Source organism: Leucoraja erinacea, chromosome 8 (assembly GCF_028641065.1).
Source record: "Leucoraja erinacea ecotype New England chromosome 8, Leri_hhj_1, whole genome shotgun sequence".
NCBI lineage: Eukaryota > Metazoa > Chordata > Chondrichthyes > Rajiformes > Rajidae > Leucoraja > Leucoraja erinaceus.
Window position 1 is genome coordinate 56,092,558 of NC_073384.1, and position 229,306 is coordinate 56,321,863.

The 229,306-nt window shown below is 42.9% G+C and overlaps 1 protein-coding gene across 2 annotated transcripts; it reads right to left on the reverse strand.

Moving 5' to 3' along the window:
• Positions 1 to 89,165: 89,165 nt before the first annotated feature.
• On the reverse strand, positions 89,166 to 205,088 carry kcnk2a (potassium channel, subfamily K, member 2a). Of its 2 annotated transcripts, none has more exons than XM_055639742.1 (7): positions 204,553 to 205,088; positions 203,097 to 203,407; positions 149,434 to 149,479; positions 122,231 to 122,391; positions 99,398 to 99,584; positions 96,546 to 96,688; positions 89,166 to 89,965 (listed from the first exon to the last, which is right to left on the reverse strand). In XM_055639742.1, exons 1-7 carry the CDS (start codon positions 204,557 to 204,559, stop codon positions 89,642 to 89,644), a joined length of 1,179 nt encoding a protein of 392 aa, XP_055495717.1. In that variant the 5' UTR covers positions 204,560 to 205,088; the 3' UTR covers positions 89,166 to 89,641. The 2 variants fall into 2 exon arrangements, with proteins under 2 accessions (XP_055495717.1, XP_055495716.1); XM_055639741.1 differs by lacking the exon at positions 149,434 to 149,479 and adding an exon at positions 128,290 to 128,407 and having other exon boundaries at positions 204,553 to 205,085.
• Between the last annotated feature and the right edge of the window lie 24,218 nt (positions 205,089 to 229,306).

A 229,306-nucleotide genomic window follows, 5' to 3' on the forward strand; every position in this document is an offset into this window, starting at 1 on the left:
CAGATGCAGTATAATGTGGATAAATGTGAGGTTATCCATTTTGGTGGCAAAAAACGGGAAAGCAGACTATTATCTAAATGGTGGCCGATTGGGAAAGGGGGAGATGCAGCGAGACCTGGGTGTCATGGGTACACCAGTCATTGAAGGTAGGCATGCAGGTGCAGCAGGCAGTAAAGAAAGCTATGTTAGCTTTCATTGCAAAAGGATTTGAGTATAGGAGCAGGGAGGTTCTACTGCAGTTGTACAGGGTCTTGGTGAGACCACACCTGGAGTATTGCGTACAGTTTTGGTCTCCAAATCTGAGGAAGGACATTATTGCAATAGAGGGAGTGCAGAGAAGGTTCACCAGACTGATTCCTGGGATGTCAGGACTGTCTTATGAAGAAAGACTGGATAGACTTGGTTTATACTCTAGAATTTAGGAGATTGAGAGGGGATCTTATAGAAACTTACAAAATTCTTAAGGGGTTGGACAGGCTAGATGCAGGAAGATCGTTCCCGATGTTGGGGAAGTCCAGGACAAGGGGTCACAGCTTAAGGATAAAGGGGAAATCCTTTAAAACCGAGATGAGAAGAACTTTTTTCACGCAGAGAGTGGTGAATCTCTGGAACTCTCTGCCACAGAGGGTAGTTGAGGCCAGTTCATTGGCTATATTTAAGAGGGAGTTAGATGTGGCCCTTGTGGCTAAGGGGATCAGGGGGTATGGAGAGAAGGCAGGTACGGGATACTGAGTTGGATGATCAGCCATGATCATATTGAATGGCGGTGCAGGCTCGAAGGGCCGAATGGCCTACTCCTGCACCTAATTTCTATGTTTTAGTCCCAGATAATATTATTTTGCACTTCAATATGGGACTCTTTTTTTGAGTGAAAATCTATTAAGATTTAGACAATAGGTGCAGGAGTAGGCCCTTCGAGCCAACACCGCCATTCAATGTGATCATGGCTAACACAATACAATACAATTTATTTGTTGTCATTTGAACCCAGAGTTTCAAACAAAATTTGGTTTCTGCAGTCATACAAACAAGAAGAAGAACCAAGACACAACACAATTTACACGAACATCCATCACAGTGAATCTCCTCACTGTGATGGAAGGCAAAGTCTTATCTCTCCCCTGCACTCCTCGTTCTCCTCCCGATGTCAGAGTCAAAGCCCCCGGCGGGCGATGGTAAGTAAGTCCCGCGGCAATTATAAAGTCGCGCCGGGCGATGCAAGGCCGCGCTCCAGGTCTTGATATTGGAGCCCCCGGCGTGCGCTAACAAATCCCGCGGCCATTTAAAGCCACGCTGGGCGATGTAAGGCCCCGCTCCAGGTCATCCTCAACCCCGCAACTCGGGCGGGAGAAGTCGCCGTTGCGGAAGCCCCGAAAAGCGGTCTCCCAGCAGGGACCCGCGGGCTCCCGGTGTCACCGTCCCAGGCTGGCGGCTGGAGCCCCCGAATCTCCTGGGTCGGGCCGCCGCGCCACCACTGCACCTCCCACTACGGACTCGGCCAGCTCCCCAATCAGTACCCCATTCCTGCCTTCTCGCCATATCCCCTAACTCCGCTATCTTTAAGACCCCTATCTAGCACTCTCTTGAAAGTGTCCAGAGAACCGGCATCCACCGCCTTCTGAGGCAGAGAATTCCACAGACTCGCAACTCTCTGTGAGAAAAAGTGTTTCCTCATCTCCGTTCTTAAATTTGTAAAGTAACAGAGACAAAAATTGTTTGTGTAATAGATTCAGATTCAGATTCAACTTTAATTGTCATTGTTAGTGCATAGTACAGAGACAACAAAATGCAGTCTGATATTGTCCTGATACCAGAGTATTTATGCAATTGTAAATATATTATGTATACATTTTAATGCATTGTTGTTCCAGATATTGCCATCTGTTGAAAGTTGACTTTCAATAATGTTTATTTCACCCTTCTCTCATCTGACACCTTTTTGTTTTTTCATCTCCAGCCTTTGTCACCTACTCCACCCATCTCAGAACAACCTCAACCCATAAAACCAAGTCCTCTTCAACCTTCAGATACTCCTGTGAAAGAAAGGAAATATTAGCTTCAGCGTGTAGAATATTAAAAAGCACACAGATAAGATCATCAGGAAGTGGTGAGTTATGGAGGGCTATGAGAGTGCAAAGTCAAAAACAACCAGGTTTCTTCAGACAAGCAATGATGAATGCAGATGTGTTGGGATAAATATGAGCTATATCAACCACCCCTGTATCTGGAATGGATGGAGATATTCCTGAGAGTACCATTATCAATGGAGTAACTGGAGAGCACACAGAACAAAACCCCTTGGACATGTGCAGAACAAAAAAGGGGATATTTTTTCAGGTGCTTGTGCTGGAGACCTCTGAGTATTTGAGCAAATGAATTAGTAGTAGTAGTAAGTGCAGGCTGTTTGAACATGCACCACTATGTAAAAACTTCATGGTTGACATGATTTCACATTCACGTCACCCGCAAGAGCTGTTGCGAAGTGTTGGCCTTAGTTTATTATTGTCATGTGTACCGAAATACAGTGAAAAACGTTGTTTACACGCTATTATAGCAAATTATACTAGTGCAAGAAAGATAGAATTCAAAATATAATGTTACAGCTGCAGAGAAAGTGCAGATTAAAAATGAGAACGTTTGCAACGAGGTAGACGTTTGCAACAAGGCAGATTGGAAGATCAGGATTTGTTCTTAGGATACGAGAACTCAGTTCGAAAATCTGTTATAAGCAGGAAATAAGCCATTCTTGAGTATAATGGTACTGGGGTGATTACAAGGGTTTGTGTCTTCTATCTGATTGGAGAGGGGAGAGAAGAAAAAGATCAGGGCATGAATGATCCTTCATTATGTTAGCTGCTTTCCCGAGGCAGAGGGAAGTGTAAACAGAGTTGATGGCTGATTTTCATAATCAACTGGGCTGTGACCACAACTCTTTCAAGTTTTTTTGCAGTCTTGGACAGAGCAATTTTTCCAAATAGTACGGTTTCTGTGGTACATCTGTAAACATTTGTAAGTCATTTGAGACAAATCACATTTTGGTAGTTTCTGAAGACAAAGAAAGATGTTGGTGTGCTTTCTTAGCTACTGCATTAATGTGGTTGGACGAGGACAAACTAGTTGTGATATTTACACCGAGGAACTTGAAATTCTTGGCCATCTCAACCTCTGCATCATTGAAACAGACAGTGATATGTACTCCATCCTGCTTCCTGAAGTCTAAAACCAGCTCTTTCATTGTTGCTAATGTTAAGAGCGAGGTAGGTGGCTTGACTATGTTACTGAGCTCTTTAGCTCCTTCCTATACGCGTCATTGTTTGAGTCCACGTTGATTATTTTCTAAATGGGGAGAGAATCCAGAAATTGGAGGAGCAAAGGATCTTGGGAGTGCTGGTGCAGGATTTGCAAATCTCCAAGGGCAGAATGGCCTACTTCTGCACATATTTTCTATGTCTGTCAAATCGGTAGTAAAAAAAAAACTCAATGCAAGCATTTATTTCAAGAGGGTCAGGAGGGATAGTGGGGGGGGGGGGGGGGGGACAGGGAGGTGAGGAGTGGGGAATGGGGGGGGGGGGGGGAGGGAGGGAGTGACTGAGGGCAGGGGAAAGGGAAGGGAGGGAGTGGTGAGGGAGGGATTGGGGAGGGGGAGGAGGAGAGTGGAAAGAAGAGAGAGAGTAAAGAGGGGGAGGGAGTGCTGGGGGATGAGGGGAAATGAACCGTGCCTGCGCAGTTGGGGGCTATGCGTGAGTGGTGCAATATTGCGTTGGGGGGACAGGTTGCATTGGGGAACGGGTTGCGTTGGGGGACAGGCCTCTCGTGTGACAGGGACCCAATGGGTCCCACTTAGTCTAGTAGTCAATAAATAGTAGTCTGCCAGAGATGATATTGTTATCCAAATGTTCCAGGGACAAGTGAAAGGCTAGCGAGATGGCTTCTACTGTGGACCCATTTCATCGTTCAGTGAATTGCAGTGGGTCAAAGTTGTCTGGGAGCTTGGAGTTGATGTGCGCCATAACCAGCCTCGTAAAGAATATTGTTGAACTTTTATACCTTTGTCGGTGCCAAAACGTGGCAACACCTGTGCACAGCCCAGGTGAGCTCTGCTACATGATTTTATTGGGTTGAATGCAAAACAAAGCATTTCTGTAGCTTCACAGGTATATGTAAAATAAAGCATTGAATTGAATAATTGAAGATGCCAACAAAGAAGAAATTGGTGATTGAATTCATGCCATCTGATAATGCATCACACAAATACAATAACTTCAATGGTAGTTAATACATTTCATGAAGGCCTTTGACCTTGTGTATCTGGAGAGGGTTTGTTTAAATTGTTGGAAAAGACACATTCATTCAAAACTACTTTGCATGATCTAATCTTTCCTCCCCCTTATATAGAAAGGAACTACTCAGCCTTGGAGTTTTTCAGCTTATATACCAGAGAGGCACGATTATATATTTGTTTAAACCATTGGGATCTATTTAGCCCTCCTGTTCAAACGTGTCTTTGCGATAGCTGTAGAAGGATTGTACTTCCACACAAGGCCAAATCTAAGAGTATTGAAATCCTCCGGACACAGTGCAAAGGGCATACAAATACTTGTTCTTTCCTGACAATGATCACACACACACAGCAAAACATTTCCATGCATTCCAGGACTTTTGGTCACCATTAATCACTGCAAAAATAATATAATGGAGCAGGACATTGGTATACTCCTCTATTAATATTAACAACTGTGGTTCAGAGCTTGTCACAACATTTATATACCTGTTCCACCATCACTGAGAGTCTTTCACTTGATCAAGGTGACCAGAGCCCAACAATGTTCACTGCCAGTACCACCACCATGTGTCATTGAGTTTTTACCAGTCGCCACTCTATCACAGACTTCCCCTTTTCATTTCTCCATCCTCCTGCCTTTCTCTGCAACTAAATTTTCTTTATTTTATTTATTTTCCCCAGTTTTGCTGAAAGCCATCAACTTGAAATATTGTTTTGGTTTCTCTTCGGATTATTTGCTACGTATTACCAGCATTGTCTGTTTTTATGTATCATTACTGGGTCAAAAAATCTTATTGTGCCAGTCTGTTGCTGCATTTCTTATATCACAATTATTGCTGCACTTTAAAATACATTTCATTGGTTATAAAGTAGTTCAGAACAATACAAGGCCACAAAAGCGCAATAGAATTGCAAGTTTGTTTTTGGTCGGGTTCATCCAAAGCCCAGGACATTAACAGACTATCAACTACCACAGAACCTTCTCAATAATATTATCATGTCCACTGCATCGTGAATGCTTCAAAGGCCTTAGCACTTTATACTTTGACACCGTGTGGACGAAAAGGTACTGTAGCACTATCAAATCAAACATTTCAAAGCTATTTACTGTCGTTTCTGAAATCAGTAAAACAAAAAAATATTGGTCTTTGTGGTCGTACAATGGGTTAACAGGGACGAAAACGAAAGAACAAATTTGCAATTAACAATAATGTTGTATAGAAACACTGAGAATGCAAAATGTAATTACTACTTTTTATATTTAAACTTGGACAAGGTGGCTGAAAAGTCATTGTTTACAGACAAATTGCACAATTTGTCATGATTTAAGTGCAATATGAAACAGAAATGTATCTATCAGATGAATGCCTTATATATTGGGAAACCTTTTAAGTTTGAATTCAAACAAAATCTAATAATGTGAGATGATAATTTTTTTTTAAACTGCAGAAGCAGGACATCGAAACTAAAAACAGTTTAGATGTTTGAATGTAAAATACCCAGCGGGTCATAATGTGTCAGTAGGTAGAGAAACAGAGTAAAGAAGAAAGGTCTTTGCCTTGAAATATTGACTCTTTTTCCCCCACTAGTGCAGTCTGACCTGCTGAATATTTCAAGCATTTTCTGATTTACTATGTGAGATGAAAATGTCTTAATCATAGAATTTTTAGAATTAAAAATCCGGGTTAAAATTTTTTTATTGTACCCACCTTGTACCTTTGATCCAAAATGTTAAACCTGTATCCACTATTCCTCAAACCGTCCACTAATGGAAAGAGCTCCCTCTGTTTATATGGTCCTATTGCGGGCTTAAAGGTCGGCAGGAACATGATGGGCCAAATCTGGGACAACCCTCTGGTTCTCGGATTCTACTTGCCCTATCCAAAACTGAACGTATTCTTCTGCAAGTCTCTTCTCGACTTTCTCCATTCCAACTTTGTATCTGAAATCTCTATTCTCTGAAGTCTTACTGGTAAAACCTTTTCTTCTTCCTCTTGAAGACTTTCACATTGTCTCCAAAATATGGCACCATGAACACCAAGACCGCAGTTGTGTCCAAAGATATACTAGAGCGGAGTATCTTTGGTTGTGTCCTAACCAGTGTTCTGCAGAAACAACACAACCAATGCAATGTTTTTGAAAATCCAGAAGATGGCACTCACTGATTAACTAAATATTCTTTGATATAATGCAGGGCCCTGACAAATTATTGTTAAATTAATGAGAGATTGACAAATACTTGATTAATAAAGGTGTCAAGGGTTATGGGGAGAAAGCAGGTGAATGGGGTTGAGAGGAAAAGATGGATCAGCCATGATTGAATGGCAGACTAGACTCGATGGGCCGAACGTGGCCTATTTCTGCTCCTATGACTTACGAACTTATAATCAATGATGTTTGCAAATTCCCAATATATTCACAAGGAATATAAAAGCAATTGTGATTTTGATCCAGATAATGTCTTCATTAGTTTAGACGGTTTTGTTTTAGTAACAACTGAAATTTCCTCATCTTATATTAAGGCAAACTTTAGACAGGCAGTACTCACTGTATTTAAAAGTTGGAAGTTGTGCCATTTGTCTGTTGAATTGTTTCTAATTGTACCTACGTTTAATTGCCAATTGCCATAAATAATAGATGATGGTTGCATACCTGATAATAGTCACCAAATAGGTTCAACCCTATTTAGCATAATGTGTGCGTTGGTGCAGCTAAAAGAACCTTCTGAATCACAAACAAGAACCTTTTAAGTACATGTTCGGATACAAATATGAAGGCATTTTGCTGCACAGAATCTTTATGAAACAACACATAAGACAATGTACATTTTTGAATCCATACCTAAACAATATACTTACCCCAGCAGGAATACAATTAAAGTGTACTTGACAAATTTGTTGGAGATTATGCCATTTTATCTTCAGGGAATGAACTGGAAGGGGCCAATATCCACTGCTGTGTGGAAGGATGAAAGGCGAGTATTCATTAGAAACATAGAAAAATAGGAGCCTGTGGTCTCCTGCATTCTCTCTCCCTTTTGAATAAAATAGATTAAATTGATATTTTATTTCTAAGGGAACCTCTGAATCTTGGAACATTTGGAAAAGTAAAACTAAAGTAGTAACAAAGAGCTGGGGTCATTCAACATGTCAGAAAGCATCTCTGGAGAAAATGAATAGATGACGTTTTGGGTCGAGACCCTTCTTCAGTCGGAAGGAGATGGAATAGGTGACATTTCGGGTCAAGACCCTTCTTCAGTCTGAAGAAGGGTCTCGACCCAAAACGTCATCTATTCCTTTTCCCCAGTGATGCTGTCTGACCCACCATGTTGCTCCAGCTTTTTGTGTCTATATTCGGTTGAAACCAGCATCTACCGTTCCTTCCTACACCAATGTAGTGACTATCTCTCAAACCACTTTATTTTATAATTTAGTATGAGATCCATGGAGATCTAAAAACCTTTCAATCCGCAACTCTGACAAATTGCTCATTACCATTGTCTTCAATTTCCGAAATGCAGCTATTTTTAGAATGCTACTAGTATGCACTATAGTGAAGACTAATCCAAAACATCTATTTAATTCATCTGTCATCTTCCGTTTTCCATTATTAATTATCATGGTTCACTCTCTACCAGTCTAACGATCATTGTTAACTCTTGATATTTTAAAATACCCACAAAATTCCCACCATCTGTGGTCATGTTGCTGGTCAGCTTTATGTGGTCCTCTCATTTTCCCCATCATTAAACTTTTAGTCATTTGTTTCCGTTTTCAAGTTCTGTATAACCTTCTAATCTGCCCCTTCTCTTTACACAGTTATACAACTTTTATTTTAATACTATCTTTATTATTGAGCCAGAGGTGATCTGTCAACTTAGATTTTTTCTTACTCAAAGAATATATCTATTCTGTGCATTCTGAAATAACTCATTAAATGCCTGCCACTGCCCCTCGGTTGATCAATTCATTGACCCGATTTGGCAATTCAATTTAGCTAGTTCTGTTTTTGTCTTTTCTTCAAACAGAATGTAAAATTCAAACATCTGATGACTCCTGCTCCAAGGTGCCCTTTCACAATGCACAAGGTAGATTTAAGTCTTAGAAACTGACTCCTAGTTCCAGGAGTTTGGACCTATTTGGAAAGATTCAAGTTAACTAGGACAAGTCAACACAGTTTTGCGAAAGGAAAATCAATTTTGACTAATTTGGCATTCTTTCAAGAGAATAAAGAGAGATTTAATAATGTACAATATTTAGGTTTCTGGACGCATTTGACATTATTTCTTCCTTTATACTCTGGCCTTCGTGAGGTTACTTTGAAGAGATGGGCACCACTCCCACAAATGACTTCTTGGTCTTATTATCTCTTATTTCCACACAAACTGTTTCCACATTCTGGTTACTTGAATGTATTTCATCTTTAATGCACTCAAATACTAGAACCATTATCAATTAATTGATATTCTTCTTAAACATGATTATGGAAAAAAGAAAAAAAAGTTCAAATGCTGTACCAAATTAATCAATATAATTATCAGTGAATAAAAGTGTAACATTACAGGCGGTGCAGGCTCGAAGGGCCGAATGGCCTACTCCTGCACCTAATTTCTATGTTTCTATTATTTCAAAATGTTACAACTTCTATTTGCATTGTACATTAATTGTAGAAAATAAGAACATATTTGTTTCATAGAAGCATTAAAGAAATAATTGACTTTGAACCACCAGACCAAGATATTAGGAAGGACGGCAAAGTTAGACTAAGGGGTGAAGTTTAAAGAGTTCTCTTTACAGTGTTGGAAAAATTCCAACTAGGAGAAAATGTTATTTCATGGGTAAAGCTGTTATATAACAATCTGACAGCCAGAATATTGACATCAAATTCTGTCACCTAAATTTCAATTATCCAGGGGTAATAGACAAGGATGTGCCCTTTCACCAATGTTTGCAATTAAAAGAGTGTTGTAAATGTAGGATATTAATGCCCCAGACCCACTTAGGAAACCTGAACGGAAATCTCTGGAGACTTTGCGCCCCACCCAAGGTTTCCGTGCGGTGTCCGGAGGTTTTTGTCAGTCTCCCTACCTGCTTCCACTACCTGCAACCTCCGGCAACCACCAGCAACCTCCGGGAACCGCACGGAAACCTTGGGTGGAGCACAAAGTCTCCAGAGGTTTCCGTTCATGTTTCCTAAGTGGGACAGGGGCATTAATGTCCTACATTTCCAACACTCTTTTAATTGCACATATCCCATCTTCTGAGATGCATAGGCAAGCATGGGAAGATGAATTGGGTTCATTAATTTCAAAGGATAGCTGGGAGGAAAGCCTACTATACATACACACAACTGCTCTCTCAATGTCAGGCACTCTCTGATACAATTAAAAATACTGTACTATTCAAAGATCAAATTGAACAAGATCTTCCCAAACATCTCTCCTATTTGTGATAAATGTCACCTCCAAGAAGCGACTACAGGTGCACAACCTTTTATCCGGAGTTCCGGAAACCGAAAAACTCCGAAAACCGGCCATTTTCCCCCAGGATGTCATCTGCACACCAAAGCTCGCGTTTGGCGCCAAACTTGACCCAGAAACGCCCCACGGTCAACCCAGGTCTGTACTACTGTAGCGGCTGCCTCATCCCCGGAGACCGGGGAGACACTTAAACATCTGTAAATCATTGCTTAAATGTTAGTCAGTTAGTTTGGAGGGCTTTTATGTGAAGGGGGGGTGAAGGGGTAAACTTTAATTCTTAGTCCCCTACCTCGTCGGAGAGGCGGGCAGCGGTCAATGCCTTACCGGGTCGCCGTGCAGTAAGCTCCGCAGCGCTGGGGCTGCGGGCGTCCGGCCGCGGGCGGCGCCGGTTGTAGCTCCGACCCCGGCAACTCTACCCCTGGCTGCGAGGCGCTCCAAATCCACCGCCGCCCGCGGCCGGACGCCCGCAGCCCCGCTCCACGAATGTTGGGAGTCGGCGGCGTCGCAGCGCTGGGATACCAGCGGGAAGCGGGCAATGCCTTACCGGGTCGCCGTGCGGTAAGCTCCGGAGCACTGTGGCCGCCGACTCCCAACATTCGCGGAGCTGGGGCTGCGGGCGTCCGGCGCTGGATTTGGAGCGCCTCGCAGCCAGGGGTAGAGTTGCCGGAGTCGGAGCTCCAACCGGCGCCGCCCGCGGCCGGACGGAGCCCCCAGCTCCGCGATGTTGGGAGTCGCCGACCAGGTAGGGGACTAAGAATCAAAGTTTCCCCCTCCCCCCCCCCCCCCCCCCCCCCCCCCCCCCCCACCCCACCCCACCACCACATAACATCCCTCCAAACTAACTGACTAACATTTAAGCAATGATTTACAATGATTCCCCGGTCTCCGGGGAGGAGGCAGCCGCTCCAGACTTTTCAAGCCGCCCGCGCTGCCTACCTAATCTACGCTAAAAACCTTCCATTCGGAAATATAAATGTCCGAAATCCGACAAGTGTCCGGTCCCAAGGCTTTCGGATAAAAGGTTGTGCACCTGTATAACCTATTCCTTCGCTTCCTGTATAAAGTTACAAAACTTCTGGAGGAGAATATTTGATATCTTCTCTAAAATACTTTAAATTAAATTGGAACCTGATATAAAACTGATCACATTAGGTATGTCAGAGGCCTGCTCTAAGCTAACAATATTTCAAAGATGTTTCTTCAATTATGGCCTAATAACTGCGAAAAAACTAATACTCAAATTTTGGAAAATGACAAGAGTTCCCACAGTGAAGATGTGGATTACTGATATGCCTGAGACACTACATTTAGAAAACATTAGGCTTGTCTGGGCTGAAAAAGCAGATCAATTTCTCAAGACATGGTTGCCTTTCACTGAATTTCTGCAACAACGGAACGGTCAAACACAAATTTTAAACCCGATGCCAGGGATGGGTGAGGGGGGGGGGGGGGGGGGGGGGGGGGGGGGGGAGGGAAGGTATATCTCCATCTTCTAATCTAATTATATCTAATACAATTAATTCAAAAACAAAGTTTAAAGAGTTTCTTAAAAGAGAAAATGATCTCTGGAGAAAAGGATTTTTGGGTTGAGTCCCTACTTCAGACTTAGTTAGGAAATGCCAGACATTAGACCCTAAGCTAATTAATGCATGATTGATAATAGTGGAGATGATAATCAAGGCTGCACAAGAGACCAGAATAAAAAGGGTGCAGGAAATTCAGAGGATTACAAATCTGGATAATGTTACAGACATTGAGCAGGAGAAGGACATAAAGAGTTTGGGAAAAAATACAGAATTATCAATACTCAGCAGGTCAAGCATCATCTTTGGATCGAGAAAGAGAATTCAGACAAATGAATAATGCAAGGAACAAACAGGGAATTGGTTGTTAGCTGGCTTCAACACGCAGAGTTATGCTTTTGTTGTGTTTGTCTATCGTGGATTGACACAGGTAAAAAAGCTAAAAAGGAATTTTTAGGCTTATATTTATTTTGCATCCCTTGCAATTAAGAGTAGAGAGTCAAGAGTCAATTTAATTGTCATTTGGACCCCTGGAGGTCCAAACGAAATGCCGTTTCTGCAGCCATACATTACACACAAATAGACACCAGACACAACATAATTACATTTAACATAAACATCCATCACATAGCTGTGATGGAAGGCCAAATAAACTTATCTCTCCACTGCACTCTCCCCCCCCCCCCCCCCCCGATGTCAGAGTCAAAGTCATAGCCCCCGGCTGGCAATGGCGATTGTCCCGCGGCCATTAAAGCCACGCCGGGTGGTGCGAGGTCGCACACCGGGTCTTGATGTTGGAGCCCCCGGTGTGCGCTCGCAAAGTCCGCGGCCATTCCAAGCCGCGCGGGGCGGTGCTGTAAGGCCCCGCTCCAGGAGCTCTTCGACCCCGCAACTCGGGCGGGAGAATTCGCCGTTGCAGGTGCCCTGAGAAGCGGTCTCCCTCCAGGGAGCCGTGGGCTCCCGGCGCCGTCGTCCACAGACCTGCCGTTGGAGTCTCCGACTCTCCGGTAGCAGCAGCAGCAGCAGCAGCAGCAGCAGCATCATCATCATCATCCACCGCTCCACCCGCTCCGGACCTGGCCAGCTCCGCGACGGCAACGGTGAGTCGGCACCTGAGTCCCCGGCTTCTTCCTGTTGGAGGCCGCTCCTCGTTGCGGCCTCAACGACACCTGAGACCCGACGAGAAAAGGTCGGGTCTCCAGTGCAGGGAGAGATTCAAAAAGTTTCCCCCCCTCCCACCCACCCCCCCCCGCCCCCCCACACACACACCCCAAACATAAAATAACAAAAACTACATTTAAACACAGACAGAAAATAATAAAAAACGCGGACAGGCTGCAGAGGCCGCTGCTGGCCAGAGCCGCGCCGCCTACCGGAGAATAAACTATTTGGGAAGGAATGCAAATGTCATTTAAAAAATACCACAATAACCACTCATTACTTCGATGCATAAATATTGTTATTGATCAAGATACCAATGTTCCTAATTCTGTGAATTTAATGATGAGAACTGGTAATAATCCTTCTTTTGCACAGCTCATCTTTTGCTGATGTTATTGGCCTTTTCAAATAAATACTGTTGTATTAATGTGTTGAATCATTTGTCTGGAAGGTAAAGTATTTATTTGATTGACCAATAGAATCAGAAACAAAGGATTCATACATTTACCATCTTTGATAACGAATTGGTTTTGGAACACGAGGCAGCTAATTAAATTAACTCTGAGAGCTAATCTCTTAGTTTGACGCACGGCCATGGACAGATTTCCAGCGGTTTACAGTGTGTAGTTAACTATGTAACAGGGAGCCAAATCAGCATGGATACACAAGTGGCTGCAGAAGGCATAATCTGTAGCAAAATAAAATAATAAGAATAAATCACTGGGGCAGCCAGCATCTGTGGAGACAGTGATAGTCGATCTTTCAGGTCTGCATTCATCCCCAAATGTCAATAATCCTACTGCCTCCACAGATGCTCTAGTTTTTTTTAAAAGTCTAAAAGTCTTGAAGAAGGGTCTCGACCCAAAACTTCACCCATTACTTCTCTCCAGAGGTGTTGCCTGTCCCGCTGAGTTACTCCAGCATTTTATGTGCCTATCTTCTGCCTGACATTGCAATGTTATAGCCCATTGTCTGTAACTTGGGCTGCAGAGACTGAAATAATATTGTTTAATTCCTGATCTACAACTGTTTACCAAATTGTAGCTAGCACAACAGCATGGGTATGGGAAGTGGTTTTATTTCTCCTGAACTGGGGAGAAATAAAATCAAAATTTTTATACCAATCCTCTTAAACATACCAAAGTGTGTCCCTGAGCAGAATCAGGCAGAAATAAAATCATAGCGTCAAAACAGCAAAGAAATAGGCCCTAAGGACCAAAATGTCCACATCTACCATCAACTACTCATTTATGTTCTTCCCATTTGGAATATTCAGTCTGTCGTTTGCCATGCGTTGGTGTTTCAAGAGCTCGTCTATATAATAAATAAATGTTGTGAGAACACCCGTCTGCCCACCTACTCAGGCAGGGTACTCTAAATTAATTCCATCTTCCGAGGGGAAAAAACATCTTTATCATATCCCACCTAAACCTCTAACCCTTACCTTAAATATCTTCTCCCCCAGTTTTAGACTCCTCTGCTGTTGGAAAATATTTCTATCCCGTTATGAGGGTGGAAATACCCTCTATACAAAATAGAGGGGTACTTTGTATACCCGTCTATTTGGTCCTCCCCCTCAGCCTACCTTGCTACAAGGAAAATAAACCTGGCCTATCCTGTCTTTCAGTTTAGTTTAGTCTAGAGATACAGCTTGAAAACAGACCCTTCAGCCCACTGAGCCCGCACCAACATCGATCTCGCATACGCCATGACATATACTTCTATGTCCTACATAGTAGGCGCAATTTGCAGAAGCTAATTAACCTACAAATGTGCACATCTCTGAAATGTGGGAGGAAACGCAAATGATCACAGGGAGAAGGTGCAAACTCTGCACAGACAGCACCCGTGGTCAGGAGTGAACCCTAGTCTCTGGCGCTGCGAGGCAGTGGCTCTACTGCTGCGCAACTGTGCCACTCTCCTGGGGTGAAAGATTGCAACCTTCACGTGGTCCTCCCGGTTTCGACTAATGCAATCAACTCGATGTGCACAAATGGAAGGTCAAATAGAACAAGTTGTCCTATAACTTTTGTCTGTGCACGCCACACGAAAGAAGAAGTGCCACCCTCCTGACTGAAATGTTCCATATCAGCAACATCTTGGTACATCTCCACTGTACCCTCTACAATGCAATTGCAACCTTCCCATATGCACAGTACTCCAGCTGTGCCCTGATGGGGGGGTGATAGGGAAAGGCAGATCAGCTGTGATTGAATGGCAGAGTAGACTTGATGGGCCAAATGGCCCAATTCTGCTCCTATCACTCATGAACATGAACTAATTAATGTAGGGAGCCAAATAAATCAATATTATGCCAGGATATTAAGAGCTGAATCAAAGAGGAGGGTTTTAAAGGGGTAGAACATTTCATGGTAGGTCTATGCATCTGTAGGTGCAGCTATCAATGTTAAATCAATGACACATGGATGGGATGAATGTTGGAGGCGGTCACTTGCATCATCTGCATTGTAACTCTAAAGAGACCAGGGATGCTTTTGATATGAGAATGAGATTTGAGGATTATTTCACCTTCAATGATTTCAGTTCATCGATTTATCTAAATACGGATCTAAAGCACAGTTGAAGTCTCCTCCAATTATAACATTTTGGTAGTTAGATTCTGCAATTTTATTCAGAATTTTATTAAAAAATTGAGGATTATCAAAATTGGGCGCATATATGTTTACCAAGGTGATTGGCGTAGCATAAATCTCTCCTGTGACTATAAGGTATCTCCCTTCCTTATCTGATATAATATTCTTTGATTTGAATGGTATTCCTTTGCGAATAATAATTGCGGTGCCTCTAGATTTCGATGTGTATGAGGAGTGAAATGTTTGGCCTATCCATTTCGCCCTCAATCTCATCTGGTCTTGATGTTTAAGGTGCGTTTCTTGAAGAAACGAAATGTCCGTGTTATATGATTTCAACTGAGCTAGTATTTTGCCCCTTTTAATTGGTTCATTAATACCCCTTATATTCCAGCTACACAGTGTGATTCCTCCCATTTTCTTTTGTTTGTCATCTTGCATTTTCTCTGATTTTAATACCTTTATTTATTACGGTGCATCCGTAGCTCAGGACTCTGGATAGTTGGGGGGCATTTATGTTATTAACTTCCTTGGTAGATCCCTTTTGCGATTTTCCTTGAAAAAAAAACAGATAATAGTGACATATTGTGATAAAAAAAAAAAATTTGACAGATAAAATTACAGTGTCTGAAGTGTTCGACACTGTAGTGCGTGTCCCACACGTCTGTGGGGTCCGACATTTATTCGACTTCCGAATTGATGTTGTACTGTTAGCTCCGCTCTTTTTATTATTCTGTCCCTAAGAAGGAGGTGCCGTTTCAAATTCAGCTAAATTGCACCCATTACCTTATCTATATCTGTATATTTATATATATTTCATTAGCCAATATCCGATCTATGTTCAGCTACTGTAAAATCTATTTATCTAACGCTGTCATCTACTATTTATTAGTAATTAGTTATATCTTTGATAAAAGTAAGCTGTTAGCTGTAAGGGTTAACCAGAAACAGGCTCCTGGAATTTTGCCAGGAGCCCGAGTCTTCTCCTTTCTTCACACAAACTACGTATCCCTTATCAAAACAAAGAGGTAATAAGAAATCTAAAACTAGTGAACTCTTAAATACATATATAAAAAATACAAATATAGCAGATGTTTGGAGGATCGCGAACCCGACTGGAAGGGAATACTCGTTTTATTCAATGGTGCATAAAACATACTCACACATAGACTATTTCTTAGTGGATTCAAAACTAATCCCTTATACTCTTAACCCTAAATACCACACTAATACGATTTCAGATCATTCCCCGCTATCTTTTGTTTTAAAATTGGAAGGAATCTCTATGCACACATCGTTCTGGAGGTTTAACTCGCAAATTTTGAAAGACCCACAAGGGAGTATATATCTAAAAAAAATAATGGATCTATTTTTTGAGATAACTGATACACCAGATATTTCGCCTACTTTATTATGGGAATCCTTCAAAGCATTTATTAGAGGAGTCATTATCTCGTATCAAGCTTTTCAAAACAAAAAGAATAAAAATGAACAAAGACAATTAGAAGAACAAATCAGACAACTAGATATAGATAATGCTAAAGATCCAACTATGGATAAACATAATAAAATTTTAATTTTGAAATTTAAGCTAAATAAATTACTATCAGAGAAGATTATAAGATTATTCCAAATTACCAAACAAGAATGTTTTGAATTTGGGGGATAAACCCCATAAACTTTTGGCACGCCAATTGAAAAAACGGGAAAAAGATCATGCAATTTTAAAGATTAAATCAGATAGAGGGGAATTATTAACACTACCTCAGGATATCAATAAAAGATTTGCTCAATATTATAAGAACTTATATACATCGAAAACGCTAATAGACAATAACAAAGCTTTAGAATTTTTGACCGATTGTAACCTCCCAAAATTAGAATTGAAAGAACAAGAGGAACTGGGAGCACAAATTACAGCTAAGGAAATAGAAGACACAATAAACACACTTAAGAATGGAAAAACACCAGGACCAGACGGATTCAGTAATGAATTTTATAAATGTTTTTACGATACAGTGACCCCACGTCTACAGAAAATGTATACATTTGCTTTTAAAGAACAAATCTTACCTGAAACACTAGCTGAATCAACGATCACACTAATACTTAAAAAAGATAAAGATATAGAAGAACCAGGATCATACAGAGCTATTGCATTGTTAAATACTGATCAAAAAATATTAGCGAAAATACTAGCTAGAAGATTAAGTCAATATGTCAGTAAATTAATAAATAAGGATCAGACGGGATTTATACCTAAGAGACACTCATTTAATAACCTGAGACGTCTGCTTAACATAATGCACTCTCACAAATCTCAAGAACAAGAGTTATCTATCATTTCATTGGACGCAGAAAAAGCGTTTGATCAAGTAGAATGGGATTATATGTTTAAAGTATTGCAAAAATTTCAAATGGGAGAGAGTTTCATCGCATGGATAAAATTATTATATAACAAACCCACGGCTAGAATATTAACTAATAATATACTATCTACGAAATTTCAATTAACAAGGGGTAATAGACAAGGGTGTTCATTATCACCACTACTATTCGCTCTAGTAATTGAACCCTTAGCTGAAAAAATTAGAACACATCCTGACATCTATGGGTATAATACAAAACATTCAAATAACAAAATATCCTTATACGCAGACGATCTATTACTATATATCACAAAACCCCAAATCAGTATACCAAACATATTAAATCTAATCGAGGATTTCGGATATTTCTCAGGATACAGAATAAACTGGAACAAAAGTGAAATTATGTCAATAAAACCGAAAGACTCAACACATCTATTGAAATTCCCCTTTAAAATAGCTACAGAAAAATTTAAATATTTAGGAATTGAAATCACTAGAAATTACCACGGTATGTTTAATGCTAATTATAGCCCCTTACTTAAGAAATTAAACAATCTAATTAAATTCTGGAAAACGCTGCCGATGTCTTTAATAGGTCGAATAAATGCTATAAAAATGATTTTTTTACCACAAATCCTATATTTATGTCAATCAATTCCAATATATCTTCCAAAATTTTTTTTCAAAAAATTAGATTCAGACATCACAAACTTTATATGGGATTATAAATCCCACAGAATACAAAGAGCACACCTCAGTAAACCAAAAGAGATGGGTGGTCTAGCGCTCCCTAACTTCATGTACTATAATTGGACGGTAAATATTAAAAATATGATTCACCTGCTGGACAACTCTGCCCAGCAGGTGGACTGGATTATAATGGAGAGAGAGGACTGCGCTCCTGGTAATACAGGCGTGACTCTCCTCTCACCAACGAATTTGAATAACAAATATTATAATAAAAATCCAATGATACATAGTACAATCAGAACTTGGAAACAAATAAAACAGAACTTAAAATTAAGAAATTTATCTCTGCTAATGCCAATAGCCAATAACCCTTCGTTTAAACCCTCAATTATAGATAAATCATTTACACAATGGGAAAGAACGGGAATCAAAACACTCGGAGACCTGTATGAATTAGGGAAATTATTACCATTTCAACAATTACAACTGAAATATAACTTGAAAAATAATCAATATTTTAAATATCTTCAAATCCGTGATTATCTGAAAAAATATACAAAAGACTATTATAATATGCCCCCAGACTTATTAGATGAAGCCATGAAGATAAAGGCTGAATCAGCAAATTTAATATCATACTTATATAATATTATATTGAATATAGAAATACCTACAACAGATAATATTAGAAGAGATTGGGAACAAGAATTAGCTATAAAAATTTCAAAAGAGAGCTGGGATAAACACTTAATATATGTGCATAAATGCTCGATCAACGTACAACATACTCTAATCCAATATAAAACATTACACAGACTTTATTATTCAAAAACTAAAATAAATAAACTCTTCCCCAATGTCTCACCCATTTGTGATAAATGTCAGGTACAAGAAGCTAACATAGCGCACTCATTTGTTTTCTGTACAAAAATTCAAAAATTCTGGAACAAAATATTTGAAATCTTTACAAAATTATTTAAAACAAAACTTCTACCCAGAGTAGAATGGATCATTTTTGGAATATCGGAAGGTAACCCTGAATTAAATATGTTTCAAAAGAACTTACTTAATTATGGGCTAATAATCGGAAAAAAGGCTTATACTTAAATTTTGGAAAAATGCTCCAATACCAACAATAAAAATGTGGATTTCAAACATGTTCGAAACATTACACTTGGAAGAGATGAGACTCCTCCTAGCAGGTAAAGCAGATCACTTCCAAAAGACGTGGTCTGCATTTATGGAACTATTACAAGCTAAGGTGCAATAATAAGTTAAAATATAAAGGCTACCAGGACCGGGTAATGGGGGGTATAAAATACATTTTTAATAAAAACATGGTTGGTATATCCTTTTTTGCGGAGTTTTGTGTTACAATAGAGCGACTGATTTTCCTTTTTTCCTTTTTTTTCCTTTCTTTCTAGGGTCTTAATTATTTTCTTTGCTTCCTTCTCTAATTCCTTCCCTAAGGGGTTCTTTTCTCCCAACACTTTCCTGCACCTTCACGATTCTTGCTTACTTTTCTTACTTCTTTTATTTCTTTCTCTTTTAAAGCTCAAAAAATGAAGTGGTACAACATAATGTAATAAGATATATGTGATGTATTAATGTGATTTACTGTACTGCTAATAAAAATAAAATTCAAAAAAAAAAATGATTTCAGTTCAGCATCTGCTTACAGGATCAGTGGTGACAGAATAATATCTTCTGTGGGGAGGTCGATCACTCTCCCTCTGAATGGCTTCTGCTGCCTCGAGTTGTGCATTACCTCATCTTGAAAGAAAAAGAAAATGCATCACTAAATACTGTGCAATCTGCTGGATGATTTGACTGTCATATTTGAATATAGATTTTGGCTTGCAGCAGTGAAACCTTTGAGAGGGGTAATGGTTCATATAAATGATGGTTATGAGTCTTTATTGACAAAGATTGATGTTGTCTGATTGAAGGGGTGTGCTGATTTTTAAAGCAGTCTGTGGGTATCACTGGAGTTGATAGGATACGGCAATTAAAAATACATTCTCTGACCTTGACCACTTTTGTGTATTCATTGGATCTCTTGTGGCATGCATCTGGTATGATGGGACTTGACTTTAGATTGTTCTCCAGGTAATAGTTCCCACAAACACGAAACAGCTGAGTTACCCCAGCTCTTTGTGTCTATCCGGTTTAAATTAACATCTGTAGTTCCTTCCTATACAGTCATAGAAACATAGAAAATAGGTGCAGGAGGAGGCCATTCGGTCCTTCGAGCCAGCACCGCCATTCATTGTGATCATGGCTGATTGGCCCCAATCAATAACCTGTGCCTGCCTTCTCCCCATATCCCTTGATTCCACTAGCCCCTAGAGCTCTATCTAACTGTCTCGTAAATCCATCCAGTGCTTTGGCCTCCACTGCCCTCTGTGGCAGGGAATTCCACAAGTTCACAACTCTCTGGGTGAAAACGTTTTTTCTCACCTCAGTCTTAAATGGCCTCCCCTTTATTCAAAGACTGTGGCCCCTGGTTCTGGACTCGCCCAACATTGGGAACATTTTTCCTGCATCTAGCTTGTCCGGTCCTTTTATAAGTTTCTATAAGAACCCCCTCATCCTTCTAACTCCAGTGAATACAAGCCTAGTCTTTTCAATCTTTCCTCATACGACAGTCCCGCCATCCCAGGGATCAATCCCGTGAGCCTACGCTGCACTGCCTCAATCACAAGGAAGTCCTTCCTCAAATTAGGAGACCAAAACGGTACATAATACTTCAGTTGTGGTCTTACCAGAGCCCTATACAACTGCAGAAGAACCTCTCTACTCCTATACTGAAATCCTCTTGTTATGAAGGCCAACATTCCATTAGCTTTCTTCACTGCCTGCTGTACCTCCACGCCAACTTTCAGTGACCGGTGTACAAGGACGCCCAGGTCTCGCTGTACCTCCCCCTTACCAAACCTAACCCCATTGAGATAATAATCTGCCCCCTTGTTTTTGCCACCAAAGTGGATAACCTCACATTTACCTATATTATACTGCATCTGCCACGCATCTGCCCACACACTCAACCTGTCCAAGTCATCCTGCAACCTCCTAACATCCTCTTCACAGTTCACACTGCCACCCAGCTTTGTGTCATCCGCAAACTTGCTAGTGTTGCTCCTAATTCTCTCTTCCAAATCATTAATATATATGGTAAACAGTTCCGGCCCCAACACCGAGCCTTGCGGCACTCCACTCACCACTGCCTGCCATTCTGAAAAGGACCCGTTCACTCCTACTCTTTGCTTCCTGTCTGCCAACCAATTTTCTATCCACGTCAAAACCCTACCCCCAGTATCATGTGCTCTAATTTTAGTCACCAGTCTCCCATGCGGGATCTTATCAAAGGCTTTCTGAAAGTCTAGATACACTACATCCACTGGCTCCCCTTCATCCATTTTGCTTGTCACATCCTCAAAAAAAATTCCAGAAGATTAGTCAAGCATGATTTTCCTTTCATAAATCCATGTTGACTTGGACTAATCCTTTTACTGCTATCCAAATGCCCCATTATTACCTCTTTATTGATTCACTCCAGCATCTTTCCCACCACCGGTCAGGCTAACTGGTCTGTAATTCCCCGTTTTCTCTCTTGCTCCTTTCTTGAAAAGTGGGATAACATTAGCTATCCTCCAATCCACAGGAACTGATCCTCAATCTATTGAACATTGTAAAATGATTACCTGTGCGTCCGCTATTTCTAGAGCCACCTCCCTGAGGACCCAGGGATGCAGACCATCAGGGGATTTATTATCCTTCAGTCCCATTAGCCTACCCAATACTATTTATCGCCTAATAATAATTTCTTTCAGTTCCTCTACCCCCTTTGACCCTCTGTCCTCCAGTACTTCTGGGAGATTGTGCCTTCCTTAGTGAAGACAGATCCAAAGTACCTGTTCAACTCCTCTGCCATTTCCTTGTTCCCCATAATAATTTCACCCGTGTCTGCCTTCATGGGACCCACATCTGATCTTGCTACTCTTTTTCCCTTAACATATCTAAAGAAGCTTTTACTATCCTTCTTTATATTCCTGGCCAGCTTCCCCTCCTACTTCATCTTTTCAACCTGTATTGCCCGTTTTGTTTCCTTCTCTTGTCCTATGAAAGTTTCCCAATCCTCTGGCTACTGACTACTCTTTGCTGTGTTATACATCTTTTCTTTTAGTTTTATTCTATCCCTAACTTCTCCCCTTAGAATCTTTCTTCCTTTTTAGAATGGAAATGATCCTGCGTCTTCCGGATTATGCCCAGAAAATTCTGCCATTGGTGTTCCACCGTCATTCCTGCTAGGATCCCTTTCCAGTCTACCTTGGCTAGCTACCCTCTCATGCCTTCATAGTCCCCTTTGTTCAACTGCATCATTGCCACTTCCGATTTAACCTTCTCCTTCTCAAATTGCAGATTAAAACTAATCATATTATGATCACTACCTCCAAGCGGTTCCTTTACCTCGAGTTCTCTTATCAAATCTGGTTCATTGGACAACACTAAATCCAAAATTGCCTTTTCTCTGGTCAGCTCCATTATAAACTGCTATAAGAATCCATCTCGGAGGCACTCTACAAACTCTCTTTCTTGGGGTCCTGAAGCAACCTGACTTTCCCAGTCTACCTGCATATTGAAATCCCCCATCACCACAGTGGCATTACCTTTGATACATGCCAGTTTTAACTCCTGCTGTAACTTACACCCTACATCCGGGCTACTATTTAGGGGTCTGTAGTTAACACCAATTAGTGTCTTCTTGCCTCTGCAATTCCTCAATTCAATCCACAGTGACTCTACCTCCTCAGTCCCTATGTCTTCCCTCGCAAGCGACTGAATTCCATCCCTCACCAGAAGAGCTACCCCCCCCCCCCCCCCCCTCTGCCCACCTGCCTGTCTTTTCTATAGGATGTATAACCCTGAATCCCAGGCCCGATCCTCCTGCAGCCATGTCTCGGTAATCCCTACAATGTTATATCTACCAACCTCTAACTGAGCCTCAAGCTCATCTACTTTGCGCATTCAAATTCAATACTTCCAATGCAATACTTTGCGCATTCAAATATAATACCTCCCCCCCCACAAACAATCTGTGTCGCAGTGGCAAACCTGCCTGTCAGAATGCCGGTTCCCCCACCTGTTAAGGTGCAATCCATCCCTTTTGTACAGTTCCCACTTACTCCAAAACAGATCCCAGTGGTCTAAGAATATAAATCCCTGCCCCCTGCACCAGTTCCTCAGCACACATTCAGGTCCTGTATCTCCCTGTTCTTGCTCTCGCCAGCACGAGGAACTGGAAGCAATCCGGAGATAACAACCCTGGAGGTCCTGCTTTTCAGTACTTTTCCAAGCTCTCTAAAGTCACGCTTCAGAATATTCATCCCCTTCTTTCCGACATCGTTTATGCCAACATGCACTACAACTTCCGGCTGTTCACCTTCGCCCTTGAGGATTTTCTGCACTCAATCCGTGACATCCTGGATCCTGGCACCAGGGAGGCAGCAAACCATCCTCGAATCCCGTCTGTTGCCGCAGAAACCCCTGTCCGTACCTTTCACAATGGAGTCTCCAACCACCACAGCATTGCCTGACGTCGGTCTCTTTGGTTTTGGCTCAACAGCTCCCCTTGCTTTGCAAGCCAGCACACCGCTCAGTGCGTCAACGTCTGTCCCGACAGCTTTTAAGTGGGTGAACCTGTTCACAAGAGGTACAACACCCGGGGACCTTTGCATTCCATGTTTCCCTCCCTTTCTCACCGTCACCCACCTTCTCTCTTCCAATACCTTAGGTGTAACAATCTTACTGTAGGACTCGTCGAGGAACGACTCAGCCTCTCGGACGAACCCAAGGTCATCCACTTGTTTCTCCAGTTCCCCAACACGGTCCTTCAGGAGCTGTACCTGGATGCACTTCTCACATTTGTAGCAGCCAGAGGCACCAGCAGTGTCCTTGACCTCCCACATACTACAAGCATCGCACTGAATCAGCTTGCTTGACATCTCTTTATTTCGTCTCTCCATCTCCAGCGTTTTGCGTAGCGTCCTCTCCGAAGACTCTCGAGCCAAAGACACACTTTACTCACTAGGCATTTCCCTCGCTACTGCTCCCTTAAAGCAATCTTGCTTATATTGACTGATAAATTGCCTAATTTACCAATTTACAAACCAAATTCCTCAGTTTTAAATTGAATTTCCTCAGCTCTGGGCTTACCTGGATCCATCAGCATCTCCCTGCCAATTAAATGTTATCTCCCCTACTTTCCACTTTCCCTCACAACTCCTCCAGTACAGCATCCAAAAGTACATTTATATTCAACTCACTTGACATCACTCAATTTGTAGCCTTCTGTGCATTTGTAATTTGTCTAGATGCTAATTACATGTTGTGAGAATACCTATCACACCAACGCACAAAAGCAATGTCCTAATCGGTTTGCTCCTGGGCCTGGGCAAAATGTTCACTCAAGGGACAAGGCAGCAGGCAGCTGCCCGCATCGACTGGCTGGCCCTCTTCCTGGCACAAGTCTGTGCTGCAAGTCCCTGGAGAGTGGGCACGCAGTGGTCACGGGGACTTAGGCAGCTTTCCTTGAATGTTGGTCGCCACATGGCCTGGAGTGTGTCGTTGATATGGATGATAATGTTGTAATTTGATCATTGATTTTGCAAACTGCACGGCAGTTTTGATCTATGCCATACTTTGTAACTGTGATTATGCAGTAAAAATCTATTGTTAACTAAAAAACAACTCAGGCAATGTATTCTAGATTCTAGATACAAACTCGGTGTAAAGTTTACTAGATAGGTTCCTGGATACAAACACCTAACCCATGATTCTACTGCTGCCTTCCTGCTCAGATACAAATACACACTCTAACATCTTATTATTTTAATAACTCATTATAGGGAACCTTTAATGTCAAAAATAATCTGATGAGACAGGTACAGAGCCTGTTCAGTGCCTGTCAAGATAATCTGTTTATTAATTTAGATTATAACATTAGACAAGCTATTCAGCTGGTCTTATAATCAGTTTCCTGGGAAAGCTGCTGTCTGCCATATGTTAAGTAGCTTGTCAAAGAACTATGCAAGAACAATTTTGAATCAAAAGTAATGTCCAAGAATAATTCAGGCAAGGATGTTTAAATTAATTAGTATTGGCACACTGCAATTACATGTTGTAATGCTCATGTATAACTGCAAACAGGAAATGGAGAATTATAACAAGATGAAAAACATTTTATGGATAAAGTCCCATTAGCAGCAGAGGAGATTCTTCACCACATTTATTTTCTCATGACGTTAAAGGATGCTTCTTCTTCTTCTTTCGTGTGGCGTGCACAGCCTAAAGTTGTTGGACAACTTGTTCGATTTGATCTTCAGTTTGTGCACGTCGAGTTGATTGCATTAGTCGAAACAGGGCGGACCACATGAAGGTTGCAATCTTCCACCCCAAAAGGATGCCATGAGGAAAAACTAACAGTATAATTAATTTACAAACAATCTAAATCAGGAAAATATGAAGTTCCAGGGACAATACTTTAAAGAGGAATGTACAAGAGAATTATGGAGACAATGACCTAGGTACTTTGTTATGCTGAGTCATTTTTAAATTGGGAAGTAACTTAAGTCAGGCAATATTGATTGAAGGAGGCTATTACACCTTCTTCTGCTTTCCATTTCAGTAGGTTCTCAAGATCAATCAATAGTGAACACCTTCTGTAAATTGAAATCCTCGACCTCAATAAAGACAGTGTTGGCCAAGGGAGGAATATTTGAGCTTTGAAGATGGGTTCTTGGGAATTCTCCTAAACTTCACTAATTAATTACCATTAGCGCCAAGGGAGAGTAAATGCTTTCATTGATAACATCCATTTGTACAAATGTGTGTATTGAGTTTAAAAAAAAAGTTTTTAAGCATGCCTTGTCAATTTCTCTAATGATTTACAAAGATATGCTTTGAGCATTTTTATACATTCATGGAATATGGTGTGGAGTTCTACAGACCAGCGGCATCAGATTAATATGCATCATGCAAGACAGCACTTGTTTGCCTCCAGGCAAGTCCTACTCTATGGTACCCACATTAACTGAGTTTGGCTGCAAAAAACAATTAACACCTTCAACCGTGAAGTCTTAAGTGAGGAGATGATGAAGTTGGCTTCCCAAGTTACAAGACCGTATTCCACAGATCCCCCTGAGGGTATAAGTTTACAACAGGTCAGAACAAAAAAAAAACCATGTCACCAATAGTGATCACCATCTGTAACTTGGAATCCCAGATCCCAATAATGACAGTCACAGTCTTGGCTAAACTGAGACTATTTGGGTTTTAGATTTGTGTGCCTGTGAGTTCTTCTATATTTAGTCTATAGGTGAAAGATCGATCAAACAAATACGTGTCTGTTGCATCCAATTACGTGAATAATTTGTTACTCCACAACAGATGTTCGTTCAATATGCTGACATTTAATATTCTTCCCGAATTGGTATGGGAGTGGTGATAAATTACCTTTTTGAACTGGAATTGATGGGAATGCACTAAGAGTTGGCATGTGCTCGATAAACTGAATAGACTCCCAAGTCACGGGAATTATGGGTGGTATAGAATCTCCTCTGGTGCTGAAAAGAGTTAAAATGTTGCAGATTAGTAAACAGCTATAACAAATACAACTTTCGGGAATTTTCACCAATGGCATGAGTGGTCCTAACCTTTGCAGACAATTACATGTGTCACATGCATAAAGTACTTTCTGTGTAGGAAAGAACTGCAGATGCTGGTTTAAATCGAAGATAGACACAAAATACTGGAATAGCTCAGCGGGACAGACAGCATCTCTGGGGAGAAGGAATGGATGATGTTTCGAGGCGAGACCCTTCTTCAGACTCATTAGACATTAGACATTAGAAATTCAGACATAAGAAAATACTTTCTAATGTTTATAGCCCGAGTTCCAGGAAATAGTTTTAATCTCCTTGTATTTATCCAGTAGATTTATGTTTTAATTGCATCAACATGGATACTACATCACCCTTTACTCCAAAAGGATGTCTATTTCAGCCACGATCCTCATAGATCTACGATCCTTGGGAAGAAAAAATGCCTGCTGAGCTCAAACTTAAATGAGCAACACCCTATACTAAAATCATGTTTCTTAGTTTCAGATTCCCTGGGAGGGCTTTCATTTTTTTCAGTATCTTCAGTGTCAAGTCCCGTCAGCTACCCAATCATTCCACAAGCAAAGGTCATTCAGAAATCATCATTCTATACAGTGCCATAAGGTCATAAGTGATAGGAGCAGAATTAGGACAATAGGCCTATCAAGTCTACTCTGCCATTCAATCATGGCTGATCTATATCTCCTTCCTAACACAATTCTCCTGCCTTCTCCCCATACCCCTGACACTTGTACTAATGAAGAATCTGTCTGTCTCTGTCTCCACCTCTGTCTCTCCATTGACAGCCTCCACAGCCTTCTGTGGCAAATAATTCCATAGATTCACCACCCTCAGACCAAAGAAATTCCTCCTCATCTCCTTCCTAAAGGAACATCCTTTAATTCTTTGGCTATGATCTCCAGTCCTAGACTCTCCCACTAGTGGAAACATCCTCTTCACAGCCACTCTATCCAAGCCTTTCACTATTCGGTACGTTTCAATGAGGTCCCCCCTCATTCTTCTAAACTCCAGTAAGTATAGGGCCAGTACCAACAAACGCTCATCATATGTTAACCCACTCATTCCTGGGATCATTCTTGTAAACTCCTCTGGGCCCTCTCCAGAACCAGCACATCCTTCCTCAGATATGGTGCCCATAATTGCTCACAATACTCCAAATGTGGCCTGACCAGCTCCTCATAGAACCTCAGCACTACATCACTGTTGTTGTATTCTAGCCCTCTTGAAATAAATGTTAGCCCTCCAGACCTGTAGCCTTCTGCTGTCTGCCACTCTCCTTTCTTGCATAATGATAAAACAGCTGCCTTCAATTGATGACCTATATACTCAGATCTTAAGGAAGCGGCTGCAGAGATTGTGGATTCAATAATTTTTCAATCTGATAGAAACTTTCCAGTATTTAGGAAATTTTGGAAGATCAAAGCCATTACATTCACAATCTCTGCAGCCACATCTTTTAAGAGTACACAGGCCATTTTAAGGCAACTTGTTAGTCTCTTATTTCATTAGTTTGCCCAAAAGAGAGTTAGATTTAGCTCTTAGGGCTAAGGGAATCAAGGGATATGGGGAAAAAGCCGGAACGGGTACTGACTTTGGATGATCAGCCATGATCACATTGAATGGTGGTGCTGGATCGAAGGGCCGAATGGCCTACTCTTGCACTCATTTTCGATGTTTCTATGTTTCTAAAAGTTTTTCTCTCAAGATAAAGATTATTTTAAGTTCCTCGATTGTTTTTCCCTGATTTCCTATAGTGGAATGCTTTAAATATATTTGAAGAAACCAATATTTCAAATCTTGTTTCTTCAATATCAATTATTAATTTCACACTCACCTTTCAAGACATTTTAGTTTCTCTGGTCCTTTTTATACATTAGTAAAAGCCCTCACAGGTTGTTTTCATATTTATTGTCAGTTCATGATCTATTTGTTCCTTCTTTACTATATTCTAGCCATCCTTTCCACGTTTCCAAAATCGTGCAAGCTTCTGAACTTGGATTAATCTATAATATTTGAAACCTTTTCTTTCAATTCATCTATAATTTCTTTAGTTAGCCATGATAAGCTCACCCCTCTCATAAATTCTTAATTTCTCAATGTAATATACTTTTAAGAATCACAAAAAAATCCCTCAAATGTCTCTCACTAATTATATACTTTTACTAGACTAAGTGGGACCTGTTGGGTCCCATGTTCATACGGGAGGGTTGGTCCCCCAACACAATATTCCGCCTCTCCACCAATTCCAAGATTGGTGGCCAGTGGGGGCGGGGGTGGCTTTCTGGAGCACTAGTATGGGCGTTATGGGCTGAAAGGACTGGTTTCCAGAGGGCTAGTGGGCCAAATGGATTCTTGGGGTGGCAGCTCAGTCACTCAAACCAGATGTGCTGGCAGCTCACTCACGGCTGGTGGGCTGGCAGTTGACTCACACCCCCAACTGATCCGCAATTCCGTGTCCCTCACCATCTTCCAGTCCCGCCTCAAGACCCATCTCTTCACCTCTGCCTATCCTTAGCCCCACGTCCCCCTCCCTTTTCATCTGTGCATTAATTGCCTCATATTGTGTTTTGTATTGAATTCTGTCTTTACTTTGTGTACTAGTCATGTCTCTACTATTTATTTAATTCCCCTTATATGTTTTTCCTCTACCTGCTAAATTTTTGTAAGGTGTCCTTGAGACTCTTAAAAGGCGCCCATAAATAAAATGTATTATTATTATTATTATTCCTTGAAATTCGATTTCAAGCAGGGTGCAAGGCCACCAAATTCAAATGCAGTTTCCTACCATTTCAGGCATGGTGTAAGGCCACCAAATTCAAGTGCAGTTTCATACCAATTCAAGCAGGGTGCAAGGCCACCAAATTCAAGTGCAGTTTCATACCAATTCAAGCAGGGTGCAAGGCCACCAAATATGTGCAGTTTCATACCACTTCAAGCAGGGTGCAAGGCCACCAAATTCAAATGCAGTTTCATACCACTTCAAGCAGGGTGCTAGTCCACCAAACTCAAGTGCAGTTTCATACCACTTCAAGCAGGGTCCAAGTTCACCAAATTCAAGTGCAGTTTCATACCCATTTCAAGCAGGTTGCAAGGCCACCACATTCAAATGCAGTTTCATACCATTTCAAGCAGGGTGGAACCACCACAAATCCACCATAAAACCACACAAAACAGCACATAAACACCACACTCACAGTTCAGTAGACGTTCAGTTGATTCACAGCTCAGACAGTCATGCCTCTCCCTCCCCATCTTGCAGAGATTGAGCCACACCCACACTTCCGTGTTTTATAACCCCTCCCACTGGAAGGGGCGTGGCCTTCATGGCATGATTGACAGGAGAGGGAGTTGAGGCCAGTTTTTTGGCTATATTTAAGAGGGACTTTTATGTGGCCCTTGTGGCTAAGGGGATCAGGGGGTATGGAGAGAAGGCAGGTACGGGATACTGAGTTGGATGATCAGCCATGATCAATTGAATGGCGGCCATAAGGCTCGAAGGGCGAATGGCCTACTCCTGCACCTAATTTCTATGTTTCAGTTTCTATGAGAGAGATTCTCAACATTTTTTAAATACTAATAACACTTTTATTTTTCATTGATGGGAAGAATCAATGAAACGGGACTGAGTATGATGGCCAAAAATCACAGCCATAAGTGGTAGCGTTTTATCTAAAATCAATATACAGTGCAAGCAGGAAGTTGTCAAGTTTAGACTTTTAATCATTTATCATTTCAAACCAACCACCACCAACCATTTGCTGTGCTTTATTTCAAACCAACCAGCACCACCAGCCATTTGCTGTGCTTTATTTCAAACCAACTACATTTTCATTTTCAAACCACATTAAGGGCACTCAAGGTCAGTAAAACCACACTCACAGTTTAGTAGACATGTGTTCAGTGTTATTCACAGCTCAGACTAGAGACGGGATCCTCTCGCTTCCCCCATGTTGCAGAGACTGACTGAGGCACTCAACACTTCTGGGTTTTATAGTCCCTCCGGATTTTGCGTGGCCTTCAGGAGAGAGAATCTCAACATTTTTTAAACACTAATAACTCTTTTAGTTTTCATCGATGGGAAAAATCCTCTCGTCCTGCGCAGCGGAGGGGGACTCTGATTAAGATGGCCAAAGATCACAGCCGTAGGTGGCAGCGTTTTTTCTAAAATCAATATACAGAACAACAGGAAGTGGTCAAGATCAGACTTTTATTAATATAGATATTTAATTCTGTTTTCTCATTCATCTTCAGCAAACTTCACCATTATACATTTTTGAGTTCACTACACTTACACTTAATTTAGTCATGCAAAGTGAATATGAAAATCTATCAATTTATGATAATTATTCTGAAAGGATCCTTTACCACGGGATCATTTTTTAATCCTACCTTTAATTTAGTCTAGTTGAGAGATACAGCGTGGAAACAGGCCCATCAGCGCACCGAGTCCGCACCGACCAGCGATACCCACACATTAACACTATCCTACACACACTAGGGACAATTTACATTTATACCAAGCCAATCAACCTACAAACCTGTGCGTCTATGGAGTTTATGGGAGGAAACCAAAGATTGCGGAAAAAACCCATGTACAAACTCCATAGAGACAGCACCGGAAGTCAGGATCGAACCAGGGTCTCTGGCACTGCAAGTGCTGTAAGGCAGCAACTCTACCACTGCGCCACTGCACCGTACTACCTCATTACAAATGACCAGATGTGCAATTACCAGTTTTGTGGTTAGTTCCACGATGCAATTTTCAGAGGAATTATCCTGGATATTTGTTTTGAATGCCATCCAAACAAAGCAGATCATACACTACAAAATGCAGTCCTCAAACTCAAGTACAATACATGGAGTAAAAGAGAAGATACAGACTGCAGAATATATTTCTCAATATTGTAGCACATTAGTTCCATAGATAAAGTCCAATGTCCACAATAAGGTTGAGGTGAATCGGATATTGCTAAGTCCTAGCTTATGGCAGAACAGTTCAACAACCTGATAACAGAAGGTGGGAAGCTGTTCCTGAGTCTGGCAGCGCATGCTTTCGGCTTTTGGACCTTCTGCCGGATGGGGACAGAGAGAAGAGGAATGACAGGGGCAGGACAAGCCTTTGATTATATTGGCTGCTGCACAGTCTAATTTGGAAAAGGAGTTGTAAAACAGGGGTAGCCCTCCCAAATCCACACACAAAGGATCTATTTCCAGTGGCTCCCACATGATCATCTGGTAGGACATCTTCAGATATCACTGGAGAGCAGATTACCTTCCCTGAAAATGCACCTTTATAATTTCATTTTACCCAATATAGAACCTAGTGCAGTGAAGCCCAGATTCTGGCCCCTTTCTGCCACACTATCCATCTTCACTGTGGTCCATGCATTTACAGGCCCTCCACAATGGCACAAATGGCCTATATCCTGTGGAGGCAAATGGCAAAGATGAATATTTTAAGGAGGGGTGCTAATTATTTTTGATCTCTCAGCTCAATTTCCTGTGTTCTTGACTGATGATCTCTTGCAGAGGATATCAAAGGAAACCCGAGACTAGAATTTGGTTGAGGACTTTCTACAGAGTGGAAACCTTCAATGGACTCCCTTTAACTCAGCATTTAAGAGTCATTCATGCGTCCTTGGAAGTGAGCCTTAATAAATATATTATATAATTAATTGCCATTTTTAAAATCCCAAGTCTCCGGGTGAAATAGCGTTATGTAAATTAAGAGCATTCGAAAGAGTCATACAGCGTGGAAACAGGCCCTTCAGCCCAACTTGTCCAGGCTGACCAGCATGCCCCATCTACACAAGCCCCACTTGCCTGCATTTGGCCCTTATACCCTTAAACCTACCCTATCAATGTACTTGTCCAAATGTTTTTAAATGTTGTGATAGTACCTGCCTCAACTATCTCCTCTGACAGTTCATTCTATATACCTACCACTCTTTGGGTAAAAAATTGCCCCTCAGGTTCCTATTAAATCATTCCATCCCCACCTTAAACCTATGTCCACTGGTTCTTGATTTACCTACTCCGGATAAAAGACTGTGCATTTACCGTTTCTATTCCTCTCATAATCTTATACACCTCTACAAGATCACTCCCCATCCTCATGCAGTCCAAGCAAATCAAGTCCCAGCTTGCTCAACCTCTCCCAGTACCTCAGGCCCATGAGACCTGGCTGGCAACATCCTTGCAAACCTTTTCTGCACCCTTTCCAGCATAACACCATCTTTCCTCTAATAAGGCGACCAATATTGAACACAATACTTTAAATATGGCCTCACCAATATCTTGTACAACTTTAACATCACTTTCCAACTTCTTTACTCAATGATGAAGGGTAATGTGCCGAATGCCTTCTTGCCGTCCTATCTACCCATGACAGCATTTTCAAGGAACTATGTAACTGCACTCTTTTCTTATGCCCCTGTCCCACTTAGGAAACCTGAACGGAAACCTCTGGAGACTTTGCGCCCCACCCAAGGTTACCGTGCGGTTCCCGGAGGTTGCAGGTGGTTGCCGGAGGTTGCAGGTAGTGGAAGCAGGTAGGGAGACTGACAAAGACCTCCGGGAACCTCCGGGAACCGCACGGAAACCTTGGGTGGGATGCAAAGTCTCCAGAGGTTTCCGTTCAGGTTTCCTAAGTGGGACAGGGGCATTAGATCCCTCTGCTTTACAACACTCCCCAGAGCCCTGCCATGCACTGCGTAGATTGTGCCTTGGTTAGACTTCCCAAAATGCAACAACTTGCACTTATCTCTATTAAATCCCATCAACCATTCCTCACTCACTTTAGTGTAATCGGCAAACTTACTAATCGTGCATACTCATTCAAATCATTGATGTAGATGACAAACAGCAATAGGGTCTGCACTGAACCCTGAATCACAGGACTGAAAAAGAACCTTCTACCATCACCCTCCTCCAAGCTTCCTTCCATCAAACCAATTTTCTATCCAGTCGGCTATCGGTCCTTGGTGTACTCATTAAAGTACTCTTCCTGTACGGACTGCTGTCAATTATTCATCATGGTAGATGCATCGCTTTGTAAATACAATCTGTGGAAAGACAACAAATCTCTTCTTACTGAAGAGATTTAAAAAGTTACTGCAAAATCTATAGAAATATATCCAAGATTTAAAAATACAATTAAAGATATTCTAAATTTCTCGGGAGCCAAGTTGAATTGATTCTAAACATAAAGGCATTCATTACTTTTCTAATCCTCAGATGTCCAATTCTATATAGCTAGCCTGCAGAGGCTGTCAATCAATATATCATTCATCCTGGTTTAACTGATGTTATGAGGAGTTGGATGCTTTCATTATTGTGTAAGAAGTGAATCCATATTATCTGTGTTGAAGAAACATGACAAGGATATCATCTGATGAATTATCTGAATTTACTTCTTGCCAGAAATTGATTGATATGGTCTTCCTTTCTAACAGAACGCAAGATCTAATAGTGCAGAATGTCAGCACAGTCCACAACTGCAACTATCGTAGAATGATCATTGTTGACTGTAAGTGAGCCAATTACTTGTAAAGTCACATTAGTATTGAAGAGACATGCAGTTTGAAATGTGGCCAAATAATCACACAAATCTGGTTTGGTGGATGATTAATGATAATGCTCTGGTAAAACAAAATTGAAAGTATTTATCAATTATGAATAATTTTCAATTACTATGCATTGTGGTGATGAAAATTAACAAAATATCACAAAAGATTTAAGGAACAAGACATTCCAACTTCGTGCAAACTATTATGGTGATCCGTTTAAAATACTCAGATACATTTTCAATTTAATTGTTCATGGCACTGCAATTTTGGCATACAACACTGTAACCCAAAGCGTAGGGCGTGAAAAGCTTATTGCAATAGGCTTGCTCCTTTGAAAATCAAAAAAGTTTTTTGTATGAACATTTCTAATTTAGGACTTCTTTTAATGGGACAAAACTTAGAGGCAAGGACAACTAGCAAAAATAGATAAAGAGAGAATCAGTGTCCATGCCTTTAAAATAATACAATATTATAGATTAAGTTAAACTATTTAATGTAAATAGTAAGTGCAGGCAAGCAGAGAGGGTTTTTAATATTATAATCCAAATATCTGCAGAAAATGTATCAATTGGGACTGACAGGTTCCCCAGTCCTCATGTCTTTCTCCACAGTAAAAACAGTCGCGAAATATTCATTGAGGACCTTACCCATCTCCTGTGGTTCCACACAGAGATGACCACCTTGATTCCTGAGGGGCCTTAATCTCACACTGGTTACCCCTTTTCCCTTTATGTACATAAAATCTCTTTTGATTATCCTCAATATTATCTGCTAGGGCTATCTCCTGCCCCCTTTATGTCCTCCTGATTTCCTTCTATAGCGTGCTCCTGAATTCCCAAAACTTGTCCAAGGATTCACCTGATCCCAGCTGCCTATACCTTCCCCATGCTTCCTTCTTATTCTTGACCGGACTTGGTTTCTCTCATCATCCAAGCTTCATTACGCCCATCTGTTTTGCCCGTCACTAACAGAAACGTGTATGTCCTGGACACTTATCAGCACACTTAAAAACATCTCACCTCCTTATCCTACAAACAACCTGCACCAATCAACTTTAGCGAGTTCCGGTCTAATACCTTCAAAGTTGGCCTTGCCCCAATTTAGAATTTTAACTCATGGGCCCACCCAATCTTTATTCATAACTATCTTAACACTAATAGAACAGTAGTCGATGATCTCACAAGGCTCACCCACTGACACTTCAGTCACTTACTCCTCCCAATTTCCTAAGTAGATTAAGCATTTCCCTCTCTGGTGTAGGGCCTGCTACATATTGCCAGAAAAAAACCTTCCTGAACACGTTTGACATATTCTGCCCTGTCTAAACCTTTTGCACTGATAGTCCTGATCAATATTAGGAAAATTAAAATCCCCTACTATGACAAACTTATTAGTCCTGCAATTAGCCTGCCATCTCCTGCATATTTGCTCTTCTAATTCCCGTTCACTATTTGGGGCCCTGTAGTACACTCCGAACAAGGTAATCCTCCTGCCCCCTGCCAGTATAGTTTAATCCCACACGTGTAACACTAGTGAACTTGCCTGCCAGAATATGTTCCCTTTCGGTTCAGATGCAACCCACCCCTCTTGTGCAGCTCACCCCTGTCCCGAAGAGATCTCAATGGTCCAAAAATCGGAACCCGTGCCCCCTGCACCACCTCCTCAGCCACACATCTTCCTGTTCCTACCTTCACTAGCACGTGGCATTGGCAGTAATACAGAGATTACTACCCTGGAGGACCTACTTTTTAGCCTTTTACTTCACTCCCTGTGCTAATTTTGCCGTACCTCTTTCCATTCCTCACATACCCATGTAATTTGTGCCAACATGCATGATGACATCCATCTGCTCACCCTACTCATTGAGAATATCATGTAGTTGCTCCCTCCAAGACATCCTGGACCCTGGCACTAGGGAGGCGATATACCATGCGGGAGTCACTCCTTCTGTCACAGACTCTCCTATCTGTGACCCTGCCCAAAGAGTCTCCCACCACTATGGCTCTGCCTGACATTACCCTTCCCTGTTGTGTCTCAGAGACAGGCTCAGTGCCACAGCCCTGCCTGGTACCACTGTTCAACCTGATGTGTCACTCCCCCCCGACAGCATCCAAAAGGGTACACCTGTTTTGAACGGGGATGGCCACAGGGATCACCTGCACTCCCTGTCTATTTCCATTCCTCATGGTCACTCACCTTCTCTCTTCCTGAAACTTGGGCATGACCACCTCACTATGCGCCTTCTGCAAGTGGCTCTCATTCTCTCAGATGATCCCAAGGTCATCCAGCTGTAACTCCCATTCCCTAGCATAGTCTTTAAGGATCTGCACCTGGATACAATTCCCAAGGGTGGGTTACCATCAGGGACACCAGCAGTTTTCCCGACACTCCACAGCCAGCAGGAGGAGCATTGTACCAACTTAACTGCCACCACCACTGCACTAAACCAAGAAAGAATAAAAAAAACACAGGGCTCACACACAAGAGCAGACTGACTCTACCTTATTCTCCTACTTGCCTCTGTATTAGCCTTCTTGCCTCAGCCTGCTCGCCAAATACTCCAGATCCAAAGACACACGTTTGCCCTTCACATAGCAATTAAGGTTCCAGAGCCAAAGATATGCATTTGGGCCCCACACACCACTTGCCCTCCACACAACCATCTGTGAAGCCCCCTTAGCCATTTTGTGTGCTAGCCTGAAACAAAGCGTGTGATTGGCCAACTGACAGACAACTCAATGTTAAACGTGCTTTGATTGGACTAACAATTACCCAACATTTTTCCGTTTTTTCTCTAATTTAATAAAAAAAATGTGCAAGTCTTCTTCATATCGAGTTTCAGGGGTGATTTATATACTTTTTTTTACACAATATGTAGTTTGGTGACGGGTCACGAAATCCTATTTCTAGACACATTTTTGATGCTCGGCCCACAGCCTAGAAGGGCTGTTTGGGTCACTAAATGGTGGAAAGAGAAAAGGTAAAAGATAACTGCGGTGTCACCCACGGCAGAAAAGGAAAACACCCTGAGGCGATGAGGGGTTGATGAAGAATGAAGAACTAGACCAGGGAGTCAAGGAGTCAGGGAGTCCAAGGAGAGGTTCCTTAAGAATTCTGAAAAGAGATGGGAGGGGAAGAAATGGCTAGTGGTTGTATCCTATTGGAAGTGATGAGGAAATTATGAGGATGATGCACTGAATGTGAAGACTATTGAGGTAGAAGGTGAGGACAAAGGAACCCCTACCCTAGTTTTCACCTGGAGAAAAGGGGATAGTGCCAATCCAGGAAATAGAGGAGACACAATTGAGAACCCTGTCAACTAAAGTAGGGGGAATGATTAGTTAGGAAAATGGAATACATTTCAAGGGAAGAAAAAATATCTTTATCAGAACAGATACAATGGAGATGGAGAAACTGAGAGAAAGGAATTCCATTATGTTTCATCGTTAATCAGGTCCTCAACTGCATCTCTATATCACTGTGTGCTTTAAAATAATTGTTATTGTGACAAATTTAGTCTGCTTCCGTTTACAAACATTCCCTTTCTTTCCATATTCCACTCTCTGCATCTTAAAACATGCATGTCTTCTCACGTTCCCATTTTTGATGAAGTCCTTCATCAGAAACAAGTTTCCCTTCCGACAAATGCTGCCGGATCTGCACAGTATTCTCTGCTTTTGTTGCAAAATAAAAAGGCTAAACGTTTGCAACTTTTATCAAGTAATATGGTGTAATCAAAAAGATAATTTCAAATTGATTTTGGATGCTCAAGAGAGAGATTGTAAGTACAACTTACAAGTAATTAATTGTAAGTAAAACTTACAAGTAATTCATGCCAAGAATTGGTGAGCAAGAAATTCATACATAGGGTATATGCCTTCAATTGCATATAGTTTGATAAAGAAAAACAGAAATAAAATGGCTGTATTTTTACTCATAATGATAATTGAAAATGAGAATGAATGCACAGAAGGATCTTGGGGCTCAAGCCCATAACTCACTGAAAGTGTAACACAAGTAGATACAGTGGTAATGAAGGCGTATAGGAATATGGTATGTTTGCTTTCATAGGTAAGGGCATTGAGTATAAGAGTCAGGAAGTCATGGTACGGTTTTGTAGGACATTATTTATGCTGCATTTGGGGAATTGCATGCAGTTCTGGTTGCCGCAATGCAGGAGGATATGGAGGCTTTGGAAAGGGTGCAGAGGAGATTCACCTGCATGATGCCTGGATTATGGGGTATTAGCACCAGGGAGAGGTTGGACAGACTAGGATTGTTTTCTCTGGTACACCGTAGGTTGCACGGAGACCTGATAGAAGTATGAGAGGCATAGATAGTGTAAACAGAATCTTTTTCCCAGAATGGGCCAATCAAATTCTAGAGGGCATAGCTTTAAGGTGAGAGGAGAAAATGTTAAAGGAGATGTGCGGGACATGTTTTTTTACACGGAGGGTGGTGAGTGCCAGGAACATGCTGCCAAGGGTAATGGTTGAGGCAGATATGACAGTGGAATTTATGAGACTTTGGGATTGGAATATGACTATGCAGGGAATGGAGGGATAGGGATTATGTGCAGACAGATAAGGGTTGGTCTTGACATTGTGTTTGACACAGATATTTTGGGCCGCAGGACCTGTTCTTGTGCTGTACTGTTCTATATTCTATGTTTTATGAAAATCGCAAACACAGTGAACAGCAGATGGGATTGTAATAATTCTCTATCCTCAGTTTCGTCTATCTTATTTATTTGTCTTATATTGGAAAATATCTTTTTTGATTTGAAATGGTCAAAGTGGTGAGACTGGCTTAAAGAACAATCTGAAAAGGTAACCACTAAAGGCTTGCTCACTTTCTTGCACAACCACATATCCCTTGATTCATAGAAACATAGACATAGAAACATAGAAATATATTCACTTTATAACTAAAAATAGGTACAATTCAACAGCTCCTCCTCCTCCAGAACACATGGTGTTCAAATTGTCTGCCCATCTATCACCACATCTGCAATTATAATTTTCATCATCTCTGACTTGAGTGCCAGAAAATGAATGATTGAAGAAATAAAATGGTAAAATAGTAGCTTGCCGCAATGAAAGTTTGCTTTAAAACTTGGAATATGTTTAAACGGTTACATAAATAGACTACTAACAAAATTATCGTAATAGAAGAACAGAATTGTGCAATTTAAAGTGCATCACTGAATAATTGCAACATTAGCATAAAATAAAATATGATGTAGAAACAAGGATTGTATATTGGAGATGCTGGAAACTTGAGTAAAAAACATAGTATTGGAGTAATCTAAATAGTCAAGGGCCTGTCCCACGGGTGTTATTTGCGCATCATTTACGCGACATCATTTACGCGTCACGACGCACAATGCAACATCATTTAGGCGTCACGAGCACGGGACATGCGCATGGCACGTGGTGAGACGTGGTGTTGTAAGCAGTGCCGCGCAGTGCCCCATGATTTTGGGATTCACAAAATCTTTGCTCGCCACCTGTGTGACACACAAATGACGCACAAGTGGGACAGGTCCTTCAGGCAGCACCTGTGGAGGGAATGGATAGGCGACGTTTTGGATCGGAACTCTTCTTCAAACTACACAAGGGCCCCATCGAAACGTCGCCTGTCTTTTCCCTCCACATATGCTGCTTGACTCGCGGAGTTATCGCAGCACTTTGTGTTTCAAATAAAATACGATGTTTCACGTGGGAAAATAACTGTAAGTGATACAGAAGAGCAAGGAATTGTCTGTGTGATCTACTTTTTTTGTTATGGATGTTGATGTGACTTCAATTACATTTGTAATCTATAGGTATATAACTTACAAACAACTGGGTCTGATTTTCTAATTGAAGAGTGGGACAGTGGGAGCAAGTTGCATCAGAATGAAGAAAGGTCCTGACATGAAACTTCCTCTGTCTTTTGTTTTTGCTCCAAATTCCACAATTTGACTTCTCTTGTGTCTTCACTGTATGTAGCTATGTCTATATTCAGGAATTGACAGAAGATTCTGCTCAAGAAGAGGTGAATGGTTCCTTTTTTGAGGAGGTTTGAGTAGACAACATAAGATAATGCATACGCAGGATATGGAAACATTCCGGGCTTCCGAATGGTGCAGCGTATAATCCACTGTATCCACCTTGCTATAAGGTCTTCAGGAAAAAACGTAGAACCATAGAGCCAGCACTTTGTTTCCATTCAATGAAAATTGCCATTCACTGAGCATTCAACGAGTCTACAAATATGGCCAGAAAGTCCTACTGGTCAATGTCTGGACTCTGAGTTGCTCACACAATGTCTCTTTCTTGCGTTACATATGGCCTCCATTTTCTAGCCATTCGAGGGAGAGAGGGAGACCTTATGTTGGCACCCTAATATTGCTGAGTCCACATTTTCTGTAAAATTGCAATTAATCACTGAACACATTTCAATGCTCTACACACTCTTTTGGAGCTAACTCAAAAAAGGGTCTCTAAGTTTGTGATATATTCCAGCAACGTTCACAAGCTGATAACTTGTGTGTGATTTGAATGTACTCATGTATGGTATGATTTAACCGTATAGCGTACAAACAAAGATTTTAATTATTATTAGAACAAATCAAGTCAAGAGTTTTTAATCGTCACATGGACCAGAACAATGAAATTGTTAAACACAAAGCATTTCATTAAACAAAATACAACAAATAAATTATCAGTTCAAGAGTTCAATTGCTAAATGTACTGATAACAGAACAATGACATTCTTACTTACAACAGCAAAGTACGCATGCAAACACAATTCATATCAGTAATGTAAAATAAACAAAAAGTCAATACATTAATCCACAATACCTGTGCAAAGAACTCCTAAAGTCCTTAGTGCAATCAATGCTACAATACTTACCTTCAGAGGCGCTGCAATTCTGCCACTGGCCGCGTGCGCGATTTTGGCGCGTTTGGTAGGGGGGGGGGGGTTAAAACGCGTTTTTTTTCTTACCTTGTCCTGGATTATATTTGGTTGGAGTGCAATATTTTGTTGAAGAATTGTTCTGACGGGCGTTCTGTCTATTTTTTTTTTTAATTGCCCGACTCATTCAGTGCTGGAGTGATTTTAAAATCAGCTTCTGAAGCCGTCTACGCCGACAACGGGGACGGATTTCATGTAGGTGACAGGTTAAAGAACGGTTTATTTTTATGTATAAAAGTAGTCCTTAAGATACCTTTAGTTCATATTTTAAGTTGCGAAACGGTGATTTAGTCCCCTTACCAACGGGCAGTGTTTTTCATGCGAGTGGGACGACAGTGGGACGACAGATGGCGCAATGGGCTAAGTGTTCGGCTGGCGACCGGAAGGTAGCCAGTTCGAATCCCGCTTGGAGTGCTTACTGTCGTTGTGTCCTTGGGGCAAGACACTTCACCCACCTTTGCCTGTGTGTAAATGTAATGTAATTATGTGAAGCACTTTGGGGTCAATGCAAGTTGACTAAAAATGTGCTATATAAATAAGATTATTATCATTATTATGCCATTATGGGTGTCTAAAACACTGCAAACCGCAACGTTCCAAATGGTCGCGTTCCAGAAAAACCCACAGGCAAGTTGATTTAAATGGCCATTAAACATTAAATTCCTTCCATTTGACCTATAAATCCATGACAATGAGATTTAAAAATTATGTGATATTGTGAATTCTTGTGTGAATGTTATTTGGACACTTAGGCTATTTTAAAATGTTAATCTATTCTTAAGAAATGGGTAGATGTTTAGATCTAGTAATTGAATTATGTAATTAGCTACAATTAGGTAACTAACTAATTATATGCTTTAATTTCAAGTCATCTAAATAAGATTGTTTCATATTTGTTTCAGAATGCTTCAATCTATAATAACTGAACATTTCTTTCAGCTCTTAAATTTTAAGAAAGTTGTGGGCTTTTAAATGTCCTCGATCACAGCTTTTGTGTTAAGTCAACGAAAAAGCAATAGGGAACAAGATGCTAATTTCCGAGTGTGAAAATGGCCATAACTTTTTTAATACTGAAGATATGAAAGTGAATTAGGTGTCAAAATAAACTTATTTTTATGCTTTATCTGATGGGATAAATTAAAGACTTGATTTTTAAAATCTCAAAATGTTGTAACATTGCTACTATTTGAGGAAGTGCTTCCTCTCGATCCCTTCTATTGTGGGGAAGTCAGTAATGGTGATGGACCGAACGGTGTCTACCATTCTCTGTAATCTCCTTATTTCTGGGCCTTCGAGTTACCGAACTGGGTCATGATGAAACCTGTCAATATAGTCTCTACCATACATGTTCAAAACTTCAAGAGAGCATTCATCAATATACCAAATCTCCCCAAGCTTCTAATGAAGCAGAGACATTGCTGGGCATTGTTTATTAATGCATCATTGTGCTGAGCCCTGGAGAGATCTTTGGAGATATGCATGGCCAGGAAGTCAATGTTATTGACTCTCTCCACTGCCAATATGTCATTTAAGAAAGTTTTCTGGATCCGTAGCTTTCCCTTTCTAATGCCAACTATCAACTCCTTGGTCTTGTTGAAGTCAATTGATGACATTAATTGCCTTTATGAGGTAGTGCATCCTGTGAATCTTTCCAATGGTGCAGAGGTTGATAACCTTGATGTAAAGGCGAATGTTTGCAGTATCTTTATTCCTGTGTTCGAATTGCCAAAGCAGGTTGTGATGCAACCAGTCAGTATGTTCTCCATCATACACTTGTAGATGTTTGATAGAGCGTTAGGCGACATGCCAAATCTCCTCACACTTCTGAGGAAATAGAGGTCATGGTGAACTTATTACATATTGTCAGGAACTGAACCCATGTCATTTGGATTTCATTCCTGGCATTTACTTCAGTTTCAATATGCTGTGGCCTGTGAATGAGGGTGGCTTTCTGGGTCCTGTGATTGAAGACTCTTATTTGAAACTTTATTTCATGCAGAGTTATGTGAGGTGCTTGCTTTCTGCCATATCTTGGTCTATTGCTTCCAAAACCCAGAGAATAACCTTTCTCAGAAGTTGAAGGTAATTTGTACGTTAGGAGGAACAAACATGAGTTTGGTAGATACTAGCAAGCATCAAATGCTACTTGCTTCGCACAAAACTTGAGCCCATGGTGTGGCATTAATAAATTAAACTTGAATGGATGCTGAAATAATATGTATAATAAGTAATATAATAAAAAGGAACTGCAGATTATACGGCAACGCTGTTATCATGCATCTGCTATTAAGATCCTGTTGCATATTTTCCAATGTGGATTCCTCTGTTATGAAACGGTAAGATTATCATTGAAAGGAGCAGATGACAATGGTATGAAATTGAATGTGATGATTTAAGGAGAAATGTGAATATGATAGACACAAAGAGCTTATTATTCCTCACAGGAGAATTATCTGTCAAATGAAAATTGGCTTGAAACGACCAGCAGGGGAAATAAAATGTTTTCAATGATCTTAACAATTGAATACATCAACACAATTTCCCAAAGACGTGTGCATATAATTATAAACTCAGCAGCAGTTTTCATTTTATATGTTACTTCTGCATCAAAAATAAATGCCACTTTCCTCCCACTTTGTATGATGTGAATTTTGTGACGATAGTTAAGAGAATGACAGTGGAATACTTATTCACTGTATAGATGCTGGTATATTGTTAAAAATTACTGAAGCTAATGCCAAGCCACAAGATAGTATATTTAGCAAAATATTTTACTTTACCTGAATAAATTATTGTCAGGAAATGTATTCCACAGAATTTTAATTGGAACTGGACCAAGTGCAGACCCATTGGATCTGCTCCCCAAACGCAAGATTCCACCACTCACCCGTTCCCCCAACGCAAGCCTTTTCCCTCAATGCAATATTGCACCACTCACGCATAGCCCCCAACTGCGCAGGCACGGCTCATTTCTCCTCATCCCCCCAGCACACCCTCCTCCTCCTCTTCACCCTCCCCCTTCAATCTCTAGAGAGGGAGGGAGGGTAGAAAGGGAGGTGGGTAGAGAGGGAGGGGGAGAGGGTAGAGTGGGAGAGGGAGGCGAGTAGCACGGGAGGGTAGATGGAGGGGGAGGGGGGTAGAGAGGGAGAGGGAGGCGAGTAGCACGGGAGGGTAGATGGAGGGGGAGGGGGGTAGAGAGGGAGAGGGCCAGAGAGGGAGGGGTGTAGAGAGAGAGGAGGGGGGGGGGAGAGAGGAGAGGGGGGAGATAAAGTGGTAGGGAGAGGGGGTAGAGAGGGAGAGGGCGAGGGAGGGAGCGGGAGGGGGTAGAGAGGGAGTGGGGTAGAGAGGCTGGGAGTGTGCGCAGATACGGAGGGGGCGTCTCCCTCCTCCATACCCCCCCCATACCCCCCCCCCCCATCACCCTCTACCACCTCACTCCCCACCCCATCTCCCTCCTCCTCATTTCCCTCATCCTCATCCCCTCCCATTCCGTGCCCCAGGACGTACCAAGGTCATAGAGCAGCGCCAGGAACTCAGGCTGGTTCTCGTACTCGGCTCGGCACTGGCTGTAGACTCCAGCCGTCAGCTCGGCCACCGCCTGGGCTCCACTGCAGGCCCCAACCTCATCTCCGGGCCCTCTCCCTCTCTACCATCTCTCCCCCCCACCTGACCCCGGACCCAGGCTCATCCTTGGTTCCAGCGGCAGCTCCTTTCTTGGCCCCAGTCACGGCCTATCCCAAGCCCCGGGCTCGGCGCTCACTCACGCCCAAGCATCAGGCTCAGGCAGCCGCCGCCACTCCTCGTTCACCACGAGCGCTGGATTGCCTCCACGCTCCCGGAGTGTCCCGTCCTGCCTTGCGAGTGCATTGTGATGTCACACGGGTTTTTTTCCGAAATGGGTGAGTATTCGGGCTGTTTTTTAAATTTAATATCATCGGAAATATAGGTGGGAATGTGACGGGAAGATGTTTATCGCCACGACGGGAAAAATGGGAGTAGGATATGTGAAAATGAGAAGGCTGTAGCCTAGCGTTTGGAAGAAGGTAGGAAAAGCAGATTGACACATCGTCGGCATTTATCAACAGTTTACTTTTTTTTTGTGGTTGTATCTTAGATGACAAAATATATTTGAGCATACAAACTGGGAAAAGATGCATATTGAATGAGAGTTATTCCCCAACATTTGCCTACAGTTCATAACTTGTAAAATAAATAATAATCGAAAAATGAAATCTGCCCAAAGAAAAATGAAGATGTGTGCAGTAATCGTGACAAATTAAAAAATTAGGTGTGGGGCAGCATTGTGCGCAGCGGCAGATTTGCTTCCTTACAGCGCCAGAGAACAGGCTTCAATCCTGACTACGGGTGCTGTCTGTACGGAGTTTGCATGTTTTCCCCGTGACCATGTGGGTTTTCTCCGGGTGCCCTGGTTTCCTCCCACACTCGAAACACATGCAGGTTTGTAGGTTAATTGGTGTCGGTTAAAATTGTAAATTGTCCCAAGTGTGTAGCTTAGTGTTAGTGTATAGGGTGATCGCTGGTCAGCGCAGACTTGGTGGGCTGAAGGGCCTGTTTCCACACTGTGTCTCTAATAGAAAAAGCGTTCTACTGTAAATTTCAAGATAGGAATGCTAAAAACATTGATGCCAAATGTGCAGAGAGGATAATTAATGTTTCACCAAGATAATTAGAAAAGACTTAAAATTTACTTAAGTAGCTGTGTGATAAATATTACTGTTCAAGAATGATGGTGCAACTTGAAATGCACAGCAATATAATGTATTTATATTTTAAAAGATTAATTGTTGTTCATTTAAATTATAAACCATAGTTTCCAATTTAATTGTTAAATGACAATAATCATTGAGAAATACAATATTGACTGGTGAAACCGAATCGTGGTACTGAATGGTAATTTACTGCACTGATGTGTAGTTCAAGGAAAGAGCTGAATGAGCTAACAGTTGTCACAAATTATTATCATCGTGGAGCATATTATAGAAAATAGTGACCATTTCTCTCCTTTCTACTGACTATTCTCGCAACTTCTGTTATTATTCTGCTGAAAAGCCGTGTAGAAATGCAAAACAAAAATGAGGATCATTAGTGGGTTATTATACCACCAGGGGGCGCCGCACGATGGCTACCTCGCCAACAGTCTGTCTTTGTCTTTTTATTTTTTGTGTTTTTAGTTTGTTGTAAAATGTATGTTTTAGCTTATGTTTAGTTTTTGTATTTGTGGGGGTGTGGAGGAAACTTTTTTTATCTCGTTCCTCGACGGAGATGCAACTTTTTCCGTGTCGTATCCAACAATATGGCGTTGGCGGCCTCTTGCTTGGACTTTTAGAGCTCCAAAACCATGGAGCCTGTGGACTTTATCATCTTGGGGCGGGTGATCCCTTTGCCAGGGATCGGCATTTGATGCTCCAACCTGCAGGAGCTGCGGACTTTAACATCGTGAAGTTCGCTGTCCCTGGTTAGGGATCGTATTCGGGAACTCTAAGCCGCAAGAGTTTTCGACCGTCCCGATGCGGGAGCTTAGACTGCCCCGTCGTAGGAGCTCGATCACCGGGGCATGGTTCGACTCCCCCGTCCGCGGGAGTAAAGGAGGAAAGAAGATATGACTTTATTGCCTTCCATCACAGTGGGGAATGGGGAGGAGTCCCTGTGGTGGATGTTTATGTCAATTTTTTATGTGGTTGTGTGTCTTGTTGCTTTTTTGGTATGACTGTATGGCAAACCAAATTCCTCGTACGTTGCAAAACATACTTGGCTAATAAATTACGATTACAATTATGATTATGATCATAATAAAGCTGGGTGGCGCCATACACTTAAGGATATTCGAGAACCCTGGCATGGTAATTATGGAGTGCAAAAAGCTTGCCTTTAGTTGAACGTAATAAAAATAAGTTAACAAATTATGGATGCACAATGTATTATGTTAAACATTGCTGCAATAAAATATTTTTAGAAGCAAGTAGTGAAAACTCCAATGTCATCAATAGTTGCTCTAATTGGTGTAGATCAAACCAGCCACAAGTCTGTGAGCCCGAGGTGGTTCGGGCGCTTCTGCAGCACTACGACCGTTCTAGTTGTCCTCTCCAACCATTGTCGGAGGGCCAGGTGGTCCGTCTCCAAACCCAGAAGGGGTATGACTGTATGGGCACGGTCAAGGAGGTGTGTCTCGAACCAAGGTCTTATTTGATACAATCTGGCGGAGGTCTATACAGACGAACCAATGACATCTTCTGCCAGTAAATGAGCTGGTGCCATTGAGGCAGGTTCAATATGATGATGCAGATGACTCAGATGATGTGTTATGGACAGAGGATGTAAACGATTATATGAAGGAGGGACATGTGGCAGCAGACAGTGAGTAGTTCTGGGATCAGGACTTTTTTTTCTGTACCTGCAAAAGAACTGCCAATGGGGCTGGTGCCGATGATGAAGACCCCGGTGAAGCCTGTCGACAAATCCCCAGCGAAACCTGTGCTGGTTGAGTTGTCGCCTGCTGAGAAACTCCCGATGGAGGTCATGCCTGTGGCAACATCTCCTGTGAGGGGACTGCTAAAGGCCTGTACCGTATGAGTGCAGGATGGGTCAGCAAGTCCGTGGCGAGATACGGGGATTCAGATTCAGATCCATGTCTAGATTATGTCTAGATGTAGATCTTCAACTCTAATGAACTATAACCAACGTTATTTGTAGTATATCCTCCATTGCTTTACTGTAGATGATAGTTAATTTTTACAGCTTTATATACATATTACCCCTGCATGCTTTGTGTTTGTCCTTTGGGCAAAAGCCCAAGAAGGGGGATGTAGATTAAACAGTATCGCTGATTTGATCTGTCTGGTTTTGCTGCTGATGACCTGATCCATAATCCATGTCAGGTTTCCCACACCACCGCCAACTCATGCAGGGGGGCAGCCATGTTGTGTTTTAGTTTAACTTACGATTCAGAGCCTACAGTACTCATCTCGATGGTCTCTGTATGCTTTACTTGTACAAATACTTTGCACAATTGGCACCATTTAAACAATTGTTACAGTAATGTGATATTTTTAATTTCTTTCTATTAGTCTAATAAACCATTTCTGAACTACATTAACATCCTTTATTAAATGAGATAAATACCATTTACACTCTTATCGATGTCCTACACAGAGATGTCAGTGGTTGTGGGGAGAAGGCAGGAGAATGGGGTTAGGAGGGAGAGATAGATCAGCCATGATTGAATGGCAGATTTGATGGGCCGAATGCCCTAATTCTGCTCCTATCACATGATCATATAACAACTGAAGCACAATTCCCCTTGCTTTTATTTTGAATGAATGAATGAATGATATCTTTTATTTCGAACGATTAAAAAAAGAAAAGAAAAGATGAAAATGAATGAATAAAAGGAAAATTATATATATACATATATACAGGTGCACAACCTTTTATCCGAAAGCCTCGGGACCAGACACCTTTCGTAATTCAGAATTTGTCGGTCTTCGGAATAGAAATTTTTTTGCGTAGATTTTAATGGCTGGCTCAGTGGTAGAGTGCTCGGCTCATATCCGCAAGGTCGCGAGTTTGCGCCTTGATCCCGGCAGAAGAAGTTGGAGCGGGGCTGGGCTGGGCTGCTGCTGGCTGTGGGTCTCTCGGTTCTCCGTGCTTGCGGTGGGCCTGGTGGTCGACGTCCAATTGGTCCTGACGTCTCCGGTGACTGCACAGACCTGCAGCCATCGCCGTCGTGAAGACAGTACAAAGCTCCCGCGCCGGTGCAATGAGCGGGGAGCTGGAGAGGGGAGGGAAGGGGTCACACACATGGCCGGGAAGCAGAGGGGTGTAGGTGGGGTGAAATTGAAGGGAGCGACAATCTGCTGCTGCCTGCACGCTAAGTTTAAAAGTTCCCACGCAAGACTCACGATACACGGTGTATCGTGTCTACCGTGGGAACTTTTAAACTCAGCGGGCAGGCAGCAGCAGATTGTCAATTATTAACCCTCCCGCGCAATATACTCTCACCTTCTCTTTTATGAATGGGGATTTAGTTCCCCTTTCTTCGAGGACCGACCGGAGGTTCCGCTGTCACCTCTGCGGGCCGCCCTCGGTGAACGTCCTGTCTCCCTGTCCCTGGGATAGTAGGGGGCGATCAAACAGCACAATATCCCACTCCCCCTCCAACGCGACCCCAAGAACAAGAAGTACCTTCCACACTATCAGCTTCTGCCCATACACTGCGTGTTCCTCTGGAGTTGGAACGGGGCTGGGCTGGAGTTGCTGATCTGGGATCTCCGTGCTTGCAGTGGGCCTGGGGGTCGGTGTCCCGATGAGAGGGTGCAGCTCGGGCTGTGGGCGAACTGCCACTTGTCACCGTAGCGGCCCATCGGGGAGCGGCTTCTGGTGGTCCTGACGTCTCCGGCCAGTTTGTAGTTTTCCTCTGGAGTTGGAACGGGGCTGGGCTGCTGCTGGCTGTGGGTCTCTGGGTTCTCCGTGCTTGCGGTGGGCCTGGGGGTCGGTGTCCCGTTGGTCCTGACGTCTCCGGTGACTGCACTGCGCTGCTAGAATCGCCGACGTGAAGACAGTGCAAAGCCCCCGCACCGGTGCAATGAGCGGGGAACTGGGGAGGGAAGGGGTCACACACATGGCCGGGAAGCAGAGGGGTGTAGGTGGGGTGAAACTGAAGGGAGCGACAATTTGCTGCTGCCTGCACGCTAAGTTTAAAAGTTCCCACGCAAGACTCACGATACACGGTGTATCGTGTCTACCGTGGGAACTTTTTAACCCAGCGGGCAGGCAGCAGCATATTGTCAATTATTAACCCTCCCGCACAATATAGCATCACCCTCTCTTTTATGAATGGGGATTTAGTTCCCCTTTCTTCGAGGACCGACCGGAGGTTCCGCTGTCACCTCTGCGGGCCGCCCTCGGTGAACGTTTTCAAGGACCTTTCTTCAAGGACCGAAAAAATGTCGCTATTCGGAGGTTTTCGTTATTTGGATCGTCGGATAAAAGGTTGTGCACCTGTACATAAATACATACACACACATACATATACATGTACATATATACATACATACATATATATACACATATACATAACATATATGTACATACATAAATTAAAAAATCAAAAGCCAATTTCAACATAATACACATTAGACTTGTTGGAAAAGGGATAGGAAGAAGCCTATGCTTGTCAAGTCCTACCCCCATTTTAAAGTCCTACCCCCATTTCCGCTTGCATTAATGATAGCTTTCATAATTGCTGTGCTTTCATAATTGCGGTACATTTTGGGAAACGTATGCAAGGACACCTAGATTCTTTGCCATCTCAGTGCTCTGCATTCTCTTACCTTTTAGACAATATGATGACCCAGCATTGATCCCTGTAGCTCAGATCACACACCTCCAATCTGAAAAATCAACATTTTTGAATGTAAGAAATACACGTGACATTTATTCAAATCTGAAACTTTCTCACCAGCTACTTGTTTGAAGTCATTAGGGTGAAGTCCATTAGGACCTTCAGGCCCTTAACACTCAGCTCCATTATTTTTGCTCAGAAGTACTGCCCTGATGGTCATAATTTCCCTCACTACATTTTCAACTTTGTTACATATATTCTCTATAAAGAAAACTGATGCAAAGTTCCCAATTACTTCATCTGTCATTTTATTGTTTTCTATGATTAATTACCCAGAATTAATTTAGACTAGACCAAGTGGGACCCATTGGGTCCTATCCCCTCAACGTGCGGTTGTGTGGGTGGCGGCCTGCGACGTCACACACAAACTAACCACCCCCCTTGGTATTATCTATCTATCCATCTATCTATCTATCTATCTATCTATCTATCTATCTATCTATCTATCTATCTATCTATCTATACTCTATACTATTATTAAAACTCTCACATTGCCCATTTCCGGTTTGCGTTGTTTTTAAATTTGTGCAAAAACGGTACTTTATATCGCTAGGATTTTTCGCTACCTTACTCACCGTTCTCCTCTGCTCCAAGCGCACCAAGTTTTGTTCCGATCTGTGAAATATTGCAAAAGTTATTGGTCTGTTATTCGCCGGGTTGACGACGCCCCTTCTGGCACCCGCTGTCAATCACTGGCGCTGAGAATAAAGCTGAAGGAGCAGAGTGTGGGCTGTGTTTGTGGGCGGGGCTGGCTCTGTTTGCGGGCGGGGGCTGGGCTGTGTTCGCGGGCGGGGGCTGATGTGTTCATGGGCGGGGGCTGGCTGTGTTCGCAGGCGGGGGCTGTAAGTACGACAGGCGCTGGGGATGGGAGCGTTGGGCTGCTGATCCAACATCGTGGAGTTGCAGTTTGGGGGAGCTTCCAATGCTGACCGTCATCACAGAGTCCTGGGGCCCTTTGCCGAGGGCTGCCAGTGTTGCATCTCCGCCCAGCGCAGCCTGTGGACTTTGTCCAATTTTCTTTTTGAAAGTTAGATTTGAGTTCACTCCAGCTTCTTAGAAATTGCACTCCAGGTGGCAACTAATTGTTGCACTGAAAGAAATGTCTGCAACTTGTCCCTGGCTGTTTTGCTAATTACCATAAATCTGTTCCCTTTGATTAACGATCCTTCAGGCACGCAAAATAATTTATTTAATATTTACTCATTCAGAACATTTCATGATTTTGAACATTTCACAAATTCCCCTCGATGCTCTCTGCTTCAAGAGAATATCAGCTTCCTTAATACCTTCCAAAAAATCTATCCTGCCCCCACGTTAAACTCTCTACATCTTTTGTGAAGTATTATGACCAAATTTAAATACATGATTCCAGTTGGATTTTAATAAGATATCTACCGAATAAAGATTTTGTCTAATTTGCTTGTCTCTCATGGGATGATCGGGCATTGTAACTACTTTCAAGTGTTCCTTTCTGGGTTTAACAGAAGCTGGATATTATTTTAAAAAGATAAAAAGGCCAATTTAACTTGTCTTCTACATTTTACATGCACTGGTCCAGGAATTGAGAAACTTGTCAGCTAAAGGAGGTGAGTTGCTTTGTAGTAAAGGTAATAGTGCTCCATTGATGGTTTTGGTTTTGGATCAGGGTACTTACTTGTTTTCTAAACACCATCAGAACTCCACAAGAAACAGAACACATTACTTCTGCCCTGCTTGCTTACATCTCCTCACTTGATTAGATTACACCAGAATCAGTAACTGCCATACAGTCAGATTATCTTTGATTACTGATGGATTTTATTGCAGGGTGGTTACTGATGTTAATGCAATCTGATAAAGCAATCTCCCATTGAACAAGGTCCCTGAATTCACTCACAATGGGCAAAAATCCTTCCCAATCCTGGATGTCCCACAAGCAGGAAGAACACATTATCTTCCTTCTGGGCACTTTGCAGCCTTCTAGGCTCAGTATTGAATTCTCCCTCGTTTGGGAACTGCTATTTCTGCTGCATGTCATTCATCTGTGATGGAGTCATAGATTCATACAACATGGAAACAGGCCCTTTGACCCAACGTCCCATCTACACTAGTCCCACCTGCCTGCATTTGGCCCATATCCCTCCAAACCTCTCCTATCCATGTACCTGTCCTAATATTTCTTAAACGCCATGAACGTTTTTCTCTCCATCTTTTTAACCCATAACCCCCTTACTAAAGCTATCTCAGCCAAAGGATTCCAAATCTCTCATGCTGTAGCTACTTCTGGAGAACTCCCTGCCTGACAAAGATCTATGCATATCAAACAGGCTGCTTTCAGGTCTCCTAGATGGGAAACTAGCCAGGAAGAAATGATGGACTTTTTAATATTAAAACAACAGCACGCAGGGTTTGAATTCCTGACAAAATTCCTCCCACTCAATCCATTCAGGATTAAAGTCTACAAAAAAGCCAAGAATGTTTTGCAACAGCCTTCTTAATATACTTTCTTATTATACCTTAATATACATTTAATCTTAATATACATAGGTTTATGTGCATTTGCCTTTAGGTGTCCATGCCTCTGCAGTTAATTAGGTTTAGATTGCCTCTCCTCATTCTTCCCACCAAAATGCATAATTTCTGTGTATTAAAATTCATTTCTATGTGGCTGCCTATTTTCCTGTTCAGTCCTCCTTTGGTCTCTCCATTATTGCATTTCAAACTCTTTTGCCATCTGAAAATCATGTCATTTTGAACTATACTCCAATGCAGGTCATTCATTTTGAAAACAGCTTTGTCCCTGCGCTTATGCCTGGAGAAAAATGATCTCCACTTCCCGCCAGTAAAAATAATCCTTCACTATTACTTTCTGCTTTCTGTCCTAGGCCATCTTTTATCCATGCTATCAAAGTTCCCTTTAATCCACCAGTTTTCATTTTCAGAAACAAGTCCATCATGTGGTGCTTTATCAAATGCCTTTTGCAGGTTCATGTATACATCAAGAATTTATTACTACAAAAAAAAGTTAACCAAAATAGTCAAAATGCATTTAACAAAGTTTTTCTAAGTTCATAAGTCATAGGAGCAAAATTAAGCCATTCGGCTCATCGAGTCTGCTCCACCATTCAATCATAGATGATCTATCTATCCCTCTCAACCCCATTCTCCTGCCTTCTCCCCATAACATTTGACACCCATAATCAAGAACCTGACAGTCTCTGCTTTAAAAATATTACATTTTGGTCTCCACAGCCATCTATGGTAATAAATTCCACAGATTTGCCATCCTCTGGACTAAAGAAATTCCTCCTCATATCCTTTCCAAAGGTATGTGCTAGCTATAATGTATTGCTCTCTATTTTTATAACAGCAATTTAAAACACCAACAGTTCTATCTTTAATAATTGCCTGCATGAGAAACCCCAGAAGCAACTTCAGACTAACTGGCCTGGGGATGATGGGTTTATTCATCTTTTTTTGAGCATATTCAAAATCCTTTAGTCCTTTGACAATATTCCAATATCAGAAGGACTAGAGGAAAATGCAATCTTTTGGACTTTAATGGTGTTTGTTTTTGTGGACAATTTTCATTATCTCCTCATTTATATCCCTCTACAATTCATAATGTTTCTAATACTACTTTTGAACACGTTCAATCTCGTAAATGCCTTCCGTTTATCTACTTCAATGTATTTTCTCTTGTAATTTATCTGATACCAGAGCCACGTCTGCCTCTGGAATATAATGTCCTATTTAGTTACAAATTGCATCCACTATTTAATTACATAATATTTAACTATTTATACATTTATAAATGTCCTTTGGGTTCAACTTTACAATAACTACCATTGTCCCTAAGCCCTTGTAGCCCCACTCATTACTTTCTCCAATTCTCCTCACTGTATTTAGCTCAGTTATCACCTGTAGTGTGAGCCGCATATCTATTCCTAATCAGTTTTCCTTGTTTGATTTTAATCTCTAAATCTGTAATCTTCCAGGAAACTCTCGCTTTCCCCGCTATGGGAATGTGTTTGGTCTGTACTTCAACCCGCACCTATTTGAGGGCTCATTGCTCATGCATTGTTATCATTCATCTGCTGTCTTTCTGCTCTCTATTTCATTTGTCGCATGCAATCCTCCATGAAGGAAATGTGCTTCAAAGCTTCCCTGAAGAAAATTATAATTAGTTCTTTCTTAACCAACATGGGTGGATAAATATCTCACAAATTGCAACGTGTATTATTTTATTAAGGCAAAAACCTTATCATATTTTTCACTGAAGTATCTTCATCCTGTCAGCTTAACACTAGTATCGGAAATCTCAGAAGGAGCTTGGATAGAATTGAAAGAATTGAACTGAGATTACATAGAACATAGAAAGGTGTAGCACTGGAACAGGTCCTCTGGCCCCCAGTGTCTGTGCCAAACATGATACCAAGTTAAACTAATCTCTCCCGCCTGTATATGATCCCATACCCCGTCCATTCGCTGCATATCCACATGGATATCTAAAAGCCTCTTAAGAGTTACAATTGTATCTGCCTTGACCACCGCCCCTGTCAGCGCATCCCAGGCACCCGCTACCCCAGCACATCTCCTTTAAACTTGCCCCTTTCATCTGAAAGCTGGGGTCACGGAAAGAGCGTTCACATCGCAGCCCTGTTTCCACCAATCTTTCCACCACCACGCACAAGAAGCACAAGAAGTGCAAGATGCCATTGTATGCAGATGTCGAGAAGTGTGTTCAGCTCTGGCTGAACAATTTCACATCTTGTTATGTGGACTCGATAAGATCTGAAAGCCATGCACTCCAGTCTTTGACATTGTCATTTTGGGAAAATGGTTCTGACTGTCTACTATATAAATGCCACTCATATTTTATATACTTATTCAATGTGTCCCTTCAATCTTCGACGTTTCAGAGATAACAATCCATGTCTGTCCAACCTCTCTGTACCTAATACTCTCTAATCCAGGCAGGGGTTCTAGTAAACCTCTTTAACATCATTTGCAAAGCCTTCTCCTCCTCCCTGTATTGGGACAACCAGGAGCGCATGCAATATTCCAAATGTGGCCTAATGAGTGTCCTATAAAGCTGCATCATGACTTCCTGGCACTTTTGCCCCGACCTATGAAGGCAAGCATACAATCTACCTATCTACCGTGTTACCACTTTCATGGAGCTATGGACTTGAATCCCATGATCTCTCTGCACATTAAAGCTGTTAAGGGTCTTGCCATTGACTGTATACTTCCCCATACATTTGACTTCCCAAAGTGCAGTATTTCACTTGCTTGGATGAAAGTCGAATATGTCCAGTATTTTTCCACCCATTTCTGTAGCAGATCTACATTCAGCAATGTTGGAATCATTTGCAAACATAGTCACTGACACATTTACATTCATGTCCAAGGCACTAAGCTTATTACGCTGTTACTAGGTGCAGTGGATCTCGATAGGATTTGGTACTGTGAATCGCTAACACCAGTACTAGAGCTTTCATGAATGACAGGACAAGCTTGAGAGGCCATGTGACTTTCACCCTCTCCTTCACCTCACAGAGGGAAGATGCTTTGTGATTGTAACCTGTAGTAGTAGTCATTCCATTGGTTCTGCGGGCTTGCTGGAAGCCACAGGCCATCATGGCTAGTTATAAGCACTTCAATATTCATTTACTACATCTTTACAGGCATATCATGTTGCATTGGGCAAGGTGAACTAGACCATCCGAAGAATTGTCTCGCCTCGTAAGGTTATCTATCTACCTGTCCTCCAGGGACGCTGTCTGGCCTGCTGAAGTTATCCAGCACATTGTGGGGGGTTTTCGGACAGAAGTAAGGGCAGGAAAACGGTAGCCCAGCTGTCAATTCCCTAAAGAGTGCCCAGAATTTTAAATAAGGATTTTAATGGGGCTTTTTTGGCACACAAAGGCTGATGATGAGTGTACTCAAAGCAATACGGTTCATTAAGATGTCAGCCTGAAAGCACGGATCAAATGTCAAGCAGCACAGATGATTACAGCTTTAATCAAATCAGACCGTACATCCTTTATATCATGCATGTGTAGCCAGTTCCATTCTAACACCTCCAGAACCAACATATGATTATCAAACCCTCAGTTTCCATGACCAAAGTAAAAACTAAAGTGTATAATGCAAGCTCAGACCACCACTATCACAACTCTGTGTTCTAGTGCTCAATTGGAGTTTAATGGCATCACAGCACATTAAGCAACTTTGTTTATTTTGCAGTAGACTATTTGTCCCACCTCTATCCTATTAACTGCAGAGTTTTGACAATAAACACTCCGAGTATAATTGCCTATGATAATCCCTTATTAATATTTATTTTTTATTCCATCTTGATTAATCACAGCAAGATACCTTGATTAAAATGAGTGTACATGCATATTCCCACAGCAACCAATTCACTTCAAATTAATTTAAAAATGTGTGTGAGCAATGAAAGAATATGCATCTGGTATTCATTTAGCAGACACTGAAAAAAAAAGACCAGAGCTTTGATACTATAAACAATGTGAAAAATTGTTAATGGAAAATTTCTAAACCTAGCACACTGCAGAATACAAGTAATTACCTACCAGGGAATTGATGTTGTATAAAATTAATAAACTGAGTGTATCTAAAATACAATGTGCTGGACTAACAGAATGGGTCAGTAAGCATTTCCAGAAGACATGAATAGGCAATGTTTCTGAAGAAGGATCCCAAAACTTCCAGAGATGCTCTCTGACCTGCTGAGTTACTCCAGCATAGACACAAAATGCTGGAGTAACTCAGCGGGACTGGCAGCATCTCTGGAGAGAATGATGTCCTCATTCTTTAGGTAATGGGGGTTCCTCTCTTCCATTATAGATGAGGCTCTCACTAGGGTCTCCTCGATAACCCGCAGCTCCGCTCCTGCTCCCCTTCCCCCCATTCGTAACAAGGACAGTCCCCCTTGTCCTCACCTTCCACCCTATCAGCCATTGCATACAGCACATAATCCTCTGACATTTTCGCCACCTCCAACAGGATCGCACTACTACATTTTCCCATCTCTACCCCTTTCCTCTTTCCTCGGAGACCGTTTTCCACAAAACTACTGTACCACTGATCCAGGTGTGGACTCGTGTATTAGCGAGACCAAGCACAAGCTCGGCAATCATTTCACTGAACACCTCCGCTCAGTCCGCCTTAACCTACCTGATCTCCCAGTTGCTCAGCACTTTAACTCCCCCTCCCATTCCCACACTGGCCTGGGCCACGTCAGAGTGAGGCCCTCTTCCATTGTCAGAGTGAGGCCCAGCGTAAATTGGAGAAACAGCACCTCATATTTCACTTGGGTAGTTTACACCCCAGCGGTATGAACATTGACTTCTCTAACTTCAAATAGCCCTTGCTTTCTCTCTCTCTCCATCCCCTCCCCTTCCCAGTTCTCCCACCAGTCTTACAATCTCCAACTACTTTTTATCTCTGTACCGCCCACTCCCTTAACATCAGTATGAAGAAGGGTCTCAAACTGAAACGTCACCCATTCCTTTTCTTCAGTGATGCTGCCAGTCCCGCTGAGTTTCTCCAGCATTTTGATGTCTATCTTCGATTTAAACCAGCATCTGCCGTTCTTTCCTACACGAGTCACTTCAGCACTTGTGTTTCACTCAAGATTCCAGCATCTGTAGTTTCTTGTGTCTCCACTGAGTCTGTATACTTTATTAGAGTTTCTTTTTCCAGAATACATTCCCAAAATGTGTTAGGGCTAAATTGAGTCATCTCCACATAAAATGGATATAGGAATTCGTATTTACAGTTAACCCATACCCATGCAATAAAACCTTGTGCCGACTATTCACGAGAATGATTGCTGTGGACAGCACACACTACATTTAATATTCATTGTCTGTGCACATCAGATGGGGATCTACAATCATTCTTGCCTTGTAGTAAGTAAAGCTAATCTGTGCAGTTTACCGTTAGCCTGCTGCTGCTTTCAAGGGGAGGTGCACAGCGACTGGAACATGTGCCAGCAAAGGCAAACAAAAATATTCTAACCTGTACAATAGTGAGGAAATGCACAATGTTCCGAAATATTTGGTTGCTGTACTGGGGCTCGTGCTGTAGTAGATGGTAAGAACTAGAAGATGCCTTGTATCTGGGGAGATGGGGGCTGTAGAATGCACACATGAAAGGCAGTGACAAATGATGATGGTTAATCATCATTCAAATTGTCTGAATCAGCAAATTCATCACTAATTGCCATATCATTCATAATGTCATACCGATGGCTGAAAACAAAATGAAGATTCACCTAATCTGTGGAAAGTTTATGATCCCTTTAAGAGCTGCAGGTTGAAGTCACCTGCTTTCTACCATTTACTCCACCCTTTGAAGTTTTAGTTTACAGTAGGTTTAGTTTTAGAGATACAGTGCGGAAACAGGCCCTTCGGCTCACTGAGTCTGCACTGACCAATGATCACCTGTACACTAGATCTAACCTACACCCGAGGGTCAATTTACAGAGGCCAATTAACCTACAACCTGCACGTCTTTGGAATGGGGGAGGAAACCGGAGCACCCAGAAAAAACCCGCGTGGCCACAAAAAGAATGTGCAAACTCCGTGAAGACAGCACCCGTAGTCAGGATCGAACCTGGGTCTCTGGCGCTGTGAGGCAGCAACTCTACCGCTGCACCACAGTGCATTTAGAGAGGACTTGTCAAAACTGACCTCATTGTCATCAAGTCAACAATGTAGCGTGTCTATGAAGGAATGCGGCAGAAGGGGATAAATCTAAAGAATTCTCTACCCAAGATGACTATGCCGGCTTGGTTGTTAAGTGCTTCCAACATAGAAATTCAAGCACTTTAGGATAGACAATAAACAATAGGTGCAGGAGTAGACCATTCAGCCCTTCGAGCCAGCACTGCCATTCATGGCTGATCATCCCCAATCAATACCCCATTCCTGCCTTCTCCCCATATCCCCTGACTCCACAATCTTTAAGAGCCCTATCTAGCTCTCTCTTGAGAAGTATCCAGAGAACTGGCCTCCACCTACACTACAGAGAATTCCACAGACTCACAACTCTCTGTGAGAAAAAGTGTTTCTTCATCTCCGTTCTAAATGGCTTACTCCCTATTCTTAAACTGTGGCCCCTGGTTCTGGACTCCAACATCGAGAACATGTTTCCTGCCTCTAGCATGTCCAAACCCTTAACAATCTTATATGTTTCAATAAGATCCCTTCTCATCCTTCTAAACTCCAGAGTGCACAAGCCCAGCCATTCCATTTTCTCAGCAGATGACAGTCCTGCCATCCTGGGAATTAACCTTGTAAACCCACGCTGCACTCCCAATAGCAAAAATGTCCTTCCTCTAATTGGCGGACCAGAACTGCACACAATACTCCAGGTGTGGTCTCACTAGGGCTCTGTACAACTGATATTAAGAGAATCCAGGCTGTGGGGCTTGGACAGGAAAGGTGAACAGCCAAATGTTTTTGAATAGCAGAGCAGGAACAAGGGGATCTGGATTATATTTCCCATGGTCTTATATTCACATTGATTGAATCAGAACGTAAATTAGATTTGATCTTCAGAATTTTAAAAAGTTCCTTGAAAGAGAGTGTTCGCGCACAACTGCTGTCCAACAGAAGTACTTGTCTTAATTTCCTTCATTTCCCCCTCAGGGTTTATCATCCTTGCCCTATCCAGCTGTGTAATATTTAGGGATCATATGATGCATTATCAGACTGTAGTCTAAGTGTAATGCCACTGTAGTTTAGCACCAAATTACATGAGGATTCAAGGTCTTTCTTGTATTTTGAAAGGTGTCTGTTTGGTATTTGCAGCAATTTGTTATATTTTAACCCAGCAATATGATTGTTTATTTAATCACATCCTTCAGTTTCAGTGCTGCAGCAATTCATATAATCTGAATTGGGAATGACACTAATCATTCCTCTCTGCTTGATGGTTCCAGAGGAGTGTTGGCAGTAACACAGAAGGCATTCGTCAAACATAGGCCAAAGTATCTAAACTAATTGTGCACTGATAGGTTTGACCCCACCTATTTCTGCAAAATGAGATTGTCTTGGAACTGTTGATGAGAATGTGCTTCAATTAACTATAGATGAGGACTCTGGTGATCCATTATGTGATATCAGTCTGCAAACATGGAGCGTGTGTTGATTGCCTTCTTGGCATTTCATTGAATACTAGGGTAAATGTGGATACCAAGAGATATTAACATAGATTAAATCCATGCATAAATCTGCAGCTGGTGTCCTAACCTACAACAAATTCCTATTAGCCCATAAACTTGCTTTATGTTCTTTATTAGGTCCTGACTGAGCAAATTGTCGTTGTCGTTTTCAAATACCTTCATGAGTTCACCTCTCTCCATCTCTCTAACCATCTCCAGGCTTATAACCATCCCACAGCTTTGTGCCCATCCATTTCTATTCTCTTTGAATCTATTCAGCAGCCAAGGCCATATGATCAGGATTTTTCCTTCTATAACAATCTTTATAGCAATCAAGACAAGGACTTTAAGATTTTTGCCTTCCATCACAGTGAGGAGGTGCCTGGTGAATTCACTGTGGTGGATGTTAAATTTGTATTTATTGTGTGTTTTTGTCATTTTTATTATATCTATGACTGCAAGGCAACAAAATTTCGTTCAGACCGAAAGGTCTGAATGACAATAAAGGCTACTTTGACTTTGACTTTATCTCCTTTTATCCTCGAAGCCTAAAAGATTGATCATCCACTTGATATATATTTTTATCCAGTTCTACATCAAATTTTGTTTCATAACTTATTCAGAAGGTTTTTTCCTCATAGGTTAACCTATGATGAGCGTTTGTCGGCACTGGGCCTGTACTCACTGGGGGGGGGGGGGGGGGGACCTCATTAAAACATACAGAATAGTGAAAGGCTTGGATAGAATGGATGTGGAGAGGATGTTGCCACTAGTGGGAGAATCTCGGACCACAGGTCAGCCTCAGGATTAAAGGACGTCCTTTTAGGAAGGAGATGAGGCGAAATTTCTTTAGTCAGAGATAGCTGAATCTGTGGAATGATTTGCCACAAAAGGCTCTAGAGGCCAAGTCAGTGGATATTTTTAGGGTAACGATAAATTGATTATTGATTAGTACAGGTGTCAGGGGTTATGGAGAGAAGGGGGGAGAATGGGTTTAGGAGGGAGTGATGGATCAGCCATGATTTAATGGCGGAGTAGACTTGATGGGCCGAATGGCCTAATTCTACTATTCCTTATGTCCTTATGAGGTGCTTGGGATTTTTATAGTAATAACGACACTATAGAGATGCAGCTCGATTGTTGAGAGAGCTGTGATAAGGCATCCAAAAAGCATCGCGCGTGGCCTTCAGGGCAGCCGGGGCAGGCCGGCAGTTTGAAGGTCCCAGTCAGCAGGCCCGGCTCGCCGACGCTGCAGGCCGACAACGGAGAACCACCCACCGTGGACCAAGGATTGCTCGGCGCAGATCAAAGATGGTGGACCTACTAGTTGGTCCAGCTCGCACACAGCGAACTCCGAAATTGGGCCCGAGCCGCCGGCATCGATGAGAACCGTGCTGCCAAGAACGAGGAGGGACGAGGAACATCGAGATTGGAATCCCTGGGAGCCGAGGTGGACAGGCAATTAACATCTTAATTGTTGAATTGAAAACTTTCAAGTTACTATTGCAAATCTATCAACTGGATGTAGATCACAATAAGATGCTGACTCTGAATGTATTAACATAAGACAATTTATGCCTAATGGGCCTATCTGACTTGGCGATTTTTTCGGCGACTGCTGGCGACTGTCACAGCGGTAGCAGGTCGCCGAAAAACCGACGACTGGACCCCCCTAACGACAATGTCTACAACAACCTTCCACCTAGTCGACGTCAAGCTACGGCAAGCTACTGACAACCGGCGACCCATTAGGACGTCCACCCACGACCACACCTATAACAACCTACATCCACCTGCAACAAGCAACTACAAGGTACGACCCCTTCGGCTACAACTGAAGACAATTCAGTCACCGGTACCTGTCGCCGGTTGACATAGGTTGACGTAGGTAGTCACCAATGGAATTCACCAAAGTCATCACCGGCGACAACCAACGTCACCTGGCAACAACCTGCGTCATCCTGGCGCCAACCTATGACAGCACCAACGACAGGAGAAGACAAGCTACCTCAAGCTACGTCAAGCCCACAGTCACCGAAAGGTTTTGAACATTTCAAAATCCAGTGGCGACAAGAACAAAGTTACGACTTTTTTGGCGACCTGAAGGGACAACTCACGACCATACAGGCGTCATCCCGCGACCATGTGGTGAAGGCCCAGTCGCCTGTAGTCGCCAAAAAGATTGCCTAAGTGGGACAGGCTCTTAAGATTGTTCAATGAACATTTGTAACTTTGTAACAGGCGCTCCTGGTGCAGGTGCAGGAGCAGGCACATGACTTCAGAATTAAGGGACAGAAGTTTAGGGGTAATATGAGGGGGAACTTCTTTACGCAGAGAGTGGTGGCGGTGTGGAATGAGCTCCCAGTGGAAGTGGTGGAGGCAGGTTCATTGGTATCATTTAAAAATAAATTGGATAGGCATATGGATGAGAAGGGAATGGAGGGTTATGGTACGAGTGCAAGCAGGTGGGACTAAGGGGAAAAAAATTTGTTCGGCATGGACTTGTAGGGCCGAGATGGCCTGTTTCCGTGCTGTAATTGTTATATGGTTATATGGTTATAGGAGCATGGTAACACTTTGTGTTCTGCCTAGGTGAGGTCTGCTGCATGATGTTACCGGATTGTTTGCAAAAACAAAGAATTTCACTGTACCTAGTTACATGTAATGATAAAGTATCATTGAATCGTTGATGCTACTGAGAAATTTTGTACTAAAGAGGCACAGAAAAGATTTTAACACCAGAATTGTGAGCTATGAATTATTTTTCAGTTTTTGCACAAGACGCTTAAATAACAGCACGTGAAATAATTTCCACTTCCTTATTTGTTACATTGAGTGGATGAGTTTAGAATAAGTGTCTTGTTACATTTATTGCAATGATTTCATCTGGGAAATACTCGCTGTCCCCTTTCTTTATGGCTGTCAGCTTAATTGGCCTCTTGAACATCAAGCGGCAGAATACTGCTGCTCAATGTTTTGGTTGGAATATTCATAAATCACAAGAGCAAGAATGATTCTGCTGGTTCAAAATGTTACCTTAATAATGGGTTTGATGAGGTGTAATAACTACCATAGCACTTTCTATTTTTTTATTCCACGCAATGGATTGGTTCATGCATTATGGAAGGCAACTGATAACCTTCAAGTGCTCTTGTTGCAATGAGCCGTACTTGAAGATCTTGTTTACAAAAGGCTACCCCAATACTGCTTGTTGTGAATCCCTCTGCCATTCTGATAAGTCATTAAATGTTAATAGATTACTTTTACGTGTAGCAAAGAACTGCAGATGGTAGACACAAAAAGCTGGAGTTATGCCCCTGTCCCACTTAGGAAACCTGAACGGAAACCTCTGGAGGCTTTGCGCCCCACCCAAGGTTTCCGTGCGGTTCCCGGATGTTTTTGTCAGTCTCCCTACCTGCTTCCACTACCTGCAACCTCCGGCAACCACCTGCAACCTCCGGGAACCGCACGAAAACCTTGGGTGGGGCGCAAAGTCACCAGAGGTTTCCGTTCAGGTTTCCTAAGTGGGACAGGGGCATAATAACTCAGCGGGACAGGCAGCATCTCTGGGGAGAAGGAATGGGTAACATTCAGGGTCGAGACCCTTCTTCAGACTCCTAATTACTTTTATCTTCAATTCTGTTTGTTCATCTAACCCACCGAGTTTCTTTATTTAAACTGTATTCTCAATTGCTATTTCTGCATCTAAACGTCCCATTGACCTCGTTGTGTTGAACATCATCTGTTGTCATAGTCATAGAATCATACAGCACGTAAATAGGCCCTGCAGCCCAACTCGTCCATGCCGACAAAGATGTCTCATCTAAGCTTGTCCTATTTGCCCACATTTGGTTTATATCCCTCTAAATCTTTTATATCCATGTACCAAATGTCTTTTAAATATTATTATTGTACCTGTGTCAACTACTTCCTCTGGCAGCTCGTTCCATAAACCCATCACCCTCTGTTTGAAAAAGCTGCCCTCAGGTTCTTTCCCATCTTTCTACTATCACCTTAAACCTGTGCTCTCCAGTTCTTGGTTCGCCCACCCTGGGAAAAAGGCCCTATCTATTCCTTTCTTGATTGTATAAAACTCCATCAGATCAACCACCCCCCCACCCCACCCAAACCTCCAGCGCTCTAAGGAATAAAGTCCTAACCTGCCCAACCTCTCCCTATAGCTCAAGCCTACAAATCCTGACAACATTCTCGTAGACCTTCTCTGCATCTTTTAATGGCTTAAAGATACTTACTGACATCCTTCCTGTAGTAGCGTGACCAAAACTGGACACAATACTCCGTGAGGCCACATCAACATCTTGTACACCTGTAACATAACATTCCAACTCACCAAAAGCCTTCCCTTCCATCTCAACCACCTGCAATGCACCCTCTCCTCACCCCCCCCCCCCCCCCCCCCCATCACCCCAGGGAACTAAGCACATACATTCCCAGACCTCTCCACTCCACAACAATGCCCAGAATCCGATTGCCCACAGCAAAGGTCCCGTCCTCGTTAGACCCCCTAAAGTGCAATATTGCTTGTCCATATAAATTACATCTACAAACCTGCCCTCATCAACCTTCTTAGTTATTTCTTCAAAAGAAGGAGCACATTCACGAGACACAATCTCCCATGCACAATACCATGCTGACTATCAACCCCTCTCTTTCCAATCACATGTATATCTTAACACACACTCCCACACTACAAAGACGTACAGGGTTGTAGATTAATTGGCTTCTGTAAATTGTAATTCATCCCTAGTGAGTGGGATAGTGCTAGAGAATGGGGTGATCACTGGTCGATGCGGACTCGGTGGGCCAAAGGGCCTGTTTCCATGCTGTATGTCTAAAGGCTAAAGTCGAAAAATGAGCAACAAAATGGCCAGTTTGTGTACCCCGGTCTTTAAAAATAATGCCAAACCAACGCGCTCTGATATCCTGCTGATATTTGAAATCTGAATAAAACAGCAAGGGCTGGAGATACTCAGCAGGCAGTATCTGTGAAGCAGGAAATAGGTTAATGTTCAGACAATGACCTTTTGCCAGAATTGTATTCTGTATTGTTTTAGTGAAAAGATCTAACTAAATCATGGAACAAAGTGACATGAACAATAGACCGGGTAGAAGAATTAATTCTACATTACAAATTTACAAATGATTAGAGGTGAACAAAATAATCATGTATTGTATAGTAGGTAGACAAAAATGCTGGAGAAACTCAGTGGGTGAGGCAGCATCTCTGGAGAGAAGGAATGGGTGACGTTTCAGGGTTGTGATCCTTCTTCAGACTGTGGAAGCTGGTTTACATGATTCTTTGGCACTATCAGTATACAATACAGGATAGTATCAGGACTGACCAAACAGCGTACACCCAGGCACTCATAAGTTCCGTGGGTCTTCAGCAGCATTGGGAAATTATAGGCTCATTGCCCTGTATATCCTTCACTCTGCCATGACTGTGAACACAGGAGATTAACACTTGAGGAAGGAAAAGGAACATGCTAGGAAAAGTACAATGAGCCAACCTGGCAACCCACACCTTAGAGAGGGACTCTGTTATAAGAAAACTAAGATGATTTTCTAAACTTTCCCCTGAGATTCTAACCATCACAGATACCAACCTTCAACCAACTTGGTTAACTCCAGATGATATTAAGGAACTGCCAAGATTACTGGATATGGCAAAGGGTATGGAAACAGACTACATCACAGATATAATATTGAAACATTTCAGAATTAGCTGTAACTCCAGCCAGGCTGCAACAATACCAACAACAACATGATAATATAGAAAAATGCCATGGATGCATCTACAGCATACTGTTGATCATCAAGCACTATTTATTAACCATTAACTTACTCACCAGTGTCCACTTTGAGTTTTACCAGGTCCGCTCCAGTTCCAGGGCTCATCACAGCTTTGGTCTTTAGACAGAATTCAAGACTTGAGGTAAAAGTGACTGGCCTTAAAATGGCAGGGCAAAATTTGGCGAAAAGGAGCTCTAGTAAGATTGAAGGAATTTGGCAGCCATAATAGACCAGGCACAAAAGGAAATGGTTGTGATTGTTCGAGGCCAATCTCCCAATCTGGAGAGTTGCAGGAGTTCTTCAAGGCAGTGATGCAGACCCGGCCATCGTCAGTGGTGTAGACCCAGCTGTCTTCAGTGTTGTAGACCCAACAACCTACAGTGTTGTGGACCCAACCATCATCAGCTGCTTCAGAAATCCCACAATTTTCAATTCCATCTGTGACACTTCAGAATAAGAAGAAATTGATGCAGTTCCTGCATGCAAGCAGCAAGGTCTAAACAAACATCAGGTATACGTCAAGAGTGAAGAATGTTTGGCTGTTATACGTACCAACAACTGAATAATGACATTCTTATTTGCAGCAGAATAACAGGTCAGTAAGCACAAAACACACAGATAAGCAAAGACAGTCCATAAAAGTTTGTGATTGAGACTAGTGTTGGGTAATGTGTAGGAGTAACTCAACGGGTCAGACAGCATCAGACAGCATCTCTGGAGAAAATTTAAGAGGGAGTTATATTTAAGAGGGAGTTAGGTGTGGCCCTTGTGGCTAAAGGGATCAGGGGGCATGGAGAGAAGGCAGGTACGGGATACTGAGTTGGATGATCAGCCATGATCATATTGAATGGCGCTGCAGGCTCGAAGGGCCGAATGGCCTACTCCTGCACCTATTTTCTATGTTTCTATGTTTCTAAAAGGGTGATCACAAGTCGGTGCAGACTCAGTGTTATAGACACAAACATCTGAAGGGCCTGCTTTCCTAAAGTCTGAAGTGGCAGAGGATGCTGACCTCAGTTCTTTAATCCAGTGAATTTGGGAATTTGACAGACACTGTGTTAATGGTATTTCTCCAATGTCACGAGATACCTGCAGTTCGAAAGTAGTCCAGGCCTCAGAAGCTTGTAGGTTGGCCGAATGCAATCTCCCTGGAAGACTATGAATCTTCTTCCAGATCCTGAGGAGTAGATCTTTGTACCCATTTCTTTCATATTGATTTGGCAAAAGCAAGTCATGTGTGATGTTCATTGATGTGGATCACTCATCTCCACACGCACTTAATCCACCAGTCAGGAGTGTGTAGGAATATTCTACATTTGTCTAATACTTGCAGTAAATTTGACAAATCCACAGTCAAAGCATGCTACATAAAGCATCCTCTCACATCCTCCATCACATATGCACCATAACTGCAGAATGTACCGTATATTAAATGCACTGCAAGTTACTGACTGCAGTTATTTAAGGTTATCACATTTTTTTTTAAACAAAAGCATTGTCTGAAGATTTAAGACCTCAACTGTTTTGAGTTTGACATTTGGCTAATTGCACACCCACTGTATCTGTGTGTGAAATTGGCCAAATGTCTATATTTCACTGTGTGCTCAGTGCTGGTTTTAGCTGCATTATGTGATGCTCCTTATGATGCCAAAGACATTGCAGTGGAAAATTCCCACTATCTTTTATATGGATTCACGCTGGGAGAATTGCAGAAAGTAAGATGTTTTTTTAACCAAGATCAGCAATGAGTTCTGCTGGTTCATTACTTACCACATGGTCAACTCTACTGCCTGATCCAGTGGGCATCAAACAGCAACCTAGGTTTAGTTTTTCGAGCCCATCAAAAAAATATTAATGAAGCCATGTGAAGATGGAAAAAATAAGTCACAAAGCATAAGCCTTATAATACTGTCTGGACTATCTTCATATGAATACTTAATCTGCACTGATCAAATTCCTCTCATTGCTATTTCAATAATGCCATAACCTATTTAATTCCTGATGAGTATGTCCGTAATTTTCATGCTTATAAGATATCCAATATGGATATCAATGCATCGATGCCATTGCGTTAAAACATTTCACATGCTGCTCTGCAATTTGTTGTTTTGATACCGTTCATTCATTTGTTCTTTGTACCTTTTCATACCTCTAGTTTTCCTCTCCCCTGACTCTCAGTCTGAAGGAGGGGTTTCGACCTGAAACACCTATTGCTTTTCTCCAGAGATGCTGCCTGACCCGCTGAGTTACTCCAGCATTTAGTGTTTATCTTCGCATCAAAATAAACTAATTTCATCCTTCTCAGTTTAATGGTAGCAGCCAATTTCTTAAATGGTCTTTTAACCATATAACCATATAACAATTACAGCACGGAAACAGGCCATCTCGGCCCTACAAGTCCATGCCGAACAAACTTTTTTTCCCCTTAGTCCCACCTGCCTGCACTCGTACCATAACCCTCCATTCCCTTCTCATCCATATGCCTATCCAATTTATTTTTAAATGATACCAATGAACCTGCCTCCACCACTTCCACTGGGAGCTCATTCCACACCGCCACCACTCTCTGCGTAAAGAAGTTCCCCCTCATATTACCCCTAAACTTCTGTCCCTTAATTCTGAAGTCATGTCCTCTTGTTTGAATCTTCCCTATTCTCAAAGGGAAAAGCTTGTCCACATCAACTCTGTCTATCCCTCTCATCATTTTAAAGACCTCTATCAGGTCCCCCCTTAACCTTCTGCGCTCCAGAGAATAAAGACCTAACTTATTCAACCTATCTCTGTAACTTAGTTGTTGAAACCCAGGCAACATTCTAGTAAATCTCCTCTGTACTCTCTCTATTTTGTTGACATCCTTCCTATAATTTGGCGACCAAAATTGTACCCCATACTCCAGATTTGGTCTCACCAATGCCTTGTACAATTTTAACATTACTTCCCAGCTTCTATACTCAATGCTCTGATTTATAAAGGCTAGCATACCAAAAGCTTTCTTTACCACCCTATCTATATGAGATTCCACCTTCAAGGAACTATGCACGGTTATACCCAGATCCCTCTGTTCAACTGTATTCTTCAATTCCCTACCATTTACCATGTACGTCCTATTTTGATTTGTCCTGCCAAGGTGTAGCACCTCACATTTATCAGCATTAAACTCCATCTGCCATCTTTCAGCCCATTTTTCCAAATGGCCTAAATCACTCTGTAGACTTTGGAAATCCTCTTCATTATCCACAACACCCCCTATCTTGGTATCATCTGCATACTTACTAATCCAATTTACCACACCTTCATCCAGATCATTGATGTACATGACAAACAACAAAGGACCCAACACAGATCCCTGAGGCACCCCACTAGTCACCTGCCTCCAACCCGATAAACAGCCATCCACCATTACCCTCTGGCTTCTCCCATTCAGCCACTGTTGAATCCATCTTGCTATTCCTGCATTTATACCCAACAGTTGAACCTTCTTAACCAACCTTCCATGAGGAACCTTGTCAAAGGCCTTACTAAAGTCCATATAGACAACATCCACTGCTTTACCCTCGTCAATTTCCCTAGTAACCTCTTCAAAAAATTCAAGAAGATTAGTCAAACATGACCTTCCAGGCACAAATCCATGTTGACTGTTCCTAATCAGACCCTGTTTATCTAGATGCTTATATATATTGTCTCTAAGTATCTTTTCCATTAATTTGCCCACCACTGAAGTCAAACTAACAGGTCTATAATTGCTAGGTTTACTCTTAGAACCCTTTTTAAACAATGGAACAACATGCGCAGTACGCCAATCCTCGGGGACTATTCCCGTTTCTAATGACATTTGAAATATTTCTGTCATAGCCCCGGCTATTTCTACACTAACTTCCCTCAATGTCCTTGGGAATATCCTGTCAGGGCCTGGAGACTTATCCACTTTTATATTTTTCAAAAGTGTCAGTACTTCTTTTACTTTGAACCTCATAGTATCCATAGCTACTCTACTAGTTTCCCTTACCTCACATAATTCAATATCCTTCTCCTTGGTGAATACCGAAGAAAAAAAATTGTTCAATATCTCCCCCATCTCTTTTGGCTCTGCAGATAGCTGTCCACTCTGTCTCTCCAATGGACCAATTTTATCCCTCGTTATCCTTTTGCTATTAATATAGCTGTAGAAACCCTTTGGATTGACTTTCACCTTACTTGCCAAAGCAACCTCATATCTTCTTTTAGCTTTTCTAATTTCTTTCTTAAGATTCTTTTTACATTCCTTATACTCCTCAAGCACCTCATTTACTTCATGCTGCCTATAATTATTGTAGATCTCCCTCTTTTTCCGAACAAGATGTCCAATTTCCCTTGAAAACCAGTGCTCTTTCCAATTTTTACTGTTTCCTTTCAACCGAACAGGAACATAAAGATTCTGTACTCTTAAAATTTCCCCTTTAAATGTCCTCCATTTCTCTTCTACATCTTTCCCATAAAACAAAATGTCCCAGTTCACTCCTTTTAAATCATCTCGCATCGCATCAAAGTTAGCCTTTCTCCAATCAAAAATCTCAACCCTAGGTCCAGTTCTGACCCTCTCCATAATTATCTTGAAACTAATGGTATTGTGATCACTGGACCCGAAGTGCTCCCCAACGCATACCTCCGCCACCTGTCCCATCTCATTTCCTAACAGGAGGTCCAGCACTGCCCCTCCTCTAGTAGGTACCTCTATGTATTGCTGCAAAAAACTATCCTGCACACATTTTACAAACTCCAACCCATCCAGCCCATTTACAGAATGTGTTTCCCAGTCTATGTGTGGAAAGTTGAAATCTCCCACAATCACTACCTTGTGCTTACTACTAATATCTGCTATCTCCTTACATATTTGCTCTTCCAATTCTCGTTCCCCGTTTGGCGGTCTATAATACACCCCTATAAGAGTTGCTACACCTTTCCCACTTCTCAATTCCACCCAAATAGCCTCCCTAGATGAGCCCTCCAATCTATCCTGCCAAAGCACTGCTGTAATATCTTCCCTGACTAGCAATGCAACACCTCCACCTCTTGCCCCTCCAATTCTATCACACCTGAAGCAGCGAAATCCTGGAATATTTAGTTTCCAATCACAGCCCTCCTGCAACCACATTTCACTGATCGCCACAACATCATACTTCCAGGTGTCTATCCAGACTCTAAGCTCATCAACCTTTCTTACAATGCTCCTAGCATTAAAATATGCACATTTAAGAAAACCCCCGTCTCTTATTCTCTGTTTATTTCCTTTTTTTTCTTTCTCCTCTTGTGTCCGAGTGCTTCCCATTTCTGCTTCCTGCCTCCCATTCTGTCTACTACCTTTCGCTATTTGAGTCCCTCGCCCCAACCATTCTAGTTTAAAGTCTCCCCAGCTGCCTTTGCAAATTTCCCCGCTAGGATATTGGTCCCCCTCGGGTTCAAGTGCAACCCATCCTTTCTGTACAGGTCCCACCTTCCCTTTTCTTGTGAGCGTTAAACTTCCGCTGCCCTATGTCTGCTTGGACAATGGACAGGGGTGGTAATGGCAAATCTCTGCTTGACTTAAACCAGACAAATGCATCTTTCAAACACAAGGAACTGCAGACGGTAGTTTACAAAAGAAGACCCAGAGTGTGTTGGAGTAGCTCAGTAGGTCAGGCAGCATTTCTTGGTTGCCCTGAGATGCTGCCTGATCAGCTGAGCTACTAGCATTCTGTGTCTCCAAATGTATCTTTCATACCAGCATTCCCTCAATCATTCTGAAGGTAGACAAACAAATGAAGGTGAGACATGGCACAGATTGCCACCCTGCTGTTTTCATAATATTTACCAAGCAAAGAAATTATAGGATGTCCTTGTTTTGATCTGAACAAGTGGCTTTCAAATAATAAACACACAATGCTCTCTCTCCATAATGGTTCATCACAACTAAACTGAACATAATAATTAAAGATAGACACAAAAAGCTGGAGTAACTCAGCGGGTCAGACGGCAATCTGGAGAAAAGGATTAGGTGATGTTTCGGTTCTTCAGACTGAGCCAGGGGAAAGGAAAATGAGAGATACAGACGTTGAACAAGACGGTAGAACAAATGAATGAGAGAGATGCCAAAAAAGTCATCTGCAGCTCCTTCCTACACATCCTGAACATAATAATTACTCTGTTTCCTTGCCTACAGCCCAAGTAAATCTCCATGTAGTCTCTTGCCATCCTTGACTTTGCTCGCCTGTGCCTCCCTGCCTGCCAAACTCTCCTCTTTCTAAAGCTTCTTTTTTATCACTTACTTCACTGTCAAAAATCTATCACTTTTTCAAAAGGATGATTGGGAGGTGGTTTTTTTTACACATCCAAACATACTGATAAATTAGCTTTTTGTTTGGACTCTGAAGAAAACAATCTCAATTTCGCACATCTCCGTGATATTTTCTGAAAAATTAGGGATTAAAAATCCATTGTTATAAATCAAAATTCTAAATTTCAAATTTGAAAAAATGGTGAAAGCATTGACAATCAAGAAATGAATGCAAAGTGTAACATTGAGATATAAGAGCAGAGGGGCAGGGGGGTGTAAAATGAAGGTAGAAGCAATAGGTAGCAAGGTGAAAAGTAAAAGTGGCAGGCAGACAAAACCAGGGCAAAAATCAAAAAGGGCCACTTTTCAACATAATTGTATAAGGGGTAAGAGCGTTGTAAAAACAAGCCTGAAGGCTTTGTGTCTCAATGCAAGGAGTATTCGTAATAAGGTGGATGAGTTGAACGTGCAGATAGCCATTAATGATTATGATATAGTTGGGATCACGGAGACATGGCTCCAGGGTGACCAAGGCTGGGAGCTGAACATCCCGGGATATTCAATATTCAGGAGGGATAGAGAGAAAGGAAAAGGAGGTGGGTAGTGTTGCTGGTTAGAGAGGAGATTAACGCAATGGAAAGGAAGGACATTAGTTTGGAGGATGTGGAATCGGTATGGGTAGAGCTGCGAAACAATAAGGGGCAGAAAACGCTGGTGGGTGTTGTGTACAGGCCACCTAACAGTAGTAGTGAAGTTGGGGATGGCATCAAACAGGAAATTAGAAATGCTTGCGACAAAGGCAAAGCAGTTATAATGGGTGACTTCAATCTACATATAGATTGGGTGAATCAAACTGGCAGGGGTGCTGAGGAAGAGGATTTCTTGGAATGTATACGGGATAGTTATCTAAACCAACATGTAGAGGAACCAACGAGAGAGCTGGCTATTTTAGACTGGGTATTGAGTAATGAGGAAGGGTTAGTTAGTAGTCTTGTTGTGCGTGGCCCCTTGGGCAAGAGTGACCATAATATGGTTGAGTTCTTCATTAGGATGGAGAGTGACATTGTTAATTCAGAAACAATGGTTTTGAACTTAAAGAAAGGTAACTTTGAGGGTATGAGACGTGAATTGGCCAAGATTGACTGGCAATTAATTCTAAAAGGGTTGACGGTGGATATGCAATGGAAGGCATTTAAAGACTGCATGGATGAACTACAAAAATTGTTCATCCCAGTTTGGCAAAAGAATAAATCAGGGAAGGTAGTGCATCCATGGATAACAAGGGAAATCAGGGATAGTATCAAAGCAAAGGATGATGCGTACAAACTAGCCAGAAAAAGCAGCATACCGGAGGACTGGGAGAAATTCAGAGACCAGCAGAGGAGGACGAAGGGCTTAATTAGAAAAGGAAAAATGGATTATGAAAGAAAACTGGCAGTGAACATAAAATCTGACTGCAAACGTTTTTATAGATATGTGAAAAGAAAGAGATTAGTTAAAACAAATGTAGGTCCCTTGCAGTCAGAAACAGGTGAGTTGATCATGGGGAACCAGGATATGGCGGACCAATTGAATAACTACTTTGGTTCCGTCTTCACTAAGGAAGACATAAATGATCTGCCGGAAATAGCAGGGGCCCGCGAGGAATTGAGTGAAATCCAGGTTAGTCGGGAAGTGGTGTTGGGTAAATTGAATGGATTAAAGGCCGATAAATCCCCAGGGCCAGATAGGCTGCATCCCAGAGTACTTAAGGAAGTAGCTCCAGAAATAGTGGATGCATTAGTAATAATCTTTCAAAACTCCTTAGATTCTGGAGTAGTTCCAGAGGATTGGCGGGTAGCAAACGTAACCCCACTTTTTAAGAAGGGAGGGAGAGAGAAAACGGGGAATTACAGACCAGTTAGCCCTAACATCGGTAGTGGGGAAAAACTGCTAGAGTCAGTTATTAAAGATGGGATAGCAGCACATTTAGAAAGTGGTGAAATCATTGGACAAAGTCAGCATGGATTTACGAAAGGTAAATCATGTCTGACGAATCTTATAGAATTTTTCGAGGATGTAACTAGTAGCGTGGATAGGGGAGAGAACCAGTGGATGTGGTGTATCTGGACTTCCAGAAGGCTTTCGACAAGGTCCCACATAAGAGATTAGTATACAAACTTAAAGCACATGGCATTGGGGGTTCAGTATTGATGTGGATAGAGAACTGGCTGGCAAACAGGAAGCAAAGAGTAGGAGTAAACGGGTCCTTTTCACAATGGCAGGCAGTGACTAGTGGGGGTACCGCAACGCTCAGTACTGGGACCCCAGCTATTTACAATATATATTAATGATCTGGATGAGGGAATTGAAGGCAATATCTCCAAGTTTGCGGATGACACTAAGCTGGGGGGCAGTGTTAGGTGTGAGGAGGATGCTAGGAGACTGCAAGGTGACTTGGATAGGCTGGGTGAGTGGGCAAATGTTTGGCAGATGCAGTTTAATGTGGATAAATGTGAGGTTATCCATTTTGGTGGCAAAAATGGGAAAGCAGATTATTATCTAAACGGTGGCCGATTGGGAAACGGGGAGATGCAGCGAGACCTGGGTGTCATGGTACACCAGTCATTGAAGGTAGGCATGCAGGTGCAGCAGGCAGTAAAGAAAGCGAATGGCATGTTGGCCTTCATAGCAAGAGGATTTGAGTATAGGAGCAGGGAGGTTCTACTGCAGTTGTATAGGGTCTTGGTGAGACCACACCTGGAGTATTGCGTGCAGTTTTGGTCTCCAAATCTGAGGAAGGACATTATTGCCATAGAGGGAGTGCAGAGAAGGTTCACCAGACTGATTCCTGGGATGTCAGGACTGTCTTATGAAGAAAGACTGGATAGACTTGGTTTATACTCTCTAGAGTTTAGGAGATTGAGAGGGGATCTTATAGAAACTTACAAAATTCTTAAGGGGTTGGACAGGCTAGATGCAGGAAGATTTGTTTCCGATGTTGGGGAAGTCCAGGACAAGGGGTCACAGCTTAAGGATAAGGGGGAAATCCTTTAAAACCGAGATGAGGAGAACTTTTTTCACACAGAGAGTGGTGAATCTCTGGAACTCTCTGCCACAGAGGGTAGTTGAGGCCAGTTCATTGGCTATATTTAAGAGGGAGTTAGATGTGGCCCTTGTGGCCAAGGGGATCAGAGGGTATGGAGAAAAGGCAGGTACGGGATACTGAGTTGGATGATCAGCCATGATCATATTAAATGGCGGTGCAGGCTCGAAGGGCCGAATGGCCTACTCCTGCACCTAATTTCTATGTTTCTATGTTTCTATAAGTTTATCAGCAAGGCAGGACTGAATGAGCTCGTCAAAGGATATCATCTGCAAAAAGGCCTATGTCTATCTTCAAACCCTACATTCTAAGTATTTTTTTCTAAAAAATATGTATTTTAGTGCTGCTCTAAATGTTACCACTTTAACTCTTAACGTAAATCTACCCAGCTATGATTGTTTTTTATGCTTAATAAACCAGCATAGTAATTAAAAAAATAGAAATCTTCATTCATATTTCCACTTAGTTTTCTTCCCATCCTATCTGTTGCTCACATTTTGCACTGAAACGCAAAATTATCAATTTACAGTTACATTTATTTAAATTAAAGATCATATTTTAAATATCCATGTAGTTATCTCACTATTAAATCCATGATTATTTACCCACTAATATATTAGATTTCACTGGATACTGGATTGAATTATTTACAGAAATAGTTTTTCAAAAGTTTGTTTGTAATGCATGTGGCAATAACCCAAAGCAATTGTTGTACCTTATTTTTGTTCTATTCCTATTCTTCCATGCATGAGGCGTTAATAAAAGTTTCAAGGGCAACACTTAGCTTTAATTTGTTGATATTTACATGATATTGGGACAATAAATCTTGAAATCAAAATCTCGTATTGTTGACACATCTTGGAACATTATAAAGAGCAGAGTGCAGGAACAGCCAAAATGCTTTATCGCCTCATCTCCCAGTTATCCTCTATTTTGGTTTCACGGATAGTTCCCGTCAATAGCTGTAGGAAACAATCCAACGAGTCTCTAAATCATCAGGCACAGAGTTGTGGTGGCAGCTGCAGGGGGAGCAGTTGCTGGTAACAGTTTGCTGTTTCCAGGTGCCATGTGATTGAATATTCACATGTGTGCTTTTGATCCACAATGAAGTTACAGTGTGATGAACACACAGAAAGCCCAGAGAGCTCTATGAGATGTGCCCATGTCTGTTCAAGATTCTTTTTCAGATGGTCCTCATGCATAGAACTTTAATGGTATTGCATTAATTGCATTTGATTTATTTACATAGGCTACATTGTGCATGGTAGTGCAATTAGGAGAGTAAAGGGCCTGTCCCACCAGCATGCGACAAGCGCAACCTAACGTGGTCGCTTGAGCCGTACGGAGTTGTGCAGAGCTGGCCCGACATCGCGTGGGGTTCCGAAAAACTGACCGTTCAAAAATTCCGCGCGGCAACCGCCGCTCGACGCCATATGCACCGCCTCGACGGGCATGCGCAGCATCTCGACGCCGTACGCAGCATCCCGACGCCGTACGCAGCGTCTTGATGCCATACATTACGCGGCCGTCGCTTAAACTTCACGTCACTCACACGATCTCCGCGCGGCCCCCGCTTCCGATTTGGTTGCGCTTGCCACATGCAGGTTGCATGCTCGTGGGACAGGCCCTTTACTAATCCATATGGCACTGACTGCACGTTAGAGTATTGCACTGTTCTAAGATTTGGCCACAGAAACCATGCCCTGCCTCAATGTTTGTATATCAGAATCTGTCTTTGCCAACCATTTAATCATTTGAAAATCTAAAGTAAGTGCTAGAAATGTTCAACAAGTCAATCAGGTACTTAGAAAAATAAATAGTTAATGATTCAAGTTATTTCCTAACATTTCTTAATTTTATTCCAGTTTATTACTTTTCTAAAGACTTCAATAATTGCTGCATTTTTTTGCATCTACTAACATAGGTATTTGTCTGTGTCAGAAGATTATCTGTATCAAAGCTATACAGGAATTCAAGATATCAAATGCATTTGACACAGACAATTAAAGCCTATTCATTTAATTCATTTAACGAATATTCAATCACATAAAATTATTCTAAGTCAGCACATTACCATTTGAGTGGTATAAACACAGAAAATGCTGGAAATATCTAGCCGGTCAGGCAGCATCTGTGGAAAGAGAAACTTGTTAACATTCCAGTGGAAGATCCCAGAAATGGTAACTCTGCAATTTGTGATTTTCAGTACTTCAGTGGGTGCTTATAACCTATCATAGACACAAAAAGCAGGAGTAACTCAGCGGGACAGGCAGCATCTCTGGAGAGAAGGAATGGGTGACGTTTCGTGTCGAGACTCTTCTTCAGTCTGAAAAGAAGGGTCTTGACCCGAAACGTCACCCATTGCTTCTCTCCAGAGATGCTGCCGTTCCCACGAAGTTACTCCTGCATTTTGTGTCTATCTTCAATTTTTTTGGCCCCGCTCTGGGAGTAGAAGTGGGGGCGGATCCGGACCGCAACGGCCGTGAGCCCCAGGCCGAGTTCAGCGATCGTTTTCCTGCTTCTGCTGCTGTTGAAGGTGAGACATTGCGTCACGCCACGGTCTTGGGCCTGTCCCACTTTGGCCGTCAGTTCCGCGACAGGCCGTTGGCGTGCGAAGATTTTGTTCACTGCAAGAATTTCGGAGCCCCGCGCGATGTCGGGGCCGGCCCCGCACAACTACATACCCCACCGCGCTTCTAAGTGGGACCGGCCCTGAGCGGCCATACTGTGCCCATACGCCTCAAGCCACCACAAGGTCGCGTAATTTGCGAGCCAAGGACGCGTATGTGGGACAGGCCCTTCAACCTCCACGATGCAGACAGCAAGTGGTCTGACTCTGCTGGGTCCTAGTGCCCCCCCTCCCCCCCCTCTTACAGACAAGACCCAACAGTAGTGATGACTCTGCTGGGCCCTAGTGCTCCCCCCCTCCTACAGGGTAGATCCATAAATAGTGATGGGTCCTTCCCTTCCCCCTCTTTTAATCAGGTTGCCCGACCACACACCCGCTCGTTAAAATACCCTGCTTTTTTTATGGATCATAATTTCTACAAATTGCGATACATAAAACTATATAGGCTCACACAAAATGTGAATGCCTAGTCTTCACAAAATATATGCAAACATTTTCTGAGATTTCACCCCCTTTTGGACCCCGGGCCCGGTTACGATGTAACCCCTGCACCCCCCCTCTCATAGGCCCTGCTATCTAGTGTGGAGTAACCAGTGTCTCCTACTCTCCGGTGTAGAGCAACTCATATGGCAAACTGAGTCTTTACCTTATGAATGACAGTTCAATATGGTGTTAAATTGAGGGAGTCTAATTCAAGGAAGTTGGAATAAAACTCTGTTATGAGTTATTTTGGGGCCTCAGCCTGGAAGCTACAGTATCTATTTCTATCTTCACACAAGTTCTAGTCACTTTTATTGGCTTAAGTTTCTATCTCTTCTGCATTTGTTCTTGGTCAAAACAAAGTTCTCTTCATCTAGCTACAGTTTTCTAATAGATTTTGATATCATTTTATTTGTTTGTTTGTGTGTTCACCCCGTGAGTTTGTACGTTCTCCGTGTTCTCACCAGAGCCCGCGATGCTGCCTTCAGGTCAGGTGACAGAGCTCTGTACAGGGCTGCTCGAGCCGATCTGAAAAGTGGTATTAAAAAAGCCAAGGCGGACCATAAGAGGAGCATAGAGTCCCACTTGTCCAGCAATAATACACGGGAGGTATGGCGGGGCATACAAGACATTACCAACTACAGAGGCTGTGCCACAAAGTCAGAAGACCTAAGTGCGCCGCTGGCAGAAAAGCTAAATTGCTTCTTCTCCCGCTTTGAAACATCACAACAGCAGCACTCACCTGCTACAGCCCTGTTTCCACCCTCACCTAGCTCCTGTACTACTCCACTCACTGTCAGGGAACACGATGTCAGACGGGTGCTCCTGGCAGTGAACCCCAAGAAGGCTACCGGCCCAGATGGAGTACCTGGTAAGGTGCTCAAAGCGTGCGCCCACCAGCTCACTGCCATCTTCACCAGAATTTTCAACCTCTCCCTGGCCCAGGCAGTTATTCCGTCCTGCCTAAAATCAGCCACAATCGTCCCTGTGCCGAAGAAGTCTACCATCACCAGCCTTAATGACTACCGTCCTGTGGCCCTCACTCCGGTAATCACGAAGTGCTTCGAGAGATTGGTCCTCCAGCACATCAAGGACTATCTACCACCAGACCTCGACCCCCACCAATTCGCCTATCGCCAAAACAGATCCACAGAAGACGCCATCACCGTAGCTCTCCACTCTGTGCTGAGCCATCTGGAGCAGGGGCAGAGCTACGTCCGGATGCTCTTTGTGGATTTTAGTTCAGCCTTTAATACAATCATTCCGGACATTCTCATTGGTAAACTGGTCACTCTCGGCCTCCCCACTGTCACATGTGCCTGGATAAAGGATTTCCTCACCAACCGGCCCCAGACTGTGAGACTCGGCCCCCACCTCTCCTCCACTCGCAGGTTGAGTACCGGTTCCCCACAGGGCTGTGTGCTAAGCCCCCTCTTATACTGTCTCTACACCTACGACTGTAGTCCGGTCCACAACAACAACCGCATCGTCAAATTTGCTGACGACACTACTGTGGTCGGACTTATTTCGAAGGGAGACGAGGCAGCCTACAGAGAGGAAGTCCTGAAGTTGACAACCTGGTGCTCAGAAAACAATCTGGCTCTGAACACCAGGAAAACAAAAGAGCTCATTGTCGACTTCAGGAGGCACAGCACCGACTTAGCCCCCCTACACATCAACGGCGAGTGTGTGGAGAGGGTCAACACCTTCCGGTTTCTCGGCGTCCATATCGCGGCTGACATCACCTGGACGGACAACATGACAGCGGTCATCAAGAAGGCTCAGCAGCGGCTGCACTTCCTGAGGGTCCTCAGGAAGCACAACCTGGACTCTAACCTGCTGCTGACCTTCTACCGCTCGTCCATCGAGAGCCTGCTGACATACTGCATTACAGCATGGTATGGCAGCTGCACCATGGCAGACAGGGAGAGGCTTCAGAGGGTAACCAGGACAGCGCAGAGGATCATTGGCTGCCCTCTCCCCTCCCTGATGGACATCTACACCTCCCACTGCCTTAGCAGGGCAAAGAAGATCATCAAAGACAGCTCCCATCCTGCGTTTGGACTGTTCGACCTGCTGCCCTCTGGAAGGCGCTATAGGTGCATCAAATCCAGGACAAACAGACTCAGGAATAGTTGCTTTCCGAGAATTATATCTACTATAAATTCAAATTCACACATGCACTGACTACACCGCCCAACACGGACTTCCATCTGTATATATGTATATATGTATGTAGCGCCGCAGAATTTGTGCACCTATTCCACCCCCCATCTCCCTTCTGTTTTTTGTTTTTTCTGTTTCTTGTTTTTTGTGCTAAATTGTATGTATGCACTGAGTACGAGCAGCTTTCAGTTTCACTGTACATGTATAGTGACAATAAATGGCATATCTATATCTATCTGTGTGGGTTTTCTCTGGGTGCTCCAGTTTCCTCCCACACTCCAAAGTCATACAGGTTTGTAGGTTAATTGGCTTTGGCAAAAATTGTCCCTCGTGTGTAGGATAGTATTAGTGTACGGGGATCGCTGGTCGGCGTGGACTCGATGGGCCAAAGGGCCTGTTTCTGCGCTGTATCTCTAAACTAACCTTATGCAAGTGTAACCAGATCAGAGTTTCATATTTCGAATAATGATTGTGAGTGAAGGAAACATTAAAGAAAGCAACTTAACCAGTCATTGCCTGTTAGTTCAAAGTGGTTTTGTTTAATCCTGAAGGGCAGAGAATGAAAACATTTTGAGATTAAATCTAAACAGCCATTGATCATTCAGGTATACTATACCAAAGAAGCCATACATAATGAAAATGGTTCAATTACCATAAACTTAAACGCTTGAGGATGAAAGACAGTCAACTATTAACAATGCATCTTTAAATAGTTGAACATGAAAGTATCCCTATTTTTCCATAATCAATATATCAAAACAATATTTCACACCAAGTGATGACATCAGTTTACAATTTATAATAATTTTAATGCTGATTAAACATTAAATGTTGGATCATTTTGACTCAAAAACTGAAATGGAATCCTCCCTTGATGAAAGAATGAACTATAATTCTCAGAAAATTAATTTAATATTTTATTTCATGCTTATATTTAACCAATTTTTCAAATGAAAGGCCAGTTTAAATATACCAGCTCAATGGTTTATAATTACAACACAAATCACTTAAGATAAATATTGATCGTGTTACATACATTTCAGTTCACTGTAAAATGAACTACATAATTAACCTTTATATCGTAAAATCAAACCTAGTCTGCAAAAAATGTGCTGCTCCACAATATATTTGTTCATTGATGACATTGGGCCTTATCAATTTCACACCAATTAATGGAATCCATAGGGGTCAAGGAAAGAGCATTCACGTTTCCACCAATCTTTCCACCATCACGCACAAGAAGCACGAGAAGCTCAAGACAGACACCATTGTATGCAGATGCCGAGAAGTGTGTTCAGCTCTGGCTGAACTACTTCTAATCTTGTGTGTAGACTCGATAAGAAGAATGTAATCTATCGGGATGAATCTTACAGTGCAGATCAGGGTGTTGGTTGGAAGAGCATCAAATGATAGCCCATTTAAGCAGATTAGTCCAATTTGTTGGATGCAATTTACCAAAAATACATTGAAAATTTAAATAAATTCCAATAGCTGTCTTCTCTACCAGGCAGGCAAAGTTGATACTGATGAGGTCCTGAATGTCTGCTTGAATTAATGACGTGTTATACTTATTTGCAGAGAGTAGGAATACAATTGCCCAATTAAAAGCAAAACAGAATAATATGTGTCAATGGTGGATTCCGAAGATCTCCATGATCACCCATTTACTATTTCAGCTCCCCACCTATTCTTCTTTGATTGCACCTATGAAAACCTTTGCTTTTAAATGTGTTACATAAATGTGTTTGGTCTTGTTATTCCTGGGTTTGGAACAAATATGTTAACACAATGGTCGCAATGGCGCTTCCAAATTTATCAGAGCCACTGGTTTCAACCATCAGAAGAAAGGTTTTGGCAAACACCTTTTACTTTCTAGCAAATTTCATGAGTTAAGTTGTTGCTGAAAACTAGAATACAACACAAATACCATGTTAAATATTATTTCTCTTCCATTTGCAGAAACCCGAGTGAATAGTAGGGTTAAAAACAAGTTATTTTATTCCCCTGTATCCCAATCGCCATAAATATTGAGCTAGAGATTTGTCCTCAGTCTGTACAAGCATAATAGGAACTGCCTGTTGTGCTTCATTTTTTGAAATTCAATTCAATTATATTGGAAACAGATTATTATCATCTTTAGTGTTTAGCAGTTGAGGATGAACTTCAATCCTAACATAAACAACAAAATATTTCAGTTATTTTGGAACACAATGTCCCAATGTTTACTGACCTGAAGAAATTAGAAAATATTTCAACATTAAATGAAAATAAAGTTAACGATATGCACAACTTCCCAGACTATTGGTACTCTATGTTCAGTACTTGAAGAACTTTATTTTAAATATTTATGTATTAAGCAATTAACTTTCAAATGATATATCCTGCAAACTGATATATGTTAGATTTTAGGTTTATTATTGTCATGTGTACCAAGACACAATGAAAAGTATTGTTTTGTATGCTATCCAATCAGATCAGATCAGATAATACTACAGATAAATACAATCAAATTAAACTCAAGTAAAACATGTTGGGCAAAGAGGAAGATACAGGGTGCAGAATATAGTTCCCATCAGTTCAATCGACAAAGTCCAAAGGCTCCAATAGAGGTGAATCACCCTAGCTTATGGAAAGGCCATTCATAAGCCTCATAACAGAGAGGAAGATGCTATTCCTGAGCCTGGTGGTGTGTGCTTTCAAACTTCTTTATTTCTGCCATTTGGGGCAGGCAGAAGAATGAATGACTGGGGCTGGACAAGTCTTTGATTATGTTGGCTGCTTTGTGAGGCAGCATGAAGTGGAGTCTGGTCTGTGTGATGGTCTGGACTACATTACAGCTTTCCACAATTTCTCGTGGTCTTGGGCAGAGCTGTTCCCCAACCAAGTTGTGCAGCAACCCTACAGTCCCTCTTCTATGGTTCTATTGAACTTCATTACTCATTCTTTGGTTGTGAATATGACTTTTAATTGCATTTACTTTTGTTACCTTATACGCATTATTCCACTTGCAAGGGATTGAGAACCATATGGATGGAAACTTTTCTTCAGTGCCTCCCATGTGCCTACATTGAAAACTAGATACAGATTTCCAAAATTCACGATCCTTACAAATTAGTAGATGGTCAAAGAAATTGGAATTCCATTGCATCGTTGCTCAGGGTTGGATATTAAGGGTTCTAACAAGTCTCATGATAATGTGGTGAATGTGATTCATAATAATAATAATATATGTTATTGTCATAGCACATAAGTGCAATGAGATTTGGGTTTGCAGCTTCCATCCGATGTCATAACTTAAATAACTAATACAATTTAGATTTAGATACCCCGAGAAACATGGTTTGTAAAAAGACTAGGAAATTATTAAATTTGTGGAATAAAGCATAAAAATGGAACTGAAACATCTTACAGAACGAAGAAAACCTGGGGGTTATTGTAGCCTGAAAATAAGGCATAGCATAATTCCAAGTGGCATGGGTTCATCTGCCACTCTGGGACTTCAGTACAAAAGTCTAGATTGCCATTTCGGTGCAGTACAAGGGGCTAGTACATAGTCTGGGTCACTGCATTTCAGATGAAATGTTAAATTAAGTCCACACCTATTTTCTTTAATGGATGCAAGTGACGCGATGAAACTACATGGAAAAAAAGCAGTAAAATTATCTCTTCCTTCCTGACCATTCAACACCAATCAACAGCACTAAAACAGAATGTCTGGAGATTGTTCAACTGTTGTTTATACACTTAATGTTAACTGTATTTCAAACAGTGATTGCACACCAATAAGTTCAGTATTTTTCACTGGTTGTTAACTGCTTCAGGACATCTTGAAATTTGCTATTAAAATGCAATTTATTTCCTTAATTGTATAAGGTTTCTATTCCGGGCACTTCTGAAAACAATTAGATTCAGAGCCAATCATGAGTTATTATGATCTGTTGTGAAATGATTTACAGCTTTGCACAAACTCTAAACTTATGCAGTAAAAATCAATAATGCAGAGCCAAATGAACTCATAAATAGAGCAGCATAAAAATCCCTTTCCAGCGACCTCAATAATTTCAATTGTGAGGGTCGACCTTGACCCTGACTCCAAATTCAATTTGGATTTACATTATAACTTCATTGGCTGTATAAATTGAAAAAACTTCACATTAACATAAATGGTTAACACAAATGGGTGTGTGTAAATAGACATTTGCATTCTCTGTTACAGAAGCATCTTTTGATCAATAAATTGAATTTTCTTCTTCTTAGCTAAAAAGTGAACATTGTTATTCAAACATTCGGATGACAGGTAGTGTATGTAACAATCCCCAAAATCCATCTGCACTCATTTTATAAAATGTATATGTTAGAGCAAACCTATATAAAATATTTCAGGATAGACACAGAATGATGGTGTAACTGAAGACTGAAGAAGGGTCTCTGCCCAAAACATCACCCATTCCTTCTATTCAGAGATGCTGCCTGTTCCGCTGAGGCTGCATTTTGCGCCTATCTTCGGTGCAAACCAGGATCTGCAGTTCCTTCCTACATAAAATATTTCAGGTGTAGTCTCTTTGGGGGTTCATACAATCTCAGTATATTTGATCTTGTATCACTCTCCCTTGTATTAAAGGTCAACATGCAAACTGCTTTTTTAATTGCTTGTTGCACATAAACTTTCAGATGACTAATGGCACCCAGGTCATTCTGAATACCAACACCATTCACTTTCTTGATTGAGGTTGTAGTTGAGCAGGAGAAGAGGAGAATGGGGGTAGCAATACTCTTTTTGGAGACAAACTTTGAAATTGAAAGATGTTTGTGAAATTGTACAGTCAACTGTACAATTGTAGCAATCTGTTGGACAGACTTCCTACTTGTTGGGAAAGATTGTTTATGCCACAGCCAAGGAGCAGTAAGGAAGGAAACATAACAGTCAGCAAGACCTGGGAGATGAAATATTTTGATCTTTGTAGAAGATTTGAGGTAATGATTTATTTGGAGAGACCATGGTTGAGGATTGGGGCAATTGGGCAATTAAGGATTGGAATAGAGGTGAGATCTTATAGTAGAAGAGGAGATGAGAGAAAGCGCTTGAGACGGAGAGATAGTGGAGAATGATGGATCGTTGAGAATGAGGTGGAATTTGTGGCATGGAAAAAATATATTGACACGAGGTTTGGCGATTGTGTGCAATTCAGGAGATTAATAGCCTCCAGTGTGCAAACTAGTTAACTGCCCTCTGGCCTGTCTCTTGTGAGTATATTGGCTCCCCATCCATGACCTGCATGATTGGTTGCCCAACTTGCCGTGACACTGGTAGCCATTTGGTTTTCTGCCTCAAGACCATCTTACATTATAATCAAAGGTAGACACAAAATGCTGGAGTAATTCAGCGGGACAGGCAGCATCTCGGGAGAGAAGAAATGGGCGGCGCTTCGGGTCGAGACCCTTCTTCAGACCAAAGTTCTTTCCTTTACATTATAATCAGTTTGCTTCAGACTGTGGGTGGATTGGAAATGTTACTTTTCATCCAATTTGCATCCAATCACCCACACCCTCTGTGCTGCACAACATAACTTATCCAATATCAACAATAAAAATTGAGGAGGTGGAGAGGCTTTTCAGAGGACAAAAGGGCTGGAAATCTCCAGGACCTGACAATGTTTTTCCCTCGACTTTGAAGCTCTGTGCCGAACAACTGGCACCGGTCTATACAGACATTTTTAACCAGTCTCTGAAAACATGTACTGTCCCTGCCTGCTTCAAAGTCTCCACTATTGTCCCTGTACCCAAAAAGCCAAGGATTACTTGTCTTAATGACTACAGGTCTGTTGCACTGACCTCTGTAGTCATGAAGACACTTGAAAGGCTTGTGCTGGCCAAGCTGAAAAATATCACAAACTTCCTGCTGGACCCTCTGCATTTTGCAAATCGGGCCAATAGATCTGTGGATGATGCAGTCAACCTGGGCCTGCACTTCATCCTACAGCACCTAGACCACCAGGGGACATATGCGAGGATCCTGTTTGTTGATTTTAGCTCTGCATTCAACATCATTGTGCCAGAACTACCACACTCCAAACTTTCTGAGTTGACTGTGCCTGAACCCCTCTGCCAGTGGATCACCAACTTCCTGACAGACAGGAATCAGCATGTGAGGCTGGGAAAGCACATCTCAGACCCGCAAACACCCAGCATAGGAGCATCCTCTCTCTCACTACACCAATGGCTGCACCTCCACAGACACCTCTCTCAAGCTTCTCAATTTTGCGGATAATATGATCTAGATCCAGGATGGGGAGGAACCTGCCTATAGACAGGAAGTGACACAGCTGGCGTCCTGGTGCCGTAGCAACAACCTAGAGCTCAATGCTCTTAAGACAGTGGAATTGATTGTAGACTTTAGGAGAGCTCCCCCTCCCCTCACCCCACTCACCATCAACAACACCACAGTCACATCTATGGAGTCTTTTAAGTTCCCGGGAACCATCATCTCCAAGGACCTTAAGTGGGGGGCTACCATCGACTCCACAGTCAAAAAGGCACAACAGAGGATGTACTTCCTACGACAGCTGAGGAAGCAAAATCTGCCACAGGCAATTATGGTCCAAATCTACACGGCCATCGTAGAGTCTGTTCTCACCTTCTCCATCATGGTCTGGTTTGGCTCAGCCACCAAGCACGACACCCGGAGGCTGCAGCGAATCGTCTGATCAGCAGAGAAGGTTATTGGTTGCAACCTTCCCTCCATTGATAAACTGCACACTGCAAGGACCTGGAAGCGAGCGGGCAAGATCATCTCTGACCCCTCTCACCTTGGCCACAAACTCTTTGAATCACTTCCCTCTGGAAGGCGACTCCAGATTGTCAAAGCTGCCACAGCCAGACATAAAAACAGTTTTTATCCACGAGTAGTTGCTCTACTCAATCTGTAGCCTCCTTTTGATCTGGTATTTTGTTGGTTCACATGCTTGATCAATGGTGTTTTATCATGAATGTTTTATTATTATTAATGTTTAGTGTTTTATGAGTCATTCGTAACTGTCACTGTATGTCATGTTGTTACTTGTGGGCAGAGCACCAAGGCAAATTCCTTGTATGTGAATACTTAGCCAATAAACTTACTTACTTACTTACTTGAGCTCATCCAGTCCTGGAGATTAGAAGTAACGTTCTCCTTTTTGTTGGACTTGAACTTCCCCATGGAAGAAAACTCATGACAAGATCATATATAACACATAGCACAAAGGAATTATTTTCTCTCCCATGCCCTATGCGAGCATTATTAAAAAATGCAAATTGTTCCCAAACAATTTAGATTTTGTCAAGTGAATTTAAAAAAAGTATATAAACAGGGAATAGTCTTAATGTAAGTTTTTGTCAACATCTATTGTTTTGTGGAATGCTTTTCAGGAACATATTTAATATCCATAACCAACTATTACCTTTACCCTATGGTATAAGATTTGTGAAAATAATACCTTGATATGTAAGACAACTAAGAAATGATGTGAGAAAAAATGATTTGGTGAGATATAATAGCATACCATAGATGTCAAACAGATAAATATTAAATTCATTCTTTATAGTAAATTCAAATAAACCTTATGCATAATTATATTTTAAATGTTAAAATATTGTGAAATAATACATTTTCTAATTTAACCTTTCTTAGCAAAACCAATAAGCCATTATAAAATTAATTCTGAATATGCTGGACTTCATCCTGGATTTTTTTTAGTAAATGTCAATACTTTGCTGAAAGTTCCCTTGTAAATATGCAATGTGCAAATCTTAAAAGGTATCCATGTGATTTACTTTATTTATCAAAGACTCTTAGAGAAACTCTTGTAACTGCAGTCTATCTAAACGTAGGTTGTTGTTTTGATGTTCTTGAAGCTCAGGTTCGACCCAGATTCTTCAGATGTTTCCTCTACAATCCACTGTGAGTAGAAAACAACAATAAACCAGATAAACTGTACAGACATTGAAAGCACATAAATGCCAAGGTCTGCATCTGCCAAAAGTTAAGGCAGTGATTAGAAATATCCGTTGGTATAAAGCAATTTACAGATCAAAATTGAAGTTGGGTCAAATATACATGTTGAAGTGAATGAACTCCAAACTACATTCTTTCACAGCACCGTCAACTTTCAACCTAATGATTTTAATAAAGATTTTATCTGATGATGATTTCTCTGAGGGAAATTGTCTTTTGACCTTCAAAAAAAATGTTTTTATTTGGTTTCAAATACTGTTCATTTGTTAATTATTGTTCATGCTTGTTGGTTGATGTCTTCAATAACTGAGATATCTTCATTAGAAAACTGTGAACTCAATCCATTAAGATAAAGACCACCATTTTTGGACAAAGTAGGCAATGTATCCATTCCATCAGTTAGATTAACAGACAATGTTCTCTTGCTGGGAGTTAATTCTTGCATTTGTTGTCCCCCCAGCTCCGAGGACAGTTTTCTTTTGATGGATGCAGCCCTTTGAAACTTGTCATAAATATCCACACTCAATCTTCTGCGTGTCTCCTTTAAATCTGCAGTGACTGTGGCTGTCCATTCAGCTGCATGAGCTCTCATCTCTCCAACCTAGAATCAAAACAAACATATATTACCTTAACAATGTTTCTTTTCTACCCACAGTCTAGAAATTCAAATTTGCACAAATTCAAAACCTGCACCCGTTTGACTCAATGTTGTTAGTTGAAGGAATTGAGTGCTTATGGGGTGGTAACCATTCTCTTCCCATGCTGCACTTAGTTACAAGCTCTTTCAAGAATCCTTTGCAATAGCTCAAACATTCCTGCCAATGCTTAGATGGAGATGGTCCAATGAATCCAACCAATGCTGGAAATTATGGTATATCTTGTGGGATACTGATGCATCAATAGTGAGATATGCTCGACCCAGGCATTCTGCGAGACTTCATGGGGAAAGACCCTCATTAGAGTCATACAGTGTGGAAACAGGTCCTTCATCCCAATTTGCCCACAACGATCAACATGTCCCATCTGCACTAGTCCCACCAGCCTGCATTTGGCCCACATCGCTCTAAATCTATCCTATCCATGCACCTGTCCAAATGCTTCCTAAATGTCCCTATACTACCTGCCTCAACCAGCTCCTCCTGCAGCTTGTTTCTGTGTGAAAATTCAATAGAGTAATACCATTACAGAATAGCCTTAAATAATCCACTTACATAACCTTATATCACTTACTTCTACAGCCTTACATCACCTATTCCTTCAACCTTAGCAGTGCCACAGGGCTGCAGCGGTAGAGACTACAGATGCTGCCTGTTAGGAGTGATCTTTAAAGTCTCCCAAGGACAGGTGAAGGAAAATTTGTTCAAATCTCTATATAACATGTTAAGGCAGGAACAGCCCTCTATAAACAGGCTCTCCTGACTAGTTGCTCTCTTCCCCTCCTCCATTATACTTCCACACTTTTGGCTGGGGTCACATCTGCAGACCAACAGGTCCATGATCACGAAGGCAAGAAATCTCCAGAGACATTGAAGCTCCGAGGGTGATTCAAGTGAACTCCAGAGGAGGGCTTGCTCCTTGTATTCACACATGATTATCATAGTGTGACCTGCACTGTACAAAAGTAGATAGACACAAGATGCTGGAGTAAATCAGCAGGTCAGGCAGCATCTCTGGAGAAAAGGAATAGGTGACGTTTCGGGTCGAGAACCTTCTTCAGACTGAGAGTCAGGGGGGAGGAAAACTAGAGATAAAAAAAGGTACAAAGAAAAACGAATGAAAGGTATGAACATGACATATTTAAGCCAGCAACGATGATCAAGGAAATGTAGAGCCCACAATGGTCAATTGTTGGCTGTGTAGTAGGTGATAATGAGTAGATACAAACAGTCAAACGAAGCAGGACATCAGTGAAACTAGTAGGACAACAAGGTTGTGACAGGGAGGGAGAGCGAGGGAATGCAAGGGTATCTTGAAGTTAAAGAAATCACATTGATGCCACTCGATTGTAAACTATGCTGGATTGTAAAGCGAAATATGAGGTGCTCATAAATCAGTTGAGTGCCATTCAGAGACTATCGGCACTACTGTGTATGTACAGAGAACCACAGAGATTGAATCCCAGCCACAATTCATTCTCAACTATACACCACAGTTTAATCCCAGAACACTATTAAAAAAAATCTACAATTCCATTATAGTTCTGCCTGACAGTGGAGATCAAAACAAATATTTCCATAAAATAATTACTGAAGCATGAAGAACTTTGAGTACAGTTATTGCGGCTGAGGAATAAAATGTCTTTGAAAAAAAATCAAATTAATATGATAAAACTATTATGAAATGGGAAATTGAAGGCCTTACCACAGCCATAAGGGGTGGGGGTGAGAAGGGACGAGGGGCTTCATTCTGCAAAGTGATTTTAATGATTTGACATGCAAATGCACTGAGGAACTGAACAACAAATTCAGTTTAATTACAAAAATACAAAGAGCATCTAATGAAGATTTATGCTGCAATCTAATTTATTAATTGTATGCATTTCACAATATATCAGCAAAATGTTTGTCCTCAATATTTTGAACCGTACGCTATCATTCCATTGTTTTATTTCTGCCCAAAAACTCAGATAATTAATTCAAATTTATCACTATGCAATACGTGATGAATACTAATATTTTGCATAACATTTAAATAATTGACGCTCCACTGACACTGAAGTAGATTAACTGTCTTGTTCTTATCCTTCCTTAGCAACTGATAGGCAAATCAACAAAATCCTATAACTTTATGTAATATGGACACATAGAAATAGGTGATGAAAGAATAAGAAACGGACAACCTATCATGATAAAATGATAGGCGAAGATGAGAAAGTGCCCTAGGCAATTATTTCACCACTTAGCAGAGCGAGATGTCAGATTGATTGAAGACTACTTTTAAATGTCATGTTATGTTTTGTATGACAAACACCAAAAAAAGTAACAGAAATACACTGTACATGAGGAATAAATGCAATTAAAATTTAAAAAATGACTGCTCTTGTCACAGATCATGTGGGAATTTGTGGAAATGCTGACGTTACTTTAAGAATGACATTTAAAGTCAAGATGCCATTTTCAAATGTTAAAAAAAATTAAAGAATAGGCATTAGGTCAAGTGTGAAATCCACTCACATTTAAGATTCTGGCTTCGATTTCTCTGGTGTACTGGTTAATGAGATGATCAGGGGTCTAAAATGGCCACAGGCCAAGAAATTAAGGATAGCATTTGATTTCCACCAACTTTCAGGAGGAAACATAGGAGGAACTGGGAATGCCATGAAATTCACTGTTAAGCTACAGATGGAGATCCTAAAGAAGTGTTCCTTAATATTGAACAGTCAGAGTGGAGGGGGTCCAGCAATTGGGGAGAAAGTGAGAGTGGTCATTGATGATGGAGTGGCGAGAAAAGGATGTTGGGCAGGCTATGCTGAGGATGAAACTATTCCTAAGGCACCGCTGAAGCAATCTTGCTCCTCCCAGGCCCTGTGTTATTCTGAAATAAGTATTTACCCCATGGAACCTCTCTGTGAGTTTCGAGATTCCAGACATGAAGGAAACCCTTCCAACAAATTGGAGACACAAGTATCTGCAGACGCTGCTAGAATCTTGAGCAAAACAAAAAGTGCTGAAAAAACTCAGCGAGTCAGATAACATTTGTAGGTATGTTACATAATCTACCTGAATCGTGGCTGAGAATCTGCCCCATCCCGTGTGCGCGATTTTGGCGCTGTTTAGAGGGGGCGGGTTTAAAACGCGATTTTTACTAGGCTGTTGCAATCGAAAATGTTCAGCCTAGTAAATCATTAACGAAAAATCGCTGAAAGACCCCGTCGCAAAAGGTATTATTAGTTTTTATGGCCTTGTATAATAGTAATAGTAGTTTAAAAATCACTCTCTAAACCCGCGACCTCTCGCAGCCCCAGGGTTTTATAAAGCAAACAATTAAAGGTATGTACCTTATTTTTACATTAAAAGAGGCTTCTTAAGAACCCTGTATATAAAGTTTTCTATAGCGAGTAGCTAATTTTGGGCTCTTTATATCCCGCAGTATTTTTCTGGGCACTTGAGGGCACAAATCCACTGCAATGTGAACGTTCTAAACCAGCGCATTCACAGGATCCCACTAGAAAGCCGATTTAAAATGGACTTTAATTTACAGCAATTGAACACTAAATTCCTTCCATTTGGCCTATAAATTAATGTAAATGAGATTTTAAAATCATGTTTTATTGTGAATTATTTATGAATATTATTTGGACACTTGGGCTATTTAAAAACGTTAATCATTTATTAAGAAATGGATAGATGTTTAGATCTAGTAATTGAAGTTTGAAATTTGCTACACTTGGGTAACTAACTAATTATATGCTTTAATTTCAGATCATCCAAGTTAGATTATTTTATGTTTGTTTCAGAATGGTTCAATCTACGATAACTGAAAAATTCATTCAGTTCCCTTAATTTTTAAGAAGGTTATGGCCTTTTGACTGTCCATGATCACAGCTTTTTTGTTATGTCCATAGAAAATCAATAGGGAACAAGATGCTAATTTCCGAGTATGAAAACGGCCATAACTTTTAAAATACTTGAGATATGAAAGTGAATTAGGTGTCAAATTAAACTTATTTTTATGCTTTATCTGATGGGATAAATTACAGACTTGATTTTTTAAATCTCAAAATTTTGTAACATTGCTAACATTTGTGGAAGGAATAGACAGGCAACATTTCAGATTGGGACCCTTCTTTGGACTGGAGTCTGTGTTTTCTTTCAGGCAAATGCCAAGATGCATTGACAGAGGTGAATTTAAGCATTCAATCTGTAGAATCTATGATCTATAAGAATCAGGACTTTCTCTCTTGCTCTCTCTTGCCTGAAGAAGGGTCTCACCCCAAAACTTCAACCATTCCTGCTCTCTAGAGATGCTGCTTGTCCCGCTGAGTTACTCCTGTATTTTGTGGCTTTCTTCTGTGTAAACCAGCATCTGCAGTTCCTTCTTACACATTTTGTCTGCCTTAATTATTGATCACTTTACTTCCTGGTCTGAATTGTACTTTTCAAGCCCCACACTTTAACATAAGCAGCTATTTCACTGCATTACTGCTCTGTTGTAATTGCTGTATTTCAGAGGAAATATGACACTGACCCACTTTGGATGGAATTAGAGATTTTGAGGAGCACTATTGAAAGGCCACAATTATCCCTTTGATTATTGACAATGTCTGGCTCTCTTTCATGGTTGCCATATGTGAATCATGCCTTCTGCAATTAGGCTGTGATTTTTATCCGTAATACAACATAGCAAAACAAAACATTATTTGGAGGCATCGTAATGCTATATATATGTTAAATATTTAATTCCTTCTTTTCACCACTCAGAAAGTAAACGTCTTTCCGTCTACATCCGACAGGTTAATTGACTACGGTAATGTGAGAGTCATGAGAGAATCGAAAGGGGTACGGACGGACATCTGAAAGACAATAGGTTGCAGGTGCAAGAACACAGAAGACAGGGAATAGAACTTTGTTAGGAGCTTGCATGAATCTGTTGGAGCGAATGGTCACCGATGTCAGATATCCCGTAACCACAAATTCCAACTAAGCTACTGCGGAGGGTTCAGTGTAATAGAAACACAAAGTGAAATTATCCAACAAACATCCGATGAGCAGCTTCTTATGCTCTGCTTAAGTCAATAATAAGCAAATCAGAGGTCTGTTGCTTGAATAGTGAGAATCAATTCATAGGTGTTCGAAACACTTGCAGCATTCATGAGATCCAATTAAAAGATCAAGGCTGTATTTCGAATGAAACATTGAATTACACCTTGAACACCCAATGAATTACAAGGTGGGAATCGCCTGTATGAACCAAATAATCTATAATGTTATCTCTGCTCCACATGAGCATGCGTCGATTTTAATTATTTCTTCTATTATACTTCATTTCCTTTGCACTGTGCCCCAAACAGCTTCAAATTCTGCACACAGCAGAAAATTCCACATGATAACAATTTTTCTGTGTGCATTAAAAGAAGCACTTCCATTTTGGTTGAATTTCTTGGTGTTAAGCATTTGTGTATCTGTACTCAGCCACGGAAAAACAAACCGTTGACAAACAGCCCTATACCGTTCTTTCTTTCTAACATGCTCGTGCTATAAATGGATTAGTTTAATAAGAAGAACGTAAAATTAATAGCATGTCTTTTTGCAATTTCCATCTGAATGAAGTGAACACGATTTAGGCAACTCCCACCATATATCATCATAACAATATTCGAACAAAAGGAAGATTAAAGTAAGACATATTTTTATGTTTTGTTATTGCTGCTACAGGGGGGGGTTTTTAAAAACTTAAAGTCATACGTGACAAGATAATTGAATGGATTTGTATAAAATAATATTGTTTTTCATAGCAAAGGATTTGAGTATAGGAGCAGGGAGGTTCTACTGCAATTGTACAGGGACCACACCTGGAGTATTGCGTACAGTTTTGGTCTCCTAATCTGAGGAAAGACATTCTTGCCATAGAGGGAGTACAGAGAAGGTTCACCAGACTGATTCCTGGGATGTCAGGACTTTCATATGAAGAAAGGCTGGATAGACTCGGCTTGTACTCGTTAGAATTTAGAAGATTGAGGGGGGCTCTTATAGAAACTTACAAAATTCTAAAGGGGTTGGACAGGCTAGATGCAGGAAGATTGTTCCCGATGTTGGGGAAGTCCAGAACAAGGGGTCACAGTTTAAGGATAAAGGGGAAATCTTTTAGGACCGACATGAGGAAAACATTTTTCACACAGAGCGTGGTGAATCTCTGGAATTCTCTGCCACAGAAGGTAGTTGAGGCCAGTTCATTGGCTTTATTTAAGAGGGAGTTAGATGTGGCCCTTGTGGCTAAAGGGATCAGGGGCTATGGAGAGAAGGCAGGTACAGGGTACTGAGTTGGATGATCAGCCATGATCATATTGAATGGTGGTGCAGGCTCGAAGGGCCGAATGGCCTACTCCTGCATCCAATTTCTATGTTTCTATGTTTTTATGTAAATCAGCACCATGTGATTTTATTGGAAATTAAGTTTTTACTTCTGCCTTAATAATGATAATGGCATTAGCAGAATATGGTAGAGCATTTCAAATAACCCACCTCTTCCTGTGTCTTTTTTGATATGACATGAAGCCAATCTCCAATCATACTTAGCACTGCGGCAAAGTAGGCAAGTCCTACCAGGATCCAGAACCACACGGCAGGTTTGTACCAGTCGAGGTATTCTTTATCTGAACTCTCTCCTAAACAATATTAAAAGAATCAATGTAATTCAAGTTCAAATAGAACTGTAGCCTACAAATGTTATTTAGAATGCAACAAAACAACAGAAAAGAGAAGGTTACACAAGAAAGCTGGAGAAACTCAGCGGGTGCAGCAGCATCTATGGAGCGAAGGAAATAGGGAACGTTTCGGGCCGAAACCCTTCTTCAGACTGATCGGGGGCGGGGGTGGGTGGGGACAAGAAAGGGAAAAGGAGGAGTAGCCAGAAGGCTGGGGGATGGGAGGAGACAGCAGGGGGGCTGAGGAAGGGGAGGAGACAGCAAGGACTAACAAAATTGGGAGAATTCGATGTTCATGCCCCCGGGGTGCAGACTCCCCAAACGGAATATGAGGTGCTGTTCCTCCAATTTCCGGTGCTGCTCGCTGTGGCCATGGAGGAGACCCAGGACAGAGAGGTCGGAGGCGGAGTGGGAGGGGGAGTTGAAGTGCTGAGCCACCGGGAGGTCAGCTTGGTTATTGCGGACCGAGCGGAGGTGTTCGGCGAAACAGCAGATCTATATCGGTGAGACCAAGCGGAGGTTGGGCGATCGTTTCGCCGAACACCTCCGCTCGGTCCGCAATAACCAAGCTGACTTCCCGGTGGCTCAGCACTTCAACTCCCCCTCCCACTCCGCCTTCGACCTCTCTGTCCTGGGTCTCCTCCATGGCCACAGCGAGCAGCACCGGAAATTGGAGGAACAGCACCTCATATTCCGTTTGGGGAGTCTACACCCCCGGGGCATGAACATCGAATTCTCCCAATTCTGTTAGTCCTTGCTGTCTCCTCCCCTTCCTCAGCCCCCCTGCTGTCTCCTCCCATCCCCCAGCCTTCTGGCTACTCCTCCTTTTCCCTTTCTTGTCCCCACCCACCCCCGCCCCCGATCAGTCTGAAGAAGGGTTTCGGCCCGAAACGTTGCCTATTTCCTTCGCTCCATAGATGCTGCTGCACCCGCTGAGTTTCTCCAGCTTTCTTGTGTAACCACAGAAAAGAGAACATTGGCTCAAAAATACTTTTGCAAATGAGAGTTTAACTATATGGGTCATTTTATTCAGGCTGGGTGAGTAAAAGCTGCAATAACACTTCAATTGTTGGTCTGAGGAAAATTGCAGCATTGTATTGGCCTCAAAGGTTTATAGTAATGGCTGTTGCGAGCACTGAGACTTATATATTTACCTAGTCCAAGTCCTAACATGATGCTAATTGGCACTAAATTGATTGTCTTTCTTAGAGAGGGCAATTAGAAATATCACATTGCTAATATTGATTCTAATTTTCACAGTATCCCAATTGATTATGGATTGGGGACCGTAAGCGTTTTCAACTTCACAAGCTCAGAAGAAAGTATAATACCATGTTATATAGAACTGTAAAATGAAGGGAATATTCAAAGGGTTTTTATTAAGGATTTTAATAATATCTGAAATTGTGCAACTTGAGAGCCAAGGGATGGGATGGAAGGTAATGAATTATTTGGTGTAGTTAGGGGCAAGCAGCAACATTAAGGATGCATGTTAATTACAGACGTATGCTGAGAATTGGAAGCGAGTTCACCTCCAATACATTTATTGAGGGAAGCAACTGATAAAATGTAAACGCCAGTGTTATAGCGTTTTGACTACAGAGAAAATCCAGATTTAAAAAGAACAAAAGGTCACAATGAGGTAGTATGAGAGACTGGGACTATGCTCTTAGCTTACGAGGAACCTTTCAGTAGTCTGATAACAATGGGGAAGAAGCTGTACACAATTACAACAAGTGATACACCGAGAAAAATACCAGAGTGCAGAATATAGTTTGACAGCATTGTAATATTGCAATTGCAGAGAAAATGTCAAGCGTCCACAATGAGGTAGGTTGCAAGATCAGGACTACACCCTACAGGGCCTGTCCCACTTGGCCGTCATTTGCGCCTCACTTACGCCTCATATGTAAAATAGGTTGACGCAACGTTGCGCGCGACGTCGCTCGCAAATCACACGTCATTATGCCGTCTGGTGCACGTGACGTCATTAGAATACCCTGCAGCGCACGGCGATGCATGGTTACGCACGGTGATATAACCATACGTCACCATGCGATGCACGTGAGATGTCGGAACGCAGTCTGCGACGCCAATGCGTCAGCGTGCATGCGCGATACGTCACACAGGTGGCGTGCGAGGATTTTGTTAGGCACGAAATCTTGGAGTGCCGCGCGATACACACTCCACACCTCTCCACGCCGCTCCATGCGCCCGTCACGCGCTACCCACACGCTACCCGTGCGTCACAACGCATCGACCTATTTTACATATGACGCATAAGTGAGGCGCAAATGACGGCCAAGTGGGACAGGCCTTTACCTTACCACAACTAGCTGCAATTTCTGCAACCTGCATATTTTCTACTGCAAGAGACATTTTCAAGTCTCTCAAAAATGATGTCTGTTAGAAGAAAAAAACGGAGACCTGTATCTCCATTTGTCATCTTCCCCCATGAACGCCACCTGCCACCATAATATTGCATGTCGCTTAGTCACACAGAGGTTTCCCAGAGGTGGGAGTGAAGACTATGCTGGCCTTAATGTGGGAACAGAAAATATCACTCCACTGGACAAGTACAATTTTTTACATTGTGTGTTGGGACGCGTGACATTTGCCAGACCCTTAGATTCCCTTTGGCACTTACTTATTACTTCAGATAATTCTTACCTGCCACATAATCACCAAATCCAATTGTTGTCAAAGTGATCACTGCAAAATAGATGGACTCCATAGCTGTCCAACCTTCAATGTGTTTAAATATCATAGCAGGGATAACCACAAACAACACACATCCAAACAGTATGAACAAGCAAGTGGAGATTACACGGATTTTTGTTTGACTGATCTTCCATTTCTGCAAAATAAAAAAAATAAAAATTGAAAATATTTAATTACGTCCAGCCCTCTTGTTCATTCCTTGACATTGTTATCTCGACTGGAATAACAGATAGTATTCCTAAAACTTAAAATGGCATCATAAATGAGTATACATGTGCATGCGTGTGGTGACCAAAGGATCTGTTTCAGTGAAGTACAACTCTGTGTACATATATAACTCTAAACGTGCTGGATAGCACTCAACAAAAAACATTTCACTGTGACAATAAATAAACTAAATAAATAACTAAATGTCTCCACATCCACTAGCTTTGATGTCCTGTGTAGGAAAGAACTGCAGATGCCGATTTAAATTGAAAATAGACACAAAATGCTGGAGTAACTCAGTGCGACAGGCAGCATCTCTGGAGAGAAGGAATGGGTGACGTTTCGGGTTGAGACCCTTCTTCAGACTGATGTTAGGGGAATGGGCGGTACAGAGATACAAAGTAGTTGGATACAGTACGACTTGTTGGAGAACTGGGAAGAGGGAGGAGATGGAGAGAGAGGGAAAGCAAGGTCTATTTGAAGTTAGAGAAGTCAATGTTCATACCGCTGGGGCGCAAAGTACCCAATTGAAATACAGTATGAGGTGCTGTTTCTCCAATTTATGCTGGGCCTCACTCTGACAATGGAAGAGGCCCAGGCCAGAAAGGTCAGTGTGTGATGGGAGGGGGAGTTAAAGTGTTGAGCAACTGGGAGATCAGGTTTAGGCAGACCGAGCAGAGGTAATCAGCGAAACGATCGCCGAGCCTGTGCTTGGTCTTGCCAATACAGGAGTCCACACCTGGATCAGTGGATACAGTAGTTAAGGTTGGAGGAGGTGTGTGAACCTCCGTCTCACCTGAAAAGACTGTCAGGGTCCATGGATGGAGTCGATGGGGGGGGGGGGGGGAGGTATGGGTGACGTTTCGGGTCGAGACCCTTCTTCAGACTGATCTCATATGTCATATTTGATGTCATATTTGCCTCAGAAATATATTAGTAAGAGAATGAATGCAAAATTCTCCATTGTATCAATAAAACAATGACAAGTAAATGACACACAGGGATAAAGCAAATTCACTTTTGCATAGGTGGGAAGTTAGCTTTGGCAATTCCACTGTGCTGCTCTTAAGCATAAGGATCTGTTGGGTGTTCAGTTATTCTTAGCTTGGATTTAATGCATTTGTAAACAGAATATCAACATTTCACAGACACTATAATTCAAGGGTTTACTGACTGCTGTGCAATGCTGAGGACTATATCCGCACTCTGTATCTTCCCCTTTTCCTGATCCAATGCACTTGAATTTGACTTGATTGGATTCATGTATAGTATGATCTGATCTGTCCCTCGGCACTTATGGCAATAATAAATTTTAAACTTAAACATGCTAAAATGAAATAATTCCATCGATACGGTGCTGAAGTTTCTTATTGGAGTTTGTGCAATTCCCAAGGGCACTTAGAGGTGATCATCAGATTAAGGACGGCACCCATGTGCAATCGCGAGGAAATGTAAAGAAAATAAGTTAAGATTGAAAGTGGTGTGAATAAAATTTCTCTATACGCAGATGACGTATTAATTTACATTACAAAACCAGAAATTAGTATCCCAAACTTATTAAAGCTAATAAACCAATTCGGTGCACTTTCAGGATACAGAATAAATTGGAATAAAAGTGAAATTATGCCAATAAGGGAACATAACAAACAGATAATACAACAATTTCCATTTAAAGTAGTAAATGAAAAATTTAAATATCTAGGTATTTATGTAACTAAGATATATACATCATTATTTAAAGCAAATTTCCCCCCATTATTGAATAAACTACATAAGAATATCCAATACTGGAAAACACTACCTATTTCAATGGTTGGCAAAATTAATGCCATAAAAATGATTTTTTTACTGCAAATATTATACCTTTTTGAGACGATTCCGATATACCTGTCAAAAAACTTTTTTTTTAAATTGGACTCTATTGTTAATGATTTTATCTGGGATTATAAGAATCACAGGATAAACAAAAGACACCTGTGTAAATCAAAAAGTAATGGAGGCTTGGTTTTACCTAACTTTTTGTTTTATTTCTGTGCAGTTAATATTAAAAATATGAACTTTGGTTGGAAGAAATAGACCAGCAACCAGACTGGTTAAAAATGGAAAAGGAAGATTGTCTACCTTTTGATATTGGTTCGATATTATTTGCTACGTCTAAATTAAACAAAAAAATTTATAGGGAAAACCCTATAATATTTAGTGCTATAAGAATTTGGAAACAATTAAAAAAGACATTAAAATTAGATAACGTATCACTTTTTCTTCCAATTGTGAATAATCCTTTGTTTAAGCCTTCATGGTTAGACGGGGGTTTTGCACAATGGAAGAATTATGGAATTAAAAATATGGGACAACTTTACAAGGAAGGCACCTTTCTGACATTTCAGGAGTTGCAACAGACTTATGGACTTCGAGGAAATGATTATTTCAGATATCTTCAACTTAGAGATTATGTAAAATCGAATTCTCAAAATTTTCGAATTAGAAACTCAGAAATTCTTGATGAATGTTGGAACAAACATCCTAATACAGAAAAATTAATATCTTATATATATAATATATTATTAGACAGTGACATTCCTTCGACGGACTTACACAGACAAACATGGGAAAAAGAATTAAATCAAGTAATAACGAAAGACACTTGGGAAGAAAGTTTACAACACATACATCAGTGTTCACTAAACGCCAGACATTCTCTAATACAATTTAAAGTAATACATAGGTTACATTATTCAAAAACAAAATTACATAACATTTTTCAACATATCTCACCTATATGTGATAAATGTCAACATTTAGAAGCTACATTGTCGCATATGTTTGCAAACTGTACAAAAATTAAAAAATTCTGGGTAAATATTTTTAGTATAATATCTAAAGTAACCAACACACAATTGGAACCAAATCCAAAATTAATAATACTCAGAATATTAGAAGTAAATCAAACATTTAGAATAACACAAAGAAACTTTATTGATTATAGTTTAATAACAGGAAAAAAATTAATTCTAAAATTTTGGAAAGGCCCTACGGCCCCCACAATCAAAATGTGGATTATAGAAATGACGGAGACCTTAAACGTGGAAAGAATCAGATTTTCCCTGTTGGACAAACAGGAATTATTCGTTGGAACATGGTCTCCTTTTATTGATTACTTAAAGGGTCAGAATAGTTCAGCACAGGAACCTGACTAGCACTCGGGCTAAAGATTGGATGAAATGCTACACTCTGAAATGTACGAACATATCTCGAACGATGTTTTTTATTTTAATAAATTTTTCCATTCTTCTTTAACTATCTCTTTCCCCCTTTTTTTTCTTTTTTTTTTTTTTTTTTTTTTTTTTTTTTTTTTTTTTGTTTTTCTTTCCTTTCTTTTCTTCCTCTATTTCATCTATCTCTTTAGTTCTATCTAGTTTTTAAAAAAAATGAAGAAAAAGGCAAAAAGTATTGGAGACAATGTAATAATAACCGACAATATTATCAATTTAAAAATGTAAGACAGTAATGATGTAATAGATTATGTACCTATCTCCAATAAAAAATTTTTTCAAAAAAAAAAAGAGGAAAAAAAAAAAAAAAAAAAAAAAAAGAAAGTGGTGTGAAAATGACAGTGTGGAGGCAAAAAAAAGGCAAGTCTTAGTCAGATTGCAACCATACTATATCAGGTTTAGTTTAGAGATACAGCGTGGAAACAAGCCCTCCGGCCCACCGAGTCCATCGCTGACAAGCGATCCCTGCACATTAACACTATCCTATACATACTAGGGACAATTTACACATATACCAAGTATACAAACCCAAGCCAATTAATCTACAAACCTGTACGTCTTTGGAGTGTGGGAGGAAACCGAAGATCTCGGAGAAAACTCACGTGGTCACAGGGAGAACGTACAAACTACGTACAGACAGCAACCGTAGTCGGGATCGAACCCGCATCACCGGCAAGCGCTGTAAGGCAGCAACTCTGTCGCTGCGCCATAATGCTGCCTAGTAGATTTGTTAACTACTGATGATCACAGAATCGGTACAGCCTAAAATGGTGTTATTTAGCTCATTGACTGCTTGCTGCCTCACAATCCAGACAGTCCCATTCCTTTGTGCAATCCCTATAGCCATGTTTTTATTTTCCACTTAAAATTTCATTAAGATCCTTTTTTTTAATAACACATTTGAATCTACCCCCATTAGTCTCAGCAGTGCTTTCCCTGACAGTTCAGCGATTTTTCCCTCACGTCTCTTCTGATTCAGTTTGAATTTCTTATAGTCTAGCTCAAAGATCCTATAGCTGTGCTATTGATCTTTGGTCTAGCTCTTCTTGTTCTTCACCCTTTCTCACAATGGGAACTAATCTGTGGTTACACAAAAAAGCTGGAGAAACTCAGCGGGTGCAGCAGCATCTATGGAGCGAAGGAAATAGGCAACGTTTCGGGCCGAAACCCTTCTTCAGACCTGTGCTGATCTGTGCTGTATAGACCCTTCACGCCTCATTAACACATCCACTTTCCACCTCCTGTGTTTCAAGCACATCAACCAGTCCATCTACTAAAATAATAATAGAAAATAGTAGTGTTTAGGAAAGAACTGCACATGCTGAAAAATTGAAGGGAGACAAAAATGCTGGAGAAATTCAGCGGGTGAGGCAGCATCTACGGAGTGAAGGAATAGGTGATGTTTCGGGTTGAGACCCTTCTTCAGACTGAAGAGTTCTCGACCCGAAACGTCACCTATTCCTTCGCTCCATAGATGCTGCCTCACCCGCTGAGTTTCTCCAGCATTTTTGTCTACCTTAGAAAAAAGTAGAACCATTCTAGTAATTCTCCTATGCCTCCTCTCTAAAGTCTTCACATTTTTCTATCAGGTGATGTGTAGAATTGGAGACGATAGTCTAGTTGAAAGCAAACCAGTACTTATAAAATCTTTGTGCCTCCCTTTGCCATTTGCTTCAACGTTCTTTAATAATCTGTTCTGTGGTACCCGATCAAAAGACTTAGCAAAGATCCAATAGATCAATTATTTCACCAATGCCTATTTTGCTAGTTACAATCTCAAGAAACTCTTCAGAGATTTGTCACAAATTATTTCCCTTTCATAAAGCCATATTGACTCTGGCCAATGCCATTCACATTTGAAAGTGCTCTCTTATCACATGTTTAATAATCAATTCTATAATTTTCCCTGCTGATGATGTGCTAACTAGTCTACACTTCCTCACTTTCTCTCCCTGCCTAGATAAAAAAAAAAATAGGGTTTATTTAGGCAGGGCCTATATTTGGGAACCTTTTCCGAATTTACGAAATACAACACTAGAGCATGCAAAATAGGACCAGGTCAATCTGCCTCTCGAGTCTGCTCTGCCATTCATTAAGAAAAAAGGTGATCCAATGCTGTTTTCCCTCTTGTAGAATTGCAGGGTCATATTGCATGGAAACAGGCCCTGCAGCCGAACTTGCCCATGCCGACCAAAATGCCCCATCTACACTAGCCTGTGTTTGGCCCAAATCCTCTAAACCTTTAGTATCTGTGTACCTGTCCAAATGGCTTTTAAGTATTTCCCTCCAAACCCTTGACACGACCATAGTTTAAATATCCGTCACACTTTACCTTGAATATATTCATTCACCCCACTTCCACAGCTCTGTTGGGTAGAGAATTCCAAAGACTTAAAGAGAGGAAATTTCTCCTCATCTGATTATTGCCTCATCTTCACCAATAATAATGAAACTGCCTGCTATATTCCCCCCACTCACGGATGCAGTCTCTTGGCATTTACCCTGTCAATCCCTTCAGAATCTTATAGGTTTTAAATAGATTGCCTCTCATTCCTCTGTACTCCAATGGGCAGAGGCCCAATCTACACAACTTTTCCACAAATCAAATGCTTGGTACCAGAAATAAATCCAGTGAAATTTGGCTATTTTACCTATAATGCAAGTCGATCCTTTCTTAAACACAGAGATCAAACTGTATTCCAAGTCGAGAGTCAATAATCCAGAGAGTCAAGAATGTCTGATTGTCAAAAATAAAAACAAAAACATTCTTACTTGCAGCAGCATAACAGGTCTGTCAATGCAATACACACAGAAAAAATCTCATCGGGCGCTATCTCACCAGTACAGTAAAGTTGCATCAGAATACCCCAACTTTTATACCTACAGCCCTTGTAATAAAGCCTGACATTCCATCAGCTTTCCTAATTGCTTGCTGTAAAAGTAATGTTCACTTATCCCAATAAAGAAGAATAATTGATAAGGGAAAGCAGGAAAATATATAAGGTCATTCTATGTTAAAACGTGATGTAAATGTAATGATATCAGACTGGGTTGTGTTTAAACCCAAGGTTTTATCTGCTACACCAAATACAGCTACAAGCGGGCAAGGTCTCACTGTCATCCCAAGGACTTCCCTGATGGTTTTAAAAACCACTGCCCAGTAGTTACCAAGTTTGGGACAAGACCAGAATGCATGAGCTAGATTGGCTGGAGAGAAGGAGTACCTGTCACAGCCAGCATCTGTCCCTGGATATATGTCAGCAAGCCTGGCTTTGCTTAAATCAACCCTGTGTAAAACTTTGAATTGTATGAGCCCCAATCTAGCACACGATGTCGAGGAACTGACTCTTTTCAGTGCTTCTGTCCAGCATTCCTCAGGTAGATCTATACCAAGGTCGTCCTCCCACCTGGTTTTATCTTTGGTCAGGTTTTGCTCTCCTAAAGCCATCAGTTGAGAATATAATACAGAGATCAGTCCTTTTGCAAAGGTAAAAGTGAGTTTATCCAACATTGTGACAGGCAGGAAAAGAGGGACATTTTTTCATGGCAAAGTGACCAGAAGATATTTAAAGAAATGATTATGTGGGAGACCATGTTTTGTGTGTAGGTTATCAAAAATGTTGTTAGTGTATAAATCCTTAATGCACATAAGACCATTCAAACCCCACTGTCTAAAGGTTGAGTCAAGGGGGGGGGGGGGGGGGGGGGGTTAATAAATGGTTACTGTGATTGGGACCCAGAACTGAAGCTGATGTAAACTTATAAAGGCAACAAAATTGATTAAAACTTTTGATGGTGGATAGTACGACAGGGTTGGATGTAAATCTAGAGGGTTTCAATGGCAGGGAGGAATATACTAAAGCTGGGAGAGACGAGGAATAACAAGACTGTGACTCAAGCAGACGTCAGTCTGTATCTGGTCGGTGGAGCCAGAATAATATATTTTGGATATTGGATGGCCAGTAATAATGAATAAAGCTAGGAAGGCCCAGTCCACCTACTTCACGACCTCTTTGGAGAGTGCACTTATTGACCCTTGGAACCTTGTAACCCCATGTAAAGGAGGTTATAGATTTAGTTATAAAAATGACTTGGTAAGACGACCGATGAACATTGGAACAAGTAAAGAAATCTGGGAAGTACAGTCATCTTCACCAACTGCACTCTCCCAGCCATAGTGAGAGGTAGACTATGCCATCTTTCAAAGTCAGCCTTCATTTGGCTAACTTGAGGCGTGTAGTTAGCTGCAAACAGGGATGTGAAAGAGCGGGTAATGTGTATTCCTAGATATACAAAACCTTCTTGAGATATGGGAAAGGGCAGGGATTCCTGTCGGATCTGTAGGGCTAGGTTGATGGGAAAGCATTCGCTTTTTTGGAGGTTTAGTTTATAGCCAGAGAAAGTTCCAAACTGATCTAACAAGGACACAATTGCAGGGCCACTGGCTGTAGGGTCGCTCACATAATGAAGGAGGTCGTCGGCATATAGAGACACACGATGTTCCCCGTTTCCTCTCCTAATGCCCTGGAATAATGTGGTTGACCTAAGTGCAATAGAAAGAGGCTCACATGCCAATTTTAACTGTTTGGAGGCCTGTAGATAAGTCCTATTAGGGTATTTTTACCCTTACAATTCCTTAGTTCTATCCATACTGACCACATCTCCTGTTTCAATGTCACACCTTGCAAGGGACTGAATTTCATTCCTCACCAACAGAGCTACCCCACCCCCTCTACCCACCTGTCTGTCTTTTTGATAGGAGGTATAGCCTTGGATATTCAGTTCCCAGCCCTGGCCCTCTTGCAGCCATGTCTCTGTAATTCCCACAACATCATACTTGCCAATTTCTAACTCAGCCTTAAGCACGTCCACTTTTTTTTCTTATACTCCGCGCATTCATAAACAACACATTGACCTCCGTATTCACGTCCCCCCTCGCACCGCTCGCAATTGGCCCTGACCTTACTCTTAATCTGATAATTATAAATCTGGTAGTATTTAACCAATTGGTTCAATAGATAACGAGTGCATTGATTTATGTTACAGATTACTCGTGATCTCAGCGGAATAGTGGAACAGCTACAAGAAGCTAAATAGTTTATTCCTGTTCTTATACAATTAGGACCACCTAGATTGGGATTCTTCAACTAATATTACATTTTCTTCCATTGTTCCATCGCATAAGACACTAATCATCCATGTGTTTACATGCTCCAAAATCAGCTGGAAGAAAACAGGAAAAAAGGTTCTGTATATTGTCTTTTCATACCAAGGATGATGGGTGTATGAAACAAGCTGCCAGAGGAGGTAGTTGAGGCTGGGACTATCCAAACATTTAAGAAACAGTTAGACAGGTACATGAATAGGACACGTTTGGAGGGATATGGACCAAGCACAGGCAGGTGGGACTAGTGTAGCGGGTGTAACTAGTGCAGTTGGCCGGTGTGGGCAAGTTGGGCTGAAGGGCCTGTTTCCACACTGTATCACTCTATGACTCTAAGTAGATTTTAATATTTTTATACATGGTAATAAATGTTTTAAAGTTGACTTTCCGATTGAACAATATATTTGAATAATATTTTATTTTGAAAAACAAATCTTGGTTCAGGCTGAAATTATATAAAAACTAAAATTGCAAAGCATATTCTTCAACAATTTAAAATGTCTGAAGAAGTGTTCCAATCTGAAACACTCTCCAGGGATGCTGCCTGTCCCGCTGAATTATTCCAGCATTTTGTGTCATTATTCAATAATTTAACCTAACCAGCTATAGAAACAAGAGGGAAATAGTCACACGAGCTTTGAATTCAGGAAACCACTTTGTGAATGTGAAATATATTATACTAACTAAATCTACAGTGGTTTGATTACATCTCGTGGAAAAATATTCTTGAATAACACAACTGTATCAACAAAAAATCAAGCCTACTTTAGCAATGATTTGGAAATCTTTAAAGTCCATCAATTCAGTGTGTGCCCAATATAGAGCCCAAATATTAAATTACATATTTGCTTTCAAGCGTGGAGTTTAAATACACTAATAGCTTACCAAACTTAAAAATAAGTGGAGTGTGCATGCTGATGAGCAAAAGTGGAAAGGGAATTATTTATTAAATTGTGGATGGCATTGTGACTCCATCAGGAATCACAGAATTCCCAATCAAGGGGATGTATATTTGAACAGGAAACGTATTGTTAAACAGAAAGATAACTAGAAAGCATTGGAAATTATGATGGTACAGGGAAGAAATATGTTACTAAATATAATCAGGCGCAGGCGAATTAAGAATCAATACCTAGAAATTAAACTGTTATGAAAAATATATAGCACAAGATCAATGCAGAAAGGAACTGTGCTCATTTGTCTCAATTGCACTTCAACCCGAAACATCACCCTGTTCTATATTGGGGACGATCAGCCAGGATCACAATGAATGGCGGTGCTGGCTCGAAGGGCCGAATGGCCTCCTCCTTCACCTCTTGTCTATGTTTCTATGTTTCTCCAAAGATGTTGCCTGAACTGCTGAGTTACTCCAGCACTTTATCTTGTTATGTGTATAAATTAACATCTGGACTTCTTCGATTCTTCTCTTCTAGCTGAATTTTGCGTATACAACTCATGCAATAATTTAATATTTAAACAATGCCAATTGTTCTGCTTCTCACATGAGTGCATAAGAACAGGGAGCAATTTTGTGACCAAGTGCACCAGCCTGATGACTCTAGCACTGGTTGATGTTCTGCCTCGAGCTTTTGGAGAAGTATTTATTGTTGATTGTCACCACTGCTGCAGATCATTAAAAAAACAGAAGCATTTGTTAATTTGTTAACAGGTCCTTTACAGAATGGCAGTGACTAGTGGGGTGCCGCAAGGCTCGGTGCAGGGACCGCAGCTATTTACAATCTACATTAATAATTTAGATGAAGGGATTCAAAGTAAAGGGCCTGTCCCACTTGGGTACATTTATGCGTCACGCAGGTGACGCACACAGATTTTGTGAATCCGAAAATCCTGGGGCACTGCACACGACCGCACGTCACTGCCTACTACCACCACGCCTCACCACGCCTCACCACCACGCCTCACCACGCACGTGTAATGCACGCCATGACGCGCGCATCGTGACGCGTAAATTATGTTGCGTAAATGACGTGCAAATGACGCCCAAGTGGGACAGGCCCTTAACATTAGCAAATTTGCAGATGACACAAAGTTGGGTGGCAGTGTGAACTGTGAGGAGGATGCTATGAGGATGCAGGGTGACTTGGACAGGTTGGGTGAGTGGGCAGATGTTTGGCAGATGCAGTTCAATGTGTATAAATGTGAGGTTATCCACTTTGGTGGCAAGAACAGGAAGGCAGATTATTATCTGAATGGTGTCAAGTTAGGAAAAGGGGAAGTACAACGAGATCTGGGTGTCTATTGTCTATTCTACCAAGATCATCACCAGCCAGCTATATACCCGACAGTGTTCTGGAGATCCTAAAAGATCCAGGAAGTTCTCCAGTCTGGAGAAGGAATGTTACTGGGAAGAGATTCTCAAGTGATAACAGATAGGGGCAACGCCTTCAAGGACCCAGTCCCTATGCTGGAAGAATTTTAAAATCTCAGGAATATGCAACACAATTCATTCACAAGCAACTGCACAACCATACATTGAGCGCAATGCATCCTCTATTAGACAATAGACAATAGACAATAGCAGGAGCAGGCCATTCGGCCCTTCGAACCAGCACCGCCATTCAATGTGATCATGGCTGATCATCCCCAATCAGTACCCTGTTCCTGCCTTCTCTCCATATCCCCTGACTGCGCTATCTTTAAGAGCCCTATCTAACTCTCTCTTGAAAGCATCCAGTGAACCTGCCTCCACCGCCCTCTGAGGCAGAGAATGCCACACACTCACAACTCTCTGTGAGAAAAAATGTTTCCTCGTCTCCCTTCTAACTGTCTTCGGGGCTCCGACTCCAGATTTTCTTGAGGTTTACTCCAGGAGCCTTTTCCATGATTGGATATGGCCACGAGGCAGTGGAGGTTTTAAATCAGAGTTTTCCCTCTCTTAGATGGACTGCCTGCCCAGGCTGATGAGCCCCTTCTGCCCAATACTCGTGGGGGCGGGAGCGTCTACCTTCCCGTGCAGGTCTATAGCACCTGCCCATCTGCCTGTACATGATCCATATCCCTCCAATCCCTGCATTTCCATGTGCTTATTTAGAAGCCTCTCAAATGCCACAATAGTATCTGCCTCCACCACCACCCCAGGCAATGCATTCCAAGCCCCCACCTCTCTCCGTGTAAAAACTTCCCCCACACATCTCCATTAAGCTTCCCCCTCTCACCTTGTAGCATGCCCTCTGTGTTGGCCATTTCCACCCTGGGGAAAAGGATCTGACTGTCTATCCTATTTATGACTCGTAATTTTATATACTTCGATCAAGTCTCCCTTCAACCCCTGACATTCCAGAGAAATGGCACTCTCTTCTCTTTTCTTTGGCAGTGGAAGGTGGCATTCCGCCAGATTTGTTTTGCGTTTTTGTTTCAGATTTCCAGCCATTGCAGTTTTTTTTATTTTTCAATTTACTGGCTTTGAGATTTCTCTTCATTCAAGATCATGGCTGGAAGGTGGATGCTGCTAGGAGGTCAAAAATATACCACCTTCTCCTGAAGATGGTGTGAAGCAGTATCCTGGACCTGCCGTAAAGATTCCAAGCATGGCTAATTGGCCAGAACAGGATTGGAAACCACAAAGGAATGACAATATGTTACTTAATCGGATGACCAGTAATTTGGAGGCCATCCTATGGCTATTAATACCTCCAGAGCCTTGTCCTTCTAAGTTAATAGTCTCAATATGAGGAAGTCTCACTGAGTTGCTAATATCATTTTGGCCGGTGTAGTAAGGACACACTGTGTTGACGGCAGGTAAATGCTGAAGATTGGAGAGGACAATTAAGGATGGATGTAACTTTGATCAAAATCACCTCAAGCCTTTTCAGTTTTGGAACATGACACAACCAGAAAATTGGAGAACTTTTTCTGCAACACTTGTTTATGTTGAACTGGAAAATGCTTCATGAAGTAAAGAGCTCTCTCCTTCCCTGCAGAGGTCACAGTAGCTGACATGTTCTTGCACAGCAGCAATTAGGTATCTAATCCAGGTCAGTGTCTAATGAATAATCACCCCCAGGATGCTGGTGAAGGGAATTTGGGCAGTAATGATACTAATGAATGTCAAAAGGAATTTGTTAAATTTCATCTTGTTGGAACTAATCACTGCTGGGCAGTTGGAATGAGAAGAAGCAAGCTGTCAACACACCACAAATGTTCAAATGCTGACAAGAACTGAATACCCGATGGCTCAGACCATGTCTCGGACTGAAATCTCATACCAGAGGTGTGTACTTCTCACCTGAACTGCAGGAGAATTATCCCCAAATAAGCTACATTTTAAGAATAGTTGAATTTTGTGACCCTTGTTGACAAGGTTGTGAATTTTGTTGACCAATTAGGTTGGTAGATGACATAGAAACATAGAACATAGAAATTAGGTGCAGGAGTAGGCCATTCAGCCCTTCGAGCCTGCACCGCCATTCAATAAGATCATGGCTGATCATCCAACTCAGTATCCCATACCTGCCTTCTCCCCATACCCTCTGATCCCCTTAGCCACAAGGGCCACATCTAACTCCCTCTTAAATATAGCCAATGAACTGGCCTCAACTACCCTCTGTGGCAGAGAGTTCCAGATATTCACCACTCTCTGTGTGAAAAAAAGTTCTTCTCATCTCGGTTTTAAAGGATTTCCCCCTTATCCTTAAGCTGTGACCCCTTGTCCTGGACTTCCCCAACATCGGGAACAATCTTCCTGCATCTAGCCTGTCCTCAAAAAAATTGTGTAAGTTTCTATAAGATCCCCTCTCAATCGCCTAAATTCTAGAGAGTATAAACCAAGTCTATCCAGTCTTTCTTCATAAGACAGTCCTGACATCCCAGGAATCAGTCTGGTGAACCTTCTCTGCACTCCCTCTATGGCAATAATGTCCTTCCTCAGATTTAGAGACCAAAACTGTATGCAATACTCCAGGTGTGGTCTCACCAAGACCCTGTACAACTGCAGTAGAACCTCCCTGCTCCTATACTCAAATCCTTTTGCTATGAAAGCTAACATACCATTCGCTTTCTCCACTGCCTGCTGCACCTGCATGCCTACCTTCAATGACTGGTGACTGCTGGCAATGATCACACACATGGAGTATTCAGGGAGTGTGATAACATTTACCATATTTCCCGGCAATGAAGACGCACCCCCATATTGAGTTGCTAAATTTTGGAAAAAAAGGCTGGCGGGACATAGAATTTTGCATGCTCAAAAAAATAATGAGTCAAAATTAAAAGTAAAGAGAGTAACAATTCAATTTTCCCAAGGCTTCCAGATCTCCTCCATTCTGAATGACTGAATGGGTGGGGGGGGTGCAGGGTGACGGCAGGTGGAGAGATGGTGGGAAAAACGGGAGCACACCAGGACAAGTTGAATCAGTTGTGATCTTATTGAATTGCAATATTAGTTCAAGGGACCAATTGGAGGAGAGTTTCGCAGGGTGTGGGGGAGTCTGGGTCGGGTCAGCACGGGTAGGAGCGTTGAGAAGGAGGGGGTCGGGGATCATACCAGCAACTCACTCACTCATCGCTGTCGCAGTGCTCCGGGCGCGGAGCCACCGCATTGTGACCAGGGAGGGAGGTAGCTCGGGTGGTTGCGAGCGGCCGCCGGGTTCTTGGTTCTTCTTGGCTGGGACTGGACAGCAGAACCGGCCTCCACGTCCGCGCCTTCTGCCGGCCCACTCACTTCTGGCAGTGCTCTCCGTCTGAACACCTCTCTCTTCACCGTAGCTCACCAGCCTCGCTCATGTCAGCCGCTTCCCGCAAATCCTTAAATTCCGACTGCCGCCGGGAGCAGGACATGGCCTCACTTGCTGCGCTTGGTCACACTGCATGGCATCAACTGCCTGGTCCGTGTCTTTCAATGTAGACCGGATAGTGAGGGGTCCAGCTCAAGAGCAAAGATCACAGAGCGGAGCGGGTCAGCGGGCGATGGATAACAGGACAGCGGGCGGTGGAGCTTACTCCTGTGTCAGCGCGATCAAGGGACCAATTGAGGTTACTCGTGCTGACACAGAAATGTTGCCTGACCTGCTGAGTTACTCCAGCACTTTGTGTCTATCTTCAGTATAAACCAGCATCTTCCTTTATATCTTTAAATTAAGCCATCTTGATTTTACTACTTCAGAAAAACATGTTTAAAATTAGTTATATAATTGTATTCTATGTCCTTCAATAAGTTAAAGTATTTGTTGGAAGGTTGATTTATCATAATGAGCTTATTCAAATAGTAAATATATTGTTAAATTATCATCTAATGTATTATATTTTCAAATAAAAAATGAAAATTGCAATCTTTAACTGAATTAAGTTTAAAGAAATAAAACGTAAGTATTCTTTCCTTATAGAAAGATCTTTAACTGCATTTTGAATGATCTTGTGTACAGACCTATCAAGCTGTCTCCTCCCTTATTTTGTTGGTTGATAGAAATGGGACGATTGGTGGAATTTATTTCAGGAGGAAGATTACATCTTTGAGAAGAGATTAGGATAGAAATAAATCTCATGTGGTGTAGATTTCTTATCCATAGCACTAGGTTGCTCATCGCTGTATGTTTCCCATATGTTTAATCTATACCTTTGCTATTGTAAGATCCTTTTTCTACTCCTAATGAGAAAGATTTGCAAACATTTCAATCTTGAAATATCTGCTTATCAGTTGCACTGTTTGCCACGGAACTCACAATGGTTTCTAGTTTTGCCAATGGACACAAACTTCTAAACATTCAAAATAAAGTTTTAATCAGACTGTAATTGTTACTGTTTTATATTACACTAAACAGGTCTAATGTTAGGTACACATTATATTGAATGTTTTCCAATAATTTAATATCTCCACTGCAAGGTTTCAACCATTTTCAGAATGATATGCATTTGATATTTTTGCTTCGAGCTGTGAGCTTAGTTGGCACAGCAGCACAGTGAAGCCAGCAGCACTATTCATTCAGTTACTCTGAGAGGTAATTCCTCTTCTGCCTCAAGAGCTCCTGCTTGGAGCTGTTTAATTCTATTTTTAGAAAAGCTGCCTGTCAAATTTTAATAATATCATGAATTTTAAAGGAGCCGTATGTTTGAGGAGAAATGGCAGTGTGTTGGTTAAGATTCTGTCACTTACTCCGGTTCAACAATGCTAGAGCATTAGAGAAGGACAACAGGAAGATGGAAAGTGTAAAATTCTAGAAACCAACGGGACAAGGACAAGCTGGGAGTAACTGAGATCATTGGATGAATAATCTCAGGGCCAGCAAGTTGGCGCAGCAGCAGAGTTGCTGCCTTAAAGTGCCAGAGACCCGGGTTTGATCCTGAATACGGGTGCTGTCGGCATGTTCTTCCTCTGGAAACAGGCCCACAGCATGGGTGTTCTCCAGCTAGTCTGCTTTCCTCCCACACTCCAAAGATGTAAAGGTTTGAAGGCTAATTGGCTTGGTAAAATTGTAAATTGTCCCGAGTGTATGTACGGTAGCGTTAGTGTGCGAGTGTTCGTTGGTCGGTGCGGACTCGGTGGGCCAAAGGGCCTGTTTCCATGCTGTATCTCTAAACTAAGCTGAACTAAACTCAGGAGGTCAGGCAGCATTTGTGAGGGAAATGGACAGATATTTCAGGTTGGGACCCTTCTTCAGATTGAGAGGTGAGGAAGACATAAAATGTTGAAGTAACAGTGGGACAGGCAGCATCTGGAGAGAAGGAATGAGCAAAATGGGATGGGGCAAAAACTGGCAAGTGTTAGGTGGATGGAGGTGAGGATGAGTGATCATCAGATGGGAGGAGATAATAACAAAGGATTGTGGCGAAATGGAGACAAAAGGGTGCAGATATGAAAACAGATAAGGAATAGGAGGGAGTAAAGTACGAAACTGGGGGAGGGACAGTGGATGCAAGGAAATGAATGGAGTAATGGGGGGGGATAAAGGGGAAAATCAGTGTGGGGAGATCTGGGAGATGAGCAAGACGAACAGGGGAAAGGAGCTGGGCGACGGAGGCTGTGGGAGAAGCGTGTGCACGCACGGGGAGTGGGGGAGGGGGCTGGCTGATTTTATGAAAACCAATATTGATGAGACAGCAGCTGGGGAGGGGGGGGGGGGGGGGGGGGGGGGGGAGTTTGTTTGACCTCTGCTACTTGGAGGATTCAATGTTCATGTCATTGGTTTGGTGGCTATCCAAGGTGTTGTTCTTCCAGTTTTCATGTAGCCACACTCTGCCAGCAGATGAGGCCAAGGACAGAAAGGTCAGTGTGGGAGGTTACACAAAAAAGCTGGAGAAACTCAGCGGGTGCAGCAGCATCTATGGAGCGAAGGAAATAGGCAACGTTTCGGGCCGAAACCCTTCTTCAGACTGATCAGGGGCGGGGGTGGGTGAGGACAAGAAAGGGAAAAGGAGGAGTAGCCAGAAGGCTGGAGGGTGGGAGGAGACAGCAGGGCCTCCCACCCTCCAGCCTTCTGGCTACTCCTCCTTCTCCCTTTCTTGTCCCCACCCACCCCCGCCCCCGATCAAAGAAGGGTTTTCGGCCCGAAACGTTGAATCTCCTTCGCTCCATAGATGCTGCTGCACCCGCTGAGTTTCTCCAGCTTTTTTGTGTAACCTAAGGTCAGTATGGAACTGGGAAGGTGAAGTAAACCCAGGAGCTCCAGTCAGCCTTCTGGATCAGAACACAAATATCTGATAAAAAGGTTTGATGTATGCTTGGTCTCGTTTTTACTCAAGTTTCCAGATGTCTTATGACTCAGATGCTCAGAGTCTCTTTCCCAGAGACGGTGAATTAAATGCACAGAGTCTCTTGCCCAGAGACGGTGAATTAAATGCACACTTTCCCTGACTAGGTGAATTAGGTGCACCGATTCCCTTGCCCAGAGTAGATGCACAGTTGGCTGGTATGGGCAAGTTGAGCCCAAGGGCCTGTTTCCACGCTATGACTCTATAACTATGATTGTTGGAGCTTGTTTATTGGACATTATGAGGCTCCCGGGATACAAAATAACATACACGTTCTGCATGCATGTACAGTACGTCGGTGAAATCACATTGCACACTGTATTGGTAAGAGTTAATGCGTGTTGGAAATATGCAGTTCAGATATGCATCAAGTAACATATAATGCAGATATATTCCAATATATAGTTAGAACTAGGAAGAATCACACAATATTGCCATTTAAATGGATTGGCAAATACCTACAGGCTAATTGCTATTTACAGTGGTGGCTCAGTGGTGCATCAGTAAAAATACTGCCTTAAGGGCCTGTCCCACGAGCATGCGACTGCAAGCGCGACCAAACCGGAAGCGGGGGCCGCGCGGAGGTCGAGTGATCCCCTTACAGGGCCTGTCCCACCAGCATGCGACTGCTTGCGGCGAGCGCGACCAAACCGGAAGCGGGGGTCGAGTGATCCTGTACGAGTTGACGTGAAGTTCGAGCGAAGGTGTACGCCGTCAAGATGCTGCGTACGGCGTCAAGACGCTGCGCACGCCCGTCGAGGTGCTGCGTACGGCCTCAATGCGGCTGCGGGCCGGCAGGCCGTTGCTGCACAGAGTTTTTGGACAGTGTCAGTTTTTCGGAGCCCCGCGCGATGTCGGGACCAGCTCCGCACAACTCCATACGGTTCCGGCGATCGAAGTGGGACCGGCCCCGCGAGACCGTACGGCTCAAGCGACCACGTTAGGTTGCGCTTGCCGCATGGAGTCGCATACTCGTGGGACAGGCCCTTTACAATGCCAGAGACCCGGGTTTGATCCTGACTATGGGCACTGTCTTTATGGAGTTTGTACTTTCTTTCTGTGACCGTGTGGTTTTCTACGGGTGTTCCGGTTTCCTCCCACACTCAAAAGACAAGGTGGTTTGTAGATTAATTGGCCTCTGTAAATTGCCCCCAGTGTGGAGAAAGTGGATGCAAAAGTGAGATAACAGAGAACTAGTGCAAACGCGTGATTGATGGTCGGCGTGGACTTGGTGGGCTGAAGGGCCTGTTTAGGACACCTGTTAACTTACAGCAGAGATGTCAGCAGATGGCTGACAAGGCCAAATTGCCAGAGTATTTTGAGATGCTGTAAGTGGCTTTATACAACATTGTCTACCACCATGGAGTTAGCTGTCTGAAGTGGCCGTCTTCTGATCTTACATGCCCCAATTTGAAATTGTGTTACAAACGTAGTGCACTTGATTAGTACGGATGTCAGGGGGTTTTGGGGAGAAGGCAGGTGAATGGGGTTAGTTTTGGAGAGATAAATCAGTCATGATTGAACGGTGGAGCAGACTTGAAGGGCCAAATGACCTAATTCTGCTCCTATCACTTATGAAAGAAGCTGTAAAGTTGATCATACCCGGACTCATCGTTGGACTCGAGGTCTGAGCACAGTTGACCAATGCTGCTTTCATGTTGGACAGCAAATCCCTCTGCATGGAGTGTTATTGTTGGGGAAGTGATGGGGACTTTAGTGAATGGACTAGTGGTCTAGTTGATTGTTAGATGGCTAGACAACTGATCGTGACCATACTTGCTGCGGCATCCACATTTAAATGAGCAGGCAGCGTGAAGTTAGTGTGTTGCCTGCAATACCCAGAGTAGGGAAATCAAAAACCAAAGGACACAGTTTATGGTAAGGGGGGAAAGATTTAAGAGGAACCAGAGAGATAACTTTTTTTTTACATGCAAAGGGTAGTAGGCATGTGCAACGAGCTGACTGATGAGGTAGTTGAGGCAGGTACTATCACAACATTTAAAAAACATTTGGACAAGTTCATGCATAGGATGGGTTTAGAGGGATATGGGCCAAATGCAGGCAGGTGGGACGTGTAGACCCATATCATGGGCATGTTGGTCGGAATGGGCAAGTTGGGCTGAAGGGCCTGGTCCATGCTGTACGACTATGACTATGACTCTATGACAGTCAATGCGACACAGGTTAATGGCATGAAGGCAATCTTACACCTTAATTTGGATTATTGATTTTAGCATCAGTAAGGTGAGGATTTAAAAGATTGATATTCTTCAAAGAACTCTACAAATGTATTTCTCCCTACAAAACATCTAATTATTTTGCTTTATTGATCATCAGAAAATTGTCACGGCAAATGGCTTCCTATTAGAGAGAAGACAGTTGTTCTTTGCATACACATGACAAAAAAGGCTGCAAGTTATGTGCTATGTCAACTCCACACTGCAAAAAAGTTCACTGGTAATCAAGTCAATGACTTTTAGTTGTGCAGAGCCCCTACCTGAAATAGATACGGTTCAGGTTTAAGTTTAGGGTTTGTTATTGCCACATGTACCTATGTGTAGCAAAAAGCTTTATATTGTATGCTGTCCAAACAGATCAGATATATTATCCATAAATACAATTAAATCAATTTACGAGTACAGTAGAAAGACCAAAAGGGAAGATACAGTGCAGAATATATCTCTCCGCATTCTAATGCATCAAATCTATAGACCAAGTCCAATGTCCACAATAGGGCAGAGATGGATCAGACAGTACTCTAGCTTATGGAAGGACTGTTCAGAAGCCTAACAACATTTTCACCACCCATAATCCTCCGATATTTTCACCACCCATAACCCTACGACATTTTTGTCACACATAATTCTCTAACATTTTCGCCACCTTCAGCGGGATCCCAGTACTAACCACATCTTCCCATCTTCACCCCTTTCCGTTTTCCACAAAGAAAGTTCCCTCTGCAACTCCCTGGTCAACTCGTCCCTTCCCATCCAAACCACCTCCTCCCCAGGTACTTTCTCCTGCAACCACAGAAGATGCAACACCTGTCCCTATACCTCCCCCTTCGACTCTGGCCAAGGACCCAACAATCTTTTCAGGTGAGGCAGAGGTTCACTTGCCCCTCCTCCAACCTCATCTACTGTATCCGCTGTTCCAAGTGTGGACTCCTGTATATCGGCGAGACCATGCGCAGGCTCGGCGATCGTTTCGCTGATCACCTCCACTCGGTCCGCCTAAACCTACCTGATCTTCCTGTTGCTCAACTCCCCCTCCCATTCCCAATCTGACCTTTTTCTGTCCTGGGTCTCCTCCATTGTCAGAGTGAGGCCCAGTGCAAATTGGAGGAACAGCACCTCATATTTCGCTTGGGTTGCTTGCACCCCAGCGGTATGAACATTGACATCTCTAACTTCAAGTAGCCCTTGCTTTCCCTCTCTCACCATCCCCTCCCTCTTCCCAGTTCCCCCACCAGTCTTAGTGTCTCCCACTACATTCTGTCTCTGGATCACCCACTCCCCTGACATCAGTCTGAAGAAGGGTCTCGACCCAAAATGTCACCCATTCCTTCTCTCCAGATATGCTACCTGTCTCGCTGAGTTACTCCAACATTTTGTGTCTACAACAGATGAGAAGAAGCTGTTCCTGAGTTTGGTGGTGTGCACTTTCAAGATAAGTTCCAACAAGAGAAATTCTAACAACCCACATTTAAATTCAATACCATTTACCATCATCGAGACCGCATTACCCATATCTGCGGGTTCATGACGGACCAGAAATGTAACAGGACCAGCCACATGATTCATTCCTACAACATTGGATCAGAAGCTTGTTCTCTATAACAAGTGACTCATCTCCTGAAAGCTCAAAACATTTCCAACATTAGCTATGACTGTGATAGAACTGTTTCCATGTGCCTGGATGGATTTTAACCATATTCAACTACTGATAGCATTCATGATCAAGAAGCCTATTTGATTGGCATCCGTTCTCTATCATAAATATTCATTTCTTCCACCCGTGTACTGCACTAGTGCAGAGTGGATCATCTATAACATAATTTACAATGGTTTGCCAAGCCTGCTTTGACCACACCTTATAAACCCGCATTCTCTACAGCATCACATATAAGTCCCACTCCAGGCTTTACATCTTCCCGAGTTGGAAAGACAATGCTAGTCCTTCATCACTGGATCTAAGTCCTGAAACTTCCAAAGCAGGGCAGAAAACTGTAGATAAGCCTTGACTGTGGATATTGAGTATCCAGCAAAATTTAAAAAGGTTCATTCATCCTTGCAACATGGGGCAGTTTTGTGGATCCACACCATCACAACAGAGACTCTAACCGCAACAATGACGGCTGATTGGCCTTCAAGGCATCATACAAATATACACTTCAGATAATATCACTGAGCCCATTGTATCCATTCCAGCCCAAAAATGGCGAATGACTGACTCCCATTCCCAGCTCCTCATCTGTAACTATATAGGTTAAAGTCATTTTGAAACTCAACATCACACAATCCTTCACTTTTTAACAAATATTACACTGCTTTTTCTGTGCACCAGTTGGTACCCTTACATGTTTTCCACGTTCTATTGCAACTGCTATGTCCAAGCACATTCACTCCGATTGTCCATAATCCCTTTAACCCTTCTTGCATCTTCTTCTGAAATCACAATCCCATCTAGTTTAATTAGGAACTGCAGATTCTGGAAAAATAGAAGGTAGATAAAAACGCTGGAGAAACTCAGAGGGTGAGGCAGCATCTATGGAGTGAAGGAAAAGGTGACGTTTGGGGTTGAGACCCTTCTTCAGACTCTTCAGTAGCCTTGGTCTTCACAGAAAATCTGTTGATATTGATAGTGAAAAGATGGGCTAAGGCAGCGACTTCTGCTGTACCCACTGGTCACAGCCTGGTTGTTGCAAAATGAATGCGTAACAGATTGTGATCTTCTGAATGCCTTCCATGTCATACTCTCAACTCCACTGGCATTTTTTGATTCCTTCTGCCTGCTATCTGTTAAACTATTTTTTTTTTAATTTCCAGTTACCTACTTGTTATTCACCCCACAATTTTACTAGATTTATACTCTTCATTCCCAGTGAAACTATCAGCTGTTTCATGTTTAATTTATTTGTGGATTAATTTGAGATCAAGCATAGAACATATACGGAAACAACACTATGGAATCAAATGGAAATACCAAAACTGAAAAGTATAGAATTGAGAAGATTTAAAAAAAAAATGTTATTATATTACAGTACAAAAGCTTGAAATGTCTCTGTAATTAATTAGTTTTTGTTGAAAGATTACTTAATTTTTTTGAACAGTACATGTAAAACGAAATATGCACTCGTTTATAATGACACCTGCAAAATAGGACACTGAAAGACTTAATGGCGTTTCTAAAATTTTGAAGATTTATATTACTTACAAGAAATATGTCTTCTACTTTCGCGGTTCCTTTTCCAAATATTGTTCCCAATTGATCTCCAACACCAGCAAGCAAAAACCCAAACAGAGGAATTCCTAATAAGGCATAAATAATGCAGAATACTTTTCCACCTACAGTATTTGGAGAAATCTTTCCAAAACCTAGGAGAAAATAGAATCAAACTGTATAAGGCACACAGTGATTTTTTTTTGTAAATGCAATAAATCTATCAGAAGAAAGGACTCCAGTATAAACACTTATTAAATGTATCTCTCGGTAGGAAGATCATGCAATATATTGAAATGTGATTCATTTTATATTTCAATTAATTGTGACTGATTGAGGTAAATGGTATGATCATATGTTATTAATCGGCCATCTGTTTTGAATCCTCTACGTATAACATTGCTGGTTCAACATCTTCCTGTTGCTAGATGTCTTTATTTATTGCTCCTTTTCATTACACCTCTCCTCTCCTGGCATCGAATGAATATACTTGCTCAAAAGCTTCCAATAGCTCTCCAAAGGTTAACTATTCTTTATGTGCGTGCTAAACAGAATTTGTACAGGCAATTTAAATATTATTTCAAGGGCATTCGCAGTATAATTTGCCCTCACTAAAATTGGGTCATTGATCATCCAAAATCAGTACCCCATTCTGGCTTTTTTCACATATCCCTTGATTCACTTAGCCCTAAGAGCTAAATCTAACTAACTCTTGAAAACATTCAGGGAATTGGCCTCCACTGCCTTCTGTGGCAGAGAATTCCAGAGATTCACAAATCTCTGGGTGTAAAAGTTTTTCCTCATCTCAGTCCTAAAATGGCCCACCCCTAATTCTTAAACTGTGACCTCTGGTTCTGGACTCCCCCAATATCGGGAACATTTTTCCCTGTCCAATCCTCAAAGAATTTTATATGTTTCTATGAGATCCCCTCTCATCCTAAATTCCAGCGAATATAAGCCCAGTCGACCGATTATTTCATCATATGTCAGTCCCGCCATCCCGGGAATTAACCTGGTGAACCTATGCTGCACTCCCTCAATAGCAATAATGTCCTTCCTCAAATTTAGAGACTAAAATTCCACACAATACTACAGATGCGGTCTCACCAGGGCCCTGTATAACTGAAGTAGGACCACCTTGCTTTTAAACTCAAATCCTCTCACAATGAAGGCCATTAGCTTTCTTCACTGCCTGCTGCACCTGCATGCTTACTTTCAGTGACTGATGTACAAGCACGCCCAGGTCATTGTGCCTCCCCTTCTCCTAATCTGACACCATTCAGATAATAATCTGCCTTCCTGATCTTGCCACCAAAGTGGATAACCTCACATCTATCCACATTATACTGCATCTGCCATGCTTCTGCCCACTCACCCAACCTATCCGTCACCCTGCAACCTCATAGCATCCTCAAGCATGTCACGCTGCCACCCAGCTTTGTGTCATCTGCAAATTTAGAGATGTTACCTTTAATTCCCTCATCTAAATTGTTAATCTATATTGTAAACAACTGGGGCCCCAGCACAGAGCCTTGCGGCACCCCACTAGTCACTGCCTGCCATTCTGAAAAGGACCCATTAATTCCTATTCTTTGCTTCCTGTCTGCCAACCAGTTCTCTATCCATGTCAATACCCTACCCCCAATACCATGTGCTCTAATTTTGCACATTAATCTCTTGTGTGGGACCTTGTCAAAAGCTTTTTCAAAGTCCAGATACACCACATCCACTGGCTCTCCCTTGTCCATTCTACTAATTACATCCTCAAAAATCTCCAATTGATATAGGATTCAATCTTCATAACTTTGCACAGAAGACACAAAGTACGTAGCTACTTTTTGTGCAGTCATATTTATTTGATATCTTATGAACTCTACGCTATCTCTTCCCACTTCTCTTACTTGCATGCATTTTTAATCAAGTTTTCATCTTGTTTATGAGTTTGTTCTGGTTAGGCACAGCCACTCAAGAAAGCTTAGTGACTGAATATAAATGAAGCTCCTATATATTAATATATTAGGTCTTCTTCCTCCTGCATCGTAGCAGACATGGCCAGTTCATCTTCAATCAATCTGCTACACACAATTGTTGAAAATCACCCATTCCTGTACAATTCTTTATCAGTAAATTAAACAATGTTGCAGATGATAATTAATATGTAATTTATCTAACTTCTGCAATCGCTATCTAAAATTCCAAATTAATATTCATTTCCGCAGGGTTTATTCATACGCCCAAGTTCAAGTTTTGCATAATTATCTATTAGCAATATTTAAATATTTACTGATATTAGAACCATTCTAAACTAAAATATTTGATTCTGTGTTGCCATTTGTACATCCTGATAAGGGAATGAATACTGTGTCTGGCACTTCTAGACTACTGTGCTTGGGACCACAGTTCAGAGATATGTGGCTGAACTGTGGTTGGTCTGACTGGGCACGATCTGTCCACAATGTACACCAGAACCAACAAGAAAACCACGTGTCATTTAAAAAGTGGTCTGTACCAATAAAAGGTTTCTCAGATAAAACATTTTAAAATCACAGGAAGCACAAAGACACCACTTTCCCTCTGGGAGACTCCAGTGATTACATCCATAGAACAGCAACGTCTTACACAGATTGATACTCTTTTCATGAATAAAATAGGCTTGATGAGTAAGAAGGTCTATTGCTGTTTCTCTGTCCCAGTCTAAATCATTCTAATAAAGCCATGGTGAACAAATCATTCTAATAACGCCTAATTTTAAACCAGTTATGGGAATAAATGTGATTTGGCGAATTAAACTAAAATTAGATAAAGAACGAACATTTATCTTCAGTGCTCATATAATGAGATTTTCAATAAATTCACAAGAACAAAAGTGGTTTTCAATGTGAATATTTTATTTGAAAATAAACATGAGATGACAAAAATTTTGGGCAAGGAAATTTAAAAGAACTTTTATATATAAATAAACGTAATTATTAATATACATTAACAGACTGGTGTCAACATTACCCGAGTTCAGTGTAAGGATATTTCAATTACTTTGCCGTTTGGGGATTAAAAAGCTATAACTCTTAACTATTGCACCCAGAAGGGTAGTAAACATTTTACATTACTGAAATATGAAAAAGTTGCATGTAAGAATTCCATGAGAAGAATCTATATCTTAGATTTAGTAAAATATTTTTCAGTTACAAAGGAAAATAATGATGGGCAGATAAAGTTTTTGTACTGGTCATGTTTACTTCGGGTTAGACAACCACAACCAGTAACGTAAGGGAAACATTGAATATGGCATAAAATGTGTGACCAAAGCAATATTGGTTAGGAGGAGGGGGGGGGGGGGGGGGGGGGGGGGGGGGGGGGGGGGGGGGTGGGGTGCAAAATGCTAAAGCTCAAAATGTGTGATGCGTTCTGCACATTAAATCTCACATCCCAGCCTTGTTCGCACTCCCGTTCATGCATTAGACCCAAAGATATGCTAACATTACTGTCATGCTATGAGCAGTTAAGGTGGCAAACAAAATCTGTGTCATTTTTTATGGAAGATGAAGTGAAATCTTTGTGAATAAAATTTTGAAGAAATGGGATTTTTTGAGATGTAATTCAGGATTGAAAGAAGATGTGGGGGAAGTGGAGAAGGCGAGGGATTAAAATCAGGGTGGTGAAAGGTGGGCGGGAAGAAGAGAGGAGTGGTGAGAGCAGTGGAGAGGAAAAGAGATGGGAGGTGTGGTGGAACAGAGAGAGGGAGGTGATGAGTAGAGCAGTGGGGAAGGAGAGGAGGTGATGAGAGGAGAGGTGAGGATGGTGAAGAAGGAATGAGATAAGGTGCAGGAAGGAGAATGGAAGGCGGTGCGGAGATTGGAGAGGAAAGAGGAGGAGGTGAGAGCAGAGGACCCAAATAAATTCTGGTCAATGTTTGTGTACTTAATTCTAAGGGGATAGTATATTGCTAAAGATGAGGGAGGGTCCGTTATCTTTTTAAGCAACATGGATTTTGAAATGAGCCATTCGGCCCAACGAAGAAAGCAGACAGGCTGATGAACAGAAATGCTATAAGGTTATGAGATAGGAGCAGAATTCGGCCATTCGGCCCATCAAGTCTCCTCCACCATTCAATCATGGCTGATTTATCTTTGCCTCTTAACCTATTCTCTTGCCTTTTCCCCATAACCTCTGACACCCGTACTAATCAAAAATCTATCTATCTCTGCCTTAGAAAATATCCATTATTTGGGGTTTAAGTAGCAAATTGGCCAGAGATGGCTCCAGAAGTGAAAGAGGCAGGAGGATTACAGTAATATGGCAGGGGATAGATAGGTCGTGCATGGAGCAGAAATGTGGCCATTCATAATTAAAGTTTTAAAATCAGAGCACAAGATATCAAGAACCGAGGCAGAGCAATCAGCAACAGTCAGTTGTAAACAAGACTATGAGGGCTAGATTATGAAGTGCCGGCTTTTGAGTAGAATGTGGAATCGCTTTAACGAGACGTTCAGCAGGACTAATGGCTCAACGTGTGGCAGCAACGGAGGTGTGCTTGTGTCAGTGGGCAGATGCATACGAGGACCAAGAGGCCCAGGTTACAGAGTCAATGAAGCAAAGTCCAAAACAGCCTTGCGATTAGTAGGTTGACCAAATGATGGAGTCAACACCAATCAGCTATGTCTACTGGCAAAATCAGGAAAGAGTGAGCTCATAAAATATATTTATGGGTTTGATTTCCAGTAGAGTCAAGAACAAGGTTTAAAAAAACCCTAGCATTACTCATGACAGAGATCAATCTCCATTTAGCATTCTGGCAGAAAGGCTTCTTATTCGCTGTCTGCTGCAATTAAAAAACATTGCCCAAGTTCAAATAACCCAACTCCTACGTGGAGTTCCAATTCTTTATCATGTTTTTCCCCACTCCACTCTATAGATCAATCTTTCCTTTGGGCAAAGAAATGGCCCTCTTCCACAGGGGGAGAGAGGTTCAGAGAAACACTGAGAGGGAACCCACAGGGAGAGAGGGAGAGAGGGGGAGAGAGGGAGAGAGGGAGAGGGGGAGAGAGAGGGAGAGGGAGAGGGAGAGGGGGAGAGAGGGGAGAGAGAGAGAGAGAGCCGTGGGGAGAGAGAGGAGGGGAGAGAGAGAGAGGGTGCATTTTTACTTCGACCCAAACAACCATTTGTAGGCAGTGCTTTTTTCCTCAAACTAACCATATATTCATTTTTAAACCACATTATGGGTACTCACAGTTGTGGAGACATTTGTTCAGTGTTATTCAGAGCTCTGATTGAGGCATACCACTTGCAGAGACCGATTGAGGCACACCACTTGCAGAGACTGATTGAGGCACACCACTTCCTGGTTTTATAGTCCCTCCCCCTCCCTCCAGCAGGGGCAGCAGAGAGAATGGGGAATTTTGTAAAAAACATTAATATCTCTCTCATTTTTCATCGATGGGAAAAATCCTCGGCACACATGCGGCTGAGGGGGGCTCTGAGTGAGGTGGCCAAAAATGACGGCCGTAGGTGGCGGCGTTCTCTCGGAATTCGCAGCACAGAAGGCCAAAAGCGGTCAAGAACAGAGATTTAGTAATATAGATTTTGATATTGATCACTTTAAATTAAAGCCAATATCAAAATTCAATTTGCAGTAACTAAAAGATTGAGAGATTATCGCATGAAGACAAATTGTTTTATACTGAAATGAGATAATGTAGGATCTCCATTATTGAAAACAATTTGGTGTGGAGTGCACTAAATGTAATTGAAAATCCAAGATTACCTTTCTCTTCAACATACTTGAATTTATTGCCTGGAGAACACACGCGAATCACGTAACAGTAAATGACAGCCACATGTCCAACTTAATTTTGTGAATCCCATGGTTTACAGAAGGAAGAACATGCACTTGTTGTCAAATAGCTCACTGGGCTAAACGCCATCAGCAAGTTTGATGATTTTGGCACAGCTGAAATATACGAGACGTGATGATGCTCAGGGTTCAGTTTCTTGAAATTAATGAGGTCAACATTAATTATGAATGATGGATGCAAGATTTATTAGAAATGTCTTACCTATGGTAGTTATAATGGTGCCAGCAAAGAAGAAGGAGCTGCCTAAATCCCAGTGGCTGCTTTGATTGGTAGAGTTCCCTGCAGGATTAACACCTGCATTTATAGCTTCCATCACATGCTGTCAGTTTGAAAAGCATACATCAGTAAATTTTCATCATGCAACAGTAAGACATAGTTAATAAATCACTTGTTCATTGAATAATTGGACAAACACCACATTTTGATAGAAGAATACTTTTAGAGAGTTGTAGAGTTTCTCCGGACAGAAGTGGGCTTTCCAGACCATTATGTCCTTGCTGTCCTGTTTGCATTCATCTACATTAATTCCACTTGGCTGCATTATGTCCGTATCCTTCAATGTCTTGTAGAAAATGCGAGCTGCAGATGCTGGGTTTTTTTCTCCCAAAAAAAGACACAAAGTGCTGGAGCGGATCAGGCAGCATCTCTGGAGCACTTGGAGAGGTGGCGTTTCCGGTCGGGGCCCTTCTTCGGACTAAAGAAGCCTGAAGAAGGGTCCCGACCAAAAGCACCACGTGTGTGCCTGAAATGTTGCCTGACCCGCTGTGTTACTCCGGCACTTTGTGTCTCATTCAATGTCTTGCCTGTTCAAATGCCAGTCTAACTGTCTCTTAAACATAGTAATTGTATCTGATTCTACTAACTGCTCTGGCACTGAGTTCCAGATATCAATCACAATCTGTGTAACAACGTTCCCCTCAAATCACTTTTAAAATTCTTTCAGCTAACTTTAATCTTACACCTCCTTGCTTTTTGATGCCACTACCTTGGGAAATATATACTGCCTATAGTTTATTATTGACATGAGTAGTGAGTAGTGACATGAGTAATGAGTAGAAAAGCGATATATTTACCTCTCATTATGTTATATGGTTCTGTTGGGTCACCCATCAGTCCCTTATGCTCCAGGAACAATAAGTCCTGCCTATATAATCTCTCCCCATTACTAAAGTCCTCCAATCCAGGTAACATCCTGATGAATTTCATCTGCAACACATGGGCAGCACGGGGGCACAGCGGTAGAGTTGCTGCCTAACAACGCCATAGACTACGGGTGCTGTCTGTGAGGAGTTTGTACGTTCTCCCCGTGAACTGCGTGGGTTTTCTCCGGGAGCTACAGCTGCATCCAACACTCCAAAGACATACAGGTTTTTTGTAGGCTAATTGGCTTGGTAAAATTGTAAATTTTCCCTAGTGTGTATAGAATAGCGTTAGTGTGCGGGTATCGCTGGTCAGCACGGATACGGTGGGCCAAAGGACCTGTTTCCATGCTGTATCTCTACACTAAGCATCCTTCCTATACTGTGGCAATCTAAACACACAATATTCCGGTTAAGTGCGGTCTAAGCAGTGTTCTGTAAAATTGCAACATAACCTCCCAACTTTTATATTCTGTACCCCATTCTATGAAACTAAGACATACCATGTGCCTACTACACCTTCCTTTCCTGCTGCTTCCAAGATCCCTCTGATTATCGACATTCCTTAGTGCAGTACCATTTACTTAATTTGTTCTATTCCCCATATGACTTCCCAAACTGCATCACCTCACACTTTTCAGGATCACAGCCTGGTTTGAGAACAGCTCCATCTAAGACTGCAGACTATGAAACTGCAGAGAGTTGTTGACGTAGCCCAGACCATCGCGCAAACCAACCTCCCTCCCATTGACTCCATCTGCACTTCACGCTCCCTCAGCAAGGCCACCAGCATAATCTAGGGCCGATTTCAATCTGATCACTATCTCTTCTCCCATCTCCCTTCAGGCCAGAGGTACAGAAGTTCGAAAATGCATATTTCCAGCTTCAGGGACAGATTCTTCCCAGCTGTTATCTGGCAACTAAATGGTCCTCTCATCAGCTAGAGTATGGTCATGACCTCCCATTTACCTCATTGGAGACTTTTGCACTATATTTAATAGGGCTTTATCAGACTTTATCTTGCATTAAACGTTGTGCAAAATGGAGGAACAGCACCTCATATTTCGCTTTGGTAGCTTACACCCCAGCGGTATGAACATTGACTTCTCTAACTTCAAGTAGCCCTTGCTTTCCCCCTCTCTCCATTCCTTTCCCATTCCCAGTTCTCCGACCAGTCTTACTGTCTCCGACTATATTTTATCTCTGTCCTGCCCACTCCCCTGACATCAGTCTGAGGAAGGGTCTCGACCTAAAACGTCACCCATTCCTTCTCTCCAGAGATGCTGCCTGTCCCGCTGAGTTACTCCAGTATTTTGTGTCTACCCTTTACCCTTTATCTGTGCACTGCGGATGGCTTGATTGTAATCAAGTATAGTTTTTTCTCTGCCTGGGTAACATGCAAACAAAAGCTTTTCACTGTATCTCAGTACTCATGACAATAATAAACTAAACTAAATTCCATCTGCTGATGTTTCACCCAATCTTTCATCTGATCCACATCTCAGCTGTTCTTAACTGTCTGTACATAGTTTCCCTTCATTATTTTTATCTCTTTGCCCTCTCTGATTTCTCATAGTCTTTATTTTTTCAGCATTGATTGGTACCAGTTCATGCATTTGTTATCTCAACCAAAACGCACAAAACTAACTTCAAAGTGGAAATGTCTGCATACTTCAATTGTAAATCCCTACCAGCACGAGATCAAGACAGGAATATTTGCTCAGGTGGCATTTCTAGCAAATAATTTAGCAAAACAATCTGTGTGTCCAGATTGTTCTCCCCAACAGACAGGGAGACGTTTAGGAAGGAACTGCAGATGCTGATTTAAACCGAATTAGACACAAAATCCTGGAGTCAGTCAGTGGGACATGCAGCATCTCTGGAGAGAAGGAATGGATGAGGTTTTAGGTCGAGACCCTTCTTCAGTTTAGTTTAGTTTAGAGATACAGCGCAGAAACAGGCCCTTCGTCCCACTGAGTCAGCACTGACCAGTGATCCCCACACATTAACACTACCCTACACACACTAGGAACAATTTACATTTATACGTCAATTTACCTGCAAACCTGCACGTCTTTGACATGTGGGAAGAAACCGAAGATCTCAGAGAAAACTCACGCAGTCACGCAGAGAACGTACAAACTCCATACAAACAGCACCCGTAGTCGGGATCGGACCCGGGTCTCCGGTGCTTCAAGCGCTGTAAAGCAGCAACTCTACCGCTGTGCCACCGTGTCGCCTAGTCTTTAGACTAGTCAGGGGAGGAGATGAGGCGATGTGTCAGATATACGAATTTTACATTGCAACAATTACATATATTCCGAGTTGAAACTGATATTATATTGAGAAATTTTACCAGCTTCCAAGAGACAGATTGCACATGAGTAGAATAAAAATGAAGAGGAAAATCTCCAGGAAAAGTGACCAGGAAGATTCAGTTTTACACTTGAACTTCAGTCATTCAAGAGCATATTCACAGTAGAAATGTTTTTAGAAACATAGAAAATAGGTGCAGGAGTAGGCCTTCCGGCCCTTTGAGCCAGCACTGCCATTCATTATGATCATGGCTGAACATCCAGAATCAATACCCTGTTCCTGCTTTCTCCCCATATCCCTCGACTCTGTTAGCCCTAAGAGCTCTATCTAACTCTCTGTTGAATACATCAACTCAGTTACAGTGTACGTGCAGTCTAACTGGAGAGTTAGACAAATCTGACTCGGGGGACGAAGTGTGAGCCTTGGGCCACACAGAGCTACTTAAGTTGAATGATGGTGTTTGTGAAATGTCAATGCGAAAACAAGTCATTATTGAGCAAATTGAACTTGAGTGGGTTTTGGGAAGGTAAATAACTCACCAGAGCACTTGAACTAATGCACATCACCTTATCCCTATTAGCAGCTGTCACACTCATTTCAGTGGAGTATAGGAAAATAAGGTCATAACCAATAGGAGTAGAATTAGGCCATTCGGCCCATCAAGTCCACTCCGCCATTCAATCATGGCTGATCTATCTCTCCCTCCTAACCCCATTCTCCTGCCTTCTCCCCATAACCTCTGACACTTGTACAAATCAAGAATAGTAAGATTAAACGAGAACTTACCAGTTTGAAGTTGATCGTTATTTTATGAGGAGTAACGTTGAGGGACTACGTGAAGAACCCCGCCAGGACGCATGCGTGTCATTCTTCAAAGCAGTGGTGTAAAATAACAGATAACTGTAATGACTAAACATAGTAAGATTAGAGAAGAGATACCAGTTGAGTATATGATCAAGGGTGGGAGCGGAGGGCACGTATTCCCTCAATGTTACTCCTCATAAAATAACGATCAAACTTCAAACTGGTAAGTTCTCGTTTAATCTTACTATTTTACTTCAGAGTCACGTGAGTGACTACGTGAAGATTTTAAAGCTGTGATTTCATGCCGTGGAAATGAGTCCATGCATCACATCTGCCTTGATTATGGGGAGAATAGAGTTAACATCATTAGACATCAATACGAATATTGAAACCCAACGATAAATATATTAACATCAATTATTGCCCCTATTTATGGGGTAAATTATGTTACAGAACTTAAATTTGTTTCTGCAAATGTTCCAGATTCAATGACTGGTTTGTTATAAAGTCGTTGGAAAGTTTCCTCCATTGACCATCCTGCTGTCTTGAGGATTTGGTCCATAGGAATGTCCAATTTCATAGTTGCCGATGTAGCTGCAGCCCTGGTGGAGTGAGATTTAAATGCTAGTGTCTACTCCAGCCTTTATTAGGACCTGTTTTATCCATCTAGAGATGGTCTCGACTGTCACTGTTTTGAATGGCTGTTTGTAGCTGATTAAAGTGACATTTCTTTCCCTCTGATGATCTTAGTATACTCCATATATAATAGTAAGTGTGTTACAATACAGAGACGACCATCTGTCGGGTAGGCCCTGAATTCTGTTTTTAGGCCTGCTGACCCCTCTGTTATGTTTGACTATTTCATTGATGTGAAAAGTTAAATTTCCAGATGAAATAATCATGTTGTCCTGCCTTAGTTTCTGTAGTGACTGGACCCTTTGTGCCGTGACCAAGGCCATCAGCATGACTGTTTTCATAGTCAGTTTTTGTAGAGACAGAGCTGTAGCTGGAGACCAGTTTCTGAACATGGTCAGTACAATGCTCACATCCCATATTTGGGAGTACCTGGTTCTTGGGGATTAACATTAAAATGCCCCTCATGAGTTTGGTTACCAGGGTGTGTCCCAACAGAATGCCGCTCTGTTCCTTGCCACAGGTATGTTGACAGAGCACTTCTGGCGCAGTTGATGGCACTATGACTGAGCCTCTCATCGTAATGGAGGTGTGCCAGGAATTCCAGAACAGACGGGATGTTCATAGATCTGTGGGTGATGTTTATTGTTGTGACAGTACTTCCCATTTCTTGATGACACCAAGTACTGATTTTTGGTGGACTGGCTGTGAGCCGCTGAAATAATATCCACTGTTCGGTCCGTCAGTCCCAGGTGTAGTAGAGGTGCTTTCAACTCTATAAATTAATAGGTTTATATAATTATGACATGGGTAACTACCCCTTGTTGCGGGAAGAACCAGTAAATTAGGTCTATGATGGATGGTGATGCATGGTTCTAATACCATGTCGTGTATCACCGGGACCCATGGTTGAGTAGGCCAATCGGGTATTATCAAAATATCAGACGCGGAGTCTACTGTATGTTCCTAAATACACGACTGATGAGGCAGAAGTGGGGAATGCATAAATAAATAATCCCCCAATGCAATGAAAATGCATCTGTAGCCACTGCCCCAGGTTCTGGTTCCCATGAACATAATTTGATAACTGGTGAGAGCATGGATGTGAATAGTCGATATCTGGTGTTCCATACCGTGCTGTAATTTCAGCAATACATTTTTTATCCAACATCCGTTCAGTGTTTTTCATAGAATTAGCGTGACCTGTTGTCTGCCACTAAATTCAGTTTACCTGGTAAGTAGGTAGCCGATATCCAAATATCTATCTGGATACACTATTGCCAAATTGTGTTGGCCAGATAGTCACATGATGTCGATTTGTTTCCACCCATATGGTTGACATGTGCTACCACGGTGGTATTGTCAATTTGTAGTCTAAACATGCTGGTGATATGACCCCGAACAATATGACTTTAGGCCATGGAATGCACTCAACATTCCCAGGTAGTTTATGCCCAGTGTGAGTAATAATGATACATCCTGTGCATTCCATCTCCCCCACAGCTGGAGATGGAATTGGTAGCCATAGAGGGAACATGCCATAGAGGGAGTGCAGAGAAGGTTCACCAGACTGATTCCTGGGATGTCAGGACTGTCTTATGAAGAAAGACTGGATAGACTTGGTTTATACTCTCTAGAATTTAGGAGATTGAAAGGGGATTTTATAGAAACTTACACAATTCTTAAGGGGTTGGACAGGCTAGATGCAGGAAGATTGTTCCCAACGTTAGGGAAGTCCAGGACAAGGGGTCACAGCTTAAGGATAAGGGGGAAATCCTTTAAAACTGAGATGAGAAGAACTTTTTTCACACAGAGAGTGGTGAATCTCTGGAACTCTCTGCCACAGAGGGTAGTTGAGGCCAGTTCATTGGCTATATTTAAGAGGGAGTTAGATGTGGCCCTTGTGGCTAAGGGGATCAGGGGGTATGGAGAGAAGGCAGGTACGGGATACTGAGTTGGATGATCAGCCATGATCATATTGAATGGCGGTGCAGGCTCGAAGGGCCGAATGGCCTACTCCTGCACCTAATTTCTATGTTTCTATCCAAGTGCACTGGCATCAGTATGTAGTTCCATAGACGGGTAGCTGATAATGTTTGGATCGGAACAATGCCTAATGCTATGTTTCTACCATTTTAGTTCCATTGTGGCCTCTGTTGGTAGCTTCATTGGTCTGTCAGAATGAACCCCATTATTTTTGAGTGCACGAATGTTTGCCCTCTGTAATTTTTGATAATGTAAAGGTCCGATTTGTGTGGCTGGAAACGCAGCCACTATAATGCCAATTATTCTTGCTACCAGTCTGATGGATGGTTTTGTTTTGCTGCAAGCCTCCATTAAGGCTGTAACCTTTTCTTTCGGCAAAGTCACTGACATGTGAACTGTGTTAAGGGTGTACCGCAGATGATCCATTGTGTTAAATAACATCTGTGGTCACCTTTAATGGGTACTGTATAGTAAGCATTTTTTAATACGATGCTTGCCATGGAGTAACCTAGGGATCAATTGTTTAGCAGTAACAAAGGTTCCCATCTAGTAATGAATATAAAGTACAAAAGTATTCAAATTAGTCAAATCTATGATGATGTGGCAACCCCCATCTATTTTATGATAAAGATTTTGGACACGAATTCCTGTGATTCGTGTTGGATATCCTCCATTACTGCTTTTTTATATGGCCACTGTAGTTCAGCATGCGCTTTTGATTTTTCTTTGCCTGTAAGCACGAACATTCGGTTTGGTACATGCTGAACTGGAGGATTATGTTTTGTATAAATTCTATGGTATAACCCTATACTTCTGAAAATATAAGTGTCGGTAGTTAATTTATTCCATGCATCCAGATAGAATTGTAATCTCCCACCAACCTCGTAAGGAACCAGACCCAACTTCCTCCATGGTTACTATTAGTAGGTTTGTTACTTTTTCGGCATCCTCCGTGGACGTTGAGGTGCCGGTGTCTGGATCTGTAGTTGGGTCGGTGTTGAGGGTTAGCGCATTCCCCAGGAAGTGGTTTTTAGACATTGCTTAATGTGCCCCAGGGTTTTACCCTCTTTGTCAAGTTCTTTTACCCATTTTGATAAGTTGCCTCCAAATAGTAATATTGATGGTTTGGCGGTTCCAAGTTTGCATAGGCCTGCAAATTAGGGTCTAAAGCCGGTTGGATGGTACTTCTTCCTAACGCTGTTTACTCGTATTAGTAGTTGCAAAATAAAGCCAGTGCATCCTGGTGATCTTGTGTCGTGTCTTTTTTGTTTATTGTGCGGGCGAAACCCGTAATACCCGCTGTTAGGACTTTCAGAACTTTCTGTTGTTTCAAGTCCATGGCCCTGCCATGTTTTCAAATACACTGGTTAATACTGGGAACATTCAGTGTTTTGCAGTACCCTGATGGTAAGTGTCTTCCAAGATACAAGATACAAGATACATTTAATTGTCCAATAGGTTTTCTGCACCCCATGTGCACTAGGGGTATGTTCTGCACCCCTGTTCAGGTTCAGCCCAGAATTGACCCCCTATACTCCCTTCTGATGAGGGAGAAACACTGTGCAGCCCTACAAGAGGTACTGCTGTAGGACTTACTAACTGCCCCCTGTGACTAGTCTCCATCTCCCGGTGCCTGCCACTTACCTGCTCCAACAGCCGCTCCAGCTGGCTCCGATGCTCTCGGGCACTGGCCACCTCATGGTCACTGGCCGTCGCGGCTGCTCCTGAAGCCGCTACTCAATAAGCCGCTCCTGCTCCAGTTCCTGCAGCTGCTCCACCCGGCTCCAATGCTCACGGGCACTGGCCGTCGCAGCTGCTCCTGAAGCCGCTCCTGCTCCAGCTCCTGTAGTCAGCCCAGGATGGTCCCTCCGTGCTCCCCTCTGATGAGGGAGAAACACTGTGCAGCCCCACAAGAGATACTGCTGTGGGGCTTACTAACTGCCCACTGTGGCTAGCCTCCATCTCCCAGAGCCTGCCACTTTGGAGTATTTCCTCCAGCAGCCGCTCCAACCGGCTCCAATGCTCACGGGCACTGGCCGCTCGCGGCTATTCAGAGTCGAACTCATCGGAGTCAACGACTGTTGGATTTTTGCTTCGCTCTACCACCCGACCGTGGCCGGTGCGGGAGCGAAGTCGGGCACAGCTGTTCCCATTACGGGAGATTGGCGTGCCGTTGGCTGCTGCTGCCGGCTGCCCGCAACTCCGCGGTTTTCCCTCGCCAGCTTTTCCGCAGCATTCGTGGATCTGGTCCATGTCTCCACCTGTAAGGTAAATGGAAGGAACGCAGAGTCTCCTTACCTGCTGTTCCCGGCTTTCAATTTTTGCCGCTAAGGGTAACGTCGTTCCACCTGCTGTGACTCGTTGCAATGCGTTTAGCAATATGTCACGCATACGTCCTGGCGGGGTTCTTCACGTAGTCACTCACGTGACTCCGAAGTAAAATCAATCTATCTCTGCCTTAAAAATATCCACTCACTTGGTCTCCACAGCCTTCTGTGGCTAAGAAATCCACAGATTCACCACCATCTGACTAAAGAAACCTCTTCTTCTCCTTCCTAAAAGAACGTCCTTTAATTCTGAGGCTATGACCTCCAGTCCCAGACTAATGGAAACATCCTCTCCACATCCAAACCTTTCACTATTCTGTATGTTTCAATGAGGTCCCCCCTCTTTCTTGTAAACTCCAGCGAGTACTGCCCTAGTGCTGACAAATGCTCATCACAACCTGATTAACCTGCTTATTCCTGGGATCAGGAATGGGAACATAGGGACCCCAATCTCTCGGTCAACTGATGTGAAGTGAAGTTTCACTCTTTGGTTGCTGGAGCTGGGTTGATATAATGGCAGGTAGGACACAGGATCACTGACTGAACTTTCTGAGATCCCACTGAAGGTTCCCAAGTGATCAAGGAGTGAAAATTCCAGTGAAATTTCCCAGAATGTGTAGGAAGGAACTGCAGATGCCTGTTCAAACCGAGGATAGACACAAAAAGCTGGAGTAACTCAGCTGGTCAGGCAGCGTTTTTTCATCCCTGCAAAAAATGTCCACGAGTAAAAAAATACTTGTGATGAGAAAAATTGTTACTTTTTATACCTACCGTTAGTATTAGGAGCCACTACGAGACATCCACGAACTCCTACGGACCCGCTACGGACATTCTCCGAGTTTGAATCAGGGGAAACTCTTGAATTACTCGGGAGAACTCTTGAATTACCTCGTACGGTAGGACAGGGGCTTCATGGGAAATTGTTCAGCCCTCAATGATTGCGGTTCAGAACCAAGATCGCCTGATGTAGACAACTCCAATACGCACATGAATCTTGCATTTGTGCCTATTCGTACATTCTCCAAGCCACGATCTACTATATCATTGAAACATGTGAATGTACGAGTCTTACATTCAACACGAATAGGAAAGGTTTACTGGATATGGATCAAATGCAGGCAAATTGCACTGGCTTATGTGGGACATCTTGGTTGGCATATAGGCATATAGCTGTAGGGCCTAGTTCTGTGCTCTATTATTCTGTGACAATCTACAAGACAAAAGTCCGCCACTCCTCACCGTGTCACCAGGTAGCTTCCATCAATAAATGTTGAAGACAAAATCCTGAAAGAGTAGACTACCTGTCCTATATCAGTATTCATCCCTCAGCAAAGGGTAGACATCAATCAACACTTCCTTCAATACTCTAGCACAACTTTAATTGAGTTAGGACAAGGATAAAACACGTCATGGCAGAAAACCCAGATTCCTGGAAAGATACCACCAACAATGTCTTTGTCCATTCCTCCGAATTCACTTGAATGGTATTCAAACCAACAAACAAACCAATAGGGCAGCGCGGTGGTGCAGCGGTAGAGTAGCTGCCTAAAGGGCCTGTCCCACCAGCATGCGATAGCATGCGTCTAGCACGACCAAACGTGGTTGCTTGAGGCATACGGCCTCGCGGGGCCGATCGCACTTCGATCGGTGGAGGCGTATGGAGTTGTGCGGGGCTGGTCCCGACATCGCGCGGGGCTCCAAAAATCTTGCACTGTTCGAAAATTCCGTGCGCCAGCGGCCTGTTGGCCCACAGGCGCATTCAGGGCGTACGCAGCATTTTGACGTCGTACGCAGCGTCTTGATGGCATACGCCTAGCACGTGGCGTTGCGTGATGACGTCAACGCCCGGCATGCCATTGCGCAATGACGTCACTGCCCAACGCTGGGCGACGTCCAAATTCAGTCGGCCCGCTTCCTGCCCAGCTGATTGGTGAGTTTGATGTAAATTACGTCACGTGCGAACTTTGCGCGTACTTACCGCAAACTTAACGCGAACTCTGCTGCCGTTTGGTCGCGCTAGACACATGCAATCGCATGCTGGTGGGACAGGCCCTTTACAGCACTTTTAGCACCAGAGAATCCGGGTTCGATTCTGACTAAGGGTGCTGTCTGTTCGGAGTTTGTATGTTCTCCCCGTGACTGCATGGGTTTTCTCCAAGATCTTCAGTTTACTCCCACACTCCAAAGAGTAGGATAGTGTTAATGTACTGGGATCACTGGTTCGTGCGGACTCAGTGGGCTGAAGGGCTCTAAACTAAACTCAGCTAAATTAATGGTGTCTCTCCCAGGCCAACATCCTCAGCATTGGGGGCCATGGTTACACTTAGTCAGTTCTACGGGCCAGGCCTCATTTACAAGCCAAAACCAGATCCCAAAACAGTCAGAAGGTAGACACAAAGAGCTCAATTAAGTCAGCCGCTCAGACAGCATCTCTGGAAATAGATTACATTTTGGGTTAAGACCCTTCTTCAGACTAAGAGTCAGGGGAAAGAGTAACGAGAGATGTAAATGGTGACATAGACAGGTAATAAAGATTTGGTTTGAAAAGAAAAGTGAATACAATAATCAAAGCATTTTGCCATCCTCTCTATGGGCCAAAACTTTAGAAATTCACCCAAGTCTGCTGAATATCTACATCTGTGGCTGGCACAGGATGAAACGCCTTGGCTGACACCTCTTTGGGAAATGCATCCTACTCACCAGATCAAACATTAGGCTCTTTGTTCATAAAGGCTTTAATGACGTCCTTTTGTTTGTCAGACTGCGTGTGAAGTTGTCTCTGATTACACAATTGTATCTGATTACACAAAAACCCTCCAAAGTTACCATTTTGTGATACATAATTGCATGTTTACTTAACTTTCATCTGAATGTTTGCATAATTCCTAAATAAAACAATGACAATCCTTGGCCAGGGTGCACATTAGCCTCTGTGGCTCCTTACAGTTCCAGAACAACGTCTGCAGAGAGTTCGTAGATGCACGGCCACAGAGCTATCCCCAGGAGAGGAGCCGCGCGCGGGTGGTACCCATGATGGCCTGATGCCTGGACCTGGGAGTGACTGTATTGGCCAGATCGCAGAGCAGACTGATGCCCAAGTTCCCCAACTGGCACGTCCCCACCTGGAGATCGGGAGAGTGGGGCTGCAATGCAACCAGAACTTGAGTAGACTCGCAGGAGTCATTTGCTATGTCGCTCTTCCAGTAGATTCGCAGGAGGAATCTGAATCTTAATCTGAGGAGGCCGCGGCAGCAGATGCCTCCCAGGAGCCCGCTGGAAAGGACGGAGCACAAGCCTCGCCGATCGGAGGTGTAGCCTTGTGGGTCAGAGGCGGAGAATTGCTGGCCCGAACCTCAATGGTCGGCAGAGCCCGCAGTTGGGGACTGGATCAGCGCCCGGCGGTGTCAGCAGTGGACCCGGCAACGATAGTGGAGGAGGTCAGTGCAGCGATCATCGAGGCGCTGGTCACCAAGGTCGATTGTTGAGGGAACAAAGGAGAACCCGGGGGAACCGCCATGAGAGGAGGGGAGGTGAACAGTGGCCAATGGGGACCTGGCGTGGAGGGACCGGCATAAGGAGGGGGGGGGGGAGGGGGAAAGAATAAAGGAGGACCTGGCGAGGAGGTACTTTGTAACTTTGTCGTTGGCCTTTATATGGAGAATATTTGCATGCCTTGGATATGCAAGCAAAGAATTCACTGTGACTTGTCCCTTTAAATGACAGGTAGTCTGAGAGTCCATGAACTAAGTTACTTCCTTTTGCATGGCACTGCTCTGTGCAACACTCAATTTGATTCAATTTATTGTCATTGCACTTTTCAGTGCAACAAAATGGTTTAGCCTGCAGTCATAACATAGAATAAATAACAAACACTCAACACAGTTTAAGTCCCAAAGTCATTGTCTCTTCCTTCCTTGCTCTCCCTCTGCGCTGAGGCAATCCAAGCCTCCGATGTTGTGACCCCGCCGGGTGATGGTAGGTAAGTCCCGCGGCTGAATCAGTGCTCCGCAAACGGGCCGGTTCAAACTCCGCGGCCCGGGGCGGTCGAAGCTGCCGCCCTCCAGTCCAGCGGACACAGCTGTAGTTGCGGGAGCTCTGGAAAAACAGAACTTGAACTCCCGATGATGTCGTCTACTGGCCCGCGGCCGAGCCTCCGAGGCTCCAAAGTCGGGTCGGAAGTTGAGTCGCCCCGCAACCACAGCCCCGAAGTCGGCCAGCCTCGTTGGTAAGTCCTGGCTCTGCCTCCGCAGCCTCGAGGTCGGTCGCAGTTGGAGGCCGCCAGCTCCGCGATAGGCCTCAGCGCAGACGGACACCGAGACGGGGGACACGGCAGGAAAGGTTGCATCCCCCCCGAAGGAAGAATCAAAAAACATGTCACACCCACCCCCACACATACACAACTAAATAAACTGTAAAAACGGGACAAGAGAAAACAAAAAACAGAAAAGACGAATGGACTGCAGGCGAGCCGCAGCTGCAAGGCAGCACCGCCACTTCTGCCACTCACCACCCCTGAGCCCGCAATGTAATGAGATGGACATCCCCAATGGCAAGACCTCCACTGTGGACCTCCCTCCCTGCTGGGTGGCAAAGTGCTGTGTCAGGAAAGATGCCACCTCTTGAAAGATTTTTGAATGCAATAATGCCATCAGTAGGAATTTCCTTCCAATTTTTTGAATGTGTGACATTTCAATCTTTCCCACCACAAGCTGCTGTGGGTTGGGGTATTCGTTCAGCCTCCAGTTAACAAGATAACCTTGCTTTTTTTTTTTCAGAGCTCTGAGGTAATTTTCAGGATCATAACTTCACCGTCTGCAATGCCTGCAAATTCTCAGCATTGAAACCACAGGAATATTAATGGCAGAGAAAAACTGCTGCAAACCTTCCCGGGAGGACATGAATGATTCAAGCCCTATGTTGACGTATAGGACAGGACTTCACCCAACATTGGTATTGTATTCTAATTGGATCATCAATCGGCATGCTGTTCTGAAGGCTTTTGCCCATGAAGCAGGAGATCTGAACAAATGCAAAGTGCGTGCTGATAAATTGACAGAGTGTGAAGTAAAATTGAATGAGGAGAAGGGGAAAAATAACACCTTTACCCTCATTTAAATCATTCCCTTAACTTATGCTTGCCATACAGCATGTTGTGTTAAAAAGTTTCATAACAATAAATCAGATCTGTGAGCCAGTTACACCAAAGATTTAGAAACCAAGTACTGCAGATGCGTTAATACCAAAGATAGGCACAAAGTGCTGGAGTAATTAAACTAATTCCAGTATAGAGAGGGCCCTACCAGAGAGGGGGCATCATTAGATGTCATCTTAGGGAACTAGATATGGCAAGTAACTGAAGTATTAGTGCAGGGGCCACACTTTGGGACTAGGAAACATAATTCTGTTTGAGTTATGGAAATGGATAGGACTGGCCCACAGGTAAAGGTCCTAAATCCTGAACCATCCTAGCAGCAAGTAGAGAAAGTCATACAATCTACTTCATTGGAGACCTTCAGATGGACTATCTTTGATGCATACTTTACTAGCTTGTATCTTGCACAAAACATTATTCGCGTTATTTCCTTTCATTTGAATTTGTACACCGTGGATGGCTCAAGGGCCTGTCCCACGATGCGAGTTCACCCAAGAGCTCTCCCGAGTTTAAAAAAAAAATGTGGTAAGTACGTAGAATGTACGTAGCGGGTACATCGGAGCTCGTGAATGTCTCGTAACGGCTCGCAATGCTAACGGCGGGTACTCGGGAAATGTGAAAACTCGTGACGTTTTTTCAAAAGTGTGAAAAATTTCCAAGAAAAAAAATACTCGTGATGAGGTACCACGAGTTTGATTTTTTTTTTTTTTACCTCGGGAGAGCTCTTGGGTGAACTCGCATTGTGGGATAGGTCCTTCAATCTTAATCATGTGTTGTCTTTCCTCTGACTGGTTATCACACAACAACAGCTTTTCACTGTCTCGATAAATGTGACAAGAAATTAAACTAAACTAATAAACTAAACTTCATTAGGCATCATTGTTCAATGCCACACATGGAAGGTCAGTGCGCAGAACACCACTCCTTTAATAGGCTAGTGTACAGACTGTGTCAGGGTTTGTTCTGAAATATTTGCACGATAGGACTGCATCACCGTTTCTGTCTCAGGCGACAATGCTATCCATTATTTATCAGTACAAAGAACCTCACATTTTGTGGTCTAGAGTATCATAAATCCTCTACCAGGAAACAATTTCATATTATCTATATGAGGTCACGCTGTTACACTTCTGTATCTGCGAACACTGTGTCTTTGTGTCTCAGCGTTCATCTCCATACATTTTCCTAACTGAATACCATGTCACACACAATTCCTTCACCAGCCTACCACTCCATACATTCCTCTTCCACTCACAGTGCCACTCTCTCTCTCTCTCTCAGTTTACGGATTGATTGTGCCCCCTGTCTGCATCATGTTTTAGTCCATGTCAGCCTACAGTCCCACCGCGCTCTACGTCTTGAGTACGTATCCGTAATCAGTTCACAGAAACTCTCTCTTTGTGCCAGCCATATTGCTACAGGTCATACTATAACACCGTCTGTTTCCGATTACATTGTCACAGAGTCATAGAGTCATAGAATCATCGAGTCATAGAATCCTGGAGTCACAGAATCATAGAGTCATACGACTTGAAGGTAGACACAAAAAGCTGGAGTAACTCAGCGAGACAGGCAGCATCTCTGGAGAGAAGGAATGGGTGACGTTTCATGTCGAGACCCTTCTTCATGGTCATACGACTATGTTTTTTACTTGGAATGTTTTTAACGATGTTTTTACATTGGAATAAAATTTCACATATTCACTGATGGAGTGCCATACATTCTGAATCGAGCTAGAATGCCACACTTTTTTAAATGGGGCTAAAATAAAGTCGTATAAAGTGCCATATTACCATTGTGAACCCACAATTTCTGAAATAGGCTACAGATTCACACTTTCTCTACCAATGTAAAACAGGTGATGCAGCGGTAGAGTTGCTTCCTTACAGTGCAAGAGACCCGGGTTCGATCCTGACTACGGGTGCTGTCTGTAGAGAATTTGTGCATTCTCCAAGTGGCACTGTACATGGCAGCCTCACCGACAGCCTGTCTTGTCTTGTCCCTTTCTTCTTTTGTTGTTTTTAGTCTATTTTTACTTGTATGGTTTAGAGTCTTTAGTTTTTGTTCTATGTGGCGTGGGGGGGGGGGGGGGGGGGGGGGATTGGGGGGAAAACTTTTTCCGTATCATATCTCCGTCTGCACTGCGGCGTTAACATCATGGAGCTGGTGGCCCCTTTGTTAGGGATCGACTTTGGGAGCTCCAAACGCCCCAATCGCAGGAGTCTCGATTGCCCCAATGCAGGGGCTTTGATCGCTGACTGTGGATGTTTCCATTACCCCGACCACGGGAGAAAAGGAGGAAAGAAGTAACAAGTTATTTGCCGTGAGTGCAGTGATAGCACTGGTTGCAGGGACTTCACGCCCCGAGGACATCCCAGAGACTAGTGCGAGTGTGGACGGCTTTCGGACTGTTTGGGCGGACAGGGACTGCAGTGAGAGTGACAGTGGCCGGTACAACTCTGGTCACATCACGGTGAAGGAGCGAGTTTGTGGCTAGACATTGAACAGATGACTGTGTGCCCTGGGGATTCTCACACGCCGCTGCGGTGGCTGTTTATGTTTAATCTTTATGTAATTTTGTATCTTGTTGCTTTTTCTATGTTGGACTATGGCAAATCAAATTTCACTGTACCTCGGTACACGTGACAATAAAGGACCATTGAACCATTAATGACGTGGGTTTTCTCTGGGTTCCTCCCACATTCCAAAGACATACAGGTTTGTAGGTTAGTTGGCATCTATAAATTGAAATTGTCCCTATGGTGTAGTACAGTGTTAATGTATGGGTTTATTGCTGGTTAACGTATATTCAGGAGGCTGAAGAGCCTGATTACATGACATATCTCTAAAGTCTAAAATCTAAAAAACAATTTTTGCATTAGATTAGTGTCACAATTTCTGCATTAGGCTATAGTCTCACATTTGCACTTGCAGCACAGTATGCATAGTCAGAAATCCCCTGGGGGGGGACACAGGGGGACACACGTCCCCTCCATGTTTTGAGAGGTGGGGGACAATCCTCCCCATGTTTTGTAATCCGGATTTTGAAATTCGGTGAAAAAAAAATCTATTAAAAATTTCCGCAAGACAGTGGGGGTGGGACTGATGAACGAGGGCGCCGATTGGACGAGAGAGACGTCGGGCAGCAGGCAATGTGGGGGGTGGGGGACATGATGATTCAGCGCGATGATTGGAGGACTGAGGTGTCGGTCAGAGGCGGAAGTAGGGGGTGGGGCTGAGGATAGAGCGCGGTGATTGGAGGAGGGAGACGTCCTGGTGGAGCAAAGATCATAGAGTGGAGCTTGAATTGGCCCGTTTGCTGGGCCTTTCATCGCCCAATGCGGCTTAAAATCAGCTGCGGGATCTTCCACCACCCTGGGGTCAAGTTGCTGTGTCGAGGCGATCGAGGCTCCCGATGTTGAAGTCACCACCGGGGAAAGGAAGATCCCGCGGCCGAAGGCCCCGCAAACGGGCCGATTCAAGCCCCACAGTTCGGGATGGACGAAGCTGCTGTTGCTGGAGTTCAGAGTCGGTCACCAACCAGGTCAGCCTCCGATGTTATCGACCACAGGACCCACGGCCGAAGCCTCTGAAGCCTCGTGTGTGTGTGCGCATGTGGCCACCAAGAAATTGTGTCGTCGTCCCCCCCATGTTATGACAGCGATTTCCACCCCTGCCAGTATGGTACGTTTTTATATAAAGGCTACAGTATCACGACTTCAATACAGGTGAACAGCCATATCGTATATACAAACTCACAGTGCCACACATTCTATGTTAATATACAACACAAGGTTTTCCTGAATGTGTCTGAAGAAGGGTCCCGACCCGAAACGTCACCCATTCCTTCTCTCCAGAGATGCTGCCTATCCCCCTCCAGCTTTTTGTGTCTATCTTCGGTTTAAACCAGCATTTGCCATTCCTTCTTACACAACGCTTTCCACAACAGGCTTCGTCAGATCTTAGTGTCTTGCTTTTATATTAAGGTATGTAGTAGCTGCAGTTTCTGTATCAAAGTACTATGTTCTCAGCCTGAGTATTGTGCCAAGGTTTCTGAAGCAGGCTCCAGTGCCATTCGCTCTCTGGCAGATCAGAGACCCACACTTCTCATATCAGGCAGCTGTGTCATGATTCATTGGCATGTATAAAACAGGCAATGGTGTCACCATTTCTCAAATCAGCATTAGTAGCATACTTCTGCTATCAGTCCACTGCACCATGATTACTTGGAACGGCTTCACTGCAATTCTGCATCAGACTACCTTGCCACACATTCTGTCAGACTACAGGCTCAATACAACATACCGTGCGTGCACTAATATGAGCTCGACGCATTCATGTTTTTAAGCAACTTTAAATCTTTACTGTAGCTCTATTTTCTACTTACGTACTTTTCTCTTATGCTGACTATGAATCCAACTTGCTTGAAGGAGGCCATTCCCATCCTGATCATCTCTGTTCCTGGCTCGCTTGCATTTCCTCTTTATTTCACTCTTTCACTATGATCTGCGGCCTACCATCGATGGAGTTGGAGGCCTCCTCAGACTGACTTTGTGCCCCACCGCGGGGCGTGGACTTAACATCGGAGCCGATCCCTTGCCTGGGATCACTCCAACCGCGGCCTGTGGACTTATCATCCCTTGCCTGGGATCGCTCCTGTGGACTTATCACCAAGGGCTCGCAGTCTCGGGAGAGGCCGAGTCGGGAAGCTCCAACAACACAGAGGCTCGACCAGCCCTGACCCGGGGTTTGACAGTCCGGCGCGGGGGAGCTGACATCCCCCGATGCAGGAGCTGATCGCCCCGATGCGGAGGGCTCAACCGCTGGCTACGGGAGTCAAGATTGTCCCGTCAACGGAAGGCTCGAGGCCCCCGACCACAGGAGAGCAAAGAAGGGAAGAGATTTAAACTTTTTTCGTCTTCCATCACAGTGAGGAATGTGGAGGAGTCACTGTGGTGGATGTTTATGTCAAAATGTATTTTGTATGTTCTGTTGCTTTTATTTGTACGACTGACTTGGCAAATGATATTCCTTGTAAGTTGCAAAACATACTTGGCTAATAATGTATTATTGTGATTAATTCTAAATTATTTTTAATATATGTCACTTCACCAATCTCACGCCTGCTCACCGCTTACGGTAAGTTGCAAAGTTTGCCCTGAACCTGCCTTACTTTGAGAAGCAAAAGTCACACCTGTGATTATTAAACTGGGCAGCTCCCCTCCAAACACCATTTTCAACCCCTTCCCCCTTCCCCCTCAACACCACCAACAACATCACCAACTTTGATTCTACCATCTCCATCTTGTTTGTTTACTGTAAATCCATGAACTAGGTGATTGGAATTGCCAATTGTTTGCTGCACATCCAATATTAAGATGAGAAGCTTATCAGCTTTCTGTAAAGTTTAATGAAGTTGGGCAAGATGTTTCACTCCAACAATGATGCTAAGACCATGGTGCTTCACTCTTTGTATCAGGCTTCAGTGACGCACTTTAACATCAGGCAGCACTGTGGCATGATGGTAGAGTCTCTGCCTTACAACGCCAAAGACCCGGGTTCGATCCTGTCTACGGGTTCATTCTGTGCAGAGTTTGTACGTTTTCCCCATGACAGGCGTGGGTTTTCTCCGGGTACTCTGGTTTCCTCCCGCGCTCCAAAGACGTACATGTTCGTAGGGTAATTGGCTTCAGTAAAATTGTAAATTGTTCCAAATGTGTAGGATAGTGTTAGAGTGTGGGGATCGCTGGGCAGCGCTGGTTCAACGGACAAAAGGGCCTGTTTCTGTGCTGTATCTCCAAACTAAACTAAAGTGTTGCAATTTCTATTGCCAGACTGCAGTGCCATCCTTCTGTATCATACTAATGACCCATACAGTGTACCCCAAGTTAAATTGGCATAATGTCTACACGAGGCTACAGATTGCATAGCAGACACCAATGCCACAATTTCCTTCTTTGGTGACAGTGCCATGTTTTCTCTAACACTCTTTATTGTCACTTGTTCCAGAGCAGACTGCCAAATGACATTTCCTACGTCAATGTACAGTCATACCAACTGTATCAAACTCATTCTGTTTCAGGCCAATTGCACTCTTGCTCCAACAGGCGCAATGCCTCTTCCATCAGTCGGCAGTGTTTCACATTCTGCAGCAGGTTGCAATGCTCTAACTTGTGTGTCATACTTCAGTGTCATACTTTTTTTGTATCATGCCACTGTGCCACACGTTCTCCATCAGGCCAATGTCCAGTATCAGGCATTCACTTTGCATTGCTGCTGCAGGTTGTAGTGTTACACTTGCTGTGTTGTACTGCAATGTCAGGTTGTGTTACCGAAGATAGACACAAAGTGCTAGAGTAACTCAGCCGGTCAAGGCAGCATCTCTGGAGAAAAAAGGTGAGTCACATTTCGGGTCAGAACCCTTCTTCAGACCCAACCCGAAACATCACTCATCCTTTTTCTCCAGAGGTGCTGCCTGACCCACTGAGTTACTCCAGCACTTTGTCTCTGTCTTTGGTATAAACCAGCTTCTGCAGTTCCTTCCTAAATCCAGGTTGCATTATGTCAGGCCACAATGCCTCATTTCCTGTAACTATTCAATGTGTTTTAATTCCTGAACCAGTGCACTGTGGCCTGTGTTCTATATTAGATAACAATGCAAGAATAAGTGCGACATTTCCCATCACAGGCAACAGTGTCAGACTACATTCTGAAAAACCTTTGCCATCTTTCCACTTAAAAGCAATTGTATTATATTGTGGACCGCCTTTCTCCCAGCGTAAATTAAAATTCTACTGTCTGCAATATGGGCAAGGTTATTACAGAGGAGGAGCACAAGAAGGGTCTCGGCCCTCAGTCTGAAGAAGGGTCTCGACCCGAAACGTCGCCCATTCCTTCTCTCCAGAGATGCTGCCTCACCCGCTGAGTTAACCCAGCATTTTGTGTCTACCAATGTTATTACATATTTTACAGTAACAATGAAACTTACCAACAAAACTGAAAATACTGGAAAAGCACTGCAAGTTACTCAGCATCTGTAAAAAGAAGACAGGTTAGAATTGGAGGTAGAACCTTTCTCATCGATGGTGAATAACCTAATGCACTATATATATATCCAAAAGGTTTAGCTTTTATTTAAGACTTCCAACATCAATTGATTCTTTTTTAAAGTTTCCCCTTTTCCTGTAAATGTCTTTTTTTTGTTCTTATTTACTGTCATTAGCATTTAGTTCGACTAACATGGCCTCTATTTTCAAAGCCTGTGATTTGGCAGTACAATTTTCTTATAGCTACCATTCCTTAAACTGAAGAGAGTTGCAACCAAGTCTGTGGCTGTAATTCTCAGAAAGCAATTCAGAGAATATCTCAGCCTGCAACCTGACAGGTTGATTCTTTCAATCCAATTGCACGCCTTACCATTCTGAATGAATTGATACTCCGCAAGCAATTTTCCCCAAAAAGGAATTAATATAGATGTTTCACTTTTATCAGAAATAAATTAAAGGAAAGCTAAAATGCAAATTGCACAATTGATTACTAGAATCTACAATTTTTTTCTTAGAAATATACTTGGAATTTGATGAGGATGATTCCAAATCTAAATGCAAAAGTCTTTTCTCACATTGTTACAGAATCTGAGATGCTGTGCTTTTTTTTATTGAATGGTTTTAAATTGATACACGAAGTAAATCTTGACAAATGTGTTCAGGGAAGATCTAAGAGAAAAAAATACCTCCTCAGCACCAAATAACAGGAGTTAATATGTTGTCTCCCAAACAGAAAATAGTGGACAGAACAAAAGCTTTAGGGAGGTTTAGGGAGCAGCTGGTTTTATGCGGTTTTCCTTACTTGCGTGAAGTTGCAAGCAATGATATTGAACATATTTATTACATTATTTGTGGGTTGAAGAATGCTTTACAACATCTGTTCATCTTCTGAATTCTTGCAGAGTAACACACTAAGCACAGCAACTGGATTTGCTTTACTGTACTTTAGAGATACAGCATGGAAACCGGCTGTTTGACCTACACTGACCAGTGATACACCAGCACTATCCTACACACTAGGGACAATTTGCAATTTTGCAGAAGCCAATTAACATACGAACCTGAATGTTTTTGGAGTGTGGGAGGAAAACGGAGCACCTGGGTAAAACCCATGGAGTCACAGGGAGAACGTACAAACTCCGTGCAGACAGCAGCCTTAGTCGGGATCAAACCTGGGTCTCTGGCGCTGTAAGGCAGCAAATCTACCACTGCGCCACTGTGCTGCCCCTAGTAAACACAAAATCATCCCTTGTTTTGGTTCCCTTTTCCTCTGTCATTTAGAAATTTGGGTATTAAGCATTGCATAGATTGATGATGGAAAATCCATGGGACATGCAATGTGGTTCATAGAACATAAAACAATACAAAACAGGAACGGGCCCTTCAGCCCACAATGTTCAAGGTTCATTTTTACTCTACCAAGCAGGCGTGGATACTCGACTTTAATTTAGATGGTTATAAATGGAACTTCGGAAAAAAAGGACGGAATTTATTTAGCATGTGTGATGGCTTCAAGACTCTCCAAAATGCACTCCTGTCATTAGGTCCCTCTGTATTGCAGTTTCTGCTGTAACATGGGAAATACAATAGCAAACTTTCAAACATCAAGCTCCACGAATAACGATGTGATGATTTGCTTTCTTTGATATGCTGAGTGAACAAACATTATTGCCCAGGATACCAAGGCTAACCCTGCTCTCCTTAGGAACTGGGCTCAAGATTGTATTTGCTGGGAGATTGAACAGATAGGGTCCTTTGTTGCATTATGCAGTTGCGAACAAATGTCATCCTACAGAACATCTCATATTTCACTTGGGCAGCTTACAGCAAAGATCATAGATTATAGCCCAGTGGTATGAATATTGATTTCTCTCACTTCAGGTAGCCCCAGCATTCCCTCTCTTTCCATCCCTTCCCCACCCAAATCGCACCAGCTTCTCATTTTCGCCCGACAAACAGCTAACAGTGGAATGTTTCCTTTATCATCAATAGTTTTTTGCATATCTTTCATTCATTGTTCTTTATCTCTCCACATCACCGTCTATATCTCTCCCTTATCCCTAGCAAGTCCAAAGATGGGTCTCGACCCGAAACATCACCCATTCCTCCTCTCCAGAGATGCTGCCTGTCCCGTTGAGTTACTCCAGCTTTCTGTGTCCTTCGCTTTAAACCAGCACCTGCATTTCCTTCTTACACAGACGACATTCTAAAATGTAATCAATGGAATACGACAACAATTGAGCTTTTTTTAACCACATAAAATGGTAAGATTAAACAAGAACTTACCAGTTTGAAATTTGATCGTTATTTTATGAGGAGTAACGTTGAGGGGCTACGTGAAGAACCCCGCCAGGACGCATGCGTGTCATTCTTCAAAGCAGCGGTGTGAAATCACAGATAACTGCAATGACTAAACATAGTAAGATTAGAGAAGAGATACCAGTTGAGTATATGATCGAGGGTGGGAGCGGAGGGCACGTATTCCCTCAACGTTACTCCTCATAAAATAACGATCAAACTTCAAACTGGTAAGTTCTCGTTTAATCTTACTATTTTACTTTGGAGTCACGTGAGTGACTACGTGAAGATTTTAAAGCTCTGTGATTTCATGCCGTGGAATCGAGTCCATGCATCACATCTGCCTTGATTATGGGGAGAATAGAGTTAACATCATTACACATCAATACGATATTGGGAACCCAACGATAAAAATATTAACACCAATTATTGCCCCTATTTATGGGGTAAATGATATTACAGAACTCAAATTTGTTTCTGCAAATGTTCCAGGTTCAAAGACTGGTTTGTTATAAAGTTGTTGGAAAGATTCCTCCGTTGACCATCCTGCTGTCTTGAGGATGTGGTCCATAGGAACGTCCAACTTCATAGCTGCCGATGTAGCTGCAGCCCTCGTGGAGTGAGAGTTAAGATGCCAGTGTCTACAGCCTTTATTAGGACCTGTTTTAGCCATCTAGAGATGGTCCGGACTGTCACTGTTTTGAGTGGCTGTTTGTAGCTGATTAAAGTGACACATCTTCCCTCTGATGATCTTAGTATACTCCATATATAATAGTAAGTGTGTTACAATACAGAGACGACCATCTGTCGGGTAGGCCCTGAATTCTGTTTTTAGGCCTGCTGACCCCTGTCTGTTCTGTTTGACTATTTCATTGTTGTGAAAAGTTAAATTTCCAGATGAATAATCATGTTGCCCAAGCTTTGTTTCTGTTGTGACCCTTTGTGCCGTGACCAAGGCCATCAGCATGACTGTTTTCATAGTCAGTTTCTGTAGGGACAGAGCTGTAGCTGGAGACCAGTTTCTTAACATGGTCAGTACAATGCTCACATCCCATATTTGGGAGTACCTGGTTCTTGGTACTTTGCCCCTCATGAGTTTGGTTACCAGGGTGTGTCCCAACAGAATGCCGCTCTGTTCCTTGCGACAGGTATATTGACAGAGCACTTCTGGCGCAGTTGATGGCACTATGACTGAGCCTCTCATCGTAATGAAGGTTTGCCAGGAATTCCAGAACAGGCGGGATGTTCATAGATCTGTGGGTGATGTTTATTGTTGTGACAGTACTTCCCATTTCTTGATGACACCAAGTACTGATTTTTTGGGGGACTGTCTGTGGCCCGCTGAAATAATTCCACATTTGGTCCGCCAGTCCCAGGTGTAGAAGAGGTGCTTTCAACTCTATAAATTAATAGGTTTATATATAATTATGACATGGGTAACTCCCCTTGTAGCGCGAAGAACCAGTAAATTAGGTCTATGATGGATGGTGATGCATGGTTCTAAAACCATGTCGATATCACCGGGACCCATGGTTGAGTAGGCCAATCAGGTACTATCAAAATACCAGACGCGGAGTCTACCGTCCCTAAATATCCCGACTGATAGGCAGAAGGAGGGATGCATAAATTATCCCCCAAAGCAGCGAAGATGCATCTGTAGCCACTACCCCAGGTTCTGGTTCCCAAGACATAATTCGATAACTGGTGAGAGCATGGATGTGAATAGGTCGTTATCTGGTGTTCCATACCATGCTGTTCCAGCAATACATTTTTTATCCAACATCCATACAGTGTTCTAGACTTAGCATGACCTGTTGTCTGCCACTAAATTCAGTTTACATGGTAAGTTGGTAGCCGATATCCAAATATCTATCTGGATACACTATTGCCAAATTGTGTTGGCCAGATAGCCAGATGTCGATATGTTTCCACCCATATGGTTGACATATGCTGCCACGGTGGTGTCTAACATACTGGTGATATAACCCAGAACAATATGACTTAAAGCCATGGCATGCACTCACTTCCCCAGGTATTTATGCCCTGCGTTTGTAATGATGCCTCCTGTGCATTCCATCTCCCCCATAGCTGGAGATGGAATTAGTAGCATCCCAATCCAAGTGCCCATCAGTATGTAGTTCCATAGACGGGTAGCTGTTAATGTTTGGATTGGAACAATGCCTAATGTTATGTTTCCACCATTTTAGTACCATAGTGGCCTTCTGTTGGTAGCTTCATAGGTCTGTCAGAATCACCCCCATAATTTTTTGAGTGCACGCATGATTGCGCATGATTAATTTGATAATGTAACGGTCCGATTTATGTGGCTGGAACACAGCCACTAAATGCCAATTATTCTACTACCAGTCTGATGGATGGTTTAGTTTACTGCAAACCTCCATTAAGGCTGTACCCTTTCTTACGGCAAAGTCACTGACATGTGAACTGTGTTAAGGGTGAACCGCAGATGATCCATTGTGTTAAATACATCTGTGGTCCCCTCCAATGAGTACTGTAAAGCAAGCATATTTTAATACGATGTTTGCCATTTAGTACTCTAGGATCAATACCTTTGCAGTAACAAAGGTTCCCATCTAGTAATGAATATAAAGTACGAAAGTATTCAAATTAGACAAATCAATGATGTTGTGGCAACCCCCATCTGTATTATGATAAAGATATTTGGACACGAATTCCTGTGATTCGTGTTGGTGGTCCTCCATTACTCCTATTTTATTTGGGCACTTGTCAAGTTCTTCACCTGTTAAGTAAAGATGCCTCCAAATTTTAATATTGGAGGTATGGAGGTTCCAGGTTTGCATAGGCCTGCAAATTAGGGTCTAAAGTCGGTTGGATGGTACTTTTTCCTAATGCTGTTACTCGTATTGGTAGTTTGCAAAATAAGGCCAGTGCATCCTGGTGATCTAGTGTGCGTGTCGTGTCTTTGTTTATTGTGCGGGCAAACCCGTCCCGCTGGTAGGACTTTTAGAACTTTCTTTTGTTTCAATTCCGTGCCCTGCCATGTTTTCAAATACACTGGTTGATACTGGGAACATTCAGTGTTTTGCAGTTCCCTAATGGTAAGTGTCTTCCAATAGGTTTTCTGCACCCCATGTGCACTAGGGGTATGTTCTGCATCCCTGTTCAGGTGCAGCCCAGAATTGACCCCCCTATACTCCCCTCTGACCCTCAGTGTTCCCCTCTGATGAGGGAGAAACACTGTGCAGCCCTACACGAGGTACTGCTGTGGGGCTTACTACCTGCCCACTGTGGCTAGCCTCCATCTCCCGGTGCCTGCCACTTGGGGTATTTCCTCCAGCAGCCGTTCCAACTGGCTCTTATGCTCTCGGGCATAGGCCACTCCCGGCTGCTGCTGATCCTGCAGCCGCTCCAACCAGCTCTAATGCTCTCGGGCACTGGCCGTCGCGGCTGCTCCTAAAACCGCTCCAACCGGCCCCAATGCGCACGGGCACTGGCCGCTCGCGGCTATTCAGAGTCGGACTCCTCGGAGTCAACGACCCTGTTAGTTTTTGCTTCCCTCTCCCGCCCAGCTTGGCCAGTGCGGGAGCGAAGTCGGGAGCGAAGTCGGGAGCGAAGTCGGGCACAGCTGTTCCCATTACGGGAGATTAGCGTGCCTTTGGCTGCTGCTGCCGGCTGCCCGCAACTCCGCGGTTCTCCCCCGCCAGCTTTCGTGGATCCGGTCCATGTCTCCATCTAAAAGGTAAATGGAAGGAACGCAGAGCCTTCTTACCTGCTGTTCCCGGCTTTCAAATTTTTCCGCTAAGGGAACATCGTTCCTCCTGCTGTGACTCGTTGCAATGCGTGTAGCGATATGGCACGCATGCGTCCTGGCGGGGTTCTTCACGTAGTCACTCACGTGACTCCGAATTAAAATCAACAATGACTCTCATATCAGAACTTTAGTTGGACAGAAAGTCCGAACAAAAATATTTGTTGTACTAGGTCTTTCCATCAGGTTGCAAAATACCGTGCTGGCTATTAAGTAAGTTAATTAAACCAGAATGTTGATAGCTTTGTTTTATGGGGAGAATTGTATATAACGGAACTGAGCATCACAGGAACAAGCCCTTTGAGCACAATGTCCCTGCAGATCAAGATGCCAAGTTGACCTTATCTCCTTTGCCTGTTCATGATCTAAATCCCTCCAATCACTGCACATCCATGCAAAGTGCAAAGGTTGGCCTTGTGGACAGTGGAGCCTCATTGGCGGCGGTGGGCCTCAGCGGCGGCATTGGGGCATCGCAAATCCACCCCCGGTCGGTGGTCGATGAGGGCACGGGGGTGTATATGGCGACTATTTGCAAACCTTGGGTATATTTGCAAACCAAGCAAGCAAAGAATTTCACTGTGCCTTGTCACCTGTGTCATCAACGTATTCCATTCCATTAAGTTGGTCCTCTAAAGTTGGTCAAACTACAGTGTTTGTCAAAGTAACTATTTGGCCAAATATGTTGTTCCTACTTCTGGGATTTTGTTTTCTGTGCCTTAAAAGAAGCCATTGCCTGAAGACCACAATGATTTGTTGACCACTTTTGACCCTGAGCAGTGACCGTAATGCAGGTGTAGATGCATTTCTTAGAAAGGTCATAGGACAAGTTGGCTGGAGTTTGTTTTTGTCTCAGCTTGCAAAACAGTGTCAGTCCTTCAGGGAATAGACAACTGCCAGAAGGTAAACTATATAAAGCCGCTGCTAAGGGAGTGGGCACAGATCCGGGAGACCTGTTGTTGATTGTTATGAACAGATTGTGCATTCATGGAGTGAAAGGTCGTGCACTGTGTTAATGACACCCTGAAAATGGGAAAGTGCTGCTATTTGCAGCAACATCACATTCTTACCCTGCGCTTTTCACAAACATGACATCTGTCACTGCGTAATACCAAATCAACTGATATTCTGGAGAGCAGTCTGAAAAAAGGCTGGAGGCAAAGTAAGCTCACGATCATAATTCACTAGCAGCTGCAGCAGTCGGTTACACATCTCGTGGAAGATTGTGCCACAACTCTCTCACTGCCTCCTTGCCTTCTGTTCTTTTACCAATTGCAAACAGGTTGTTTTGAGCCTGTGAATTGTGTTCAGGCTGCAAGCTGAGCTACCTTCAATTAAAGTCATACTCTCTAGTATCTCAGTCCGTCATTTTCTCCAGCTCCACGAGTCACACTGGCAACTTACCTTTCTGAAATTGGGTGAAATTTCAGGGCAGCAGCTTTTGCTCTTGTTCATCAGCCATTTTCAAGTATGTACCACTATGAGCATTGGTTCATCTACTGCCGACACACAGTTTGACCAGAATTGAAAATACATTGGTGTTTGAAAGTTGCCCTGCTGTACACAAGCTTTGTGCATTTTACAACCACATTGTAGGTATTATAGTTATACCACTTATGCCCTAAGTGCTTTAACTACCTAATTGGGAAAGCTGAATACTTTCAGGCTTGCTGAGGTTGGACATCATTGTATCAGCGGAAGCCAACATTGATAGTTAAGTGCTCCTTGGACAGCTCTAATGCACGGACCTTTTAGTTTCCAATTATAGAGCAACAATGCCAGAGTGTTCATAACTGATTTTCTCTCCACATCTTGAGATGAATTATGGCAAATGACAAAAAAAGATGAAGGCAGTTAAAAAAAAAAGAGGATTACATTAAAAACCAAGTTACAGAAAACCATAATCCAGGTGCAAGAAGCAGAATTAGAAATTCAACCAAAAATGCACTGAAATGAAAATGTGACAGCTATTTAACTCATTGCAAGATGGATGGATAAGTTGTGTTGTTAAATCATTATCTTGATTATAACATTGAGCTAACACTAATTACATTGTTTGTTGCATTAGCTCATAACGACAGGTTTAATTTTATGAGAGCTTAGTTTAGGCTGATTAGCATTCACTGAAGTAAGTCAATTAAACCAGAAAGTTGACCGAAAGTTGAAAAGTATTGAAATGTACAGCATGGAATCAGTCTCTTGGGCCCATTGAGTCCACGCTGACCATCGATCACCTATTCACGCTAGTTCTATGTTACCACACTTTCTCATCCACTCCCTGCACATTAGGGGGAATTTGCAGCAAACTATGAGCCTACAAATGCACACGTCTTTCATATGTGGGAGGAAACCAGAGCATCCAGATGAAACCCATGCGGTCAAAGGGAGAACGTGCAAACTCCACAAAGGCTGCACCCGAGGTCATGTTCGAACCTGGGTCTCTGGCTCTGTGAAGCTACAGTATTACCATCTACACTACTGTGCCTCCCTAAACTGTGCCCTCAACTGTGGCACTGCGCTTCCCTGCTTCAATAGTAGGAGAGATGCAAATGGCTCATTAGACAATGTAGATGGTTTATGCATGCAACCTATAATGTAGCTACCTCATCACCATTAACACGCCCTCTCATATCAGTATAACTATAATCTCCTCCCCTTCCTTCCTCCCATTTTGTCCTGGTACGCCTGAAGGCTGGATGCAGCCAGTGCTGGGACGTGTGTGCCATGTGCTATAATAAAGACTCTAGTAAAGGTTACAGTGCGTCAGACCGAGTCCCTTTACATGGTGTCAGAAGTGGGATACGATCCCACGCCTCCAATTGGACGGAGGCCGAGATTTGAGACCTGCCCTCCAACCGCATATTGGAGCGGGCTAGGTTTTTCTCGCGGAAGCAACAGCTAGATGAACCTGTCGAGTGTTTCATCACTGACCTGCGCTACCTTGCTCAGCGGTTCCGTTTCGAGAATATGCGTGACCAGCTCACCAGGGACATTCTAGTTACTGGCATGTTAGACCAGAAGTTACGTGCTGATTTGCTGCAACGACCTGACCTGACCCTGACTCAGGCAATGCATGTGTGTCGCATCGCCGAGGTGGTAGCCCCTACGCATGGGGTGAGGGGATCTGACAGCCGCGCTGTCCATCTGACTGGTGTAACTGGTGTTACAGGGCCACGACGTTTGCAGGACAGCTCCCGCCCTCCACCGCGGCCCGCCCGTACATCTCGGGACCCGCGGGCACCTAAGTGTCCTAATTGTAACTTTGCCCACCCCGTGCAGTCTCAGTGCCCGACTTTCGGAAAATCCTGCAATTTCTGTAAGAAAATGAATCATTTTGCTGCCGCATGCCGTTCCCGTGGGAAAGTGCCTCCAGCTACTAGGCAAATCCTAAACAACCTTCAGCAACTTGATAGTGAGATGGACTCTCAGTCTACTGCCGACACTGCCCACGACTCTGTGATCGAATATTCCATGGGAGAGTCAAGTGTTTACACAGTCCTTCACAGCCACTCTCGCCTCCCTGATCCTTCTGGGCTCATTACGGTGAACAACAAGTCATTCTCTGCTAAACTTGATACAGGACCTGCAAAACTAAGCGAAGTCGCCGTAGCGTCGAGGACAGAAAACACCATTGCTTGCCCGACTTGGGCGGCGACGTCTTCAACGGTCCGCATTGGGTAGTGGGGCCGCCTGATTGCCAAGATTAAGTCCTTGGGGTTGATGCACACCCGTATCTCATCCTTTCCTTTTTTCATCGTGGCGACCATGGTGGAGACCCACTCGGTGGGCTCGCTGACTGACGCCAGAACACCCATATCGACCATGTCCTTTAGCATAGCCTCTACGTTGCCCTTCATGGCGAATGACACTCTGTGCGGCGGGCGAATTACAGGCACCACGGAGATGGTCATCAGCAAGCTCCGTCGCCACTTCGCAACGTTTGGATCTCCGGTCCGGTTACAGACTGACAACGGCCGGCAGTTCACTAGCGCTGAGTTTTAAGCCTTCGCTGCGAAGTGGAACTTCGATCATTACACCAGCAGTCCAGAGTACCCGCAGAGCAATGGCCTGGCTGAGCGCGCTGTGCGCAGTGCAAAGCACCTGCTTGAACAGTCCTATCTCTCTAATGGTGATTTCTACCAGGGGTTGTTGAACCTTCGGAATATATCCAGAGACAGGCTCATGTCCCGCGTTATTCGCCCTCCGATGCCGATTGCCCAGCAGTCTCTGGTGCCCAGGGTCCTGCAGCCTTCTGCCGTCCAGCAGCGAATTGCTCAGAAGCACGAAATCCAGCGCCGCTCGCACGACAAGTCCAGCCGTCCTCTCTCCCCACTACTGCCCGGCCAGGTCGTCCGGTTGCAGACGTCTACCGGTTTCTCCAGGCTCGCTACCGTGGTGGGGGTCGACGATTCTCCGCGTTCCTACTTAGTGGACTATGAGGGCACTATCTACCGGCGCAGCCGCCAGCACCTGTTGGCGGTCAGGGAGCCGAAACCTCCTCCTGCTGTTCCTTATTCTCCTCCGCTTGTGGTGCCCCACTCCAGTAACATGCCCTCTGCCCGTATCATGCCTTGGCCGGTTCGCGTCCCTCGCCTTCCTCCCTCTGCCCTTCCCGGTCTCCGCTCTCCGGTCCGCTCGCCTCCTGCCCGTCTCTCTCTCTCTCCACCTGCCGTTCGTTCCTCCCCTTCTCTCTCTCCTGGTTCCCCGGTGCCTGCCGGTTCCCCCTTGCAGCCGGGGACCCCGCCGGCCTTCTCGTTTGCCCCCTGCTCCTGTTCCTGTTCCCGTTCTGCCCTCTCTTCTTTCGGGTGGGGAGGGTGAGGGTGCTGTGCGCACTCGTTCGGGTCGGGTTGTCAAAGCTCCGGATCGCTACGGAGACTTTGCTTAGTTTTGCAGGTCCTGTATAATTAACCTGCTATTCTTGCAACTTTGTTTAAATTGTATGGGAAAGGATGTAGATGGTTTATGCATGCAACCTATAATGTAGCTACCTCATCACCATTAACACGCCCTCTCATATCAGTATAACTATGATCTCCTCCCCTTCCTTCCTCCCATTTTGTCCTGGTACGCCTGAAGGCTGGATGCAGCCAGTGCTGGGACTTGTGTGCCATGTGCTATAATAAAGACTCTAGTAAAGGTTACAGTGCGTCAGTGCGTCCCTTTACAGACAATATTGCCTATTGTCTATTGCCTGTTGGCTCAACTATTTTTGAAATTCATTCCACAGGAATGGGGAATTTATTGGAAGTTATGATAGAGCACCTGTATTTCCTTTGCAGTGCCCAGCAGGCAGCTAGGCTTGAATGCTGCACTCATGGGGACCACTGCATTCTGAAACTGTAGGGGAAAAAAATGCCTCTCAGATTCCCATTATATCTTTTCCTTCTCATTTTAACCTTTCTTGATTCCTCGACTGGTAAAAAGACTGTGAAAAGACTTTGTGCATTCACCTCATCTATTCCCCTCATGGTATTATACACTATAAGATCACCCCTCAAGACCCTTCTTTAGACAGAAGGGTTTCAACCCGAAACGTCGCATATTCCTTCTCTCCATAGATGCTGCCTCACCCGCTGAGCTCCTCCAGCATTTCTGTCTATCCACTCATTTATTCCTATTCTGTTTTCTCATCTCTTAATCCACACCAATATATTACAGACAAATGTAATGCGCTCTACTTTGTTTGACTATCTAATTTGTGCGCAAAATTGCCAGAATATGACCATTTCCAGAACCATTGCACCTTAGTATTCAATCACATCAAGTACCATTACTATTGACATTCTGGGGATCACCACTGATGGAAATTTGGACTTGAACACACACGGACTCAAACGCACTCACACTGGCTGCAAAAGCCGGTCATAGAGCAGAAATGCGTTTCATTTATTTTTAAAAACATAACACACTTTATTTTGTTTGGTTAGTTTAGTTTTTTGGTTTTAGCTTGTGTTTTGGGGGGGGTTGGGGTTGAAACGGGGTTTGCAGTCTCTCCCTGCGGGGGAATACGACCTTTTTGTCGTATTCCCCTTCTCTGCCTCCGTCTGCGCTCAGAGGCCTAATGGAGCTGACGACCTCGAGGCTCCGGAGGCAGAGCACCGCCAGGACTCGCTCTGAGCTCGCTCCCGTGAGGGTGGTCCGGCTCAGGGCTGGAAGAGGTTGGGACGCTCCCGTGAGGGCGGCCAGCCCGAGGGTGGAACGAGGCTCCCGTCGGAGCGGCCGAGCTCGGGAAGGTGCGGCGCTGGCAGCCCGAGGGAGGTTCGGCGCCCAAGTCGGGGCGGCCCGGTCCAGGGGGAGAAGCAACGCCCAAGTCGGGGCGGCCCGGTCCGGGGGGAGAAGCGACGCCCAAGTCGGGGCGGCCCAGCCCGAGGCTGAAGACGGCACAGTACTCACGCGAGGGTGGCTGGGACGGTGTTCTGGCGGCGGTGGCCTGAGTCCGGGGTTCGGCCGCGGGCAAGCAGCTGCTTCTGCAGGACTGGTGGGCGGCAGCTTCAACCACCCCGGGCCGCGGTGTCTGAGCCGCGGGACTGTTCTTAACATCGCCCGGGGGGGGGGCGGGGGGGGGGGAGTATCGCCCCAGCGCAGAGGGAGAAGAGGAGGGAAGAGACTGCGACCTAAGACTTTTGCCTCCATCACAGTGAGGAGATGCTGGGTGGACTCACTGTGGTGGATGTTAATATGTGTTTATTGTTGTTTTATTGTATGGTATTATATGTATGACTGCTGCAATTTCGTTCAGACTTCGGTCTGAATGACAATAAAAGGCTATCTATCTATCTATCTATTTCTCTTGCATCTACGGATCACCAGCACAAACCCCAACTGGTGACAGGTTACTGAGGATTTATTTAAACAGCTCAGAGAGAGTATGTTTTCCAGCAGCTAAATTCTGTATTCTCTGCTTGTGACTGACACAATGTGTTAGTCTGTCCTTCCTACATCGAAACATAGAAACAGAAATTAGGTGCAGGAGTATGCCATTCGGCCCTTCGAGCCTGCACCGCCATTCAATATGATCATGGCTGATCATCCAACTCAGTATCCCGTACCTGCCTTCTCTCCATACCCTCTGATCCCCTTAGCCACAAGGGCCACATCTAACTCCCTCTTAAATATAGCCAATGAACTGGCCTCGACTACCCTCTGCGGCAGAGAGTTCCAGAGACTCACCAATCCTGAACTGATTTGGCAAGACTGATAACAAATCAGTGTTCGTGAGAAATGGAGTCACCAACTATTTTGAATGTTTCTGATATATCCTTTCGATCCAAGAGAGGAGCCTGTGCAGGGATTGGATTGAAGCAAAGACAAGTGCGAGGGACACAGACAAGGTCGATCACAGGAAACATTTCCTGATCAGTCCGATGTCAAAAGCTGGAGCACAAGAGTTTAGAACGTAAAACAGTACACCATAGGAACAGGCCCTTCAGCCCATAATGTTTGTGCCGAACATGATGCCTCATTTAAACTCATTTGCCTGTACATGATCCATGTCCCTCTATTCCTTGCACTTTAATGTGCCAAAATCTCAAAGCCTCTTAATTTCACCAACGTATCTGCCTCCACCACCCCTGGCCATGCATTCCAGTCCCCCACTACTCTATGTAAAAAAGAACAAACTTCCCCACACATCTCCATTAAACTTTCCCACTCTCACCTTATAGCTATGCTCTCGAGTGTTGAACATTTCCACCCTGGGGGAAAGGTTCTGACTGTCTACCTTATCTATACCTCTCATATGGGGCAAGAGGTTTAGATAGGATTTGAAGATTATTTTTATCAACCAGTGGCCATTGGAATCTGCCAGGATGGGTGGAGAAAGCAGGTACTCTCAACATGTTAGTAAGTAATCAGAAAGCAATTGAATCACCAATGCATAGAAGACTACAGACCGAATGCTTGCAAATGAGAATTGTATAGATGGGTAATTTTTGGTCAGCATGGACATGATGGGCTGATAGGCCTTTTCTGTGCTGTATGATTTGATGAATGTATGACCAAGAGCTATTGGTCTTTGTTTGTCGAGTGGCAAGATTTGCTCCAAAATGGTGGCCTTGTGATTCACAACCAAAACCGAAAGCAAACCAGTACCAATACTGATGCAGATGGCTGTGGAGGCCAAACATTGGCTGTCATTTTTAAAGCAGAGATTGATAGGTTCTAGAATAGTTAGAGTTTCAAAGGTTACGGGGAGAAGACAGGAGAGTAGGTTTGAGAGACAAAGATAGTTCAGCCATGCTCGATTGGCGGAGAAGACTCAATCAGCCGAATGGCCCAATTCTGCTCCTCTGACATGAACGTATGAAAATGTTCAGTCATGCAGCATTGTGATGTATTTTGGGATGAACCTTGGATTACTTCAGCTGTAAGCACATGGGAGTTTATGAACAAACGTGCGTATTTTAGTTTGCTTCAGCAGCAAGGTAATGTGTAGTGCTTATGTCTTATATACACTTGAGGACATCACCATATTATGTAACCATGTTTGCATACTATACATAATCACACCACATTCAGAAACACATGCATTTTGAAAGTATTCTTTTTATATCAACATCCACTGAGAAACCTGATTATGTTCATAACAGGTGGTACTTATAAAAATGTTTCAACAGGAAAGACTGATTAGTTCCTACCTATGTGTGAAAATAGAAATGCCCTCCAGATTTTTCCTGTTTTGTAACAGCCATTGTTACACTTGTTTCCATTTTCCATTCGCTGTACCCAGAAACGCATTGGTTTCTCAGCTGTGGAATTGGCAAACTCAACTGCTTACAGAGTGTGTGATCTCTGGCCATTTGGAATGTTTCTAGAGAATGTGTTGCATCCTATTTTCTTTTCAACTTAGAATTAATTATTTTAATGATGGTGATTAATTTAAAAATCACTAAGCTAATTAATGAGTCAAAAGCATCACTTGAATGATTAGCAATTATTCCATCCCCATTTACAGTTTCCATTGCTGAGAAAAAGCAAAGGATTTGTGCAGAACACAACAAGATCACCCTTTATTCATCTAAACTCCAAAGAATATAGATCTAATTCATTTAGCCTTCGCGATGAGGCAACCCTATCTTCCCAGGAATTAACCAAGTGAATCTCCTTTGGACTGCCATAATTGCTCATATATCCTCACTTAAATAAAAGGACCTAAAGATGGGTCAGCTTGTGCTGGCCAAGCTAAAAAATATCACAAACTCCCTGCTAGACCCCCTGCAGTTTGCATACCGGGCCAACAGATCTGTGGATGACACAGTCAACCTGGGCCTGCACTTCATCCTCCAGCACCTAGACTGCCAGGGGACCTATGCGAGGATCTTGTTTGTTGATTTTAGCTCTGCATTCAACACCATTGTGCCAGAGATACTACACTCCAAACTTTCCGAGTTGACTGTGCCTGAACCCCTCTGTCGGTGGATCACTTCCTTACAGCTCCTGTGAGGCTGGGAGGGCACATCTAGGACCCGCAAACCCTCAGCATAGGAGCACCGCAAGGCTGCGTACTCTCCCCTCTCCTCTACTCTACACTAATGACTTCACCTCCACCGACTCCTCTCTCAAGCTTCTCAAGTTTGCGAATGACACAACCCTGATTGGACTGATCCAGGATGGGGAGGAATCTGCCTACAGACAGGAAGTGTCACAGCTGGCGTCCTGGTGCCATCGCAACAACCTGGAGCTCAATGTTCTTAAGACAGTGGAATTAATTGTAGACTTTAGGAGAGCTCCCCCTCCCCTCACCCCACTCACCATCAACAACACCACAGTCACATCTGTGGAGTCTTTTAAGTTCCTGGGAACCATTATCTCCAAGGACCTTAAGTGGGGGGCTACCATCAACTCCACAGTCAAAAAGGCACAACAGAGGATGTACTTCCTGCGGCAGCTGAGGAAGCACAATCTGCCACAGGCAATGATGGTCCAATTCTATACGGCCATTGTAGAGTCTGTCCTCACCTTCTCCATCATGGTCTGGTTTGGCTCAGCCACCAAGAACGACATCCGGAGGCTGCAGCTAATCGTTCGATCAGCTGAGAAGGTTGGCTGCAACCTTCCCTCCATTGATGAACTGCACACTGCAAGGACCTGGAAGCGAGCGGGTAAGATCATCTCTGACCCCTCTCACCCTGGCCACAAACTCTTTGAATCACTTCCCTCTGGAAGGCAACTCCGGACTGCCAAAGCTGCCACAGCCAGACATAAAAACAACTTTTCCACGAGTATTAGCTCTACTTAATAACCAAAAATCTGTAGCCTCTTTTTGCTCTGGTATTTTATTTCATTCACATGTTTAATCAATAATGTTTTATTATTAATGCTTAATGTTTTATGTATCATTCTTAACTGTCACTGTATTGTCATGTTGTCACTTGTGGGTGGAGCACCAAGGCAAATTCCTTGTATGTGAATACTTGGCCAATGAACTTATTCATTCATTCAAAACTGTACACCATACTATAGGTGTGAGCTCACCCTTTAAATTTGTAACAATTTACCAGGTAGTTGGAAAGGCAAATGGTATGTTGTACCTTCCTGATAACTTTTGCAATTCATGCATAAGAACATCTGAATCTCTCTCCAATACAATCAAATTCTGCAGTCTTTCACCATTTAGATAATAGTCTACAAATTTAGAATTTGTCTTCCTTTTCCTGAATTACATCAAACCATATGCATCAAAAAAATGTGTTTCTATCTTCTAATGACTGTGGTTATAATAGTTTAGTTTAATTTAGAGATACAGTGCAGAAACAGGCCCTTCAGCCCACCAAATCTGCGCCAACCAGCGATCCCATAAACTGACACTATCCTATACACACTAGGGACAATGTACAATTATATCAAGCCAAATAACCTACAAAACCTGTACGTTTTTGGAGTGTGGGAGGAAACCAGAGCACCCGGAGAAAACCCACGTGGGTGACGAGGAGAACCTGCAAACTCCATATAGACAGCACCCGCTGTCAGGATCGAATCTGGGTCTCTTCCGCTACACCACCGTGCCACACCCACACTGCTTTGTGCTTGCTTGATATGAGAATCTCTTTGTGCAAATAACACATAGAACGTGTTGAAAAAAGCAAAGGGAAGAAGTGAAGAAGAAATATGTACTTTAAAGATTAGATTAATTAAAAAGTTGATTGTTTGTCGAAGTGGATGCATTTTGCATTAGAACTATGCGACAAAGTGCAGAATGATAGATCCTTACATGTACCATTAAGCATCAATAATGCCAAGTATCTTCTTTAGAGATAGTTTATTTTTGTTTAGTTTAGTTTACTGTCATGTGTACTGAGGTACAGTGAAAAGCTTTTGTCACATGCTAACCTGTCAACAGAAAGACAATACATGATTACAATCATACTAATATTTATAAAAATAAGGTAAGCATTTGCAAGAAATTAATATCTCTCTCAAACATACTCATAAACACTGATAGTACCAGTAGTGACTCGCATCTTGATGAACTAAATAAAGATTAATCACTACCATTAATACGTCAAGACTGAAGCTATAGATATGCAGATCATTTAAAATCCCCCAAAATATTAAACATGAGGATATTACAGGTTAAAATAAAACGCCTTGCAGTTTACAAAAAGTTTCCTCTTTTATAAGGAGCGGGTAATGTACCAAATATATCCACCAGTAATCTCAGAAACCTCACACGAATAACTGCTGAAATACCACAAGGTTCAGAAATAGATCAAGCTATTTTTTTAAATGAAAAAACCATGTGACTTTTGTGGTCATTCTTGGTGTTTCGTTACATAATCTGCTCTGTTCTGTGTCTCAAGAGGTGGAAATGCTTTCAATATATTTTTGCATGGGGTAGATTTGTTGAGTCATTTCCTGCAAACAGTCAACATTTAATGGAAAGTTGTTCCACAGCTGGAAATGCTCTGTAAATCTGCCAAGTGTTGCCCTATAGTTCACATTCCTGCAATTATTTCCCAAAATAAGTAGATAAACAATTGTGTGTTTACACTTGCCAGCATCAAAATCTCCATAATACATAATAGAGAGAGCCTTGATTTCTCCACACATTCATTCACACAGATATTTTTCATAAATACATAACTAGATGTAAAAATGCATGTCCTCCTGGATATTCAGGTCAATTAAACTACATTGCATCAATATAAGACACTGCCAATTAGTTAGAATTTTACCAGTGCATATATTTACAAACAATGTGTTAATATCCTACTTTCATAAAATTAGGTCATTTCCTTGGATATTCCTTTTACATCCTTCCTTAAAAAGTGGTATATGCCTGCTTATAGGGTCATGCATTGTGGAAACGGGTATTTCGGCATAACTTATCCACACCAGTCAACATGCCCCATCTTCACTAGTCCCTACTGCCTGCATTAGGCCCATATCCCTTCAAATCTGTCCCATCCATATACCTGTCTAAATGTTTCTTAAACATTGCAATAGTACCTGCCTCAACTACCTCGTCTGGCAGCTCGTTCCATACACCCACCACCCTTTGTGTAAAAAAGTTACCCCTCAGGTTACTATTAAATCTTCCCCCCCTCAGCTATGTTCTCTGGTTCTTGATTCCCCTACTCTGGGCACGAGACTCTGTGCATCTACTCAATCTATTCTTCTCATGATTTTGTACACCTCTTTTAGATTCCCCCTCATCCTCCTGCATTCCAAGGAATAGTCCTAGCATGCTCAACACCGCTCCCTATAACCGAGGCCCTCGATTTATATCATTGTCAATCTTCTCTGCACTCTTTCCAGCTTGACAATATCTTTCCTCACCAATTGTGCCCAGCACTGAACACAAACAGAACTGAGCTTCTTGAACCATTGCTATTACTACAGCAAAAACAATATCATAGCATTGTTGAACATGGAGTTCCAGGCTTTTGACCCAATCATGACAAAGGAATGGCAATATTTTTCCAAGTGAGAATAGTGTATGAATTGGAGAAGAGTTAGAGATGGTATTCCCCATCAAAAATAGTCTCACAGTATCAATGCTAATGAACCACATGGAAGAACTGAGCATCTTTTACAGAATGGTGCATTCAAATTGTTCAGTATCTAACAATGCAATAATACAACCCAAAGATGTAAACAAAAGCTTAATTTTGCTCAACAGAACCTGTTTTCCAATAGGAACAGTCATAGAGCGGCTCAGCATGGAAGCAAGCTCTTCAGCTCACTGACCACCAACCACCCATTTATACTAACCCTACACTCATCTAATCTAATTTTATTCTCTCCATATTGTCATGAATTCTCCCCAAATCTACCACTTATTTACACACACGGGGCAATTTACTGCAGCTAATTAGTCTACCAACCTATTCGTATTAGGGACTCTGGGGGATACCAGAGGACACGGAGGAAACCCACGTGGTCACAGGGTAAACGCGCAAACTCCACACGAACAGCATTTGAAGTCGTAATAGAACCCGCGTCTCTGGCACTGAGGCAGCATCTCTCCAAGCTGTGCCACTACGTCACCGCTGTGCGCATCCCCCCAAAAAAATTAAAGTAGGATGAGACACATTTAATCACTTCTGAAAACAAGATAAAGACAATTATTTCCCCTTATTTTCCTCAGCCTGGCAAATGATTTTCCATGTAACTTTTGTTTTAAAAATTTACTGCAAAATTTAGATTTTCCTTTGCCATTTCAAAATGCCTGCTATTGTTTGATATTCAAAACTATGATCTCATTAGCTCAGCCTCAGCCAAATTCAATTATCTTCATTCATATTTGTCACTGAACACACTTTCTTGTGAATGGTCCTGATTCTCTGAATCCCAGGGAAGTATACATCAGTTAAGGGCATCTCCCACCAGCATGCGATTGCATGCGTCTAGCGCGACCAAACGTGGTCGCTTGAGGCGTACGGCCGCGCGGGGCCGGTCCCAATTCGAACCGCGGAGGTGTATGGAGTTGTGCGGAGCTGGTCCCGACACCATACTCACCAATCAGCTGGGCAGGAGGCGAGCCGACTGAATTTGGACGTCGCACGGCGTCGGGCGGTGACGTCATCACGCAACGGCACGCCGGGCGGTGACGTCATTACGCAATGCCACGGTAGGCATTCGCCGTCAAGACTCTGCGTAAGCCCATCGAGACGCTGCGTACGCCCGTCGAGGCGCCGCGTCCGGCCTCAATGTGACTGCGGGCCGACAGGCCGCTGTCGCGCGGCATTTTCGGACAATGCAAGATTTTTGGAGCCCCGCGCGATGTTGGAACTAGCTCTTGTGATGTTGAACGATCAAAGTGGGACCGGCCCCGCGAGGCCGTACGCCTCAAGCGACCACGTTTGGTCGCGCTAGACACATGCTATCACATGCTGGTGGGACAGGCCCTTTACACAATTTCCAACAGTATTTTCTCCACTTTTCAAACATTTAATTTGCTTTAAAAAATCCTTGAAAATATTTAATTTTAGTTTTAGTTTTTAGTTTTAGAGATACAGCAAGCAAACAAGCCCTTCCCCACACATTAACACTATCCTACACCCACTAGGGTCAATTTTTACATTTACCAAGCCAATTAACCTACAAATCTGCATGGAGTGTGGGAGGAAACTGAAGATCTCGGAGAAAACGCACGCAGGTCACGGGGAGAAAGTACAAACTCCGTACAGACAGCACCTGGGCCGACCTGGGTCTCCGGTGCTGCATTCGCTGTAAGGCAGCAACTCTACCGCTACCAACTCTAACTCTGCGCCACCACGACTGCCCATTTAGTTTCAAGTTTGATACAGTAATTCTGCAAATTCGATTCCTGGCACAAAACTATTACCCATTCCTCTAAGAAGTTTCAAATGAAATAAAGGAAACAGCTAGACATATTCATGATCAGATCATAATTAATTTCCCTGTTTATTGGCACAAGAAGGCCCGTATATTGGCTAGGTTCAACATGTTCCAAGGCTATTTATTGAACATATTTTACAGGTGAAGATCATAGCACTGGGAAGGCAAATGTTGACCACTTTGGAAAAGGTAATACATTTATTTTATACAGATCACTAATAATGAATAAGTGGAACATAATCAAAGTTGTCTGGGGTTTGGAGTGACAACTTTCTGAATTGAAAATTGATCACATTACAAATTTACATGGTACCACCAACATTAGAGGGAAGTGTACTGAGATGTGAATTCTGTCATTATAAAGTCATAAATTCCAATAAGGCAAACTAACAAGTACAAGTGTATTTGTGCATCACATAAACTACCATGGAATGTGATACTTAACTGATGCGGTATCAGTTCTGATGATTTCTGTGATCAATTAGGTGTGAACTCAGAATTAGAAGTTCTAAAGCAATAACTAGAATGTACTTACAAGAATGTGAATGTGATCCAAAGTTGTCATTGTTAAACTAGAACGAATAATTAAAAAAAACACAAGTTAAATTTAAGCTAAACTAAATGTTAAATGCCCTACGCAAAATCTGAAAACTACTATAATCCCGAGAGCAAACACCTGCTTGATGGAAATCATTAGTACATCTATCAAAGAATCTCATGGTATGTAAAATTATCTAGCTTTAATTGGTCTGTAACAATGCTAATACTCTTCGTCAGTATCTATTATCTCTAATGAAAAGTGTGCTTTTGTAAACATCAAGCTCATTTGTGATATTGACGATAACTGAATATGTTACTAAGCCTTTCTAACTCACCTATGAAGTACATGATTTTTCTGGCATTAATTGGAAGAGGGGTGAGGGAAGGGGAAGCACTACCCCTGTTCAAGAAAGTAGCTGATACAATCTGTACATCTCACAACAACAAATATAAGCTTATATCTATTACTGAGCCAGTCAAGATACATACAAGCAATTCAAAAACTAGGTTTTCACAATTCAAAGGCAAAATAATACATATTTAGGCAAGTACAACATCACCAATTAGGTAAGTACAACATCAGTGTAGCATCCAAAGTGCATCAATAAAACTCTGTAGGAAGGAACTGCAGATGCTGAAGATAGACACAAAATGCTGGAGTAACTCAGCAGGTCAGGCAGTATCTCTGAAGAAAAGGAATCGGTGACATTTCTGGTCAAGGTCCAAATTCTTTAACTCCAGAGATGTTTCCTGACACAACAATAACAATCTTCTGTGGTTGGACCATCAGCTTGGTTCCAATGTTTGGTAGTTTGCATGAACACCTTCCAAAGATGTAGCATTTTATGATTTTATTTAAATTTATGGTACAGCCAAGGTGGGCAGAGAAATGGCACAGAGAGTATTGTGAAAGGTGACAATATAACTATGACAAGCACTAGAGTAAAAAAAAAACTGTCAGTAAATTGATGATCAATATTTCACAGTAAAGATCATGTTTTCTTTGAGGACAAAAATTGTGAGGCATTTATTGATAGCACTACATTTGGCAGAGTACATTCACTGAGAAATTCACACACAGAAAGGTGTTAATTTAATATTTGGATTTGAAAATTGGCATTACCTGCAGTGAAATGTAATTACGTGTTTGTTCCATTTTAGTCCTGAAATTTGACTTGGCCTGGATGGTTCTTGTACACCTGACAAAATGGCCACATCAGGTTTAGTTTAGTTTAGAGATACAGCATGGAAACAGACCCTTCGGTCCACTGAGTCCATGCCAACACTTAATCATCCGTATATTCTAGGTTGACCAACTTTCACATCCGCTCCCAACACACTAGGGGCAATTTACAGAAGTTAATTAACCTACAAACCCACGTAGCTTTGGGATGTGGAAGGAAATCTTTTAGGACCGAGATGAGAAACACATTTTTCACACAGAGTGGTGAATCTCTGCAATTCTCTACCACAGAAGGTAGTTGAGGGCAGTTCATTGGCTATATTTAAAAGGGAGTTAGATGTGCCCCTTGTGGCTAAAGGGATCAGGGGGTATGGAGAGAAGGCAGGTACAGGATACCGAGTTGGATGATCAGCCATGATCATATTGAATGGCGGTGCAGGCTCGAAGGGCCGAATGGCCTACTCCTGCACCTATTTTCTATGTTTCTATGTTTTTATGAAAATGCAGCACCCGGAGGAAACTCACACGGTCACAGGGAGAACATGCAAATAACACACTGACTTAGCTCCCTGCTTTATTGGCCAAGCACAGCTCCAATGCCATCTTTAAATCCACTGATGACACCACTGTCATTGGTCACATCATGGGTGATGATGTCAGCATACAGGAGGGGGATAGATCACCTGACTGAGTGGTGCTGCAACAACAACCTTTGCTCAGTATCAACAAAACCAAATCATTAATCGTTGACTTCACGAAGGGGATGGCGGGAGACCCAGGTGCCGGCAACCAGAATGTCCAGGAGCAAAGGCTCCAAAAACTGGTGAACACTGCCCAGTCCATCACGGGTTTTGACCTCCCCACCATCAAAGAGATCTACAGGAGTCTCTGCCTCAAATGGGCAGCCAGCATCATCATGGACCCCACATCACTTCACTCGTGCCATCGGGAAGAAGTTATAGGAACCAGAAAACTAACATCCAGGTTCTTCACTATAGCCAACAAGCTATTGAACACTACAACTTTCAAATAAGCTCTTAACTACGTAGACTTAGTAGCATTGGTTTTGTCTTTTTGCATATTAATGTTTGTTTTATGTGTGTGCATGTATATATGTTCTATCCTATATATACAGTAAATATGTTCAGTCTGAAGAAAAATGTTAACACGAAACGTCACCTATTCTTTTTCTCCAGAGATACTGCCTGAGCTGCTGAGTTACACTAGCACTTTGTGTCTATCTTTGCTATAAACCAGCATTTGTATCTACATTAAGGTTTGGATGGATATGGGTCAATATGGGCAAATGGGTCTTGCTTAGATGGGGATTCTTGATCAACATGGACAGGTTGGGCCAAATGGCCTATTTCCATGTTACACTGTGTGACTTTAAGATCATGGCTTTGTGTGGAAGATAATGATTTTGGCTCCAAGGTCAGCGTGTCAGGAAAGGGATTAGTGTGTGGTGATACGCTCGAAGGTCGGGTAAAAGAGCAGAGGATCAGTTCAAGTCATGTCCGAGTAAATGGAGCCAAAGAGGCAAATGGTAGAAGGAGGTGTACCTTGGCGAAATCCTATCCAAGGTTGCATTGTGGATTCCTGCTTGTGTCAGGAGTGCATTTCTTTTGTCACTAACAGGATACTTGGTCTAATTTCTAACCTTTAGGCACAAAAGCCTCAAGGGGTGAACGACAAGTGGAGGTTCCTTGGCAAATTTCTAGAAGGATGAATTTCCAATCCTGAAATATTCACAATCACATTCCACCTTGAAAACTGTACAGCCAATACATCCACATTCTTATGGAGATTGACAAGACAGATGCAGAGTTAATGTTATCCCTGGCTGGAATATCGAAGGCCAGTTTCAAAGTGAAAGGAAGACTATTCAGCACAGTGGGGAGAAGAAATGTCTTCACCCTCTGAGTAGGGAATCTGCAGGATTGCAGTGATGTTGGTGCTAAATTGCTGAGTTTGCTCAAGGCAGTCTGACGGCACCCTCTTCTTTGGATGCCGCTCCTATCCCTATCTCTGACTGACTGACCAGGAGAGGCCAATCCCCATTGATAACTGCTGGAACAAATTAACGGATATTGGTTGACCACTTGAAACGTGTCAGCCTACTCCCTGTAAAAACCCAGGCATTCTAGCCAGAAGGAAGAGATTGAGGAATGGGAGACAAAGTGGCACGCCTCCCTTCTATCTGTGTTCCCCTGTCGCAGGTCTGACGAAGACCAATCTTGAGCCCACCAGCGCCTCCGTGTGGTCAAGACTGGACTGCCAGAAAAGAAGCCCTAGACAGCCAGTGCCTCTACCTCATGGGCCTGTCCCACTTGCCGATTTTTGAGGAAACTGTCATAGGCGTAGCAGGTGGCTGAAAAATTGGCGACAACCTACGCCGTCCTGGCGACAACCTACGACAGCACCTACGTCAGGGGAAGTCAAGTGACACTCATCGGCGTCAAACACACTGTCGCCAAAATTTGTTTTCAACATGTTGACAATTTAGCAGCGACCAGAAAGACACTACCGCTGGTCTGCACAGCTTCCACAGCCGCTTCCAAACCACACCTGCCGCCACTACCTGCCGTCCGGGCCCCCCCACGGACCGCAGCCATCGACTCCACCGATCCTTGCCTCACCCCCAGCTGCCAGCAGGCCGGACTGGCAACTCACCTGGATTCCAGGTCTAGTTCCAGACCAAGAGTTTATAGAAGGCTCTCTACCTGAAACGTCACATCTATGTTCTCCAGAGATTCTGCCTGACCTGCTGAGTTACTCCAGCACTTTGTATCCTTTTGTGTATTAACCAGCAACTGTAGGTAGGGCCAGATTTATGTATAAGCATGACAAGCTAAAGCTTAGGGACTCGAGATCTAGGTGGCCTCCGGCCAAGGCAGGACACCTGCCGTTCCACTCTGGGTGGGCCCCCCTCTCTATCTCTATCTCTCTCTGTCTGTCACTCTCCGTCTCCGCCCACCATCCGCATCCATGTCCGGGCCGCAGGGTCTCCACTCTCCACTCGCTCCTCATCCGCCGGCACGGCAGGCCGCCTTGCACATGTGCACTGCTATGGCCAGCATATCCTCCCCCCTGCACATGCACACAACCACGGCCGGCACATCATCAGAGCCCTGCGCATGCGCACTGACACGGCAACTGGTCGGCGCTGGGCACTTTCTCCCTCGCTTTGAATTGTGGGAGATCTGGCCACCATTGCTGTCCGGTCGCCGCCTCGCCTCGACTGCTGAAAACCAACGCAGAATCACTACCTGACCCTGGATCTGGAGTAACTCCATGGAGTAACTCTTGCTTCTGGTTTCCTGATCCTCCATAAATATTCTAAATGGAATTTAAACTGGAGGTGGTGGAGGGCTGAACAATAACAGCCTATTGCATTTTATCTGTTTATTTATTGTGGTCTATGGTATATAAACACACTGATCTTTTATCTCCTGTTCTGTATTATGTTTACATATTCTGTTGTGCTGCAGCAAGCAAGAATTTCATTGTCCTATCTGGGACACATGACAATAAAACTCTCTTGACTCTTGACTTGGACTTAAGCCAAAAAAAAAGAAAGAAAAAAAAAAAGGTTTCTTGGGGGGGAAAAAAAGAGGTACCTTAAATTTAGTTGCATCTGTTTGGGTAACTATGGTGGGGTGAAGACTATTCCATGTTTTAATTATGCGCGGGAACTCCATGGAGCAGCCAGCAACTCTGGATAGAAGAAATTAGGTGATGTTTCGGGTAGAGACCCTTCTTTAGACTCCCTCTGGTTTTAGTGTTTTTAGTTTAATTTAAACACACAGCATGGAAATAGGCCCTTTGGCCCACCGAGTCTACGCCGACCACCGATCAACCGTACACTAGTTCTATCCCACACATTAGCGGAGTAAGTCAAGTCAAGAGTGTTTTATTATCTCACGTCCCAGTTAGAACAATGAAATCCTAACTTGCAGCAGCGCAACAGAATATGTAAACATAGTACTCTGTAAACAATGTTATAAACGAGAAAACAAAACGGTGTATATTTATATATAACTATAACTAGTTATATACTAGACTAAGTGGGCCCAGCATAACACAGGAGGACTAGTCACCAATGCAATATTCCACCTCTCCACCAATTGCAATATTGCTCGCCAGCAGGGGGGGGGGGGGCTGTCTGTTGTGCTAGTATGGGTGTTGCGGGCCGAAGGTACTAGTTTCCAGAGCGCCAGGATAGACATTGTGGGTCGAATGGATTCTTGGATGACAGCCAACTGTTGCAACGATTTTAAAAGCCAAGCCAAGGCAAACAATTTGGCTGCAGCCACCTGACAACCAAAATTCATTTTGTGAACACAAACTTTTTAAAAAGGCGAGGCAAACAATTGGGCTGCAGCAGCAACTTTACAGCCACATCGAGGGGACTCACCATGGAGTTGACATGCATTCAGTGTTATTCACAGCTCAGAGAGCCGTGACCCTCTCGCTTCCTGGGTCTGGCAGAGACTGAGGCACTACACTTCCAGGTTTTCTAGTCCCTCTTCCCCTGCCACCAGCGGGGGCAGCAGAGGGAATGGGGAATTTTTTCAAAAAATTAAAATCTCTCTGATTTTTCTTCAATGGGAAAAATCCTCTGGTCCCGGGAGGAGGGCTTTGCGCGAGGTGGCGGCATACACACACACACAAACACACAAAAACAAAATTTCCCTCCTGGGATTAATAAAGTTCTATCGTATAGTATCGTGTGTGTAGGAAGGAACTGCATATGCTGGTTTAAACTGAAGATGGACACAAAAAGCTGGAGTAACTCAACAGGTCAGACAGAATCTCTGGTCAAAAGGAAAATATTATGTTTTGGGTTGGGTCTGAAATAGGTTACTGCACACTTTTGGAATGTGGAAGGAAACAAGAGAACCCGGAGAAAACCCATGCAATCAAAGGGAAAAGAAGCAAACTCCATACAGGCAATACCCATATTCAGGATCAATTCCGGGTCTCTGGCACTTTTAGGCAGCAACTTTATGGTCAATGTAGTGCCCCATAGTCTTGAACTTAATTAAAACGTACAGTAGCTGTAAAGGGGGACATAGCGTCACTTGGAGATTTAAAACTGAAAATGGATATTTTCATTTTTTTAGTAACCAAACTTATCAACGTATAATTTTTTGTGTGTTGGAAAATAAAATATAGTGACACAGCTGGTAGACTTGCTGCCTCACACACCAGGGATTTGTGTTTGATCCTGTCCTCGGGCACTGTCTGTGTTGAATTTGCACATTCTCCCTGCAAGCGTGTAGGTTTCCTCCCACATCCCAAAGACGCATTGGCTGTGTAGGTTAATGTGTCTCTGTAAAATTGTCCCTAATGTGCAGGGAGTGGGATAACAGAACTTGTGCGAATGTAAAACAAAAATACTGGAGAAACTCAATGGGTGAGGCAGCATCTAGGGAGTGAAGGAAATAGGCGACGTTTCGGGTCGAGACCCTTCTTCAGACTGATGTGAGGGGGGGGGGGAACGGGAAGGAGAAAGGAAGAGGCGGAGACAGTGGGCTGAGGAAGAGCTGGGAACGGGAAGAGAAACCAAGGATTACCTGAAATTGAAGAAATCAATGTTCATACCACTGGGGTGTAAACTGCCCAAGCGAAATATGAGGTGCTGCTCATTCAATTTACGGTGGGCCTCACTCTGGCCATGGAAGAGGCCCAGGACAGAAAGGTCGGATTCGGAATGGGAGGGGGAGTTGAAGTGCTGAGCCAACGGGAGATCAGGTTGGTTATTGCGGACCGAGCGGAGGTGTTGGGCGAAGCGATCGCCAAGCCTACACTTGGTCTCACCGAAGTAGAGAAGCTGACACCTAGAGCAGTGGATGTAATAGATGAGGTCGGAGGAGGTGCAGGTGAACCTCTGCCGCACCTGGAAAGACTGCTTGGGTCCTTGAATGGAGTCAAGGGGGAAGGTAAAGCGACAAGTGTAGCATTTCCTGCAGTTGCAAGGGAAAGTGCCAGGAGGGGGTGGTTTGGGCGGGAAGGGACGAATTGACCAGGGAGTTACGCAGGGAGCGGTCTCTGCAGAAAGCCAACAGGGGAGGAGAGGGGAAGATGTGGCCAGTGGCGGGAACCCATTGGTAGGCAAAAATGCTGGAGAAAATAAGCGCGTAAAGGCAGCATCTATGGAGCGAAGGAATAGATGACGTTTCAGGTCAAGACCCTTCTTCAGATTGATGTCGGGGGGATGTGGGGACACAAAAAAGAAAGGAAGAGGCGAAGACAGTAGGCTGTGGGAGAGCCGGGAATGGGAGGGAGAAAGCAACGGCTACCTGAAATTAGAGAAGCCACTGTTCATACCGCTGGGGTGTAAACTACCCAAGCAAATATGAGGTGCTGTTCCTCCAATATGCGGTGGGCCTCACTCTGGCCATGGAGGAGGCCCAGGACAGAAAGGTCGGATTCGGAATGGGAGGGGGAGTTGAAGTGTTGAGCCACTGGGAGATCAGGTTGGTTATTGCGAACCGAGTGGAGGTGTTGTGTGAGGCAATCACCAAGCCTGCACTTGGTATCACCAAGGTGGATTTTTGTTTGGAAGTGGAAAGAAATAACAGAAATTGCATTAATTGAAATTTTTAACAAGAGTTGAGACACTGTATTATAATTTTGCTGCATGTCATTGTGGTATATATCATGTCTTGATTGGTGAATATGTTTAGTTTGTGACTTTATTTGAAGCAGAAATAATATGTGAATGCTTCATTGAGCATAATTCCTTCTGGTAACTACGCACTTCGCCCGAGCACATTATTGCATGCATCATGCAACCCGCTTTAAATGACCACCTAAACTGTCATTTGGCAACTTAAAAAGTTGCCAAGGTTGCCCGGCTGACAACAGAGAAAAAAGATTAATTGAGAGCCCTGCAAGGTGTATAATATTTTTGACACTGTCATTGGCATTTCTTACATATGCTGTCACAATGCACTGTAGTCTCTAAACAATCCTTCAGTAATTTTCCTTGCCTTCCATTTCAGAATAATAGTGTTTTAAGCCAAAAACTCAACACTAGCACTGGCAATAAATAAATAAATAAATAAGCACAGCTTTCCAGCCCCTTATCTCATTGGCCACGCTCAGCTGCAAATCGGTGTCAATCTGATGCACCATCTTACTCTAGTCGTGGGGGTGGGGGATTGGGAGGGGCCTCACAAGTGGAACAGTTCTTCATCTAAATCCGGCCCTGACTGTAGGTGTTTGTTTCTGCTACTTGTACAATGAATATACCTTACTCGGATACATCAGACAACCAGCAATAGCAGACACCGTTACCCCTCCCCCATGGTCCGTTATAATGAGGATTTACTGCACAATCCTTCCCGCCCCCACCAGACCCACTCCTCTCTAGGACATGGAGAGTACCTTCTAAATAGTAAAATAGTTCGAAATTAACATTTCCCAACAGGCAACCAGCCTCACATTGCACATGCTATGCCAGTAGGCCAACCCAATTATTTTGATAGTCATAGAGTGTTACAGCGTGGAAACAGGCCCTTCGGCAGAAACTTGCCCACACCAGACAACATATCCCAGCTACATTGGTCCCACCTGTCGGCGTTTGGTCCATATCCCTTCAAACCTGTCCTATCCATGTACCTGTCTAACTGTTTCTGAAACGTTGGGATAGTCTCTGCCCCAACTACCTCCTCTGGCAGCTTGTTCCATACACACACACCACCCTTTGTGTGAGATAGACCTCAAAACAATCAGTTTCTAGGACTCTTGCATCAAGTATATTCTGCCACCAGAGTAGCGTGCTGGGCACAGGTGATGCAAGATTTTGCATGTTGTATACAATGTAAGTTTTTATAATATCCATAGAACCTGTATTTGCATAATTGAGATATTGTCACCATTTGTGTGGAATGGATATTAAAAATTAAGTTTCAAGGAATCACTTGTTTCCATGTTAACAACGTGGGAGGCATTTTGTTTCCAGTAATGACATACTGTACACCTGTGGTTATTGCAGCAAACTGCCTTCCATTTAGTTTAGATACAAAATGCTGGATGTAAACCAACATCTGCAGCTCCTTCCTACATTTTCAGCTTAGTTTGATTTAGAAATACCGCACAGAAACAGGCTCTTCAGCTCACTGTCCATACCGACCAATGATCCCCGTACATGAGCACCATCCTACACACTAGGGACAATTAACGATCTTTACCAAAGCCAATTAATCAAGACCTGTACGTCTTTGGAGTGTGGGAGGAAACCAGAGCACTTGGGGATAACCCGTGCAATCACAGGGAGAACGTACAAACTCCGAACAGACAGAACGTACAAACTCCGTACGGCAACAACTCTGCCACCATGCCGCCCATGTTTCTGCATTTATACTTCCTGAAACGGAGATCGGCCAGGCTATACTACTTTGGCTATGCCAATTAACTCTCATCATGAACAGAGGATCAAGCCTAGGAACTGCTTGAATACAGACCAAGGAAACAAGGAGACCCACTTTGAAAAAACAGAGAGTCATGGAGTGATACAGTGTGGAAACAGGCCCTTTGGCCCAACTTGCCCACACTGGCCAACATGTCCCAGCTACACTAGTCCCACCTGCCTGTGTTTGGTCCATATCCCTCCAAACCCGTCCTATTCATGTACCTGTCTGACAATTTCTTAAATGTTGGGATAGTCCCTGCCTCAACTACCTCTGCTGGCTTGCTCCATACACCCACCACCCTTTGTGTGAAAAATTACCCCTCAGATTCCTATTAAATCTTTTCCCCTTCACCTTAAAACTATATCCTCTGGTCCTCGATTCACCTACTCTGGGCAAGAGACTCTGTGCTTCTACTCAATCGATTCCTCTCATGATTTTATACACCTCTATAAGATCACCCCTCATCAGCCTGTTCGCCAAGGAATAGAGTCTCAACCTATTCAACCTCTCCCTAGAGCTCAGACCCTCTAGTCCTGGCAACATTCTTCTAAATCTTCCCTGTACCCTTTCCAGCCTGACAACATCTTTTCTATATCATGATGCCCAGAACTGTAAACAAGACTCTAAATGCAGCCTCACCAAGCAATCTTATACAACTGCAACATGACCCCCCAACTTCTATTCTAAATACTCTGACTGTAGAAGGCTAATGTGCCAAATGCCTTTTTGACCACCCTATCTACCTGTGACTCCACCTTCAAGGAACCATGCACCTGCACTCCTAGATCCCTCTGCTCTACAACACTCCCCAGAGCCCTACCATTCACTGTGTAGGTTCTGCCCATGTTAGACTTCCCAAAATACAACACCTCACTTATTCTTTAATTTATCTTCTTCTAGTTTCATAAGTTATTTCCATTTCAGCCGCCTTCTTTTCATGCTCTGTCATAAACTGTCTTCATTTTACTTGGCTTTCTTTCATTGATCAGAGAAGCTCAGACATTTTGGGAATGTTGAGAGTAATTATGACATTTTAAGTGACTGAAAAGGTGTGCTCCGTCTTCTGACACAGCCAGTTCTGAATCCATACGAGAATGTCATCATGAATTCTGTACATCTTGATCTTCCAAATTGCTCCCCATGACCAATCCAAAGCTTTACTAAAATCCATGAATGCAATATCCACCACCCTATCGTCATCATTCTCCTGTGTTACCTCCTCAAAAAAACTCAAGCTGAGACACGAGCAGTGGCGTACTAAATCATGATGGATATCCCTAATCAACCCATTCTCTTCCACATGGGAGTAAATCCTATCTCAAAGTATTCTCTCCAATTGTTTCTGTACCACTGATGTGAGGCTCATTGTCCTACAATTCCCTGGATTCTCCCTACTTCCTTTCTTAAACAAAGGAACAACATTGGCCACTCTCCAGTCCTCTGGGACCTTGCCTGTGGCCAGAAAAGAAACAAAGGTCCCTGTAAAGTCCACCGCAATCTCCTCTTGCCGCTCTCAATCACCTAGGATAAATCCCATTTGGCCCTAATCCCACCTTAATATTCTCCACCTTCTTGATATCAAACTGCCTAAATATACAGTGCATTCAGAAGTATTCAGACCTCTTCACTTAAAAAAAAAATAATAATAATTAAAACACCCGTTTTCGCTTCTTCATTCTGGGGTATTGTATGTAGATTGATGATTAAAAAAAATGAATGTAATCCATTTTAAAATAAGGCTGTAACGTAACAAAATCTGGAAAAAGTGAATGGGTCTGAATACTTTCTGAATGCACTGTATTTGTATTCTTCAAACAGATCTCACTGTCCTGCTATTCCTCTCCTTGGTTAATATGGATGCAAAGTAATTTAACATTCTCATTAACTAATTCTAAAATCATTAACTTGGCTTTGCACAAATCCTCATTGGTCTTCAGCAATATCCATTGACTCTACAGCCCAAAATGTGGACTTCAAAACATTGATGTTCTCTGTAACTCTCACCACAACCATGTGCTGGATTGGATCTGCATGCTTCCCCTGCCCCTATGGACAATATCCATTTTCTTCCCTTCAAATCTCCTCAATGGTCCATATTTACCCTTCATGGTGGCAAATTGTAAACTTTAAGCCAACAGTATGAACATTTATAGTCACAAAATGCTGCAGATACTCACAGGACAGGCAGGATCTCTGGAGAGAAGGAATGGGTGACATTTTGGGTCGACTCTTCTTCAGACTGAAAGCTATTCGTTCTCAACTAGCAAACAGCCAGTTTCCTTTATCATTGTTACTTTTTTTGCATATCGTTCATTAATTTGTTCTATATCTCTCTACATCATCGTCTATATCTCTCGTTTCCCTTAACTTAGTCTGAAGAAGGGTCTCGATTCGAAACGTTACCCATTCCTTCTCTCTAGAGATGCTGCCTGCCCCGCTGAGTTACTCATTTTGTGTCTATCTTCAGTTTAAACCAGCATCTGCAGTTCCTTCCTACACAGTATGAACATTGAGTTCTCCAATATATATTAATCCAACCCCCACCCCTTCACTTTTCCGTGGTGAACCTTCCACACGGTTGGGCACCCATTTCTCCCACTATCCTGCCCCAGGCACCTTGCTCCTTTCCCCTCTTTCATGCACATTCCCCATCTGAGTCTCTCTTTTTCCTTCCCCTCCCAATTTCCCTCCTGCTTCTCCTTTCCACCCACAATATATCTCTCCCTCTGGCATTGCAGTTCACTCCTCACCTTATCTGACACTCTTTTGCCTCCTTTTCTTCTCTAGTCTTTGTCACCTTCTCCACCTATCTGCCTACCAAAGCCTCATCCTCCCCCCTGTATACATCTATCACTTGTCAGGCTTTTTCCCCCCGCCCAAAATTTGACACAAAATCCTGGAGTAACTCAGTGGGTTAGGTGAAAATGGATAGGTGAACTTTCGGGTTGGGACCCTTATTCAGACCGATTGATTGCAGGGGGAGTGGAAAAGGATTTTGGTTCAGGGGGAAATTAGAAACCATTGCAAGATTATCTAGGGTTCAGCAGAAGGATGTGATCAGGGGCAGTGTTTGGGGGGGAAATGAAGAGAAAGGGGAAAGAGATGGGGGATGTTGGTAGAAGTTATCTAAAATTGTTGAATTCAATGTTCACACCACTGGGTTGTAAGCTTCCCCACAGAATATGAGGTGTTGCTCGTCCTCCTCCTAGTTTGTGTGTGGTCTCACTCTGGCAATGGAGGAGACCCAGGACAGAAAAGTCAGTATGGAAATGGGAAGGGGAGTTAAAGATGTTAGAAACCAGGAGATCCAATCCCCTTGGCAGGCCAAGTGTAAATGTTCCACAAAGCTGTTGGCGCGTTTACGCTTGGTCTCATTGATTTACAGGAGCCCACATTGGCAACAACGCATGCAGTGGATGACGTTAGAGGTAGTGCATATGGACCTCTGTCTCACCTGTAAGGACTGCTGGGGTTCTTGGATGGAGTCGAGGGAGAAGGTATGTGGGCAGGTATTTACTCTCATGCAGTTGCTAGGAAACGTACCTTGGGAGGAGTCATTTTGGGTAGAAGGGATGAATGAACCAAGGAGTTGCAGAGGGAGCGGCCCCTGCGGAAAGTGGAAAGGGGTAGAGATGGGAAGATATGGTTGGATCACTTTGGAGTTGATGGAAATGTCGGAGGACGATGTGTTGGATGCAGAGGCTGGTGGGGTGGAAGGCGTGTACCAGGGGAAATTTATCCATGATCTGGGTGAGAGAGAGTGAAGGGAGAGGTAGGGGACACAATAGAGACGTTGGTGAGGAATCCATCTATGGCAACCACGGAAAACCTCGATGACTTAAGGAGGGGGACATCTTCAATGTCCTCATATGGAAAGCCTCACCTTGGGAGAAATTAGTGGAGGGGGAGGAATTGCGAGGAGAGGGTAGCATCTTTGCAAGAGGCAGGGTGGGAGGAAGTGTAGTCCAGTTATAGTCGGAGTGAAATCACACTCAAACTGGAGGACCAGCACCTCGTATTCCGTTTGGGCAGCTCACAACCCAATGGTACTGTATGAACATTGAATTTGCACAGCGGATTTCAGGATGTTGAAAAAATTAAAAAAAGGTGAAAGAAACCTACTTTTATTTTTAAACATCATCATCACTTTCCGAGGCCTAATGCTGATATGATCTCTGTGGACAGGGAGAAAGGTAACAAGTTAAAATGAGCAATTGATTTACTTTTCTCAAATACTCACCATGTTAAGCTCTTTGCAATGTTTAATGTCATGTGTACCCAGGTACAGTGAAAAGCTTTTGTTGCATAACCAGTCAGCAGAAAGACTGTACATGATTACAATTGAATCATCCACAGTTTACAGATACATGATAAAGGGACTAAGGAAATAACATTTAGTGCAAGCCTGACCCGCTGAGTTATTCCAGCACTTTGTGCTTTACTCAGGATTCCGGCATCTGCAGTTCCTTGTGTTTCCCATGAGCTTCAATGTTGCTCTATTCTGAAATTCCTTGTCACCATTTTTTTTTGTCAATGCACAAAACATAAAAAATGCTCCAAATACAGCAAATCTGAAATGAAACTTTATATACTGAAAACATGCAGAATGTCAGCCGATATCCGTGCAGAGTAAAATTACTAGTTTCACTGTCGTCTCACTTAGTATCACTGTTTGTATACATTCGTTATCACCTTTTCCCCAGCCAATAATGGACTATTGTGGGCTCCACCTTTCTTTGATCATTGTTGCTGGCTGATTCTTTTCATACTTTCATTCATTTGTCCTTTGTACCTTTGCATGCATCTAGTTTCCCTCTCCCCTGACTGGCTGAAGAAGGGTCTCGACCTGAAATGTTACCTATTCCTTTTCTCCAGAGATGCTGCCTGACCTGCTAAGTTACTCCAGCATTTTGAGTCTATCTTTTGAGCAAAACATTTTGAGTTAATGTTTCATGGGATCAATGAGATTTCACCAGAACTCTGCTGAAGGATCACCAACTTGATTAGCTTCCAACATAAGTGAGCTGCTCAGTTTGTTGATGCACATTGCCTGGCGGCTATGAAATGATCCCATGTCCAGCACGGCAGAATAACAATGAGCAGAAGAAAAGAGTGAATGCCTGAAGGGAAAGGGGTTTCTGGGAGGGCTTTTATTTTGTGTGTGAGAGAAGGAGATGGTCTGTGGGGGATGGAGCTAGCCATCCCCCGCAATAAAGCTTCAAACTTGATATAAGAAACTTTTCTTTTTTTTTTTTTCTTTTTTTTTTTTCTTTTATTTTTATTAGAAGCAATTGTACAGAGATAAAACATTCGGCATCTAAAATTATACAATTATTGTACAGCTTCATTTTTAACCTTATAACCTAAATTATGAAAATGAAAAAAAAAAAGAAAAAGAAAAGAAGAAAAAAAAGTAGAAAGTGAAAAGATAGATTAAAGAAGAACAAAAGAGAATCCCCTAAACTACCAAAGTAGTGTGGCAGAAAGATATAGAAATAAGAAAAAAAAAAAAAGAAAAGTGGAGATATACCTTGCCCCTCGTCCCCCCGCCCATCAGCATCGGATTTAAATTTAAATTTGTGTTGCACCATGCTATTGTTGTAAGAATTCGATAAAGGGTGTCCATGTCTTAAGAAATTGATCTTGTTTTTCCGCCAAGACAAGCCTAATATTTTCCAAATATAGTGTCTCGGACATGTTTGTGATCCACATCTTCACTGTAGGGACTGTTGTCTGTTTCCAAAATTTAAGTGTTAATTTTTCCGCCGTTATTAGGCCATAGTTAAGAAAATATCTTTGAAATATCGTTAGCTCAGAACAGGCCTCTGACATACCTAGTGTGATCAATTTTATGTCGGGATCCAATTTAGTTTTAAGTATTTTGGAAAAGATATCAAAGATTCCCCTCCAGAAGTTTTGTAATTTTGTGCAAGAAACAAAAGAATGGGTTATAGTTGCTTCTTGGAGGAGACATTTGGGAAGATCTTGTTCAATTTGGACTTTGAATAATAGAGTCTATCCAGTATTTTAACTTGTATTAGGGAGTGCCTAACATTAAGAGAACAGTAATGTATATATAAAAGACTTTCCTCCCAACTATCCTTTGAAATTGTTAAACCTAATTCATCTTCCCATGCTAGCCTAATTATTTCCGACGATGGGATATATACATTTAAAAGGGTATTATAGAAGTAAGATATTAAGTTATTTGTATCCGCCTTTCTGTTCATGCATTCATCTATATATATCTGGACCCATGGAGTGACAATCTTGGGTGTGTATTTTCACATAGTCTCGTATTTGAAGATATCGGAAGTAATGACTACCTTTCAGATGATATTTCAGCTGTAATTCTTGAAAAGAAAGGAAGGTCCCCTTCTCATAAAGGTCTACCACCTTTTTAATTCCTAGGCTTTCCCATTGTACAAACGCCTTGTCTAAAGTAGACGGTTTAAGCAAGGGATTATTGGCGATTGGTAATAGGAGAGATAAATTTCTCAATTTAAGGGTTGATTTCAACCGTTTCCAGATTCGTAAGGTGCTATGGATTATCAGATTTTTCTCATACATTGATTTCTTCAGATGTATTGGAGAGAGAAGAATCACGCCTATATTGAAAGGCAAACAATCTTCCCACTCCATATTTAACCAGTTTACTTGTTGCCATGTATCGTCTATCCAGTAGATTCCATTTTTAATATTAGTTGCCCAGTAATAGGGAAGAAAATTAGGGAGAGCCAGTCCACCGATTTCTTTAGGTTTGCATAAATGTCGTTTGTGAATTCTGTGAGTTTTATAATCCCAGATAAAGTTTGTAATCAGTCAAGTTTTTTTTTAATTTTTTTTTTTTTTATTTAAAGTTTTTAGGGAGGTAAATCAGTATTGATTGAAATAAGTACAGATGTTGTGGAAGGAAAATCATCTTTATGGCATTTATACCTATAAGGGAAATTGGAAGTGTTTTCCCAAATTGAATAAGGGCATTTAATTTGGTGATTAATGGTGGAAAATGTGCTTGAATTAAAGAGGGATATTTTCTAGTCACGTAGACTCCAAGATATTTAAAATTTTTCCGTTGCAATTCTAAAGGGAAATTTTAGGAGATGTGAAGGTTCTTGAGGTTTTATCGGCATAATTTCACTTTTGTTCCAGTTTAGTCGATACCCTGAGAAGGAGCCAAATTGTTCTATGAGGTTTAGTATATTTGGGATACCGACTTGGGAGTTGGTGATATATAAAAGTGCATCGTCTGCATATAACAAAATATTATTATTAGTATATTATAGCCATGAATGCTCGGATGTACTCTTATACTTTCAGCTAAGGGTTCTATAGCAAGGGCAAATAATATTGGTGATAAAGCACACCCTTGTTTATTGCCCCTGGATAATTGAAATTTAGGTGACAGAGTTTGATTAGTCGGTGTTCTGGCAGTCTGATTGTTATATAACAACTTTATCCATGAAATAAAAAATTCTCCTAGTTGAAATTTTTGCAATACTGTGAAGAGATATTCCCATTCTACTTGGTCAAATGCTTTTTCGTTTATCGTTCTGTGCGAGTACATTATATTAAACAAGCGTCTCAAGTTATTGAATGAATGTCTCTTGTGTATAAACCCAGTTTGATCAAAGTGTATTAATTTACTGACGTATTTATTACTTAGTCTTCTTGCCAGGGTTTTAGCTAATATTTTCTGGCCTGTATTTAAAAGAGCTGTTGGTCCATATGATCCTGGCGCTTCAAGATCTTTATCTTTTTTGGGTATCAGTATAATAGTTGATTCAGCTAAAGTTTGTGGTAACAAAACTTTTCTATAGTCCGACTACCTTCAGATCTGAAGATAGACATAAAAAGCTGGAGTAACTCAGCAGGTCAGACAGCATCTCTCGAGAAACGGTACAGGTGATGTTTCGGATTGAGACCCTTCTTCTGACCCGAAACATCATCTATTCCTTTGCTCCAGAGATGCAGTTTGTCCTGCTGAGTTACTCCAGTTTTTTTATGTCCATCTTCAGTTTAAACCAGCATTTACATTTCCTTCCTACACAAACCTTCAGATCTGGTTCTGTCTGGCAGGAAAGTTGACAAATTCTCTGCTCAAAACCTGGAATCCAACTCTCTCCATCCATCCCCCACCCAAGTCGCACCAGCTTCTCATTTTCACCCAACAAACTAGCTAACAATGGCCCATTTCCGTTATCATAGTTACTTTTTCGCATATCTTCCATTAATTGTTCTATATCTCGCTACATCATCGTCTATCTCTCGTTTCCCTTTCCCATGACTTTCAGTCTGAAGCAGGGTCTCAACCTGAAACACCATCCATTCTTTCATTCCAGAGATGCTGCCTGTTCCGCTCAGTTACTCCAGGATTTTGTACCTATCTTCGGTTTAAACCAGCATCTGCAGTACCTTCCTGCTCATTTTAACTTGTTACCTTCCTCCCTGTCCACAGATATCGTGGCAGACAGGAAGCAGCATGTGAGGCTGGGAAAGTACATCTCGGACCTGCAAACCCTCAGCATAGGAGCACCGCAAGGCTGCGTTCTCTCCCCTCTCTACACCAATGACTGCACCTCCGCTGACTCCTCTCTCAAGCTTCTCAAGTTTGCGGACGACACAACCATGATTCACTGATCTAGGATGGGGAGGAATCTGCCTACAGACAGGAAGTGACACAGCTGGCGTCCTGGTGCCATCGCAACAACCTGGAGCTCAATGCTCTTAAGACAGTGGAATTGATTGTAGACTTTAGGAGAGCTCCCCCTCCCCTCACCTCACCACTCACCATCAACAACACACAGTCACATCTGTGGAGTCTTTTAAGTTCCTGGGAACCATCATCTCCAAGGACCTTAATTGGGGGGGGGGGGGGGATTCCACAGTCATAAAAGCACCACAGAGGATGTCACCATCGACCACTGTGGCAGCTGAGGAAACACAATCTGCCACAGGCAATATGGTCCAATTCTATACGGCCATCGTGGAATATGTCCTCATCTTCTCCATCATGGTCTGTTTTGGCTCAGCCACCAAGAACGGCATCCGGAGGCTGCAGCGAATTGTCCAATCAGCCGAGAAGATTACTGGCTGCAACCATCCCTTCATTGATGAACAGTACACTGCAGGGGCCAGGAAGCGAGCGGGCAGGATCATCTCTGACCACTCTCACCCTGGCCACAAACTCTTTGAATCACTTCCCTCTGGAAGGCGACTCCGGATTGTCAAAGCTGCCACAGCCAGACACAAAAACAGTTTTTTATGCACGAGTTGTAGCTCTGCTCAATAACCAAAAATCTGTACCCTCCGTTTGCTCTGGTATTTTATTTAATTCACGTTTAATCAACAATGTTTTATTATTATTGTTTAATGTTTTATGTGTCATTCCTAACTGTCACTGTGTGTCATGTTGTCACTTGCGGGCGGAGCACCAAGGCAAATTCCTTGTATATGAATACTTGACCAATAAACGTATTAATTCATTCATATCAACATTAAGCCTTAAAGGGCATCACAAGACTCCTCAAGGGAATGAAGATGTTTTTTAAAAAAAGTTTCTTTCACCATTTTTCAATATATATTTATATTTTCAACATCCTGAAATCTGCCATGCTAATTCAAATAATTGATTTATTAAATGCAAGTCCTTTTAACACCAATAGTAAAATGAAAATAATGATGTTATGTATGTCTGGATTTATCAATGTTATAAATAATAAGAAAGCATCAACGCTAACAAAAATGATAAATTACGTAAGAGCAGAGTTTTAAACTTGTACAAACGCTGCCATGATCTCCACAGTTGAACTGGGCTCCACTTTGAACAGGGTACAGGTTAGAGAGATTGATACCGTGTCTCTCCAAAGTTCATGAAACTTGAGCAAGCACCTTCAATCTCTCTAACCTGTACCCTGTTCAAAGTGGAGCCCAGTTCATTGAAAAGTCTGCCATCTCTCAGACTAACAGCGTGCCTACACCCACAGTATCCAGCCGCCAATGTCCTCATCCGGGCCCTTCAACTACCACGACACAATGGTTTACAGCAGAGCTCTCTGGGCTGAGAAACATTCAAAGCAACTGAAGTGCATTCAACTGAAGCTCAAGGACTTTCAGTTTCCAAGTTGTGGGAATACACTGTAGTTGCTGAGGTACGTACACAGCCACACTTGGAAGACACAGGGTGCTGGAATTGCTCAGTGGGTCAGACAGCATCTCAGGAGAATGCAGAGATTGTTCTAGACACAAAATGTTGGACTAATTCAGTGAGACAGGCAGTATCTCTGGATGATGATCCAGAATAAAGAATAATGTTAATCTGTACAATAATAAAACAATTCATTGTGCAAACTGCAGATCAACTCCATACTTCAGACAGAATTGTTTCAATATATCCCCATCAACATGCAATTCTGAGTTCTCCTTCCTCCATCCCCCGACGATATAAATATTTTATAGCACAAGCTGCAAATAGGATTATCCTGTGCATAGTCTCACACATACCAGCAGAATATAGACATTGGTTTTCGGATCATAACACCAATTAGAACTCATTCATTTTAAATGATTGTCAATGTAATGAGGGGAATTAATAGCTGAACAGGCATTATTGGTGGATGAACTTCATCAGCAGCATTTAATTTTAGGAAACCCATAATCATTTTGCCAGACAATGAAAATGTAACTGAAATTTTACAGTTTCAGTAACATGGCTTTTATCTTTCTTGATCTGAAGTGGACGTTATTCATCTTGTCAATGGAGTGTTATACTCTCAACACGAGTGTACCAGTCAATGTAATGCCATGAAGAGAGTAAGTGTTACTCATTCAACATAACACAAAGCACACACCATTCTTTTATAGCAAACACAAAGGTTTCTCGAGCTTACAAAATGCATGGTGCTTTCACTAAGATTATGTTTGCATTGGTAACAATGATAAAATTAGACGGAGTCATGAGACACTGTGATTATGTTTCTTTGAGATTCTCAGAGGGTATCTTCTTTACTTCAACAACGGAAGGATTGGATAGTTTTTAAAAGTACAATAGCCATATAAGCAAAATCCTCTCCAGGTAATTGACATCTGGACCAATATTTAAATGTAAGCGGAATTATTATTAATGCCAAATGAGCAGGAAATTAATACAATTGGTAGCCAATGCTCTCAAGCAATTGACACTATTGACTTAAGGCACATAACGCTGCTTATGATGGCCAGATTATTTTTAGATTTAAAATATTTTATAGACTTAGTTAACGTGAAGCATAGTATTCCCAGCTCACGTCAACCACTATTATTTGTAGGTACGTGCATATTTTTGAACAGAAAACAATGAAAAATAGGATATAACAGATACACATTTGGGAACTGAAATTGTTTTCCTCACAAATGTTGGGGAAATAAAGTTTGTGTCTTTTAAAGGCTTCAATATATGTAAAATATGAAAAGAGCAGCAAGCTTGTCATTGAAGCAGCAATTAAATGTAAACACAATTATTACTGATAGCTGCCTGAATTTAAAGAAAGCAGATTCTCTATTTATTTTATGTCAAAATATACTCGGCAACAGCTGATAATTCTTTGGCAATTTTGAGATTCTCAAGCCAATACTCGTAAAAACCTATAACATTTCATATATGTACATATTAGAATGCTGGTCATTTAAGATTGAATACAAATTCCTTTGTGCTGTTATGTTCAGTTATACAGTTTCCCTATAAAAATTCTGTTTATGAGTCTTTCATGAGATTAAATAATTTATAAACGTTAAATTTGCACACGATTCACGCGTATTATATTTCCATGCCAATTTGGTTAATTTTAACATTTCCTTTTTATTTATTTTTATTTTTTATTTTATTAGAAGTACAATACAGTGGTACCTTTTTACAGGTGCCAAAAATATGTTAACATAATACATTCTCTGTACAACCTCTTTTTTTTTGTATAAAGAGAGAAATAAGAAAGAAAGATAGTAAAGAATAGAGGAAAGTATAGTGTGTGTGGGAATAAAAAGGAGAAACAAAAGACAGTAAGGAAAAGAAATAAGCAAGAAAAGAAAGCAGGAGGGAGATTATCAAATCGCCGCAAGGAGATGAGTTTTTATATCATTGATCATCTTTCACCCATACCTGAAACCTTTCATTTTTACAATACTGTTGCACCACATGAATCCAAGAAATCAATAAATGGAGACCAACTCGTTAAGAATTGGTCTTGTTTATTTATTAGGAGGAGTTAACATTTCCACATGCTGGTTTATGAAAAAATACACAAAGCGCTGAGGTAACCCAACGGGTCAGGCAGCATCTCTGATGAACATGGACAGGTGATGTTTCTGTTCAGAAGCAGCTCTGAAGAAAGATCCCGACTCGTCACAATGCATGTCATAGAAACATAGACATAGAAACATAGAAAATAGGTGCAGGAGTAGGCCATTCGGCCCTTCGAGCCAGCACCGGCATTCAATATGATCATGGCTGATCATCCAGAATCAGTACCCCGTTGGGGTCAAGGAAAGAGCGTTCACGTCGCGGCCCTGTTTCCACCAATCTTTTCACCACCACGCACAAGAAGCGACAAGACAGACACCATTGTATGCAGATGCCGAGAGGTGTGTTCAGCTCTGGCTGAACAACTTCTAATCCTGTGTGTGGACTCGATAAGAAGAAGAGTACCCCGTTCCTGCTTTTCCCCCCATATCCCTTGATGCCATTAGCCCTAAGAGCTATATCTGACTCTCTCTTGAATACATCCCGTGAATTGGCCTCCACTGCCTTCTGTGGTAGAGAAATCCACAGATTCACAATTCTCTGGCTGAAAAAGGTTTTTTCTCATCTCAGTTCCAAATGGCCTACCCTTTATTCTGAAACTGTGACCCCTGGTTCTGGACTCCCCCAACATCAGGAACATTTTTCCTGCAACCTATGTTACCTATCCATATTCTCCAGAGACACAGCCCGACCCACTGAGTTACTGTTTAAGAAAGAACTGCAGATGCTGGAAAAATCAAAGGTAGACAAAAATGCTGGAGGAACTCAGCGGGCGAGGCCACATCTATGGACAGAAGGAATAGGCGATGTTTCAGGTCGAGACCCTTCATCAGACTGTAGTACTTCGTGCCCACATTTGTGCTACATCATTTATCATTATATGAATCTGTTTAGAAACAAATGACTATCATACTGACTTTTGCTAAAAATTGAAGTTTACGACTCAACATTCAAAAAGTCAATTGGGCTTGTATTCACTGGAATTTAGAGGGATGAGAGGAGATCTCATTGAAACATATACATTTCTTAAAGGATTGGACAGGCTAGATGCAGGAAAAATGTTCCCGATGTTGGGGGAGTCCAGAACCAGGGAGAGTTGTGAATCTGTGGAATTCTTTGCCACAGAAGGCAGTGAAGGCCAATGCACTGGATGTTTCACGAGCTCTTAGGGCTAAAGGAATCAAGGGATATGGGGGAAAAAGCAGGAACTGGGTACTGATTTTAGATGATCAGCCATGATCATATTGAATGGCGGTGCTGGCTTGAAGGGCCGAATGGCCTACTCCTGCACCTATTTTTCTATGTTTTGTAAGTCCCTTAATGTATCTATTTCCAGCTCAGCAATACCTCGGGTATAAAATTCTCATCTGCAAGTTAACTCCATCATTTCACTTCTCCCTAATCACCGTGATCTCTTCAACTGCACTATATCTCCAAGCTTTTCACCTTGACTGTTGATTTCCTGCGGATTCACATCTCCTTTAATCCTCTTCAAAGCTGTGCTTTCACTGATGCAAGCCTTACACACCAACTACCTCCCTAAATCCTGCCTACACCTTAAGGCACACCTTAAGACCCACAGCTTTGATCAATAGACAGATGCCTAAATAAGGGCCTTGCTCTTCCGCTTAAAAGCTGATAAAGTTACTTGGATCTGTCGAATTTCTCAAAAAAATGGAACAACCAACTGCAGGCTTTAGGAGGCACAAAAGTCCAGAGATGCTGGAAAGTGGAGCAAAGTAATGCCCGTCCCACTTAGGAAGCCTGAACGGAAACCTCTGGAGACTTTGCGCCCCACCCAAGGTTTCCGTGCGGTTCCCGGAGGTTGCAGGAGGTTGCAGGTAGTGGAAGCAGGTAGGGAGACTGACAAAAACCTCCGGGAACCGCACGATAACCTTGGATGGGGCGCAAAGTCTCCAGAGGCTTCCATTCAGGTTTCCTAAGTGGGACAGGGGCATAAGTAACCCTGCCCCAGCCCCCACAGCAGTGTGCATACATTTTACTCACCATCTCCCACCACCATAGTCACCTTGCACATTTCCCCTCCTCCCTAAGCTCACCTCTCATCCCCAGGTCCCATACTTCCCTTCTATCCTCCTTCTTATCCCTCCTCTCTATGTTTCAGTGTTCTTCTTATCACCCAAGACCTTATTCCAAAGATGTACAGGTTTGTAGATTATTTGGTTTTGGTAAAGATTATACATTCTCCCTAGTGTATGGGATAGTGCTATAGTACAGCACAATCACTGGTCAGAGTGGACTCAGTGGGTGGTTGATTTAGTGCCAATGTACTTGTCGGGCAACAATCCAGTGAAGTTCCTCATGGCATTTCACAATGTAAAAGGTGCCAAATCAATGAAAATAGATACACACTTAACTCTGAGATGTACTCTGGCATTTATAAAAAGAAAGGTTTAAAATGTCTAGACTACATCCCAAGGCCATCAAACCACAAACTAAACTTTAATTCAGCAATTAAGCCATGAACAAGTTCTTCCTCTGTAAATCTATCATTTTCTCTGACTCACGGCATAACACTTACTTTACAAGCTAAGGGTAGCAGTCTCAATTTGGTATATCATTTATTCATTAAATCCACTGAGCTAATCTTAAACATTAAGCAAGAGTTTTCATTCTGTAGTTATATTATCATAAAACTAATATTTTACATTTGTCTAAGGGAACATTAACACATTTTGATTCCAACAGCTAACAGAAAAGCAAGTCTATAAAAACTCTCATCTTAATAGCCAAATAATAGTACTTGTCATTTACACACAGATATACAGGGACTCCCTGGGATGCCAATGACTACATTTACAGGAATTCAACTTACACAAATTATCTCACACATTTCTAAAACATTTTTCAAGCTACTAATAATAATGATTCATGGTCTTCAAGGAAGTGCTCCCTGAGAACATTAACTGATGGCAGTGTGAAGCACTACCTCCCCTGCTCTTCTCCATTTCATGCTGCTTTTCCTGCTCCGCCTACTCAATTGTTGTTGCTCACATGTGGCTGCTTGTTCGTGATGGCCAAGTTCTAGAGCATGAAGCAGACTACTAATAATATTCTTCTCCAGTGAGCTCATTGCAATGCTCCTCCTGACCACCTATGTTTTCACCACCTATGTTTTCTAGGTGGTCACGGTGGCGCAACTGTAGAGTTGCTGCCTTACATTGAATGCAACGCCAGAGACCCAGGTTCGATCCCGACTACTGGTGGTGTCTGTACGGAGTTTGTACATTCTCCCCATGACCTGCGTGGGTTTTGTCCGAGATCTTTGGTTTCCACCCACACTCCAAAGGCGTACAGGTTTGTAGGGTAATTGGCTTGGTAAATGTAAAAATTGTCCCTAGTAGGTGCGGATCGCTGGTCGGCGCGGACACGGTGGGCCGATGGGCCTCTTTCCGTGCTGTATCTCTAAACTAAACTAAAGGCGATTAAAAATGTCAGGCAAGGGTGGGGGGAATGATCAGCTTCTGAGTCTGGGTGGGCAGGGGGGGGGGGGTAGGGGGGGGAAAGAGACAGAATTAAATACTTCAGAGGGATAGACCATTGTAAAACCAATGGCAACGTGCTGACTTTCACATTTATAGGGAATAATAGAAACACAAAGCAGATCAGTGAGGAGAGAAACAAAGTTGAAAGTCAGGATGAAGGAGCCCCCATTAGAACCTGAACAGTGAGAAAAGAAGCATCTAAAGGCGCTCTCCAACTTGGGGGACCTATTTGGCGAGTTTAGAAGAGTTTAGGAGAGTTTGAAAAAATGCCATGTTAAAGACCTCCTTCGACTATGTTGAAGACTAGCTTCGAGTAGCTACGACTAGTTTCAGGAAAATTGGACACCGAATAGTGGAGAATGAAGACGACCTCCTTCAATCTCCTTCGACCTCCCTTCGACTATGTTGAAGACTATCTTCGACTACCTTCAATTACCTTGACTACAATCGATTACCTACGACTAACATGCCGACCTACTACGATTAAACCTACAAGTTAAAAAAGTATCGATTTTTTCCCCCATGGCGACCTTGTTTTACTCGCGGGCATTTTTCAACATGTTGAAAAATACGCCGCGACCTAGCTGAGGCCTCGAGTACACGGGGACTACACTTGATCATGAAGGACAGTTACAAAGACCTCCTATGACTTTGTGTCGACCATGCTGCGAGTATGAGAAGAGGGCAATCTATTCAGAACTCACGGATTAGGTCGCCCAAGTGGGACAGCCTCTTTGTTGCAGAAAGGGAGAGGAGTGGAGATAACGGATGGAATGTCTGTGAAAGGAGACATGTCAAAGTTGCTAAGGTAACTGCTTGAGACAGACAAGGAACAAGAAACAAGCTAAAACAGATCCAGCTACATCTGTAGAGAGAGATGCAGCCTCCTCTGTAGACACTGATCCATCCAAACATAGGTTGGCAAACATTTAACAACACGTCTTTGGTCAGGCCACAACGGTGACCCTATCCCTTTAATAACATATCAATGATCTTTTTGCATCCAACAATGCCTCTTTACATGGGTATTAAAACAAAAAAGACCAGGTGACCACTTCACACGAAGGGTGGTTGATGTGTGGAACAAGCTGCCAGGGGAGGTAGTTAAGGCATGGACTATCCCAACATTTAAGAAACAGTTAGACAGGTACATGGATAGGACTGGTTTGGAGGGATATGGACCAAAGGCTGGCAGGTGGGACTAGTGTAGCTGGGACATGGGGGGCATGTTGGGCCTGTTTCCACACTGTATCACTCTATGACTCAATTTTTAACTCTCCCAGCAGTTGTGGCGTTACAATATGATCAGCCATAATTATATTGAATGGCGGTGCAGGCTCGAAGGGCCGAATGGCCTACTCCTGCACCTATTTTCTATGTTTCCTACTAGATTTTGTTTCTTTATCTTTTTTTTTCCCTCTAACTGCCCCAATCTTTGTGTTCATCTACAGTCTTACAAGTCCTTACGGTCTCTGGATTCTCCAATTCTAACCTTATGAACGAATCCGATTTCAATGTCCACTTGGGGCATTAACTGCTGATTGCTAGTCTTAAAATTACCTCTCTAAGCTTCCCCACTCCTTTGGGACCAAACCCCTGTCCAAATAACACTTTATCTGGTTGTGTGTCAAATTTTCTGGCGCAGCGGTAGAGTTGCTGCCTTAACGGCTTGCAACAATGGAGGCCTAGGTCCAATCCCGACTATGGGTGCTGTCTGTACAGGGTTTGTACATTCTCCCTGTGACCGCGTAGGTTTTCTCAAAGGTCTTTGGTTTCCTCCCACACTCCAAAGCCGTACAGGTTTGGAGGATAATTGGCTTGCTACAAGTGTAAATTGCCCATAGCGTCTCTGTAGGTAAGATAGTGTTAATGTGCAGGGATCGCTGGTCGGTGCGGACCTGGTGGGCCGAAGGGCCTGTTTTGGTGCTGAATCTCTAAACTAAACTAATTACTCTGTGATACACAAAATGCTGGAGTAACTCAGCGGGACAGGCAGCATCTCTAGAGAGAAGGAAAGGATGACGTTTCCGGTCGAGACCCTTCCTCCGACATTACGTCCGACAGAGTTACTACATCATTTTGTGTTTACCTTCGGTTTAAACCAGCATCTGCAGTTCCTTCCTACTAATTATTCTGTGGAACACCTTGAGAAGTTTACTTTTAAGGTAAAGGCTCTATATAATCCAAGTATTTATTGTGACACTATAAGACAACATAGAAGTAGCCCTGGGTCCTCTGGTTCTCGATTCTTCTACTCTGGGCAAGAGACTCTGTGCATTTACCTGACCTATTCCTCTCATGATTTTGCACACCTCTATATGATCACCCCTTATCCTCCCGTGCTCAAAGGAATAGACACCTAGCCTTCTCAACCTCTCCCAATAGCTCTGGCCCTGGAGTCCTGGAAACATCCTCGTAAATCTTCTCTGCACTATTTCCATGTTTATAGATTAAACATTCAATCTATAAAGTAGATCCTGGTTTCCATTATGTTGGATATCCTCGTATTCAGACAAAGATTCTCCTTTATCAAGTTTGCCTGCCACTCCGCATTAAAGTACACTCTCAAAGCATCTTCTATTCATCAAAATGATGTTTGGGATCTGGAAAGTCAGGATTCTCATTGACAACTGCCTCAGTAAAAGATCTGAACATTGCTCATCTCTCATATCTCAGGAGTTCTGATGTTTCAACGCTGATAGCTCCACTGTAAATGAGGCAAAATGGGCAGGAGACATCGGCTTAAGGGACAAGATGGTTGCTACACATTCCTGAAGGAAAACCGGAAGACATCCACCGTTTTCATGGTGTTTAAGAAGGAACTGCAGATGCTGGAAAATCGAAGGTATACAAAAATGCTGGAGAAACTCAGACTGAAGAAGGGTTTTGGCCCGAAATTGCCTATTTCCTTCGCTCCATAGATGCTGCTGCACCCGCTCAGTTTCTCCAGCATTTTTGTGTACCACCGTTTTCATGGGGTGACTTTCACCACCAAGAACAGGATTGTGTGGCATCTTAGTAACTTTCCGAGAGTCATAGAATCATACAGCATTGGCCATCATCCACTCAGCCCAATGCTCACCCTTCCATATTAATCCCATCACTCAGCACTTGGTACATAACCCTTTAAACCTTCCTGAATGCTGCTAGTGAACCAGCTTCAACCATTCTCTTCAGGCATTACATTCCTGGTTCTCATCTCTCTGGGCTGTAAAATATCCCACTCATAAATTCCTCCAAATCTCTTTCCTCATACCCCAAGTCTAAATTTCTAGAAGGTGGGGTTGTCATACATAATGTCCTGTTTTCTTTGAGAAACAAGTACAAGATCTCTTCGTCACATGCTCCATCTTCAGTGCTGCCAAAACCACTCAGAGCCCAAGGATGGAAAATGCATCAAAGAGAGGCAGTCAGCAGTTCCTGGAGGGAACTCTTCAATGATCATCGCAACCTAGTTGCTGTCTTTGACAGATATGTTCTTGCCTGCTTCTCACCTGTTACAATCTCAGTATTACCCATGCTAGACTAGAGATTGCAAGGACTACCTAATCTCACTTGGAGAAAACCAAAGTCAAACCAAAATTAGATAGAGAAGTGAAACTAGTTTGATTACGTAACCTCACCTGCTTCATCTAGGAATAGCAGAGTGTGGCAAGGGATCTTAAAAATAATAATAATAATAAATTTAATTTTTATAGCGCTTTTCTAAGACTCAAAGTCGCTTTACAATAGTAACAGACAATAGCAAACGGAGAAGCGGCGAACAAACAGCGCCAGCGTCCTCTCCGTGCAGCACATAAAGAAAGAATACAGACATAACAATAATAAAGACATTTAAACATAAAAACATCCCCCCACAATGGTTCCCATTATGAGGGAAGGCACAAAGTCCAGTCCCCATCCCCACTTCACCCATAGTCGGGCCTATTGAGGCCTCCACAGTTGCCTCCACAGTGGCCCGATGTTCCAGGCCGTTCTCGCCGGGTGATGGTGCTCCAGCGTCGGGAGAATCCTCACAGCGGCCTGGGAACCCTGGAACGGCCGCCTCCGTACTGGAGACCGCATTGTGTTCGTGACCATCAACAAGAAAGGAGACCAGTCTCATAAAGATAGTTACACAAATCTTTCCGGTGTTTGCCACAGGAGATCATTGCACAGATCCTCCTCCTACTAGGGACCAAAGACCAGTTTCTAGAGTTCGAGTGCAGATTCCACGAACGGAGGAGCAACATTTATAATCTTCGCTGCACAAACTAGCTCGACAAATATATGAACCACCTTGCATGGTCCTTTTCAACCTCACCAAATCCTTTAATACTTGTAACCAAAAAGGATTTTGTACAATCTTTCTTAAAATTTCAGCTTTAGACCTTAGAGATAAAACTCAGAAACAGGTCCTTTGGGCCACTGAGTCCATACCAACTAGTGATCATCACATACACTTGCACACCAGGGCCAGTTAATCTACACATCTATACATCTTCAGAGTGTGGGAGGAAACAGGAGCACCTGGAGAAAACCCACACGGTCACAGGGAGAACATTCAAACTCTGTATAGACAGCACCCATTGTCAGGATTGAAACTGGGGTCTCTGGTGCTGTAAGATAGGAACTCTACTACTGCACCACTGCCACCACTTTCAATAAAAGTTCATAATATTTCCAAATTTGTTTCACAATGACATACAAACTATGATCGCAGCCTCAGTGCACACTGGGACCAAACAACGTTGGGTCATTAGTTCAGTCCTCCTCTTGATCATTCTTGCCTTTGACATACTTCCCATAGCAGTGGGCAAAACTTACGTCCAGTTTCAACTGGTACCATTTCCATTTCATAACCAGGTTTACTCTAATTTCATCAATTTACTAGACACTAACAACGCTCCTCCGTTGAAGCATACAGAAATACTCTTTAAACTAAACAACCAGAAGATATGTCACCACCCCCCCCCTGATAATGAAAATCCACAACATATGGAAAATATGAATCACTTTCCATTTCTCAGGAGCTACATCTTGTCATCATGTCAGGAGCAGACATCAATGAGCGGCCACCTCCAGGGCACCAGCACAGCTTTCAGCCGGCTGAGGAAAAGATTATTTGGAAAACAAAAACACAAACCTGGCACCTAGCTCATGGTCTGCTGAACAGCAATGATTCACTCCCTACCTAATGTTTCAGAGTCACAAGTAATAGGAGTAGAATTAGGCCATACACACCATCGAGTCTACTCCGTCATTCCATCATGGCTGATCTCTACCTCTTAATCCCATTTTGCTGCCTTCTCCCCAAAACCCTCGACACCGTTCGAATCACGAATTTGTTTATCTCTGCCGTAACAATATCCACTGACTTGGCTTTCACAGCCCTCTGTGGCAATGAGTTCCACAGATTAACTACCCTCTGACTAAAGAAGTTCCTCCTCACCTCCTTTCTAAAAGAGAGCCCTTTAATTCTGAGGCTATGACTGGTCCTAGACTCTCGCACCAGTGGAAACATCCTTTCCACATCCACTCTTTCTTTGCCTTTCATTATTCTGTAAGTTCCAATGAGGTCACCCCTCAACCTTCTAAACTGTAGCAAGTAGAAGCCCAGTGCTGTCAAACGCTCATCATATGCAAAACCAGTCATAGGGAACTTAGTCACCTCAACACCTTGGGGGAATATCACCAACACTGGCATTGCAAAATGCTCCAAATTGGTTCACCTGATGTTCAATCCAATGCCGTGTCCACACATCTAGGTCCACTGAATACGGCACTGAGTCTGTGGTTCCATACATCTAGCTATAAGGGACGGGCCATGTTATCGGCACACCCAACCAGGCTGCCTAAGTTGGCCCTCTACATGAGCTCCACCACAAGATCACCTTGGGAAAAGTGCAACATTTCATGTAACTGGGGATACCTGGCCCACAGATAGACACAAAGCGCTGGAGTAACACAGGCAGCATCTCTGGAGAGAAGGAATGGGTGACATTTTGGGTCAAGACCCTTCTTCAGACTCGAAACATCACCTATTTCTTCTCTCCAGAGATGCCTGTCCGAATGCCTGTCCCGTTGAGTTACTCCAGCACTGTGTGTCTATCTTCATAGAAACATAGAAAATAGGTGCAGGAGGAGGCCATTTGGCCCTTCGAGCCAGCACCGCCATTCATTGTGACCATAGCTGATTGTCCCCTATCAATAACCCGTACCTGCCTTCTCCCCATATCCCTCGACTCCACTAGCCCATAGAGCTCTAACTCTCTCTTAAATCCATCCAGTGATTTGGCCTCCACTGCCCTCTGTGGCAGGGAATTCCATAAATTCACAACTCTCTGGGTGAAAAAAGTTTTTTTCTCACCTCACCTTCGGTTCAAACCTGCATCTGCAATTCCTTCCTAGATGATACCTGGCCCACGCAGCTGTTCACAGTGGAGAAGGAGCTTCACAAATAGTTATGACAGGAATAGGAGGAGGCTATTCACAAGCAGCAGGAGTACATAGCAACCCAAACTTCTCACCTAGCTGACCCAGACTACAAGCCACACCTGGCAGAGTTTGTTATTCCCACATAGGGTTTTTCAGCTGCCTCAGAACCCGCAGAAATGGAAAAAAGGCAGTACATCCTCAATCTCCAGAGACCCGCCAAGAAGACAATAAGAATGCAATAGGAAACTCCAGCGCTCCCTCACTACTATTTCAATTACTACAAGTCGTGTTTGCATTTAGTGCAGCTTATACAGCCTCGACCGTAAACCATTAATCAATGAGTAAAAATGAACAAAGTTTATTTTTTTTTTTTACCTGGATCAATAGTTCTAGCTCATGGGAGTTGACACAAATGTTCTTTTCCAGAAATTCCAATTTCTGCATAATAATCGCAGTCTTCTGAGAGCTTTCTGTAGGTTGCTCAAGCGCTCGGAACACAGTGGCGCCGATTATCAAGTAAAGGACCACCACCAGAAAATAAACGGAGGCAGTCTTCCATTTCATAACACTTGGGTTCAGGTCGTTGTCTGCTCCCGAAGTTAAAACCGTCGGTTTTGCAGAAAAGGACAACCTCGGCTTAGCATTCTGAGTTGCTGCTTTAGGGTCGAGTAAATCTGGCGCTGCCACTGAGAGAAAGCAAACAGATTAATAAATCTACAGGATGCTTTTCGCTTGTCAACCAGATGAAATGGGGTTTACAGGTTAATGCTACAACCTCAATTTACCTCGTGATAGTATTGTTTTCAATATTAAACAAATATCTGCAATACGATAAACGACAAACGTCATAATTCACAACCGACAGTGTACTGACTGCAAGTGAATTAGCTAGAAACATAATGCATGTTCAGGAGGTACACAAAAATGCTGGAGAAACTCAGCGGGTGCAGCAGCATATATGGAGCGAAGGAAATAGGCGACGTTTCGGGCCGAAACCCTTCTTCAGTCTGAGCTAGGTATCAACAAAAATACAAAGGAGCCCGTTGAGCATTCTATAATGTATGACACTAGAGAATATGATCAACAAGACATTCCTCAGTCTGAAGAAGGGTTTCGGGCCGAAACGTCGCCTATTTCCTTCGCTCCATAGATGCTACTGCACCCGCTGAGTTTCTCCAGCATTTTTGTGTACCTTCGATCTTCCAGCATCTGCAGTTCCTTCTTTAACACACGAATGGACAGGACTCGTTAATGCGGGATGTCTGTGTGGACCCTTTATCATCATCGATGGACTTCATCTCTGAATTGTTCTGGGTGCATTTTTCCTTCCTTTTGGGGGAAAAAAGGGGGCTTTATTGCATGCCTTCTTCTCATCCTAGTCTTTTCAAGTTCCTGCTCTAGAAAATACATGGATTTGAATCCAAATGCCCGAAAATAAACGGCGTACTCGCTGGCACAAGTTATTGATCGTCCACTTGGCAATAAGCGTGGCAGCAGACATTCGGATTGAAATCGATGCCAAATATGCATTTTACGATCATTTCTGAATCAATTACGCCGAGCTCACTGAGAGAATCCTTGGTCAGGTATTGTTCATTTTAAAGATCGCGAACATTTACAGAACATTCATTTGCGTACAAATTCTCCTTCCAATAATGTTTCATGCCCAGATAGTGGCTTGTGTTTGAAGCCGACTCAAGTATAGCCTAATAAAATATGCACCCCTGCAAAACCTTGCTCAGCATTAATTTCAGACTAACAATAGAAATAGACCAATTCAAAATGCATTTAATAACCTGAAGTGATAGCCATGGAGGCGAAGAGTACTTACTTCTCATACGAACAATGCACCCAATTTTCTTATATTAGCAGTCTTTTTTTTGTTCATTGTCAAGAGGAGAGTCGAACATTTAAGAGTGGATATTGTGCCACATGGTTCATACGTGTTCATCCCAGTCGAAATGCACAGCGCTCGCTCTCTCTCTCTCGTTGGAAATCTCACATGCACACGCTCATATATACTCACTCCTCGCTTCATTTAAAGGATCCACGCCCGTTAAAATCATTGTCCCATATCCAGAAGATGGTCGTGCTTTGCACCGTGCGATGAATCCAAAAAATAAATCATGCAATGATGATTACAAGGGGTGGGGGAAACGCAACTAAGAAAGCAATCAGTCAGATCCACAATCGACCAGCAATAAACATGATTCGCTATTGAACTTTCCGGGTCCCAAACACCAATTGCGAAAACAGCCATCGTTATTTTTCTAGCCAATCCACATGAATCTTTAATATTGGCTGTTCAAATGTTTCCACGCTTTTTGTTTTGTGTTCAACGACGGTTTCACTATACTAGTGTGCAGTTAAGAACCGGCGATAAATTCATTTGTATTAATTGGGAATGTCTAGATCTTCAAGTATTTAGAAATAGGCATCGTATACAAGTGATTTTTCAATGAAAAAATATATATATATATTTTTTTTTAAAGGCAAATGAATGATATGGACAGTTGTAGTTTGCAAAATAACAAGAGTTGGAAAAAAATGCTATTCACTTTGCAACTTAATAAGAAACCGATTTAGTTTCTGTGCCCCTCTACTGTACATAGTCATCTGTTTTTTTATGTTGGCAGGGTGGTATGTTCTGCTCAATTAAGACCGATCGCATGTATTAAGGAGATCGTGTTCAAAACATTCGTCAGGGCCATAGACATTAATTGGCCGTGGTGGATCATAAACATAAAATAGCTGAAGAAAAATAAACTTCCTATTCCTCATTTCTCAAGAGTTAATATTTATATATATTTTTTTAATAGCTTCTTAAAAAGGCTTTCTCGAAAGTCTTTACACTTTGATGGCAATCTGCTGAAACAAATTCCAGACATCTCTGAAGTTTGCAATTTGCTGTTTTTTTAAGAAGATAAACATTACAAAAATCCGTTTTGAAGTATTTTCAGATATTATTAATCTTACAAACCTTTTACTAAAGTGTGTATTCATAGATTGATTAATAAAAATCAGACTTTAAAATTGTTTAGCTAATAATGCTAGTTAATAAATACACTGACTGGATCATAAAGATGATTTTGTCTGCAATATTATGTTTGCCTTCCGCCTGATGATCAATCCCAAATGGAATTTAATATTAGAAATTTTGGAATCATAAAAATTGCAACTCAAAATGATGGTTGGAGTTTGTCTACAAGACCCCAATATATATTCAGAGCTCTACATGCACTTTTTTTTCACTTTCCAAAATCTTTCTTGATCTTCTCATTCGCTTTTGAACTCCTCTGAAATTATTCTGTAGCAGCTGCAACATCAGACAGATTTATTCAAATGCCCCATCACTAATACCGCTTAATGGAAGTCATTTTGAATCTTGGATCAAATTGGGCAAGCCATTGTTCACCTTGCCTCATTGATCCTTCCACGTTGAAAGGAAAATCTGATGAATTGTATATGTGTGTATATTTATTATGGCATTAAAATGTCTCTGAGTATTCGTAACTTCTTTCATAATTCCTCTTGCAATAATTCTGAGCCTTTTACAAACTTCTCTTCTCCCCTCAACTGCTCTCCTTCACTTTCATTGTGTGGATACCAACCACAATTTTTCAATCTTTGTTCACGATTATTCAGGTGCTCCCGAGATTATGACATGAATTTGTTCTTGAGAACTGTTCGTAACCTGAACTGTTCAACCTGAACTGTTGAATTGAAAATGCATCTGGCGGGCAATATATTTAAATATGACCGAGGACAATGTGTACTTCAACAATTCAGATTTCTTTACAAGATGCGTGGGATTCAAGGTGACTTGGTGATATGGATTCAGAACTGGATTATTCATAGAAGATAGAGTTGTGGTTTTAGGAAGATATTCTGGCCCGAGGTCTGTGACCAGCAGAGTTCTGCATGGATCTGTGCTGGAACCACTGGTTTTTTGTAATATAATGATTTGGATATACACAAATCATGATATAATGACTACTATAGACACAAAATGCTGGAGTGATTCAGCGGGACAGGCAGCATCTCTGGAGAGAAGGAATGGGTGATGTTTTGGGTCAAGACCCTTCTCCAGACTTCTGGATATAAATGTAGATGGGTTGGTGAATAAGTTTGTTGATAACACCAAAGTTGGAGGAGCTGTAAACAGCGAGGAAGATACAGCGGGATATAGGTCAACCGCAGGAAAGGGCAGAGAAATGGCAGGTGGAGTTTAATCTATGCAAGTGTGAGTTGTACTTAGGGAGGTTGAATGTAAGGTGAGAGCATACAGTTGATGGCAAGACCCTGAATAGCATTGATGTGCAGAGGATCTAGGAGTTCAAATTCATAGCCCACTGAAGGTGGCAGCACAAATGGATAGGGTGGTAAAGAAGACAGCAGGTAGCTTGCCTTCATTGCTCGGGGCATTATGTATGTGTCAGGAAGTCATGATGCATCTCTATAAGACTTTGGTTGGGCCACATTTGGTGTAGTGCATGCAGTTCTGGTTGGCCGGAAGGATGTCGAGGCTTTGGATAGGGTGCAGAAGAGGTTTACCAGAATGCTGCCTGGATTAGAAGATTTCAGCTATAAGGAGACATTGAATAAATATAGATTGTTTTCGCTGGTTAACACCAGACCTTATAGGTATGTCTTCTAGTGTTGGACATTTCCACCCTGGGAAAAAGGTGGAAAAAGGAAAAACAGTTTCTGACTGTCTACCCTATCTATGCCTCTCATAATTTCATTGAAATCTTATTTCTGTGGAACAATTAGGAGCTTTCCCCACATGTCTCCCCAACTTTTACATCCAGACCAATGGCAGATGTCAGCAACTGAGACTTCAAACCTGCAGATGCTGGAAGTCTGAAATAAAAACAAAAAACGCTGGAAACGTCAGCGGGGGCATGGGGGGGGGGGGGGGGGGGGGTTCAGCATTTAGATGTGTTAGGAAATCTGACCCCCTGTAATATTTGCATGTAAATTTCAGAGCAATTTGGATAATTGTTTTATTTTAAACTATGTATATGTAAATGTTTGTGTTTATAAACTGTGTATGTATATTTGTGTGCTGTATGTATATATGTGGCTTATGTACAATACAATTTATTTGTCATTTGAACCCCATTGAGGTTCAAACAAAATGTTGTTTCTACAGTCATACACACAAAAAAGAACCAAGACACAACACAATTTACACAAACATCCATCACAGCGCATCTCCTCCTTGCTGTGATGGAAGGCAAAGACTTATTCCTCCCCTGCACTTCCCATTCCCCTCCCGATGTCAGAGTCAAAGTCAAAGTCAAAGCCCCCGGCGGGCGATGGTAATTGTCCCGCGGCCATTAACGCCGCGCCGGTGATGCAAGGCTATGCTCCGGGTCTTGTTGTTGGAGCCCCCGGCGGGCGCTAGCAAAGTCCCGCAGCCATTCTAAGCCGCGCGGGGCGGTGATGCAAGGCCCCGCTCCAGGTACTCTTCAACCCCGCAACTCGGGCGGGTGAAGTCGCCGTTGTGGAAACCCCGAAAAGCGGTCTCCCAGTAGGGACCCGCGGGCTCCCAGTGTTTCTGTCTGCCAGACCTGCGCTTGGAGCCTCCGAATCCCAGGGGTCGGGTCGCAGCTGAGCGCCACCACCGCTCCTCCCGCTCCGAACTCGGCCAGCTCCGCAATGGTGAGTAGGTCCGGAGGCTCCGTGACTGGAGCCCCAGGTCGTTCCTGCAGGAGGCCGCTCCACGGTGCTAGGCCCCAACGACAACCCGACAGAGAAAAGGTCGGGTTCTCCGTGCATGGGATAGATTTTTTAAAGTTTCCTCCGCCCCCCCACACACATACCCACACCCATAAACAAAAAAAATAATAAAAACTGCATTCAAACGAGACAAAAAATAATAAAAAGACAGACAGACGGCAGAGGCTGCTGCGATGCGAGTCGCGCCGCCCACCGTATGGATATACGTATATATACACACACACACACACATATACTAGACTAAGTGGGTCCCAGGTTCACACAGGAGGGCTGGTCCCCCAACGCAATATTCCATCTCTCCACCAATTCCAATATTGGCCAGCGAGGTGGGAGGGGGGGGGGATTCTGGAGTGCTAGCATGGGTGTTGTGGGTCAAGTCAAGCACAGTGAGTGCAGAGCCAACAATCCATTTCATTCATGTAAAGTCAATCCATTTCAAGTCAAGTCAAGTCCAGGGCAGGCGAGGCCAGCCAACAATACAATCAATTTGCTTTCATTTCAGATGAAGTCAAGCAAAGCAAAACAAAGGCAAAGCAAAAGCACAGGGCAGGTGGGGCCAACCAACCATACAATCCATTTGCTTTCATTTCAGGTGAGCTCAAGCAAAGCAAAGGCAAAGCAAAAGTAAAAGCACAGGGCAGGCCAAACAACTCATTTCATTTCAATTTCAAGCACAGGGCAGGCCAAACAACTCATTTCATTTCATTAAGGGCTAACAAATCATTTATTGCAAGCACATTAAGGGTCACAAATCATCATTCATTACAAGCACATTGCTGGCTGATAAATAATTTATTGTAAGCACATTAAGGGTTAACAAATCATCATTCATTGCAAGCAATTTGCTGGCTAACAAATCATTTATTGCAAGCACACATAGGGTTAAGCACATAACCACATAAAGCATTAGGGTGGACTCACAGCAGAATCACACTTGTGGCCTCTCCCTCACAATCTTCCAGAGTGACTGACTCATGTTCAGGCATCCGGGGGTTTTATAGTCCTGCCCCCTCTCCAGAAGGGGTGTTACCTTGATCGCAGTGATTGACAGGGAAGTGGGCCAATCAGCTGATCTCAAGGTTTTTTAAACACTCATAACTTTTTTAGCGGAGGAGGACTGTGAGTAAGATGGCCAAAAACTCACAGCGCCACAAGGTAGCATTTTTTCTTTTTTTTTAAATATTTTTATTAGAAGCAAACACATATTATAAACATTTAATGTATATCAGTCGTATATTATTAATATTATCAATTGTGGATTGATTCTGCTTCTAGTTTTTTTTTAAAGATAGGAAGTAAGAGAGAAAGAGGAAAACAAAACACAAATGTCAAGATAAAAAAAAGAATGGAATGATTTACTAATAATACATCATTGGAGATAGGTTTGTGGATTATAAAGTATAACTTTTCATCTAATTCTGAGTTCAAGCTTCAGTTAGGTTCCCGTGCTGAACCGATCTACCCCTTCAAATAGTCAATGAATGGAGACCATATTCTAACAAAAAGTTCTTGTTTGCCCATTAAGACAAGTCTGATTCTTTCCTGGTGTAGGGTCTCCGACATTTCCATAATCCACATTTTAATTGTGGGGGTTATAGGGCCTTTCCAAAATTTTAGTATTAATTTTTTCCATAATTGTACTCTAGTCAAGAACATTTCTTTGGCTTGGTGTGAGTGTTAGACTTTGTTCTGATATGCCAAATATTATTAGTTTTGAATCGGGATCCAATTTAGTTAATATTGATAACTTCAGAAATTATTCTAAAAATATCAATCCAGAATTTTTTTATTTTTATACAGTTTACAAAAGTATGTGCTAGGTTAGCCTCTAGATGCTGACATTTATCACACATTGGAGAGATATGTGGGAAAATTCTATTTAGTTTTGTTTTAGAGTCATGTAATCTGTGTAATACTTTAAATTGTATTCAGATTCAGATTCAGATTCTACTTTAATTGTCATTGTCAGTGTACAGTACAGAGACAACGAAATGCATTTAGCATCTCCCTGGAAGAGCGACATAGCATATGATTTGAATAAATATTTACATTAGCATATATACAGACATAGTGTTTTTCCTGTGGGAGGAGTGTCCGGGGGGGGGGGGGGGTGATTGGCAGTCACTGAGGTACGTTGTTGAGTAGAGTGACAGCCGCCGGGAAGAAGCTGTTCCTGGACCTGCTGGTCCGGCAACGGAGAGACCTGTAGCGCCTCCCGGATGGTAGGAGGGTAAACAGTCCATGGTTGGGGTGAGAGCAGTCCTTGGCGATGCTGAGCGCCCTCCGCAGACAACGCTTGCTTTGGACAGACTCAATGGAAGGGAGTGAGGAACCGGTGATGCGTTGGGCAATTTCCACCACCCTCTGCAAGGCCTTCCGGTCGGAGACAGAGCAGTTGCCATACCATACTGTGATACAGTTGGTAAGGATGCTCTCGATGGTGCAGCGGTAGAAGTTCACCAGGATCTGAGGAGACAGATGGACCTTCTTCAGTCTCCTCAGGAAGAAGAGACGCTGGTGAGCCTTCTTGATCAGAGTTGAGGTATTGTGGGTCCAAGAGAGGTCATCGGAGATGTTAACACCCAGGAACCTGAAGCTAGAAACACGTTCCACCTCCGTCCCGTTAATGTGGATGGGGGTGTGCGTGCCGCCCCTGGACTTCCTGAAGTCTACAATGAGCTCCTTGGTCTTCTTGGAGTTAAGGGCAAGGTTGTTGTCAGCGCACCATGCTGCTAACTGCTGGACCTCCTCCCTGTAGGCCGACTCATCGTTGTTGCTGATGAGGCCAATCACCGTTGTATCACCATTGTTTTAAAGCATGTCTGGCATTTAACGAGCATTGATATATATATTGTAAACTTTCATCCCAAATATCTTTTGTTATTGTTTGGCCTAATTCATTTTCCCAAGTGTGTCTATATAATTCCATCGATGGAACCTCACAATCTAAGATGATGTTATAAATATAAGCTGTATTAGGATGTTTGTTCAAACATTCATCAAGGATTTCTGGTTCCTTAGTTCTATAATCTTGTGTATTAAATTTAACATAATCTCTAAATTGTAGATATCAGAAAAAGTTATTTGAGTAAACCGTAGATCTGTTGTAACTCCTGAAATGAAAGAAAAGTGCCTTTCCAAATAAAGATGTTGCATCTTTTTAATTCCACAATGTTTCCATTGTGTAAAACCTTTATCCAATATGGAGGGTTTAAATAAAGGATTGTTTACAATGGGGAAACAGAGTGATATATTATCCAATTTTAAAAACCTTTTTTAATTGTTTCCAGATTTGCATACCACTATGTATTATATGGTTTTCCCCATAGGTTTTTTTGTGCAGTTTTATGGGAGCAAACATAATCAAACCAATTTCAAAAGGCAAACAATCTTCCTTTTCCATCCTTAACCAATCTGGTTGCTGATCCATTTCTTCCAGCCAGAAATTCATGTTTTTAATATGGACTGCCCAAAAATAAAATCAATGTACAGCGCAAACAGGAAGTGGTCATGATGAGACTTTTAATTATACAGATATATGTGGATGAGATAAAGTTTGTGAATTAATTGATGAGTAGCGGAGAAGGGGAAGAAATAAATAATTGTGTACTTCCACCTACTCCTTTTCGAACATGTAAGATTAAATTTGTGATGTTAATGACTTTAATTAATGAGTTGTGTAAAGGTTTATTTTTCATTTCATTTTATTGTTATTTTGCTTTGTTTTTAACTTTTTTGCTTTACATGTTCGAAATAAAATATATACTACTACTACTACATGTCTTTTTCTGCAATATATAATCTTACACTTGCCACCCATCCTCACAGCTACTTGACGTCCTGGATCTCTCTCCCACAGTTTACCCTCAATTCTTACCTGACATTATCAAACCTTCAGTTTGTTGCAAGTCATTTACCTGAGTGGAAAGCAGAAGAGATGCCAATGGTTACTTGCCTGTGCCTCCATCTTTTCTTGGTGTCAACTTCTGTACATCGGCGAGACCAAGCGCAAGCTCGGCGATCGTTTCGCTGAACACCTCTGCTCAGTCCGTCTTAACCTACCTGTTCTCCCGGTGGCTCAGCACTTCAACTCCCCCTCCCATTCCCAATTTGACCTTTGTGTCCTGGGCCTCTTCCATTGTAAGGCCCAGCAAAAATTGGAGGAACAGCATCTCATATTTTCTTGGGTAGTTTACACCCCAGCGGTATGAACATTGACTTCTCTAACTTTTGATAGCCCTTGCTTTCTCTCTCCTTCCCCTCCCCAGTTCTCCCACCAGTCTTACTGTCTTTGCCTACATTCTATCTTTGTCCCTCCCCTGACATCAGTCTGAAGAAGGGTCTCGACCCAAGTAGTTGCCAATTCCTTCTCCTCATAGATGCTGCCTCATCCGCTGAGTTACTCCAGCATTTTGTGTCTACCTTCAATGATCATCCCTGAGGATCACCAGTATTTATGTCTGTGCATCAAATATATACATGTGGGGGAAAACATAGGCAATGAAATGTTCCCAAGAGGTAAGTTGGTATTTGAAGTGATGTGGAGTACAGATATTGCACAGATATTGCACACATCAGGACGTAGGTGAATTTGAAACTGTCCTCGGCTTTTTAGAAAAAAATAACTGCAGATGTTGGTTAATACACAAAAAAGTGCTTGAGTAGCTCAGCAGGTCAGGCAGCATCCCTGGGGCATATAGGTAAGTGACGTTTCTATCAGAACTGAACAAGGAGGAGGACACAAATGCAGGCTCAGACACAGGGCAGATCAGTCTTCAGAGTTTAATCGGTCCAAGTCGGTACACAGGTAAGCAAAACAGAGGCAACAGTACAATCTAGGAGCAGGCAAAAAACAGAGGTCGAAAAACAGGCAATGGTCGAGGTCACAAGATTTCTAGAGCTGGAACGAGGTGATACCAAGTATCATACACGACGAACTGGCAATGAGCACTAAAACACAAAGGGCTTAAATACAGACTAGCAGTGGATAACGAGACACAGGTGAAACACATCAGGGCGGGGCCAATAATCACATGAGGGTAAACGACCTGATAGGAAATGGGACCTGAAACAAGAGGAGATGCGAGACACCAAAATAAAACAAGAATGCACACTCTAATACTAAAAAACAATAAGAAACAGAAACTAGATCAAACCCGAGACCTGACAGTTTCAGGTTGAGACCCTTCTTCTGACTGATTGTAGAAGATGGGATGAGATGAAAAGGCAGGACAAATCATGAAAGATAATAGGTTGACGTGGACGAGAGGAGGAGAGGGGGCTTTTGATAGGCAAATGGTTTAAAACATAAGCCAGAGATAGGAAAGGAAGGAAGATGTAAGACAAGTTTGAAGAGTTGTGGATTGTAAACCCAAACAGGGGAGGGATTTACTGTGGGGGGGAAGTTGGGGGGGGGGGGGGGGGGGGTTACTGATGGGAGTGGAGAAGAGAAATAGGTGGGAGTCATTGGGGGGCACGTGTAAGGGAATGGGAGGGGAAAGAGAAGGGGGGTTGGGGAGAAAGGATGGGGCTTGTGAGGGGATTCCCTACAATTGGAGAATTTAAATTTCGTAATGTTCATACCATTAGGTTTGTAAGTTATCCAAGTGGAATATGAGGTACTGGTCCTTCAGTCTGCCTGCGACCTAACTGTAGCATTGGTGGAGGCCCAGGAAAGCTGGTGTGAGAATGGGAAGGGGTTAAAAGAGTTAGCATCCGGGAGATCCAGTGGGCCTTTGTGGACTTAGCGCAAGCATTCAGCGAAATGGTTGCCGAGTCTACGCTGCCAAGTATCTGCTTGGTTTGGGTAGGGAGGGGAATGAGTGAACCAAGGAGTTGTGGAGGGAGTTGAAAAGGAATGGAGAAGGGAAGGAAATGGAATTGGAAATAAAATATTTGAAAAATAATAACTTTAGACTTTGGAGATTCACCACGGAAACAGGCCCTTCAGCCCACTAAGTCTGAGCCGACCACCGATCACCCCATGCACTAACGTAGCCTACACACTAGGGACAATTTACAATTTTACTGAAGCCAATTAAACCTGTATGTCTTTGGAGTGTGGAAGGAAACCAGAGCACCCGGAGAAAACCCACACAGTCACAGGGAGAATGTACAAACTCCGTACAGACAGTACCCGTAGTCAGGATCAAACCCGGGTCTCTGGCGCTGTGAGGCAGTAACTCTACTGCTGTGCCACGGTGCTGCCCCTGGAGATAACTGGGAAAGTTATCTCATAATTTATAATTTATAAAATTGATATATTTCAACTTTAAGCAACTTTTTATTTCTAGGTTTGATATAAGAAAATTTCAGAAATTGCATGTGACAAGTGGTGAAGAAACAGCCATCATCAGCTCCATCAGGCACAGGGGAAATAAACATGCCTGCATGCACGCTACATACCAATTACGTACTGTGGTAAGGCCACTCGTTGTTTAAACAAACCAATAACATGTTTGTTGTTACAATGATATTTACTTTCCAGTTGTGACTTACTATTTTGATACTGATTCTACAGTTGGAGGTTGGCAGGAAGGGAGAAATCGAAGACCTCAGAGAAAACCCACGCGGTCACGGGGAGAATGTACAAACTCTGTACGTATTTATCTCCATATCGGTCCAATTAATTCTAAGGAGGGTAGTCAAGATTAAAAAATATGACTTTAGTCAATTCTGCATGAAATAAACTGGTTGCTGATACAGTATATCCCCATTCTTTTGTAATACGTAGGAGTGAAAATTTATCAAAGTATTGTCGGCACTTAGAGTAGAATTTGGTCACTACAAGCACTAACTAATTCACCAGGGTCCACAGAACTCCTTTCATATCTGTGGTGCAACATTAAGGCTTTCCTCCCTCACCTGACAGTATGGAGGAGCTTGGAAAAAAGCCTGCAGCCTTTTTTTTAAAGAAACGTACATTTTCTACATTATTAAATATTTCTATAGCCTGGAATTTCTTTACATCTTTATAGCGGTCCATCCCTTCCACAGATGCTACCTGGCTTGCTGAATCCTTCAACTCCTTGTTTGTTTTGCTCCTGATACCATCCTCCGCGGTCCCTTATGTCTCTATGAATATTGGCACATTAGTCAAACTTCTGATTACCATGGATTCAAGAGGCTGCTTTAACATCAACGCTGCTTTTTGAAGCGTCAAAGCTCTATGCTTCTGACCTCCCACAGCTAAGCATATTTGCCCAGTACTATTTAAAGGAATGAAAATGACTTAGATTGTTTTTATGAATTATTTATTTTGGCTGTTGCTGAAATTGTGAACAGTGTGGGTGATTTTTTTTCCATACTTGTTAATAATTACAATGATCTACAGGAAATGATCTTGCAGGTGCTTGTAGACTTGTTCATCAATACTCTTAGCATTTGAGTGTAATTCCTCATACAGATCAGAACAAATTGCTGCAAGAATGAGTTGAAGGAAGGGAGATCAAGATACTCCAGAGCAGATCTGTAGGGAAATTGATTGTACACATTCTCTCATACCCAAGAAACTCATTAGTATGGGTGAAGTTATGGGTCGGGATACTTCCTCAGACTCTGTCAAACTTTCAAGTCTGACGAAAGGTCCCAACGCGAAACATCGCCCATCCTTTATTCTCCAGAGATGCTGCCTGGCCCGCTGAGTTACTCCAGCACTTTGTGTCGATCTTTGGTATAAACCAGCATCTGCATTTCTTTGTTTCTAAACTCATTGGCATATTGGTTTCCTGAGTCATAAGCACTGGAGTGGACAAGGGAAATTGTGTTACAAGGGAAATTGAGACAGTGACTGTCAAATGCTGCACTGTGGTTGGTTCCACAAGTGAAGAAGCCAGTCTGGAAAATATAAACTCTATACACAGCACCATGTCCCAGCTTCTTCCACTCTTCTTGACACTGAACAAAAACTTTCTGGCAAGCTTTCCACACCCACTAGCATTTGGATGTGTTCATTTTTGATCTTCAATAGCCTGGTCAATCACAGTCATTATATTAGTCTTCTGCACTAGAACTGGTGTGTGCCTTTCCTTCAAGTGAGCTTGCAATTCAGTTAACCATTCTGCCTGCCTTGGGAATCTGTTTTGTGATGTGGCTGAGTAGCTCTTGACCAGGATGTATTCGGCATCTCAGCACATGTAGATCTTGTCTCCATCTGGACCACTTGATTACACACAAGTTGATATCTGAGCTGCTGACTATCACTGTGCAATTGAGTGTTGGTGCATCTTTAGCCCCACAGACTATGTGATCAAGGGGAAGTAGAATGAAAGAAGGAAGACTGAGTTAATACATGCCCTCACTTTCAATGGCGTCTGCCACACCAGTGGTCATGGACCTTCCCACATAGGTCAGCATTGTCATGTCTAAGGGATAATAACACGTTGGTCTCTGTCTTCCATTCAAGTGCCACCATCTCGATGCAAATATGCACAAAGATTTCCAGTGAATGTCTTCTGATTTGTTTAGGTGATGAGGTGATAATAGCTGTATAGTTAGAAATGTGACAGTGTTGTGAGGGATTGGAACAATATTAAGTGTGTGCGGGTGGGGTGGATGATGGATGATGGATGTGAGATATATATGATGGAGCTTGTTGGTAGGAGACTGATGATTATGTGTTGAAAATGCTACCTGCGAATTGTGGTGCATTTAGTATATTGTGGCATTCAGAGATCATTCAGTGACCTTAATCACACACATGAGATCATCAAACTCCTTCCAGCACTTCCTCGATGCTAAACTCCTGGCATTAATTGACCTGGATGTCTATATGTTTCCACTGTTTTCTCAACACGTGGTCCTCCTGCACCCACTGGGAGAAAAAATAAGACATTGGCTTACTTTTAGATATAGCATTGAAAAATGTTGTGCCTGTTTTTTCTCTCTCTCTCTCTCTCTCTCCCTCTCTCTTTTTTTTCTTCTTTTTCAAATACTTTATTCAGCACAAACGCATAATACATCACATCAAAAACACATTCGGCTACACTATTGTGGGAATCTTTCAAAGCCTTTATCAGAGGCTGCATTATTTCGTACCAAGCTTTTCAAAACAAAAAGAAAACAGGCCGGAACAATTGGAATTAGAAAAACAGATTAAACAGCTTGATTCAGAAAATGCGATTGATCCATCCACTGTTAAACATAATAAGATAGCAGCATTAAAATATAAATTAAATCAGATCCTCTCGGCAAAAGTTGTTAAGGTATTTTAATACACTAAGCAAAAATGTTTCGATTTTGGTGATAAACCGCAGAAACTTCTGGCACGCCAACTGAGAAACATAGAAAAAGATTCAAGTAATTAGATCAGAAAAAGGTGAGCTGCTCACACTACCCAAAGATATTAATAAAAGATTCCTAAAATTCTATCAAAATCTATATGCATCCAAAACAACAGCCGACTCTGCAAAGATCAAGTACTGTCGCGACAATTGCAACCTTCCATCACTTAATGAGGAGGAACGAGAAGAATTAGGTGCCGAGATTACAATAAAAGTTGTTGAAGAGACCATTAAATCACTGAATAGTGGGAAAAAGCCAGGTCCAGATGGATTCAGTAATGAATTCTATAAAAAAATTAAATGATTTAATTTCCACCTGCCTATGAGCCCTTTATATACATGCTTTTAAAGAACAGGCTTTACCACAAACCATTGCCGAATCAACCATCACATTGATACCTAAAAAAGACAAAAATCTTGAAGAGCCTGGATTATACAGAGCAAGAGCTCTTCTAAATACAGATCAGAAAATGTTAGCTAACACTTTGGCAAGAAGACTAAGTTTGTACATCAGCAAATTAATACATCCTGACCAAACTGGATTTATACCTAAACGACATTTGTTTCATAATTTGAGACGCCTGTTTAATATAATGTATTCACACAGACAGATAATTGAAGACTTAAGAATTTTTTTTTTAGATGCAGAAAAAGCACTTGACCAAGTAGAATGGGCATATCTCTTTACAGTGGAAAAATTCCAACTAGGAGAAAATGTTATTTCATGGATAAACCATATAACCATATAACAATTACAGCACGGAAACAGGCCATCTCGACCCTTCTAGTCCGTGCCGAACACATAATCTCCCCTAGTCCCATATACCTGCGCTCAGACCATAACCCTCCATTCCCTTCCCATCCATATAACTATCCAATTTATTTTTAAATGATAAAAACGAACCTGCCTCCACCACCTTCACTGAAAGCTCATTCCACACAGCTACCACTCGCTGAGTAAAGAAGTTCCCCCTCATGTTACCCCTAAACTTCAGTCCCTTAATTCTCATGTCATGCCCCCTTGTTTGAATCTTTCCTACTCTCAGTGGGAAAAGCTTTTCCACGTCAACTCTGTCTATCCCTCTCATCATTTAAAAAACCTCTATCAAGTCCCCCCTTAACCTTCTGCGCTCCAAAGAATAAAGCCCTAACTTGTTCTAAAGCTGTTATATAATAACCCGACCGCCAGAATATTGACTAATCAAATTCTGTCATCTAAATTTCAATTATCCTGGTGTAATAGACAAGGATGTGCCCTTTCACCAATGTTATTTGCCTAAGCCATATAACCCTTAGCAGAAAACATAAGAGTACATCCGGGCTCAGATACAATACTAAACATACCACTAACAAGATTTTGTTATATGCAGATGATGTGCTTTTATACATCACCAATTCTCAAGTCAGTATCCCAAATATTTTAAACCTTATAGAACAATTTGGTTCCTTCTCAGGGTATAGAATAAACTGGAATAAACGTGAAATTTTGCCAATAACAGCTCGACCCTTTACATCTCCAAAAATTCCCTTTCAGAATTGTTACTGAAAAATCTAGATACTTTGGAGTCTATGTGACTAGAAAATACACCTCCTTATTTCAAACAAATTTCCCACCATTAATTACTAAATTAAATGCTTTCATTCAATTTTGGAAAACACTCCCTATTTCCCTTATAGGTAGAGTAAATGCCATAAAGATGATTTTCCTTCCACAACTCCTATACCTATTTCAATCAATACCGATTTATCTCCCTAAAGGGTTTTTTTTTTAAACTTGACTCTGTTATCACAAATTTCATTTGGGGCTATAAAACCCATAGAATACACAAACGACATTTATGTAAATCTAAAGAAAATGGAGGTTTAGCACTTCCTAATTTCCTTTTCTACTACTAATAGGGAAGATTCAAACAAGAGGACATGACTTCAGAATTAAGGGACAGAAGTTTGGGGGTAATATGAGGGGGAACTTCTTTACGCAGAGAGTGGTGGCGGTGTGGAATGAGCTCCCAGTGGAAGTGGTGGAGGCAGGTTCATTGGTATCATTTAAAAATAAATTGGATAGGCATATGGATGAGAAGGGAATGGAGGGTTATGGTACGAGTGCAGGCAGGTGGGACTAAGGGGAAAAAAATTTGTTCGGCATGCACTTGTGGGGCCGAGATGGCCTGTTTCCGTGCTGTAATTGTTATATGGGTTATATGGTTACTGGGCGACTAATATTAAAAACTTAATCTACTGGATGGATGATACGTCAACAAGTAAATTGGTTAAAAATGGAGAGGGAAGATTGTTTGCCTTTTAATATAGGCGCAATTCTTCTTTCTCCAACACATCTGAATAAATCAACGTATGAGCAAAATCCGATAATACACAATACCTTACGCATTTGGAAACAGTTGAAATTAAGTCTCAAACTGAGAAATTTCTCTCTCCTTTTACCAATCGCTAATAATCCCTCGTTTAAACTGTCTACTTTAGATAAGGCGTTTGCGCAATGGAAAAACTCAGGAATTAAAACGGTGGGAGATCTTTACGAGAAAGGGATTTTCCTCGAGTTTCAAGAATTACAGGAGAAATATCACTTGAAAGCAAGTAATTTTTTTAGATATCTTCAAATCCGAGACTATGTGAAAACATATACACAAGACTGTCACTCCATGGGTCCAGGTATACTAGATGACTGCATGAATAGACATGTTGATACAAGCAAGTTAATATCCTACATTTACAATACTCTTTTAATTGCACACATCCCATCTTCTGAGATGCATAGGCAAGTATGGGAAGACGAATTGGGTTTATTAATTTCAAAAGATAGCTGGGAGGAAAGCCTTCTATACATACACTACTGCTCTCTCAATGTTCGGCACTCCCTGATACAATTTAAAATACTGCATAGACTCTACTATTCAAAGACCAAATTGAACAAGATCTTCCCAAACATCTCTCCTATTTGTGATAAATGTCTCCTCCAAGAAGCAACTATAACCCATTCCTTCGCCTCCTGTAGAAAGTCACAAAACTTCTGGAGGGGGATATTTGATATCTTCTCTAAAATACTTAAAATTAAATTGGAACCAGATATAAAACTGATTACTTTAGGTATGTCAGATGCCTGCTCTAAATTAACGATAATCCAAAGACGTTTCCTCAATTACAGCCTAATAACGGCAAAAAAATTAATACTCAAATTCTGGAAATAGACAACAGTCCCTACAGTGAAGATGTGGATTACTGATTTGTCCAAGAGACTATATTTGGAAAATATTAGGCTTGTCTTGGCAGAAAAAGCAGATCAATTTCTTAAGACATGGTTCCCTTTCACTGAATTTCTGCAAAAACAGAATGGTTAAACACAAATTTAAACCCGATGCCAGGGATTGGTGTGGGGGGGGGGGGAGGTATATCTCCATCTTCTCATTCAGAGGTTACAATACATTAAATAATCATTATAGTACAATGATACATTCATTATTTCCGATACTTTCAACCGCATGCGGTGACCAGCGCCCACGGAAGGCCTCCAGAGTCCCTGTGGACACCATGTGTTCCCTCTCCAGGGACACACGCGCATGAATGTAGGCCCAGAAGAGAGGCAGGCAGCCAACTCTAGCATGACGATCAACCACCCGCTGCATGGACCCGTGAATGACCATCTTGGCCAGGCCCAGGAACAAACCAACAGGGAGTTCCACCTCCCCGATCGGCTCTCCCCGCTCGTTGCCTTGTGTCCAAACACTAGAATCGTGGGACTAAAATGCAACCAGAACTTGAGGAACAATCCCTTCAGATATTGGTACAGGGGCAGTAACCTCTCACACTGCATATACGCGTGGAAACATAGAAACATAGAAACATAGAAATGAGGTGCAGGAGGAGGCCATTCGGCCCTTCGAGCCTGCACCGCCATTCAATATGATCATGGCTGATCATCCAACTCAGTATCCCGTACCTGCCTTCTCTCCATACCCCCTGATCCCCTTAGCCACAAGGGCCACATCTAACTCCCTCTTAAATATAGCCAATGAACTGGCCTCAACTACCCTCTGTGGCAGAGAGTTCCACAGATTCACCACTCTCTGTGTGAAAAGAACACGGGGAACACGGTCTCATCCTCACCACAGAATATACAGGCGGCCGACGAGCCCGTGAGCCGACTCAAAAGATTATTGCACGCCACAGCTCTGTGCAACACTCTCCACCCCAGGTCCCTAATGTAAAGGGGGATGACTCCGTTATAGAGAGACCCCAACTGGAGACCGCCCCGACCTTCAGCTGGTAACACAGCCCGCCATGGTGCATCAGGATGGAAGACAAAGGCAAGGAGGTGCAGAATGTGCAGGAGCATTTTGTACACTATGCGTCTCTTCGCATCACGAAATGGCACGCTGGGCATCTCGGAAAGGTGGCTCACGTAGTGTGGAGCCGGCGCCTGAGAAATATCCTGGAGCCTAGGCCCTATGAGTAAATCCGACGGAGCGGGGTAAGCACAGTCAGAACCACTCTAAGCACACGCCTCTCCTCGACACCCACCATGACAGGGTGAGGACCAGCCACTCCCGCAGCCACAACATCCCCCTCCCCCTGTGGAGCAACACGCTGGCTGAAAACAAACAAATTCCTCACTTGCAGCACATCACGATAGAAACTAGGCAAACCCCATAAGGCGGGTCGACTGATGCCCGCCACCGGGAGCCGCCAAACCCCCCTTAGGCAACGACCCCGGCGGAAAAAATACGTGGCCAGAGTGTGCCATCTGGGGGGCTTCTCTGCGTACATGTACCTTTGCAGAGTCCTGAGACGGAGAGCCGCCACCTGGGTACGCACGCATACCGAGGACTGGCTGCCCTCCTCTAACGGGAGACTCTGGACCGCTGCAGAAACCCAGTGCTTCCTATCTCCCCAAAAGAAATCCATCAGCTTCTTCTGTCCTGCAGTTACAAAGATAGAGGGTGGGACAAGAGTAGCCAGCCGGTACCACAACATGGAGGCCACCAGCTGGTTTATGACCTGCACCCTACCCTGGAAAGAAAGAACTCTAAGCAGGCCTGACCAGCGCTCCAGCCGGGCGGTGACTTTTGTCTCCAGCCCCAGCCAGTTCTCCGGCCAAGCATCCTCAGTGGGACTCAGGTAACTCCCAGATAGAGGTGCTCCATGCATACAATGTCATCTCCGGCAGGGAGTCTACCTGCCACTGACCCACAAACAGTCCAGGACACTTACTCCAGTTAATCCTGGCGGATGATGCAGCCGAGAAAACCTGCTGGCAATCACGCATCCTCCGCAGGTCACCAGGGTCAGTGGACGTAAGGAGTACATCATCAGCATACGCCGAAAGAACCACCTCCACCCCCGGTCCTGGTAGAGCCAGGCCTGTCAACCGCCTCCGAAGAAGACACAGGAACGGCTCCACACAGACCGAGTACAACTGACCAGACATGGGGCACCCCTGATGTACCCCCCTCCCAAAATGAACGGGAGTGAACAACACACCATTAACCTTCACAAGACACTCCACTGCAGCATACAAAAGCCGGACCCGGGCTACAAAATGTGCTCCAAATCCGTACGCCTGCAACATCCTGAAGAGGTAGTCATGCTCTACCCTGTCAAAAGCCTTCTCCTGATCAAGAGACAGAAAAGCAGCTGACTGACCAGTACCCTGAGATAGATGAATCAGGTCCCTAACCAGGTGGATGTTATCCTGAATGGACCAGCCAGGGACTGTATAGGACTGGTCAGGGTGAATCAGTTGAGACAGCACGGAGCCCAGGCGATTTGCCATCGCCCGTGCAAAAACTTTATACCCTGTACAGAGGAGAGAGACTGGCTCTTCAACATGTGGAGTTCGCCCTTCTTGGGCAGCAGGACAACGACTGCCCTACACCACGAGAGGGGCTTCTCCCCGGTCATCAGGGTCTCCCCCAGAACCTTCATGTAATCATCCCCAGGATATCCCAGAAGCCTCTAACAAACTCTACCATCAACCCATCCAGCTCAGTGGACTTGCCCCTCCTGAGCTGGTGCAGGGCACGAGTCAACTCCTCCAATGATAAGGGGTCATCAAAAAGATCGGAGACCTCCCTGTCTACATTCGGTAGACCCTCCCACAGGACCCGCTGGGCCTCCCCGCTGAATCCACCTGCAGAGAACAGGGACCCATAAAAGGACCGGACTAAAGCACTGATGCTCTGTGGATCTGTGACAGAGGAGCCATCATCTGCAAGCAGCTCTACTAGCTCCCCGCAGGCTCCCTGCCCTTTTTCCAGAGAGAAAAATAAAGGTGAAGCACGGTCCTGATTGTGCAACATCTGGACCCACGACCTCACGTAAGCGCCTCGAGACTGCTCAACAGCAGGTTCCTCAAGGTTTCCTTCATCTCCTGAAACTCTCCCCATTCACAGGAGTTCTCACCAATCTGGCCCAGGCGAGACTCTGCGTCGAGTAGCTTCCTCTCGAGCCTCTCGACCGCTGAGACCCACCTTCCGGTCGACCCCCACGTGTATTCCTTACAAAAGAGACGGATGTGAGCTTTCCCCACATCCCACCACTGCCTAAGTGAAGAGAAGCATCTCTGCCTCTCTCTCTCCACTTCACCCAAAACCGACTGAATGACTCCCGGAAACACCGATCCTCCAGCTGCCGGTTATTAAAATGCCAGTACGCGGACCCAGCCCGTGTGGGCGCTGGGTTAAAGTCCACACGCACCAGACAGTGGTACAAGCACGGCACCAGCCGCATCGAGGCCGCTGAGACACGGGAGACAAATGCACCGGAGATGTACATGCGATCGATGCGGGAACCACCGCCCTCAGACCTCCGCAAAAAAGCGCTGGAATCAGGATGGAGGTTCCGCCACGCATCAACCAACTCAAAGGAATCAATCAAACCTCTCAGCTTCACTACAGCAGGGGCTCACTGAGTACCAGAACGATCTTGCACCTCAAGTGTGCAATTGAAATCCCCCACTAGGAAGGCACACTCTCCACTATCAATAATGCTCAACAGAGCAGTCACCTCCTGAAGTAGGCAAGCCTGCATCGTGCCGGTGCTGGGGGCATACACGTTAATGAAATGCAACAGCATGCCATCCAGGCTCACGGCCAGATAGAGCAAACAACCTGGCACAACTTCCAGCACCTTCAGGATCTCTGGCTGAAAAGTCGGGGCCAACAGAAAAGCCACCACACTCGAATTCGTGCTGATGTGGCTCATGTAGACCCCCCCCTTCCCACTCCAGTCGCCAGGTGGGTTCATCACTAACAACAGTATGCTTCTTGCAGAAAACTCACTGCATATTTCCCCTCTCTGAGGACTGATAGATGATGAAATCTACGAAAGCCCCCTCTACCACCATTTAAATTTAAAGTAGCAACTATGAATGTGCAACACACACTAGAATGTGTTCCTCACACTCCTCATGGACTCGGATACTTTCTCTCTGAGGAACTTCAAAAAGTCCCCAAACTGATACTTCCCAGACTCAGGAAGATCACTGTCTTTGCTGCCAAGGATAATATCAAGAGTCTTAATAAATCCAATCCAATCCAATCCAATTCAACTTTATTTGTTAAGCACTTTAAGACAACCAATGTTGACCAAAGTGCGGTACAGAAGAATAAACAAGATATCATAAACAGACAACATAACAGAACATAACATAACAGCTCACATAAGGCACAAAAATTACATATGAAATACAACAATAAATTAAAAGACATAAAACATGAGTAAAAATAATAACCACGCAATAAAGCAATCAAAATAAGAAATTAAATCAAGTAAATAAAGTCGACATCTTACTGGGTATCAAAGGCCACGGAGAAGAGATGGGTTTTAAGAAGTGATTTAAAAACAGACAGAGAAGAGGCCTGTTTAATGTGGAGAGGCAGATCGTTCAATAATTTGGGTGCCGGCACAGCAAAGGCACGGTCCCCTCTGAGCTTCCGCTTAGTTTTTGGCCCACTCAGGAGCAGCTGATTATCTGACCTGAGAGAGCGGGCAGGTGTATAAGGGTGTAGAAGCTCTGATAGGTAGGGCGGGGCAAGACCATTTAGGAATTTAAAAGCAAAGAAAAGAATTTTAAAATGGATCCTAAACTGAATAGGCAACCAGTGAAGTGAGGCTAAAATGTGTGAAATGTGCTCATGTTTACGTGTGCCAGTTAAAAGACGTACAGCTGCATTCTGAACCATCTGGAGATAAATCCCGACAGATCTGTCCACCGCCTCTGCGCTGCTTCAATTTTAGTCCTAGCACACCTGTTTATTTTTAGAAAGTCCCGAATCTCACAGATAACGACCATTCGAGACACAGCCCTGGAGTCCGGGCGCTCCGCTAACCGACTCACACCTGGAGCAGCATCCCTCCCTGTTCTGCGCTCAAGGTCATTGTCAGAGTTCGAAGGACTACAGCTCGCTGAAAGCTCACTCAACCCACTGCACAAGCCGGCCCCATCACTCTCCCCCTCCTCCGGCATGTCAACACCCCCAGGATCAATGCTGAGGGAGGGTCCCAATACCCCCGTCAGCAATGAGCTGTCTGGTGAAAGGCCAGACCCCTGCACTCTCCCACCTCCCCCCACGTCTGGGCCTGGGGAAGAAAAAACAAGAGGCACCCCCAGGGTCCGTGGTGCACACCCCCAGAATCCGAAAGAGGGTCACAACCCGAACAGCCCCGACCCCCACAGCAACCAGTGTACCCGCTCCACCAGCAACACCCAGAGAGTCCCCACCCTCCACCACCAGGGGAGCAACCTCACCAAGACCCACTGAAAGAGCTGGTGTTTTTGGAATCTCCCCTTCTACCTCAGCCAGTGAGGCAGCACATCCCACAGCACCTCCACTGGCTCTAATAGGGAGCACAGACTGGAACATTGGTGCTCCCGTGCCTCCTCCTTCAGGCTGACTCTGCTCATCCCCCATCCCAGGAGACACATTTCCAGTGGAGCCAACCCGAACAACTGGCGTGCTAGCACCCTCAGAAGGCCTCTGAAACGAGGGGACCTCCTCCGACCCAGAGGATACACTCCCAGGGAAGCTAACCTCCATACCCAGTGAGATAACTCCCTCGGAAGGCCCCTGAGATGAAGGGACAACCACCGGCCCAGAGGTCACAGCTCCAGGGGAGTCAACCCCAGTGACTGGTCTGGTAACACCCGCAAAAAGGTTCCTGAAACAGAGGCCCAACCTCCGGCCCAGAAGACACCAGTTTGTGTCCACCATCCTCATCAGGGGTGGAAAGTCTCGAAATAGGTGTCCCCCTTACTTTGGATCCACGACCCTGCTCTCCCTCGCTGAGCACGCGCCTTCTTTTAGTCCCGTTGGCATTTGGTGGTACGGTGACCTCCATTAAGGAAGGGTCCGCTGCCTCCACACTACCCGCTGCCTCTTTTCCACCCCCCAAGTTTTACCTCCCCCGCCCCCATCTGAACCACCTCAGCTCCTTGCTGAGCCACACCAGGTGCATCCTGGACCTCACTGGAGCCAACAGGCACCCCTTGGGTGGTCTCAGGTCTAGGCAACGGCCCATCCGCTTGCGTTTGACTGACTTGGAGGAGCTAGTTCTTCCTCTTAGATCTCTTCTTCTTCTTCTGCACCACCCAACCCCCCTTCCCCCCCTTCGCCCTTCCCCTGCGCCTCGCCATCAACCACCACCACCGGCTCAGGACTTAGGGGGCGTGAGCCATCACTGCCCTGGGTCGCTAAGGTGGAGCTGGCAGCCCCAGCCGAGTCATCAGTACCACCCCGGGTCACTGAAGCACAACAGACCACCCCGGACGGGCCAGCAATGCAATCATGGGCCGCTGCACTAGAATTCTAGCAGCGGCCCAGCGATTGGGACAATCCCTGCAGAGATGTCCAAACTCTCTGCACGCATGACACCGTGCCTCTCCCCAACTCCAATACACCCAGTTGGGGGCACCCTTATGCTCCACAATGAAGCTTCCCTCAGCACCCAACCCCTCTTCCACCTTCATAAGAACCCGCCTCTTGAAACTCAAGACTCCTTTTTCATATGGTTCATTCCCAGGGTGCATAAGCCTAGTAAGCTTAGACCGCACCTCCCCAATCTTTCCCAAGTGTGGAAGAATTTTTGCATCCCGGAGAAACGTGGGACAATTCCGCAGGAGAACTGGTTTCACAGTGGACACCCACGATTCCACCGGTATAAAGACCCCCTCCACTGTGAGCCCCCTCTCCAACGCTAGGGCCACATCCTCCCGGGAATTTAATATCATCTCAACATTCCTTCCTGCAATCTCGGAAGAGGCAATAACATCCCTCTTAAAAAGGTCATGAATGCCCTTGGCTATTGCACCCCTGTTCCACAGGAACCCGGATTGGACTGAGATCCCGTATATATCGCCATCCAAGTCAACATAAGGCTCATCCTCAAACGGCCCCAAAACTGCCGCCGAAGCCACAGCTGCATAACTCTGAGCCCAAGACCGGGCCCCTGCCATCTTGACAGTGGCAGAAACCAGCATCAGGGACAGACTCAGCTCAAAAGCGCTCTGTCACTGTCTCTGTCACAGTCCGGATAAGCAGCAGAAGCAGTTCCCTCCAGCTGAAGTAAGGAAAGTCCCCACTCTCAACTCCACAGCGAGAGCAGCTTTTGGGCGGCTCTTTAAAGCCCTTCCGAATTCTCCGGAAACTGCTGGAAGCGAAAAGTACCTTCTTCACATTAAGCTCAGGCAGCTGCACTGTGCAAAATGGTTTTGGGGCAGAGAATCGGTGCTAGAAACGTCAAAGACACCAAAGTCTTTCCTACCCTCGATCTCCAGGCACTCTTGGCAATCCGCCAGCCACAGTTTCTCTCACGGCGGTCCAGAAGTACTCGGGAATTCCTCACTAAATGGAGAGATCCTTCAACAAAGGAAAGTTTCAACAGTCCAACGTTAAGTCAAATGTTGAAATCGCACTGCTTCTGTCCCTCTTCCATCAACAAAAACCTTGAACGGTTGCTTCAAAACTTCTCAGCCACTGGAGCTGAGAAAGTCACAACCTTTTCTCTCTCTCAGGTCTTTTTTCCAAGATGGATTCACTTGCAGAGTGATTTCTTACATTTGTTGCAGCCACAGGGTAGAACTGTTTTTAAAAGCCTAAAGCTGACGCTAATTAAATGACAGCAGGACCCTACTGTTGAGTGCAGCCAGTGAACAGCACAAAAATCATTGTACTGAATACTCAGAACTCAGTGCTGTAATGTGTCCACCGTGTCACTCAGTGGTGTGAGTTATTCGCTCATTGTCATTCTACATTCATCCATCAGTTTCAGGAGACATAACGTTCACAGGCATTAATCAGCCAAAGGGATGAAAACATAAATGGAATGAAAGAGACAGAAACCAAACACCGATTATTACCACAATTGTAGGGGATGCTGGCGGGATAATTGGCATTCAATTTTCCTCAGCTTTATGAAAAGTGGGACTTTTCATTTGATTAGAATGCAGCCAGGGAAGGTGTCAACTAACTCATCCAACATGATAGTGCCTGATACTTGGAAAATGTAATGATGTTTTTACCTTGCGATAACTTACAGGATCAACTT

Bases quoted from the DNA above. Each gene is read 5' to 3' on its own strand.
- kcnk2a (XM_055639741.1), bottom strand. The intron at 122,392-128,289 runs GTAAGACATTTC...ATTTTCTCCTAG, and splicing joins CACCATTATAACTACCATAG to GTTTTGGAAAGATTTCTCCA. The intron at 99,585-122,230 runs GTAAGTAATATA...TTTATTTTGCAG, and splicing joins AAGTAGAAGACATATTTCTT to AAATGGAAGATCAGTCAAAC.